At 41.7% G+C, this 287,160-nt stretch overlaps 12 protein-coding genes and 2 non-coding genes across 26 annotated transcripts in view; 5 read left to right on the top strand and 9 right to left on the bottom strand.

The window, feature by feature from the left end:
• Positions 1-1,386: 1,386 nt before the first annotated feature.
• On the bottom strand, positions 1,387-90,735 carry LOC146616540 (nck-associated protein 5-like). Its single transcript, XM_085374315.1, has 12 exons — positions 90,704-90,735; positions 83,306-83,396; positions 80,183-80,353; positions 73,228-73,296; positions 70,911-70,949; positions 69,206-69,325; positions 23,996-24,175; positions 21,036-23,881; positions 19,394-19,508; positions 17,484-17,559; positions 5,474-5,860; positions 1,387-1,511 (listed from the first exon to the last, which is right to left on the bottom strand). Exons 1-12 carry the CDS (start codon positions 90,733-90,735, stop codon positions 1,387-1,389), a joined length of 4,251 nt encoding a protein of 1,416 aa, XP_085230441.1.
• LOC146616541 (uncharacterized) lies at positions 55,696-60,470 on the top strand. The gene is made up of 5 exons (XM_085375154.1): positions 55,696-55,858; positions 56,560-57,227; positions 58,791-59,336; positions 59,982-60,179; positions 60,387-60,470. The coding sequence occupies exons 1-5, from the start codon at positions 55,696-55,698 to the stop codon at positions 60,468-60,470; spliced, it is 1,659 nt and encodes a 552-aa protein (XP_085231280.1).
• Positions 90,736-118,276: 27,541 nt separating the features above from the next.
• On the bottom strand, positions 118,277-124,025 carry ftcdnl1 (formiminotransferase cyclodeaminase N-terminal like 1). Of its 2 annotated transcripts, none has more exons than XM_085373787.1 (6): positions 123,952-124,025; positions 122,853-122,987; positions 122,482-122,577; positions 122,046-122,201; positions 120,054-120,242; positions 118,277-119,243 (listed from the first exon to the last, which is right to left on the bottom strand). In XM_085373787.1, the coding sequence occupies exons 2-6, from the start codon at positions 122,965-122,967 to the stop codon at positions 118,807-118,809; spliced, it is 993 nt and encodes a 330-aa protein (XP_085229913.1). In that variant the 5' UTR covers positions 122,968-122,987; positions 123,952-124,025; the 3' UTR covers positions 118,277-118,806. The 2 variants fall into 2 exon arrangements, with proteins under 2 accessions (XP_085229913.1, XP_085229912.1); XM_085373786.1 differs by lacking the exon at positions 123,952-124,025 and adding an exon at positions 123,638-123,761.
• On the top strand, positions 122,871-129,126 carry lg16h2orf69 (linkage group 16 C2orf69 homolog). 3 transcript variants are annotated; one of them, XM_085373784.1, is made up of 4 exons: positions 122,871-122,977; positions 124,781-125,055; positions 125,756-125,994; positions 126,337-129,126. In XM_085373784.1, the coding sequence occupies exons 2-4, from the start codon at positions 124,786-124,788 to the stop codon at positions 126,812-126,814; spliced, it is 987 nt and encodes a 328-aa protein (XP_085229910.1). In that variant the 5' UTR covers positions 122,871-122,977; positions 124,781-124,785; the 3' UTR covers positions 126,815-129,126. The 3 variants fall into 3 exon arrangements, with proteins under 3 accessions (XP_085229910.1, XP_085229908.1, XP_085229909.1); XM_085373782.1 differs by lacking the exon at positions 122,871-122,977 and adding an exon at positions 123,089-123,269; XM_085373783.1 differs by lacking the exon at positions 122,871-122,977 and adding an exon at positions 123,737-124,009.
• Positions 129,127-130,665: 1,539 nt separating this feature from the next.
• Positions 130,666-147,375, bottom strand: stk17b (serine/threonine kinase 17b (apoptosis-inducing)). The gene is made up of 7 exons (XM_085373785.1): positions 146,869-147,375; positions 139,950-140,162; positions 136,864-137,002; positions 135,616-135,742; positions 135,233-135,281; positions 133,980-134,159; positions 130,666-133,612 (listed from the first exon to the last, which is right to left on the bottom strand). Exons 1-7 carry the CDS (start codon positions 146,988-146,990, stop codon positions 133,393-133,395), a joined length of 1,050 nt encoding a protein of 349 aa, XP_085229911.1. The 5' UTR covers positions 146,991-147,375; the 3' UTR covers positions 130,666-133,392.
• A 7,176-nt stretch (positions 147,376-154,551) lies between these two features.
• On the bottom strand, positions 154,552-197,775 carry hecw2a (HECT, C2 and WW domain containing E3 ubiquitin protein ligase 2a). Its single transcript, XM_085373693.1, has 30 exons — positions 197,399-197,775; positions 186,771-187,392; positions 182,817-182,924; positions 182,494-182,588; positions 181,206-181,272; positions 180,621-180,790; positions 180,163-180,302; positions 179,916-180,016; positions 178,974-179,827; positions 177,166-177,460; positions 176,945-177,037; positions 176,480-176,630; positions 175,065-175,171; positions 174,610-174,734; positions 173,594-173,779; positions 173,373-173,507; positions 172,022-172,124; positions 171,838-171,934; positions 171,609-171,692; positions 171,087-171,169; positions 167,525-167,645; positions 165,739-165,852; positions 164,998-165,150; positions 162,461-162,559; positions 161,759-161,888; positions 161,529-161,675; positions 158,183-158,297; positions 156,496-156,581; positions 155,939-156,051; positions 154,552-154,761 (listed from the first exon to the last, which is right to left on the bottom strand). The coding sequence occupies exons 2-30, from the start codon at positions 187,147-187,149 to the stop codon at positions 154,650-154,652; spliced, it is 4,563 nt and encodes a 1,520-aa protein (XP_085229819.1). The 5' UTR covers positions 187,150-187,392; positions 197,399-197,775; the 3' UTR covers positions 154,552-154,649.
• A 7,943-nt stretch (positions 197,776-205,718) lies between these two features.
• Positions 205,719-219,610, bottom strand: pgap1 (post-GPI attachment to proteins inositol deacylase 1). 2 transcript variants are annotated; one of them, XM_085374224.1, is made up of 26 exons: positions 219,395-219,610; positions 215,723-215,876; positions 213,337-213,512; positions 213,007-213,178; positions 212,750-212,910; positions 212,517-212,569; positions 212,371-212,437; positions 212,126-212,231; positions 211,933-211,991; positions 211,216-211,299; positions 211,008-211,057; positions 210,804-210,855; positions 210,646-210,723; positions 209,877-209,952; positions 209,711-209,784; positions 209,577-209,628; positions 209,431-209,497; positions 208,973-209,078; positions 208,848-208,886; positions 208,548-208,732; positions 208,146-208,376; positions 207,929-208,064; positions 207,425-207,475; positions 206,971-207,182; positions 206,050-206,154; positions 205,719-205,968 (listed from the first exon to the last, which is right to left on the bottom strand). In XM_085374224.1, exons 1-26 carry the CDS (start codon positions 219,524-219,526, stop codon positions 205,830-205,832), a joined length of 2,817 nt encoding a protein of 938 aa, XP_085230350.1. In that variant the 5' UTR covers positions 219,527-219,610; the 3' UTR covers positions 205,719-205,829. The 2 variants fall into 2 exon arrangements, with proteins under 2 accessions (XP_085230350.1, XP_085230351.1); XM_085374225.1 differs by having other exon boundaries at positions 207,425-207,505; positions 208,146-208,370.
• A 1,018-nt stretch (positions 219,611-220,628) lies between these two features.
• On the bottom strand, positions 220,629-220,702 carry trnai-aau (transfer RNA isoleucine (anticodon AAU)). The gene has a single exon. It is a non-coding gene; the product is annotated as a tRNA-Ile (tRNA).
• A 108-nt stretch (positions 220,703-220,810) lies between these two features.
• Positions 220,811-220,884, top strand: trnai-aau (transfer RNA isoleucine (anticodon AAU)). Its single transcript has one exon. It is a non-coding gene; the product is annotated as a tRNA-Ile (tRNA).
• Positions 220,885-221,513: 629 nt separating this feature from the next.
• On the bottom strand, positions 221,514-228,379 carry maip1 (matrix AAA peptidase interacting protein 1). The gene is made up of 5 exons (XM_085374686.1): positions 228,011-228,379; positions 227,852-227,923; positions 225,211-225,337; positions 222,489-222,636; positions 221,514-222,405 (listed from the first exon to the last, which is right to left on the bottom strand). The coding sequence occupies exons 1-5, from the start codon at positions 228,377-228,379 to the stop codon at positions 222,327-222,329; spliced, it is 795 nt and encodes a 264-aa protein (XP_085230812.1). The 3' UTR covers positions 221,514-222,326.
• Positions 228,380-229,107: 728 nt separating this feature from the next.
• On the top strand, positions 229,108-232,507 carry tyw5 (tRNA-yW synthesizing protein 5). Its single transcript, XM_085374731.1, has 8 exons — positions 229,108-229,188; positions 230,481-230,635; positions 230,820-230,889; positions 230,964-231,008; positions 231,112-231,249; positions 231,346-231,433; positions 231,745-231,861; positions 231,936-232,507. The coding sequence occupies exons 1-8, from the start codon at positions 229,108-229,110 to the stop codon at positions 232,241-232,243; spliced, it is 1,002 nt and encodes a 333-aa protein (XP_085230857.1). The 3' UTR covers positions 232,244-232,507.
• A 1,062-nt stretch (positions 232,508-233,569) lies between these two features.
• LOC146616530 (leucine-rich repeat flightless-interacting protein 2-like) lies at positions 233,570-236,193 on the bottom strand. Its single transcript, XM_085374860.1, has 6 exons — positions 235,898-236,193; positions 235,719-235,768; positions 235,489-235,603; positions 235,314-235,393; positions 234,659-234,763; positions 233,570-234,558 (listed from the first exon to the last, which is right to left on the bottom strand). Exons 1-6 carry the CDS (start codon positions 236,166-236,168, stop codon positions 234,451-234,453), a joined length of 729 nt encoding a protein of 242 aa, XP_085230986.1. The 5' UTR covers positions 236,169-236,193; the 3' UTR covers positions 233,570-234,450.
• A 161-nt stretch (positions 236,194-236,354) lies between these two features.
• On the bottom strand, positions 236,355-282,367 carry LOC146616529 (uncharacterized). 9 transcript variants are annotated; one of them, XM_085374851.1, is made up of 25 exons: positions 282,311-282,367; positions 281,798-282,229; positions 262,650-262,736; positions 256,876-256,893; positions 256,661-256,732; positions 254,192-254,233; positions 253,722-253,772; positions 253,488-253,523; positions 252,589-252,648; positions 252,465-252,506; positions 252,306-252,359; positions 250,947-251,006; positions 249,516-249,599; positions 248,925-248,987; positions 248,230-248,307; positions 246,812-246,904; positions 246,274-246,300; positions 246,045-246,170; positions 245,496-245,567; positions 244,748-244,918; positions 242,424-242,516; positions 242,099-242,191; positions 241,834-241,926; positions 241,586-241,730; positions 236,355-239,997 (listed from the first exon to the last, which is right to left on the bottom strand). In XM_085374851.1, exons 2-25 carry the CDS (start codon positions 281,885-281,887, stop codon positions 236,810-236,812), a joined length of 4,938 nt encoding a protein of 1,645 aa, XP_085230977.1. In that variant the 5' UTR covers positions 281,888-282,229; positions 282,311-282,367; the 3' UTR covers positions 236,355-236,809. The 9 variants fall into 9 exon arrangements, with proteins under 9 accessions (XP_085230977.1, XP_085230979.1, XP_085230980.1 ...); XM_085374853.1 differs by having other exon boundaries at positions 282,333-282,355; XM_085374854.1 differs by lacking the exon at positions 245,496-245,567.
• Positions 282,368-285,371: 3,004 nt separating this feature from the next.
• LOC146616528 (ras-related protein Rab-17-like) overlaps positions 285,372-287,160 on the top strand; it is a 4,268-nt gene continuing 2,479 nt past the window's right edge. The window contains exon 1 of the mRNA XM_085374933.1: positions 285,372-285,552. Within this exon, the coding sequence (XP_085231059.1) occupies positions 285,372-285,552 (181 nt within the window). The remainder of the gene's footprint in view (positions 285,553-287,160) is intronic.

The raw sequence follows: 287,160 nt of genomic DNA, 5'->3' as shown, positions 1-287,160 counted from the left end.
TGGGTTTCTTTAGTTTTCAGGGATCGTAGTCCTCTCTCCCTTAGTGTTTATCTCAGCCTGTGGTTAGTCTCTGTTCCCATGTTTTCCCTGTGTCCCAAGTCTAGTGCTTTAGTATTCCCTCTGTTCCAGAGACTGTCTGTTTCCATGTCAAGTCTGCGTCTATGTGATGTCATGCTTCCTGTTTTATTTTGATAGTCCTTGCCTAATGTCACTTTTTGTCTCGCGATTTCTGGTCCTCTCGTCGTCTTGCCTGTGCATTTAAGCCCTGTGTTTTCCTTTGCCCTTTGTTGCATTGCATCCTCACTATGCTGTGTTTTTCCCTCTGTGTTCTTAGCCGTTTCCTAGTTTACAGTTGGAGTTTTTGGTCCCAGTTTCTAGTTTACAGAAAGTTTACAGTTTACAGTCAAAATAAAGCTGCCTCTTTGAGTTTACTTCCCATTACTTCCTGCATTTGGGTCCTACATCCTGCCCACCACGCAGCAAAGCTTGACACAGTCACATATTTTCATGCAAGTTGTCCAAATATGCCTGTTCAGTTAACTTAACTCATTCACTGCCATTGACGTCTATAGACGTCAATTACGTTTTTCAATGGGAGGGGCTAGAATACAACCTCGTCACAAAGCAAGAAATATTAGTGTCAAAGGCACTTTTCTGCTTGAAATGTATTTTTCACAAAAAGCTCGTTTTCTCCCTTTTTTTGGTCAAAACAGGCATTTTTGGTGGAACCCACCTCTCTTCTACAGCTGATTACTAAAGAATGGAAAATGGTAGAAACAAGCTTTTTTTTTGGATGAAAGAAGAGAGTCTGTTCTTCATTTTGGTAGGTTCAGCGTTTATATGATCATAACACACAGTTTTCTGTGGCTCTTCAAAAATGAGTAAAAATGCTCAAAAACCCTGGCAGTGGGGAGTTACCTGATTTGAAAATGGCTGGCAGTGAATGAGTTAAATGTTGTTTAATGGACCAGCATTAGAGATTTCTTTCATATTTCTTCATAAACTAAACTAGTAAAAGGTCCAGAGATTATTCCAAGTGTGTTGGGAAGCATTGTTTCCGTGAATCATACAACAAAGATTTCTCTCTTTTTCTAAAGAAAAACTCTTTTCGCAACATTTAGCTGAGTGAAGAAAATTCTCCAGGAGTTAGGTTTACCAGCCTCGACATTAGAAAGGTCATATTATAAATTATTTATATATTGCGGTTAAATATTTCAGTCGTTTGGATCACACTCTCCCAATTACACTTAGTCCAGAATCATATTTGTTCAAATACAAGTCTGCACTTTAAGGGCATATCACACCACATAGCTATAACTGGATTGTTATTGTGGATAACTAAAATAAAAGTTGCCAGTGTTCAAAATATATGGACCTCACTATACACTATCTCTTAAATAAATGTGGTGTCTTACAGTTGGCCAGCTGAAGTCTCGTCTGTTCTTTCTGTTGGCTCGGAGTGGCTCGTGTTTTCGATTTAATATAGGTCAACTTCTTTGGTTCCAATCCACCTGAAAGGATGAAATAAAACTAATTTTAGACATTGTTTTCTCAATGTTCTCACTCATGTCAAGAACAAGACTCAAATGTGGAGTTAGAAGAACTGCTTGACGCTGACAGGCTGACGTCTTCAAAGAGAGCACGATTATCATCCTGAATTCAAAGTGGCAGCAGATCTAAGAAACGCTAAAGGAGCTGCAGCTGACATCCAGAAAGACGGTAAATGTTTGGCTCAAACAGCCACCTCACATGTGAAAAATAATGCAAATGAAGACATGTTTTTCAGATAGGGAGTGACAGTTTAGGATGCTTAAATAAAACTGTTCTGACTGTGGGATGTCCTGTGTAGACAAACATTTAAATATGCATTTCACCTAAAAACAGTCAGAGACATTAACTGTTCACTTATTTGCTCCTCTGGACAATGTCTAACCAAGCTAAATGGTCCATATGTTAAGCGATCTGAGGCATTTTTTATCTATACAAACTAATTCAACTATGAGTCCTTTAAAAAAGTTATTGTTTCTCCCTCATCCTTCACCTGCTTTTAATTTTTCTCTCATAGTCAGCATATCTAAAATTTGTCTATCTTAAAAGATGGTCCTTCATTTTGATCCAATTCATAAGCTCTTTGTATTAAAATTAAACAGTTTTTCTTAAGAAATATGAGGAAAAGGAGGTTCTCAACTGTTTGCTTATCAAGAATGCAGGTTTAACATATCCTCAGTCTCAGGGCATCAAATACTGACTTGGTGTCTGAATAATAAAGAGACAAAGTCCAAAACCCATTGCTCCCTGATAAGGAGGTTTGTCCTGGTGACAAATCTGGGACTTACTTTAAGTCCTCCAACTTTTAAATATGGACCCTATGAAAGAGGACCTGTCACAGTCCTTGGATTTTTGTTATTTTGTGGTTTGGAATTCCAGGTAAATATTTTTATTCTTACTACAACTGTTTTAAAGGTTTGACTTCTGTGTTTGGCAGATTTCTGGTTTCCTGCATTGATTTCAACAATCTAGTAGATCACAAGCTTTATTTCCAGTGGTTGTTCTAATGATTAGTTTCAGTTTTGCATCCTATGTTTTGGTTCCTGGTCTTTTGTCTTTGTTTCTATTAAGATTCCCTCAGTGTTTTCCCTTCTGTTCATCCCTCTGTCACATCTTTCTGTCTTTGTCCTCCTGTGTTTCCCTGACTTTATCTTGATGTTTAGTGTAGGTCTTCTAGCCTCCATTATCAGTAAGTTTCCTTGGGTACTTGTTATTATTCATGTCCCTATCAATCTCCTTTGATTACTTCCTGTTTTTAATTAAAACGTTTGTTTCTTTTGTTTCCTGTGTTAATTTTGCATCAGCCTCTCTCCCTGATTGGTTTCTCCGCTACAACCAATTTCTCACCGTAAAGGGGTTACTGTTAGGAATAAATGTATTTAACTCAAATCATATTTGATTTATAAACTATAAAAAAAAGATTTTTGAGCATCTAAACGTAATCAGCAAGTAAAAACAAAAGTAAAAGGGGATTGGGGGGAAACAAGGAAAATAAAAAAGGAACAAATGAGTTGTGAACTATAGTGTGATGTGGTATTTATGGTATCCCTTTGGTGTCTGCTTATGTAGGTCTTTGGCTATGCAAAAATGCCAACAGCGTGTGGTGTTAGGTAAAGTGCTGACTGGTTGAAAAACTGGCTAAACCAGTAAGGGAATGGTAGAGTTCACCATGGAAAGAAAAGGGAAAAAAAGTGCTTTTAATTTCAGCTGAAAATCTTAATAACCCTGCCAAAGATAGCACTTCAAAATGATGAATGAGCTGTAATTAATATTAGCTTATATAAGTAACTTGTTAATTTATAAAGTCAGCCATCAAAAGTTCTCATTTAAGCTCTCGTTTGATTAAAAGTTACCGCCTCAAAATGTAAACCTGCTTCTTTCTGCCTCGGTGTGAAATCAAGTACTTGATTTCACACCATGAGTGTTTTTCCTTTTTCTACATGCCGTGTCATTAGCATACTGAGCAGGCCATGTGTGCAATATGCTCTCAGTACCATGATAAAGGCTCCGCTTGTTGTAACGACACCGTGATCGCTTCCAGCAATCTTTTATATAAAGGTAAATATTGAACTTTGAATCTTCAATTTCCCCGGTAACCTTGAATAACGCAGAGAACATGTGGATAAATGTGAGTGGATCTTCAGGAAATTTCCTTATGTGCTAAGTGCTCAATAGATACATGAATAATGAATTCCCTTCAGCAAGATTTTCTCTGGATATGTCTTTTGTAAAGGAAATGAGCAGTAAATGTCAAGAATAAAGCCTGTTCTTTAAGAGGCTTTAAAAAGCAAGATCATCTTTTTAAATCACAGTGCCTACTTAGACCAACATTAAAGCCACTGACAGGTGAAGTGAATAACACTGATATGAAGAAGTGTTCTACTGGAAAGTCTTAGGTCCTGGGATTCACCTGGATTATATTGTACCACCCATTAAAATGAATTTTTATTTCATTTTGGACAATTGAATAAGTACCTAATTTTTACCAAATTATTTTGTTGTTATTCTGCCTTAATTTCATAGCATTTGGTTTTATTTACTAATGTCTTAGAAATCTTTGATCTGGTGCAGGAACCTTAAAAAAACAAGGGGCACTCCCTGGTGACAGGAATTGATTTAAGGATGATGATTTGCCAAATGACAACAAAAATACTGCTGAGGAACAGGTTGAGGATACCCACAAATAGTCCAAGGTCCTCACCTGTCCTCTAAATTTCCTATATCCCAATCCGCTTGTGTGCTAACACGATGGAAATGCATCCCTTTTAGATCCATGTCCTCACAGATAAGAAGTCTCAACCACTAACCATAAGATATCAAGACAGTAGATTTGTGTCCAAAAAGTCTTGACCATCAGGACACAGAAAAACAAACAAACCACAACTGAGACATATCAGAAACTTTTAAATAAAAAAAAGAAAGCCATTGTATTTGTTGCCAAGACACAGGGTTAACCCTCTGAGGTCTGAGTCGTCATTGGTGAAGACTCAAACCCTAACCCTAAACGTATTCTATCATAATATGTCATTTTTATCATTTAAAAAAATGTCAGGAGTAAAAAAAAAAAAACTGTAACATCCATCAAACTTTTTTCATGTCTTTCAAAAAAATTCCTTTTTACTCTGTTATAAAACAGAGACTTATGATTACGCTGCATCCGCAGAGTGAAAGAGATCAACATGGTGATCAGACCAAAGAAAGTTGATGATGTTTGGTGATGTTAAAAAATCTGGTGACACGAAGTGGGCGGGACCTAAGGTAAAGTTTTCACACCTTCTAGTTGAGAAACTGAATGGCTACCAATGATATCTCAGGATACTGCTTACATATGACCTGGTAGTAAATACGATAGATTGTTACCTAGGCAACTGTGGCCTTGAATATCTGATCGTGACCAACTGACAGTTTCCAAGCGATGAGACATGAGTGAATCACTTCCAACATAGACACATCTAAAGGGGTTTGCGTCATAACTAATGATGACGTATACCTTAGAGGAGTTAACCTCTTTACATTCACTGTGTCACCAGTGACCTGTCTGGGGTGATGGTTGGGTTTTATTTTAGCCACATGCTAAACAGAGAAATTACTAGACAATATTTTACTCTCATAAATTTTGGAATTTGCAGTTTTCCAGATAAAAGATTTTCCATTTGGATTTGGGCACTTCCAAACAGGTGGAATTTCCACAGAAAAAGCCAAATGTTAGCCAAAACCCACTCTAAATGGATTGCTGGTGATCTGGTGGATGTTACATCAAGTATAAGATAAGTGTTTGTTACATAGATCAAACTCGGAACATTATACCAGCAACGCTACAAGTAAGAAAGATTAAGTAAGAGAGCATAAAAGTTTCCATCATTACTATAAGCTTTATTCCTGCAGTCCAAAGTTCAAAGCTGTACCTTTGGTCATTTTACCGTACCTTGTGGTGCTCTGGGTAGCCTGCTCTGGGCTTCACACACACTGGCAGAGGTCATAATGGGTTCAGACGGGGTTTGGATGGGCTGGAGGAAGGCCACAGTGGGGAAAGGCACTGACTGGATATGGGTCATGGAGGAATCGGACAGAGAGTTTGGCACCCCTGCATGGCTGCCGTCCTTATAGCTGGAGGGAATTCTCCACCGGGGTAACGGGGAAGGAGATGCGTCCTCGCTGGAGGAGCCAAGGACACTGGGAGGACTGAGGGATTGCTCTGGGGTTGATGAGGATTTGGGGAGGAGGTGCAGGATGGAGGAGAAGAAGGAACAGGATTCAGGAAGGGGGATGGTCCCGATTCCACTGTCCAACGTTCGCATCTTGCAGCCGGAGCCTGCGGCACAAGGAGAACAGCTGAAGTGGTTCAGGGTGGAGGGAATAAAAGGGAGAACATCAGGAATGAGACAGAGGGGTGACCATGGTTGAAGTGGCATTAAAGTAACCTTTAAAATAAATATGTACGGTACATGAATATAGATACTAACAGGCCTATTGTTAATCATTTATCTGGTACTCTAGCTGACTTTGTGTCTCCAGGAGCTGTTACAGTGAGGGCAGCTTTATCAATCAATAATAATGGATCTTCTCTGCAGTATCATAACTGATTCTCTCGTGCCTCCTTGTTATTCCTACCACATATCTTGACTGTTTGCCTGTTTTAAGCAGCTCGATCCTTGTGTTCTGGTCATTTGCAACACATGGTTAGTCTTTTCCTTCCTCTCTTTCACGGTCTAACTTTCAAAAGCCTTAAAAGCCAAGTCAAAAAGCAGTCCAATCTAATTATATAAGTGTGAGGCAGGGTAATGGTTTCTTTGCTCTCCAGCAGAAAATGACTCAGCCAAATCGGGTCCACTTGAACCACTGCTTTCATTTTACAGATATTGTTTGAATGCTCTGACTGTTAGCATGCACTGGTCACATGGTGAATGTGAAATGCACACAATGGCATGTGACATGAAATACAAATGCACGCTGCTGGGGATATTTAATTAACAAAATATTTGAAATCTTAAATAAAAATGGTTCTGTTGTATGCATTATTTAAACGGGTGTAAGGTTAATTCTTAAATGTATTAAGCACTTTTTGTTGAAAATATAAAGTAACTTGAAAAATGAGCCCTTTTCCACAAATATTCAAAGGATGTAATGCTTTGGTAAGCAGCATTAGCTAATATTAGCTTATAAATGTAGTACACTAATCAGTAAAATCATCAAAGCACCAACTTCCAGCACAGCAAAGACAAACTCAGAATATAAATTAAAAAATAAATACTGGTGTTGCTTCAAGTAGAAATTTGCTAGTAACAGTAGTAAGAAAGTAAGCTAAGTTTAGCTAGATAGCTACTAAATCAAGCTATCAAGGAATCTGTTTGGATTAGCTGATAAGCAAAGGGTGGGCAATTACTTTACCCAAGTGGCCACATGAGAAACTGGGACTGTTGTGAAGGGCCACACCAATAAGCTGAACTCAGTTAAACTCAGTAATAATGCTATCTCTTTATAAGCTTATTCACAACAGTGAACAACAGTACCAGTTTCTCATGTGGCCCCTTGAGACAAGGAAATACCCACGTTTGAGATAAGATAAAATTAGCTACCTGGCCAAATAAGGATTTGACCATCTGGGAAAAGTACAGTATCATGAACATGATATTAGATCATGGAGGATGTTTACCATTAAATGTAATGCTAAGTTGTCTTTCCTCTTAATGAGAAAGGCAGTTAATATTAGTTAACACTAGTATTTCTGCTAACACAGATGAATTGCTAGCTATGTCACACAGCAAACTGTTGTCTTAAAGTGGTCAGCTAAGTCATCCAATTACTTATGTTAGATGCTATGGCTAGATGGCTAACCACATCTTGCTTGCTAACGTTACTGCTCACAGAATCTGAGTGGAAACGTTAAGTGGATGACTTGGCAAATAACTTCATCAGCTAACCTAATCCATGATACTTACTTGCATGTAAGGTCAGTGTTGTTTTTAATCCATCAGTAAATTATGTAATAGAATGAAGTAAAGATTTATAACATTTATGTTATACAGTAATAGCCAGAATGATGGCAATTTTCCAGGAGGCTGTAACTTAGCTACACAACTTAACTCACAAGTAATTTTTTAAAACTAACTATACAGATATTCAGGTATTTACTGGTCTCTCAGTTGTTATACAAGGTTCATACAACATTCAGTGCATTAACAACAAAATGCCTAACTCATTTAAGACTAATATATGCAGAAATTGCACTGGACTTTTTAGCTTTTGCATCACTGTTCAGCCACATTTGCATCAGAGAACCATTTTTGTAAATCATAGGAAACCAAAAACAACATGAATCACTCCAGTCACCCATCTAGCATGCACATCATTGAAATAAGAAAATATTTCTTCAAGCTATTGTCATGCAGACTCATGTTTTAATATGTAGCCTGAAGCATGAAGCCTGTAGGCAATCACACTGTGGAGCTGAGGCAACAGCTGTGCCCCCTTTATTAATTAAGATGTGCACGCATGAGACTTTTGAGTGCTCCTCTGGGTTTCTTCAAGCCTGTTTTTCTTCATTTTTTTCTAATTCTGATTTTAAGCTGTTGTGCCCCGATTAATTGAGAACTTAAAATGATCACATTAAAAGTCATGCTATGTTTGAAAATAGACAAATGTGGAAAGGGGAATGGTAAAACCATTATCAATAATGCTGAAAAACATTAAGTTACATTTTAACTAGAAGCTCTGGAAACACCTCAGTACCGGTAGATTGCAATTCTTTAAAGTTACAGCCTCAGCTGGAAAACATTAACATCGATTACAGTCATCCACTGCAGCTTCCTCATATTAAATAATAGCTTTAAGTAGCTATGTTTAAATCAGCCAACTTGTACTCATGCAGCAACAAACAAGAACAAATAATTGAACTGTGGAGAAGTAGGACAGAAATGTTATTGATTAGTCTGGTCTTAGGTTGGAAGTCTTCTTTAGAAAGGCAGGATCACAGAGGCTGAGAATTGATTGCTTACAACAAGCCTCAGCTGTATTGAGAACAATCAATAGCTGCTTAATGTGACAAGATAACAGTGCAGTACTTAGTATTTAAAAATTATATAGCATACACATAAAAATAATATGACATGGTTTCTGTTTAAGCAGAAAAGTTTCACTTAAAGTGTCCCTACTGTGCTTTTTCCAGCTCTGTATTTTCATTTTTTGACTCTACTGCAGTAGCTTTGCATGATTTACAGTTCAAAATAATCCTTTACTCACTATAGAAGTTCCCGACTTCATACTTCAAAGCCAACCATTTTAGCTCCTCCCCTTTTAAGCAAACTGATTGGCTGTCACTTGACAAATTATTTTAGTAGTTGGTTTGGACTAATGTGGGTCCTGATTACAATATTAGGGATATCTTCTTATTCTCTGTGACATCATACAGAGCCAAGAACAGAAAAAAACCTGCCAGAATTGGAGCATTTAATGGAGTCTAAAATATTAGTTTCTGGCTCACAGGGATTATTTGCACAAAAACTGACCTCATTATTTGAAACACTGGCCATGTTTAATATGAATAGTTTATATATGACATAAAATATTGAAAAAGCACAATAGGTCATCTTTAAGGGTATGTGTTCGATAAGTTTAAGGCAGTGGTGTCAAACAACAATCAAATTGTCAAAATCTCTTCATAGGTTTTACAGCCTTTCCTACTGATGAAGACCACCCAACAGCCATTCATACTGCATTAAAATAATTAAGCAATAGATAAACAACTAAATGACAGAAAAGTCTTTATTTACTATTGTTTATAGAAACTGTTTGTTTTTGTTTTTTATGTTTTTTTTTACCATAGGATCAAAATAAAAACAAAAATGTTATTTTATTTGTTTTAGTTTTACTGTGAATTAACAAAAACTTCTGTTTTTAAATAGATTGCAGATTGCTTTCACTTCATTGTCTTTATCAGCAGCATTTCGTTATCACATTGAAAAACTGAGACTGTTCAATACTGTTGAAATTGCAGTTCTTTTTCTTATGTTTATTGAGATCGAATGCATAGTTAAATTTCTCCATACTGACAGAAGGGGCATTTTCTCTGGTTCTCTGGTTTGACTTAAGGTCAATGTGGGCTTTATGTGGCCCATGATGTAATATGAGTTTGACATCCCTGATTTAAGGTATTGATGTTCACATCTTAATAGGTCAAAAGGCTGGGCAGCAATTTACACCTCTCAGTAAAGGGCATCTTGTTAGTGAAAATCAACTTGAAAACAAAAATAAAATCTGACAAGCTTGACTTGAATGTAAAAGAGAAACTCATCACAGAAAAATAATTCAAACACAGACCAGAAAGGGGAAATCCAGTCGTCTTGCTCCTTTTAGAGTTGCTACAGCGGATCATCTGCCTCCATCTCATCCTGTCCCAGCATCTTCTTCTATCACACCAACAGTCTGCATGTCCTGCTTCACTACATCCATGAATCTTCTCTACAGGCTTCCCCTTTTCCTCCTGCCTGGCAGCTTCATATATAGCATCCTTTTTCCAGTACATCCGCTATTCCTTCTCTGCAAACCATCTCAGGCTTGCCTCTCTAACTTCGTGTCCAAACCATCTTAGCCTGAGTCGTCCCTCTGATGTACTCATGTGTAATCTTGTCCTTTGGATGGTGCTTAAAGACAAATGCAGCTGGTTAACCTCTTAAGCCCCAACGCCCCCTGATACGGGGGCAAAAGGCAGGAGATCAGTTAGGCTTGGGGTTTAAGAGGTTAAAGGAGTTTGTACCCTAACCTGCTGCACATTCTTTCCAGCTTGATCTCTCTGCCTAGCCAATCAACACCTTCCTTAGCATCCAGCCTTACATACAAAGCCTTTTCCTTTGCCATCACTCACTTCTGTATGCCCAGCCTCCCAATACTCTGAAATCACAAATATAAACCTTTTTTTTTTCTAAACTTTTCTCTAATTGTTGAGTGGGAATGGAAGTGGCCTCAAACATGAGCTCACTTCCACGTTCGTTATAACAACGTAGCCAAACATCCCATGACATCATTTGTATCCGACACAAATGTTGTGGATGCCAAGGTGATGTTATACCTGCCTCTCGGTGTGTGACTTTTCACGAGACTCTATACAGCTATTTTCCTCGTTGCCGAGTGTCAAAAAGGGCGGTTTTGATTTTCGTGAAGGAGAAAGTCTTATGACTCATCAGGTGACGCCACAGGTTAGCCAATTTGTGGCATGCAGTCTGTTGACATCACATTTTTGGATTTGCTTGGATCTTTGTGCCAGGTACTATGACCTAATCGAAAACCTAATGGACTTAATCAGAATCAGAATCAGAATACTTTATTGATCCCTGGGGGAAATTATTTTTTGTTACAGTGCTCCATTTTAAACCAACATTAAGACAAGACAGACAATACGCTAACTAAGAATAGTACAATATATACATATATATACATACATACATACATAAGTCACTTATAAATAAATATTTGGAAAAGAAACATGTGTAGCTGTAGCAGCAAACAGTGTGTTAAGTGGATGCGTTGTACAGGGAGATGGCCACAGGCAGGAATGATTTCCTGTGTCGTTCAGTGGTGCTTTTCGGTAATCTCAGTCTCTCACTGAACGTGCTCCTGTGACTGACCAGCATGTCATGGAGTGGGTGGGAGGTGTTATCCAACATTGTCTTTATCTTGGACAGCATCCGCCTCTCCGACACCACCTTGAGGGAGTCCAGCTCCATCCCCACAACATTGCTGGCCTTACAGATCAGTTTATTAAGTCTGTTGGCATCTGCGACCCTCAGCCTGCTCCCCCAGCATGCAACAGCATAGAGGATCGCACTGGCCACAACAGACTCATAGAAAATCCTCAGCATTTTCTGGCAGATGTTGAAGGACCTCAGTCGCCTCAAAAAATAGAGACGACTCTGGCCCTTCCTGTAAAGTGCTGTGGTGTTTTTAGCCCAGTCCAGTTTATTGTCAATGTGTACTCCAAGGTATTTATAGTCCTCCACAATGTCAACACTGACCCCCTGAATTGAAACAGGGGTCAAGTGTTTCCTGGTCTTCCTGAAGTCCACGATCAGTTCCTTGGTCTTTGCCACGTTGAGCTGCAGATGATTCTGCTCACACCACGTGACAAAGGAGTCGACCACAGCCCGGTACTCTGTCTCATCATCCCTGCTGATGCATCCAACCACCGCAGAGTCATCAGAAAACTTCTGAAGATGGCATGTCTCTGTGCAGTGGCTGAAGTCTGTGGTGTAGAGGGTGAAGAGGAAGGGGGAGAGGACAGTCCCCTGTGGTGCCCCTGTGTTGCTGATCACCTTGTCAGACACACACTGTGGGAGACGTACATATTGTGGTCTTCCTGTCAGGTAATCAACAATCCAGGACACCAGAGAAGCATCCACCTGCATCGCTGCTAACTTATCACCCAGGAGGGTCGGCCTGATGGTGTTGAAAGCACTGGAAAAGTCAAAAAACATGACCCTCACAGTGCTCGCCGGCTGGTCCAGATGGGTGTAGACACGATTGAGCAGGTAGATGATGGCGTCCTCTGTTCCGAGACGAGGCTGATAAGCGAACTGAAGGGGATCCAGATGTGGTCTTACTATGGGTCGCAGCTGGTCCAGGATGAGCCTTTCCAGGGTCTTCATGATGTGGGAGGTCAGTGCCACGGGCCTGTAATCCTGGGGGCCACTGGGACGAGGCGTCTTTGGTACAGGGACGAGGCATGATGTCTTCCACATCACCGGGACCCTCTGCAGACTCAGACTCAGCATAAACAGTTTATGAAAGACTCCACACAGCTGGGGGGCACAGGTCTTGAGGACAAGGGGACTCACTCCGTCTGGTCCAGCAGACTTGCCTGAGTGAAGTCTCCTCATTTGCATCTCAACCTGGTATTGAGTGAAGGTGATGGGTGGGGGAGGGGTGTCAGGAATCTCACAGGAGGCAACATGTGAAGAGAGAGGCTGGCACAGTGGTGTGGCTCTGGATTCCAGGCTGACTACAGGTGAGGTTGTGGGGGTGGGAGCAGACACTGTGGTGTCGAATCTATTGAAAAACAGATTCAACTCGTCGGCTCTATTCTCACCTCCCTCAGCTCCCCTGCTGTTGGTTGGCCTGAATCCAGTGATGGTCTTCATGCCCCTCCACACCTCTCTCATGCTGTTCTGCTGGAGTTTCCACTCCAGCTTCCTCCTGTAATTGTCCTTAGCCTCTCTGATCTTGTCCTTTAGTAACACCTGGATCTTCCTCACCTCCTCTTTGTTGCCCCCTCTGAAAGCCCTCTTCTTGTTGTTGAGGAGGGCTTTGATGTCCTTAGTCACCCACGGCTTGTTATGACTAAGGACATCAAAGCCCTCCTCAACAACAAGAAGAGGGCTTTCAGAGGGGGCAACAAAGAGGAGGTGAGGAAGATCCAGGTGTTACTAAAGGACAATGGAGTTGTGCCGAGCTGACCCAAGTCAGGACTAAAAGGGCTAATAGAGAGTCAAACAGGGCATGAAACAGGGTCTCTTGGCTGATAAACCTGCACCTTTTTACATGACCAGCCTTGCATCTTTGGTTTATAAAATGAGATTATTATTGGTGCTATTGTTATTAGGCAATAATGATTACCTGCAGAACGAGCAGCACACTCGTTATGATATAGTTTAGTAAGTTATATAGGGAGATATTATGTAAGGAGCAGATACGGCACTCCATGAATGCTGCAAATCTATGGCAAAGATGATGGATGCCCCGCTCCTGCCGCAGAGATCCTGACAACAACCAAACGAATCATATCATAGTGGATCGAACAATTCAAAGTTTCGCCGCATGCTGTCCAGATATTAGCTGTGCATATGACTATCCATATCGGGTCAGTGGCACGTTTCACTAGTTTGGTTATATGAGCACTTTGGTTGGTGATAAACACATGGACTATATAAAAGAAGGACGTAGCCACCGTGATGTTGCCCGTTATGAATACTTGAGCTTGGTGATTTGAAGGTGGATGTGACTATGAAGCTGCATGCTTCGCGAGCGCACCCTGACAAATAAATACCAGTCCATTTCCATCATGCAAACAACTTTAAAACTTTTAAGACATGTAATTTTACAGGCGTGTGACGCCCCAGCTGCAGCAACCTGTCCTGCATTATGCATTCCCTTGTTTGTCCCTTTGTTTTGCCTTGCAGGCTCCTGGTAATCAGTGCAGCTGGGAGCACCTGGCTGGTCTCTGTAGCACATTTATGAGCTGGCTGTCACAATATTTCCTCTCCATTCACCGTGCACCTTTTATTTGAGGTTTTATACAAAACTCCACCCTACAGTTAACATTCAAGCACTCCTGACGACTTACACACCTAATAAAATTGTAGTTTTTGCCTCTTTTTAGTTAACAAATTTGCATTAAACTGTGTCTCTGCCATTACTTTTCATGGCTCATGAGTTGGACCATGACAAGGGGGTAATAAAAACATGTTTTTATCTCAGCTGGATTTTAAAATAAGACTTCAGTTTGATGAGGAGTGGCTAAGATAAACTCTAGTGGCTTCAATGCACAGCCAGAAAGTTTCTCAGTAAAGTATGAGACTGAAAATGAGAATTTAATTGTGGTATTTTTGTTTTGTGCCTCTTCGCTTTAATGCATCAAGTTGAAAGCTGCTCTGTCGAGTCTGCATCAGGCCCAGCATTTTGGAGTCTGGGTGGTATAATTCAGCTCACAGCTGAAGGCAAACTTAATTCACTCAGTAGTAGTTTGGCTGATCGTGCTTAGCTGGTGCAGCGCTGAAATTTTAACGAGGTGATTAACCCCCGAGGGCAAGCGTTCGTCCGTATCAAACATGCTTGATATTTGCAGTGCCTCGCCGATGGTGTCACTCTGGCCAATGAAATTTCAGTACGGTCTGTCACCGGTCCTCCACTGGAGTGATGTGGAAAGTTTAATAAGCCGCTATTTCTAATTTAGTGAGTGACCACAAGGCAGAAAGAGCCAAATAAAGTTTTACTCCTCGTCTGTTATCTCTTTCCCACTCGCCTGCTTTTAAATAAATTGACACCTTTAGTTTCACCTCGTTAGTAAGCATCAGGCTTAAATGCTTTTTAAACTTGCTTTGTGAGAGATTTCATCTACACCGAATTATTACTGAGCAGCAATCCAAGCCTAGCACAGAACATGAGTGTTTTTGGTATGTTCTTGATTCTCTGGTATTAAATCACACAGGTAAAAAAACCCACTCCAGCCTAATGTGTCTGTGCATTTGTTTTCAAAAGGGTAATTAGAACAGATCCAGTGGGACAGTCAGTCCAGAACTTTAAGGACCAAACTGGTCAAAATGCAGAATTTTTAAATTTTTAACCAGCAGATAACAGGAAAAAGGGACGAGAGAGATTAGTTTGATTTGCCCATATGAACCCATGTTTGCAGCTGTGGCCTTGCTTCATAAAAAAATAACAGATTATAAAAATGTAATTGCAGTTCAAGAAGCAAACTAAACGTCTACGCCTACACCGAAACATCCAGATCTGTTGGGATCTTCTGTATGTGGAATTTGCATGTTTTTCTTGTGCCTAAATGAGTTTCCTTCAGATACTACCAGTTCCTCCCACTGTCCAAAGGCATGCATGTTAGGTGAACTGGAAAATGGATGTACTGCAGATCTTTCTTGTTTTCTCACATGCCAGTTACCAGAGTTTGCCTGAGTATGCTCCTAAAGGTATAGACTGACCAAGTCACCAGGATCCATCTGTACACTGTATACAGATGCATGAAATCCACTGCCGTCCCATCCAGCAGCTGCTGAGATATTCCAGTTTGAATCAAAGACTGAAACATCCACTACAGGGAGCGTTCTCCCACACGTGTGCCCAAATTTGAACATTATTAAACTAAGATTGAAATTTCAGTCCCATGCAGCCCTCTGCATGAGAAAATTACATCTGCACCCCATCTTATTATGGCAAGCATACCAACTTTCAGCTATCAGTTGGAGGGAGATTGTTGGACTAAATGGTGGGGCGAGCGTGTGTGTGTGTGTGTGTTGGAACATTAAACAGTGCAGAGGTGTATTTCAGAGGGGGAAAAAAGTCCCACGGGACAATAATAACCTTAATAATTAGTTTTCAGCTCAAACTTGCCGTCTATGCTGCTCACAAATGCACAATGTAAAAACAAAATCCTAAAAAAACAGTAATATTCCAGCAGCTGGGGCACCAAAATAATACCAGAAAATAACAGAAAATAACTTTCCCATGAAAATACGGTTATTTTCAGTAATGAAAATACACTTTGTTGCCCTAATTTTACATGGGATTTTGCCTTTTTCAAGTGCTTTTAAACATTAAATTAGGAACAATTTAATGTGATTAAACAATGAAATTACCTATAAACTGAATGAATGAATAATAATACTTAAATGTATAGAAACATACAGCTAACAGTTGGTTTAAATAATAATGGATTGCATTCATATGGCGCTTTATGAGAACCTCAAAGCGCTTTACAATTCCACTTTATAATTCCCCTCTGGCCATCACCACTAGGTGGTAGGTGAAGTGTCTTGCCCAAGGACACAACGACCGAGAGTGTCCGAGCCGGGGCTCAAAGCGGCAACCTTCTGATTACAAGGCGAACTGCCAACTCTTGAGCCACGATTGCCCTACTAAATATGCATATGTACAGACAGATACATTTAAAAAACAAAGAAATTATGTTTTATTACATTTACAGTGATTTTACGTTAATTTACATTTGAAATGTGAAATCACAGTCTCTTTATGTAAATTTAATGATATTCTAGAAGAACACTACAAAACTGTAAAATACACAGTAAAATACTTTTATATTACAATTTTTTTTTTACAGTGTGTGTTTTTACTTCATATGTAATCAAACTGTATTTAACTCACTCACTGACTCAAATGAACAGGCTTCTTACTCCCATGTTCTTTTACTTCCTAACAAATTCTATATGATCTTAATGGTGTGTATTATTATGCTAATGTTGCATTATTTTGGCAATATTTTATCCAGTCATCCCAATAAAGACCACTGAATTCAGTTCAATTTAAATACTTACAGAGTTACACTAAGCAGACATGCATGTGCACAATACCTGTAAAGCTGCAAGGTGTAAGTCTCATTAATAATCTCTAACAGGCAGGTGTTAAATTAAAGGATAGATATGGACATAGGTGGGGAAAATCTCCAATCTTTGTGGTGTTGAGATGTAAAAACAAAAACTAAATGTGAAGACTAAAATAAAAGGTTCAAGCTAATCTTTTTTTCATAAAGAGCTGGTTTTGAAGCTTCTCCTTTTATCTGGAGACTTTTTGGGCAGTGTGAGAATGAAAGCAAAAGTGTGTGTCAGCCATGCGTTATGGTCGTCATATGGCTTCACACCTCTGCAGGGCAGTGAGCTGTCTTTGGTTGCAGCAGCAGTTTGGTCCACAGAATCAAAACAGCTGAAGCAGATTCATCATGGATCCACCACTCACAGTAAAACTGGCCATGAGTAAGCTCGAGTGAATACGTTTATCCTGATTTGATGAGCCTGGGCATGCAGATTTTTAGTGCATGAGTCCGTGAAGATGAGTGGTCAAGCCTACCGTTAAAGAGCGAAGTCTGCATGGTGTAAAGCCACGGTGGAATGATTTGCTCCGATTTAAAAAAAAAAAAACATGAACAGAGATATGGTGGCGGCAAAAGCACAAACTGACAAAATTTAGCATTTTGCATGTTTGCTTGACTGCTCATGGCATATTTATCATGTTCATGACTTACACATGTGTGTCAAATTTGGTCTTCACTTCTGTCTGCAAACTGTAAAACGGTAAGCACAGATGAAACCTTAATGCTATCATTGTTTGAAAGACACATTAACATTGCTACATTGGTACCGAGTCAGAGGCTTCTAAAACTATTTAAGGAGACTGTGACAGAACAGAGGAGAGAAAAGTCTGACCTATTACTGCATCCTGGTTCGGGCTCTTCACCGTGGATCCATTTTCACCGTCAGATCTTCTGTTCATCATCTGCATCTTTGTATTTTTGAAGAAAAATAAAAACAAAGATATTAAAACTTTATACATTTGTACATTAAGCAATTTTTCATTGCATGTTTCTTTTAGAAAACACTGCATACGTTTCCACTGAAATCACTGAGCTCACACCATGTTAGACGAACCAACTCAATGAGTGAAACTAAAGACATGTAATCTTCTCCTTCTAATAGAACATGGTCTCTGACTCTGGATGGCATTACTTTGGTCTGCAGCAGCATGATGAGTAACCTTGGTGTCATTTTTGATCAGGATGCATCCTTCAGCTTGTGCATTTAACAAATAGGTTGCTTTCTTTTATCTGCATAGTGCTGTCAAAATCAGAAGCGTCCTGTCTCAGAGTGAAGCTGAAAAGCTAATCCATGCATCTGCTACTTATAGCCTGGACTCGTTATCTGAAAGCTCCCTAAAAACAGTCAGTTGATCCAAAATAAAAGTAAGAAACTTAATTCAAGCTCAGCATGTGGCTAAAACAAGCCCTTACACAGGGCACTTGTGACAAGAAAGTACAGTACACATGTTTTACCTGCCTCTTATTTCTTAAAAAATATTTTTCTTGTAATTTTTTTAATTGGTCTTCAGCAATCGTTCTTCAGGCTTTCCAAAGAAGAGCTTTAAATGTCGTTCAAGAAGCCTGGAGAACTATTCCTGAAGACTACTTAATGAAATGACAAAAAATCTGCCTGAGAGAGTTCAGACTGTGATGAAGAATAACGGTGGTCAGACCAAATATTGATTTATTTATTTTTTATTAGTATAAGTTTCAGTTTCTAAAGTGTTTCCCTGTCGGTTTCTCCTTCATGTTTCTTCTTTATGTGTTTAGGTTTCATTTTTTGATGGACCATCCTGCATTTGGGTCCTTCCCAGAAAGTTTGGAGGAATGGTTTGTGGATTTGAACTGAAGTCTAGCTCATTTATTAAAACAGCTGACAATCAAGTACTGAACAAAATCTGGCTTTTGGTCAGCGCATACTGATGTCGTATTTTAACTGACTGGGCACTCCTATAGCATTATTTTTTTATTCTGCAAGGCTGACCTATAGATTTCCTCAGATGCCTAGAGACTGCAGCCAAATGCGCTCTGCTGTCATTGTCACTGCAGTCGCACTAAAAAAGAAAGAAAATGGTTGGAAAACCTTACTGCACATGTTGTAAAGGGGTGTATTTTCAAAATCCTACTCAAACAGCTATTGTTAGTAAAATAAAAATTTAGAAGCAGTGTTTGGGTTAAGATCTTGTATTGTATTTAACCAAAGCTATTACAGTCTCCAAGTCCTCACAGAAAATGACTTGCTCCTTAATCAGACTAATGCTACCACTATACCTCCACCCTCCTCGTGCTGACTTTTTTTGGTTTTTACACTTTTTTATAAAGCAAAGAAGGATTCCAACAAAATGATGTTGAACAACATCTTCTCACCCCATGACATAAAACCTGAAGTTTTGTCTCTGGGTTCTCATCAACACTGGTTGCTCAAAGCAAATGTTCCTGTATAGAAAAACCCACAATCAGGAGGGAGCTGTGTGCCTTTGTGTCACATTGTGACCTGAAGGGATCCTGACCCAGCATCAGTATGTGAGTGTGCTTCCAGAGGCAGGAAGCGTTTTGGTGGCTGTGAATCTTTTCTGTTTTCTGTTTAGTGCCTCAGCGGCAACCGAAACAACAGCTGAATGTTGTATCAGTATTTCAGAATTCACCTCTCATCCATTTCTTCATTTTTTCCCGGACATTAAAGGTACAGTTCTTGCTGCTGTGATGCATCTCATGCTAATAAAATCACTGCCTGCTTGGATTAGTTAAGGATTAATTTACCTTCGGGTCCCCGATGATGTCAGCATGTCCTTGTATCTCACTCAGGGACATACCCGGGCAGGGCATTGAGATGCATGCCCGCACTGCATCGTGAGACTCTCTTCTCCCCACAGAGCTGAAAGAAAACAGTCTGTCAACACGCCACCACACACTGAAATCTTGTGATATTGACTCTCGATGCCCGGGGTGAGTCGGCTGATAAATGACCCCGCTATCTATTGAAACCTGGCTGTGAGCCTCTGTATGAACAGGTCTCAGGGCTAAGGAGGCTCATAAATGTGTCTGACCATTTGATAAAAAATGACCCGTGTCATCTGAATCAGGAAAGCTATGAATCAATTGTATATATGAAACTGTGAGAGGCAGTGAAGATCTCAAAAGTACAGTAATTAGTTTATTAAGCAGAGAAGAGTCAAAACGGGGTCTCTGCACCAATTTAAAGATCAAAATGAATGCTTTTGTGTATATGGTTGAATTTAAGTGAAAAAATGTGACAATGGTTTTTCGTATACTTCTTTTAATACTAATGTACTACTATACAAAATAAAGCAAAATACACCTATTTTGATTCACTTTGTATATTATTCAGCATCCTTATTGATGTAAACCTCAACAACAACAACAGACATATTTCTAACGTCCAGCTCAGGCAGTTTTAATGAAAATTGTGGCAGCTTGTTGTTTATGATTGGAAAGCAACTTCATTCGTTTTGATTTGGTGTCCTTAATTTGCAAAGCTTGAATTGATTAATATCTTTTCAGCAAGGTTGGTCATCAACTCCCTGCTGCACATGTGTGGCAGCTCATTGTTTTATTGAGTGTCAGATCTTTACTGTGGACAGCTGAAATGAAACATCTGTTATATACACACTGCAACTTAACAAAACACCAGCAAGGAAAACTACAGTGTTCTGTTTGCTGGTGTTTTTGCTTTTGTTAAGCTGGAGAGTGTTTGACCCCTCAGGGCCATCGTAGTGATAACAATTCATTCAGCATTCAGCTGGTGAGTCTGTACGGAGAGCTGCACACTCCTCCTTAATTTTGTGTGTGTGTGTGTGTTACTCCAGCACATGAGTTAAAATTGTATTTAGAATGTGCAGACATAGAGAGTCTGGTAATTTAGTAACATTAGAATTTCAGAATAATTGTACTCCAGTTATTAATAATAAAGTGTGAGGGCAACACAAATTAAGGGGGAAAAAACAATACTGAGAGATATTTTTAAGAAGACTTTTTGTAGATGGATGCTAAAACATGATCTTAGCCATATCTTATTAAACTACTATAGGAACAAAAATATTTCAGCCTGAAAGAGAAAGGCAGGGCTTTTTCTTCATTATGACAAGATAAGCCATTCCTGTTATATTTCTTTGAAGTCTGCCTAAAGGGCAAAGTCTCTGTGGACTAGTCTGTGCAATCACAAACACCAAAGCAGGTATATGGCTGTCGACATGAAGCCTCACATTCTCTATCACTGATCACTGCTTGTTAACAAAAAATGCTTATCAATTGAGGTGGGAAAATGCATGTTACCTACAGCAGATTTATTGGAAAGCTAAGATAATTTCCATTTTTATGATTTTGTGACATGTGGGAAACCTGAAAAACATGACCTTTATCACTGATTTACCAGCTTTCTTACCAGTCTTTTCCATCACTTTTTCTTCTGTCTCTCTTCTTGTCAGACTTTGTCTGCTTTCCGCCCAGAAGCGATGAGATCTTTTGCTCCCTCTTGTCGTCTTTTCCTTTTGGTGGATCAACCTTTTTGCTGGGAGCAGGAAGCTTACTCTTACGAAAGCCGAACCAACTTGCTAAGCTTGATCCAGATTTTTGCTTCACCTCACTGGTTCGCTCTTGTTCCTGAGACTTGTGCAAGTTCTCCTCTATGCCGAGCATCACTTTCTCTTCAATTGTAGTTATGGTGCTTTGTCTCTCAGGCTCTTCAGAAACTGGCTCCCCGAAGGCGCTCGAAAACTGTTGCTCTATCTGAAGTCGCCTAGCCTGCTCACGCTGGAGTTTGAGACTTTGGAGTCTTTCACTGGAGGACCCCAGATGTAAAGGAACTGCTAGTCCCTCTTCAATCAAAAAGTTGTTTAAGAGGGATCGATTCATTGGACAGTGGTAGCTACTGGAGCAGCTCATACTTCCTGGGAGGACATCACCAAGAGAGTTCAAGGAGCTCCCTGAGTGTGTTTTGATCTGTGTGCGGACCTTTCCAGATCTGTTGAAGCTTGGTCTGTCCATATAGCGTGCACCAAAGCTCTGACTACGAGCTTTGGCCCCATTCATGCCCAGCACTGGTTTAAGAGGAGGTCTAGTAGAAACAGATACAGACCGTTTGAACAGCCAGCCTTCCTCGTCAAATCCCCAGTCTAGCATTACACCACTGTCTGACACAACAGGTTGGACAGAAGGCTCAGAATCTAGCGAGTTGCAACGGGTCTCAATCTTTCTGCGGGTGTTATCATGAGTGCTGGATTCATGTATTGTCTGGGGGTCACACGTGAAAGTCTGAAAGGTCTGGATGCTTTTTCCAGAAGGGTTCGTATCGTCCTTGTTTTGCCTTCCGAAAATGAGGAAGGTATTTGCTTCTTGTCCAGCGATTGCCTCGTGAGATTTGGCATTTACAGGAAGAGTCCTTTTTACGGCTCTTGAAGAGGAAGTCTGTGGATGGTAGTATGCATTAGAATATGCTGGTGGTAAGACTTCCGAGAGTTTTGGCTCACTGACACTCTGTTGGGATCTTTGCAAGACGCTCTGATTTGGCAATACAGAGGGAACGCCATTTTCAATATAGCTGATGGTAGCTCTGTCTGTAGATAACCGGACAGATTCTGAAGCTGATTGTGATTCTTGAACTACAACAGGAGGTATCATAGATGAATGGGTGTGGTACATTTTACCTTCAGCACCCATTTGTGGGGCTGCATGTTGACCATCTAGTATTGCACTGGATTGTTGAGGTTGTACGACTGAAGAAACCTGATGCATATGCAACTTGGTTGGGCCAGTCATTGAACTTTGAGCCTGCCCTGGAGATGTTTGATCTTTGGGAAAGCTGTCACTACTAGGTCTGAGAAGAAGAGAAGTAGTTCGACCTGGGGGTCGCGGCGGGGATAGGGATCTGAGTTCTGAGTCACAGTCATGGTCCTGACGTCGTTGTTTTCGTGGAGAGCATGGTAAGTTGTCATAGATACCATCTTCTGAAGAGTCATTGCTTGACTGAAGTCTGGCTATTTGTGATTTTGTGGGACTCTTTAAGCCATCACTGACCCCTGTAGACTTAAATATCTTTGAATGTTTCACGGGAGAAACAAGAGGTGAGCACTTTTGCATCTTCTCAAGAGACTTGGAACTTGATGATGCTGAATTATCCTCATCTTTCTCAGTTTTAGATAATGTGCTCTTGGTTGAACCATGGGCTTTATTTAAATTTGTCCTTTTGCTAGGGGCACTGCTCCCTGTAGGGTTAGGGCTGGGCTGTCCTTTGGGCCTTTGACCCTTGATAAGCTTTTGATGTAGAGGAGAATGTGTGTGCTTTTGTTGCTCTGGTCCTCCATCTGCACTCTTGCTCCGCAAAATAAAAGCCTTTCTTGCTGAGTCACAGAGTTGAGGTTTTGGTTTCCTCTGAGGAGATTCTGAGGCGGAATAGTCCTGGTGGTCACCGCCGGCTTGACTTATTGGGTCTCTGCGATGAGGAACTTCCATTGAGGAGCTGCGCTGCCTGGCTTCATTCATGCAGCACAGAGCTCTTGGTACAGTATGTTGAACTGATGAGCCAACATCACCTGTTCCCACTTCCACTTGTTTGGAGGACGCTCTTCCCTGTTGTCCTTTGACATAATCAAGCCTGGATTTACGGTCAGTGGATCTTTCCTGGTTATTGTTTCTGTCACTCAACTTTACGCCTTTATGTTTTTCTAGTGAATCTATCTTCATTTCCTCCAGATGTGTAAGGCTATCAGTTGGGCTCACACCAGGTTTAACTGTGGGGCCCTCCAGAAATAAGAAGTTGTCTGTGACAGGTGAAGGAAACAGACCAGAGTTCCCTGAAAGTTTCACAGGATCTACTTCAAATTCCTGAGTGACCTCCAACTTGTCCAAGCTTAGAAGTTCTTTTGCTGGCAGGTCACTGGATTCGCTGTTTGGTACTTTAGGCAATTCGTCATCCGCATCATCAGAGTCTACAATGGAAATCCTTGTTTCTGCTTTGAAAGGTTTACTTGTAGGGGCTACTTGCTTGGCTGTAGTCCCTCGCTGGGCAAACTTGACACCAAGTGAGTATATACCCTCGTTTGAGGTCATACAGTCTTTGCAGTGTGGTACAGATGGAAGGGAGGAAGTCCCCTTGGAGTTGGACATTTGAAGACGTTTCAGGCCTTTCAAAATGTGACCTTCCTTCCATCCCAGGTCTGTGTGCTCCAGAGCAGCGGAGTGATTGCTGGATACTGAACCAGTACTCATCCTTTTGTCTCGGCTTGAGGCACACTATGTATTAAAAAAGATATTTGCAATTACTGAAATAGCATTCATAATTAGCTTTTGCAAATTACATTTTTTTCAAACAAAAAAGAAGATGGATGGAAGGTGAATGATACCAACCTGCTTTGAGTAGCCACGTCCCTCTGCCCAAGTGTGGGAGCCACTGGAATATTCACTGCAAGCGCTGGAGAGTGAAAGCTCACTGCCACTGCCGCTGCCACTGCTGCGTGGGCACGTTAGACTCAGCAGGCTGGGCCACCTTCCTGCAGGAATTCCTGCTTTTCCATTCCTTTGGACCTCCTGAAAAAGAAGATATCTTGCAGTTAATTTAAAGGTAGTATTTTTCTAGTGGGTGTGCTAGAATATTTTCTGATGTGTGCTGCTATTTTGTACTTTTCTTTACCTATCATTTCACCATTGTAAATAAGAATGTGCTCATAATGACTTAAAGTTCATTGAAATAAAGTTCACACTGGCACACTTCAACATTGTGTGGTGCAAACTGGTATTACACAAACGTGCAGCTTGGTCGTACTTTTTCAACACAAAGCATACTAGATGTATGGCTTTATATGTCCCTATGGCTTTATATGTCCCTATGGCATATAAAGCCATAGGGATGGTTTCTTCAAATTCCGCTGATAGGTTGATTTTAAAGGTTTAAAGCACAGCGATTTACAATAAGCACCTTAAAAACACAATAAAGAGACAACTGCTCCGGTGAAAAATTCATCGTACATGTGGGGTATGGCTGAGTGGTGAAAGCACAAATGGAGGGCCTTTACTGCACCTCATTTACAGGACAGATCAGTTTGGCCAAATCTGAAGAAAAAAGTCAAACTAAGAAAAGTACTCCAATTGTTAAAAGTATACACACTGTCTTTGTTGGGTGTCTGGTAGTACAGGCACTGTTGCTTCCTCACCACCATTACCTGATACAAAAGACTGTCAACAAAAGCTGCAACGCCCACCAGTATAGACAGTAGTTACTCCCAATTCAGTTTTTCAAAAGAGACTTATAATAAGTCAACAACGGAAAACATATACTGTCATAATAAAATAATTGCAAACATCATAAAATTAACCCACAAATATCACCCATATCCCCCCTTTTTTCATACCACAGCTGGCACATTGCCCGGGGAACCTGAAAAAAGTCTAAAAGGGACCTGGAATGGTTTGCCAGTTCCTGGGTTCAGCACTGGGGTGATCCCTCATGCACTATATGGACAAAACATTGAATCCTATATGAAGCATGAATCCTGTAGGGTTGTTGTTCCGGGGCTGACCTGTCAAACATCTTTGAGAAGAGCGAAAATTCCCACAGACACACTCCAAAAACTTGTAGACAGCTTTTCTAAAAGAGTGGAGCTGTTATATCTCCAAAGGGGTATATAACGTGTACGTGGCTTCCTTCTTTTGTCCATACTCTTTAACATTCAGCTGCTTCTCCAGTGAGCCTCCTGTCCTGTCTTGCTTTATTGTGAGGTTCTAGCACTCTGACTGGAACTGGTTCATTTGGGCTCAGAGAGCTCAGAGAGCCCAAATGACAGACAAAGACATCGATTGTAAAATGCATCCAAGATCAGAGAGTTGGAGTCCAATCGTGGTATGGAAGACTAGCTGGTGAGGCAGCTGGTCAGTTATTCATATATTCAATTCATTTGCAGCTAAAATTTTTGCAGTGGGGCTCCTGATGTTAACCTCCTAACAACTATCAGTTCACCTGTGATCCATCTACAGTTATAGGTTTGGGTTGAGATAACAGTCATGGAATTTTTCCTGTTTAAAAGCTTACCTTTTGGATGTTTTAAAGGAAAACTGTAACGGGAATGACAGATCCAACCACATACTGCACTTTAACACCCTTTATTAATTCCAGGTTGTCGTATTTACAACTCACGGCTGTAGCTTTTCACCTGCGATCCACTATACTACAACAACAACACTCCTTAGGTCCCGGCACGTTTAATAGGGGAGGCATGATGAGCTAATTGACAAACCATGCCTCGCCACACTGTAATGTGGAAATGAAAGTGTAAGCATTCATTTGAAAGGTAAGATCTTCTAAAAACTGTCAGTGTGATTAAACTTAAACTCAACCCCGAACCCAACCCTCAGCAGGTCGCCAACTGCTGGGTGTTATAAGCTCATCCTCTGATTCACACTGGTGAACACAGTACGTGTTCATCCACCTAATTCGTGACATTATGTGTTTCTTGGACGGCCCTTCGCTCTCCATTTGTCTCCGTCACAGTCCTTAAAAGAATCAATATGCTGGATACACCGCTGTCTCTTTCCATCCAAAGGCTAATTGAAGAATGGGATGACATTTTCTACTCCTGCGGTCAGATGGCTCCTGTTTAAAAACGCTGAGTGTTTTCATCTTTCTCTAGTCTCACAGGTGCACCATGATCTCTGTGAGAGCTGCTGAATGAGGCATTTTAAAACAATGCCTCTATTCTGACACAAAGGGAGGCTATTAACTGTGCCAAGAGCCTCTTGGTGTCTCTGCTGTTCATTTATATTTCAGCTGCATAAAGACTAATGACTGTTAGATGAAGATGATGCCCCTGTGAGGGCTAAAAAGCTAGAAAATGAACCAAAATCAACATTCACATTATTCCACTGACTCATATCACTCTTGATATGAGTCCTTTGGTGATATTTCTGAAAGCAAGTTTTGTGCCTGTGCCAGATGTGCCTGCGTGATGAATGTTTGTCGCAAGGACAAAAATGCAATTTTGTAGAAAGAAAATTTCACAGAGCATTTTCCCTAAAAAGTCTCCAGCTAATGCAAAATGCTTGTATTAAAGGTTAAGAGAGATAGACATGGTTTGAAGGAAAGTTTTGAAAGCTTTAATAGAAACTGAATATTTTATCACGCAATTTATTTTGGAGTAAAATCCCCAGTTTCTTGTAATAACGGGCAACTTTTGAATGATTGGTTTACTGATACTGTCACGGTCCTGGGTCTTCTGACTCAGCGTTTTTAGTTCTTTGTGATGTTTGTATTATCGTACTTGTGTGAGTTATTCTATGGTTTCTAGTTTCGATCCCTTGCCCTTCATGTTTCTCTGTGTCCCCTCTGTGTCTGCATGTTTGAGTTCCCCTCTGTGTCTTTCAGTTCTTAGAGTCCTCTGCCTTATGGTTTATGTCTCTGTGTTTCTTAGTTGCTGTCTCCACTGTGTCAAGTTCGCGTCTCTGTGATCCTTCCTGTTTTACTTTGAAGGTCCGTGTCTTATGTGAATGTGTCCTGCTTTGCTTGTCTCGTCAGTCCTGATTTCTCCCAGGCAGTGTTGGGGAGTAACGGAATACATGTACCGCCGTTACGTATTTAAAATACAAAATATGAGTAACTGTATTCCGTTACAGTTACCGTTTAAAAATGTGGTATTCAGAATACAGTTACTTTGTTGAAATAAATGGATTACACTGCGGTACTTTCCTGTTTCATATAGTCGAGGGTCAGGACTGTTTGGGTTTTGTTTGACAGCTACGTTCTGTTGTTCCAGGCGGCAGCGTTACGGTTGCCATGGTTACATGGCGACGCTCTCTCTCTCTCTGCGACTGTGTGTTTCCTGGGTGAGAGAGCGCCTTTTCGTTGTTGTTGTTGTTATGCTAAGCTAACAGGCAGAATGCTACAAGCATAGCTCTAAAGAATGTGGCATCATGGGCAGTGTAGTCCGTGTTGCAGGGAGAATGGACTGCCATACACGTTATGTGTCTGTGAGCGCGAGGAGGGAGAAAAAGGGGAGTGGAAAGGTACGAGTTGTCATCGAGCAAAAACGGGAGCTGGAAGCATGTAAATATAATAATAACCACTTCAGCCAAGAAGAGTGCCCGACGAGCCCAGTTGTAAGTAAGCTATTAAGACTCGACTGTACACTGTGTTCGTGTTTTCCTCCGAAAACAATAAGTTCTGTTGGAGCAGTCTTTCAACGCCTCTCTCTGTCTCTCGCAAGAAAAGTTGACCCAGACAACAAAGTAAAGCTATTTTTCGGCTACGAGCCGACAGGGACCCCGCCGTATTAGTCAGAGGTCCCTTTACTACAGTTCGGAGTTGCGCGGACCTTCAGTAATAGTAATAAATCACACAGCAATAGTACATTCACGTTGTTGTAAAAAGCATGATAATATATTAAGTAATCCAAAGTATTCAGAATACGTTACTGTCATTGAGTAACGTAACGGAATACGTTACAGAATACATTTTGGGGCATGTATTCTGTAATGGAATACATTTTAAAAGTAACCTTCCCAACACTGCTCCCAGGTGTTCCCTCCTTCTGTGTCTCATTCCCCTCGTTACTCCCCAGTGTATTTAAACCCTGTGTTTCTCTGAGTCAGTGTCGTGTCGTCCCTCATGCTGTGTGGATCTCCCTGTGTCTCTCTGTGAGTTCTTAGTTTGTTGTTTCCCAGTTTAGTTTAGTTTGTCCTACCAGCAAATAAAGCTGTGGTTTTTGAGTTCATCCCCTGAGTCTGTGAGTCTTGCATTTTGGGTCCGACTCCTGCCTGCCGCACAGCGATTCATGACAGATTCAGAGTGTAGTGTTTTCCATATTTAAAGATACTGATGGATGTCCAGTCTGTCCTCTTTCCTGCGGAATCAGTTAATTACGTTTGTCAAACTGCTGCAGCTTTCTGCATCTGGTTTGTGTCTGCTGTGTTTTGCACTTTTTTGATGTTATTTTTACTTGCTGTTAGATTCGGGTATGACAAGGTTAGGTTCAAGAAAACAAATTTTGCAAGAACTGGCCGGATTAAAGCCTCACTGAGATGCGTCCGCCACTTTGCAGAATTAAGCGTATTTTTGGCCTGCCTGGAAAGCGTCCCCCTTCATAATATTAATAATAATGTATACGTTATTGATCCCGTGGGGAAATTCCTGTCTGCATTTACAACATTCACTCACCTACTGAGCTATCCCTGCCCTTCATAACAACTCTGAGGAAGCAGTACATCTACAGTACACACACACACACACACACAGCCCCGTTCAGCTATCTTAGTGAGGACCTTCATTGACATAATGGTTTCCCTAGCCCCTTACCCTAACCCTAACCATTAAAAATGAACGCCTAACCCTTACCCTAATACCTAACCATAACCTAATTGTAACCCTGACACTAAAACCACATTTTAAGCCTCAAAAAGGCCTTCAAACTTGTGAGGACCAATTGTGTGTCCTCACAAATGACAGTTGGTTCTCACAAGGATAGTAGAATGCAGATTTCGGTCCTCACAAAGATAACACACACACACACACACACACACACACACACACACACACACACACACACACACACACACACACACACACCTTTTCAGTGAACAATATGAACCAGATCTCCATTCAACCTCATGAGGTGGGCTTTGTAGGTCTTTAAAAAGGGGCTGTCTAACAAGACTTGTGTATCCCGTTTTTATGTCCTATCCGATTGTTCAGTCTGACGTCACTAGCCGTGTCTGGGTCTAAACTCTGCTGCAGGTCCATATATCAAACGATCACTGTGGCATTACTGAGAGTTGAAAAACTGTCTAAAGTCTTTCATCTTTAATAAAATGATCAGCGTTCTGCTCTACCAGGTGTAACAATTGAGTTTAACATCCAGGCATCCATGAAAACGGAATTTATGACATTTAACGGAGTTAGAAGTTAGCAGGGAGTTAGCTCACTAGCTTCTATCTAAATACAATATAGCATGTCCTGACTGCGGGGTTTTGGAAACAAATTAAAACGTACAGCTCTGCTATCACTTCCAGCATAAATGAAGACAGAAAACTAAACAGCAGTGACGTTTGTAGGGTTACTGAAGTTGGGCTAGCTGGTATATAATGATGTGCCACGTGACCGCTAGCGACACAGCTATGTTAGCATAATATAAACAAGCTAACTTTTTTTCCACTCGATAAAACTTAACGTGAGTGTTCTCAGTGGTCAGAAACAAATGTAATCGCATGGCAGGATGCTGTAAAAGGACCAAACTTCAGCCAGGAGAACAACTGAGATAATCCATCCACAATACGAGGTTAGTCATTCATATACTGCTGCATGGGCTGGGCTGTAGTTACATCCTAAGGTTTTAAAAACTGAGCTTAAATAAATGATTAGTGGTAATAAAAGCCAAGGGAGGTCACCAGTGATCACTGACTGTTTTAGGAGCTTTTTGAGACCAAATAGAAGAAAATACATAACATTAAACATGTTAACAACACAAAAGCCATATTAAACGCAGACTACTTTAGGCCCGGAAGTAGGATTCGTCGCGTCATCACTGAACAACCGGATAAGTGCTCTCTTTAGTTAAAACATCCTGTGTTTTCTTGTTTTTCTTCGCGTCTATTCTAGTTTCTTGACTGTCCGAGTTACCTTCCATGTGTCTGCCCTTTTTTCCTGTTTTGGACTTCACCTCTCGTCCGTGCTGTATGACCTTGCCCTGGATTAAAGGTCTGAACTTTGAACTTTTAGTCTTCCTAATGCATTCTGAATTTTGATCCTCTTCTTCTGAGTCATTACTACCGAAGACTGACATTATCTTCAGTCACATTCTTTCGATCACTACCCAGAGCATCAGGGCCCCCTGAGCTAAGGTGGTCAGGCTTCACCACAGGCACAGCCTCCTGTAGGCCCACCACCCATAGGAGGAACCATGGGTTTTCGATTTAGTGTGCATTGAATGGCAGTCAGGGGCGGAGGTCGTCTTGATGGCCCAATTCCCGGTTGCCAAGACTAGATGTCAAACATTATAGAATTATGCATTCTTTGCTTTGGCTCGCCACAAAGTTCATGAGTTATAAATGTATTATGACAGTTAAGCAGGTTAAAATATGGACTCTGGGTACCAGAGTTACCCAAAGGTTTTTTTGCCTTTCACTGTAAATAAACTACGTAGATAAGATGATATCATCTACTATGGAAGACCCCAGTTTGACTTAAATTTCATGGCTGGCGGGTTATCTTATTTGTGAAGGATCTTGTGTGGAAGTCTGTTACGGCACTCGAATCGCTGGCATACTGCAGATGCCGTTTTCAGTCAGAAGGCCCAAAGGTTCAAGTGCTGTGACCCTATTTAAAACGGCATCGATCGTTTGGAGAGCCGCCGAGGCCAGCTTCTTCTCGAAGTCATTAGTGTCATCTGTTAGCAATAATTAATGTGAATAGGAAATAATTGCATGGGGGAGCTGGGGACCAATGTGATTTGGTCTTTTCATTGATATTCACCTATTATTTGATTATCCGAGCTATAGCCTTTACTTTGAGAACAGTGTGGGAGAAAGCCACATTTGGCCGCGTGCGGATTAATCTGAAAACTAATTACAGTCAGTATGTCGAGGGGTATCTGAGATTTGACACAAGTGATGCAGTTTAACAAAACCCTCAATCAGAGCGGCGCTCGGCTTCAAGTCAAGGGCAAACTCGAGGGCTGTGGAAATGGGTTTTCCACTTCATGTTTTCAGATGGTTTTCCCACTCTGGAAAAAAAATCTGACAAAGAAGAAGGCAACTTCCTTTTGACCACGACAGAACCGACGCTGCAAACAAATACTTGCCATGTTAAAAAGTTCATAAAAGAGGACAGAACTTCAGAAGTTCTCTGGATATGTCTTTATAGAGTCTCAGAAAATCCATTATTTTAGTTTTGTTTTCTTGAAGCACATTTTCTTATAAATAATTTTTCTAAACGATTGATGGTGAAAAAACTGAGCTGTTAACATTTGGAGTTTTTGTCCTAATGACTGAAACAACTTATCCAATGTGTTTAATAAATACACTAGACCACCATCAGTGTATGGGTTATGCCACAGCTGCCCTCAATTAACAGTATTGTAATCACCAAAACCATTAATGTTTCTGTAACGGTTAATCCACCAGTATGTGAACGCTTTTTAATCCTAATGATATTTTTAATGCCAAAATATAATTATTGTTGTTATGCATGAATTTTCAAATTTAATGTTTTCCCCCCAAAAAAGCAGATTTATTTTTTTTTATTAAGAAATTACAGTAATTAGCTTGAATTCCTGAACAGAAAAATTTGCCTTAGTGATTGAAAGCTATGCTTTATTTAATTCTGACTGAGAAGTCCAGTGTGCCGCCTCAAATTTGGGTATAAAATTGTGATTTCGGTTTATTATTTGCTCCATAAATAATAATATAAGCTTTCGTTTTAAATAACTTTTTGATAGAAAAGTAAATTATTTGTATTTCCTTGTTTTTACGACAGGCGGTCTAATAAAGATGTTAAGCACTGTTGATGTAAAAATTAAAGAATTCTTGAAAGTCATAAAAAGTTGATATAAAATAAAGGAAATAAAGTCCTGAGGCTCTGTGAGGTACACTTTTGTAGACTGTAGGGACAGAAATAGACGTTGCCCTGATTCATAAAACTGCTCTGTTGGCAGTCTGCAAGTTACCTTCATCACAGCAGCACATCAAAAACACCAAATGCATCAAACGTGTTTAGAAAATTTTCTAAATAAAAAGATTTTCACCAAAGTTTTAAGAGGAAAGCTTAAGAGAGCATTTGTGTAAAAGCTAAAAGGAAAAGTGAGGCGATAACTAAATAAGCTACATGTATGTAAATGAAAGAGCTGAAATCACTTCGGTTTTGTGTAGCTGCTGAACCGCGCTCTTGTCTTGCTGCAGGAGATCAGACTTTCTACAGCGTTCATTTAGATGAAACATGATTCTTCTTTTCTTCTTAGGGAGCGCTCATGCAGGAAGTGACACGCTCTGCGCTCGCCGCAGGGTTCGGATCGCTGTTCCTGCAAGCAAGCGCTTGCATGTTTTCTCTACTTCTTTCTCAGCTTTAATAGATCTGTAGAGCCACTGGGAGGAATAAACAACAAATCCAAGTTGTTTCCACACACAGTGCTGGCCTACAAGAATCTGCCTGACTGTTACAGCACACCTGATGTCTCTCCTCAGATGAAAACATGGTTCCAAGGAGATGTTCTTCCATCCCATCACATCCATACTGTCAGTTTGACTGGTGATAGCTTCACAGGTGAGAGACTAAAGTGAAACTCTAGCACAAACTCAAACAGCTAAACATTAACCAACCAACCCTGAACCTTAATTTGAGAGGTGTGAAAACCAAATGAAAAGCTAAATCTCCACATTAAGCAACATTAAAAGAAATTAGTACATGAGCTCTTAATCCTTTATTCTTATAAATAAAAAAATATATATAATACATGGTCTAAATATCTGTGCATATAAGAAATACTTTTGTGTTTACACTCTTAACTTGTCACACTGGTGAGATCCAGGAGCTCAGTAGCAGGTAACTGAGCCCCGTTTGCTCTTTTGGTCCATTTTCTTCTGACGAGACATTCAAGAAGTGGTGAATATGTCAGAATCTTTGGTGAAACTGCAGGTGAAGAGTTTAAAAAGAATAAGGTTTGAAAAGTTCTGGTTAATGTTATCATTTCACCCTTCTGTTTACTCAGTCACCATCTACAAACTGTCACTGTAGGTCTCTGTTAACTCGTACACAAAACACTCCTTACAGGGTGAAGAAATGAGGAAGTTGGAATGTCGAGGTTTTGCCTCTCAGCATCAGTGATGTTAAGGGTTCAACATAGTCTCAGTGAAGGTTGATTGGTCAGCCGCTGGCAACTCGGTATCTGCATCAGTCAGTTATGAGTGAGGGGTTGCATCAGCCAGGTCACAGATGTCCCCTCTGATCACATTTCAAACCTTCAATAAGAGTTCTTTATCACTATGAAACACATTTGGCACAGCTATGCTGAATTTCACGCCCACTCAGGTTGATGATGGTGTTTCCACCTGACACTGCGAAGGATGTTTCTTTGCATCAAAACTTGTTGCTCTACATTCTTGTCCAAAAAAGGTCACTTCAGGCTTAAAAAAAAACCCAGGATGCTAATGCTGAGGCTTCAAACCAGTGAGTACATCATGCTAGCTGTAGCCATCTTTGAAGTACAGTTTATAGTTACAGTGTATATAAATCAACAATAACAAGAAGGAAGCGGTGCTCCTGCTCTGGAATGACAGTCAGTCATGACAACCCCACACTGGTTTCACATCCACAGGTAATACCTTCCAGTTACTTAGTCTTTGAAGCCAGGGCTTCAAAAAGCAGAGTGACATCACATTTATGTAACAGTGGTGATGTCCACCTTTTATTTACAGTCTGTGGATTTCTCATACAGGAACGACGTAGAGAATGTGATCAATTTTTAAAATAAAAGACCCCATGCATACGATAGCTGCTGCTTCGGAAACACTTCCTGTGTGATTTGAAGCTGCCAGACATGCAGTGGATGTATTTAAACCTAAACAGTTGTTCCAACAGCTCAGCTGAATCGGAGACAACCTGAAAGTGAAAGTGTTCGTCTGCAGGTAAACTCAGCTCAGATTTCTGGTAAACTTTGCTGCAGGGCAACAGCGGCCACTCTCTCTCTCTCTGCAGAAGAGATACCTGCAGCGCGCCCATTACACTCACTCCACACATTTAAGTGGACTCATCCTGCAGATTTAGATTAATATAAAATATGAATCTACTAATAAATTATGAAGTATTATTTTTATAAATTAAGGTACTTAGTCAAATCTATTTACTTTCCTCAGACCCTGTTCCCTCATATGGGGACACTACATTAAGTGCTTTATAAAATCATATATAAATAAAATAATAATAGTGGGTGTACATAGGAGTGATTTTTTTTCTTGTGGAGCAGTAAAACTCTGATCTACTGGCCTGGGGAGGAGGGCTGTGTGGGAAAATGTTGGACACTGAATAGCCTTCACTGCGTGGTGCAGTGAAAATAACCATCAGAATAACTATGAGTGGTAGCAATGTAATATAAGCCTGCATTATGAACGCTGGATTAATACTAAAGAGTGGTGGTGCTTCTCCCATTGAACAGGCTGTTGTTTTTTTTCTAACTTTAAAGTGCAGTCCTAAATACACTCTGCAGGACTGGAAACCATCTACATGGGGGGTATTTTAAAGTTATAATCACTGTGTAAAGACAGGGCTCACAGACTTGTGTGGGAGGCCTCTTGTGTGACTTGTGTGCATGAATAAATCATCGAATCGCTGCTTCCATCCAGCCTCTCAGTCAGAATAATACAGTGTGTTCAGTGTCAGCTGGTTGGTCTGCAGCTTATGGAGGATTCTCCACAGAGCATATTCTATTACACCAATGCTTTTATCCCAGGCACCTCACAGCACTGCCACTCCGTGCACTTTCATGTTAGGTTTACTAATGGAAATCCTTAAGATCTCGGTGCAGCAGATCATACATGAACACCAATGATCACATCAAACAAGAAAGGATCAGCCTGGGAGACGCAGCTTACAAACTCATCATGTAGCTAATTACTGCTCTGACTTTAAAGAGCTAGTCAGCTTTCTTTGTTAATGTAAATGAATGCCACTACTTTTTAAAAATTCTTCTTCTGTCTTTCAGTCTGAAACTTTTAGATCTGAAGGTCTAAATCTTTAAAAAGGTTCTTAAAAGGTTTCTTTTTTAAAACGAAAGCTCAGTTCTTGTTTAAAACAGCAGGATATTGAAGTTTTCAACTGTTTAAAGAACTAAATATTGGATTTGGTCTGGAGACTACTTTCAGCTGGGCGTTTAATACATAATTGGTGTAAAATTATTCAAAAAGAAACTACACGTGAGGCGAAAAACAATGAAGCCAATAGGGCTTTGGAGTTGACGTCACGCTGCAATGCATTGTGGGAGCGCAGCACCATTTTAGCAGGCCACGAATCAAAACAAACACTATGTGTTGGAAGGAAGATTGCTACGAATCAAACTTAAAAGCAGCTCAAAAGAAAAGGATGTTATAGAGACAGATTGCGTCCGGATGCAAAGAGACTTTACTTGCAAAAAATAGCGTGCATTGGAAATGTTGACCCGTATGAAATACGGCAGTGGAGTAGAAACCCTGAAGACCAACCGCTATTGATTTAGCCTGATATATTCTCGTACCTTGTCTGTGGAGTCAGCACATACACGGCGAAACAATTTCGCAATTATAAATGTTTGGAGGCACACATCCAATTCACCAAGGATGGATACAAGATTTAGCTATTTTTAAGCCTCCACATTGTGAATTTGCCGTCATTCAAACAAAGGTAAGTCAGCTTGAGTACCGTAGGTAAAATGCGTTTGATTTTCCCCCGAACATTCAGATTAGTGCTAGCATAAATTCAATCATGAGGGGGAAATTACAGTGAGAACATATGGAGGCTCTGTTAGATGGATAACATAGTGAGTTCAGTGCACTGATGTGACATTGTCCTGAAGGATTAAGTCATTCTCTATGGTTAAAGAAATTGCACTAATTAATTCATATTTATTATAAATAATCCTAATTATACACCTTGCTTCCTTGTTTATGTCCCGTGTAACTCAAAATACATTCTATTTTAGTTTTAAACATTGGTTAATGCCCTGCAGAATCTCCTTTTCATATTAAGTGATTCATAATTGTCACTTAAAGTCGAACTTTATGCTTTCTCCCTGTTGAAAGTGATTACATCCTTGCCTTACATACTTTAGGTTCATTTTTTGCGGGCGGGTTTCTGAAAAAGAAAAAGAGGCAGATTTAGAATATAACATGCAGCGTTCTATAGATGGATACATAAAAAGATTAAAAATTACATGTATGTGCTAAATTTCTATACACTTTATTTGTTACATTTATGATAAATGGATTTGAAAGTAGATAAAACACATTTGTGTCGGCCTTGGGTCATTAGAGTTTTTGTCTTTAAATTAACTTTGTCTGTGTGGTTTTCAGGTACTGCACTCTCAAAGACTGAATGAACCAGCATTGCAGCCATGGGTCATTGTGAGCATCACAGGGAAGGTTGAAGACGTCCACTGCACCTACTGTATATGGCCAGAAACTGCAGTTCTTCTAATGACCACTTGAGGGTCCAGTAGGGAATCAGTCCACATAGAGTCCCATGTTAAAATATTCAACTTTACAGCAGAAACAAGCATGTTTACAGCCTCGGGCATCTTTGCAGTAACAAAAATCTGACATAAAAGAATAATAAATGTTAGAGCTACAAGAAAACCTGATAAAAATAAGAAGATACTGACAAATCCGGTGATCTGGTGACTTCTTTAGTTTTGCCCTAAAAGCAAACACGTGTTCGTCTTTATTCTTTAAACATTGAGTGGTACTGTTAGCAGACCAATACCAGTATATATCTTAGGATCTATACTGGTTTGCACTGGGAGCAGCAGTTCCAGGAATTATTCTGGGGCCAGAATCAGGCAGGAGGAGAAGAGGGAAACCACAAAAGAAGTTCATGGATGTAGTGAAGGAGAACATGCAGAGGGTTGCTGTGACAGAGGAGGCGATAGGAGATAGAGGCCAATGATCCACTGTGGCGACCTCTAAATAAATGCACCATATAAGCCCACCCACTCACTCTGCATGGGGATAAAAGTTTGTATAATTTAGCTGTCTGCTTGACTTCCCCTCAGATTGTTTTTGTTGTTAGAGCCTTTTGGAGCGTTCGTCCATCTTGTATATACAGTCTATGTAAATGATTCTTTAACAACAGTTAAGAAGTGTGGTTGTTTCTGTTGTTCAAAAGTGAGAGTTGGCACTCATGTCTAAGTGTTATATCTCAGCCATAGGTTTAACTTGAAGAAGATACACCTGATTGTCACTTCTGGCTCAAAAAACCCAAAAGTAAAGTGACTGTGGCTACATCTATCTTTTATTTACAGTCTGTGGGTTTTCCAACAGCAGGAGAGTGTACTTGAATGCGAATGAACATCAGGTTATCCAGAGGAATTTGTGGATACACACAATACAGCAGGATCAATGTATTGGTGGTTTTCCATTGGACTGGATATGTGGATCCTAATTCTTCCATTTCCCCTTCCTTGTTTTACATTTGCTGTCTATTTAAAACCTAAAGTGTGAAAATCATGACATGCCCGAGGCACTGAAGTGGTAATTTGCAATTAAGCCATTTTCACTGCTGCTGAACCAGCCCGCTGATCAGCAGACCATTCAGACACAAGGACAATGTACTTAAGCTTCCATGGACTCTTAAGTTCACTTTCAATTTCACAGTCTCATCAGAATTTGTCCATGCATCTCTCAAAGCTGCCCAAAGCAAGGTTACACTCATTCAGCCGCTCCTCAGACCAGCTTTCTGCGCTCGGGTCTCTTAAAAACAGCTTCCATCCTCTCTGATCGAGCCTCATTCAAACCACTGTCTCATCCACCTCCTCATCTACAAGGCTTCCAATTGTTAATACTTCTCCCTCATTCATAGCTCGCTGTTTTTTCTTTGTTGTCTCACCTTCAGGTCTTCACTGCTGCTGAGTTTTGCCTGCTGGGCTCAAAAGATGCAGCTCATTTTAGTGTCAGCAGGAGTGAAACGACAGAAAAAAACCAAGGCAAACTGACTGTACTGTAGGTAGTGAAGTGTATGGAGGACCAAAGCTGTCGAAATAAAACTGTGAAATAAAACAATAATGAAATGGCCTGGTAAATAAATGGTAATGAACAAATATGATATCAAGTGCACCGCAGATATCAAAATAACCTTTATTTAAAATGTAAAAATTATATTTCTGCTTTAAATTGATTCTGTATTTGTTAACTTTTGTATTTGTTGCTGTAGTGAAGTCGGAGCTCAGCCTGAAGGTTGAATCTGGTGATTTACTGGTTCATCTGTGCTCCTACCGGTGAGTGTATAAATAACATGGACTCTGCATTTTCATGTCTCAATATAAGTTGATATTTCTTTCAAGCGAAGCGAAGTGCTAAGTTATCAGCTAATGCAGGCATACGTGATTAGAAAGCTGCACCCACAAAGTGTACAGGTCCATAGCACAGACTTGGATAACTGCTAATCTGTGCAAAGTAACAGATTAATAGCAGGTTAGATTGTTTGTCATAGAATTGCATTAGAAAGTGCTCTTAAAAGCTCCAGCATCACAAACACCTTGGAGAGGTCCAGATCAAAGATTCAGATTTAAACTTAGTAGACAGCTAGATGCTAAAACTGTTTGGTGTAGCAGACAGTAGACATGAGTATTTCTGCTGTAAACTTGAGTGTTTTAACACAGAGATGCCTAAGTGCCTTAAACTGGAATTCTTTTCAATGGCCACCACGGGGTGCCTCTTCTGGTTGCAAAAACACTTCAGGTTCTCTGTGCTGACCTGTGGAAACAGTTTCCTGATGGCTTCATGGGCTCAGTCACACAATTCAGGTCGTACTTCTCTCTTTTCTGATAATGTTCTGTCCTGCTTCCTGGTCTTCCACGAAAACAGAAGTCTCTTTTCTTATTTCTTCTTATTATTAATATTTATATACATTTATTAGTTTCAGTTTTCCATATAGGTGTGCTGCCGCACTTTAATATTTAATATCGTTAATATTTATGTTAAAAAAAAATGCTGATTAAAGAAAGTTAACACTGATTTACATGACTGCAAATTTCCAGTTCAGCTTTCTGAGCTTTGTTAGAAGCAGAAAATCTGTGCTTGTGAACCGTATGCAAAAGAGGTTACTGAGAAAAGCTGTTGTTTGTGTTGTAGATCGCACCTGTCTTGTAAATCTACATGCATTTTCCAGCACTTCAAAAATAAATTGGACTTTGTTATATGACTTCACAGAACTGCAAAATCAAATGCTGTTTGAAGCCCTTCAAAGGGTCAAATAAATTTGACTTTATTATGTATTTGCCTTTATCTGTCACTGCAGCTCTACCAGGAAGTTGATCTGAGGAAAGAAACACCTGCCACTGTTTAAACAACCTCGCATCACCGTCTCTCTCGAGTATCGCTCGGCGGCTGAAGTGTAATAACACGGAGACAGACGACCCTGTGACAGAGCAGTGAGACTTTTAACGGTGATGGCTCTCTGGCACAGAGTCAACTGTAGGCAAGGATGCTGTTGTAAACAGTCCAACTGTTTAATAAAAAACAGCCAGAGGTGTCATGGCCAGATCCTAGAAGAAAAGAAGGCACTGGCAGCGTGTACCCGCATGTCATAGTGGTCCTTAAGCATACTATAGGGCTACTATAGGGACTACTGCACATGTGTGAGATTAACCAGCTGAACATCAACTAAAATGGAAAATTATTTTAAAAATTACAGTGTGTAAAATTTAGATCTCAGTAAATTGCAGATTTTTTGACTGGATCTGGAGCTTCTCTCTGTCTGTGTAAAGTGAATTGGTGTAATCAACTGTTTAACTCAGCTGTCAATGCCGGGTGAGAAGTGTGCACCTTTATTTACTCTGGAAGAGGTTGTAAAGGAGTGAGACGTGGCCAAAGAGTCAGAGAAGAACGTTTCTGTTGGTAAGTGCTGCTATATTTGCAGCTGTTAGCTTCTGTTAGCTGCTCTTAGTGAAATTGTCTAAAGTGAATATAACTTTGCTGGGCTCTGACACTTAGTAATAACCTCTTATACAATGTGAGAATATAATGAAACTGTTTGATTTTTAGGACTCTTGAACCTAACATTAGCCGAAATAATGTACCAGCTGCAGCTGTTGTTTAAGGCTCTTTTCAGCTGTCTGGGGATGGGAGGGTCGTGGCCAGTTTCTAGCCACGCACGTAAAATGCGATTAGCTGTGATGGTGATTTCCTTCCCACCCAGTTTATGAGAATGCTGGTCAACATGACTACACACTAATCTGTGTATATTTATGAGTACTACATAAAATTAAATAACCTAAAAAAAATTACTGACTGCACTTTTTAAAGGGAAATTTTGACTACAGAACCCAGGTTGTGTGTTTATTTCACTGAGGTTGGGCACGCACAGGAGGAAGTTACCGATGCGAAACACTCAAACAACAGTAAACGAGCCTACAAATGGCCACATAGGACTCAAACTCCAGTTGCCTGGGTGAAAGTCCAGCAAACACTTTGTATCAAACACTGCAGAAACAAGTAATGAAATAAAAGCCTAAAGTAATCAACCACTAAGACTGGGTGATTAATCAAGTCTTAAAATCAGTCATGATTTTTGGTAATGAGCGATTATCAAAATAAGATAATTTTCACTATAAAGCTCGTGTTTTTTTCTTTTCATGCAGATAAAGTTACAAAGTTAAAGCACTCCCCTTCACCTGTACAGTGGTGTTTTGTCACCCACTCCTGTTTCAACTTTGTGACTGACGTGTTTGTTGGCTGTGGGACTTCACGTAGTTATGTCAAGACATACCACAGTGGATGCCGTGGGCTGGCAGGGATTCAATTTGGCCCAGTGAGACGACCTTTATGTTGGAAAACACTTGATAATCTGGATCTGCCGCTATAAGTATTGTGGTGGGGCGTGGTCTGCGGTGCCGCTGCAGGGGAGGCGGACGCACCTGAGTGTTGTAGTTGTTGGCAAGTGTAATAAAAGCGTGTTTCTGAATGAATAATAATAATTGGATTAAATGAGATGAGAGTTGTTGACTGAAATATAAATTCTGGTTGTTTTCGCCTCTCACTCTCCCTTGTGCTCTTTCTAAGACTCTAAATCTCTTGAGACCTCATCAGCAGCATAAAAAATCCCCAAAAGAGCCTGAATAACCTCATTGTTCCTTTTCAGACTTTTTTCCATCTTGCTTCTGGTAGCTTGCTGAGTTTATACAATTGTTCATCTCTTAGTTTAAGCAGCCACACCAATGAGCTTTTGAAGGATCTCTCAGGACTTCTTTATCCCTCAATAAGGATCCTGAAAGTCCCACCTGATAGTTCCTGCAGTAGAAATCATCTCTACAGGGGTGATCATCTTAAAAATAAATGTATGAACAAGGACAATATAAATCAGAGCAGGTACCTGTGAACATGGAAATGTTTTTCTTATTTATGCATCTCCTTCTTTGTTCTCCTTTGGCTCTAGTGGTCCTGCAGTAAAAGGCACAGCAGACTAACAGCTAGAGAAAAAAACGATTTGTTTTGTCTCTCGCTTGTTATCTCCTGAGCTGTGAGCGGCGTTGCTGTTACCTCACTCGGAGTCAGTCAACCTGACGGGGAACAGGTGTGCTGTCGTACTGATTACGGAACCTAACAAGCACAACTCACAGTCAAAAACAAATTTTCCATTTCAATAATTCATACATAATTACCCCTGTGTTACCCGACAAATTGATACACAGCCAGAGTGTCATGTCTCCAATATCAGAGCCCTCCACATTACCTTCTCCACATCGCTGATTGTCCCTCCGCTATGGGGACAATGAAATGACACATTTCATTTTTTTCAAGGGCTCTCTGCAGCTGGATCAGAGTGCAGGGGCTAATGGGTTTTGGCCTCTTTGCTCCCACTTTGTGGAAGTACGAAGGCCGTGATCTTTTGTTGCTGTAATCACACCGGTCCTCTGCTGCCCGAGCTCATCACCACACCAGGTGATGACAAAGAAAGACGGGACCCAAAATAATAATGAACATGAAATATTTGTGTCTGATGCCACCGACTGTGCACCACAGAGATGGTTAGGAACTATGAGGGTGTTTAAAATCATTCCCACTAGCTTATATATCAAATATAAATATGTCAGTAGACTAATTTTGGGTAAATGTCACCCTTATGGCACTGCAAGAACTAAATGAAAGTGTCACTTCTACAGAAAAGCGTCACTGCAGAGAAAAACTGAGTTGGAGAGCATTTTGGGTTTCAAAACTTTAACCCACATAATCAGTGCTGTAGAAGATCAAATCACAGATGGCAGCCACTGCAAAGCTGCACTTTCTGGACACGTTTTCATTCTTGTAGCAGAAGAAGGATGGACACAAACTAAACTGCCTGTGAACAGTTCGTGCATGATTTGAGTAGAGAGGTCTTATTTAGTATAGATTTTAGGTGTTTAGGTGTTTTAAGGTGTACAAGTGCAGACGTGCCACCTGTTCAGCTCCTCCTGGTAAAAAAATCTAATCGGTCAGTTTTTTTACTCTTTTTCATGCTGCTGTAACACAAGAATTTTCACCCATGGAGTCAATAAAGTATCTATCTTTCTAAATGAGACATCTCCAAACCATCTAAACCTTTATCCTCATTATTATTGAGTCATCCTACTTGAGGGCTCTTTCATTCCTGTAGCGACACCTTGGTTCATGTTACCGGCAATAAGTCAGTCAGTAAGTCTTTTGTCTCGTCTCTAGCTTTCTGCAGCTGGTGTAGTTTCTCTTGAATTCAGCCAGTGACAACCTCCAGCTCACACCGGATGAGCAGGATGAGCTTGGGCACCTCCACGTGGCGCAGAAAAGGGACAATCCCCGAAACTGGGCATAAGCTGAAGGAGTGGGACGTGAGTGGAGTCAAAGAATGTCAGATGGATTGATACCAGGCTATGGTGGTGAAGAGGGCGAGGATGGAGGTAAAGCTGTCAATTAACAGGTTAATCTTTGACCCCATCCTGACCTATGGCCCTGAGCTGTGGGAGACAGAAACAGGTGGATGTTGCCACAGAGTAGAGCTGCTACTCCATTAGTCAGTTGAGATAGAAAGAGCACTAGGACTCTGAGCACCTCCCAGGTGAGGTGTTTTGGGGTTTTCCACCAAGAGAGCCTGGGGCAGAGCAACAACACAAGGAAGAGGTTATGTCTCTGAGCTGGTTTGGTTTCTCGTCATAGAGCTGGAGAAGGTGAGTGGGGAAAAGCTTGGATGAGCAGTAGAAAATGGTTGGAAAGCATCTACTCTGTATCTGTCTTTATGATTTTAAGTAAGCATTTTCTTTACCACGACTGAGATGCAAACTCTCCACCTTCAGTGAATTCTTCAGTAAGTCAGAAGTACAAAAAAAAGTTTGTTGCTTAGCTGCACAGTGGGAGGTCTCATCAGTAACTTTTCTCCAGATGACGACAGACACAAAGTTTGAATCAATCATTTAAAATGCAAGTCTTGTTCTCAAAACTTTTGTTTGTGACTTTACTGGAGATAAATATAACAACTGCGGTTAATATTCAAGCTTCGGGTGGTGTGAGATAATTATCTTACACTACTAATGTAGCCTCCTGGATTACTGGGAATGCTGCATTAGTGAATCAAAGGCTTGGCATTTGGCACATAAAAGTTTTTTTTTGTCATGCTGCCAGCAATGTTGGGTTATTAATATTCTGAACTTTTTTCTGCCACAAAAAAAAAAAAAAAAAAAATCATCCAAAGCACAAAAGTTTGGGATTCAACATCCACACTGACAAACAGATGACAGTAAAGTTTATTTTCTGGACCGAGAATGATCTAATAAGTATTTAGCTGAGTGATTAATGTGAGGAAAGAGAGTTTAATCAGTGGAAATTCGGCTGAAAATGTTTGGCGGAGGATGGAGAGACAGACTGCAGGTCAAACAGTCGATCCTCTGATAAGAGAAGCTCGAGAAACAAACTCAACTCAATAAACTTCACACGCAAACACAAAACGAGCAGCCAAATTAACAAGAAGTCGGGTTTAATGAGAGGAAAAAGTCTGTAGGTACAGTACTTCTTTCCAGCACAAGCAGCTGAGCATCTCTGCAGAGATGCAGACGCTTCTTCTGCCAGTCTGACCTTTAACGAAAAGGTTAAAGATGAAGGACGGCGTGTCCAACTCTGCTGAGCTCGCAGCTTGCTTAACAGCCTGGAGTGGGAATTGTTGGACCTTCCTGTAAAATTTCCTTGAAGGAAATTGAAGAAATATGTTTTTGCTAATTACCAGTTCAGTCTGTGACAGCAGACTGGTCCCCTGACCCCAATGTTTGTCAGAGGGTGTTACGGCTGTGGCCATAAGAACACTGTGTGGGCTGTTTGTTCTGTGTCTCTTTACTGTGTTTAAGACTCTTTACAGGTCCCTCCCCTAATGAAGAGTAGTGAGCAGCTGATTGGACCATGGAACAGGTGACCACATTCAAAAAGCCGCTCTGACAGCTCCAGGGAGAGAGAGAGAGAGAGTGTGGAACGAGCAAGTAGCCTGACAGCCGTCGCAGTCCTGACCCTGGTTTTCCCAGCCTGTGTTTATCTTGTGTATTTGTGGGAGTGTGAATTGTAAAAGCCGCTCCTAGTGCATTAGCTGAGAGCTTAGGCACTCGTGGGCTGAAGCGGAAGGGGTGAGCTGCCTTTTCTTTTGGAATCGTTTTCTCCTGTTTTCTTGGTCAGGGAGCGAGGGATAGCTCTGTCATTTGTTTGTTCTTTTTTCTTTCTTAGGGTTTAGTTAGTCTTTTCTGGTGGGACTTAGTTGGTTTTGTTTATTATTTTGGCCTGGGCTCACCCTGGAGCTATGCTTCTTGTCCTTAAATAAAATCACTTTTTTTACTCACAACTGGTTTGGATGTTTGGCTTGGGAACCAGGGCGGGGATTTGTCTCTCTCTCCTCCAACCTTATGTGCGTCCCTACCCGCCTAGACTAGGGGCGTAACATAAATGGGGGCTCGTCCCTTTTCGTTCGTGTGATTGGTTCGTTTCCTTTTTGCGTTTGTGGTGGGGGGGAAACGTCGTGCGCGAGTTTTGCGGCTCTGGAGTGCGCGGATGCGGTTGGGTGTCTGCGGAGTTGTGTTTTCCTTTTTCGCTTTGCTCGTGATGTCGTTTGACATGGATGATTTTGCGCAATGTCCCTCCATTGAAAAGTTGGAGCGGTGCACAAAAGCAGATTTGTTGGTAGTGGCTAACTTATTCAGGGTGGATGTTCCGTTGAATGCTAAGAAGGCGGAAATTAAACACTGTTTGGTGGAGAGACTGGGGGCAGAAAACCTCGCCGAGTGGGTCTGGGAGTTTGGAGACGGCAGTGGGGGCGGAAGCTGCTGGGGCCGTCCCGAAGCCTTCCAAGGGGCGGATGCCGTCGGGGGCGGAAGCTCCTGTCGCCATTCAGTCTCCTGTATTTGACCCGGCTGGCCAGGTTGGGGCGGGTTTGGTGACGGAGGATCTCAGGCTTGCCCTTCGCTTGAAGGAGGTGGAGTTGGCGGCTAAGGCTAAGGAAGTCGAGCTCATGCATCTCCGCATTCGAGCTATGGAGCTTGATCGTTCTCGAGCGAGTGACGCTGCTCCCGTTCCTGTAAGTACACTCCCCGACACTCCCACCATAGACCAGTTTAACGCTAGCAAACAGATTGTTTTGGTACCTCCTTTTAGGGAAGGAGAGGTTGACTCATATTTCACTGCTTTTGAGCGCATCGCAACCACTTTAAAATGGCCAAAGGACGTCTGGAGTCTGTTGCTGCAATGCAAATTAATAGGAAGAGCGCAGGAGGTCTGTGCGAGTCTTTCTATTGTGGACAGCTTGGATTATGAGGTTGTCAAATCCACTATTTTGCGGGCTTATGAACTTGTCCCAGAGGCGTATCGACAGAAGTTTCGTGCCTGTCGCAAGTTTGATAGTCAAACGTTTGTGGAATTTGCACGTGAGAAAACTGTCTTATTTGACAAGTGGGTGGCTGCCAGTCACGCGGAGGACTTTACTCAGCTAAAGGAGTTGATCCTGCTGGAAGAGTTCAAGACATGTCTCCCTGAAAACATTGTCGTGTATCTTAATGAGCAGAAGGTGGGGTTACTGTCTAAAGCCGCGGTCCTTGCCGACGAGTTTGTGTTAACTCATCGTGCTGCACTTTCGACAGAGCGCCGTGAGTACACTTCCTCACCTCGTCCTGTCAGAAGTTATAGGGTTTCCCCTAAGCGCCAGACACGTTCTGCTGCTATTCCTATGTCAGATCGCAAATGTTTTTATTGTCATGAAATCGGGCACCTCGTTGCTGCTTGCCCATCACTACAGCGCAGGGAGCAGGCCAACACGGTGAGGAAGCCGAAAAGTGTGGGTTTCGTTCGTTCTATGTCAGCTTCCACTTCACCTAGCAATGGAGTGGGAAGTGAAGGCTTTGATGAGAGCTACCGCCCTTTTGTGTCGGAGGGGTTTGTTTCGTTGAATGAAAAAGAGGAGGATCGGGTGCCGATCATGATTCTGCGTGACACTGGGGCCGCGCAGACTCTTATTTTGAAGGGTATTCTACCTTTTTCTGATGACTCTTTTTGTGGTTCGGATGCTCTTGTCTGGGGTGTAAAAATGGATGTACTGCGTGTGCCACTGCACAATGTGTTTCTTCAATCGCCGCTCGTTTCGGGTTCGGTACCGGTTGGCGTGCGCGACCAGTTGCCAGTGCCCGGAGTTGCGATGATTCTGGGGAATGATTTGGCTAACGGAAAAGTGTTTTCTACCCCGAGAGTGGTTGAGATACCGGTGCCTGATATTTCATTACCTAACCCTGTCGCTGAGGAGCATTCCTCCTCTGTTTTTCCTGCTTGCGCGGTAACTCGTGCGCATAGGCGCAAGTACGGTGACGTGGATTTATCTGATTCTTTTCTCTGTGCTGGTGGTGGGCCGGAGTCTGAATCTGAAACCCGTGTTCCACTGACGGGCGACTCTGAGGCGATGCTGCCTATTAACCCATCAGTGACACCTCAACTGTCTTTGGAAATCAACAAAAAGGAGTTGGTTTCGGCACAGCAGAGTGACCCAACTCTTGTGAGTTGTTTTTCCGCTGCCAACTCTAGCGACCAGTACCCTCGTGTTTATAGTGTCGAGGATGACGTGTTGATGCGTACTTGGTATCCGCCTACAGCTGGTGATTTGGGTTGGAATGTGTTTAAACAGGTTCTGGTGCCTCAACAGTACCGACCCAAAGTTCTTGGTCTTGCCCATGACAGTTTTTCTGGACATTTAGGTATTAGGAAAACCTATCACTGCATTCTGCGTCATTTCTTTTGGCCAGGATTGAAGAATGACGTTGCTCAGTATTGTCGTTCTTGTCACACCTGTCAGATTAGTGGTAAGCCTAACCAAGTCATTCCACCCGCTCCATTACACCCTATTCCAGTTTTAGGGGAACCTTTTGAACACATCCTCATCGACTGCGTTGGTCCGCTCCCTAAAACAAAATCGGGTCACCAGTACCTCTTGACTCTGATGTGTGTTGCTACCCGTTTTCCCGAGGCAATTCCGTTGCGCACCCTTAAGGTTAAACCAGTTGTTAAGGCATTGGTGAACTTTTTCTCTATTTTTGGTTTACCAAAAGCTGTTCAAACTGACCAAGGCTCTAATTTCATGTCTAGGATTTTTGCTCAGGTTTTGCAGTCACTTGGCATTAAACATCGGAAATCTAGTGCCTATCATCCGGAGTCGCAAGGTGCGCTCGAGCGGTTTCATCAGACATTGAAATCGATGATGCGGAAATTTTGCCTTGAGTCTCAAAAGGAGTGGGATGAGGGGTTGCCGCTGCTTCTTTTAGCAGTGAGAGAAAGTGTGCAGGAGTCGTTAGGATTTAGCCCTGCTGAGCTGGTGTTCGGTCACACAGTGCGTGGCCCCTTGCGATTGCTTAAGGAGAACTTCCTGTCCGACACTGTTGCCCCTAAGGAAAATGTGTTAGACTATGTGAGCTCTTTCAGAGAGCGTTTGCATAAAGCGTGCGCAATTGCACGGGATGCTCTCAGTGCAACACAAGGTAGGATGAAGAGGAAGTTTGATGTGAAGGCTGTGCAGCGAAAATTTGAGGTTGGTGATAAAGTTTTAACACTTTTACCGGTCCCTGGATCTTCCCTCCAGGCCAAGTTCAGTGGTCCGTATACAGTGCAGGCGATATTGAGTGACACGGATTATGTCATCGACACCCCAGAGCGAAGGAAAAAGTGCCGTGTGTGTCATATTAATATGATGAAGCCCTACTTTGCTGGTGGTGTGTCAACAGTTGCGACTGTGGGGGTGCCGGTTTCCGAAACTCGGTATGACCCAGTAGGTGACGATTTGGTTTTCGGTTGTGCTGTGGGCTGCGCACGACTTAGGAATTCTGAAATCCTACGTGATTTAAGGTCACATTTAACTGGGGTAGACGATGATGTCCGAAATGACGTGTGTCGGTTGATTGAAAATCATCCTAATCTTTTCTCGGACACTCCATCCTGTACCACCGTGTTGGAGCATGATATCGATGTGGGGGACCATCCTCCAATCAAACAGCATGCCTACCGGGTGAATCCCACTAAGCGTGCTCTTTTCCAGACAGAAGTCTCTTATCTGTTGGAGAATTGTCTTGCTGTCCCTAGCTCTAGTGCGTGGAGTTCCCCATGTCTCCTAGTGCCTAAAGCAGATAAGACCCCACGGTTTTGTACAGATTTTCGGAAGGTGAACAGTGTGACCAAGCCTGACTCCTATCCTCTGCCCAGAATGGAGGATTGTGTTGATAGGGTCGGTTCTGCGACCTTCGTTACCAAGCTGGACTTGTTAAAGGGCTATTGGCAAGTTCCCCTAACATCACGTGCGGCCGAAATCTCTGCTTTTGTTACTCCTGACCATTTTCTCCAGTACACTGTCATGCCTTTCGGGTTGCGCAACGCTCCCGCCACATTTCAACGGCTCATGAATATCGTGCTGGGCGGCGTCTGCAAGTGTGAAGTGTATTTGGATGACATTGTCGTCTATTCAGACACCTGGTCAGAGCATATGGAGACACTCACTGATGTGTTCCATCGCTTGGAAAGGGCATCCCTCACCCTCAACCTCGCCAAGTGTGATTTTGGTAAAGCCATGGTAACGTACTTAGGAAAGCAGGTGGGTCAGGGGCAAGTGCGCCCTATCTCGGCCAAAATCCAGGCCATACTGGATTTTCCTGCCCCTCAGACTAGGCGTGAGCTTCGCCGTTTCCTCGGCATGGTGGGCTACTACCGGAGTTTCTGTCAAAACTTCGCGGACGTGGTCGCACCTCTCACTAGCCTCACTAGTGTGTTGAGACCTTTTGTGTGGACCTCTGCGTGTCAGAGTGCGTTCCGGGCTGTTAAGACTCTCCTGTGCAGTGCGCCAGTGCTGGCCGCCCCTGATTTTGCACGCCCTTTTAAGTTGGAAGTGGACGCCAGTGCAAACGGGGCAGGTGCCGTATTGCTGCAGGAAGACCATCATGGTGTGGATCACCCAATCGGCTATTTCTCAAAGAAATTCAATGTCCATCAGCGAGGGTACAGCACGATTGAGAAAGAGGCCCTCTCTCTGCTGTTTGCATTGCAGCATTTCGAGGTGTATGTCGGTGGCAGTCCCTCGCCTGTGATTGTTTATACCGACCACAATCCCTTGGTATTCCTAATGCGGATGCGGAACTCGAACCAAAGGCTGATGAGGTGGTCCCTCCTGGTGCAGGACTTCAATTTGGAAATCCGTCATAAAAAGGGCACAGAGAATGTGTTAGCGGATGCCCTATCCCGTGTTTTCCCTTAAACATGACTGTCCAAAACATCTACAAAGGAGATGTCTTTGATTTTGGGAAGGGGGGTGTTACGGCTGTGGCCATAAGAACACTGTGTGGGCTGTTTGTTCTGTGTCTCTTTACTGTGTTTAAGACTCTTTACAGGTCCCTCCCCTAATGAAGAGTAGTGAGCAGCTGATTGGACCATGGAACAGGTGACCACATTCAAAAAGCCGCTCTGACAGCTCCAGGGAGAGAGAGAGAGAGAGAGAGAGTGTGGAACGAGCGAGTAGCCTGACAGCCGTCGCAGTCCTGACCCTGGTTTTCCCAGCCTGTGTTTATCTTGTGTATTTGTGGGAGTGTGAATTGTAAAAGCCGCTCCTAGTGCATTAGCTGAGCGCTTAGGCACTCGTGGGCTGAAGCGGAAGGGGTGAGCTGCCTTTTCTTTTGGAATCGTTTTCTCCTGTTTTCTTGGTCAGGGAGCGAGGGATAGCTCTGTCATTTGTTTGTTCTTTTTTCTTTCTTAGGGTTTAGTTAGTCTTTTCTGGTGGGACTTAGTTGGTTTTGTTTATTATTTTGGCCTGGGCTCACCCTGGAGCTATGCTTCTTGTCCTTAAATAAAATCACTTTTTTTACTCACAACTGGTTTGGATGTTTGGCTTGGGAACCAGGGCGGGGATTTGTCTCTCTCTCCTCCAACCTTATGTGCGTCCCTACCCGCCTAGACTAGGGGCGTAACAGAGGGGAGGAATTATGCTGCGATCTCTGATAATCCAAAAAGACCTTTTGAAACTTCCTCCCTGCTTTCTGCGTAACGACTACAGCATGAGGCTCAGAAACTCACGTCATTAGGATTCAAGGAGTTTTGCTCTGGCTTAAATTCCTCCGCAAGTCTGTTCAAGACCAATCCAAAGCACTATTTCAGTACCCAGCAGGTAGAAAAGCATGCTCTCGCTGTCAGTCACGCCTCTGCCCCACACACTCAGATTTCACCCCTTTAACCTCAACATCGACCAGGTCACCAGCGACCTCTCTGAGGGTACAGTTAGGATTTGCTTTAGCCAAATAAAGTCTCACACAAAGTTTGTGAAGTTTGGATGTTCTAAGTATAGAAGGCTTTTATAACCCTGACCCTTACTGGGTCACTGAGTTTGGTTTGTAACTTGCTTTAATCGGTTGTGTTTGTTTTTTGCTCTAATTTTGTTCTTCTGTCTGGCTTGAGTAACCAAAAGACTTTCCTAGTATGTTTAATATAACATACTGTGAAATGTGCAAATTTCCTGTAAATGTTTGATCTAATTTCACATAATGATGCAGAATAATTTTGAGACTTGGAGGAGAAAATGAAAGAAGTTCGTCTCTCACGTCCGGGCACGATATGTATGATTTCCAGAGACCTGGCAGTTTAAGGCTTCTTGGGCTGGAATCTGCTCGTTTTTCCAGGTGTTAAAGTTTTAATACCCCTCAGCAGCTGCATGGTATAGTAGTTATATTAGTTACTGCAGATTGAGGGTCCAAATACCAGTCAGGGCATGCCTCTGGTCAGGGTCTCAGGACAGACCCCTAATGCTGCTCAGCCTGAGAGTATGACTGAGAGACACAACTAACAGAAAAGCACACAGCTGGGTTTGTTTCCCCCTCAGGCCGTTTGCTGTTCATCATCTCCACTCTCTCCCCCCACCTTCCTGTCTCCTGTCGCTATTAGATATAAAAAGAAAGACTTTATTTATCCCAAAAGTGGGAAAATTAACTGCTTTCCAGCAGCCAAAACATCAAAAACAAGTTAGCTTAATGAAATAAATACAAGATCACCACAGCAGGTAGCTCCACATGTATGATTTGGCAGATTTGTACAACAGACACCCTTTCTGACATAACACCGTAGGGGATTTGTGTCTCCTGCTGGTATTGAACCAGCAACGTTTACAGTATGGAGCCAGTAAATTAATAAGAAATACAATGAATACAGATGTTGTGCAAATGTTTAAGACAGTGTTGAGCTGCATGTGCAGTAAGAGGTCAGCATGGTCAGGATCCATTAATTATCCACATCCATTCACCACACCCACGCTCGTTAGGATGAGCCCCCCGTCAGCTGATGGAGGAATCCAAACAATTTGCAATGAAGCAATAATTCTGAATAAAATGCATCTGAATTATATAAAATCCAAGTTTTGTTCATTCAAAAAACGAATCATTAAAGAAAATGTGATTGGTATGTAATAAGATTACTTAAAATCAGAATTTTGGGTGCAAATATTTTTCTTGCTGGTAGAAATCAGATTTAAAGTCTGGAAAACGAAAAAATTCATGTCCATGTGCACATTTTTCCACAGGAATGAGTTTTGTGCGCACAGGAAAAGCGGTATCAGTTTAAATAATAATAAAGGGTTGTTTAAAAAGAATTTATAAAGTGCTTTGAAAAGCAGGTGAAAGTAGAAAGCTTACAGGCTAGATGAAAATGAAAAGGCTGAATAAAATAAAGTTAAAAAGAAAGAAAAACATGAAGATGCAAAATAGAAATGAAATAATTCAGATGAAGGAAAATGGCTAGATACAAAATCTATAAAAGACATGTGGTGGCATCACACAAAATCAAAGGGATCTTGCTCAAAAAATGAAGTATATTAAGTAGTCTTACTTTTATCTTTGAAGGAAGTGCGTGTTTTGTGGATTGACTGAAAGCGTCAATCCACAAAACACAACAAATATTTTATCAAATCTGCAAACAAATTACACATTTTTGAGAGTTTTCTGTTCAATGAATGCTAAATCAAAACTGAAAGAAGTGAAGGAATACCCCAAAAAGCTGAGAACGGCATCGCTGCAGCCTTCTAGAATTAATCAAAGTGTGTGGTGTAGTAGCCCGCTGCACAGTGATTTGCAGAGCAGGTATTCAGCAGTACAGCACACTTGTCATGTGTTTGTAGTTGGCTTCAATGAGCACGAGCGTTCCTGCTGGTACAGTGACAGCGAGAGATCCTCAGCGCACGCTAATAACGCGTTTCTATCAGCAGAGCTAAAACCTGTTTGAATTCAGGGCTCAAATAAAGGGTAACAAACCGTGCTCTGCCATCTCTGCATTCAGCAGTCAGTTCGAAATACAAACAGAAGCACCTGTCCATCAAAAAAAAAGTCAATTATTTATGGGAGAATCATCAGCTGACCTCAGAACAGCAGAGAAACTTCATGAATCTGTTATTTTTTGTTTCTTTCCACTGCAACACATCTCTGCTGTGCAGACCAGCTGAACTCGTCTAGCAGAACATGTGCTATCGTTGGCTGTTCAGTTTCTCAACACTCAAATTGCCATTAAATCAGAGTTTAGGAGATTTTAATTAGTTAGAGATTTTATTCATGCTGAGTGATTAAATCTAACTTGATATAACTGTTTGGAAAGTGTGACACAGCCGACCGTGACTTTGATCAGTTGCAGATGAGTCAGCCCATCAGAGAACAGCACTCAGACTCATTATTACTTGGCACTGAGAAGAGTAGATATGTGGCTCCTGTCAGCATGATTACTCACATCTAATAAAAAACACAGACACCTGTGGAGCCAACACAGCTGCATGAAAAGTAAAATTAAACTACACAGGGGACCATCGCTTCCATGACGTGCCCTCAGCGTCATGACTGACCCTAATGCTAGATTCGATAAGCCACAGACCCGAGCCCAGAATACTGCAACAGCTGCACACCTGCAAGCCACTCTGCAACCCTCCTCCACACCAGCTAATCCATTTCTTACCTTCGGGGAGATTTAACTCTGCTCTGCAGTTAATATGTATGGAAACGTGGTTTTTGCACAATTTAAGCTAACATAAGCTAGCATGAATCCCAAGAAGGAAACTTTTCCTGTAATTTTAATTTTTATTCTCATAAAATCCTGATTTAGAAAAATATTTTCTTTTGCAACATAAACTTTTAAACTTTTTATTCATATCAGCTTCAAACTTTATTACAGCAACTCTCTGAACTTCAAACTAGGAAAACAAATGATTGGATATTTGAAACTGAATTATTAACAGGTCTGTGCAGAGTGAACTTAAACACGGCATTAATGCCTTTATTTTATTTTTGTTTAATTTTATATCTGTAACACATAAATCTATAATTATGTACATTGCATTATGAGCTTTTTTGAACTTTTAAAGTCATGCTAAAAACATGTAGGCTATGATCTCCACTGCAGTTAGAAAGCAAAATATTTTTGACTCGGCTGTTCTGAATTGAGGTTGATGACTTCGATAATGAGAATTACTCTGGATCGCACAAATGTATCATTTTTTTAAACCTTTGATGCTTTTCAATCAAAATAAACATCACAAAAATGAAAAAGATAATATTTTGATTTTTTTCAGATGAAGAAACTTTATTATTGCTGTCATGTTAGCTGACCTGAGATGTAGAGAAGTGTTTAAAAAGGAATGTTCTGCACTCAGCTTCACATCTGTTCGGGTTTCTAATGAGCTGCTTTATTTCTAAATGCTGAAAATGATCTCATTTAAGCCTCACTTTCCTTTTAGCCCTCTGCAGTGTGTATGGGGAAGCCTGTCACTGTTTCTGGGAAAGAAAAAAACTGTTTGTGCAGTTTGTTAGTTAAAGCTTCACTCACTGATAGGTGTAATAAGAGCAATTAAGAATAAATTTAGTCAATAAATAACAAATGAAGACAGACAGTTACTAATGTTCCCATAACTACTTTAAATGCTTTTAATTTTCTTTTGACTTTTGCAGCTTGCCTCCAATTTCATCAGTGTTTGTCTCGGCATAGTCTTGCCTTTTGTCTTATTCTGTCTCAACCAAAGCTTCTTTCCAAAGATTTTTGCTGGTGCAATTGTCATCCAGGGAAGGACGGATGTTGTTTTGCTGTGCTGTATTTTTATGTGAAGTGTACTTATTTATATTTTTATATTGCATGTACTGGTTATATTTTGTGCAGTGTTTTATTTAGATTGCATGTTTTGGTTATACCGTCAAATTGTCCTGGAGAGACTCCGCCTTTCCCCATTTTTACTAATTGGACACACCTGAGAGGAAAGGCAGTGTAATTTACAGAGTGCTGAGTGACACATAAGAGGGTTGGAGCTTGGCGTTCGAGAGAGGACGGACAGCACCAGCGCACAGGGCACCAGTGCAGAGAGTGACAGTACCAGCGGGGAGAGCGGAGACAGCACCAGCGGAAGGCACGGGACGGCTGTGTGGCTTTGCAGTTTTAAAGAAGCGGCGGGCGGAGTTGAGAGCTCTGCCCACCCGGGCATATCAAGACGCGAATGCGGAAAGGAAGGAGAGGACTCCGCTGGGTTTCCCTTTTACTTCGCTGGATTTCTTAACTCCCTGGGACTTTTATGCTGTGGTGGATCCCACTGGACTTTTAATGTTGTGTTTTATTGATTTTTATTGTGTTATCCCTTGGCCAAGGTTGTTTTAAATTATCTTACACTTTTAACTATTTAAATATAATAAATTATATTTTAATTCTACAGTTTTTTAATCGTGTGCTTTCCCTTGGCGGCTCCACTGCTCTGTCCGTTTGGAGGAAGGTTTCCTTCCTTTAGAAAAACGACACTGTGGGAATAAAATCAGCCTTTCCGCTCCGTTACATAATTGGCGTTGTCGACATAGGATACGGAGCCAAGAGCAGTTGGGTTAGCCAGGGGAATAGCAAATATGATGATGCCTGTGTATCCCGGAGCCCCGTGGCTGCCGAAGTTTAAAGGGCCTGATCAGGATGTGCAATATCAGGAGTGGAAGGAGCAGATGCGGGGGCTGCTGGGATCTCAGGACTTGCCTGAAGTGAGGAAAGTTGCTATTGTGTTGGGAGCGCTAGCAGGTGAGGCTAAACGTCAGGTCAGTGTTCTTGAAACCAGTGAAAGAGACCAAGTACAAAAAATCTTTTCTTTTTTAGACTCTTTATATGGTGATCGTGTCCCCACCCCAGTTCTTAGGTCACAGTTTTTTAGTTGCACTCAGAACTCAAGTGAAACCGTATCTTCATTTATCTTGCGGTTAAGAGAATTATACTGTAGGTTGCGAAAGCATGATCCAGATAATGTCCCCTCTGATGCAGCCCTGCGAGATCAATTGTTGCTAGGATTGCGGGAGGGCCCTGTAAGTCAGGCACTGAAGGTCTATGTGCGGCGTAATCCAGACCAAGATTTTGCTGCCATACGCCAGGAGGCACTGCTCCTAGACTCAGAACATGTACAGCCCCAGTCTGAGGTAACCTGCCTGTCTGTAAATAAGTCTCATGCTCCTCTTAAAGTTGAACAGAAAGAAGATTGGAGGCAGGTGTTAAAACAGGAGATACTGGAGGATGTTAAGGCACAAATTAAAGGATTGGCACAAGAGCTAGTAAGGGAAATTAGAGGCTCCACTCAGCCAGCTGTAGCTACTCTTCCGCCTGCACCTCAATTTAGGAGAAGACCGCGACAATCAAATGCTAGCTGGGATGCACAAGGTCGGCCTATCTGTCGGAGGTGTAAACAAGCAGGACATATAGCTAGGTTTTGCCAGACCTCCATGTCTTCCCAGCCAAGTTTAAACTAGATGACCCTGCTGCTGAGGTCCGAGGGGCGGGGTTTTTTGGTTCACCTAAGGAATTAAGGGCCACAGAAACATTTATTGGGCAGTGTCCAACAGTGAAGATAGTGATCGAAGGGGTGGAGCTTCAAGGCTTGTTGGATACCGGGTCACAAGTGACTTTGATACAGGAGAGTCTGTTTAATGAGTATTTTTCCCAGGCTAGGCTTGAGAAAACTCCAACCGCCTTTAGGCTGAGAGCCGCCAATGGTCTGGAAATTCCCTATACCACCTATGCTGTCCTGGACATGGAAATAGAAGGTGTTAAGGTTCCTGGACGCGGGGTTGTGGTGGTAAAAGATGACCATTGCACTCACCCACTGATTATTGGTATGAATGTTGTGACTGCCTGTTGGAATGTATTTAAGTGGCCGGAAAAGACTACTCCTGCCCCACAGCAGTTAACGAATCAGCAGGCCTGGAGGACTGCCTTCGCAACATGCAGACGGATAGAAGCAAGTACAGTGGAGGACGGAATGGTGGGGTATGTACGGCTAGCTGGCCGACGCAAAATTAAAGTTCCCCCGAGGAGTGAAATAATGGTGTGGGGCCGGACTCAGACGGGTCCGCAAGGAACAGACTATTGTGCCTTGGTGGAGGCACTGCCTGAAACCCCTGATGTGGGGGTGGCGAGAACCCTTGTCATGGTAAGGGCCGGGAGAGTGCCAGTGAGGATTTGTAACCCACACCCCTATCCTCTTTTTATAGGTCGCTACCAGAAACTGGGAAAGCTATCCTGCGTGGATGAAGCTGACGTACATGGCTCACAGGACCTGAGCCTGTCCCTTGGGACGGACGGTGTGGTGGAGGTGGCCCTGGTCGATAGTGGCGCCCCCACGGAGGAGGAGAGATTACCTGGGGAGATGAATAAACTGATTGAAAGACCTGACCTGTCTGAACTGCAACAGGGCGAGCTACGTGCTTTATTGCTTAAATGGGAGAAGGTGTTCTCTAAAGATGACGAAGATTTCGGGAGGACTGACCTGGTGCATCATTGTATCCCCACAGGTGATGCAGCTCCCATTAGAGAGAGGTATCGTCCTTTGCCCCCCACAATGTATAAGGAAATGAGGAGTCTCTTGGTAGATATGATGGCAAAGGGAGTTATCCGGGAAAGCTGTAGCCCATGGGCTGCACCCATTGTTTTGGTGAGAAAAAAGGATGGCGCCTGGAGGTTCTGTGTGGACTACAGAAAATTGAATGCGGTGACGCATAAAGATGCTTTCCCCTTGCCACGAATAGAAGAGACATTGACAAGCCTTACTCGAGCGAAGTGGTTTTCCACCCTGGACTTAGCCAGTGGATACTGGCAGGTCCAAATGGACCCGACGGACAGAGAAAAGACTGCTTTTACGACCCCAGTTGGGTTGTTTGAGTTCGAGCGGATGCCGTTTGGTCTGTGCAATGCACCCGCTACATTTCAGCGCCTGATGCAGCACTGTTTGAGTGGACAGATTGCCGAGTCTTTATTGGTGTACTTAGACGACATTATCATTTATTCACCTGACTTTTCGTCTCATTTACAGCATCTAGATGAAGTGTTTCAGAGGCTGTGGCGTCATGGGTTGAAGTTACAGCCGAACAAGTGCGAGTTCCTGCAACAAGAGGTGAAATTTCTGGGGCATGTAGTGGATAAGTATGGTGTAAGACCAGACCCGGATAAGATTTCTGCGGTGATGGATTGGCCGGTCCCTGATACCATCAGACAGGTCAGATCCTTTTTGGGCCTGGCTGGTTACTACAGACGTTTTGTGTCCGGTTTTGCTCAAATCGCACGCCCTTTAAATGCATTATTGACAGGGGTCCCTGTGAACAAGAGAACAGACTGTCGTAAAGTACAGTGGTCCCCAGAATGTCAAACGGCATTTGAGGCCCTCAAAGCAGCTTTAACGCAGGCACCTGTTTTGGCATACGCAGATTACTCTCTTCCCTTTATTGTGTATACAGATGCCAGTGGCCGCGGGCTGGGAGCCGTTCTGGCGCAGGTTCAAGAGGGCCAAGAAAGGGTAATAGCGTACGCCAGCAGAAGTTTACACCACACGGAACGGAATGACGCAAACTATAGTTCTTTCAAGTTGGAGCTGTTAGCCCTTAAGTGGGCGGTTACCGAAAACTTTAAAGACTATCTGACTGGTGCACGATTCGTTGTGTATACTGATAATAACCCTGTGGCCCATTTACAGACTGCTCGCTTGGGCGCAGTAGAACAACGTTGGGTTGCCCAGCTGGCCTCTTTCGACTACGAGATCAAGTATCGTTCGGGTAAGAGCAATATTAATGCTGATGCCCTTTCTCGATTCCCCACTGTCCCAGCAGAGCACCTGGAGGGGGCTGGATCAGAGCGTGGAGTCACTTCAGCAGCCATTGAATTGACCTGTGAGGTAGAGGGGAGTGACTGGGCAGAAGCACAAGTTCACGATCCGGATATTCAAGTGGTAAAACAACTTCTGGAAGCTCAGGTCGCACCTACAAAGTCAGAACGTCAGGCATTGTCGCATGGTGTGCGGCGACTCCTACAGCAGCAAAAAAGACTTTTTATTAAAGACAGAGTATTGTGCCGTAAAGTGTCGGACGAATATACCCAGGAGACTCGTCATCAAGTTGTGTGTCCTAGTTCCAGGTGCCATGAGGTGTGGCGGAAGATCCATGAGGCTGCTGCCCATGCGGGGGTAGATCGAACCCTCTCTCGGATACGGCAGCGGTTCTACTGGGTTAATATGGAAGCGCAGGTACGTCAGTTTCATCTGGGTTGTGTCCCCTGTAGTCTACAAAAGGAGAGGGTAGAACCTAGGGCTCCACTGCACCCTATTTCAGTCTCATACCCTTTGGAGGTTGTAGGCATGGATTTTCTGTCCTTAGGCCGACCAACTGACACTTATCAAAACATACTTGTGGTGACTGATCTGTTTACGCGGTTCGCTTGGGCTATCCCTACAATAAACCAAACAGCAGAGACTACAGTAAAGGCTTTGTGGAAGTATGTGATACAGCCGTTTGGTTGCCCAGGCCGACTCCACTCCGACCGTGGGTCTAATTTCGAATCTGCATTAATGAAACAGCTTTGTGATACCTATGGTATAGCCAAAAGCCGTACGACACCTTACCACCCTGCAGGGAATGGTAGTATAGAACGTTTCAATCAGACCCTATTGAACATGCTCCGCTCCCTAGAATCAGTTAGGCAGAGCCAGTGGGTAGGAAATCTGCCAGAACTCGTTCATGCTTATAATAATACTATCCATAGTTCCACAGGTTATGCGCCTGCCTATTTGATGTTTGGTCGACACTTGCGACTTCCTGTGGACGTGGTGTTAGGCGTGGCCCCCCAGCAGGCGAGGCAGGATGTAAGTGAGTGGGTGTATTCTCATCAACAGAAACTCTCCCTAGCTTACCGTTTGGCTGGGCAGAGGATGTATAGTGCGGCCTCCCAACACAAAAGCCAGTATGAGAAAAGAGGCTGTACCCTCCCATTGTTGCCCGGAGAGAGAGTCTGGGTACGTGACCGAAACAGACAGGGCAAAGGGAAACTGTGCTCCTGGTGGTCTCCTGAGCCATATGTGGTGTTGGAACAGGTGGGAGATACGGGCTTAGTGTATAAGGTCAAACCAGAAAAGGGGGGTAATATACAAACTTTACATAGGAATGCCTTAAAAGTGTGCATTGCTCCTCAAACAGACTTTACCCCTCCTACGGAGGAGCCGACCACAGGCCCTTCGGATTTCCCAGCGCCAGTGTTTTATGGATTTTTACCCCTTACTGACTGTGTGTCACCTCACCAGAGTGATTCAGGTATGTCCCTTAGACGGTCCATTAGGGCCACGCGTGGGATTCCACCAGAGCGTTATAGGGAGATGGAGCATTAGCAGGGACTGCTAATATTTCAGTGTGGGGGGATGTCATCCAGGGAAGGACGGATGTTGTTTTGCTGTGCTGTATTTTTATGTGAAGTGTACTTATTTATATTTTTTGTCACGGTCCTGGGTCTCCTGACCCAGCGTTTTTAGTTCTTTGTGATTTTTCGTATTATTGTACTTGTGTGTGATTTATTCTATGGCTTCTAGTTTTGATCCCTTGCCCTTCATGTCTCCCTGTGTGCCCCTCTGTGTATCTGTGAGCCCTCGTCTCTCCTTATGTTTTATTCCATGCTTCCCCTGCCCATTATGTCTAAGTTCTCCCCGTGCTCTCTCTTCCCCCTGTGTGCCCTCTATGTATTTATGAGCCCTCGTCCCCTTTCGTGTTTATTCCGTGTCTCCCCTGCCTGTTACGTTGGTGTTCTACTCGTGCTCTCTCTCCTCCTGTACTTCCTGTTCCACCTCTCCCGTCAGTGTTCAGTTCACCCCCGCCCTGTCTCGTTATGATTATCAGTGTCACCTGTGTTCCCCGTGTGTTCCCACTTCCCTCGTTAACCCTCTGTGTATTTCTGTCTGCGTCTCCCTCTGTTCAGTGTGACGTCGTCCCTCATGTTGTGTGGATCTCCCTGTGTCTCTCTGCGTATGTTAGTTTACTTTTCCCAGTTTAGTTTTGTATTTCCTATGTTCTGCCATTCCAGCATTAAAGCTGTGATTTTGAGTTCATCCCCGTGTCTGTGAGTTTTGCGTTTGGGTCCTCCTCCTGCCTGCCACACAGCCGCGCCCTGACAGTACGACGTCACCAGATATGGACCCAGCAGACTTACCCGGGGAGAGCGATCTGATACGTGTCCAACGCCTAGTCGAGTGGATAACTCACACTTCCAATACAAGGGCCAAGATTGTGGGGATAAATGCTATCGAAGCAATCCTCAAAGGAAATTCTCATCTCCGCCAGGTCAGTGGATGTTTGGACCTATTGGCCAATTTGAATAACGCCCGGGAGGCGGCGCGAACTCGGGAAATATCAGACTTGGCCCAGCAGCAACAGACAACAGCCACCCTGGAGCAGCCGCGTCAGTTTCACCGGCCGGATGTGGTTTTTCCCGGCCCTTTGGAGCCATCTGCGGGGAAAAAGAAACGGCATTCACGCCGCCGACGCGCCACCCCACAGCCGGACATTCAGCCTTCTAATTCACCTTCTGTGCTGCCAGAAGCTCCGTTAGCTCCCTCGCCGCCACCCGCAGCTCAGTTAGCTCCCTCGCCGCCACCCGCAGCTCAGTTAGCTCCCTCGCCGCCACCCGCAGCTCAGTTAGCTCCCTCGCCGCCACCCGCAGCTCAGTCTCCTGTGTCCCCGCTAGCTCAGCCGTTAACTCCACCACAAGCTCCATTTTCACCTCTACCATCGCTTCAGTCATCAGTTCGGTCTGCCACTCAGTCGCCCTTAGCTCCATCACCCACACTACCACCTGTTTCTCTTCCACCACAACCGTCACTACACCCAGCCACTCAGGCTGCTACTCAGTCCGTCATTCAACCCATAGCCCCGCCGTTACCATACCCTGTAGCTGAGCCGCTAGCCGTCCGACCCACAGCCACTTCAGCCACCCCTTCACCCGTTACACCTCCACTACAACCATCACTGCAGTCTCCAGTGTCCCCAGTGCAGTCTCCAGTGTCCCCAGTGCAGTCTCCAGTGTCCCCAGTGCAGTCTCCGGTGTCCCCAGTGCAGTCTCCGGTGTCCCCAGTGCAGTCTCCAGTGTCCCCAGTGCAGCCTCCTTTAGCACAGTCACCCACTCAACCACCAGCACCACAACCGTCACTACCTCTAGTTCATTCCCCTGTGAAGTCATTAACTCCACCACCTACTCCACCCTCACCACCACCGTTACTACAGACATCAGTTCAGTCCCCTGTGCAGTCATTTACTTCTCCACCGTTAGCAGCTCAGGTCCCCGTGTGTCCAGCAGCTCAGGTCCCCGTGTGTCCAGCAGCTCAGGTCCCCGTGTGTCCAGCAGCTCAGCTCGCACCTGAACCTTTGGCCCAGTTCCCCGTAGCGGTGCGGTTTTCTAGCCAGCTTAACATTGAGCCCGGGGTCCCAATCCTCTCTGGCTCTACTTCAGCTCCTGCTGGAAGCTCGGATGAGCTCATCCAGGACTCCGCGGCTCCCACGCCGCCATCTACCTCGTCCGCTGGGGGTTCCAGTGAGCCCGGCCAGCACCTCCCTGTCTCCGCTGGAGGGTCCGAGAGGCCCGTTCAGCCTCCTGTCTCCGCTGGAGGGTCCGAGAGGCCCGTTCAGCCTCCTGTCTCCGCTGGAGGGTCCGAGAGGCCCGTTCAGCCTCCTGTCTCCGCTGGAGGGTCCGAGGGGCCCGTTCAGCCTCCTGTCTCCGCTGGAGGGTCCGAGGGGCCCGTTCAGCCTCCTGTCTCCGCTGGAGGGTCCGAGGGGCCCGTTCAGCCTCCTGTCTCCGCTGGAGGGTCCGAGGGGCCCGTTCAGCCTCCTGTCTCCGCTGGAGGGTCCGAGGGGCCCGTTCAGCCTCACGCCGCATCAGCTGGAGGGCCCGAGGAGCCTGTCCAGCCGCCATCTGCGACCGCCTCGTCATCACCTGGCCCGGCTACATCCGCCTGTGCTTCTGCTACGCCTGGCCCGGCCTCAGCCTCTGCAACCTCGCCTGGCCCGGCCTCAGCCTCTGCAACCTCGCCTGGCCCGGCCTCAGCCTCTGCAACCTCGCCTGGCCCGGCCTCAGCCTCTGCAACCTCGCCTGGCCCGGCCTCAGCCTCTGCAACCTCGCCTGGCCCGGCCTCAGCCTCTGCAACCTCGCCTGGCCCGGCCTCAGCCTCTGCAACCTCGCCTGGCCCGGCCTCCGAGTCTTCGTCTGCTGCAGCCTCTTCAGAGCCTTCGTCTGCTGCAGCCTCCTCTTCAGAGCCTTCGTCTGCCGCAGCCTCCTCTTCAGAGCCTTCGTCTGCCGCAGCCTCCTCTTCAGAGCCTTCGTCTGCCGCAGCCTCCTCTTCAGAGCCTTCGTCTGCCGCAGCCTCCTCTTCAGAGCCTTCGTCTGCCGCAGCCTCCTCTTCAGAGCCTTCGTCTGCCGCAGCCTCCTCTTCAGCTGCCTCGTCTGGTCCAGCATCCTCATCAGCTGCTTCGTCTGGTCCAGCATCCTCATCAGCTGCCTCGTCTGGTCCAGCATCCTCATCAGCTGCCTCGTCTGGTCCAGCATCCTCATCAGCTGCCTCGTCTGGTCCAGCATCCTCATCAGCTGCCTCGTCTGGTCCAGCATCCTCATCAGCTGCCTCGTCTGGTCCAGCATCCTCATCAGCTGCCTCGTCTGGTCCAGCATCCTCATCAGCTGCCTCGTCTGGTCCAGCATCCTCATCAGCTGCCTCGTCTGGTCCAGCATCCTCATCAGCTGCCTCGTCTGGCCCTGCGCCCACCGGGCCATGGCCGGCACGCCTGGGACTGGAGGGCCGCCGCTGCCTTCCGCGCGGTCGGCCTCCTGAACTGCTCCGTCGTCTCCTTCGCCGCCGCCGCTGCCTTCCGCGCGGTCGGCCTCCTGAACTGCTCCGTCGTCTCCTTCGCCGCCGCCGCTGCCTTCCGCGCGGTCGGCCTCCTGAACTGCTCCGTCGTCTCCTTCGCCGCCGCCGCTGCCTTCCGCGCGGTCGGCCTCCTGAACTGCTCCGTCGTCTCCTTCGCCGCCGCCGTTGCCTTGCGCACGGCCGGCCTCCTGAACTGTTTCCGCGTCGCCGCCGTTGCCTTGCGCACGGCCGGCCTCCTGAACTGTTTCCACGTCGCCGCCGTTGCCTTGCGCACGGCCGGCCCCCTGAACTGCTCTGTGTTTGGGTTGTTTTCTTGGGCTCCGGTGTTTGCTGTGCTCTTCTTTTGTTTTCTGTTCCGAGCCCTCCGTCCTGGGCCCCCGCCGCCCGCCCTGGGTTGTTTTCTGTTTGGTTTTGTTTTTCTGTGTTTGGGCTGTCTGGAGCCAGCCCTTGAGGGGGGGGTACTGTCACGGTCCTGGGTCTCCTGACCCAGCGTTTTTAGTTCTTTGTGATTTTTCGTATTATTGTACTTGTGTGTGATTTATTCTATGGCTTCTAGTTTTGATCCCTTGCCCTTCATGTCTCCCTGTGTGCCCCTCTGTGTATCTGTGAGCCCTCGTCTCTCCTTATGTTTTATTCCATGCTTCCCCTGCCCATTATGTCTAAGTTCTCCCCGTGCTCTCTCTTCCCCCTGTGTGCCCTCTATGTATTTATGAGCCCTCGTCCCCTTTCGTGTTTATTCCGTGTCTCCCCTGCCTGTTACGTTGGTGTTCTACTCGTGCTCTCTCTCCTCCTGTACTTCCTGTTCCACCTCTCCCGTCAGTGTTCAGTTCACCCCCGCCCTGTCTCGTTATGATTATCAGTGTCACCTGTGTTCCCCGTGTGTTCCCACTTCCCTCGTTAACCCTCTGTGTATTTCTGTCTGCGTCTCCCTCTGTTCAGTGTGACGTCGTCCCTCATGTTGTGTGGATCTCCCTGTGTCTCTCTGCGTATGTTAGTTTACTTTTCCCAGTTTAGTTTTGTATTTCCTATGTTCTGCCATTCCAGCATTAAAGCTGTGATTTTGAGTTCATCCCCGTGTCTGTGAGTTTTGCGTTTGGGTCCTCCTCCTGCCTGCCACACAGCCGCGCCCTGACATTTTTATATTGCATGTACTGGTTATATTTTGTGCAGTGTTTTATTTAGATTGCATGTTTTGGTTATACCGTCAAATTGTCCTGGAGAGACTCCGCCTTTCCCCATTTTTACTAATTGGACACACCTGAGAGGAAAGGCAGTGTAATTTACAGAGTGCTGAGTGACACATAAGAGGGTTGGAGCTTGGCGTTCGAGAGAGGACGGACAGCACCAGCGCACAGGGCACCAGTGCAGAGAGTGACAGTACCAGCGGGGAGAGCAGAGACAGCACCAGCGGAAGGCACGGGACGGCTGTGTGGCTTTGCAGTTTTAAAGAAGCGGCGGGCGGAGTTGAGAGCTCTGCCCACCCGGGCATATCAAGACGCGAATGCGGAAAGGAAGGAGAGGACTCCGCTGGGTTTCCCTTTTACTTCGCTGGATTTCTTAACTCCCTGGGACTTTTATGCTGTGGTGGATCCCACTGGACTTTTAATGTTGTGTTTTATTGATTTTTATTGTGTTATCCCTTGGCCAAGGTTGTTTTAAATTATCTTACACTTTTAACTATTTAAATATAATAAATTATATTTTAATTCTACAGTTTTTTAATCGTGTGCTTTCCCTTGGCGGCTCCACTGCTCTGTCCGTTTGGAGGAAGGTTTCCTTCCTTTAGAAAAACGACACTGTGGGAATAAAATCAGCCTTTCCGCTCCGTTACACAATAACTAGGCTTCCTACAAAGCTTTGTTTCATGTTTCAGACAGCATGAAACTAACAGCTGACAACATTCTGGGCCTGTATCTGTAAATGCTTTTGTTTGGAAGATATAACAGCAACAAATGAGACATTAAAAGGTCTTAAAAGTCTTAAAATAGTTTTTAAGATTATTTAATGTTTCTGATGCTGAGATAATACCAAAGATGAGTACCAAAAGCTGATAAATGACTTCATTCTAGTCTGTTTTAATTAAGATTGGATTTCTCAACCCTGACTTACGCCAAACCATATGATTTAAAACCTTCTGGACAAACAGTCTCTGTTAGCTGAATCACCTCAATTATTAATAAGAAACTGACAAAATAACAAGCCTGAGCTTGGCTGTTACTGGCATCTGTGATTGATAATGTGACTTCTAACCCGCTTTCATGTCCAGATTATTTGAAACTGTTATTAGCAAAATGTTCACATTAGTGTCGCCCACCCAACTGTCCCGATGCAGGTGGCACTTTTAATTGGCCGGGTGAGGCAGGGGTTGTTAGTCAAAAGGCTTCCTGTCAGGGTTAACTCTTTCATTTATTACCAAACTATTGAACTTTACTGTGCTGCTATAACTTCAGTTTTGTTTTTTTGATACAGAATTCAATTTTGGGATTGCTGTGATCCTCGTGTTCCCCGCCTTATCTAGGCTAATGTATTAGCTTAAGTTGCTGGTTAATGCCTCCAGGTGACAAAAAGTAATATTAGAATTCAGTTGGAGTAAAATTAGAGACTACCTAAAGAAAGTAAGACCAATAGTTGCCCTTTAACCCCTCTGTGTTCATGTGTTGCTGGCTTATTGTGTTAATTTTTAAAAGCTGTGCAGAAGATGAAAACCTGCTGATAAAAGCTAACTGCTAAAAGCTAACAAGCTAAAACAGTCATGCTATGATTCTCTTTGGGTCTATCACTGCAAGACCTTAAGATTTTAGTCATTTTCGACATGAAAGAAGTTTATGTGCATCTTTGAAGTTATACAGTACAGCTGGCGATGGAGGTCAACAAACTGAGCAATCAACTGTCATCACAGCTAACTGAAAAAATGGAAAAAAAAAAAAAAGCTAAGGTTTTAACCTCAGGAGTTTTCCAATTAGAAAAACATGCTCGCCTCTGTCTCCCATTTCTGCACCACTACTTTCCTGCCACAGCTGTGTGAGAGGTCTGCCTCACTATTAGGCTAAAGTCTGGCATAATTAGCATAAAAGAAGAGAAGGGTAAGGGCCGGTAATCCTTGTTTGAGGACGTACAGTGCACTCGAGCATGAAGCCATGACAAAAACGACACTAATTAGGACAGAAAGAAGGATATAAATCCAGCTGTAAACCCGCTGTACCTCTCTGTGAGTTCATTTGAACACATCCAGGGCGGGTTTCTCTGTCTTTGTGGTCCTCGCTGAAAGTTAGTAACCTTTAGAAGTGGAGCGCTGCTAGGGTTGCCAACCGTCCCTTAAAAAACGGAATCGTCCCATATTTAGAAACAAAAGTACACGTCCCGTATTGAGCTAATAAGGGACGCACTTTGTCCCGTAATACAGTGAGAATCAAAAGTAGTCTATAAATGTTTATGGAATTAACGCTTTGTTTGAAAACATAATTCCCAGCCCCTCTCCTGCTTTGTGACCAATGAGCTGACAGCACACTTATGACAATTCGAGTATGACAAGTCAGATTACCGCTCATCTCATTGGTTGAGGAAAGGTCGCTTACGGAGAAAATACCGGAAGACAACCGATGACCACAACAACAAGCATGGCCAACAGGGAAACAAACGCCGACACTGCGGTGCAAGTCTCGGACGGCACACTGTGCGTCCATAAAATGAAGGTTATAACAGAAAATCTGTCGCTCGCTCTCTCTGTCTTTCACTCACACAGACACACCACCACATCAACTTTGCTAAATTGCTAATGAAAAACATTGATCAGGCAGCTGTGATTGAGCAGCAGTGTAGATCCAACTATTTTCACGGTTGTTGTGGTCATGATAATTTTGTGATGCCACATGGAAAAGGCTCGGATGAGCTTTCCAAAGTTCTACAAGTTGTGCCTCCATCGCTTGTGTCCAGATCACACGCTGCACAGCTGTGCTGCAACGTCTTTTTCACCGACGTTTACGTGTTTGCGCGTGAGCAGCTGCGGTGACACCCTCATGAGCGATTGATGATCGGGAGCTGGTCGTGAGGTGTTAATCGCTTCTCGTTACCCCACGTATACTACACGACGCACGATGAAGGCCAAAATCGGGCTGATCACCAAATCGGTCGCACGACTCAAAAATCGGCTCAAAATGGGCCAAAAATCGCACAGTGTGAGCCCAGCATTAGAGCAGCAATGTTTGTTCGCTCAGAGAAAGAAAAAAAAGGCTGCAAAAGTACAGGGAGGAATGGGAAAAGGAAAACACCTGGCTGGAAAAGTGCACTATAAAGCGCACTGCACTGTGTGCTGGCGCACTTTTTCCATAGGCATGCTTCTATTGGTGGGCACATGAAGAACATGAGGGGCATGAAAGCTCGGGGAACCCTTTACCAATTTTTTGTCCGCCAGGCCATGGCAGAAGCAGATATGGTATGTAAACACTGGTTTGTTTTTTTTAAACCCTCTGGTTAAGGTTAATATGGGCATGTGCAGTGAATATCAGGGCTATGTGGCCAGAAGTGTAATAATATAATTTATTTTGTGTAATAAACAACAGCAAGGATAGATGATTACAACAAATAGATCACTAATACATAAAAGTAATACATAGATGAATAATGATGATGAGTTATGATGCGTAATCATGGGAACAAGTGGGTTTACAAACAGGAGCAGCTGATTAGCTTTAGAAAAGCTGAAATAATACCTCAACTGAAGCCAACTGTACTAAATGCACTAAATGTGCACTGTTACAAGAATATTTTTCGTTCTATTGCTTTCTATTAATTTATATAATTTTAAGTTAAGTAGGACAGAGTTCTTTTAAAGAAAGATTTACTTATATTCTCAAAAGTTAAGCATGACAGGCTTCTGTTTAAGAAAGAGACCTGTTTTACTGTGTTAATGTTGTCATTGTGAGCTAAAAATAAATGGCTAAATGATCATTTGTTTCCCATATGGTCATATCACAAAGAATATGCATCTGCTTAAATCAAGTTCAAGTCAAATGGTTAAAAAATAATTTCACACACAAAAAAAGAGCTACCACACTGGGAAGGGTGAAGACAACTGGGTTGCCCGGCCCTGGCCACGAGGTGTCCCTTATTTATTTTTCAGGGAGTTGGCAACCCTAAGCGCTGCTCATGTAAAATTCAAACAGCCTTGGAGCATGCTAGCTCTGTCAGTTTGTGTTTGTATCCGCGGCGCCGTGAGCTCCTACCTGGGAGACGGGAGTCGTGGACATTTTGACACGTTGTTGAAACAGCACGCTCAGTATGCGGTTTTGTTGCTCCAAGTCAAACACACGGGTCCGCAGCTTCACACACTCCTCTTTGAGGTCCTGGAAACAAATACAAAATGGACAGATGACGGCGACTGACGGTGGCACTTCAGAGACATACACGTAAATCAGATGCTAATTTAGCAGCCACAGGGAACGACGGTGTATTCAACTAAAGATGCACATGATGGTGCTCGAAAACATGAGCAACCTGGAAAGGAGGACCTACAGAGGTGTGACTTAAGAGGGGGGCTAAGGTGGCGAAACCCCCATGATACCGCATGAAGTATACTTATAAACTATAGTCAATTTCTCACAGCCGCTGTGACCATTCTTCACATAAACTTACAGCAAAACCCTTCATATGTTACTTAAATATCAGACTTTCTGTGTATAGCATTGTTGGTCATGACAGGGTACTTCTGCCAGGGTTGTTTACAGGATTTCGCCACAGAGTGGGTCCAGGAACGAGACCAGGCAAAGAGAAAATGAGAATATTTGATGATAAATGGTAAATGGCCTGTATTTGTATAGCGCTTTACTAGTCCCTAAGGACCCCAAAGCACTTTACATATCCAGTCATAATAAACAGAGCATACAGCGTGCAGCCTGCCTGAGAATACCCTGGGCGTGGCTGCGTCTCTTTCTGACTCCACTGCGGGTGCTCAATCGAATCGTGTCCACTCAAGACAGTATTTCAGTGCCGCAGAGACCCAGAAACAGAGCTCAGGTTGTCATTGCTTAAAATAGTGCTGGTTCTGTTTTTTAAGGAGCCTGTGTAGAGCTGCACAGAGCAGGAATGGAGTACATTTTCAAAAAAGACTGCTTCTGAAATGGTCCTGGTGTAATTTACCATATTTTTTGGACCACAAGGCTCACCGGTTTATAAGGTGCACTGTCAATGAACGGGTCTGTTTTCATACATAAGGCGCATTAAGCGAAACAAAACAGTCAGATAAGTCAAACTTTACTCAACTCATTCTTCTTGCTTCCTCCAATTCCGTATCATTCATTCTTTAATGTTGAATTCTCTCACAGATGCTCTATTCCCGTGTCGTTGCAGTATATTAATGACTAACCTCGTATTATTGATGGATTATCTCAGTTGTTCTCCTGACTGAACTTTTATCGAGTAGAAAAAAGTTAGCGTTCATCCTACAGCTTCACTGTGTTTATGTTATGCAAACATAAACACATAGCTGTGTCGCTAGCGATCACAGAGCACATAATTATATACCAGTTAGCCTAACTTCAGTAACACTACAAACGTCACTTCTGTTTAGTTTTCTCTCTTCATTTATGTTGGAAGTGATAGCAGAGCTGTACGTTTGAATTTTTCCAGAAATCTCTCAGTCAGAACATGGTATATCATGATTAGGTGGAAACTAGCGAGCTAACTTCCTGCTAACTTCTAACTCTAATAAATTTTGTTTTCATGGATGCCTGGATGTACAACTTAATTGTTACACCTGGTAAAGCAGTCACACTGATCATTTTATTAAAGATGAAAGAATTTAGATCGTTTTTAACTCTCAGTGATGCCGCAGTGTTTGTTTGACTTTGGGACCTGAAGCGGAGTTTGGTCTCGGATTACTCCGTGAGGCTCCTGACTACGGTAGCCGTAATGCTCCGACAATGTACAAACCTTTTGCGTGAGAAGAGCCTGGACCACCTGATTAGCCACCTGAAAGAGACGAGAAGGAACAATGTGTTTAAAAAAGTTTGGTCATTATTTTAAGAGTTGAACTTTGTGACTTTGAGATGCAAAGAGATTGTAAAACGACCGAGAATAAAGTTCAAAAATGAGGATTTAGAGGCGTGGACGGTGCCGTGAGGACAAACTGACATGGCGTTGCATCAGAGTCGGGCTCGTTGAAACCACACAGCTGTTGTCCGCGGTTACTGCATGTCTGACCACAGAAAATATACACATGGTTAATGTTGATGTCCTAACTTTTTCATTCTGTATTCTGTGTGAATTTCTGCAGGAAGAAGAAAAAGTTCAGCTCAGTTGTATGGATTGATTTTTAAAAAAAGAAGAAGAAGACTAATCTGAAACGCTTTCTTTCCTGCTTATTTTGATTTCTGAAGTGGAGGCATACAATATATCTTGGCACTGGAATAATAAGTATGTTTTGATTCTTTTGTATGTGGGCCACAAAATTATTTCCCTCCACCTCTTTCATCTTTCTATCAAAACGCCTTGCCTCAGCTCATTCAGATGATGACAGGAAACCATCTCAATGCCCCACCCCCCACCCCCCAAAAAAAAGAAAAAAAATCATCTGCATAATGAGACTGAAAAGCAGCAGAAGCGGTGGCGGTAGCAGAGAAATTAATCCCACAGCAGAAACTCTGAAATATCTGTCCTCAGCCAGATTCTCATGGGCAGCAATCTCCATGGTACCAAGCCCATTAGCGAAGGCTGCTAAAAAACTAAAGTGGCACTGTCGTGTTAGAGGTGAGAGTCTGTGCTCCTGAACGCCGAGACTCACTTCTTCATATCGCCAGGAGCTCTGCTGTCTGTCTACTTCAATTAAAGATCTGGGCATCCCTCTGTAGACTCCACCAGTGCTCATAATAAACAAAGTGTGTTTGTGCGTCTCCTGCTGTAGCTACAATCACAAGACTGTCGGAGTCCTGAGAAGTAGACAGCACTGTGTGGACATTTTAGTTTTTTGTTTGTTTGGGGGTTTTTTTTGGGGGGGGGGGGGGGTAATTCATCTTACACTCCAAGAAATAATCCTCTCTACATTCATTTACCTTTTGGATGGTTGGAATTGGAAAGGTTGTTGATGTGAAAACAACATGTAAATTACCACAGTGAGCTGCATCCAGAGTATATACAGGGCATCCACAGCATTAGGACAAACTCAGGCCTCGGTCACACACACCTGTTCAGAAAAATGGTATCCCCTGATTGGTTGGAGAGTGGTTGCTGGGCATTGCTAGGTGAAATTGGTTGCAAACAGGTACGTGGTGCTGCGAGAAAAACTTCCTTGGAATTTCTTTGATCACTAGCAGGTTGCTGGGTTTAGCTGCAACAGTTTGGCTGGAAGATGCTGACTTGTCTGCAAACACTGGATAGTCAGGCAGTGCTTGCAGATAAGCTGATTAACCTGCAGGTGACGCAGGGCAATCACAAGGAGGTTTTTCTTAACTTGCTTTCCACCAAGGGAGGCCCCTTTAAAGTTTACATATATCTAACTGAGTCCGAGATTGATGTCTTGGGTTTTTTGCAGTTTCTCTGAGCGTTACATTGTTCCGACCTTGGTGATAAATTAGTTGGGACGTTCAGTCCTAGGAAGACTGGCAGCTGTCCTGATGTTTTCCACTCATGAACAATCCTTCTCACTGGAGAATGATGGACTTCAAATTGTTTGGAAAGAACCTTATAACCCTTTGCAGAACTGATTGGGCATCACTGCTGATGTCTGTCGTCCTCAGCATTCTGCTACCATACACCTACTTCTGCATTTTGGCTTGATTACTGTTCAATAAATGACTCTGTGTCATATGTCTTGTGCTTTTGTTCATCTCAGGTTGTTTTTATTTCATTTTTAGACCTGATAAGAATTACAGATGAGTTTCATTATGTCTTTTATGACTTTGTCTGTCTATGGACAGTCCAGTACAGTCTATGGATGCAGCCTGCTTATCAAGCTAGCCAGCATTAGATCTCGTAACTAAACGTGTAACGGTGTAAACTTCTGTTTTTTATGTGCAGTCTTTTTAGGGTTTTATGAGGACTGACTCACTGTAGGTTGGTACTGTATACCAGCTAAATTTTTCAGACCCTAAAAATGCCATTTACTGGAGAATGACCATTTTTGGTGGTACAAATCAGTGCAAATATAAGCCTTAATTATAAGCCTTATAAGCCTTAATTATTAATGAAAAATAAAAGTGTGATTTCATTGTAAATACATGCTGTATATCTTCTGCAGTGTGGGAGCACTCACCTCATCCAAACAGCGTTCGTACTGCTTCCTCTGGTTATCGTTTTCCATCGACAGAGCCGAGTTTTCTGCCTGCAGACACAAAACGCACGCATGCAAACTGCATTAATAATTTCTGAACGCACTCATATAAATAAGAAAATAAACAAAAATATGTAGGATAGAAAATGTGATTAATTATAGAACTATGAGAAACGTTAAAGGTCTTGATGCTGTTTTCTCTGGATGGAGGTGAGTTGTCTATCTAGACAGTACTCTCCCTGAAGCACTTGGATTTGTTGGTTTCACTGGAGAGAGATGGTCGTAAATGAACGATGCCTTAAATTTCAGGCATCCCAACTTAATCCTGCAGACCCTCACTGTGTCTGCGAGGCTGACCTGAGGTACCTCAGCTATAATTCAATTACTGACAGAGGTTCAGGCCCGACACCATTCTGGGAACTCAGCGGGCGACTTTCTACACAAGTGATTATTCTTGTAAATCTGAAAGGCCAGGCCACCTGAGCTGGCTTGTTTTCACTTAGTGTTGTGGGCAACTCCTCGGAACAACAAGTTCACAGAAGATCACAGAAATGGCTGATCACAGGAATGAACAGAGTTCAAAGAAGAACTCGCCCCACACAGATCAACACCACATGTATCCCTGTGCAGCAGGCAGAGGTAAACAACACAGTATTTCAGCAGCTGAAATGATGCTGATTACTGGCTTCAGGCGTGAGGAAACGGTTTACTTGACTCTTAAAATGAGAACTTTGGAGATTTAAATGTGGGTTAGGTAGCTTTGTCATGTTTTAAACCCTCATTTTCTATTGAAGTCTAAACTGACTAACTTAATAAATAAGACATCCCCCGACTCTTTTGGAAGAGGACTGAGGTCACATTGACCTTTTGTCCTTCACATAGACTGTTAGAGGGATCTGTGACTTTCTGCTCCAAGTGCCTAAATTCCCTGTTTGGTTAAAGCATCTACAGGAAGCCACGCCGGCTAAAGTCAACTTAGAAATGAAGTCCACCCGTCAGACTCGCTGGTCACACCTGGTTTAAAGAACAAGATGGCGATGGACAAAACATCTTGAAGCTTCATAACCACTGAGTGGCATCTTTCATACTGTCTATGAATCCTAGCTAGCCAGCTCTAACTTAGCATCTGTCTGGCATTGGCTGCTGTGTCTTGTGCAGCTTGGCTGTGTCAGTGTGTGTCTTTGTCCTGTCTTCCTCCTCTCGCTCCTAACTGGTCACAGCAGTTGGCCACCCCTCCCTGAGCCTGGTTCATCCAGAGCTTTCTTCCTGTTAAAAGGGAGTTTTTCCTTCCCACTGTCCCCAAGTGCTTGCTCATAGAGGGTCATTTGATTGTTGGGGTTTGCTCTATCTTATTGAAGGTTTTTTTTTTTTATATATAATGCAAAGCACCTTGAGATAAGATAGATAAGATAAGATACCTTTATTAGTCCCACGAGTGGGAAAGTTCATGTCTGGGCAACTGGGCAACTGTTATTGTGATTTGGCACTATATAAATGAACTGAACTGGACTGAATTGTCATTATACTGATACTTGTGTAAAGTGTAGAAGTAAATTTAAATCTAATTTGATATACAAAGAGGTGTTTACAAAGGTTATAAAGCTAGCTATGTAGCTATTTGGTGGTTACGTGTTTTGATATTTACATGTTTACATGTTTGAATGTTTAGACATGCATGTTCAAACATGTAATAAGTATGTGTTATATCTACCTGGTTGTTTTCCCTGTTTTGATCTGAGTATAAGATTTCCTGGCTTCTGAGAGGCCAGTGAATTATTCATGGGGTGCGGCACACAGGAACTGTGGGTTGTTGTTGCTGTGTGCTGAGAGTAACGCGGCTGCTAAAAAGTTATCCGTCTCCATCTTGCTGTTCCTAATTATTCAGAGAGATTCCGAACCATCTAGTGAACCCTCACGTTACACTTGCATGAAGTATATCTGCTGGTATCGCAGTACATACAGTCCTATGCATGTCTTATAGTGTTTGCAAATACAAGCTGTGCGTTTGTGCGTGTGCAAGTTCTGGTACTGTACTTTGAGTCTTTCAGCCTGTTATGTTATGAGTTCACACTTGCTCTTGCAGTTGCATTACACCATCTTTACAAATGAGCCTGATGGATTAATGTGTCAATGTGTAGATTGCAAGTAAAAAAAAAAGTTTATAGGTGTCAATCAATCTGGCTTGAAATAAATTGTTTTTGCATCTGCGAAACATATTAAACCCCCACAAAGTGATCCTGCATGTACAGATAAATCACTTGCAAAGCTGTAAATGTTTGGCAGCGCGCTTACAGTCGGGCTCCCTCGTCCTTGTTTGTGCACCGTTAACTTGTTCGATCTGCAGAAACCATCACATCAATCAGTGTTTCAGACTTAACTGTCAACTTTCACTGAAAACTCAGACTTGGTGGAGGAGCTGAGCAGTTCAGCAGTTCCCCTCAGTTAGAAGAAAGTCCGTTCACTCTGTTTTTATTATTTATATTCTCACTTTTTGGAGGTTTTCAAAGCAAATATTTTACTTTCTGTGGCGGACTATGTGGAAGGTGCCCAAGTGTGCCATAATGACTGGAAAGTAGTTTGAACCTAAATTGAAAACTCTCTAATGTGCATCTCTCTCTCACTCTTCAGTTTGACATTAAAGTTTAATTACAATGTGGATAAAATAAAGGCAGCCACCATGAAGAAGCAACAGCGTGAAAGCCACAAAAACACACTCCGAATCATTCATTTAGGGTCATCAGAGTAGGCAGGAAAATTGATGCAATTTAAGGTGTTCTTTTATTTTAAAAAACCATCATTAATGACAAACTCGTTATACAGGCTTTGACCAGGTTATTACCAAGGAAAATTAACTTTCACTAAAATATCACTGCAAATCATGCATGGACTGATGCCGGAAATCACTAAACTCATGCTGGATGCAAAATTAGACACACATACTGTACAGTGCTATGAAAAAGTATCCACCAGCATCCTGACTTCTTATTCTTTTGCATATTTGTCACACTTACATGTTTCAGATCACCAAACAAATGTTTATGCCATGCAAAGATTACTTGACTTAATAAAGAAAGCAGTTTAATTTGTTAAAGGAAATAAATTATCCAAACTGTGTGAAAAAGTAATCGCCCCCCTTGTTGGCCTCTATTAGCTGGTTGGGGCACCCTTGGGAGCAAAAACTGTAATCAAGCATTTAATATAACTGGCAACAAGTCTTTCACATCACTGTGGAGGAATTTTTTGCCTGATCTTCTTTGCAGAATTGTTTTATTTCAGCCTCGACCTACATCTGAGGTTTTTCAAGCTCAATTCTTATTTACCTCCAGGGTTTGACTTGGCCACTCAAATTTTGGTTTCAGGCAGACTTCCTGTTTTGTTTCAGATGATTGTCCTGCCTCATAGGCTAAGAGCAGCTGAGCTTCAAGGCAGGAATTTATGGCTGGACGTTCTCCTTCAGAAGAATCATGAATTCAGTAAAAGGCAGAATTCATGGTTCCATCAATTACGGCAAGTCATCCTGAAGCAGCAAAGCAGCCGCAGACCATTACACTACCGCCACCATGTCTGACTGCTGGTATGAGGTTTGAGTCCCATTACAATCCAGATGTAATGGGACTCAAACCTTCCAAAAAGTTAAGCTTTTTCTTGTCAGTCCACAGAATATTTTCTGAAAGTCTTTGGGATCATCAGGATGGTTTTTCCCAAATGTGAGATGAGCCTTTGTGTTATTTATGGTCAGCAGTGATTTTTGTCTTGAACTCTCCCATGGATTCCATTTTTGCAGAGTCTCTTTCTTATTGTTGAATCATGAATTCTGACCTTAACTGAGACATGATAAACCTATGGTTCTTTAATGTTGTTCTGGGTTCTTTTGTGACCTTGACCTCCTGACTCGTTGATGTGCTCTTGGAATAATTTTAGTCAGCCAGTTACTCCTGTGGCCACTTCACCACCAGTCCAAGTTTTCTTCATTTGTAGATAATGGCTCCCACCGTAGTGCAACGGAATCCAACGACTAAGAAATGGTTTTATAACCCTTACCATACTGATAGATGTGTTGCTTTTTCAGATCTTTTTGCCTATTTCAATTTGTCAGACAGCTTCTGTTTAAGTCATTTCTTGATACAACAGGTTTAAAAAAAATTTAAAACTTTGAAAACTGTTAAATTTTAAAAAAGAAAGAAATGTATGATCAGTAACCCCATTAAAAAGAAGAATTTGTATCCCTGAAGCAGCAGCAGATTAAATTTCATGAGTATTTCATGGACTGCTGTGAGACTGTGTTGAACAGCCAACAGAACAACACAAGCAAAGCCGAGTGAATTCACTCTTTTTTTTTCTCTGTTTTTCTTCTGTGAGGCTTTTCAGTGGATATAAGCTCCATCAATAATGGCTGCCCGAGATCTCAGCAGATGGCGAGTCCTATGACCTATTCAGCAGGGAAGATGTAACGGGGGGTGGGGGGGTGCACTGTACATTCACTGGAACACTGACTCCAAATGTTAACTACCCTGGCAGCCTTTTAATTATCACCTCCTGGATATGAATAACTCCTTTGTCTTCTGCAGTTTCTGTGCCCTTAGGACCGCGCTTCAACATAATAGAGCCTCTTTTGTTGTCCTATTCAAAGATGGACAGAGGCCTTACAAAACACGATGTGTGTGCTTGTTTTTCTTCTGCTTTGCTCACTGTTTAAAAAAAATGAAAGCACCATACAGACTTGGATGCTCTGAGCAACATATAATGGCTGTTAATTATCATTTGCAAGCAATTCAATTTACCCCTTAACATCCACCAGGTTACTGGCAAACCATGTAGGGGTAGGGTTATGCCTGCACATTGTCCACATGCTAAAAAAGCATAGTTTCAGAAACTAGAAGATTTATGTGTTAATTTAAAGTCTCGTACATGCCATTGGACAACAAGATTTCCTTCTGAATATGCGAAATAACTGAAAATGCCATACAAAAATGTGACCCTAAATCTAAATCTGAACAGGTAACGTGTAACCTAGTTAATGTAGGGTTCCCATGGGTCATTAAAAAGTCTTAAATTTTGAAATGAAAGGAAATTTTTTAAATAGGTTTTAAATTGGTTAAAAATATTGCTACTGACTATAATTTCTATATATTAGTAAATCCGTATCAAATAAATTTATTTTAGGGTGTAATTACATGGTCTGTAACACTAGGGGGTGCTATACTACTAAAATAGTTCTACTATTACACAATAACCCAGTCGCACTAGAGTAAAAATAGGATGGCAACCACCCTACGACAAGGAAAACTAGATGGTTGATAGTTCAGCACGCTCAAACTCATCATTCTATTACAAGGTGATAGCAAGTTTGCTGGGCTCCCACACTGCAGCAGATTTGTCACTATCGGGAAGAATCTGTGGTTCTGGCTGTAAGTAGTGATTTTATATTTAATGGTAATTTCTTTGGATGTGATTGGACAACAGATTTGCAAAAGATGAAAACAGATAAGTGACAGATAACTGACCAATTTTTCACAGTTAATAATTTATTATCACAAACAAATTGCATGTAATTGCCAGCCTGACAGAACGAACGCATCTTATTGCCATTCGGACTCACCAAAGTCACTGTGAAGATGGCGGCTGACTGTGACTGGTTGCAATACTGGTCTTGTCTTCAAAGCAGCCATTTCAGAGGCAATGAGATCGCAGCTTTGGTAATTCTGGTTGTGCTTCAATTTCCAACCACTGTTTCATCTTGTTTTTATCTGTGAAAACCGCTATTGGTAAAACTCTGGATTTTGTAAAGATCAACAAAACTATTATTTATAACACAAGAAAACCAACGATGCCACTTTTGTCTTTAACTTTATTTATCAGCAGTGCTCATACAAGGACTTAAAAACCTTCAACAATCACAGAGAAACTGAACTGTTTCCATTATTGTCCACAGGCTCTGTGGTGTCCCACATAATGACCCACCCAAACGGTTTACAACACCTAGTTTTAATTGTTTTCAATTAACTATGCACCACCCATCAAATTTAACTTCTTCAGCTCCAGCTGAATATATATAGCACATATATAAATGTGACTTACCTACCAAAATAAAAAAATGTAGCGCCATTATCAAATGGCTTTCCTAAAACAGGAAAATAAGATGAACTAATGCTAATTTTAGGGCCAGCAGCTGCTGGGTATGACAGAAACCCTGCTGACAATTACTGAAAATCCTAAATTCAAGTGACTTTTTCACATTACTTGTGTTTTCTGCCCAGAAGTCAGAAATCCAAAGAAATTAACTTCAGTGTCATGTGAATCTCGTGGTTGCTTTGTTTTATGTTCTATATAATTTAAAGGAGAAATGGATCTGGGTTCTTATGGCGTAAGGTCTTAAGAAGCATTGCTTTCGTTTTCTTTTAATAATGGTGCAGGAACTCTGTGTTAAGAGGCTGACTTGAATAACATAGACATTTAAAAACTATGTGTTTAATGCTCCCTGCTTCTGGGAGATTTGAGTTTTTCTTCTGATTTCTTTAATAATGTAAAGCACCCTAGGCTTCGGCTAACACTTTTACATTTCATCACCACATAATGTTGTCTGACACCTTGTGAATGGCATCTTGAAGCTATAACAGCACAATCTGCTTACCTGCTGTTGACCTCACTGTTTTTGAGAGTGGGAAAAACTAACACATAGTTTATATTCTTAACCGGTCACGGTGAAAGCATTAGGGGTGGCCTACAACCACATAATTTTGCAACCATTAACACCTACTCAATAACCCTTCCTACATAAAGATACAGCAGTCAGAGTTATGTTCATCCAATGCCACCTGTTTATTTCTAACCATCAAATGTAATATGTTTAATTAAACATATTTCTCAGTCTGACATGGTGAAAGTGAAAAGTTGTGGACGAAGCCTAAGAACTGGACCGTGCAATCCACTTTATTACCTCGAGCGCTCTGAGCCGCTCCAACAGGGGATTGCTGTCCTTTGAATTGTCCTCTAAACCGCCGTCGCCACCACCGGCCTCGGGCGAGGTGGACATCTCTGTTGTTGGTGTGGCAGATGTGGGACCCTCCAGACTGTCCTGTTGCTTCCACATTTCCTCCAGGAGTTTGTCCTGGAAAGCAGAGAGCATATCAAACATGCATGCCTTGGAGTCACAAAGAGATGAAAACTAAATGCTCCATATTCCATAAAGCTCCAGTTATAAGAGCAATAAATCTTGATGAGCTGCACACTGAGAGCTGCAGCCACTGCATAAATAAAGCTGCTCTGCTTCACTTCAAAGATTTATTAAACTTCTATTATTTATGCTAAAATGTGCCAGCTAGTGCTCTAGGCTACTGGATTATGTAGACATTAAAAAGAAGAGGCTCCAAAATGGAGTCTTGGGGAACTCCATACCATTTATCTACACTTAAATTAGACCCACTGTGCTTTTTCCTTTTTGATTGTCTCATATTACCTGTAACTGGGATGGATTTTCATATTAAACATGGCTAAGGTTTAAAATAATAAGGTCAAAGAATGTAGACGTAATCCCTGTGAGACAAAAGCTCAGACGGCACACTGCTCTAAACATTCAGTTTCACACATTTTTTTTCCAATCTTGGCTCTCTATGATGTCATAGAGATGAGATATCTCTATTATGGTCATTTAAGGCACACAGCTTTGGCTATGGGCACAGAAACTCCACCCACATATTGTTTGCGAGTCGCAGCCAATAAGAATAAAGTTGGCATAAAGGGGGAGGGGCTATAATGGTTTGTCTGTACTCGTACACGTGTATTTTGGCACTTTTTCTGTGTGCTGTGGACTTTTGTCGACACATGAACGGCATTTTGGACACTGAAAACTGAGCTTTTCACAAACTCCTGCCACAGTGAAGATTTTCAAAGACTCAGTTTCTGCATTTAGACACGAACAAAGTCAGCATCAAAGGTGTGCACCTTTGGGATGCTAGTTTAGCTCAGTGGGTGAGCAGGTATGCCACATGACCACAGTTTGTGCCTTCCATCTCTCTCTCCACTTTCTTCACCACAAATGTGCCCCTAAAAAATAGTCTCCAAAAAAAAGGGCTTTTATCTCCTCTTTTCATGTCAGAATGTGTTATTGTATGTGGACTGGACTGGTCAACGTTTCTTCAAGGTTAGAGTTATATTACCTCCTGTTGCTTTGACATGCTCTTGACAACACTTAAGATGGTTTTTCTGTTTTACTATTTTATTATTATTATGGTATGAATCAGAATACTTTATCGATCCCAGAGAAAATTATGTAATGTAAGGATTATTCTGAACTGTGAATCATGCAAAACTACTCTAGGAAAGTCAGGAATAAGAACATGTTAGTAGTAAACAGTCCCTATTCTTTAGATGGTATTAGAACAGATTTAGCAGTGAAATAAGTAGCACTTAGCCTTTTTCCCAGTCATGGATCAAGCATAGTCTTAGACTAAATGAAAACTTTCAATTAAACTTCAACTGGGAAAAGTATTTAGTCTGAGATTAGTGATAATCCATGTCAGAGAAAATAATTCCCACACTTTCAGTGGATATAAGTTAAGACCTTAAAAAGAGCTGAGCTGCCTCTGTGATGTTCTCATCATTTTACTGATACTCAGTTACAGAGTAAATGGAGTTTACAACATAGAATATAAAAGTACTGTATGTAGATGTTTGGAGACAGTGGCAGGAAGCAGAGCTGAAGATGCTCAGACTTTCACTGGGATTGACCAGGATGGACAAGTTTGAAATAGATACATCAGAGAGACTCTTTGGTTTTGAGGATTTGGAAAGAAATTTAGAGAGTCAAAGCTGAGATGGTTTGTAGACGTGCAGAGGAGGGATAAAGGATATACTGAACAAAGGATGTTGAATATGGGTCTGACAGGGAGGAGGAAAAGAGGAAGACCTCAGAGGAGGTTCATGGATGTAGTGAAGGAGGGCATGCAGGGGATGCTGTGACACAAAAAGATCCTAGAAATACTGTGGTGACTACTAAAGTGAGCGCTGAGAGAAGAAGATAACATACAATACATGGAGTATATGTAGCAGTGTAGGACATCCTTTTCTTTTTCCCATCACTGTTTTGGTTGATACACACAGTTCAAGCAATCTAAGCTTCATGCATTTTGCACTCTAATGTGTTTTTTGGAGCATCACTCATAGATGATAAACTGCCTGCACATGAGGCTGGCCCTTAATACAATGATGCATCATCTTTCACTTTGCATTATTAGTATAAAACTGCAGAATACAAACATTAAAAAAAGCTTTGACTCAAACAGGAGAAGATGGATCGAAGTATGAAAAGGACAAGATGGATAACGCTGAGATTCCTAATTATGAGACTTGTTTGCATTTGCTATACGGTTCATTAGCTCCTGTGATTTGCACATTTAGCCACACCAACATTACTCATAAACAACATCAAAGCTGAAGATCTGGAGCATGTGTGACTCTGTGTTCCCACAACACAATAAAATTATTGCATTGTGGGGACTTGGATCTATCTGGAGACACAACGCAGACCCCCGCAAGCTAAACTATTGCATCATTATTGGTAGTACCATAAACACGATATTTTTTCATAAACATAAATATCTAAAAAGACTGTGTGGAAAAAGTATTTTAAATGTATTCATTGATCCCTAGTCATATGCAGTTGCATGGATGGATATTCCCATGCGTACAGCAGGTTTTAAAACTATGCATCATCCCAGCAAAGTGTCCATTATTATATATATTTTTTAATACTCCAGCAAGCACATGAAAATGAACCACATTAACCACCCACTTCTACACAAAGCATAAATGTATTATAAACTTGATTAAAAACAAAAAAGGAATTTTAAAGTGAGATCAATAGTGTATCTAAAAGTAAATCACCCCGTGTATTTCATCTATATAGTAAATGAAAAATATCATCTGTTAATTTATTTTCTTGTTAGAGTTCAAGACATTATTGCAAATAATGTTTGTAATTTGTCTGTTTCACATTATTTCAGATTTTTCTGAAACTTCCATACCCGAAAGAAAGAACTTGTGACTGAAAGTGTGTTGGTACCTTGTATGCTTTCATTAGGTCCAGTGGGTCCACCTTGGGCCCTTCCAGTGAGTCCTGGTTCTGTAGTAGCGTTCGCACCGTCTCCTCCATGCTGTGGTTAGGAAGAAAACAAACCTGTTAAAATATAATCTTCTTAATGAGAGATAAATTAATTGCAATTAAGTGTTGCAGGACATGTAAAAGGCTAATTATTATTGTGGATAATTAATATTTTAGAATACATTTTAACCATAGACATTTTATGGCACAGCTGCTGCTCCTCCACATCAATTTGAGCCAGCTGAAGTGGTTCAAGCGCTGCCCGGAACCCCCCAGCCCTCATCCTGGAGGAGACCCAGTGAAAACTAGAGAGATTATACCTCTATGGCTCTCAATTGACTTGGTTTCTTTCCAGAAGTGCTCAAGGAGGCTGCTGAACAGAGGGAGTAAGGTTATATCCCTGCTAGCAGCTCTGTGAAACTCATGACTTAAAATCTAATCTCAGTTTAATGGGAAATAGTTTTTATATCTTGTTCCCTATTACCATTTTCTATGTTATCCTGCTATCACTGGTTAGAATCAGGGAGCATTGGCCTCTGTGGGCAACTCAGTCTCTGCAGTGCTGTTAAAAAAAACCCTAACTTCTCTGAGATATACATGAGGTGCATTTTGGTGTCTGGGATACAGCTAGACTTTTCAGCCGCTGACACCAAATACCATTTGTTGTGGTGTTTTACATTTTTCACACATGATCGCCAAAAAAGGGCCTAAAGTTTCCCTTTCTCACATGTAGCACAGAGCAGGAAACGCTTCAGACTCTTCTCACAACTGGAAATACTGGACACGGGCACAGGCGGCAACATTATTGATGCCCACCTAAGCCTGCACCTTTCTCACAATGGGGACATGCGTAGAAAAATCCAAGACCCTGGTGAAAGGTTAGGTTTAAGCCTCAAAAATACTTGTTTAGGTTCAGGAAAACATGAAGGTTTAGTTTAAAATGCACAATTTTGCAACATTAACCTCTTCATGTTGAAAAATTGCACTACTCTGAATCAACTGCATTTACATGTGACAACAAGAATTCCTAACCAAGCATCCATTTCATCTAAGTCATTGAACCCGCTCCAGGCAGTGGATTAACCAATAAGACAACTGTTTAGTAACCAAAATTTTCTTAACACATCTCACAGAAACTTGAAGGAAAGTCAGAGACTGATCACTGGATTCATCATCTGGGTACCAGGAAAACTTTAAAAGAACCCAACTGGACCAAAGTGATGGGCCACCTCACTGACAGTAAATGGTAAATGGACTGGTTCTTATATAGTACTGTTAAATTTTACTGGAGTACTCTAAGCATTCACACCCATTCATACCAGCAGTGTTTTTCTGTCTTTTCTATGTGCTTTCTAGCTAATATTCACACAAGGCTTAGTGTCTTGCCCGAGTATACTTTGGCATTCAGACTGGAGCAGCTGTGGATCAAACAACCAATCTTAATCTCTGATTATTAGATGACCTGCTGTACCCCTTAACTCATAATGCCAATACAGCTTATAAAAACAATTTCATTAACACATTTCGGAGACAGACATACTGGAAAAATATAGTTGTTATTACTTTTTGTTCATTCATATATTAAAACTAACCTCAGACTAAGACTCCATCCTCTGTTTAAATTTTGATAATGGGGTTACACCTTAACATTTGGGTCACTGACCAAATTCTCCTTAATCTAAAAGTTAATGATAAGGCAGATAGCGAGTAGAGACATTAACATGTCTGCAATACAATGTAACTTTTCCAGGCTGCTGGACAAAGTAATGAAGTTCACTAATTGGAAGCAAAGGTGTAGAACAGGGAATATGAAGCTGTTACCAGTTGATCTTTAATAGAACATCTCCACACTTTATAATTTATATGTTGGCTGCATGAGAATTTGACATAAGTTGCATAAGCTGCCACTGAGAGGACAGGTTTCCACAACTAATAACAAGACATAATTTTTTAGGTCCTCTACAATATAACATGATGTTAACTTCAAAAAACACAAAAAAAAAGAGAGTATGTTATTAGGGCATTGCTACACAGTTGTAAACACAATTAGTCATTAGGTTTTTCCACTTAGCATTAGCTACTAACTTTCCATTGCAAAGCTAGTGTCCAATTATGGTTCCATCAATCTTGAAAAAACAAAACAAAACACAAGATTGTGCTACAATATAGATTTTCTGCATAATGGATTTTGTTTCCCCCTGTTAATTAAGGTAGATATCCAGCACTTGCATTAGCTACTCTCTCAAATGTCTGCTAATTCCTCTTAAAAAAAAACACCCTACTATATACAGTTGTTTCCTGATTAAAAAATAAATGTCAGATAGCATGTCTTTTGGATTAGTTAATTTTCTTTCCACTTGTTTTTTCTCTTGTTATTTGCTACAGTAACTTTATCTAGCAACACCTCAGTGGTACCCTCTTATACAAATACAGTCCTGTCCATCTAAAAATGAAAAACTAAAGCATACTCTAAAGAGTTGGTGTATTAGCAAGCAGCAATAGCTTTGGCTACTGACTTCCTGGTCCATCTTGTCCTATCAGTCATCAGTACTATCCACAGTCAAACAAAGTAAAAAAAAAAAGGGGGCACTTGAAGGAATCATTTGTCCTAATTAGCACATTTTGTTTTAAGTCTGTTTTTCTAGCCAAGATGAGCATCCGAGCTAATATGACACGTGAGCAAAGAGGCTAATGCTAGCGAACACTAATCAAATTCAAATTCAAATTCTAATTTTATTTGTCACGTACACAGTCATACACAGTACGATATGTAGTGAAATGCTTGGACAACTGCTCGTGACCTAAAGAAAACAAAAAAGGAAAAGGCTATGAATAAGATAGGAAATAAATATGAAAAATTAAAAAGGGTAAATTTAACTAGGAAGGAATAAAATATAAATTAAGGTTAAAAATGAAATAACTGTACAACACAAATTAGAATGAAGGGTAAATTTAACTGGGAGAATAAGATAAAATATATAAATTAAAGTTGAAAATAAAATAACTGTACAACAAAATACACAATATAGAACTATATAAGAATGTATGAAGAAATATAAATAAATATATACACAATAACAGCAGCATATACACAATAACAGCAGCGTGATTAATCCCTAGCTAAAGCCTTGCTCTACTCTCTACCTCCACTTTGTCTTCCTCTCAGTAACAGAAGGAGCTACCTAGCACCAGCCTAAGACAATAACACCCATCTGTTAGGATAGACCTTGATGACTAACCCAGTAGGAGCCTTGACTATCAAGCTCCACACGATTCTACATAGAGCTAATATGGCGCTGACCAAAAGGCTGAGGCTTCAGAAACAGGAATCTACATACCAATGGGTAAAATCTTTTACATTATGTTTTTTATTTTAGATGAAGTGACATATCTTATCTTCTATCTTATCTTATATCTGGTGGTGTAGCTGTTTTACAAAACTCACTAGTTTGGGGAAAACAAAGGTTCTTAAAGAGCTTTTTGGCTGGTAGCAGCTGACTCATGTGAATCATGAGAGTATCCACAGGCAGGACAAATTAACAATCAATTACTGATTTTCTTTAATGTTTGATTTTATTTCAAGCCATCCATAAAAGCGCTGCTGACATTTCTTCAAAGGGCTTCAGCTATATTTGTGTAGCTTTTGACTGTTATTTTTGTAATTATTTTCCCCTGGAGCTATGTATGCTTGATGGACGCTGACCATGCCTCCGTAATGTCGTACGCAGTGACATTTTGCCCTGTCACTTCCAGGCCAGCCTTTCCCTCTGTTAGATGTGTGCGGCACAGCCATTAGCGCTGGCTGCCGACTGTGAGCACTTCATTGGCATTGCTCTCTTCAGTCACTGCCACTGACCTGAAACAAGCTCAGCTAAAATGAAAACAGCGGGTGGGATGGTGGTGGGAGGGGATGATACTGAATTCGAGCAATCTTTGAGTTTAAAGCCCAGAAAAATGCATTTTAATCTGGATACATGCGGTCTGAGAGGCCAGATGTAAAATGCAGATTCCACTGTATGGTGCTCAACAGCTTCAGCAGACCATCAGTGCTGTAAAGTGTTGGGGGTTAAAATCCTGCCGGTACTACCCACACTGCACTTGTGGTGCTTTAAGTGAAGCACTTTGGATCTTACTGCATCCACCAAATGGAAAATTCAATGAAACATTAAATTCATGAACAACCACACGATGAATGCTCTCTGCAAAATCGACCGTGCTATGAAGCTAAACGCTGCAGTTTGAATGAGTTTGTATAATGACACATGATTATTCTTTTAAAACAAATGGAGTGCTTTTGCTAGGACATCTTATATATATATATGTACGGTAGTGACTTCCTGGTCATACACGAGTACATTCTGAGGAAGAAATTATTTTTTTACTTTGACATTTTGACAATTATAGATAGTCAGCTAATTCTTTTCACAAAGATATACTGATGTCCTTTGACTATGATTAAACTTAAAGTTCATATTTAACCCTTTACAGCCGATCGGAGCGGGCACGCTCTGTTTTGCGTAACTATTTTTAAATCCCGGTAGCTCTGCAACCAAGTAAGCTAGCGCAATAATTTTTTTTGCATATGAAACTGGAGGAGTTGTACTTACATCTTATGCCATCAGCTTGTCCTAGGTCACAGTTTCCTTCCACATATAGCTTTGCAAAAACTGCATAAAAATCACTTGCAGCAACAAAAACATGATATTCCAGAAACACGCTTCGCCGATCCATCAGCTGTTTGTAACACTTCCTACGTCCATCAGCGCGAACTATCACATGACCGCATGACCTGCCCGAAACCGGAAGTGACGTAATTTTGCGGAAATGTAGTTTTTTACGATCGGGGCCTTATGAGCTTGTGTTTTACTTGTTATGTGTTTTAAAAAGTTATGTTTGACTTTATGACTTTCTGTGTCGTTTCTGGGATGCTTAAGACTCATATTGCACTGCTGGAAATAGTTTATTTTGATGCATATGCTGTTATTTTGCAAATTTGCACTATAATATTTATTTTCGTTTTTCCTGCAGTATATAAAAATTGGTGTATTTCAAAAATAAAACTATGAAGACACTCAAAATAAATTTCCTGTGGTGGGAAACTAGTTTGTGTAACTTTTTTGTATTTACAGTTTTGAGGGATAAGCCTCTTAAATTTCTCTAACTAGAAATATATGTTAAAAAAACAAAAACGATTTTCAATTTTTTTGTAGTTTATTGCACTTTTTTGCAATTTATGTAATTACTATGCACCTAATGCAGACATATTATTAAAGTTTGGGCTATAATGGTTGTATTGATGTATAGCAACTTGAAATGCTCCCAAAAATGGCTCCACAGCATGTAAAAATATAATATAAGCTCTGGCGAACTTGGTTCTATGGTAGGTCTTAAAGGGTTAAGGAGAAATAAAGTTCAGATCATGTTTCCTAGGGGCTTGTCGATTGGGAAAGACTGGGACTGTTGTGGAGGGTCACACAAATAAGCTAAACTCAGCCTTCCACAACAGTCCCAGCCTGTCATGTGACCACTTAGGAAAATTAATAATCTTCCTGAAACTTGGCTTGTGGACTTGTGTATAAAAGATGGATGAAGATGTCATCCTTTGGTGGTTTTGGACTCGGTATGCTGTCCTGTCAACATGTTAGTTTTTATCTTTCTTAATGGAACTTTTTATAACTGTAATGAGACACTTTTGTGTTATATATTTACATTTTTTATGTGTATTTATTTGAGTTTATTTGAGCTTTTCTTTACTTTTAAGATATTTTCTTAGTGTTTGTGTTTACATCTTTAGTCGCTTTAACACAGGAATTTCCCAAATTTATCTTATCTTCCATTGATTTTCTATGACTTTTCCATTTCATGGAACTGGCGCCTTTCCCAGCTGTCATAGGGCAAGAGGTTGCCAGTCTGTCACTGGCTTGTCAAGGCTCCAGTATTTTCTGTTTTGGTTTATCTTATATAATTAAAAGTGACATAAAATTATACTGGTGACTTATCCAGTTATAACTTCACATCTTTAGGACTTATGGCTTAGTTACAGTACTGCCAGATGTTATGTAGACCGAAATTCATATGCTATGTTTGCTAAGGGTTATTTCACGTATTGGCTTGGCCAGGTATGGCTCAAATATTCCCACACACCTAATATCTAACTGGCAGACTCGTACTGAGTCAGTGCCAGAACATGTGGGTCACACTTGGGCCAGAAAGACATGGTTATAAAGGCATAATCCAATTGTCATAAGACTACATCTGCTCCTCACGAGGTCCACCTGATTCCCATCAAAATTCATGTTGTTTTTACTGCCTCCACTTTCTTCCCAATCGGTCCTCCCTCACGCCACGCTGCATTCCGACTGACCGCTGGTCATTTGAAATGAGGCTAGCTGCACGAGTCATCAGTCCATCGCTGAAGGGAAAGTGGGTCTAAGGATCTCTCTGTGGGCCGTGTTCAAAATATATAATGTGCAGCTGAGTGCTCTCAAAAAAACAAGCACTCGCCCTGTCTGGCTCTGTCATAACGAGCTCTCGTAAATGCCACGCCATCGCAGACTCATCGCTGAGACATCTGACTGTCCAGCAGACCTCATTTCAGAGCTGCTGCCCACCGAGCTCAGGAAACAGGATTGGATTCCTTAAACATATTACTCTGTTTTATTTTCCTGTTTTGTCTTTTCACTCCCAGTCCCTCCGTTTTAAACTGTAGTCAGGGTTGGATTGTTACACTGGATAGACCTTTTCTTTGACAGGAGTCAGTCCATACACCAGAAAGAAGCTCTGGTTTCATTCAGCAGCTGTCGAGGTAGCTGTTCTCACAATCAGCTCCTAAAGAATTTCATTACTCTCGATTTCAGACGTATAATACACCGACTCCTCCTGACGATTACCTCTACAAATCAATCCACAACAGTCACACATAGCATAACAATGAAATACGACCTCTGCATAATAAAAGCCTCAATATCTTCGCCTATTTATTACAGCTGCATTCTTTTGAAACGGCTGATACAAATGTGGTGCTCATTGTTTTGTTGTCTGTTGAAGAAGACTGCATAATAAAAGAGTTCAGCAGAAGACCTATAAGGCTTTTCAATTATCATTTGGATTTAAAGTAGCAAGCCCATATTTACTGGGGGTACAAAGGTCAGAAATTATTGTGACTTCAGATAAATTATCAGACTTAAGCTGCTGTCAAGAGACAGAAATTATTCTGAGAGTTTGAACTGTGCAGAGATTATAATTGTTACACTTCAAAAGATGCTGTGATGTCACCGATTGGTTGTAAAGTTGTCTTCTGGGGCTTCAATTTTAGACCAAGGGTGAATTAGGCAGTAGTGAGGCTCTACTCTTCAGCACGATGCATGATGCAGTGCTTGGATAGTGACCATTAGTCGTACAACACTTTTCAGAATGTATTATGGAATGCTCTTGGGATGGATGGATATTTGACTACTTATCTAGGAAGAATTGGAAGAATCCATTTAAACTGGTTAGTTTCCTAACACAGTCTATAGATTTCCAACAGGGTTGAGATCAAGGATTTGGGAAGGTTATTCCAGAAGCTAAACATTAGCCTGCTTTATCCATTCCAAAACCAGGTTGATGTGTGATATGTGTGTTTGGAATCATTGTCCATTGATTCCTGTTGAAATCATTGGAACACCCAGTTGTGTCCAAGATTCAACTCCAGCTACTGATTGGAGGTGAAGTTTGTGCAATGTGCCAGTACCACATGCAGGATATTGACCAATGCCATGAGGATGCCATGCTAAGTTATTAGCTAATGCTAAAAACAAGAACTTGCTTAGCAACTGTGTGTGACAGTAGTAGTAATTATAAGTAAGCCATATTATTTGTTATTTAATGCCCTTAAAAATCATCCAAACCAGCCAACATGAGAGTACGAAAAACAAAGCAGCTATAGGTGCCTACCTGTGGGTCAAAACAGCCGCGCCCTTAAATTTAAAACATGTTATCGAACACTTAGTCCTTGTACAGTTGTCATAAAAGCGTGAAACTGTCCATAGGCACCAAAATGTTTTCGTCTCAGGTTGTAAACATGTTTATTCTTTCTGTAAAGTTGGACATTTTAAAACGGGGTTCTATGGGGACTGACTCACTGGGCAGTAGAAGAACTGCAGTTTTTGGTACTTGTGCTTCATTTGGCTTCATTCTACAACACCAGAAGTTTATCACTTTATAACAAAGCGTTAAGAATAATTATGGGAGTAAAAACAATCTAAAAATGTTACTTTACACATCTGGATAGATGAAATTGTCTTTTATTATTTCACCATCCACTGACACACATGTGTAGTCATGCATGTGTTTACAGTACGTGTGTCACACTGCTCCAGCAGCCGTGCAGATACTGGTCTTCAGTGACTCTTCCTTCACCCCTCAGATGATGCTGCTGCCGCTTTGTGATGTTTTGCCACAGGCTGCACTTTCCAAAGCCTGACCCTCAGCTATCACGCACAACAATGTATGAATGAATGAATGAATGGCCTACATTCCCCCTTAAGTAATGACCCCTTTCCCTACTTTGGTGTAATACACTCAAGCTCACAGTCTTTATCTTCAGCTCACTGAGTTATCCTGTTAAGTGTGAGTGTGGCATCCTCTCACAGAGGCTCTGTTTGTCAGTCAGCAGCTGGATTACATCGACTACATGATGATGTGTGTGTTATTTAGCAGTTTTGATGCCATGTGAGTTGTTTTATAAAATAGGAGATATAAAAATACAGAAGAATTTAATCAAATATTAGATGGAGTGGAACTTGAAGCTAGCTTTTTTTTTCTTAACCTAATCAAGTTGTTTTGGTGCCTGAACCTTAAGGAATCCATCGGGATTGTTTCATATTATTGAAAATATTCTTTGTGAAGATGTGTGAACAATAAACTATTCTCAAAAGAAATCATCCCAGAAGATTCTGTGATTCAAACTGCTTTGAGTGAACTGCTTTGTATCTTTATGAAACATCATTTTAAAGGAGGAAAAATAAAAACTGTCCCAGCTGATGCTCAGCCAAATCATCCTGATTTGGAGTTAGCTTTTTCAGGTATTGATCGATGTACTAGCATGAAATTGAAGCTGTTTAGATATTTTGAAAATATCTCATAAAGATGTTTTTGTAAATAAAAGATGAGACTGAAAATATCCTGCAGAGCTTTAGCAGCTCAGCTTAAAGAGGCTGCAAAATTAGTGTAATGAAAAGAACACTGAGAGGCAGGATTTATTTCAAAACACTGCATTGGATGAGACGTGTAACAAGATAAAAAAAAAAGACTGAATAAAGCTGTTTTTAAAACCCTGACATTTAGTGAATGCTTCATTTGTTATTTTCTGATTTTAAGAATTATTTATTTCTTTTTATAATTTTTAACTGCCTGACACTTTGCTATCTATCAGGGACAGAGAGAGAGTGAAAAAATGGCTAATATCTTCTGTAATTTTCCTAAATATTGGGCAGCAGATCAAATATCTTCTGCTTGGCAGGGGAGGGAATTAACTTACGGTCACAAATATTGGAGGCCTAATCTCACACCTCGCTGAGCATATGCAGATCGAACTCGGATGACGGGGCACCGTCAGTAGCCTAACAGTTGGCTGGACATAATGCTTGGTTATTATTTCCCCTTTATCAGATGCCAGGAGGGGAGATCAATAAGTGAACATGAGTTTGAGTTTTTAGTGTGGGGCACTCCATTAAAACTGAGTAGATTCTTCTCATTTCAAAGACGACCTGCGGTGGGCTCTTACCTTAATGAAACCGCTGGACGACACCGCAGAAGCCCAGCGGTTCGTCACATCGGGCTGTGGCGAGCATTGATGGATATGCTTTAGATTGTTTGCATCCCAACTGGACAGTTTTTTATGGGCTGTGGCCAATGGATTTTAATAAACTGAGGTATGAGGTGCGATGTTAGAGGGGAAACTTTTTGAAAAGTTTAAAAAAAAAAAACTTCATGCAACCCTAAGTGACATACTGGCTTGTTATGTGGTGATGTAATGGCACTGAAGTAATTACACTGTAATGTAATATAATAAAGGTGTAGATGATTAATGGGTCTAATTGTCTACACCTAGCTCTGGATACTGACTGGTGGCATTTGAATGCAGCACTGTTGGTCACATGTGCAGTTCCTCTAAAAAAAAAAAATCTTGAAAAAACAAGCTAGCTTCTGTTAGCCAGATAAGCAGTAGGCAATATATGGATGTAATGATGTTGCTGTCAAGACCACCACATTTGGGCCTATTCAGGCCTACTTTTGGCTCTCCCAAAAGTCATGAGCCGTGCTCGATATGGGTCATGACAGCTGTTGGATGAGCCAGATGTGGTCAAAAGTCATGACGTGGTTTCAAATTGAAGCAGTAGTGGCTCAGATGTTACAACACTTCAGATACTTAGACAATACAATGTGGAACTGTGGCTGGATTAAGACAGCCATATTTATCCTGAGTCATATCCATCCATCCATCCATCCATCCATCCATCCATCCATCCATCACTTGTCTAAAGTCAGAAGGTGGTGGCAACAGGCTAAGCAGAGTATTCCAGACTTCTTTCTTCCATGCAAAAACTTTAGAGTTGCTCCAGGAGGATGAATACAAACAGACAAAATAAGTTTCTTCTGTAGGGTTGCTGGGCTCAGTCTTAGAGATAGGGTGAGCCTTGGAGATCCAGATGGCTCTCAGAGCAGAACTGGTGTTTCTTTGTGTCAGCTGAGGTGGTTTGGTCATCTGGTATGCGGCTGCCTCTGGGAGGAGACGCCAGAGTCAACAAATGGTCAGTGATTAGTTTTTTGGGGGCTAGATGTGGCCCAAAATGTCACATCATCCATCAACCAAACCCAAATGGAGCCCAAAGAAGACTGCAAAGTGGGACGTTTGGGGCAAACCATTATTGCAATCTCTGGTGAGACAGTCCCCACAAAGCCACGTCATAGTTTGTGTAGTCCATAAGCCCTCTTAGACTCTCACACAGTCTCCATACACTTTGTGCATCTCCCTCAAAAACATTCATAAACAGTCTTAGGAGAGGATGTAGTGTGAGTGCAGCGTGATGACTGTGCTACCTGGAGAAGTGTTGCTGCAGTGTCACCATCTGCCGCCCACCCAGCTGAGGCTTCGCCCTCTCCCTTCTCTCCACACCCAGATGTTGTTTGTTCTCCAGCTGGGGATTATTATCACGGATCAGTCTTGATGGTGTAGCTGCAGGGCAAAGGAGTAAACACAGTTAGCTTGTTGTTAATCTCACATACTATAATCCCACTGAACATCAACCCCCCCCCCCCCCCATTTCTCCTTTGTTCAGCTTACACACTGTAGTTTTAAATTATTCATCCCTGTTTGCCCCACAGCTGATAGGTTGTGAGCTGGACTTCCTACTCATGACATTTAAAACAGGGCCTCGGGGTAATCTGTCATGTCAAACCCATGTACTGTGCATGTTGAAAAAAGAAGAAGAAAAAGCATGTTGTCATGGTAGCAAAAGTTCAGGTGTTGTAAATATTATAATGACTATAATACCTCATGGCTGCTCCTTTGGGTGTTTACCTGTCTGGATGGTATTCAAATGAAAAAAAGCTGCTGGCCGGGAGAATTTAACACTTACAGTAAGCGTGGCCAATATTCGTGTCAGCAGCACTCATAGCTCTAATAAACCTGGCATAAATAAGTGGATTTCCAGTTTGTTTGTTTGTCTCGTTTTGCATCAACTTCATGGGAATTTTCCATCTAGAAAAGTTCATTTCTTCTTTAGTGTCAGTCAGTCTAAGCAGCCATATGAGGAAGCTAAGCATAATGATAACAGTTTCCAGGCTATTACAGAAATAATCAGTTTGGCTGAGTGGGTTTATTTTTATTTTTCTGCATGAGTGGAAGCCTCAAGCCACAGGTTTGGCTCACTGTGACTCACTTTACCAATCAGACTGCATCAGCAGTCCTCCACCATGCAGTGCTGCAGTGCAGAAGAGAATCCAGCAGAAGAATATAGACATGCATGAGGCATCATCGCCCTGAATATTTAGATTCACACGTTTGTTAGCATTCCAATAAAAACATGGAAGAAGAAGAGTAATGCAGGGTGTTATTAATATGTTTCTGCACATAAATGTTCATGCCTTTTTTTACCTGACCCGTGTCGTGTGCACTGATATGTGCCCATCTACATTAAATGGAGATTTTTTCACTTTTAAAGGGTGGTTTGTTAAGTTTGCTTGAATTCAATTCAGTTTTATTTATAAAGCAAAAATTCAGAAGAAAGGTCACATCAAGGTGCTTTACGTTGCAAAGTGAAGACACTAAAATATCAGAGAGGAAACATCACCAAGCAGCAGGTTTTCCTTCCTCATGAGCAGCATTTAGTGAGTGCGGGGAGGAAGAACTCCCCTTTAGCAGGAAGAGGGGAGAGGGGGGGTGAAGGGATCCTGTGCCAGGAAACCAGTGATCGAGCGAGAACAATGCCAGAAGCTCGTTGATGGCTACCAAAAGTATCTGGTCAAGGTGCAATGTGCTGAAGTTTAACCAAATATTAGTGGGCAATTATCATTTAGAGAAAATCCTACATATATTCAAAGTTGTGCACCCAATTCTCGTCTTTCAAAGTCATTAAAGATGTTTGCTGCACAATCATTCCAGCCTGGAAAAAGCCCCAAATTACTATTCATGCCCACGATGAGTGGATAAAGACTTCCGACCACAACTGTAACAAAGCAGATGTGTCGAATTGTTAAAATGGAAAAATCGAATGTGTGTTTTAGAAACACATCAAACACATCTATCAGCTAAAGTGAGTTTGTGCTTTTCTTTTTGTAAAGTCTCAAAATGTCCTGTGTGGAAAAGATTTATACAAGCGGACAAAAGCATAAGAGCACTGCCTCCATTAAAACTGCAGACTTTTAGAGAATCAGAATGTGAGTCAAAACAGGGCCACTACAAAAGGTCAAAAAACTAATGGCTCTCCTCTAATTATTCCTCCCATTAGTGTTGTTCTTTTAAAGAATGAATTGCAGTCACAGTTTGTTTTTCCTGTAGCCAGCAGGAGCTTGTAAAATCAGAGAATAAAGATGGAGGGTTTTCACTGTTTTCATACAAAGTCAGGGACAAACCCATTAAAGCATGCGAAGGAGGAACTGGTCTTAAGTGAACTAATATGACGGGACTGGTCTCTTAAAATGTTAATCAAGGTTTTTCAGGCCTTCGGGATATAAATCAGCATTTGAGGGAAACTGGCAAACATGGTGAAGTTTGACTCAAGGCTGCCATCTAGTGGTGATTGCTGAGTGGATGCGCAGCAGGATAACTGAGGTTTGAAATGTTTCAGGACATTTAGGCCAAAGACTTGAAAAAATGTTGTTGCTGAAAGAATCACATGGAGGACAACTTTCTCTTCTTTATTTTCTTAAAGAAGAATGGGAATATAAATTTCTTCTGACACAAAATCCAAAGGAAACAGTCCTAAAATCTCTTTTTGATTTACAGTTTAGCTGTTGTGATTTACTTTACATACAGTACTGCGCAAAAGTCTTGACCCATCCCTCATTTCTTTATCTTGTGCGCCCAAGTCCTCTTGAGCAACAGTTTTTCAGGTTTCAGAAGCTCTTTCAAAGATTGTTTGTTTGTTTGTTCGTTTCTTTTCTTTTTTAGTTTCAGTTTGATTGACAACAGCTTTACAGCACAACTTTAAAATTATTGAAGCACTGTGGGATCATCCTGACAGACAACAGAATAAAAAGCTGAAACATCCAAAGAAGACCTTTGAATTTCCTTCGAGAAGCCTGGAAAACTATTCCTGAGGACTGCTCAAACGTATTTCTTGTTTTTGCATATTTAAAAATATTTTTAAAAATGCAACAAAGCAGCAGAGAAAAAGTCTGACAATGAAGAATCACAGAAGTTGGTTGGGTCAGATCATGTTGATGAATGCTGTGATCTGTGCTGTGAAAAATACACCTTGAAGCTCTGCTTTATTTTATTTTATTTAAAAAAAAAAGCTGGACAGCACATGAGTGTTTATAATTTATACTCTTAATTAATTATGAAGGTTTTGAGGGTGCTGAGGCACCATCGTCAGGGCAGCTTTATTATTCTTTGAACTGTGAAGAGCAACAGCTTCACTCCTCATGTCACAGCAGTGGGAAACAGAACTGGTTCAGAGGTGCACCCTTTTTTCTTTTTACCCTGAGAAGGTCGGCTGGACAGAAACGTGTGATTTAATAAACTGAGGTTACACGAGAGTGTGGAGCTTAAAATTTATATTTTTAAAACAACAGTGGAAAACAAAAAGATGGATTTGAAGCCTGTAAAAATACTTATTTTTAAAGATCAGCAGAGAGAGAAATCTTCTGCTGTCTTAATGTTTCTGAAATGTTGCACTTTATTTTTATTTAACTATAGAATATAAATGATTTACAAGTTATTAGGTTCATTTTTTACTTGCACTTTATTCAGAAACACTTTCCCCCCTGTAGATTCTGTCTTGTGATACTGTAATAATTCTAAAACAGCTTCATTATGGTGCCATAAAATAGCTGTATAAATGGTAAATGGTAAATGGCCTGTATTTATATAGCGCTTTACTCAGTCCCTGAGGACCCCAAAGCGCTTTACATATCCAGTCATTCACCCATTCACACACACATTCACACACTGGTGATGGCAAGCTACATTGTAGCCACAGCCACCCTGGGGCGCACTGACAGAGGCGAGGCTGCCGAACACTGGCGCCCCCTTGTGGCTTTTCTAGGTAACGCACACTAATTTAACAAATGTAAGCTTCATGTGGTCCAGCTCGATGTTTTTGTTTCTTAACATTATAGAAGAATCTGATTTAAGTGATTTTTCACAAAATATTTAAATATATAACTCCAAATATCTGAAACATATTTCACATCTCCAAACCAGAGTGTTACAGAGTGACCAGTTCATCCATAGTTTGGTGTTGAAGTATTGCAGACATACATGTGAGCAACCATAGGCGAGGAATACAGGACAGGAATATTAATTTTATATGAGAAAAAACAGAAACATAAGCATGTTTTTCAATAGCTGTCCAGCAGATGGAGCTCTTCACTCATTTTCCTCAGTAATCTGGAGTCACATGACATCTCTAAAGGAATCATGTGACTTTTGTCCTGAGCTTAGAGTCATGCAACATACATGTTAAACAAACGTGGTGCAGAATGACATGTGATCCCGATTTATGATATTTTATCTTTATTTCTGTTTGTTTCTGAGCGTAAACACCAGAATAAAAGATGAGGAGTGAGCTGTGTATATGGAGGACCAAAACTGCCACAGTTTAAATGTGGGGGAGGGGGGGGGGGGAAAGGTCAAGAAAATAAGCCAAAACTATTTGCATGAATGAATTCATATTCAAGACAAATTTTAAAAGCAATTATCTACTTTTGTGCCTTTTATTTGATGTTGTATTAAACCCCCTTTTTATTTGAACCGTTATGATCATCCATCCATCCCTCTCCTCAGCCGCCTCCTTAACCTCATCCAGGGACACACTGACACATTCCCGTGCCAGCCAAGAGATGTAATCTCTCCAGCATGTCCTGGATCTACTCCAGGGGCCTCCTCCCAGTAGAATATGTCTAAAACACATCATCTAAGAGGCATCCATATCCGGCTCAGATGTCTGAACTACCACAAATGGTTCCTTTTGATTTGGAGGAGTAGCCGTTTCTACTTTGAGCGCCTCCCAAATGACCAAGTTGCTCACCATCACCTCTCTAAGGGAGAGCCCAGACACATTTCTGAAGAAGCTCATTTCCACCTCAAGTATCCACAGGAGCTCGCGGCCTGAGAGTAGAAATGTAGAACAACCAGTAAATCGAGAGTTTTACTTTCACCACTACAGACCAGCACAGCTTCCACATACCTGCTGATGCCACAGCAGTCGATGAGTCTCCTGCTTCACTCTCCTCATACTTAAACCAGGGGCGCCACCAAAGGGGGCCCGGGGGGGGGGGGGGGGGGGGGGGCACCCTGATGGAAAAAATTCTGGAGGCACCCCTGACTTAAACTCAGTTCGGAGCAGCAGCTACTCTTCACTGCTGTCCATTTTCCAGCTGTGACTTTAAGGTGTTAATTCTCATCCCAGCCTCTTCACTCTCAGCTACAAACCTCTCCACTGTGAGGTCACGATCATCAAGACTGGCTTTTATTTTTTCATTCATCTTCTTCTTCCAGCTGCTCCCTTAGAGTGTCCAACCCTCTCTATTCCGCCTTCATATCTACATCTACATCCATGAACCACCTCTGAGATTTTCCTGTTTTCCTCCTGCCCTGCATTATCCAATATATTCACTCTCCCTTCTCTGCACATGTCCAAATCATCTCAGCCTTGTCCCTCTAACTTTGCCTATGCTCGACCTGAGCTGTCTCTCTCATGTAGTCTGATGTGTGAAACTCTCAGCATCTTTAGCTCTGACACCTCACTCACCAGCCCCTCACTCAGGACCAGTATGTATTTTACCCACCAATGAGGAGGCTGTCACAAAAGTGCAAATCATTCTGAAATTGTTCCACAATTTGCAAACAGCTTTTTGCAGATTGGTGAACTTCTGCCCCAAAAAGTCCCTTCAGCTGTTTCTTTTTAGTACCACTTACTTTTCCAGCCTTCTGTTGCCCCTGTTCCAACGTTGATAAGATGTCTTATTGCCATCAAATTCAAAATGAACTCATATTATTCATACAACAGTAAAATGTCTTAGTTTAAACGCTTGATATGTTTTCTCTGTTCTATTATAAATAAAATACAGGTTTATGATTCTGTTCACAGTGTCCAAACTTTTAATAAAAATAAAACACGTATAAAATACTAAGTGTACCTAGTATTAACTTATACTACAAGAGGACGCTATGAGTTGACATCATTATAGACCGATTATATCCTGCAGGGCGTCTATTATTAGACTCCTTCTGTTAATACACAGAGTGACATGCAGTTCTTTGGCCGAGAGTGCATCATTGTACCAACGCAACAAATGGTAAATAGACTGGTTCTCATAGTGCTTTTCTGAGCTCTCAAAGCACTTTAAGAGTCACCAACAGAGGTCAGTTTTGTTTTCACTCGGTACAAACAGCGGGAAGTTTCAATTCATGGGTCTCAGCAGGGGTTTAATAGAGACTTCCCCTCACGACAGAGATATAAAGAGCTGAGGGTGGGCACAAGAGTATTCGGGTAGCAAGAATGCACAGTAATCTAAAAAAGCACTTCAAAATTACCCACCCAACTGTTAGACCTTTTATTACATCTGGATTTAGAAATCTGCTGCAAATTAAAAAAAACAATGCTGCGAGTTGAACACAATATAAAAGTGCATGTGTAACACAAAAAATACTATTTTTGTCTCAGTGACCAAAAAAAGAGAAGAACACAATTTATCCAGTTATACTGAAATCAGGATGCCTTCATGGGCTTAAAATGTCCAACTTCACAGCAGAAAAATCCAGCTGCTGTAAAACTGTTCTTTTTAAATAGCTCATCCATCTGGATATTGTTAAAGCTTAAATTTGGGGTGTGGTCAGTTTGTTTAGATTTAATCTCTGTTAAATCACTGAACTGGATTTATTCATCTTATTTGTGCTCTTAGTGCCTTCCAGAGCATTTTAATGGATTATCAAAGAAATAATGTAGTCTGCTGGGTGGTTAATTGTACTAAAAGGCCATGCAAGAACCCCATACTTCAGTTTTAGTGAGTAGAATCCTAGGTTTACCTTCAGATGTTGCTTAGCACTAATTAGCAGATGTGTATCTGTGGAGCACATCTGCTAACCAAGACAGCTGATAGTGTAGCCCTCTATCCTCTTATCCAAATATGTCCATTTCTGGTTCCATACTTTGTCTTTATGTTTGTGTTTTCCTCATAAAACTTGTAGCATGACATGACAATAAAGGTTCCTTATAAATGTGGCTGTAGCTTCCAGTAACATAAAGCCAATGCAGAGGTGTCTTAAACCTTAAATTCTAGCTGAAGGCCACCAGAGGGCGATAGTTGTGGTTGCAAAAATGTGGATTCCAGAATGAGTTGTAAATCCGAAATTTAATCTGAAATGCCCCAAAACTTGGGTTTAATACATGAAAAGTCAGAGCTGCTTCACCAAACCATCCATCCATTCACTTCCGCTTATCCTTTTCAGGGTCGCGGGGGGCACTGGAGCCTATCCCAGCTGTCATAGGGCGAGAGGCGGGGTTAACCCTGGACAGGTCGCCAGTCTGTCGCAGGGCCAACACACACAGGGACAGACAACCATTTGCACTCACATTCACACCTAGTGGCAATTTATCCAATTAACCTATCCCCACAAGCTGCATGTCTTTGGACGGTGGGAGGAAGCCGGAGTACCCGGAGGGAACCCACGCAAACACGGGGAGAACATGCAAACTCCACACAGAAAGACCCCGGCCTGATGGTGGAATTGAACTCAGGACCTTCTTGCTGTGCGGCAACAGTGCTAACCACCGTGCCACCATGCTTCACTGAACCAAAGTTAAAAATCCAAGATGGTGGCAGGAAACGTAAACACCAGTAAAACTGTAAAACTTTTCATCGGTTCTGCCGCTGTTGTGTATTTGTGACTCTCTGGCAGGGTGCAAAGTACAGACATTCGGGATTTAAGTAGAAGTACAGATACTAGTGTTAAAAAATACTCCAGTAAAAGCTGAAGTACTGATTCGACTTCTTTACTCAAGTAAAAATGAAAAAAGTAGTGGCCCTGAAATGTACTCAAAGTAAGAAAGTAAAAAGTAGCTCCCTGAGGCACAAGACTCAGTTTCAATTTGTTATATAGGACACAAGGAGTAAAAGAGAATTCATATATATATTCTGTTGCCTACAGGTTGCCTCCACAGCTAAACAGAAAAATTAGTACAATCAGAGGTTAAAAGTGAGACTTGGCAAGTGGGAGAACACTGAGACCTGTGTAGTGACTCAGCGTGGGCTAGGTTGTTGAGCAGGTCACCTACTAATCTGTATGCCAACTATCCTGGGGCAAGAAACCAACCCAAGGTTGCTCTTTGATGTATCCATGGGAGTATGAATGTGTGTGAATGTTAGATAGAAGCACTTACATAAGCACTATATAAGACCCAGTGCATTTACCAAAATAGTAATGGCTCAAATTAATTCCTAATATGAGCTTCAGTAGATTTTCATAGTGTACAGGCTGTGATCAGCTGACCTGAGTGGATTTACACAACTGAATTCAAATGATACAGTTCATATAAAGTGAAAACTGAAAGCATCATATCTTAAATACAAATTCATCTCTGCTACACTTAATGTAACCTAACTCTGACCATGAGCACCACAGCCACTGTGCACACAATGCTGTGCTGTGAATTCACCACATTAATGCAAGCTTACCTGTTTATCCTGGACAAAACTAGCCAGTATTTTTATCCAACATTTGAATATCACAAAGTTAGAATAGCTTAGTTTGTTTTGCAGGACGTTATATAAAATTAAAATATATGATTTATCAAAACACATTATATATAAGTCCAATATGTGATTAAAATTATGATATTACATATAATCTGCAGACTATCAAGTGTCACTGAACAGTCTGCATCTTTTAATCCGACCTCTCTTCTTCGTCTCCAGTTCTGTCTTTCTTGTCTTTCTCCATTTCTTAGCGAAGTTAACTCTTTTCTTTCTTTTCTCTCCCCGTAAAATACAGCAGCTGGACCTTTAGCTAGCAACACACTGTGTGACAAAGTGCACACAAACATGTTTGCATGTTTGTTGAGCTGATAGGAACATTATGCCGTGTAAAATGCTAATTCCTCTTCTGGAGCTCTACCTAGATGCTCACAACATACAGACACCTGCACGCCTTTCTGGCCCACTTTAACCCCCCAAAACGCTATAAATGAAAACTGCGGAACCTAAAGTAACAAGTCTGTTTTGAAAATGTAAAAAGCAGAAAGTACAGATATTTATGTTAAAATGTAAGAAGTAGAAATAAAATACCCGGGGTAGTCTTGCTAAGGTAGAATGGAGGATTATCTGTGACCCATCCCACCTCATCACATCTGTTTTTTAGGAAGATTGTGATGATGGAAAAAGGTCCTGTCTGTGGTTTTCCTTTTGTCCCTTAGCCATGCATTAAACATCCTCTGAAGACAGACTTTATTCAGTGGAGACGAGGGAAAGGTTTCTAAATAAAGACAGGTTAAATAAAAACAAACAGCACTGTGAGGGTAACGACTTTAAAGTAAATCAAGTTACCTGTAAAGCAAGCACAGCTGTAATCTGATTGTGCCACAGCAGCCAAAGTTAGATAGCACATGCGCATTAGAGTACTTCATCTCCTCATGCACCCAGAGCTGGTCACATTTCTCTGCCTTTGTGTCACAGAGACAAACAGTTTGACATTTATTGTCATCTGATGCAGAAGAAGAAACAAAGCTCGCGTGTGTTTACTTTGGCCGCTCTCGGAGAGGAAAGCTCTCCAGTGTAAATAGGGTAATTACATGTCTTCCTTTTGGGCGGGTGGGAGGGTAAATTGGTATAATCAAGGCAGCGGTTCAGCCTCTGGCATTGATGTAGGAATGAATTAGGACAGGCGCTCGCTCAAAGTGCCCCCTGGGTACTGAATGAAGGCATACTTCTCCCCTAAAATCACATCCTGCTGATAGAGCTGCGAGCCAGTCCGGTGACTGTACGAGCAAATGAAGTGACTGGAAGTGCAAGCTGGCAACTCAGACCTTTTACGCCTTTGTGCATTAAACAGCATTATTTTTATATACTGACAGAAAGCAAACTGGAAGATCTGTTTCATTCATCTGAGAAATCGAATGTGCGTGAAGCTAAAAAAAACATAAACAGGTGATGCTATATTACTTATTCGCTGAACCTTTCACGGCTCCGTCTCCTTCACGGCAGTATAGGACTGTAATTTATCTGGTAAACATGGAAATTTTATGCATCCCTCTCTGCTTTCATCCCATAAATAGTCCTTGGGTGAGATATTTTTAGCACTAAGCTATTTTTTTATGCGTCCTTGATGCTGAAGAAGTGCTGTAACCATTCTGTCGTCCCCCGGTCTCCAATTTGATTCTGCAGCAAACAGTCAGTCTTCAGTCTTTGATGCAGAGCTATTTATTACAGATTCTTCATCATTTTAACTGGTTTTTAAATTCGGGGAATGATTCAGCTCTTTCTCAGCTTCGCTCTGTCGAACAGTGTAATTACACTGAAGCTTAAACACGATACCAATGCAGATTTACTGGAATTTATCTTCCACCAAAGCTCATGGCTTATTTCTTCTTCTCTAGACAACAGTTTGGCTGCAGTTCCAGAAAATGTTGTACAAATAAAATAATTAAATTCCCAAAGTTATCTAAAGCTTCACTAATCTGGTCTGCACTCCAAAAAACACTTCACGCCACACTCCCATGATTTATACACTAATTTTTGGTTAACTAAAGGTCAGCGTCTCTACAAAAATCATATTCCACGTAGCTTCACTGCATGTTTTTCATTTACTCCCTGCTGTGACTCCAGGACCCACACTGCACTGATCAAAAGTGAGGCTTCAAGCCAACAAAAATGCCACAGTCATCAGTTGTTACAGCAAAAATCAGATAATGAGCCCACAGTATGTTTATGTTCAAACACCAGAGGTCTGCAGGGACACGGCTGGAGGTGGAGGCCAGGGAGAGGGGGATCTATACATCTCGCATCACAGCCTGTGTGTATGGTGATCAGCACAAACTTGTGTGGGACGTAAAGCTAAGAGGTTTTTATTTTATTCAATCTTCCCATCCATCGATTTTTTTAAGCCTTCATCCAATTCAGGGTCACAGGGCTGCAGGGTGACAGGCGGAGTACACCCTGGACAGTTCAATCAGTTCAGTTCACATTCAGCACGTAACCCGATATGCATGTTTCTGGATGTCAGAGTCCACACTGAAAGGCCTCAGCCGGCCGGATTCAAACCCAGGACGCTCTTGCTGTGAGGTGACAGTGCACACTGCTTTACCAATGTAAAGGAAGGAAGGAAATGCACTGAGCACAAAGAGAAGTTAACGTTTAGTCTTCATATTCTCCTTTAGTCCTAATCCCCAATGTTATCTGTTATTTCAGATGTTTTTTGGTCTAATAATCAATCGTTTAGTGAACATACATCGACTGGACGCCTTGCTTTGAGCTACAGTTTTATTGTGACATAGAAAATAGATGGAAAACTCTCTGAGAAAAACCTTTCAGTCATTAACATAAGTTTCAGTTTTATTTTGGCTGTGTTTCCTTCATCACTGGTTTTTCATCATATTACACCAAAATCTGCGTAGCTTCTGGTTTCGTGGTGACTCAGTTTTCCACCTCAGGCGAAGCGTAGGCAGCAAATGACAAACGCCTATCGTGGTTCTGGATTCTCCTGTTTTATTTTGCGTTATCGGTTTTACTTCCTCTGTTTGGTAATCGTCCATCCCGGCCTGATCAGGCTCACCTGTGCTGTCCTCCACACCTGCTTCCTCTCCCTCAATCACTCGTTCATTTAAATCCTCTCAGCTTCTTTGTCCTGTGGATCATTCTGCACTTATCTTGGTGTGAACGACCTCTGCCTGCTCTCCTTTTGATCGCTCGTCTTGCTGTCTGCCTCACCGTGTATTCCCACCACCTATTTTTTGATTTTTGGACTTTCATTCTCACTGCCAGCATCCTCCTGCTGTGGAAACCGTTGCAGTAGGTTAAAACCCACCCGCTCATTCAGTGTCTGGGTATTCTTTTGTTTCTTTAGTTTACACGCCTCTGTCAGTCCGCCCCAGGGCAGCTGTGGCTACACTGTAGCTTGCCATCACCAGTGTGTGAATGTGTGTGTGTGAATGGGTGGATGATTGTGTATAGTGTAAAGCACTTTGGGGTCCTTAGGACCAAGTAAAGCGCTATACAAATACAGACCATTTTATTTTTTACATGACCAGGCCAGGAAGCGATTCAGCACAATGCAATGAAGAATCAACTGTTTCCCATAAACAACAATCAGTCATCCACACTGTGCTCACACAGTTAGTGCTACTGTACAGATCAGAGATGTGCTTTTTTTCCATTGACGTAAAATACCAAAAACCTAACACTGCTGGGCAAAATAAATCAAACAATACATCAGTGAATGAAGGTAAAATACTGGGAAAGCTAATCATGGCAGGAGGTGACTCACAGCACACTTAAAGGACACCTCAATGGTGCTTTCAGATACCATCAATTAAAACAAAGACACGTGATACGTGCAAATTCCCATCACCTTGGGTTTGTAGACTTTGTGGTTTAAATAACCAAACGTTAACCGGAGTTGTTGAATTGCCTTGGGAATCCTATCGACGAGGGGCCCTGCAGGCTTTCAGCATCACTGCAGCTGTGCTATCCTCTCTGAGTGGGAACGCTGAAGAAAAATGCATGGATGTGACTCAGGTGTGCTCAGCTCCACTTTAAAATACTCATTCCACCCTTTCCCAGCTCATCATTCCTCCGGCCTGCTCAGAGAGTGTGAAATGGTTTTTGGTGGCGGGGAGATGACTGACTGTAGACTGAGAGCTAGCTGTAGCTACGGTCTCCCTGCCGTCATCTGAAATGGATGAAACTGGGGAGTGTTTTACCAGCAGGTGTTTTAACTCAAGAGCTGTTTGTCAAAGAAAGTGAAAACCGTATGTGCTGCTCGGTGGGGAAGCTAACACTGTACATGGAATTAGCATATTTTAAGGAAATGTGTAGAGAAATGTTTGAGCTGATTAAGTCTAAGAGTTGAAGCCAAAGAAACTGAAATTCTTTCAATTGCTGGCAGGATACCCAACTTCTTTTTCTCAAAATCAATCAAAATTTTCTTTTAATGACTGCCGGAAAAAAGCTGATATTTTGTAAATAATGCTTTTGCAGGAATTGACTACTTTGACTGTCAGGTGGATGGCTACACATGCAACTGTAGCTTCTAGCTATCAGGCTTCACCTCAGATAACTGGAGTCCCTGAACTGGACCTCAGGACTGAGTTTGTATCGGGGGTCTCATCCCAGAACCAGTCTGGGGTTTACTTGTATCCACCCAGTTGCCTGCATGTGTGGTTAAATGTACTAAGAACAAGTCGATGCTTCAGTTTTGGTGATTAAAATTCTGGCATCTTCTTCCCTGGCACTAATGATCAGGTATCAGCTGATTACAGCACGCCGCCATCTCATCTAAATATTCTCCCCAAAACACTGGAGTGACGTCAAGTCGTCTACGCTAACCCTTCATGTGTTTGTCTGCCCCGCCCTCATTAGGTTCACCTGTAGCCAATCAGGCCTGAGCTAAATATCTTCAAGTTCTCCATGCTGCAGTTAAAGATCTTTATTTTTGCTTTAAATTTGGATGTTTTTAACCAGCAGCACAACTTTGGTTTGGGATCTGGCCAGTAGCAGCTGTGAGTTTCTATCTTGAATTTAGGCAAAAATAATCTTTGATCTCACCGACTCATTTTATTCTTGATATCTTAAAAAGTAGAGGCTACTCTCGATCTGAAGCCTTATAATACAGAGCACCGATAGAACCAATAAAACCTTCCTTTTCTTTAACCTTTAGGCTACCACTGACCCCTTTTATGTGGCTGTACGGGGCACTCATACACTCCCCCAATCAGATGTTTTAGAGTATCTGCTTCTATGTGGCAGCCGTGGAAGAGATGCAGCAGCAGACAATGGTTGAATCTTTGCCCTGGAGCTACTCTACATACACTGTTTAAAGGTTTTCTTGTACATTGAAATGAGGTCAGCCATGCCGCTGCCGTGACTCAAATAATGCAGCTTGCTGGACTCTATTTTTTTAAAATATGTATCTTAAATAAATCCATTAAATATACACGTAACAAGCTTTGATATGTCTTTAAATGAGTGTGAGCTGAGGAGATAAGTGAATGTAAATGTGGTGAGATTACAAGTGTCTTACTTATCAGTGGAGTAATTGCATCAGTGTGACAGTTCGGTCTGTGTGGTAATTTTTTATCGCTGTGAGGGACAAGACCTAATTGTTTACTTTTCCCAATTTATTGTAACTCGCAGCTGTCACATTAGCTCTCTTTTTGAAGTCCTTCCTGCTTAACTCTTCCTGCAGGAAGAAGCCACAGCAGTGAGCTTAAATGGCCACTGAAAACGCTGCTGTTACAGTCCAGACGACCACGAAACTCTTATATCGCTCAATGTGTGCAGACCAGTTTTGGATGTAACTACAGGAAGTAAATGTGGACTCGCACACCTGACAATGTGGCCCAGATTTGGATTGGATTGACTGGTGTCGACCATCTTTACATCAGATTATTGGTGAATGAACGGCACACAGACTGTTTCACTTTTCAGACCTGAAAGCTACAGCCATGTTTTTGTCCTGCTTTTTATCCTGGGGGTGTGTACGCCATAGTGGCTAATGTTGTTTGTATCTATACTTGAGTCTGCACTGCTGTGCCATCACAAGGGAACTGAGCTGTTGATGTTGGACTTGGAGCTGATCCAAGTGAGTCTAAATGTGTACAGACAGAGCCGAGAAAAGGAAAAATACACATCCTCTACAGTGGAAGAATACTTTATATACTGAGTGAGTATTTTGAGCGAGATGATACAGTTACAGCTGGTGACATTATGTTTAACAGGGGCATTATCCTTGTTGATGACTGGCTGACCAAAGCATCCAGGCCACGGGACGGCTTTGCAAACACAAAAGACAAGTTGTAGACAAGTTATTAATTTTTTCAGTTTTTCTGCTGCTCCCGATGATGCCTGGGGTGTAAAAACTGCCCAACCAATCAGGTGGTCAGGAGTAAAAGGACATTTTGTGTTTCTTGTTCAGACATGAACATGAGCGGGGGACTTTTTGTAAGCCTAATTATTAAAAAATTGACGTCTCATGACATCTCAGTAGCGGTGTACTTGGTTCAACCCCCGGCTGGGGGGAATTTTGTTGCACGTCATGGCCTTTCTCACCCACGTATCCACTTCCTGTCCGCCTCTGCACCAAGAGCCCAAATAAAGAGAAAAATCTTTGTCTGATGATAGCTCCTTTAAAGAAGTTGTATGATTTATGAATTCTAAACTTATAAGTTGACTCACTGACACGTCTGTGTCTGTGACTGCAAAATGCTGATTAAGGTTATGAGTAATACATACCCGGGGAGCTTCTTATCAAGAGCCTGACAACCCACTGTGATGAATACATGTTAATGTTATAAATAAATACATGATGAATAAAGACAGAGCGCAAAATAAAACAAACTTCTTTGCTTCTCTAGATTCGTGCCAGTACTGTAGACAGAAAACATCACATTAACTGAAATCAGCCTCCTACGCTCACCATCATCTGACCTCTGATCAAGTGACACCCACTGCTAATTTCTTTTAGAATTTCTGATGAGCTGATATGTGACTTGATGTGTGTCTTTTTCACTAAACATGAATGAACTGATTTGAGCTCCGCTGAGGAGGAGGAGAGGCTCCCTGGGATCAGTGCGATCTCATCTGAGTAAAATCATAAAATCAAAATCTTTTCCAGGAAGAAAAACAAATAGGATTTCTTCTTCATTCAAGCAGAATGAAGCCAAGTGCTTTTAAAAAAGGACTCGAGTAAATTATTAATCCGGGTCTCCTCCGCCTGTGCCATCCTAGCCTACTTTTCTTGGCACTTTGGGGGAAGCACACTGACTTGTTGCTCTCCATGACACTTCCCAGGCCATACATTATACATGCAGCTATTCTGCACAGATCATGCATACTCGTCATCACAGCCATGAAACTGGAGCTGCTGTACTGTGAAAGTCTTGAGCCACCCATTATTTCTTTATATTTTGCTACCAAGAAGCCAGACTCTGCACCGTTTTTGTTTTTAATTGGTTTAGAGCAGCAGATCTCCAGACTTTCTGAAGGTCTTCCAAATCTTTTCTTTAGACATTGGCTTGAAGCCTCATCAGAAATGGTCTCAGTGGCTGCCAAGAAGCCATTCTTAAGGGGGAGGCTCTGTTGGACATCTTGTCAATATCAGTGAAAACAAATGCAAGAAGGCACCATCAGATTTTGATCCACCATACATTTCCATCTGGAAAGCATTTGATTGGCATCAGCTTCATTTTTCAGAATGACAATGATTCCAAACTGACTGCCAGTGCAGTAAAATCATACTGGGATAAAGAATCATACAGTGGAATGCTATCAGTCATGGATTGGCCTCCCCATTCAAAGAAGAGCTTTGAATGTCCTTCAAGAAGCCTGGAGAACTATTCCTGAAGATTATTTAATGAAATTATAAGAAGGCTGCCTCAGAGAGTTCAGGGTGTGCTGAAGAATAAAGGTGATCATACTAAATATTGACATTCAAAGTCATTAGAATTGGCAAGAACGCTGTTTTCACCTTAAATCCTGTATTTTCATGTGTGTTGGCACGTATCTGAATAAATCACTGCAGCTATATCAACAACATATCAAGAAATGAGGGGTGGCTCAAGACTTTTGCACAGCACTGCAGGTGATGTTTTGTGATGTATTCAGGGTTAAAAACAGCTTAAACACTTAAAATTTCTAACACTGTTTTTAATGCCACATCACAGCTGACACAACCAGAGAAAATTACATCATTTCCTTCAGGTTGTTGGGTGTTTTTGGTGCGTTTAGATGCGACAAGTAAAGAAAGCTCTGCTAGGTTTTTCTTCATCCTCCACATCTCATATCACAGAGAACGAGGCCATTTATGTTTAATTTCAAGTCCTATGTTGTAATGGAGCTGATGGAGGGAGGCGCAGTTCATCAAACTGTCATTTTCGCTCACAATTCTGGCTTCTAGTCCATCAACAAACACCGTTTTGTCTGGTTTCACACATTCTCCTTCACTTTTGTCCCTCCATAAAAGTCCAGATTCACTCCCCAGCAGGCCGTGGCAGGCTGACATCACTTCTTATTAAGATATTTCATTGATTTTATAATTAAAGTTAATGGAAATTCACTTAATTAAAGAGACATACCTGTTTTTTAATTAATCCAAAGTCTGTTAAGTAACCATGTTAAATAATCTCCGGGAACACCATAATCTGGTGTTAAGTTCTTACAGTCTCTTATAGTCAGCACAAGAAACAAGTAAGAAATAAGGTCAGCTTAAAGCGCCGCACTGAAAGGACGCATTACACTTACAGTGATGATGTGTGTCACTGTCATGTGCATCAATCATACATTCCCTGAGATGGCACTCAGTCATAAACACAGCTGCACATTAATACAAATGTAATATAGATGGAGCTTTTGTACTGCAAGCATCATTCACCCATTCATACACACACATTCTATGCCTAAACTCATTTAACCTAACCTCACACACTCCAACCAATGCACTGGAGGCAACTCAGGGTTCAGTATCTTACCCAGCGATACTTGGTCATGCAGAAAGGCCAGACGTCACTGGACTTAAACTCCATCTCTCTGCTTGCTAGCAGAAAGTGCTGCTGCTTTCAGTAACCTGCATTTTGGATATTTTGATTGGCGCGTGACCAGAGCCTGACAACCAATCCTATTGGACTAGAGCGAGCCAGTCAGTCTTACAATGAGAGCTTTGTTAGGACCAGCGGTGGAACAATCAAGTATTGATGCATTTATTGTAAAGCTTTAGTTCATTTTTATTTAGCAGGCTTAAAAATATATGATGCTGTATTATTTTTAGATAAAGTTACCCAGCAGTATACACAGTAAGTAAAATCATCTCCAGATGCAACATTAAAGCGATATTCACATGAATGAAAATCTGATTATGTTGTGTATTTGCCTCTGCGTAAAAGAGTTTTTAACCTCCACAAAAAGGAAAAACACCCAGACTGTGGTTTTAAAAATATTAACTGGATTTTTAAAAGTGGGTTTAATTTACAGAAGAATGAAACACAAATTTGTTTATTCAGTGGTGGGAAATAATTATACATTCTTCTTCTGTCAAGCAAGGTAACAGACTTACTGCTTCAACAACATATGGACCAATCTTTCTTATATATATCGCCTCTGTCAGTGCGCCCCAGGGTGGCTGTGGCTACAATGTAGCTTGCCATCACCAGTGTGTGAATGTGTGTGTGAATGGGTGGATGACAGGTTGTGTAAAGCGCTTTGGGGTCCTTAGGGACTAGAAAAGCGCTATACAAATACAGGCCATTTACCATTTACCATATTCATGTATGTAGGGTACTTTTACTTTTGGTACTTTAAGTATAATTTGGTATTAACGTATCTGTACTTAAACAGGGACTTCTAGGTAAAGGGTCAACATGCTTCCTTTCACAAAAGTACCTTACAAAAAGTACCTATCAGAGGTACTTTTGAAAGGTACTTTTTCTCATTACCTGAAAACTTTCACCAGCAGGGGGCAGCAGTTAACATCTAGTGCAAAGATATTTCTGATCTGCTGCTGCTTTTTTAAACGTTTAATATTTCCTTTTAACTCCGCCCAAATTTCCTCAAGAGTAAATTGTGAAACAAAAATAATGATTTGTCTGGTTGACTCACTACACCATCTAGTGGTGCTAATTTGCATGGCATAAAAGTACAGCCTGACCCTAGTTCACCTTCAGTAGGTATCTCTTCAACACAGTACAAAGATGTTTTGGATATAAAGTCTTAGCAACCTTTTTTTCATATTCTTGAGCTTTAAATACTTATGCAGCTTCTTTTTGAGTAATACACCCATATGGAGGCTCAGGGGGCCTGGAAATCATATTAAATGTTCTCCACTCTTCTACAGTGTATTTATTTCTGATCAAATATCCTGATTCAATGTTCTCATTATTTAAAACATGCGTATTTTAGAGATTTTAAAATTGCACTATACAATTAACATCTTTTTAATTTTAGGACTTTAGAGCCTGGTGTGAGACATCCTGAAACCTATAAGGCCTCATTTTCAGATTAATGAATTCAAAACCTTGTTAATTTTTAAGAATCTGCAGGAAGCCTGGTATTTAAACACACACTCACACACAGACACACACAGAAAACCAATGAGCATGACATTTCAGCGCGCAGGTCAGTGCTGTGCGTCCTCACCCTTCCAGCTGCTGTGCGTATCCACGGAGACAGATGTCAGCAGAGGCAGCAGGCTGAGCGGCGACCACCGAGGTCCAGAGCATCCCTCGTCCGCCTCACATCGGCAGACCACCCGAGGAGGAGCAGTGCCGCGACTCCACGATCTGGGTCAGAGTCATCCTGAAGAAGAACGCAGACATCACAGGCCCGCATGGATCCTAACATCCAGCCGCAGTCGCAGCATCCTCCTCCTCCTCCGTCTGCAGCTGCTTCGGATGCAATGAATTCCACCGAGACTCAGACGGGAGCAAATCCATGAGGTTCTCTCATCCACGCTCGACAACGGCTCTCTGCTGCTGTATGAGAATCTAACTGCATCAAGCATCAGTGAAAGACTGCCTCCTCCTCTTCCTCCTCCTCCTCCTCTCCCTGCCTCTGCCTAATTCCCTGCTTTATCGCTCTATTTCTGTCTTTCTCTAATGCTCACCCATATTTCCACTTCACTGCGCCCTCTTCCTCTCTCTCTCTCCCGCTCTTCCTCTCTAATTCTCAGCTGTGTCTCAGCACTCCGCTCAGCCTGTGCCCAGAGGATGTTGAACATGTGTTCAGGATGGGGGTTGGGGGACTAATGACTTCATAGGTGGCACTCTTACTTCTCCCACTGATAGGTTAGGGAGGACGGCACCCTGCGCTAACTGTTTAAAGATAAAAATCAGAGCCTGGCCTCTTTTTTTTCCCGTCTTTGTAAACGTTCCTATATTTGAAGCAAACACTTGCTTAGATGAGATTAACCATGAGGCTGAAGGAAATCTGTGGAAGGACAGCTCTGCAGGAATGAAATGAGAGGAGGGATGAGTGAGCCACAGTACTCCACGTTATAGAAGAGGAGCAGAGGGGAAAGGGAAGATGTGGGAGGCAGAATAAAAATGGACAAACAGTGGAAAGAGGGAGGGGGGAGGAGAAAAGAGAGCTTTGGAATATTTATAGAAGACTGAAGCGGAGAAATAAGCTCTATTTCTGTGCTGTGACACCCGGTTGCATCTCGGATGATACACTGTCAGGCTAAGTCAAATCAAAGGCATCCTATGGTGCCTCTGCAGCAGCAAGCAAAGAGAAATTTGCCTTTATTTCGAGCAGATTACACATTTCGTTCAGGCTTCGGTGGCAAAGCATCTCTGATTCCGGGATCTGCAGACGGAAGAGTGCTTAATCAAGGAAATGATGGCCTTGTGACAATCATGAGAGCCGCTTGACTGAGTCACAAAACTGGTGTGGTCTGCTGGGGGGCAGCATCTCTGCTGGGGACAGGAAGAGACTGAACAGGGTGATCCGAAGGGCCAGCTCTGTTCTAGGATGCCCTCTGGACCCAGTGGAGGTGGTGAGTGACAGGAGAATGGCGGCTAAGCTGTCATCCCTGTTGGACAACGTCTCCCACCCCATGCAGCAGACTGTGACAGCACTGAGCAGCTCCTTCAGTGGGAGACTGCGGCACCCACGGTGTGGGACGGAGAGATTTCGCAGGTCTTTCCTCCCCACTGCTGTCAGACTCCACAACAAAGACTTTAACTGAACAAACACACACATCCACACATGTGCAATAACACTAAGTGCAATAATCCTTTCTGGCATCGTTGTATTTTTACTCAGTTGTATATAGCATTCGTATTCTATTTTTATCTTATTGTATATTTTTATTCTATTTTATTCTACTGTATATAGTATATTATTTTATTCTATTCTGTACAGCTGTGTACTGTATTTATTCTTATTGTATTCTAATTTTTGCGTCATAACTTTTGCACTGTCCACTTCCTGCTGTGACAAAACAAATTTCCCACGTGTGGGACTAATAAAGGTTATCTTATCTTATCTTATCTTATCTTAAAACGAGGTTAATGTGGGAGGGAGAAGAAGGGGGTGCACAAATATGAAATCCAAATAAAAAATCCTTTCCCTGTTAACCGAGGAGGAATGAGTCAAAATAGATTCAATGTTCCAGACACGTCACTCTGACTGCAAATTTAAAAACGTACGTTCATACGTCTGTGTGTGTGCGTGTGTGTGGAGAACAGGATACCTCTGGGCTTATGCTGTGACCTAGATAAGGCCTTGATGCTCCCAAGTCTGTCAGGCAGAGTGTATCCGAGTGTGTGTGTGTGTGTGTGTGTGTGTGTGTGTGTGGCATCCCATAGAGTAAATGCATGTGTGTCTAAATGCAGAAGAGAGAGAGAGATGAAACGAAGCTGCACGGCTGCGATGCCTGTGTGACTAAGAGCCTCAGCTGGATGACATACAAATGGGTGACCGTTCACACAGCAAGAAAGCTAATCCAAACACACAGGGATACAAAAACTGCAAGTCTTCAGCCTCTCGCTGCAACCTTACGTCACATTGAATGCAGAAAACCTGTAAAATTACACAACATAACGAAAGCATAGTAAACTCAAGCCCTGATGCCAAAGCTCGTCCCTCTCCATGCAAGACTCAGTGAATCACCCCTCCACCGTTTGGGTGTAAAGCTTAACAGCTTAACGCCCACTATGGATGTAGATTAGATTGTTACGGGCTCTTAGATTTCCCTTCCATATGGCATAAAATTAAACACTTCTGAGGCTTTTTACCTCCATATAGCCCAGATTAATATAACATAATGAACCAAACCCATACCCCCTTCACTCTATTACTCTGCAGCTATTCAGTGCATTATCAGAATCAGAATCAGAATCAGAATACTTTATTGATCCCTGGGGGAAATTATTTTTTGTTACAGTGCTCCATTTTAAACCAACATTAAGACAAGACAGACAATACACTAACTAAGAATAGTACAATATATACATATATATACATACATACATACATACATACATAAGTCACTCATAAATAAATAGTTGGAAAAGAAACATGTGTAGTTGTAGCAGTAACCAGTGTGTTAAGTGGATGCGTTGTACAGGGAGATGGCCACAGGCAGGAATGATTTCCTGTGTCGTTCAGTGGTGCTTTTCGGTAATCTCAGTCTCTCACTGAACGAGCTCCTGTGGCTGACCAACATGTCATGGAGTGGGTGGGAGGTGTTATCCAACATTGTCTTTATCTTGGACAGCATCCGCCTCTCCGACACCACCTTGAGGGAGTCCAGCTCCATCCCCACAACATTGCTGGCCTTACGGATTAGTTTATTAAGTCTGTTGGCATCTGCGACCCTCAGCCTGCTCCCCCAGCATGCAACAGCATAGAGGATCGCACTGGCCACAACAGACTCATAGAAAATCCTCAGCATTTTCTGGCAGATGTTGAAGGACCTCAGTCGCCTCAAAAAATAGAGACGACTCTGGCCCTTCCTGTAAAGTGCTGTGGTGTTTTTAGCCCAGTCCAGTTTATTGTCAATGTGTACTCCAAGGTATTTATAGTCCTCCACAATGTCAACACTGACCCCCTGAATTGAAACAGGGGTCAAGTGTTTCCTGGTCTTCCTGAAGTCCACGATCAGTTCCTTGGTCTTTGCCACGTTGAGCTGCAGATGATTCTGCTCACACCACGTGACAAAGGAGTCGACCACAGCCCGGTACTCTGTCTCATCATCCCTGCTGATGCATCCAACCACCGCAGAGTCATCAGAAAACTTCTGAAGATGGCATGTCTCTGTGCAGTGGCTGAAGTCTGTGGTGTAGAGGGTGAAGAGGAAGGGGGAGAGGACAGTCCCCTGTGGTGCCCCTGTGTTGCTGATCACCTTGTCAGACACACACTGTGGGAGACGTACATATTGTGGTCTTCCTGTCAGGTAATCAACAATCCAGGACACCAGAGAAGCATCCACCTGCATCGCTGCTAACTTATCACCCAGGAGGGTCGGCCTGATGGTGTTGAAAGCACTGGAAAAGTCAAAAAACATGACCCTCACAGTGCTCGCTTATGTAAAAATGACAGGAATCATTTCGCCCCAGTTAATTCTTGACCTGTCCTCTGGCCAGATTTGTCATTAAAGGGTTAATCCCGTGCAGCAGGAGCTCTGAAAATTTAACGAAAGGACAGAAAACTCGGTAGGCTTTAAACGGGCGCGGGACAAAAATAGCAGTTTCTCACACAGATGGCGACTCTCCCACAGAGTCACGCATGGCAAAAAAAATGATGGGAAAAAACTCATCAGCAGAGACTCATCAGTAAACACAAGCGTCCTATTTGCTCCAAACAGGATATGACACATATGCATGTGGAGAGCGCTGTCTCCAATTTCACTCTGGAGAGCGACACGCTCAAAATGTCACCGTTTTCACTCTTTGGCAAGTTCAGAGACTTTGAAGTAAATACTCCCAAAGCAGGAAGGCATTCAGAGGTCAGGTGTGTTATTCTACACAGACTCTTGAAAAAAAAAAAAAAACCACCAAAAGTATAAAAGTGGCAGTAACTCATAAACGGTTCAACACTCCTGTCAAACTCATTGAATTAAAGTTGACATTCTGCACTTCAATCACATGCTGTTTGGTTGATTTAAAATCTACTTATGGAGTTACATAACTGTATATCTTCTTCTTTTGGTGACTCCCTTTTAGGGGTCACTGCAGTATTCCTATCATACTCCTCTGATCCACCAACCATCCGCATGCCCTCCTTCACTACATCCATGAATCTTCTCTGAGGTTTGCGTCTTCTTCTCCTGCCTGGCAGCTCCATCCTCAGCATCCTTTGTCCAAACCTTCTCAGCCTTGTCTCTATAACTTTGTCTGTCGTCTACCAACGTCACAGTTCACAGACGCTAATGCCTGACCTTACCCGTCGACCTGTCCATCACCTCTGCAAACAAGGAACTCAGAGCACCCTCACCTTTGACCCCATCCGTCATTCCAACTCCACTGCACTCTATGTGAACTTGTGAAAAAAATACCAAAAGAAAAGCATCAACTGTTAAACTTTTTATTAAATGTGATGTTTTTAGTCTAAAGGTAATCACACAAACTGATCAGTCATCACTCAATGTTTCAGTTTCCCTCGGTGAGTTTATCTGTTTTTTCAGTTCTTCTGACTGACTTTTTTGCTCATTTATTTAACAGGCACCACAGCGAGGAGTCACAAAATAGTGACTCTGTAGGTCAAACTGGGAGGAGATGATGCAACAGAATGCCTCATGTTTTATTAATAAAGTTTAGTGTATTGATGACATATCACAGGGAGAGGAATATGATATATTGCTATATCAGGGGTTCGTCCTGCTCTGGGGAAACACAGAGGTTCATAAATCTAAATCTGAGAACCCTGAAAGTGAAGACCTCCTGACTCAAACATTACTTCAAATAGAAAAACTATTGATGCTATAAACTGTATTTGTGCAGCGGTAGAACATAAAGCAGCACCGGTGGTACCTGAGGGCTCAATAACAGTCAGTTTCCATGGTAACGGAGGCGGAATCTATCACAGATTATCGACTTTAGTTTTTGTTTTCACATGCGGATCCTGCGCTGCTCTTTCCAGAACTCGGCAATCCCCTGAGACAGAGCATACTCTGCTAGGCCCCTGCAATCACGGGGGGTGAACCCCACCAAGGCCGTGCCCTTCATGCTGACCCCCTGTCTCCCTGCCAGCTCGGCGACCCTCGCCGTGATGAGGGAAGCCGGAGCGTGACAGTACGACTCGCCGCCGATGCTGAAAGACGGCCAGGGTTCACCTGCGGTGAGGTGATCTGGCGGGGTCCCCTTCACGCTTTCCACATTACAAGCGATTTCCACAGCGCCCCCGTGTGGTAGGGCCAGCACCTGCACTCCAGGCAGGCCTCCCGGCGTCGACTCCCTGATGGCTTTGGCGATGCTGCGCCCCAAAGAGACGTCCTGGGTGTCAATTGTGACATTGCAGTTCATGACGTAGGGACCTGCCCCGACACCTGCAGGAGATCAGACAAATCGGAACTAAAGGAGCTTCTTTAAATCAATAACAACATTTTTTGCAGATTTTTACTAGTGAGACAAAAGTTGCATAGCAATCCTCTTCCTTCTGAAGTCTTATTCACATTCAGAAACAGATTGTTCTACTAGTGCTCTGCAGTCCTCAGCCCTAAAAAATGGTCAGAGTGGCAGAAGCTGTACTGAAAGCTGAAGAGGAATGGACACAGCACAGTCCCCCGTGTCAGACAGAGCACTGCCCAGTCTTACAGACTACATGTCTATCAGGTGGTGTGAGGTGAGCCAGGACTAGTCTCTCCAGCTCTGCATCAGATGTGAAGTGAGGGCAACTGGTTGACAGTCATTTTTCTTGGATAGTGACGACTTCTTTGGTACATGTAGTTCACCAGATGTTCTCCGGAACACTATGAATCCTCGATCTCCTGTCTTGTTTGCCTCCAGTAAATTATTTTTTTTCTTTACAAATCCAGCAGTGCTTATAATAGAGACTAAATGTTGCAAAGGCAACAACAGGATACCTTGGCTGTGTGAATCTGATGCTTAACACCTTTTAGTTAGATTCAGAATGTGCTAACAGGCTCAGTGGCCTGACTTTCTTTTTATCTGGTAACACGTCAATGTTATTTTTTTTAGCTGTGAGAACTTTTCAGATTTTTCCTTTCAAAGGTCAGAATAGAGAAGGGAGACAGCCTGTGGTCAGACTAACAAACAAACAAAGATAAGGTCACCTGTGTTGTGTAATCACACCAAAGAGACACTCTAACCTTCATTACCTGCTACCTCTGGCTCACCTGTGAGGCCGAATCGTTTCTGTGGCTGCGGCCCCACGTCGGCCCTGATCGCCCGCAGGTCTGGCATCTTCTTGAACCAGCCCATCTCCTTCCTCCTGTGCGCCAGCCCTCGCTGTAAGGGGAAGTCTGCCCAGCCAAACAGGAAGGCACTGGTGCCCCGGACCCTCTCTGTAAGTCCCTGAGCCACAGCTGAGCCCAAGCAAGAGCACAGACACATTTCAGCTGACTGGCATACGGAGTGCACGTCATCACGTGCACACAAATTCAGAAACGCAAAGGTGCAAAGACCGTGACGGACCAAAACACACCCGCGGGAATGTAATTCAGACGGATGGAAAATACGGACACATGGGCTGCTTATTACATGCATGCATGAATACAGTGCTTGTTAGTGGGTTGGCCAATTACCATTTTTCAATCACACCACACAGATTAGCATACAGAGTGCAGTCTGCAGGCATGAGGGCAAAGTGTTGAGTTATTGCTCATTATCAGATAGACACATGGCTGCGAAGTCAGCTGGTAAACTGTGAAAGTAATCAACAGCCCAAGAAAATAGAAAAGACGTCACATTATCAGCTACATGCAGGTGAGACATGCTTGTAGAGACACAGTGGATGAGCTCATGACCGAAAATGTACTGAGGAATAATAAAAACTACATACACCCTGCTGAATATGTCTGTGAACACACATTGAGAATTTATTTTAAGTCACATGTGATATTTGTCTAAAGAACTAAAAATAAATTACGAGCACTGACAGCCAGTGAGGATTTAAAATATAGCTGTGATTCCCAACCAGGGGTACATGTTAGATAGGATTTTAGGGTTATGTGGGAAGTTGTGTTCAACTAATCTAAAAAAAAAATGCAATAACAAGTAGATCTTAAAATATTTTACTGGAAAAGTTAGCAGCGGTAGCAACAGGGTAACTCAAATATATAAATGATTTAAATAGGTAGATAAATAAATAGTTAAATAATGACTGGAAAGAAAGGGAGAAGGCTTGAATTTATAAAATAACAACTAAACCTTTGAGAAGTTTTCATATAATAAACAAATTCAAATTTTAAACAAATATAATGCATAACTGTTGAAATAACTCACCTGGCTAACAGTATGGAAACCTTTTTTTAGCTAAACCACTAGCTAAAAAAGCAAGGCTAGCAGTTAAAATCATTAGCCAAAAATGTGCTGTTAGTAAATAATTAGAATTGCTTTTTAAAATTATAACGAAGGGGGGAAATATCCAACTATTAACTTTTGAAATAGCTAAATAATAATTAGGTTAAAGGGCTAGCAGTTGAAAATGTCATCTTAAAATGTATACTAACAAATAAAATTGTTAGCTTAACATGACAGACAAATATTTTAAATGGGTAAAAATTATAAATGAAAAGTTTTAAATACTTAGCTAAAGGATATCTAGCTAAAAGTTGAAATTATTAGCTAAAACATAATTAAATGATGTTAGCTAAACAGATAAATATTTGAAACTACAAGCTTACTAGCAATTAAAAACATACGATAAAAGTATCGATTAATTGAAATAGCAAAACAAAAACTATGAATGAAAGTAGGGTTAGCAGTTGAATATTAAAGGGTTAATAAACACAGGAATTATTAGCTAAAAGTATGAGTAGTAGTGGAAATACTGCATTTCGTTGCCCTGTACCTGTGCATGTGCAATGACAATAAAGTTGAATTCTATTCTATTCTATTCTAAATTTTTAGGCAAGGCAAGGCAAGGCAAATTTATTTGTATAGCACAATTCAACAACAAGGTGATTCAAAGTACTTTACAGAGACATTAGAAACAAAAACAAATAAAAAGCATGATTTAAAATTTTAGGTGAATTAATGGAGAAACTCAGAAGGTTAGTCAAACAATAATTAGTTTGAATGAACACTTCATTTGATGACGGGGTATTTAAGGAGGGTACAGTGTTTCAGGGGTACATTAACTCTCAGGAACACTGTGAAACACATACCGAGCGCCTCTTTAGTACAGTCCTCTGCCCTCACCTCCTCCCCCAGTGGGTAGATGGGTATGAGGTCAACAGCGCCCATGCATGGATGGACTCCTGTATGAGTTTGCATGTCAATCAACCCACACGCCTTCTCGCATGCACACAGGATCGCCTCCCCTGGAAAACATTAAAAAACAACACCAAATAAAAGCTGCAAACTTTGACTGCTTTCACTGTTAAGGCTGTCGTGTTTCGAACAAGGATTCGTAGAAATGATTTTTTTCTCTGTGATCCTTGTTAGAAAAAGGTTCTTACTGGGTTTTTTTTATGTGTCTTTAAATCCCTCACAAAGCTTATTAAAGGATTGGAAGCTGGAGCTGAACCCATTCATCCATCTCTCAGGAGCAAGAGAGTGAATATGGAACATGTTAGAAGCACAAATACAAAGAGGACTTACTGATCGAGTCGATGCTGGACACAATAGTGATGACAGAGCGGTTGTAGTCATAATCATTAAAGATGTTTAACACCGTGGTCCCCTCACGCCTCACACCTGAAGCACAATAAAGACAATACATGTGAATAAATGTCTAATAACAGGTTATATTTTACAGGTAAAGGGCAAATTTAGTGCTTAGAGTAGGGTGGTTATCTGATTATCATCTGGCGCCATCATGGATGACATAACTGCGTACAGGCAGTGATTTTACAGCTAAGAGTTGGGTATATGTAGTGGCTTGCCCTTCAAACTGAGGCTGTAAATAGTTTACCAGCAGTTAGCTCGTGTTGAAATTCAAACTTTTTTTTCCGCTGGTACCTTGAACTCACCTTCAGTATTGTACAACGCTGCTTTGGCCACCGTCTCCACCAGATCCTTCCTGCGAGCTTCAGAAACATTGAGGAGACACGCCACCAGTCTCCTGCCCAAAGAGCTCGAGGCCATGTTTTATCAGGTATGCAGAACTGGGAAAGTAGAAATGCAGCCACTCATTAGATGAAAATTTGAATGTGTAACCAATAAAACGCAATCATGGGAAAAAGAAAGTCCATATTCTTTCAATTCCAAGGGTTCATATATGACAACATTTTAAAAATCCTTAACATTATTTACCCGTTTCAGATGACCAACTCTATCTGTCAGACAGATGGCCTCACATTTCACTCTACAATACTTTGGTATGCCGAAGAGTTCATGGTCAACTCAGGCCAACCCTCCACCACTGTGCTTGACAACTGGTACAATTGGTACGAGCTAAAAATGGCTGCATTAGTTACATTTTAAAATTTGTAATTATCCCAGCATGTATCAAAGTACCAGCCAGGTGACATTTTCCCCATGTTTTTGCTGTTGCACCCACTTCTTTGAGCTCATTCCTTTGAGAAGTTCAGGAAATACTGTTTTTATTTCAACTGTTTGATGATAAATGGTACAGTTCATAGAGCTGCATCTTCATCCCATCAAAAAATGAAGCAGTGAAATAATACTTTTGATTTTTAATGCAATTCTAAGTGTAACATGGATACTCAAGCAGCAACAGAATACGTACATGGGCTATGAAAAGTTCTCCAATAAATATAAGCTGCTGCACAGTGTGTTTAAAAGCTGAAGTTACCTTCCAGCAGATGAATGGAACTCTTCTTATGTGCAGAATGACCTTGATTAGTTTATATGGTTAATTATCAGTCATATAATTATTCAGTGCAGTTTATAGGAATTATTAAGCCGAGTGGCGGTGCAATGGTTTACCCATTGTGTCTGCACAGCTGTTTGCACAGCTGTAGAACATGTACAAAGTCCAGCCTGGTGTAAACTAATTTGCTGTGTTATGCAGGCGGAACCAAACATGTCAGTGGCACACTTGAAGTATGTGCAGCGTTTATAAGGAAAAAGGGGCAATATAAACTATTTCTGCGGGAAAACACTCACTTTGCACTCGCTTCAGCGCAGCCGCTGCGAACCCACCCACATCAAGATCCACGGAAAGGTAAACACGTTAATTTTATGTGTTCAGCTAAACTTTGGAAGTCTCAGCACAAGATGGTTCCACCCCGATCCCAACCATAGACATTTTGAGATGTGTTTATGTATGTGCGGTCCTCGTATGTATTTTTTTTAAAAATAAAAAAGGTCTGGGGTGTAAATATTTTTTCCTGGACATGCTGTTACCTACTTATTATTTTTGGAAAATAATACAAATTCCATAAAATTATGAAAACATTCGAAAAAAAATTAATTAGTGGTTTAATCAGTGTCAATTTTATTTATGTTTTATATCCATAAATATCCTCGGCTCACATCGATGACAGTTCACGTTTCTCACCACAAACGTGGTGTTTTATACGATTGCTTTGTTCTTGGCGTCGTTAGACCGCGCGGACGAAAACGGAAATACAAAGGAGGGACTCATCCGATTCCTACCGACGAGAAAACTCAACACATGCGCAGTAGCGCGTACGTTTCCTGTCACTGCAGTCGTTTGTTATTTCGGTGGGTTTGTTTTTGTTAAACAGCGCCTCTTTGTGGACAAAAGGAGACTCTAAAACTGTGACAGTGAAGTAAATCTTGGACGTTTATTCCGCAGGTGTCGTAATGTGAGGCGGACAGCGGTTGTAGACGCCGTGTAGTTGTAATTGTTTGCGTATAATAAGGCTGTGTGGCCCGGTTTGGCGCTACCCGCATAATGTGATGCTAACTGACAGCAGCATGGAGCGAGTGCGCAGATGAGGAAAAACGCCAGCTCATTTTCTTATTTTAGAGTCCATGCTAGCCGAACGAGCAGCAGTACTGGACCTGACTTTAATAACTGCGGCCAAAGCGATGACGACGTCACCCTCCGAGCTCCGGGGGCTCCACGCCTCGGCAAGCCGGGATGCACTGTCGGGAACCCCGCTGCAGAAGCTGCAGAGGCTGCCCGCGGTGCCCGGGAACCTCCCCAACCGAGTGAACGACCTGCTGCTCCTGCGGCCTGACCCGGAGGAGCAGGAAAAGAGCAACAACCGGCACGTGGTGTTTTTTCACGGGGATATTCAGGTGAGAGTGATGGAGAAGGTCTCAGGTGGACATGGCTGCCATGGCGAAATTAATCACTGAATACGATTACTGAGGCAGCTCTGTGCCACCTCCTGTGTGTTTAATGTTGGAATCAGTCAATGATTTCTTTCAACAAACCAAATAAAAATGCGGGGAGGCCAGTCCATGGCTGATAGTGCTCCATTGTGTGTGATTCTGTCCAGGTATGATTTTACTGCCTCTGCAGTGCGCTTTGGATCATTGTCATGCTGAAAAATGAAGATGTTGCCAATCAGACCTTTTCCCCATGGTATTTCATGGAGCATCAAAATCTGACAGTTCACTTTTGCCGAGATTTCCAACACCACTGGCTGAAATTAAACCATGACAGAGCCTCCACTTTCTTTTACAGATAGATGCTCACTGTGCTAACTCTCTCCTGATCTCCTCCGTACACACTGATGATGATTTGAACCAAATATTAGGACTTATCACTCCATCAGCCCTGTTGCCACTCATTTTCAGTCCAGTTCTTGTGTGGTTTCGCATACTTTAGCCTTTTCTTACAGTGAGACATTTCGGATGTGGCTTCAGGCTTTATTCCCCTGAAAATGGTCAGGAAAAAGTACAGGACTCAGCTGTGCTGCTCTTGTTCTGAGATCATGTAGGACCTCTATGTTGCAAAAAGCAGTTGTAAAACTTCTCATTTCTCTCTGTGCAGAACTTCCAGGAGGAGATGGCGCTGCAGCCTGAGGGTGCCCAGTGGCTCTCCTGGAGCCTGGAGAGGGTCGCCTTCACTCTGGGCTGCCGTTTCCCTGATAGACACGTGTGGGTGGTGAGAGCCTCGCGCATGTACCTGCACAAGTTCAGCTGCTACCAGAACTTTGTGGAGAGCAACATGTTCGGGGCTCCGGAGCACTCTCCATACTCTGCTGACTCTGGAGCGTTTCACCACCTCAGGTTTGTTACTGGAGCTCATTTTGTCTTGTTGAGATATTATTTAACTTGATTACTTTGGCTAAATTTTATCCGGCCTGTATATCAGTTAAGAATAAATTAAGAAAGGTGTAGAGGCTTAAAAAGCCACCTGCAAGCTAAATCATCTAGCTCACAGATGATGACACAGAAAAGGGCAATTTAATGGTGAACGCGTTTCCCGTGTCTTTTCCCAGTTTTCCAAATTTTATGTTTTTGGAAAACATGACCAGGTCTAAAGGTGTGAAGGACAGGAAAATGTTGCTGTAATTCTTTGAGATGATTTTGGATCTTTTCTCTGAGTCTGAGCAGCGTTTCTGACCACAGGGCCCTGCTGAGCCACGGCATGGAGCGAGCCAGCCTGCCAGACCCGCTCCAACCACAGGGCGGCGCTGACAGCATCCCCTCAGGCTTCTCCTTGACCCTGGTGGGCTTCAGCAAAGGCTGCGTGGTCCTGAACCAGATGGTGTACGAGCTGCCCGGGGCCCGTGCTGATCCGCAGATGTCACCCTTCGTCAAGCACATCTCTGACATGTTCTGGCTGGATGGTGGCCACCCGGGGGGCAGTGAGACCTGGGTGACAGACAAGCAGGTCCTGAAGGAGCTGGCCGGCAGCGGCGTGTCGATCCATGCCCACGTGACCCCTTACGAGGTGTGCGACCCGATGCGGGCCTGGGTGGGCCGCGAGCACGGACACTTCATCAAAACTCTGGAGGAGTTCGGGGCGTGTCCAAGCAAGAAGCTGCACTTCAAGGACGAGCCGCCCTCCATCGAGAACCACTTCAGGGTCATCCAGGAGTTTTGAGCGCTTTATGTGATCTTTGTGTCTTATTGCTGGTCTTACCTCAAACCTTCAGATTTAAGGGCTCAGATGAGTCGGATGCTGGTTTGTTAAACGCGCTAACCCTGAGGTGGGACGAGCTTTCCTCTGTTCTCCACTGTCTTCCTCTGAAAGTCCTTCAGGCTAAATGAAAGCTTTTCCATTTGCTCAGACTTTATGTTGCTGCCGAGCTGCTGGTTAATATCCGGTTAGTTTCTCTAACTCAACTTGTTTGCGTGTTTAGCTGCAGCAGAAAAGCTTCTTACATTCTTTCTATACCTGCACTAGCATTGAGCTCATTTTAGACACATGAATGTTTGAGAATCCGGTCTCCGGGTGGACGTCATCAGCAGGAATATCTGCTGATTGTGTTTTAACTGTAATGAAATAACAAGCAGACACTTAAAGTGTTTGAGTTCATTCCTTCAGTTTGATGCTGATGGTGGATTTCCATCAATGACGAGTCAGAAAAAGGACAAAAAAGCAGTTTAGATTTATATTTTTAAGATAAGACACTGCAGGCTAACAGAACTGTTCACTTTTTGAAGCCATTGAAGTTCCAAAACCAGACTTTAAAAAAAAAAAAAAATCTTAATTAAGATTAATTATCTCACAACGAGTTATGTGTGTAAATTGCAGACTGCTTAAAAAAAAAAAGTGCCTGCAGCGTCTCCTCTTAAATCGCTGCAGTACGTTTTATTCTGACACACAGTCACTTCAAGGTGTGTTCACTACGTATTCTGGAGCCGTCACATTTCACATGGTCTTCATCAGCACAGGATGTTCTGCTGATGAAGACCATGGGGATCATAGGTCAGCTCTGTCATCACGTTTGGAAATCAACTTTTAAACGGTACAACTATAACAACAACCAAAAACTTTCATATTTTACTATAAATGATTTTAAAATATCAGATTTTATGTTTTCCTGGAGAAAAAAAAAAGTCCATCTGCACAGATTTGTTTTTTGTTTTCAGTAAAATGCAATAATAAGAAGGAACACTCAGGTGCTTTAGTATTTGGGCAGCGGGGCAGTTTTAGTTTTTTGCTTTGATTAAATCTGAATCGCACCATGTGATTAATCTGTAGATGACAGTTGGGTGCTTCTCTTCTGGCCTGAATTGCTTTGGGGTGAGCTGTACAGATGTCTGTCTTCTTTTAAATATTATGGAACTCTATAAATCACCTATCATATTTTTGGATCTTTGAGTAGGTGGGTCGTGACTCCTCCTTTCAGAGAGGGTGTGTGGGAGTTCTCCACACCAGTCTACATGTGTTTTGTGGACTTTGGGATGGTTTGGCTGGGGTGACCTGTAGGGGGTGTTCCTGGACTCCGGGATATCAGGCACGCTGTTAAAAGCACTTTGGAGCCTGCAGCTGCAACGAGAGCTTGGTTCACTTCTCCATCAATAAGCCAGACTCCCTCAGGGTTGACCTTTGACGCTGATTCTGTTTACAGCTTTCATGAATAGAATATCAGAACAGAGGCTGTGGGGTTTGGTGCTGTGGATTCTGTACTGATCTGTTTTTTGTGAAGAGCGAGCTGATGATCTACACCTACATCCACAAGCTGTGGATGCTGACTGAAAGGTGTCCAGGACACCAGAGGTGGAAATGAGCTTCCTCTGAAGGCTTTGGGCTTTTGGGGGTGTCTGAGTAGAGCAGCTGCTTTGCCACATTTAAAGGCATTGGTTGAGGTGTAGTGGATGTCCTGGATAACTTTGAGGCCCACGACTGCTTGGATAGATCATGTCTGCTGGCTTGGGTGGTACAGCGAGGATGTGTGGCCTTGGCGTCTTCGTTTAGGTCACTGCTCCTGTGACTTAGACCCAAAGAACTGGTAGAAACTGGATGAGTCTAATTAGTGGAAACAGATGTTGCTGTTGGTTGTTTCAAACACTAGAAGGCGAGTGCCATCTAGTTCTAGGTGAAGGTGGACATCTTTACAGCTAATATCTCCAAAACCATCTATGGACCCCCCTGTCCAGATACTTTTGGATCTGAATGTATCTCATGGTGGCAGATGTGATATGTTTTTAAGACACTGGGTGGGGAGAAGGACAAAAAAAATCTGTAAACTTGCTTGCTGTGTCCAATTAATGAAGTGGATTATTCCTGTAGGACTTCTGGTAGCTGGCAGGGCAGCATGCACTGTACATCCATCTGTATGATCTCTGTATGAGCTTAAATAGCATCTTTGCACTTTGCTGATGGCTGCGAGTCGTTCTGCTGAATGTAACTTCAGATGCATTCCATTGTTTACTACTCGCTGTATGTTGTGCTGTGTTTTTTTTTTTTTTTTTTAAAACAAAAAAACTGAGTGGATTTGACCTTTTAAAGGAGCTCAGCTCTGATTGGTTTTGTTCTTAGACTCTGTACTGCTGTATGAGTCAGTTAAAATAATCCTTATTTATGTCACATGCTCTCAAAATGTCATTTAGTGGCTGTAACAGTCAAAGAAACTTACTGTCTGGACTATCTCATTAGACGTCCACTGAGTGGGAGTTCTTGAAGCAAATCAATGAAGTATTTAAATATTAAAATGCAAAGCTGAAACAATTCTTCTAACATGGAACAAAGGTCATCAGTTTTTATATAGTTGTTACATGTACCCAACAAATATCCCTGGGAGGGTTGATTGAGGAAGAGTATGTAGGATCAGCCTCTGCTAGTGCCAACTCAGATATGCCGATTGTCCCGCTGTGGTGACCTTTGAACTGAAAGAAGCTCTTAAGGTACTTTGAGCTGATCCATTATATTTAACAAGGCTTGGGACTGGTGCTAAGAGCACAGCAGCTCACATTTGGTCCTCCAGTGTTTAGCTCCATGGTGCAGTGGTCATGATATCAGCTTCCATATGAGCCTTTATTAGTCTTTGTAGCCCGATTCCTACCATTCACACTGATGGTGGGTAAATGGTAAATGGCCTGTATTTGTATAGCGCTTTTCTAGTCCCTAAGGACCCCAAAGCGCTTTCCACAACCTGTCATCCACCCATTCACACACACATGGGTGACATAAAAACCCTATAAAGATAATGATGTATATTAAAAGGTTAATATGAAGTGTTTGAAACATTTTTAATCAGCATCCACTGTTGTTGGGGTGCGTGCGTGCGTGTTTGACAAAAATATGTAAAAACATAACATATCAGGACCCCTTTAGAGCAGTGTTTCCCAACCGGTGTGCTGTGGACGATTATCTGGTTCTACCCGATTAGTAAGTCAGCGGTCCTCAACCTTTTTTGCGCCACGGACCGGTTTATGCCCACAATATTTTCACGGACCGGCCTCTAAGGCGTCGTGGATAAATACAACAAAAAACTAGTACCTGCTCTGATTAAATGGGTTGACAATTCCTAGTAAAACAGAAGGAGAAATTAGTCACGCTGTAAGACTGTGCAGTGCAAAATAGCAATAGATAAATATTTGAAAAGGAAAAAGTCAATCTGAGATGAGTCCTGGAGAAAGTTCTGACCCAGATGAAGGCCCTAGCATGACTAGTGGTCAGAAGAAAGCAAAAAAGGTATACTGGGGACAAACTGAGCCAATTCCGCTATACCTGGTGGGCGGGGAAAAATTATCAATATGCTTTTTGTGACATTTGTTTGTTGGTGTGCGGTGTGATTTTTCTAATGTGAAATATCTACTGTGGCTCCAAAAGGTTGGGAAACACTGCTGAGAGTTACTGAGCTACTGGTTTCCAGTCTGTGCCTGCTCACTGGTACACACTGACACAGTATGACCCAGTATGAACTCTCAGCTCTGCAGGGCCAACAGGGGGCAGCGTGGAGCTGGAAAAACATCAAAGCACAGACACCATTTATTTTCTACAGTCTTTAATGAGCTTTTCCAGTTTGCTTTGTGATGCCTAACATTAGCCTGAAGCTAATCAGAATACAAATTATTTTTTTTAGTTATTTCAGATGCAATCAGAACGCTCATACTTTAAAAAACCCAAAACATAAAAAGCAGAATAAAGGTAGATCTGATTTATTTGTGCTTGTGGCAGGTTTCATTCTGACATACAGTAATCCTTCAGTCTCAAGACAACAAAGAGGAACGCTGAGTGACATCAGCGGCACTGACACAAAGAGCGCTCGCACACTCCGAGGCCGCCGAGTGACGCGAGAACAACAGCAGCTGTACAAAAACAACACGACGGTTACAGCAAGAGTCTGACGGAGACAATGGTCCAATGGAGCGTCGGCACCAAAGTGACGTCAGACCCACCTGCTCTGCAGATTTAACCAACTCCAAACCTTTTATTCTCAGAGCAGATGGATTCAAGCTTATTTCCGTTTACAGCAGTCTGCTCTTTTACAGTGTGGCGTTCCAGTTATAAAGGACGACAGCACGGCCCAGCCTCCTCACACACACACAGATACACAAAGGCCTTTGTGCTGACAGCAACAACAAACGCACGCAGTGTGGTCCCGTTCGGGTTTGGCACCTAAAAATAAAACCAGAGGAATGTTTTCTCTGGAGGTTGAGAGCTGCCACTGTCTGAGGTCAGGATTTGTTGCTGGTGGCACCTTGGCTCCTCTGTGAAATAGTCATCCCTACTTTCTCATCACCTCTACACAACTTAAAGCAACCATCAGGAAATACTTCTTCCCACACTCACTCTTCCTGTTTAATCACCTCTTTCCTCTCTAAAAACCATCTGACACCTCTCTGTTTCCCCACTTTGACTTCACTTTCCTGAACCACCTCATTGACTAATCCTTCCTTTCATCATCACCTGAATCTCTGCTTATAAGACACGTGAGTGCATTATTTACATAAAAAATAGAAGTCCAGCACATAAATATTACAATAATAATAATAATAATAATAATCAGCTTGTGAGAATAACATTAAGAATAGAAAACAAAGAGTGAGCAGCAGCCCTGAGATGAAATCTTGAGGCACCCGGACCTGCGGAGGACTGCAGGAGGTCTAAGTGAAGGCTCTGCACACACTAAGTGCTAAAGTTTCTCCTCTAAGAGGAACTCGCAGCTCAGGGAGGAAATCATTTGAGTAAGTGCGGGCACGGCCCACTCGGCTGATTCACCCCTTTATACTTACTTTTACTGCAGCACACTTCCAGCCAGAAATTTCATAATAACCTAAATGCAGATTAACACTGAAAGGTGCATATTTAGATTTTTTTTTTTAAAGAGCTTTCTATAAGACCCTGAGCTACGTTTAAACCCTCAGTATGAAGCATATGTTGAGAAAATCCAAGTCTGACATCAGGTTTAAAGGCAATCATGCAGCAAACTCTTTCACGAGTGGATACAGGTACCAAAACTATTTTTAGATAATGTTACTCTGACCTGTCCCTTTTTAATATCCTAGAGTCAAAATTTTCCCTCTAATCATGTAGAAGTTGACTTCAGAAGCTTCTTTGTGGCATATCTAAACTTATTTTCAAAATAATTTGCAAACAGGGCTGTGGGAGTGTAGAAATAGTGGGTTTTATTAACCGATACTCAATTTTGGCTCAGAAGACTGACTATAAGATATCCATGCTGATAAAGGCTTCATTGCATATTTTCTGTTTTTTTATGGTTAAATTGCCTCATGTTATGGTTAAAAACAAAAATGAGACACAGGAACTCTGGAGGGATGCTTTAGTTTACTATTTAACTTCCTCGCGGTAAGAATGCTGAAAACCTGGAAGTCTTTGAAACTGAACCTTGATGGTTAAAAATCTGTTTAATAATATTAATAGGCTGGAAAATGGAAAAAATTAAGTTGGTAAGTGAATTCCAGAGGGGGGAAAAAACTCCACTAATGTTGTTGCTTGTATCCATTTCTGAAGGATTTATCTGCAGCACTATTAAGGAATGTTTGTCCTAAATGTGGTCCACATCTGGCACCGATTCCACCTTACACAAGGCAGATGTCAAAGGAGCATCACCCTAACTCCACCATGTCTCCCAGGCCACATCTGGCCCACAAAGCAGCTGCTATAACTAGCCAAAAGCAGGCCTGATCAGGCCCGAATGTGGCCGCTATCTGACTTTGATGCGACAGAGAAGTTACCCTGACGCGGGCAGCAGCGGATTTTATCTACAGATAGAAACCTGAAACACTATAACGCTGCTGCCTCTTTTAAACATGCAAAGAACAACATGATCTCACTTCCTCATAGCAGAGGCGCTAATCTCTATATCACACATTTCAGCTGAAGCACAAGTGCAACCGAAAGCAGCTCCAGGTGAGTCAACTTCCCACAGTTAAGGCAAAGAATTCAGAAGCACCAGAAATGTTGCATAGATTCCCCTGGAAGTCCTCCGGAGCAGCCTTCATCAGCACAGAGTGGGTTTAAGACAGGAAATTAAATACTTGAGGTTAAACACACCGCATTAACTGAGACGTACTGTACAGTATGAACAGCGACACATCAGAGTTTAGCCGGTTATCTTTGGTTGGTTTGAGTAGATCAGTATAAACAGAACGGTGAATGGTGGCCGGCACGCTGCTGGTTTCCAGGAGACTTAAAACAATTTAAAAGCTCAGAGGAAGAAGTGATCACCGCTGCATCTTCATCTCCCTCTTATCATTTTTGTAGCTTCAAAAGTCAGCATCCTCCTCGAAGCGAAACCTTTTTGCGTGTGAGTGGGATGACTCCAGGAAGTTTTCCTTGTCTTCAAAGTCTTCGTGAGGGGCCGCCCACTTTGTGCCACAGCTCCTGGTACGGAAGGCGGTGGCGGCGGGTTCCGGGCTCATGCAGATTTGCGGCTGCTGCCACAGCCAGGGGTGACTCATACAGTCGACGGCGCTGGGCCGGTCCCTACGGTCAAAACAGAGACAGTCCAACGATTAGACACATTCATGCAAAGAGATCGAGGTGCTGGTGTTTCACTGAACAATCTGATCTTTCCTTCAACCAGATTTCTTCCTTTATAGATTAACACCAGCAGGTTCTTCTTGACATACTAGTTCTGATGAGATCATACTTAGCCCAGCATGCTGCCTGATGAGTGTGAATCCATCACACACCAGTGGAAAAACTTTAAAACAACACATGACGTGACTTGGAAAAACATCCATCACGGTTCTGTTCACAGCTATGTTTTCATTTTCATCTCTCTGTTACATGGAAGTTATGTTAAAACACCCACACTCTTACACTCGCACACAGATTGTCATTTACTCACTCAGGTGCTTTGACCAGCAGCTTGCGGATGAAGTCCACAGCGAGCTCAGACACCCTGGAGAAGGCCTCCCTGCTGTAGTCCACATTGACCTGGGAAACATTCAGATACGTCTCCTGCTTGTCGTCCCCAGCAAACGGAGACTCGCCCGTCACCAGCATGTACGCGATGACGCCCACGCTCCTGAGAAACACACACAGGACATATCAGACATGGAGAGTCTGAAGGCTAAATGACACAAGCAAAATATCTGAAATAATCTTAGAAAAACAAATAAGAAGAACGATGTGTTCTCATCGCATTTGCCACAAAAGAAGTGGGAAGCATTACATTAATACCCACACTGCCGAAGATCGCCTTCACTTTCATTTCCAGTTTGTGATGTTTTTCTAATGAAGCTGCATATGTTTTAGATTTATGTTCACAGTGACCAATTCTTTTAAATCAACCCAAGTAAATACTTTACGTTTTAAATTCACTTACAGCTCCACAAATGTGAGGAAATGTGAGGCTGGAATGAGCTTTAAAATTTGTGGCTTGCTTTACATTTTCCAGACTTAACCGTATTTTTATACTTTTTTTTTTCAACCTCACCTATGGCCATTCATACTACACCAAAGTCAAAGTAATAGAGCAGTAATAGATAGACAATAAAATGTCAAAAAGTGTTTTGGTTTTTCACCATCTACTTTGGAAATGTATTATTTTCACAGTGGGTTTACCATAGAAAAAGAAACTCCAAAAAGAAGACATTCTGTCAGTTGACAAAAATGTTGTTTTATAAATGGTAGGACAGTCTGCAAAAGTGCTAACAGAACTTTATCTGTAAATTTAAACATTTATTTCTTACAATTTAAGCTTAAAGCAGCATTCCTTTCCCATGTGGAAAAACTGAGATATATTCCTTAAATTGAACTTCTTTCCTTATTTTAAAATATGTCAGGGATTACACATGTGGTTAAACTTTACTAAATTGTACTCTGACAAAAAGCAGAGTTTCACTGGTCTGGCACACTTGAGATCAAAGTGGGTTGCATGTGGCCCACGATGTAAAATGACTTCCTGTGCTGTGGTCACTGGTCACCACATCGCTGAGAGTCACTTCCAGCATGTACGCAGCTTAAGCTCAGCTTTTATTCTCCTGGTGGTGGAGTTCATGTTACTTTCTCTTCATGCTGGAAGTGGCAAAGTACAAGTGGTGATACCGCTCCTTCCAAAGGGTTAAACCATAGCCCATTTAGTACAGATATACTCACCAAAGGTCACTCGCCGTTGTGATTGGCTCGTAGTTGAGGATCTCTGGAGCTAAATACAAAAAAGAAAAAGAAAAAAAGAAGAAAAAAAAGTAAAAGCTGTCAGTCAACAGTGAGAAGAGAAAAGATCTCTGTGTAATTTCCCAGATTAATTACTGACTCATGGTTCTTTCTGCATTTATTTATAGGTGTGTCACTCATCCACTCTCACAGGAGCTAGCACAGTAAAATGCACATGTTGGGTAAGAATTGATCAAATGCATGATCTCTTCTTAGTCAACATTGACAATTTACATATAGTTTATTATTGTGAATCTGACTGATGTTTGTCTATAAATATGTGTGAAATGTCCGCTGCCGCCTTTGTTTCATGAGCGTCAGCTTACCCACGTATTCAGGTGTGCCAAGAATCTCTCGGAGCTCTCCGACCGCACCCAGTCTGCGTGCCAGGCCAAAGTCCACGATCTTTATGTCTCCTGGAGGCGACAGGCTGGTCAGGAGGATGTTCTGTGGCTGAGAGAGGCAGAGAGGGAACAAAGTGAAAGCAGGAAGTGCTCGAGGGATAAAACTCATTTCTGATTGCAAAATTCACCTCATGATGAATGTCTCTGCACAGGAAACAGTTATTTAATTAAATAAACGACTCTTATGATATTGCGCCATTCTCTTTAAAACAGTCTGAGAACATTTAGTGCTGTATGTGACTGTCCTGTAATCACAGGGTATTCACAGGTATAAATAAGACTTATTGATTTAACTTGAAATGAAATTTAAGACCAAATCTGCACACATGAAAGCTGAAAATATGCTCATTTAAAGTAAATGCACTGAGGTCAGCCAGTATAAGTTCTCCTTTTTCTGTTGTGTCAGTTCAGTTTGGCTGTTTGAGAAGTTAATTTGCTGTATTACTGTTTTTTATTACTTTGATCAGGTCTGGGATTAGCCGATGTCTTTTAAAAGGCTCAAATTGCTTGTAAAAAAGAAAAAAGTGAAATGAAACTCACTTTCTACAACATTATCTGTCTTATTCAGGCCACACCAGCTTGGTCCCTCACACTCACCCAAACTGATTTTAGGACAATACAATACTTCTTTTTAAAGGACCTGTGGGTCAAATGACAAGTATTCCTGACAGTGATGACAGTTTTATGTTGACATGTAAAATTCCCACCCTCATGAGTAAAATAACACATTTAACAAAGGCATTTGCTAAGATTTGGTATTTAGTCAAGATCTTGAATTTTTGAGACAAAAACCCCACACATTTAATCCATTGTTGTGGCCCAGGAGAGTCAGAGGTGTGTGACGATCCTGGTATCAACATGTAGATTTAATTTTGTAGTCCTATACAAAAAAAAAAAAATCAGCTGATTCTTAGGGGCTCAGGTGGTGGACACTCGATTTGACCCTGATGTAGCGGCAACAAAACTCTTCACACCCTGCTGTCACTGCAGCAGAAGTCAGTTCCATGCTCTCTACAATCCTGATTCTAGGCTTAACTGTGGCATTAAAAAAGGAATTTAGGATTTTGAGCGCTTAGAGAAGGGAAACACCCGAGTACTTAAGGTTAAGTCTGTGGTGAGTTGAGTAAACGGTTAAAAATAGATTCACTTTGGTTGGATGTGTCTGAATACCTTGAGGTCTAAGTGGACCAAGTTGCTCTGATGGAGGTAGTGGACTCCCTCCAGCGTCTGCCTGATCAGGCGCGTGATCTGGGCCTCGGGCAGCAGCTCGTCGGATACGCAGTGGTCAAATATCTCTCCACCGGCCGCACTGCATGAACAGGAGACAAGAAGGAATGTCTGGTGAAATATGAAACACAGACCAGTTTGATACAGACTGTGTGTGTGTGTTAGAGTTTCCACAGGAGAAAACAAAAATGCATTTATGGATTAAAGGGTGGTGCAGTGGTTTTAGTCTCCAGCCCACAGCCAGAGGGACGCAGGTTTGATCCTGCATGTTGTGGTAAGGTTTTATTGAGAAAGAGAACCTCCTTCCTGCTTAGTCATTGCAAAAAAACCAAAAAAAACCAAAAACACTGCAGGCACACAAATGAAGACTGAAGCGCTAAAATGTACAAGTAGAAAGTTTTACTACACCTCAGATAATTCAAGCTTCTAACTGCCATTTCTGAATTTGAATTTATATCCTTGTTGCTGTAATCGCAAGCAAAATGTCGGTACGAGTTAAGAACAAGCCTAAAGCTGAAGAGAAAACTCTGGTTTGTTTTTCGCAAGTTTCACTCGGTTGACAGTAGTTAGCACTCTGTCAGTAGTAGCTGCAAGCTGCATAGACTCCACACATACAAAAGTACGTGACGAGCTTGACTATTGTATGGGCATGCCATGCATCCAGAGGGGGACACACTGAGCATCTGTAAACACTGTAAGTTTTGTATGTAGAGCTTTATGTTCAGCCATGTGTTTACTGCGAGCTTTTAGCTTTTACTACAAATCATATGATTCTTTTTGACTTACCCTGTAGTTTAATCTGCCCGGCAGTATATAAAGTAATGAAAGATTTAAAACTTAAACCTCAATAAAACTTAATTTGCTGAAAAATTGGACCACATTTAAAAGAAAAAAAAGAAGTAAATCAAAATAAGTCCCATGTATTTTTATTTACTTAGTTTTGTAAGTACGTCAAATCTAGGCCTCATTTCTACTTTCTTGTTATTATTATATTTCATTTAATTAAAGTGTTGCACCTAATTTTAGTTTCTAGCTCAGTTAGCTGTAAATAACCATTGCATGTGCAATGGCAGCTGGCTGATGCAGCGTCTTCACACTCAGGTATGAAATAAAGATATATTGATAAAGAATAAGGGAACTGCACGAGACTGAATGAAATAATTCAGGTGAGGAATGCATCTATGATCCAGAACAAGGAATTCTAATGGAAAAGTAAACAGATGAGAGATAAATCAGTAAAAATAGCCGGACGGAGAAAGACTTTCAATAAGAATTCAAAACATGCTAACAAAAGTAGAGGTGGAGAAACTGAGAAAGCAGAAACTAGACAGCAGGATGCGGGTAAAGACATTTCTAAACAGGTGGTGCACTACATAGCAAGTTTTTGCCACGCATGATCGATTACTGCTCCTGTTCTAGAAACCTTGAGTTTGTTTATACTGAGATGCAGGAAATGCTGGGATTTATTTTCCATAAAAACGAGCCAACTTGAATTTCACCTGCTTGCCGGCAGATTTCCTCTCTGACTCCTTCCTCCTGCTTCACCTGAAGCAGCTGATTGATGCTGGGTTTCATTCATACAGTCGATATTAAAGCTCATATTAGAGCACATTAATCTGCATCTTTCTAAGACAGCTGTGACTACACACGCCATTTAACAAAATCAGCCCACAATGACTCTGTGCGGTGTTCTGTAACAGAAACCTACAATTTCCTTGTTATTTGTGGCTGTTACAGAATAGGTTCAATGTAAATCCTGCATGACAAAATAAGAAAGAACTGTGGTACGTCTTTGGCAAAGATAAAAACAATCCTCACAATCTGTTTTAGACATTATGACTCATAGATCCAAAACGTTATCACTCCAGTTTGTAGCGGAGCTTTGTAATGCTGGAAAATGCAGATTGTCAACAAATTGCTCCTGGAAGAAGTTGGTCAGTAGTCTTTAAAACATATTATCTAATGTATTAACTGTATCACAGAAAGTCTTTACTTTGAAGGCACAGTGTCTCTGTTTCCAGTTTGCATCACACTTTTCACGACTGCTTAGCAGGGAGTTTCCTATGGAAACAAATACCAACCACAGCAATCGGCAAGCGACTAAAGCAATTTCAGGGATGTATTTGGTGCAGCACTCAGCAGCTTCCAGACTGCTTGCTGAACAGCTGGGGGAATACAGATTTTTCCCTAGTAACCAGTGGTTGCTACTCAGTCTCTGGGTCGATTGGCACTGAGGCCTAAGAAAGAAACTTGTCCATACTTCTATTATCACTGCATCAAAATGGAGGCTTTGCTATTTATTTAGCCATTGCCATGGCAAATCTGAGTATCAAAGATCCAGGCGGCGATGGATCTATCTGATTTTCAAGCACAATCTCAGGTTGAATACAGACTCAACCTCAGGAGTTTCTACTTTCTGAGTTTAAAGTTGGCTTCGAATACTGCTGAAGCTGCTTTCTGGAACAAGGACCAGGCCATTATTTTCCAGACTGTCTTAGATCAACAAAGTGAGCTGTTTACCATGTTTGCACTTTGGAGGGGATTAAGGTGTCTCCAATGACAATTACAGGTGTGGTTAGAAAAAACAGAGCAGTTCATTTCAACAAGTCCTCATGTATTCTCATATCTAATCTTCCAGTTTCAGTTTTGATTGTACAAAGTGACAAGACAAATGGCGGCACAGACAAAGGACGTGACATTCATTTGAAAAGGGCTTTTAAATAGGAAAGGTTAAGAGGTCAAGACTAAGAGGACGGTGGTTCAGGTCACCTTCAGCTCAAGCTTCCAGCATGTTGCTGTAGCTTTCAACCTATTCCCGATAAACCTGTTATGAAGGATGAGCTGTTTGCTAATTTAGCAGCTCCTTAGGACTTGACAAACAGGACTTCGCCCTCATACAAGCGTTTACAGGATCTCACTGCTGGCTTGGCGTATTTGAGGAAAATAGAAGCACTCAAGTAAAATGTATGAATTAAATAGGATGCAGCATATATAAAAATAAAACAGGCAGAAAGTTTGTGTGAACTCACTATTCCAGCACTAAGACAATGTCGTGATCCGTCTCATAAGCGGCATGCAGGTTGACCACTCGGGGGTTGTTACGTGCCATCTCCAGGACAGCCATCTCATGGATGACCTCTGCCCGGCAGTCACGACCTCGTCTCCTCTTTTTTAGGAATTTGGCAGCGAACGCTTTTCCTGTGGTTTTCTCCACACACCGCTTCACCACAGCAAACTTGCCCCTGAGAGGAAAAAAAAGCAGGACAAGAATACACAAACTGAAGCTGAGTTTTAATTTATTTTTTTACAGTTATATTGATTAAACAGGAAATGCCTGAGTAAAGCTTTTATAAAGTTTAAGTAAAAACCTCCATAGTCAAAAATCAAAACCAATTGAAAAAACTGCAGTTCCTCTAATACCCACTGGAGGCTTCCATGTTAAAATGTCCAACTTTACAGCAGAAATAAACATGTTTACAGCCTGCTACACAGACAAGTGGCCTCTGTAGTTATTTCTACTCTTTTATGATAACCCTACAGGGTTTGAATTTTGTGGGGTGTGAGGTTGACAGATGGATTAGTGCTGCCCTCGCAGTCATGTAGGCTCTGTATAGGACATTTACCATCCTATGTTTCAACACTCACCATTGGTAATGAACTCTGGGAATGAACAAGGTCATGGATAAAACAGACCCAAAAACATTTTGTCTGTTTCTGGGTTCAGCTGTAGCGATAAGGTGAGATTTTTCTTTCTAATTCTTGCTGTAGTAAAGATGTCAGTAAATGTTTTTTTTTTTCCTGGCTAACATATCCAGGACATGAATTACCATGCATTTAGGTCAAGGCCATTATGTTCTGAAATTCTGCTCATGCGAGGTGTAAGTATAACTAAATCCAGCTTTTTAAACCTTATTATGGGGTAATATCAATTTGATTAAACACATTTTGTTAGGTTCCATTTATTAATATTGGAGTTCATTCGCTGGAGTTGTTTCTAGAAGAACTTGGTTAGGATTTTTTTAGTCTTCTCCTTAGCACAAATGCCAGAAACCAATGGGTCAAGTCATGGTTATTACACCATCTTATACATATACATATAAGTGTATATAAACAGGCTTTTTTCCAGGCTACAAATTGGCCTTTGGCATCAACTTAAGAGAAATCTTTACTTTTCTTTCCTTTTATTTTTGTCCATTGCGTAAAAAAATGTTTCAGATATTTTTACAAATTGTCTATCAAAGTGCTGGTGATTTTCCTTTGATGTAAAACGAAAGCTTCTTTGGTTGTTTCCATCATTTTTTTTTCTGTGCAGGAAAAACCCTGATAGATGTTGTGGTTTGAGCCATTATCCACTGTAAGATTAATTTAGATGGCTAAATATCTCCAACATGATTCACCGCAAACTTTCCCCAATATAAGTCAAATATAACTAATGATTAATATGTTTCATTTTATGCAGAAAATGCTGATTAGTATGTGGTCCAGCCTTTACAACATAATATCTGTAAGTGACTTTGTGATAAAGGTGTTATACAAATACAGAAATGGCATTAGATAACAGGTTCTGTGTGCGGGAGTGTTATCTAATGCTAGTACATTTCCAACAGCCTACTGCCATGCTTTGTCACCGTGGTAACCATTTGTTTAGGTCATTAAACTTCATTTTAGAGCTATTTTAATATTTAATACGTATTTTAAACTTTGTTTAAAGTTCACCTTGTTACCAGCTGTGCAGATAACAGCCCTAATTTCAGCTCTCTAGGAAAACCTAACTTTTCTAGGTTACAGACCCAGAAGGAGTTCTTTGAATTGTGCTAAAACATCCTGCACATCATGTGATAGCATATAAGCCTCCACCATGTTAAACCTTCATGTCTTCTTGTACATATTCTTTTCCTGCTTAAAGGAAATTTGCTTTGCTTTGTTAGCGAGGGAGTTCAATTATTTAAGTAGAATAGATATTTATGTATATTAAATGGTCAGAAGTAGTTTGGTTTAGTTTAATAAGCAGGAAAATGAAAAGATTTCTGGTGAAAAGCCGACTCTGAGGCAGGAAAAGTCTCTACAACTCAACTACCTGTTTCTTTTGTTTGGCTGCACCTTGTAAACAACAGTGTTGCTCCTGAAACGGTCATACTAGGGATATTCCCTCTCAATGACATCATACAGAGCCAAGGGCAGAAAGACCGGCCTGAAACAGAGTTCAGAGCAGTCCGAAGCCTGAGCTTTCAGCTGACAAGATTACGGACCTCAATATTTGAAACTTTAACCATGTTTAATGCGAACATCCACCAATGGAAGAGGAGATGTAACAGAATAAGCTCCCTCTGAAGACACTTGCCAAAAAGGTGTTTTGTTGGGGGGTTGTTGTTTTTTTTAAGATCAAGATCTTATCTCACGTTACAGTCATTTCAAATACACAGACAAATGATGATTGATGTGTTTTTAATTAATTCCATGAACAGCAACAACCAACAGAAGCATTTAAGCTTCATTCTGACAAATAAATAAATAAGTAAGGACACACAGTGAAAGGTCCTTGTTTAGGGATTTAGTTATAGCTGGGAAATTACCTTAAATTCAAAAGTAGAGCTACTACAGTTTAAGATTAACACCTTTGTGCCAGCCATGTTCTCATCACTGAGTTTTAACACATTTCACATCAGAACTTCCTGTTTTAACAAATTGCAAACAAAGTGGCGAGCAGAAGTAACCCAAGCCGGTTCTGCTTTCTTAAGTCTGCTTTCCACATGTACTTGTTTCCTTCCTCCTGCAGACTAACACTAGCTACACTTTAATGCTCTGCGTGACGCATAATGACTTCAAACACACCTCGGGCTTGTCAGGATATGATCATCAGCTGCCTGCGGTTGCCATGGCTCGTACACAAACACATGATAAAGGTCTCCTTTTATACCAAGGCTTCATATTTTCCCACTGTACAATAAAGTCACCTCCCCGGTCAGAGGCTGGAGTGTTAAGACTTAGAGTCCAGAGTCCAATCACCATTAACTTAGTGCATTACACTGCATGACTCGATCTGAGCTATTCAGCCAGCACATGCAAAAAGTTAGGGTCAGTGTATCAGCATGAATACACAGATAAGTGACATCAGCTGTCCTTCAAATGTGTGTTGTTGCAGCTCCTTCTTGAGCTATCTTATTTTATTTTACTGAGCTGTTTTTACTTCATATAATCTAGTTTGTTACGGGCTATGTTTAATATTTTGCTAACCTGGTAATTTTCCAAATTTGGGGATTTTTAAAAAATTTTTCTATCTGAACAGTCATGCAAGACCTCCTCTTTCATGTGACAAGGTAGCACATTTGCTCAACTCTTCCTGTTTATTAACACTCAATGCTAAAAAAAAAAAACATTTTCTGTAGAGTATGTGCAGAAAAGAAGTAAATATAATTTTTTTTCTCAGTTTTCATGCTGTATAGTCTTAACCTCTGTAATTTAACCTCTTGCCTCTCTCTACCTGCTTATTAAATGACAACCCTGTTTTATGTTTTAACTATCCAATTATCATTCTTGGTCTCTACTCCTTCATATTAGCACTAATACACTAATAATTAGTCTCCTGGACAAACGAATCACTCTTGGGCCAACAAAGATTTCAGTGTGCATGTTAATATTAGGATTAGGATTTTTTCATAGTGAGTAAACCACACAGTGGCATATTAATGACTAACCTCACGTTGAGAACCAATCATTTCTGATGTTTTCTTGGCTCAGAATTGGTCAGTTTTTGGGGTCTTCTTCCTGCCATGTATGGCATTTGTCTCCACCCATCTGGGTCCCTCAACATGACAACAATTAAATCCTCATCCCAAACCTTTCCTCTGCTAATGTTTATATTCTGTCTCAGTTTATGCCCCAAGTTAAAGCAGAACAGGACATTTTAGGTTTATTTTTTAAGGTAACTACAAAGTAAATGTGGTCAGGGGCAATATATACAGTATTTTACTGGAATGCAACTTCACATAAACATAAATAGAAGTTTTTTAAGGTCTTATGTAACAGTCTTTGTGGATTTGTGCATTTCCTTGTTGTGTTGTAGTAAATGTTAAAAACTGTTAAAAACTGTTAACTGTTATTGTAGGTGTGGTTTCAACAGGAATGCTTTTTGAGTCACAACTCATCTGAAACATGCTGAATTTTTCAAAGTGTGGAAAATTGTCATAGTAAGTGGGACAAGTTTACCCTTATAAAGCCATCAATATTTAACGGTTAAACTACACCCCACCATCACTGGCACAACAGTTATATCAGAAGGAAACTGCAGACATGATGTAAGAGTTCTTTTGCACAAACTGTAATTAAAGGCGGAACTTTCTGGAAATCTGCACCTGCCAGTTAAGAGCAGATTAGAGCTATTAAACCTTTCTGCACAGAGGTTAAAATCCAGCCACTGGTTGTGAATATGAATTCCTGCAATAAATCATAAGAATCTTAATAAGGTATGATTACTTGTAAAAGTTGAGAAATACTTCATGCGGTGAAAGTCCTGGGAATTCTTGTTAAGATTGGCTTAGATTATTTTAGCTGTTGCATAGGCCAGTGGTGACAGAGGCCATTACCAGCCTACCAAAGGGCCCTTGTCTAACACCGTTTGATGGCTAAAAGCTTAGATTTTCCTGTTCACTGTCATTTCTTTTGTGGAGATACAGGTTCACTCCGCACTGTGAAAATGTCTTAAAAGTTAAATTACTCAGAAAAACTCAAGTGTGACAGATTTAACCCGTTCCATGGTGGTGTGTAAATTTTAAAATACATCTAATGACAGTTGAGTCAGTAAATACAGAATACTGAGATCTATTTGATCATCTCTTAGGCTGTTTAACCGTTTTCCAAATTAAATACTACTTCCTGTAGTCTGGTACAGGAAGGGCATGGGGAAAAGGTTGCAGCCTCTTTTGAACCTTTGTCCTAAACCAGCTGAACGTTTTCAGACTGTTTTTCATTGCAGTTAAAAAGAAAGGGAAATATTTACTGGCGTGTTTTTAGAGATCAAACAGGACTTTTTAGTCCCATGGACTAAAATGAGTGTGATATTTTTACTACTTTAGTTTTTACTCACTGTAACACAACTTCAGGGTTTTTCCTGCTCAAAACACAGCCTTTGGGGGTTGACTACACTGTGTGTTACCTTTTAAAAATAAGTTTATGACTTTACTGTTATTTTTGCCTCTTTGCTGAGCACCAAGTATTTTATATTCACAAAAAACTGAATGACAAGCTTGACACTAAATTTTTCCAAAACTCTGGTATTGTAAGGAGTAATTGTAAGGAGTCCTGAAACAGTCTTAGAAGAGCAGAGGATGCACCAAGTTTCAGATTTTTAATATATAGGTGTATCGTCTTGGTTAATTTCATTCAAAAACATAATGTTTTGACATGAAAATTTTATGTTTATGAACAGCATTTTGTTGCTGTATAAGATTAACCATAATTCATGTAGCAATCACAAATTTCAATAAATAACTTTTTTTTTTTGCTTAAAGTGGGCAAAATATTTGCTGTACGTAGATTGTAAACGAAAACCCCTTTGAAAGCCTGCAACACATTTTACTCACATGCACCTCGAGAGACTAAACAGACTAAAAACCTCTTTTCTCAAGAATACATTAATGATTCGGTACAAAGCTCATGTGTACTTAGGTGAAACTGCACAATTAGCCCAGTATTTGGTCATGCACACTTTCGACTAGGTAGAGTGTTGTTTGTGCTCTATAACAGCAATAACTTTGTGTCTTTTAAAGAACATCAGACTTTAAATACCTTCAGATACAAAGTTTTATATTAGTTTTATATTATATTATATAATATAATATATATTAGCTTTATATCAGCCAGGGATATATATCAGCCTAATAGTTTCAAACATCCCTCAAAATCTATATTCTATCTATCTATGCAGGAGTCACTATTTTACAGCCTATCCGTTAGTAGAAAAGTAATCTCATAGCATACTGGATGCACAGATTGAGAGCGCATTTACCTGAGAAAGCATTGTTACAAGCATGCTCTTTATTTTAATCAATATAAATAGATACATAAGCAATACAATGCTCCAAACCTAATATTCCCAGTCAGCCCTTGCATTAAAGGTTATTCCCAGTAAGGACCTTTTTTCTTTTTCTTTCTGGGAAAAGGGTGCTTGATGTGTAGTGATCGTTAGTGAAGAGGTACTGTTTAATCCTAAATTAAGCTTGGTGAATATTTAGTAGGAGGGTTATGTGATCTTTAAAAATGTCAGGTGTCTACTTCTCCTTTTTTGGAAACCAGACTGTGTAAAGTTCACTTATGAAAGACACAAACAAGAAGCAAGTTACATGCATACATGTGCCTTCTTGCTCTGCTTTATCTTCAAAGCAATGACAGTCAAATAAAGAAATGCTTGGAAAAACACTGACGTGCACCTACTAGGAAATGTAAGCACACGCCATGTTTTTAACACTTGATTTCTTAGTTCTTCTTATTTCTACACCACTGAAAAGAACACTAATAACAGATGTAGCCGGTAGGCTATATATATTGTCCCCGTCTCCAACTGATTCAGCTCCACTGTCACAATAGGCATGGGAAATCTTTCACAGCTCCTACAGTGCGACGCATCTGTCCACCAGAGAAACATCCGTCCTATCATCTGACATTTACTTTGGTGATTTTGAGATATTTGACTTTCCCTATATCAGTAGCCGTGTATTTACATGTCTACAGTAAAGCTGATACCTTCTATGGCACTGGACGGTGCGTTCCTGTACCTGTACTTCACAAATGTAGTACTAAATAAATACAACAAAAGACTTATAAGTAGTAACCCTTTCTTAGTAAGTGATAGTAATACAGAAACTGAGTTTCATCTGTAAATATCTGACTGTATAGTGTCAGGTACAGCTCCCAGGTGTCATATACAGCAGGTGCACTCTCTGGCGGACTCACCTGCCCAGCTCCCCGGTGATCTCGTACACAGTCTCCAGCGGCTCCGTGCTGATCGGAGTCTGAATCTCGCCGAGCAGTCCGGCGGAGAGTCCGCTACGACTGTCCAGCCGCCTCCGAGACATCTTCCTCTCCTCCTCGGTGCTGCTTCCCGGCTGAAAACGGTGCCAAACGCCGAGCAGAAGTGAGAGAAACGGTGAAAATGAGCTAAACTAACGTTACCACTGCTCGTTTCGCCGTAGTTACATGTTAATGTTAGCTCAGCCGGTCACCGCGCGCCGCTCCAGCTCCCCGGCTAGCTCAACTGTCGCTAAGTTAGCTCGACGGCACTTAAAAAGTGACTTAAACCGATTTTCCTCAGCTCAAGAAAAGCGAAGCTTGGGTCTATAAAGTCCGCACTCATGGGCTGTTAACACAAAACCTATCCGAGCTGCCGCTGCGGTCGGCTGTTAGTCCGCTCATTGAGTTTGTCCGCACAGTTTGCGATCATTTTCACATCCCTGTTTGACAACGTCGTCGACGCGTCAGTGCGCATGCGCACTGCTTTTGCGTTCAGTTGAAAGGTTTGAATTTGGACACGGCCGAGATATGGCAGCCTATTCATGTCACTAAAGGAGCGGGTTCGAAGTTCAGAAAACATAAATGAATAAAATAAATAAATAATGAATCTTAATACTCAAAAGTTGGACTGTCAAAGTCCAACTTATGAGAGTTAATTTAATTTACAATATTTGTGAAATAACAAGCTTAATGTTTGTTTGTTTTTTATTATAAATATAAGACATATGGTATATATGTGTGATATGATTTTTCAGTTTTACAATAATTTTATTATAATAGCACTTCATCACCTTGACATACTATCTAATAATGGTGACTTATTGTAATTATAGATGGAAAATGCCAATCATGAAATAGAAAATGCATATCTAGGTCTTGCACATATGAACTCAGTTTTCAAGATTTTAAATCTCTTAGCTCGTGTGTCTTTAAAAACACTAAAAAACTTATTTCAAAAATACATTTGTAAGATGAAAAGTTTAAATTATATCAATGGAAATTTAGATTTGATATCTCACAAATTTGACAAAATATTCTACAAAATTATCAGAACTTATAAGTTTTTAAAATTTATTTATTTTTGCCATTTCATCTAGTGTTTCTGTTTCTCGCACAAGGTTGCTTCCACATAAAACCATCCACTGTGTATGTACAATGTGTACCTTTATTAACAATGATCTAAGCTTAACACAGCCCTCAGCATCTAAACCAAATTTTCATTACTGCATGCATTCCAATCTGATATCTTTAAATATCTGCATCATTAATATATTAATGTAGCTTCACTTATCCTTTTTCCTTTTGTTACTTGGACAGAAACCTCAGGTTTAGTAGAGGAGTGTTTAATCAGGGTGAGGCCTCCTTCATGATATACTTTGGTACCATTAACACAGTTTGTTGTTGACATACAGTGGCTTGCAAACGTATTTGGCCCCCTTGAACTTTCCCACACTTTATCACATTACAGCGACAAACATGGATCAATTTTATTGGAATTCCATGTGAAAGACCAATACAAAGTGGTGTACACGTGAGAAGTGGAACAAAAATCATATATGATTCCAAACATTTTTTACAAATAAATAACTGAAAAGTGGGGTGTGCGTAATTATTCAGCCCCCTTTGGTCTGAGTGCAGTCAGTTGCTCATAGACATTGCCTGATGAGTGCTAATGACTAAATAGAGTGCAGCTGTGTGTAATCTAATGTCAGTACAAATACAGCTGCTCTGTGATGGCCTCAGAGGTTGTCTATGAGAATATTGGGAGCAACAACACCATGAAGTCCAAAGAACACACCAGACAGGTCAGGGATAAAGTTATTGAGAAATTTAAAGCAGGCTTAGGCTACAAAAAGATTTCCCAAGCCTCGAACATCCCATAGAGCACTGTTCAAGCGATCATTCAAAAATGGAAGGAGTATGGCACAACTGTAAACCTACCAAGACAAGGCCGTCCACCTAAACTCACAGGCCGAACAAGGAGAGCGCTGATCAGAAATGCAGCCAAGAAGCCCATGGTGACTCTGGACGAGCTGCAGAGATCCACAGCTCAGGTGGGGGAATCTGTCCATAGGACAACTATTAGTCGTGCACTGCACAAAGTTGGCCTTTATGGAAGAGTGGCAAGAAGAAAGTCATTGTTAACAGAAAACCATAAGAAGTCCCGTTTGCAGTTTGCCACAAGCCATGTGGGGGACACAGCAAACATGTGGAAGAAGGTGCTCTGGTCAGATGAGACCAAAATTGAACTTTTTGGCTAAAATGCAAAACGCTATGTGTGGCGGAAAACTAACACTGCACATCACTCTGAACACACCATCCCCACTGTCAAATATGGTGGTGGCAGCATCATGCTCTGGGGGTGCTTCTCTTCAGCAGGGACAGGGAAGCTGGTCAGAGTTGATGGGAAGATGGATGGAGCCAAATACAGGGCAATCTTGGAAGAAATGTGTAATAATGTGTATGTGTTAGTCCACATAGGGAAATAGTTCCTCTGCATTTAACCCATTCGCCCAGTGAAGCAGTGGGCAGCCACCAATGCAGCGCCCGGGGAGCAGGGACGGTACCTTGCTCAGGGGTACCTCAGGGTAGCTGTTCAGTGGAGTTGAACCCCCCGACCTTCCGATCATGGGGCCACCACTCTACCTACTGAGCTATCCCTGCCTACTAAACCTCTTGGAGTCTGCAAAAGACTTGAGACTGGGGCGGAGGTTCACCTTCCAGCAGGACAACGACCCTGAACATAAAGCCAGGGTAACAATGGAATGGTTTATCACAAAACATAGACAAGGTCTAAATCCAATCGAGAATCTGTGGCAAGATCTGAAAACTGCTGTTCACAAACGCTGTCCATCTAATTTGACTGAGCTGGAGCTGTTTTGCAAAGAACAATAGGCAAGGATTTCAGTGTCTAGATGTGCAAAGCTGGTAGAGACAGCTGTAATTGCTGCAAAAGGTGGTTCTAAAAGTATTGACTCAGGGGGCTGAATAATTACGCACACCCCACTTTTCAGTTATTTATTTGTAAAAAAAAAATGTTTGGAATCATGTATGATTTTTGTTCCACTTCTCACGTGTACACCACTTTGTGTTGGTCTTTCACACAGAATTCCAATAAAATTGATTCATGTTTGTGGCTGTAATGTGACAAAATGTGGAAAAGTTCAAGGGGGCCAAATACTTTTGCAAGCCACTGTATATGACTGTGTTAGTTCCCACCCAGACAACACAGTCATCAAGTTTGCAGATGATACCACTGTGGTGGGGCTCATCTCAGGGGGAGATGAGACTGCATACAGAGCTGAAGTTCAGAGGCTGTCAGATTGGTGTGCAGATAACAACCTGGACCTCAATACCACCAAAACAAAAGAACTGGTAGTTGACTTCAGAAGGAGGAAGTCCGAGCTGCAGCCTGTCAGCATCAACGGGGAGTGCGTGGAAAGGGTCTCCAGTTTCAAGTTTCTGGGTGTGCACATAGACACAGACCTCCAATGGAGCTCTAACACCTCTGCGGTCTTAAAGAAGGCCCAACAGCGTCTCCACTTTCTGAGAATCCTCAGAAAAATGGACCTGAAGAAGGAGCTGCTGACCGTCTTCTACCGCTGCTCCATTGAAAGTGTGCTGACATATTGCATCGGTGTGTGGTTCTCCAACTGCACCACAGCACACAGAAAGGCACTCCAGAGGGTCATCAACATGGCCCAAAAAATCATTGGACATCCTCTTCCCTCCCTGAAGGACCTGTACAGCACTCGCTGTCTCAAGAGGGCACGCAGCATCCTACGGGACTGCACACACCCAGGACACCGGGTGTTTAAGCTGCTGCCGTCTGGCAGGAGGTTCAGGCTGCTGAGGTCCCGAACAAATAGACTCAAGGACAGCTTTTACAACAGGGCAATAGCCCTGATCAATGTAAATAGCTGACCTGACTGGATACCTCCCTGGACTTTTTAGGGGGAGGTAACAATGTTTAAAACGATAACAATAATATTTATATTTATAACAAGGTGCAATAATAATTAATGTGCAATAATAACAGTGTGCAATACAAATACACTTATTCTTCTTTTTTATACTAAGTTAATATACTGTGTTGTGTTGTTTGTTACGTTGTGATGTGTCATATCGTGTCGTGTTGTGTTATATGTAGTGCCGACGTAGGACAGTTTTTTCCAATTTCATTGTACTACTGTACTATGTATGACTGTGCAATGACAATAAAGAGTTATCTTATCTTATCTTATATTAGATAACTTTAGTAAAAGATAAGTAAGATCGTGAATCATTCATAAAAATTTTCCATTTGTTCTTTTATTACAATCATTGGAGTGAAATGGACACACACACACATACAGGAGCTTTGCATAGAGTGGAATTCTGAAAACTGGAGCCGGGTCCTGTCAGATGTACACAGAAAGACGAGCGGTGCAGCAGTCTTCATCTGCACCTGAAAAGCCTCAAATTGATGGTGAACCGAAACTGACCCAACCGGGTGAATATCCTAACGTGAAGCGTCGCTGCCCATGCCACAAATCTGCTCCTCAAGCAAACATGAGGTGATGCTCTGTGAGCCAGAAACAGCGGTGGGGAGGAGGGGGGAATGTGTGGTTGTTCGACTGAAATAGAGAGCAGGCCTAATGGTTGACTTTGCAAGCCCCAAACCTTTGGTACATCCGGTGCAAAATATATATATTTAAACACACAACAGGACAGACATACATATACATTTATATACAAAGAGACAAACAGGACTCCACACATGGTACACATACATGTGCTCTCACAAAATCAAAAGCAGCCCTATTGATCCATTACCTGTTCAGCAATGAACCATGACCATCAGCCTGTGACTGAGACAGGCAGACACGCACATGTGAAGTTTTCGAAGCATGCTGCCAAAATACTCGCTGTTCCACTGTCACGGAGAGAGCTAACAAACACCATCATCCTCCGCCTTGTTCCCACGAGCTAAAGGTACGACAGTGCCAGGTGAGCACAAGGGCGCACGCCTCAGGTGGAGCGCCACAACCGGAGCGCCACAACTGGAGTGGCACAATTTAACCAGCTCCCTCACCCCTTTGTCTGAATGTATAGCAATATCCTCATGCAAAAAAAGCTAGTAAGGACAGTGTGTTGCACTATTTCAGCATGCAATATCGAGCTATAACACAACGCCACCTAGGAGTTTCTACCAGGTCCAGCTCACGGAGCTGACCAGGAAGATCCTGCATGCATTATTAGGGCGGGGGTGGGCGAGAGGTGTGGGTAGGGAGGCGGGGCTCAGATACAAAAGTCTGCCCACACATGTCGCATCGCAGGTGGGGATCTCTACCACTATTCCAGCCCCTGTGGTCTAACTCCAACAGGACTCTGTACAGTAGGTGTAATCTTGCATGCACCCTGTAGAAAATGAGTTTGTGTGTGTGAGTGCACTCAATGTTCGATCACATGCTTCAGAGACAAAACTACTGTCTGGCATGGACTGTATGCAACAAGTTCTAAAGTACAAGGCCATCATCATCATCATAATCTACCCTGGTCAGGAAGCCACTCAGAGAGGACCAGACCACTGGTTGTTTGAGTTGAGTGGGACTTTGCTGCCCTCTGGTGTTGATATCTGATATTTTGTTTTAAAAACTGCAGCTCCTACAGTGAGACGCTTGGATCTGGTCACATGTTTGCAAAGAAATAAAACTTCATTCCCAAGAGGCACTAAAATAATCCCACCAATGCCTCATGGTACATCTAATAGCCATTCACTAGAGCGATGCATCAAAGCGGCCACTGCGTTGCTCAGGGGAGTTGGACCTCAGATGCTGCACATCTATGAAAGCAAAGGTTTATATGCAACTTAAAAGCACCATAATGCAATTAATTTAAACAATTTTCAAGCAGTTTAGTTTTCTAAAAATACCAGAAATTTATTTTTGATACTTAAAATGTGGATTTTTATTCCTAAATCCTTCTTTTACTTTAGCAGTAACAGTAGTAATTGCTATACATGATGTTTAAAATCGTGGATCTGCTTTTTGTGATGATTAGTTAAGTGTAAAATGTAAAAAGTGATGGGTATATGCCATTATTTTGACCTTCCACTGTCCTGTCAAAGTCTGAGTTGAACTGAGAGCTGCAAAGAAAACATTTTGTCTTCTCCTCACAACTGCACTCCATCAGTGACTTCTATTTTATCATTTTGGGGATCTTATTGGTCCAACCATGAAAAGTGTTACATGAGTGAAATATATATATATTTTTTAACGGCATAAAATTTGATATGATTGTAATTTTCTCCTCCTAATTACTGCATTGTGATGTTTTGCAGTGACTAATGTTAGTGCATGGCTAACAGACTGAGATGTCCTTCTGCATAAAAAATGATTTAAAAAGATAAATATTTAAGTTAAAACACTTTAAAATATGCATCCTTGGTAAATGAAAGAATATAGATGCGATAAACACAAATAAAGCCATTAAAAACCATAAAAATGAGCCCAATGATCAGTTTAATCAAGGAATTGGGTTATTTTTGAGGGTTGTTATCAGTAAAATGTTTTCCTCCCAGGAAATGTTACGACCTGTGACCTAGTTTGGCATTTCTTTCATTTGAGCCCTGATCCCCCGAGCAAGCTGGCAGCACCATAGATGCATCTCATGAGCCATCATTGCATTTATAAATCATCAGTGCTTAAACAAACCGAGTCACGCTTATGTTGAAACCTTTCAACTTCTGTTTCCTGCTCGAGGTTCATACATTCAGTCACTGGTTTGGTACATTCATCACTTTCACTGGCTGGGGAGGACTTTGTGTGTTATGTCAGAAAGTGCCTCTATTGCTCATGAGAAATGTGTTGTAAGACAGGAACCTTGCGCTTCTGTTGAAACCGTTCATGTGTCACATGTTTTTTTTTAATGTTTTTGGGCTGTGGTGTCGCAGTAACTGAAGGTAACAGTCCTGACCTCAAACCTGCCGTCATTACCACAATGTGTCACTGACGCTGCGCACAAGCACCGCCGATGACCTGCGACTCCATGTCCAGCTCATTTGGGGTTCTAAACTGTGAGAACAGGTGTGTTTTCAGTGTGTATTTGTGCACACCAGTGTGTCCCCTCTCTTCGAACAAGCAGCCAGCGTTCGGTTTAAAGACTAAAATGTCACTTCTTCCCGCGCCGATGAAGACTCTCGGGGAAAACACTGGTTTGCACTCATAATACAAAGACAATGCTTAAGTGTGTATTTGTGCAAAGGTGATTGGTGTGTCTTATAGTTCATATCACTGCAGCCCCGGAGCGGGACGGGCACAGTTTTGAGGTCCAGAGAAGGGAAAAGGAACTCAGTGGGTTTTTGGAGCAGCTGTCTCTGAGGAGGTGGAGGAGGAGGTGCTAGAAATCCAGTAACCAAGGCCATTAACTAAAGAGATAAAGCACACATGTGGCTCAGTGAACAAAGGTTACCATGAAAACAAGAAATTGTACTGTACAGCTTTTCAACCCGTCCTCCGATTCTCCGTCTTTTGTCCTGAAGCTGTCGGAGGTGGAGAATCAGAGCAAAGCCGGCGTGCCGAGTGATGTAAAGCCAGTCGGAAAAAACAGCAGCGTCATCCAGGGAGGGGAAGGGAGGGGGGTTTAGTTGCCTTTTGAGGATATTAGTTTTATTTTTAATGCCTCTAAGTGAGGAACACAGATTTCCAGATGGTTCTCTCTCCTGGGTGTCGGCCAATTTGAGGTTACTCCAAGCCGAACGTGCTCGTTTCCTCGACAGCGGTTACCAGCTTCTCGTAGAGCATGGAGAAGGACGGGTAGGGCGGGAGGTCCAGACGATTAAAGCAAGTGTGAGCCCTGTGGAAACACAGCGAGACCTTATGAAACAGATGATGAGATGAGTCATCTGTTAGATTTTTCTTCTGCTTTTGTTCCTGTCAAATAATACACCCAAAAAGAAAACTGCTGCACTTATACCCTACAGAGCTGCAGGTATGCTGCGTCTTTATTAGTCACTTGTATTTATAGAGAACATTTAGAAATAGCAATAGAGTTGACCTTAAGTGCTTTGCATTCAAAAAACATACAAAAAACCCCAACATTTAAATAATGAATTAAAACGCTGTGAATGAACGTCAAAATCAGAATATGATCTTTGATCAGAAACAGTATTGCTTTTTTTTTTTTTTTTTTTTTAAACTTCACTTAAAAAAATATATTTTTAACAATATTAATATTTTATTTGTCTTAGAAACAAACCAAAAAAAATGTATGTAAATTGTTATTATATAAAATGTGACATAAATTGATGGTTCTGTTTTTTTATGTTTGCATCTATGTTTTTTAACATTTGTAATGAGCCCCTAAACATTTATTTTTTGTTACATTTTCCATTTTTTTAGTCTAATGATGTCAGTATGTATGCAAAAGCCAGGGGAAAATAATAGAAAAAAACAAATAAAAATTAATTAATTAATATGATAAAAATAAAATAAAATAAATAAAAAGGCATTAAAAAGGTAGATAAATGTCATACGTATTATATCAAATTTGTATGATAATTAATTTGATATCCTATTATATCAAATTAAGAAAGAAGCGAATGAATACAGAAATATAAATTTGTCTTAAATTTTATGTCATTATTTTATGTATTTTCAGTGATTTAATGGCAGTTAAATTTTCTTTTAAGTTAAGTTTAAATTAAGTTTTCTTTTGAGTTATTTGTTTACTAGATATTTGTTTGAAATTGTCGGTTTTGGTCCCCCATAGAGAAACACATAAATAAATCCACTAAAATTCTTAAGTGTGTTTATGCCCTAAAATTGTGTCGTATCTCTCCCATCATATTTTACAAAAAAAGTAACAGAGGTGACGTATATGAAGCCTTAACAACCTAAACAGCCCGTTAAAGCCCTTATTCATACCTGTTTGATCAGCGTTCATATTTATGGACATTTTATTTTGAAAAGATTCACTCTACAATGTCTCTGCTATTATTCATTTTTGTATAGTCCCTAAAAGGTGAGGTTACCTGGGTAAGGAGGTGATTTTCCCCCACTTCTCCACGCAGAATCGGCGAGGTCCGTTACTTCCTCGTAGTGAGGCAAAGCCCTCATAGGGAATGCTGGAGGTGCCCGTCACAAACTGAGGAGAGAAGAGAGTCAAGAAAAGGATGAAATGTAGTCAGTGTTTAGGCCATAAAAAGTTTGGGTTATTTCACTTACTCTCAGGTTCTTTGTTTCAGTGTTAAATAAATCAGAAAACTGAATACACCTTGTTTAAATAAATGGGACATTCCTGCAGAATTAGAAACATATTAAAAAATGTAATTGCAGGCGGTGTCCACACGGGGGCATCCTGTGTGCATGCGCTCCCCCTCGTGCCCTACCTCAAATCAAATCAAAATCAAATCAAATCACTTTTATTGTCACATCACATGTGCAGGTACATTGGTACAGCACATGTGAGTGAAATTCTTGTGTGCGAGCTTCACAAGCAACAGAGTTGTGCAAAATACAATAATGTAAACAAGCAAAATACAAGAATGGCTACATCTGAAACTAATAAATATATGTACAATATATATACCTGCAGCAGCCTCAGCCTCTGCTCGTTGTTGAATCTTTCCACAGCCGCCCAGAACCAGCGAATCACTATGTGGTTGTCATGGTAACCTGTGGGGAGATAAGACAGCGATGGTGCATGAGTCAGACGAATAACAAATAATAAGGGCGTCCGTCCCCCTGTTCCTGAGGTTTGTGAGCTGGCTCTGCTTCTTAATGTTTGATGGACACAGCGGTTTGGTGCGTCTCAGTCGATTCGTCCATTAAAAGCGCCCTGACACTGAGTCATGGCCGATTGTCAGCTCGAGTTTTGTTCTGTCTCTCAGCTGCTGGCGCCTTTTCAACTTTGCTGGCCAGAACCCTAAAGAGCCTTTAAATGTGATGGCTTTGGACACCGGCACCTGCAGCCTGACTGTACACCGCATACGCTGTAATAACTCCAAAGGTTTGAAGCTTATTGCAGAGTAACATTAAGTGAAGTCCAGTACAGCTGTTACCCTGCAAATTTAATCACTTGTTCACAGGAGAATTATTATATATTGTGAAAAACAACTTGATTAATTTCAGGTAAGGCTTCAGTCTTTTCAGATTAATTAAAGGGGCTTTGTTCAGTTCATTTCAAACTTCAAATTTTTATTCTAGGGTAGCTTTGTATGGTTTTCTGTTCGAATTAATCCTTCCTTATCTTAAGTTGGGCACTGGTGCAGTCATATAAAGACCAAAACAAACTTCTTCCTCTTCAAAGTCAGTTGACGCTGAGGCCAGTCAGAGGCTTCAGCTATCGACCCCTCCCTGAGCCTGGTTCTTTGGAGGTTTCTTCCTATTAAAATTGAGGTTTTCCTTCCTACTGTCACTGGGGTCTGATCGTTCGGGTTTTCTCTAATATTTTCTAATATTGTAGGGTTGTTACCTTTCAACATAAAACCCTTTTAAGGTGGCTGTCTTGTATTTGTAAGGCGACAAGAGAGCAGCAGTGTACTGGTTGCTCACAGCGGAGCTAAATTAGCAACAAAGCATGAACAGTTTGGAGATATTATAAACTTGTTGATCACCAGCTTTTCTTTATGTGTTTGCAAAAGTTTTTCAGTACACTCACTATAACATAAAGGTCTGTCATGTGTCTGTGCCACTTAACTCATTTTATTCCATTTTCAAGCATAATTTCACTAATAAATATAATTTCTATGCATTTGCAAATGTTTATATATGTTTTTCAGTTTTTAAGCCGACACGGATGCCTACATACACATACAAGAATAATTCTCATGAATACAGCTAGTCTTGGATCAGTATTTGATATCTGTAGACACCCAAAGCCAGGGTGTCAGTATCAGAAACAAAATAGGTAGGACTGCTTGTGTCCCTCAAACAGTAGAAAGAAAAACTGAATTACAACCACCTTCATTTTAGGGGCTAGAGACATTTAAACAGATGCACCTATTTGAACTTTCTTCGGGGTGAAGATGGATTTTTTTTATGGTTTTTATTAGTAGTGTGTAGTCTTATTTCCTTGCATCTCCCCGAGTGTTAAAATCGCTGGACCAGTTGAGATGAATGAATGAGGAAATACTTCTCAGAGCAGAGGTTTAGTGGCTGTGGCACACTTGTGAATGAACATGTTGCAGGACCGGAGGCGGGGCATGCATTAGGCTAAGCTGTCAGTACGTTCCTCCACCTCCTTGCACCCAACCTCCACCCCCCCCCTTCCATACCTCCTCTGTACTCTGTGTTGTTCCTCCAGTCTGCCAGGTCAATCTCTGCGGTGCCTGCAATAACCAGCTCCAGCTCCCTGGCATCAAACACCGACACCAGCCGCACATCCACCACCTAACAAACCAAACCACACACACAAACATTGGTGAAAACACGGTACAGCCTATTTATTTATCTATCACAATTTATTTATCACAGTCCTCCCACCTACATCAGACTGCTGGCGGAAGATCCTTTTTGTGCAGTGACACATCACTGTGGGAAAAGTTTCCATCAGTTTGTTTACAGTAAATTCTGGATTTAGAAAAGCAGGGCGCACAAAGGCCTGGATGTCTGTCGACTTGCCAGGGGAGGGATTAAAGCAGCGGGTTTGTGCTTATACTGTTTATTTAAAAAAGGGGGGAAAAAAACTGACATAAAAAGACATTACAACCCACTCCTCATCACTCTGTCTTCTCTTTGTATGACAGCAGGCTATCAGATCTATTTTCCTGGAGTGTTAAAGGGACAGCTACATATTCTTCCTTTGGCCTGCAGCGCTGTTTATCCATCTAAATTGTTCTGCCGTTGACTGCCAAGTTTTGGAGACATCTGCCTTCTCTTGAATGTAATAAATGGTAGAAGTTACATTATGTTACCAAAAAAATCCATTTTAATAACTCAGCAGCTATGTTTCTGTCCAGAAATAATGACCTGGTTACTCAAAAAATAAAAAATAAAAGTCTACAAACTGTTGAGAGCAGCTTTGTGCAGGAACTATTTTCTTTCTTCTATCTACATCCGCCAAGCAAAAGAAGAGTGCAGCTATCTGATAATACAGCTCAGCCGAGGAGCAACTCCATTAATGTTTCATGTTCTGTCACGTTGTCAGTAGTCACACGGGGTGACCAGGTGGGCAGCATTTTTATCTCTCGTCTCCCTGTCCCACATTTTGATTGGCTCTGGTTCTGACCCTCTTCTTAAAGTCTCATTCATTAAAAGCTTTTAATGAAAGGCTGTCACGTTTGATCTCCGCAGGTTAACAAATCGCCTTCTGTCACTAGTGATCAGTGATCACAAAGACACAAAGCTATGCAGATTTTTGTAGAAAATGATCACAAATAAAAGGAAAAGTGGTCATAACATAGACCCCTTTCTTATTTTTATCTCCAGAAGCATGGAGCTGATGGATCCTCACTGAAACCCAAACAACTCTAGGCAAAAAAGCAGCAACAACAGTTTTAAAGGTATTTGAGGCATAAAGGAGAATACAAACATAGACTAAATTTCAGCACCTTTTCACACATTCAGAAGACATGCCCTTCATATGTTGAATGCCTCTCAGGATCAGTACACTTACTGTTTGTCCCACATTAAGTTTTTTGTTACCCAAGTAGCGCATCCACTTGTTATGGGTGGATTTTCTAAAGTAAATGTACAGCTGATGATTTCTGGAAAGAGACTTAATATTTATTGAAGCGGCCAGTGAGTGTTTACATAAAGTGCCTAATGTAATCTAACATAATCTAAGTACTCATTGTGCAGAATCATATTACTGGGGCATAACCAATGCAGAATTATATATGAGTTATATATGAGTAGGCTTATATTAAAAATCTACAAAATAAGAAGCAGTGGAGCCTTAAAAATACTTGGTCTGGAGTAAAAAGTACAAATACTGCATCCAAAATATAGTTGAGTAGAAGTAGAAAGTAGCAGAGTATAGAAATACTTGTGAGAAAAATATGTAAGTTACATTACACCAGTGCTGCTATCCATGCTCTCATATAATAATAAGATTAACAACACTCTGACAACCCCTCTAGATAAAACAGGCGAGATGGATAACTAAAACCTTAACACACCAGCACTTTAACTAGAAAGCATTCTCGGCTTTGTCAATATTTCAAAAGATTTTGAGTACAGGTTTAGCTGCCATTACTACACCACAACAGGTACCTCCAGGTAATCTTTTTCATTGAATTACTTTAATGCCCATAATGACAAGAGAGCTAACATCACAGACATGTAGTAAAGAGTTAGCACATCACAGTGTAGATCGCTTAAATGCTAACTTGTCATTTGCTCCTTTGGCATTATCGTGAGCATATCTAGCCCTTCAACTTGAAGCTGCATCATCGTGCACTACTGCAAATGCCAGATGTCCATTTGGGTTAGCACTGGTTCAAAAAGAAAGAGGATTTTCAGCCAGCTACTGCAATGACGCAGCCATACTGTGTCACCGGTATTGATCGATGGGGTTGATAATACCTATTATGTGCTATAAAGGAGAAAATTGTACTTATTGTTATTTTAACTGGGGCTCATGGCATCAATAAAGCACAAGCATTTTTCAAGTCAGTACTTAAAATTATGTTCAGGTACCAATAAAAACATTAAATCAGTCCCCTTGCTCATACGGGCCATCTAAAGTCTCGGTCGTGAGCACTTTAAGATAAAAAGAAGCCATTTCACATTTAAAATGGACCTTTTATGCTTTCCCTTATGTTATTCATATACATACATATACATGTTCTTAATCCCTGTGAACCAGAAGCTGAAAGTTAAAACAGAACTAAACACTCTTTTTTATTATTTTTGGATCTCTATGTTGTCACAAAAAGGGGATATCCTTATATGGGTAGTTTAGAGTGCAAAAGCTCCTCCCAGCTAATTCAAACATTCTGCATGCGAGGAGCAGCCAATCAGAAGAATGGGGAAGAGCTAAAACTGCTTCTTTTAGCCAGAAGATGAACTGATTGACCAAGCAAAGATGGAACTAAGCATGATAGATCCCCTTTTAATCACACAATTGTAGACTAAAAACAACAATATCTATACAGAAAATGGCCAAAAAAGCTGTAGATAAATTAATAATTAGTTTCTCTAATCAAATACAGATATAGATATGGCTGACCATCATAAACTAATAAGCTACCTTGAATGGTGTTTTGGTACTAGGGATGCAAGACTTGCTTTGTCCTCCCCCTACATCCTCAGACTCTCTGGCATCCCCCAGGGCTCAATCCTGGGTCCCATTTTTGTTCTTTATCTGTATGCTTCCACTCAGATAATCCATAAATATAATTTGAATTTCAACTGTTAAGCAGCTGACGAATCTTTAAATCTGATCCAGAAATTTTCAGGCCTATACCCTTGGAAATTTGTCCTCCCACATGAGGAATTCTCTGTACTTTTGTTGTGAAAGATGCCACACAAATAAAGTTGTATTTATTTATTTAGTTATGCATTTATTTGAGGCCTTTAGTTGGATTTTGGGGATGCCCCTAAAACCCCTTTGAGGATTTTAGCATTGTTTATCTTGTCTTTTTGACACCTCTAACATTTGTAACACCGGCACTGTACCTCGTAGAAGCCTCGGACCAGGCTCTCTGTCTGCTGGGCCACGCCTCTCTCGATGCGCCATTTGACCATTCGCTCAATATACTCCTTCTTGTTCTTTTCTGACACAGGGATGCCAGCCCCACCCGGCTTAAGCTCTCGCTCTGTGATCTGCAGAATTACAGAGGAATAACACATAAAATTTGCGGTCTGCTTTTCTTGTTCCAGGGCGCCACCACAGACTGAAGACGCACCTGTCCAAAGACCTCCTCATTCACAGTGAAGGTGAGGTCCAGCATGTCTTCGATGTCATTGTCCTTCATCCACTGCAGACTCTGATGGAACTCCTCATCCAGGAACTCCAGATCACTCAGGTCACAAGGGCTGCATGAATAAGGGTCACAGCGGGGTCAACAGGTGGGGATGACCTGCTCGTTAATCATCGTCAGCTGATTTTAACAAGTGAGGCTGAAGGTTAATCATACAAAGTATGGAGATGAAGCATAGGTATGTGTCAAATCTTTTGCTGATCTTTTGAATGCTTTTGCATAATTTTCATTCCTTGGTCATTCCACATGTTATTACTGTCAGGAAAATATGCACGTTCACTTGCTTTGTTGATTATACTAAGATCATTCAGCACTATATTGGACTGAACATATGACATTTCATTTGATAAATGCTTATCTCTGCACTAATGGTGATAAAGCTAAGAACAGATCGCTGCTGCCCGAGAGGTTAAGAACACATTTAATACAGCATCTGTCCTCATTGCAGACATTTGGCAGCGTTTCAGGTTGTTTGGACAAAGCTTAATAAGGGTGCTGCTCCTACTGACAGGAGAAGCAGACAGCTGCTGACTGACTGAAACATTCAAGGTCTTATTTGGTCAGGGAGGAAGTGCTGCTACCCTGAATGCTGACTTGCAATGAATGGAAGCAGGCTGAGGCACTTACATGCGAAGAAGCCCCTTATAGAAAGGACGGGTAAAAAAGGCATCCAGCAGGTACTGATGAACAAGGGCCAGCCCCAGGATGCGCCCGCTGAAGCGAAACCTGCATAAAACATGGAAAATATGTGTGAATACAGACAGCAGCAACATCAGGACCGCAGTGATCTCGCTTTCTTTCACACTGTCTAAACAACACAGGAACCAGATTCTACATCTTTTCCTGCGGATGCAAAAACATTGTGCCATAGTCTGCTGCACCTTCCACACATTATGTTCATGTTATGATATCTAAAACTCTCTTGATTGAGGACCCAACAAATAGAGACAACAAATAAGAATCTTAAAGATGGTTTGTGAGAACAAGATTGAAGTTGGCAGAACAAATCCCAACCACGAGGGAAGATAACAAACAATTTGGTATCTGCATCATATTTTAAAGATGCTTCTCGATTCTATCTGGTTGTGAAACTTCTATAACATCAGAAAATTGTCTTTGTTCTTTCAAACATAGGTTTAGCTTGATAATTGCCTCTAATCATGTACGATATAACAAACAACTTTCCCCAAAGAACAAAAACTGCAGTTCCTTTAACGGCCACTTGAGCCTGGCTCCAGCAGTGAGTCAGTCCCCATAGACTCCCATGTTAAAATGTCCAACTTTACAGCAAAAATAAACATGTTTACAGCCTGATACAAAAACAGTTTTGTTCTCTATAACCAATCCCCAACTTCATCACAGCTGCATGAGAGTTGATTTTTCCTCCTAACTCACTATCTGGATACTAGTAAAGCTTAAATCTAGGGATGTAACTGCTTTAAATATGGTGTCAATAACATGGCAATTCAAGAAGGTTCGGTGAGTGAAATTCTAGTAAAGATCCTTCTTCAAAAAAAGAAAAAAAACAAGAAACTCAGTGAGTCCATCCTACCTGACCACCAGGTGTACTTAAATAGAATTTCCGTGTATCTGTACTTTACTAGAGTATTTATTTTACTCCCCATATCTTTACATAAATATCTATAGTATCTACTGTCTTAGGTTTAATACATTTGAGGGAAGTATTTATCTCCCAGCCCTGCACGCCTTCAAACATCAAACACATTTGAAGCTAAATGGAGGAAACAATGACACATAAAAGAGAATCCTATCGGTGTATCTGTGCTTATCGGTTACAAAGAGATGAAAGAGCAAAAACCACATAACTTGTCCACCATTCATGGTGCTATACTCTGGGGTTAAAGTGGGCCAGAATGATCTGGATTGGTGGTCACAGCACTACAAATGATCTTAGGGTACCCCCACCTGCCATATCCCACTTCAACCCCTAACTGTGCTCATTTTCCTGTTTAGGTATTGAGGCAGAGCCACATTCTACAACGTATGTGACAGCAAATAGATCAAATTCTCTCGCTTTCTCTCTGCTCACATTCTGCATAGCAGTGTTCAAAATGAGTACATTCACTAGAATCAGATAGATAGATCTGATTCTAGTGAATGTACTCATTTTGAAATACACAAATATTGTGTATTTAGAAATACACAATATAATATCTCTGACACAGAGGAAGTACCGGCAGCACTGGTAGGTGCAGTTCTTTTATGTAATGGACCAGTGTTTTATTCTTCTGTTTCTTAGCACTAACTACCAAGTATCTGTGTCTGATACACTGAAAAAGATTACAGAGGCAGCTTGCTAAAAAAGCTAGTGAACATTACCTGATACTAAATATGGTCACTTCTGGCTCCAAAAAAAGTAACACGGCAGCAGCCAGCACACTGTTGTTGAAACCGGTGAGCGATATCATGGTGGCTGCATCCAGCTTTCACATAAACAGTATACCTTTATATATATATATTTAAGCCACATAAACCCTCCCTACACTCTTATACCTCATGGGGCGATCGTGGCTCAAGAGTTGGCAGTTTGTCTTGTAACCGGAAGGTTGCCGGTTCTCGGTCGTTGTGTCCTTGGGCAAGACACTTCACCTACTGGTGATGGCTAGACGGGTCGATGGCGCGATATGGCAGCCTTGCTTCTGTCAGTCTGCCCCAGGGCAGCTGTGGCTACAACTGTAGCCTGCCTCTATCAGTGAGTGAATGAATAGTGGAATTGTAAAGCACTTTGGGTGCCTTGAAAAGTGCTATATAAATGCAATCCATTATTATTATAAAACCTATTATAACCACTTAAAATCTAAAATAATAAAAAAAAATACCTACCGGTATAAGAAACAGAAACCTGTGATATAATGAAATTCCGGCAATATAAATTTACAGATAAATCTGCAATGTAGCAAGGAATACTATAGTCTGTGGTTCATGTTACTCAGACCTCCATCCATCCACAGCCACTGAGCAAAAAAACTGAGTTGTGACAGATTGCTGATCCAAATTTCCACACAGCTCTCCACAAATTGCTTCCATTTTGGGATCAGCATTCAGGACAGATAAAATTAACACCTTAGATTTAGCACAGGAGCACACACAGCAACAAACAAACAAACAGGCAGGCAGAGATCACAGGCTGACAGAAACCTCACCATTCATGGTGGTTGTCCACGAAGGCAGACATGGGGCTGATCTGGACGGTGTACGTGTCATTAGCTGAATATTCAAACAGCCCATAGTATGGGTTGAACAGCTCTCTAGAGACCAAGAAGAAAAACTCTCTGGAGGGTCCACTGTAGTCCAGCCTGCAACACACACACACAAAATGAGAGTACACATGCATATGAACCTTGATGACTTTGGCTGATGATTGGATCAGAGGAGGAACGCATTTAGTGTTTATGGGATTTTGCAGCCTCACAATCACGATACTTCTGCACTGGAAACAAGAGACGGGTACAGGCGTATAAAATGATTTGTTGTTAAATTTGGTGACATTTAATTTCCTGCTATTGACCTTTTTTTAAAGGGACACAATGTCTCCTTTGTTTTGTTTTATTTAAACTGACTATAAAAGCTTTATTAAGTTATTCTTCCGGTCCTAGATTCTCTCTCTCATGTACACAGTCAGCGCAGGTGAAACAATAACTGAAACATGAGGTCGATTTTCGGTTTTTGGCTGGTACGATGAAGGGCCTGTTCAGTTCATTTTTGCAATCCTGTATGCTGATGTTATAAACAATCATTCCTGCACTGTGGCGATGTGCGTTAAACATTATGCTTTGAAACTTGAGATGAGAACAGAAAACTCTACCCTGCATGAGGTGAGCAAACATCTCGTGTCATTAAGAACAGTAACGCCAATGAAATGGAGGTAAATGTGTTTCTCTGACCCGTCCTCGCCTACAAAGCTGACGTAAAGCTTGCTCCTCTGCAGGTCTTTACGGGAGTAGCACATGATCTGGTTAAAGGCGTCCTCCAGAAGGTGATCTCTGCGTATGATGAGCCTGGGGGTGCACACACACACACACACACACACACACACACACACACACACACACACACACACACACACACACACACACACACACACACGCACGCACGGTTATAGAAACAGAGCGCCAACTATAAACCACTACCGATGAAAACATACAATCATCTTTTGATTAAAATAGTCCGGACTGAAATACACTGCTGAAAATAAAACATTAAAGGAACACCTTTCAATCAGAGTATAGCATCAAGTCAGCTAAACTTCTGGGATACTGATATGGTCAGAGGGGGTGTTAATGAAATTAACAACAGGTGAACTAGAGGAGCATCAGTGAGACAACCCCCACAACACAAACGGTTTTACAGGTGGGGGCCACTGACATTTTTTCCTTCCTCATTCTTTTTGATTGTTTTTCCTCTAGTTTTGCATTTGGCTAGGTTCAATGTCACTACTGGTAGTGTGAGGTGATACCTGGACCCTAGTTGCACAGGTAGTCCAGCTCCTCCAGGATGGCACATCAATATTTTAGAGATATTTTATAAATCCAGAGGCGACAGAGACTTCGGAGTTTTGCCTCCTGAAATGTGGAACGAGTCAGGCAGTCTTCATTTGTTGCTGACTTTAAAACTCGTTTAAAAAGAGACATTTTCTCTTTGGCTTTTAATCCAGTGTTGTTATCTGTCTTAAACTCTTACCCTTCGTATGTGCCTGTACTATTTCAAATGTTCCCTAGGTTCTATGAATTAACTTATAGCTGATTAATTGCTTTATTCTTGTTCTCTCATTTCTTGTACAGCACTTCTGTCAGCTGTTATGTTAAAGTGATGATCAATACGTCATTACAGGCTCAAGAGCAGGAGGAGATCCCGGGAGATGGGCAGGTACTCTTGGAGAGCTGGACAGGCCCGTAGGAGGCTCAACACATCAGCAGGACCAGTATTTGCTCCTTTGTGCAGGAAGGAACAGGACGAGCACTGCCAGACACATGCTAGACGCACTGTATCCTGGGTTCTTCCTGGTGCATGACAAATGCCCTGACTGCAAGAGTATGCAGGCAGTTCCTGCGAGATGAAGGAATTGTTCTTCATCTCGCAGGAACTCCTCTTGAGCATTTTGTGTGAGTCCATCCAATGCCATGAGGCTTTGCCTCAGACTGACCAGGTGCTCAGTGATGTCCAGATCTGTTAGGAGATCCCCCAGGACACCAGTCGTCCTCTCATTAGGATTATGGGGGCATTAGAAACTACGAAGTACTATTTTTAGTTGGTGCAATTCAATTTCATCAGAATGGAATAGTATCACTTTTTCACTTTGATTTTTGGGGTTTCTTTATATTCAGCCCTCTATAAGTCAATCATTTTAATTTCCATCAAACGATGTGACATTCACGTATTACCCAGTCCATATCATTATTGATATCCAGCATGATTTTTTTCCTATTGAGGTCTGAGGTATGTTCATACTGTTCCTTTAATTTTTTTTTGAGCAGTGTATATGTAAAGCCTAAATTTAGGGTTATACCTAACGCTAAACCCGTGATGGTGTGCCTCCTGAAATTTAATTCGCCCTCCTACCGGTTTATGATTTTGAACAGAACATGCAGTTTTTATTCATAAATAACATTTTTTATTTTCATTTAGAAATCAGCATTCATTAATTCATCTTTTTGGAGCTTTTAGACCTACTTGACTTTCCCCGGTCCCTGTCCATAACCCTTTGTCTCCAGCTTTCGATAGAAGTTCCTCAGTTTGGCCTCAAAATCTCGTTTATAGGGAGCCGGGGCGCGGGCATTAGCTCTCTGGGTACCTGAGATGTAAATGACAGTAAAAAGCACAATGAATGCAAAGCAAGAGACAGAGCAAGAACAAAAAGAGGAGCACAGACATGTAAAGACAGATAAATGGATACAGGGAGACAGAAATAAAATTAAATCTGAATGTTCCCGAGCAGAAATTGAGTAAAGCTTGAGTGATTGTGTAGACAATCAGAAATAGCGCATGCAGGTTAATCCTGGATTGTTTTGGGGGGATTTTTTTTGTATCAGACTGTTAAAGCTTTTATTAATTTTAGAGCAAATACACATCTCAGTGATCAGAGCTCAGCTCAGCATAAAGAGGTGAAAAGAAAAACACTAATAACAGCGCTGCAAAGAAAATGTTTGTTTTGAACCAAGTCTGACAAGGACGCATTCCAAAAAGCTTCTTTGAATAAAGTGTGCTGGATTTTTATCGAAACATTTCTCTTAAATGCATTGTTTCGAGAGGTGGTAAGTGCTTTGCAGCTTTTTGTGTTTTCTATCAGGGTGTGTGGCTCCCTTTATCTGTTCCTGTCTCCTTTCAGTGTCATCCTGCAGAGAATTATGACAAAATGCTGGAGCATAAGTCTGAAACTCTCAGCATCGACAGCATAGGGGGAGGATGTTTTAGCAACACCGGTGGGATGGCAGGAGAAGAAAAAGAGATGAACAGCCTGGTGGAGCTTTGGGATAAAATATATTCCAAATATGGAAGGTGGGTCAGCGCAGATAAAACCACACATAAAAACTAAAGCCTGAAAGTACCTTGGTGCTTTTATATCCGAACGTGGATCGAAACTGGAAGTCAAGGCCAAGAAAACCAAAACTACAGACACAGTTTCCAGATTGAAACCAGGATGAAGACTCATTCTCATCTTAATATTGAGGTTGGACAGCTGACTTTGTGTGGTGGGATTAATCTTAAAGGATGCTACTTTAATCCCAAATCATCAACACACAGTGTCCAGGCAGGAGAGTGAGCTCTGTGTTCAGCATCTGCAGCTCTTAACACAGATTTGTCTTGAAATCATCTCTCGCTTTCTTTCTCTGTCTCTTTTACTTTGAATAAGCAAGAACCTCAGAGGCAAATAAAGCCAATCAGAAGTCTCAAAAGTGCAGTTCCTCTAGTGGCCACTTGAGGCTGACTCTAAAGGTGAGTCAGTCCACAGACTCCCATTTAAAAAAAGTCAAGTTTAAAGCACAAATAAACATGTTTACAGCCTTCCCAAAAATCCGAGGCATTCTTTACAAATATTATGGGATCACAAGATCAGCAGGTTTTCTAGGTAATGGTGAAAGAAGACATGAGACTAAAATCTCCCGGACTGGACGTTAGACCAACAGATATCCAGACTCAGAAGTGTTGTTACACTTTAGCAACGTCACAGTTACATCATTGTTACTGCGCTGTTACAATGTAACAAGACAGAAGTTACAGAACAGTTACACTGCAGATACACCATAGCTGCGGGTAATTACACCATAGATACAACATAATTTTACTGCAATGACTACAACTGCACAGGAGCTACACCATAACATGTCAAAGTTACACTTGTGATGACACAGTAAATACACCATAAATATGCTGTAGTTACTCATCATTACTCATATAATTTAGGTATATTGTAGGGGTGCAACGATATTCGTATCGATATTGAACCGTTCGATACAGTGCTTTCGGTTCGGTACGCATATGTATCGAACAATACAACATTTGTAATTTCTTTTATCAACTTTCCTTCTGACGATGCTGTCTGTGTTGAGCGCTCAGTGAATCTGCGTTCGACTCCTCCGCCTAGGCTGCACTGTCGAGCGCAGATCCACTGAGCGCTCAACACAGACAGCATAGTCAGGAGGAAGAGCGCAGGGCAAGCTAGCGAGACAGAAGTTAAGCTCTCCTTGCAAGATGGACCTCCCCCACCCTCATTCAGATCTGGCGTTTGGAATTATTTTGGTTTTCATGTGACGTATGACCCTGAAGGTAAGCGAGTCATGGACTAAAGTAAAACAGTATGTTGGATGTGCCATGCAATGCTTAATTACATTGGTGTGAACTAGTGTGTTAGCGCAGTTAGCTCGTTAACGTGTTGGCCGTCTAGCCCCATGCACGGGGCGATCGGCGGTAGCTCGTTAACGGAGATTTGCCGTGTTGTGGCTTTAAGGTCATTTCAACGAGATTAACCTGAAAGCACTAGTGGGAACACAACGAATATGACTGCACATTTACGCCGACATCATCCTAGTGCAAAGACAAAAACAACAAGCATGCTACTAACTTTAGCCGAGTCATTTAGACAGCTGTTAGCACGTGATTCTCCTTATGCTGCTGAGAATATAGCCCAGAAGAAGCGGATAGTATAGCTTTTATTTTGGAAAGAGACATTTCTCTGTAATAAACTCTCTTTTCCAAAGATGAGTGATTCCTCAATCAGATACAGGGCTTGCAAAATCGCTAGCCCGACGTCCCGGAGCTAGCGATCTTTCCAGTCGGGCTACAAAAATCTCTCTGCCCTGCCCGTTGGGCTATTGTAGGAAAAATATATGTCAGTGCTTTTGCATTCTTTCAGAAATGTAGCTGGGTAATTATGTCATTGGCATCGGTGAGCCACTGTCAATATGTGACATATTGAAGTCGCGTTTGAATTTGCGCTTGTTTTTTTGCTTTCACTTTGCAATCATGCGAACTGTGTATAGAGAGCGACAGCACTGATCTGTGAGTGATGATAATTTGTGCACCAATTCCTCTGACATCGTCTTATTAATCGTTAGCTTACTATGCAAACATGACAAGTGAAATCTCCCGCAGCAAGCTTAAACATGTGAGAGGTTGATCGCGCAGAGAATCGCTCAGCTTATGTGAGTCCGTGTGTAAAAGTAGCAGTATATATATTTTAGTTCTGCTGAGCCAAATAAGACAGGTCGGGGTGAAGAAGTGACAGCCAAAGAAAAGCTTACCACAAAACGGAGAAGTTATGACAAATCAGACTATAAGGCAAAAAGAAAGTGCAGCTTTATGGTTTCATGGACAAAAGAATTTCTGTGGCTGCAATATGACGAGCTAAATAACCAGGGGTGCACATAAGTGGTCCGCAGGTGCGCATTCGCTGTCAAAATAAAAAACGCGCACAAGGGTTAGGGTTAAATTTAAAAACTGTACTTTTGAGTTAAAATATATATTTATAATTTTAATAAATGACAAATTAAAAAGGCATGAACATTTTTTTGTATCGAAAAAATATCGAACCGTGACACCAAAGTATCGAACCGAACCGAACCGTGAATTTTGTGTATCGTTGCACCCCTAGTATATTGATTATAAACCGTTAAAAAAGTTTATTATGTAAGACAGCATATACACGAACATTTTCATTTTACAGTTTTTATTATATAAAAGTGAGAATTTAATAAATGCTGGGCTGATGCAGACAAGGAGTGAGACAGAGACTCACCGGGGGAGCTCTGTGGAGAGGAGAGGCAGTAACCTGGGTGGAGTAATGGCGGTACATATGACATCACCTCCTCCTCAAATAAGCTGAAGATGAGAGAGAGAGAGAGAGAGAGAGAGAAAGAGATACACACACACACACACACACACACACAGAGAACACTGTCAGACAGCACAAAGGAAACGATACGCCTTCAGGCAGCGTTAGTCCTCACACACACACACACACACACACACACACACACACACACACACACACACACACACACGGTAGCAGGAATGCAATATTGCGGGTTGCTTATATATAAAATCAGGCAGGCTGCAAAGCCAGCCGCTTCACATGAGTCAGCACATAATTATGACTGTAAATACTACTTGTAGGTCAAATAATCATGTGTGATGTCCACAAATATTTTACTTCAGAGGCAAAAAGGTGACACAAGGTACCAATTTATGACATTTCATAAGTGGTGATCATTTTGACCAGCAGGCTCTGTCCCCACACAGACACACCTGCAGGACTTACCTCAGCAGTATGACGAGGTCAGCGTCACTGGAGAGGCGAGCCAAGCCGTTGACTCCCTCGCTGCGAATAAACTGCACTTTCTCCCTGCAAACACACACACACTTTAGGGGGCTAACCAGATGCAGTCCATCAAGATTAAAGGTTAAACGTGTTCAGTTTGACTGATGGCGATAATGGAGGCGCGGGAGGCCGGACTGAGACAGAGATGGAGACTGAGAGAGAGGCATACTTGAGCGAGTGGTTCCTGGCGAGCTCAGGCTGCCTTTCCTGCAGGATCTCAAATATATTGGGTTGCCGTAGAAACGCCACTATCTTGTCATTGTAGGCTGGAAGAAAAAGAGGAGAGAATCAGCATGTGTGATTTCACTTTATTCTTGCATCCACACGTGGAAGTGTAAGTCTGTCCGACTCACCCACAGGCACCACGTCGTGGTACTGACTCCGACTGGAGCCGCTGAAGGTGCTGGAGGGGCGGGGCAGGACGGGCGGGTTGGTTTGGCGAGAGTCATCCACCACCTGTGACAACAGTAAACACTACAGTTCAGGTCGCATCCTAGTTCTGGGACCGACCCACCAGTTGGGAACAACAGCAACTCAGCCACAAAGGGGTAGACCACATAAACCCACACAGCGGTTGCTGAGGGGCATAAAGCACTGAGGTTACCAACTTTCTGCCAAGTCAAACGCTACAGACCTCCAAGCTTCATATGGCCTTCAGATTAGCTCGTCTGCCTTGACATGTGCATAGAGGGCTTCATGGAAAAGGTTTTCATGGCTAAGGAGCTGCAGCCAAGCCTTACATTACCAAACACAAGTGTCAGATGCAATGCTGTAAAGCACGGTACCACTGGACTCTAGAGCATTGGAGACACGTTCTCTGTAGTGATGAACGCTTCTCTGTCTGGCAGTCTGATGGATGAGTCTTGGTTTGGTGGTTGCCAGGAGACGGTACTTGTCTGACTGCATTGTGTCAAGTGTAAAGTTTAGTAGAGGGGGGGAATATGGTGTGGGGACTGTGAGCCAGGACTTCTCATCCAACATCAGTGTCTGACCTCACAAATGTGCCTCTGGGAGAATGTCCAAAAATTCCCATAAGCCTTCCCTGAAGAGTTGAAGCTGTTACAGCCCGGCCGATATCACATTAGACGCACACATTTTCATGTGCATGTGTCAGAAGCAAACAGATGTATGCAAAATAGTCTAGACCTGGTGCAATGATGCTGGAGAGTTTGGAGCGTCTTAATACTGCAGATATAAACTGTGAGTTCACCCCATAAAAACAGCTAAACGTTATGACTGCACGTGTCACAGAGCATCATTTTAGATCCTCAGCATCCTTTACATGTTGAATTCCAGATGCTTCCATTTCAGATTTCTCCCCACAGGTAGCACTAATAGAGCGACACTCTCATTTATCATATCCACTTTTTATTTTAAACAAAGTCTAACCCAGGAAGTCATCTCATTTCTCTTTAATATTTTCTTCAGTTCAATTAGTCTACTGTCATTACAAGGAAAGTCACGAGCAGGCTCTCCTTTGTTTAACTACCTTACCTTGATATATTACTGTCACACAGTCCTGGCTCATGCCCTCGTCACCTCTCGTTTGAATTATTGTAATTATTGTAATTTTCTTTGGACCACCAAAACAGAAAACCCTGCAATCGTCTCCAAATGGGACAGAACTCCTCCAGGATGGCACATCAATATTTTAGAGATATTTTATAAATCCAGAGTGCTCTGCAGCAATGGCGAGTCTCTCACCTCCCCGGCACTGTGGCTGCGCTGGCGGCTCAGATGCTGGCGGTGGGCCAGCAGCCCGGTGGAGCGAGAACTCTGGAGGGGCAGCCGCGGGTCGATGAAGGTCGTGGAGCGACAGTTATGATCCACGAAGAAAGGCTGAGGGTTGAGGCGCACATAAACTAATCAGAAAATGTCACACGCAGCGCAGTGAAGGAGAAAACGGGCGTCATTGCGTGGCATACCTTCCCAGTGTGGTCGTGCTTCATCTCCCAGCCCCGGGGAAGCTCCAGCTGCTTATTGGAGAACATGTTGAGGAAGGTGACGAGGTCGCGGTTGTGCTGGTAGCGCTCGAAGAAGTGAGTGTCTCGACGCACCTTGCTGATCATGTGCTTCAGGCAGGTGTTGCTCGTAAACATGCGATAGGCACTCTGAGGGGAGGTCATCAGGAAGCGACAGGAGAACCAATGAGAGAAACAAGAGTGGGGTTATTTCAGTGGTATGATGCTATTTTCCTTTTTTATCTGAGACATACTGTTATTCAGGGTTTTTCCTACATGATTAGTGCAGTATCAGTACATCAGGTTTGAAAATAACAGTGTACATGGAGTTGAATGTGGAGTTTTCTAACAGCTCAAGCAGTTAAAAAGCAGAAGTTATAAAGATCTTTATGTTGTATAAGAGGAAGAAGAAACAGATTAAACTAACGTCAACACATCACATGGAGCTAAAGGGGGCAGACTATAAGAGTCTCAATATCCCTAATATTAGTGACTACCCTGACAGAGGTCCCTTATGACCCCAGCCAAATATGTCAATGTGCTGATGTGATATTTGGAGTTCTTTATAGATCCTGGCCCATTTCTTAAAATACTACACTTATAATTTCTTCTTTCTAATCACTTTATTGTGATGTTGTGCAGGGAAGTATGACTAACTGAATGAGAACAGAGTGTGCGTAATTCCCAACATCTCCACTCCAGATGTTTGCTCAGATTTAGTTTGAAGCATGGAAGAAAGAAAAGATGAAAAACAGCCTGACTCTGATGACCTCATTGTAACGTGTTGTTGATCACTTGTCACTGATGCTGGCATACATATACAGAAGAAAAGAAAACGATCTGTAACAAGTAACAGGTGACGATGTAATCTGTCAACTACTAGTTTCTGAAACTAGGATAGCTAAGCAGAAACATGAGCCTAAATGGTTTTTGGTGACCTTGCGTATGTTAGATCTGCTCTACAGGTGTGTTGGACTGACAGGGTTTGAATGCAGCACGGTGAAGAAGTCGGGGCTGCACAGGAACTTGGCGCTGGGCGACTGGAGCAGCAGGGAGAGACGCGAGCGGCCGCTGGAGTGCGCGACGCCGCTTTCTCGTCTGTATTCTGAAACAGAAACGACATCCAGTCAAAGCCCGAGACACCAACCAAACCGACCACAGCAGCTTATGTCAGGAAAACACGCTCTAATAGCACGTGCTGAGTTTAAAGACAGTTAGTAATCACACGTCTACAACTCTGCATGAGTGATATGACAAAGAAAGCTGCTCTTCTCACATCTCTTCATAACAAATAACAGTATCATGGCTACCAGTAGCAGTTCTGAGGATGAATCATCTTCCAGAGGTGACTCATTTAATTGCACAAATGTTTCCTCGTAAAATCTCTCGTCAATGAAACCTTTAATTACTGCATTTGTCTGTGAGATGAACTAACCAGAAATGGAGTGTGGCATCAGTTCGCTTTCAGGTTCAGGAACCAGGTCGACGGAGCTTTCCTCTGACCGATCGCTGTTGGTGATGGTCCTCCTGATGCTCTGATATCTGTCATCAAACAGTGACTTTAGCTTTTCAGTTGCTCCCCAAAGGAAGCAAAGACAATGAAGCATGCATAAGCTTTCTTCTTCTGAAAGTGTGAGAACTTCTGTTTATTCACAGGTACATTAGCTTAAAAACAGGCAGATTATAAAAAACAAAAACAAAGAGATATCTGCAGGTCTCACCAACATACACAGATTGGTCTCACTGTTTTATTTAGAACCCACTTTCTATTTAAAGATAGGAACCCTTGGCTTAATCAAGGATTTGCACCACTTCACACCACTGGACACTTCCAGATGCTTCAGGTTACCTGTTATCTGTTACCTCAAAGCTAAAAAGACCAAAACAGTGGACCGTCTGGAAAATATTTCTTTCATTAGGAAAATATGTTTCTGAAAACATCTGGATCTCTTTTACTTTAGATCAACAACAAGTGATTAAAAACGTCTGTGGGAGTTTCTAGAGACAGAAATCTGAAGCTTGGTCACCCATTAAACATCTACAAAGGTGTTCAAGGAGCTTTCAGGCCTTGGTTCAGTAGTTAACAGTGTCACATGTCAATCAGTGGCATCCTGTACTCTTACTGATAATTACTTGTATCACTCACCGCAATTTAAGAAGAGGTTAACTCAGGACCCACCCACTTTTGCATCTGTATGCCATTGACTTTTTGTGTTATTGTCATGGTCTCCGTGCCTGCCCGGTCGGCCCCACAAGGCTACAATTGCTGTTGCTGTTTTCTCCCTCTCTGCCTGGGCGGAGCTCACTGTGGGCTCCCGCCCTTGGCCCACACACACACCTGACAACACTCACCCATCATCACCGGGAGCACTATTTGAGGCTGGAACACAGATCCTCTCGTCGCTGGATGATTGTACCCCTAACGTTAGTGTTCTCACAGCTCTTGTGCTTCATATCCGTGACTTGTGATTAGTTGGTGACCTGCCTTCTCGTCTGCTTCAGATCTCCCCCCCCCCGGACCTGCGACCTCCCTGCTGCGGGAAAGTGTGTGAGTGTGAGCGAAGGAGACGTGAGCGAGTTACCCTGCGATTCTCCCCGGAGTTTTGGATCCCTTCACTGTATATATATTGCACTGCACTGTAAATAAACCACACCTTGGAGATACCTTACCGCTCTGCGTTGAATCCCTGTACCAGATCGTGACAGTTATCTGCATTAGACGTTAATTTCTTGAGTTAAACTACAGTTACTTGGGGGGTAAACTGATTTCTTTAACGTTATCTAGATCCCGGTCCTCCTTAAGCTCCCAGTCCTCGGAGAAAGTTCATGATTTCTCCCCTCAAAGCCCACCTGCGGTTCAGCTGCTCCATCTGCTGAATGGAGTTGGAGCGGGTCAGGCCCTGTGGGGCAGGAGGTCCGGTGGGCCGCTGCCACGTGGTGGTCCTGTTGACGTGGTCCACAAAGAAAATCCTCCCATGGCTGTCGATCCGGGCCTCCCAGTCTGAGAGGCAGTTAAAAATGGAGATAAAGCAGGTGTTTAATGGCTTGAACTGAATGTAACTGTTGAAAGTAACACACTTCAGGAATTTAATTTTTAATCTGAAATGAGGAAAATGGATAAATGTGTGTTTACGTCGGGAATCACTGCATCCATGATGTCATTCTGTGGCTGATTTGGGGTTTCAAAGTGTTTGTCAGGCTGACTCAGTGCGACGCATGTGAACAACAGATGTGGACACGGGACGGTCGCGTGAATAGAAACACACACTGCCGCACACTGAACAGTACAGGGCATGCAGACACACACACACTCACTGGGAGGCAGAGGCTCGTCCACACGTTGGTATCGGTGGATGTCGTGACGCACAGAAGGAAGTGAACGCACAGGATGTCCATTAACGTGAGCACCTGAGCACAGGAAACACACAGCACACAGAGGGAACTTTGTTTTAACTCGGGATGAAAATGTCATGGGTTGTAATGTCCAACAAAAACTGTGGTGACCGACTTTTGGAGATTTGTGTAAACGGTACTACCTTCCTCTCCTTCTGTTTCTGTGGTAACTTGTTCTGAATCTGCAGACCCCGCCTCCTCAGATGGCTTTGCCTCGCCTTCCTGTTGTTCAGCCACGCCCCCTGCAGCCTGCAGACTCAGCCTCCTCACGCTGATCTCCTCCACCTCCTGTTGCTCGCTAGTTGGTGGCGGCGGCAGTGCTTCAGCTTCAGCAGCGGCACCTTGCCCTTCACCATCTACAGCCTGATTGGTCGGCGGTGCAGCAGAGTCTATGTCTCCCCCTGGATCTATGGCGGTCTCTGCTCCCTCCTCTGCTTCCTAGAAAATATAAGCGTTTAAAGAGATGGCAAAATAATCACAAAATCATTCAGTCACATATATACAGATATGAAAGGAGTCCATATCTCACGGCATGAGGCAGAGCTGGCTCCGTAACCAGGGCAACAAAAGTTTGACTCCATGCAAATATGTGTCAGTGCGTAGGCGTCGCATCTCAAAAAGAAACAATTATGGAAGATTTGTGATAAAAATTCAGTGGAAAATGGAAACAGATCACTGGTTCCCACTCACAGTCTGTTCCCAGAACATCTCTATAGGGACAATACAAGACAGACAAAAGACCTCCATGAGCCTGTGTACAGCATTAGCCCACCACACGACAGTGAAAGCAGGGTGGCAGTGGTGCATTAGATCTCTGTGTCCTTTAATAAAAGAACTAGAACCACAAGATCCTGCTGTTCTGTTTGAGCACTGCGGGAAAACTAATGGCACTTGGGCTGCACATTAAAAATGAAACAAATGGAGAAACTCTTCTTCAGAGGATTTAACCACAGTGGCATATTGTCATATCTGACATATATGTTCATATTCTGATGTGCTTTGGCTAAGCCTCAATGATCGAGGTGTGGCTCTGACGAGAAGCCAAGAACACTGCACGTCAGAGATGGGGCCAGCACATGCTGCTTATCTTCGTTTTTTTATTCTAAATGAGACTGAATTTACAAAATAACTGGGACCGTGAACTCTTTAAGAAAGTGTTTGCTGTGGTTATAGTGCAAGCCAGCCAAAGGATCATCTTCCCATACGCTTCTTTTTAAAAGAAGAGGTGTCGCCCCCTGCTGGGGGACAAAGGCACTTCCTTGCTTAATTTTTCAGACACTCGGTGAACTTTACTTAGTAATTAATTAAATGTACAGCAGACTTTCCACACTTACCAGCTGTCCACTCTAAAAGTGTGGGAGTGTTAAAAACTGCAGTTCCTTGAATGGCCACTGGAGGCTGGCTCCAAATGTGACTCAGTCCTTATAGACTGCTGTGTTAAAATGTCAGATTTTACAGCAGAAATAAACACATTTAACTAGAATCTAAATTTAGAGTTTAATTACAAGAGGACTGTGCTTTTAGTTTTCTTAGCTGCACTAGCAGATATGTCCATCAGTGTGCCATATCCATCCAGTATTTGGACGCAGGACGCAAACCAAGCTTACTGGGGTTTCATCTGGATATGGACAGTCCTGGCTGCTAAAAACTTGGCAATGACCACAAATTATAACAGGACGTGGCAAAAAAGTCTACACTTCCAATTGCAATTGAGATCATAAAGTCATCAGCAGTGTGAAAAGCTGAGTAAGTTTCTCATATACTTTTAGCTAGCAAGTTAACTTCTTTTGCTCCCCGATGGCAGATTTAGGCAGTGACACTGTGTTTGTGTGTGAAGTGCATCTAAATTCAACAAATACTTCTGGTGTTTGGAATGAATAACTTTTTGTGTTTTAATGTTTTTGCAGGAATGGTTCAAACAAAGCAGTAAATTTTGCTCCCGTGAACGCACCACAGCGGTGGTCAGTGTGACTGGACAGCTGTCTGAAGATGAGAAGACCGTCTGGGGGGCTGTTGCCATTGAGCAGCTATCGATCTCTGATAAGGGCTCCTCGCCAGCCATCCTTCCTTGCTCAGGAGCGTCTCCACCTTCTGACAAAGCATCATGGGACGCAGCCTCTGTGAATGGAACCTCTTCCACTTCAAGAAAAACATCCTGCTCCAAAACATCCTCTAAGTCCGTGCCAGCAACGGCCTCTGCGGCAGCCTGGGCCTCGGGGGCCGTGTCTTCTGCCTTAGCACCTCCACCCACTGGCCCCGCCTCCAACACAGACCCCACCGGTCGCTCAGGCTCCTGCTGCCCCTCAGTGTCGTCTTCATCAGTACCACGGGCATCAGGAGGCTCTCCGTTCATTAGCAGCGGCGACAGGGGTACCGGAGTGATGTCATTGGCTCCGGATCTTTCTTCATCCTCGTCTGAATCGATATGCAGCATGGCGCTCAGCCTTGTGTGTGTCGGGAAACTAGAGCGCAGTTTAGGTGAGGCGGCACCCAGAGGTCGTTCACCAGGTCCTTTAGGGGCCTCAATAGCATCCAGACTCTCACTGAATGACCCTTGGAGCATTTCATGACCTGCAATGCTTTCAGTATCCCCAAATCTGCCCTCTGCTCCGATGAAAGGCAGCTCCTTTTCCAGACAGGCTGCGGTAGCGCCTTCCCCCGTGCCCTGGGAGCCCTGGGAGCCCGTAGGAGAGGGGCCTGCTGAGACCAAGCCTGGAAGGTGATGAGGCAGGTCTTCATCATCAGAAGGAGTCCCTGGAGCTCCATTCAAGGATGAAACACCGATGATGGAGTCAGGAGAGGCACCTACAGCCGGGAGAACATGTTAGTGAAAACAAATTCCAAGAAAGTGTGAAGTCATGAATATTTAACCACAGCTGAGAGGCAAACTTACCATCCGGTCCTGTCGAGGTGAGCTCAACTTTGAACTGCAGCTGTCCACTAACGTGCTCAGTGGGCAAGCGTCGACACAGAGAGAAACTGACCGGCTGGACTCTGCACAGTTAAAGAAGCAAAAAAAGAGAGACCTGTGTGTCTTTTACACTGCACACACAGATAAAGTACACATGAAGGTCTGTTTATGTGTGCGTGACTCTATGAGTGAGCTCCTACTCGCCTGTGTCTGCACATTTTCCACCTACCCGGGTATTTTTTCAATGAGCCGCTGCACAGGGATCGTAAGCTGGCCAAGGAAGCGCTTGATGATCGGCCGGCTCTTGGCAAACTTGTCCTTCACTTCAATGTAGAGGATGTCCGTCATCAGGGCCACGAATGTGTATTTCTGCAGAGAGGCAAAAGCATCGATGTGCAAAAAAAGAAAGAGGGAAACACATCATGAGTTTGATGCTAGAAGTATTTCAAAAAGACAGTCTTACTGGAGATTATGGGGTGCAAGCAGAAAACTCAAGGCACTTTATCTTTAGGTTAGCCAAAAGCCAAAAACAGACCAATATCAGTCTGTATTAAATACCAATCCTGGATGCCAGTCTATCAAAACCTGTGGCATGATATAGTCCCCTGTTTTAATATAAATGCATTTAATTAACAGTAGTGCAAAGTAGCATTCAAAAAGAGCTTGAAAAAGTTTAAACGACGTCACCTCTCCATGCCAGACGGGGTTGGTGGTGTTAGCGATGATAGCTGATCGGCGTTCCTGCCCGTGATGGCTGAAGACGGGGAACACGCTCCTCTTCCCTGGGTGGATTGACATCTTCAGGTACGGATCAGGATTAAAAAACATCCCCTTCTTCAGGCCAGTAGCACGCAGGTCTGCAACAAAACAGATGACGAGAGAGACGAATATCAAAGCAAAGGATTGTTCTCGCTCCTTTGCTTGTGCGCGGCTTGACCTGCAGATGCATCATGGCTAACAAAGGCGAGTGGTTTGGGTAAGTGAGGTGGACATCCCATTCTTTTAAACTAATTAAACTGAACCTGATATCATCATTGGGAAACTGATAAAAACTTCAGAGTCTCTCTGGTGGGGAAAAAAACCCTTCAATACCAAGGCCTCTGTGTTTACTCGAGTTTACTCTAGTGTTTCCCAAAGGGACTGTAAGACACAGATGAAGATAAGATGGATCACTCCGTTAAAATCCAAGCATCTGTTCTGGGATTTATGGTGTGGCTCTTCCAGATTTGGAAATATTTGCAAAGAGGCATTTAGCAAAACTGCTAAACTCACCCGTCAAAGTGAAGCTGATCAGTTTACGAGGATGTTCGACTCCGACCTGCTCAGCCAGCCCCTCCACCTGAGATAGAAGAGACAACATCACACTTTAGATGCTATAAAACACATGGAGCACATATTTTCCAAGGACCACAAACACACACACACGTCCTACTGAATTCACAGGAATTTAAATCATAACTGTGGACACGACTTTGAAGGTTGAGGGAATAAATTAGAACTGAACGCAGACAGCAGTGCATCAGCGAGGAGCCAAATCTCAGCATTTATGTGGGATTGATTACGGTCACAGACGACTCAATATTGAGTCATCAATCAACTGAAAAGTATGAAACATGCCATATAAACCACCGTGAGGCTCCATTATTGAGAATGATAAATAACAGGATTTCTTAAGGCAGACAGTGAGCCAATGAAGGCAGTTCATTGTTTGATAGCTCAACGTGCAGAAACGTGAAATAAATGGCTTCAAAATCAGTCCTGCATACTGAAATATCCAAAAACCACCCACATCTGCTATTTTCAGAAACTGGAGAAGGTCCACGACTCCTGAGTTAAAGCTGATCTTCCTTTCAAAGGAGCACTTCCAGGCTTGCTGCTTGCTTTAGGTCATATCCTGGAAGTCCATTCTGACCGCTTCCATCTGAGCATCTGGGATTCTCTCCTGGTGTGTCACAACCATGAGTCTTCAACTCAGGTTTTATTTTAAAAACAGGAAGTGACAAAGAACCACGCCTGGTAAAGAAGGGTAGGTTTCCATTACTGCTGTCAAAAAACTCTCACAGACGATTTCCTACTGACTCAACTTTCATGTCTCCGACTCAGCGATCAAATGGTAGTTTGAGCTCCACAATGTCCAAGCGGAAACATGGTACATCCGGTCAGGAAGGCCGTGGGAACACCATTCAGAGCTGTTAGAGAGGAGTCCTGCTGCAAAATCCTCCTGTAAAGATCTCAACTTTGCGCAGCAGCTTTGTCAGAAATTCAAGAGTTCACGTTTAATACAGAGGACGAAATTCAGCACACATACGTACAAATACCAAGAACGGGAATCCCAGGAAAGCATCCACAAATAACAGAAACAGCTGGATGCAGTCCAGAGGTGTTAAAGGATATGAACTTGAAGGGGACATTAATGATATTTAAGTCTGGTTTGTTTTGTTGTTTTATGGTTGGAGCTATTACAATCACAATAATCATAACCAGCTATCCCCACCATATTCCAGACTTCACATGTATAAATCTCAGAGTGATTGATCAGTGCGATCCCTCCCTCACACACCAGGACTGCTGGGTTCTTCACAGTGATGCACGGGGTCGTGGCTCTCAGGGCTCCGCTCACTCCGTGGTAGTACTTGAAACAGATCTTTGTCTCAGCTGCAGAGGAAGCAAAAAAGAGTTACAGCCCTTTAAAAACATCACATGGAAAAATCTTTAAAGCTCAGCTGCACCTGGAGGTTCATTCTAAATGTTCTCCTTTGATTTGGAGGTAATTTTTACACTCAGTGAGGTCTAAATCATCACTGGCGGCCATTTAGATCATTTTAAATATTTTATAGCAAGAACTGCAAGAAGTGCAGAGATACTTTTCAATAACCAACTTACGCTCCATAAAGTAGGGCCCGGGCTCGAGCCTCCACACGATCTGACCCTTCTGGGTGCCATTCACCCCTCTGTTCTTGCAGTCCCACACGTTGGATGGACTGGTTTCATCTGCAGGAGGGTAAATGTGTTAGTTCACTCTTGCTTTAGACACATCCGGCTCTTGCAGCATTTATTTTTAGACCAAAGAATGTGAGTTAAATCAAACAGCATGCTCTGCATTGTGCCGCTGCAGTGCAAAACTGTTCTGCCTTTCAGCGTGTTTAGTCTGCGGACTCTGTCTTCCAAAACACAAGTTTGCCTTTAATCAGTGAAATCCATTCCCAAAATAGCCTCCCTGTAACCTCCAAACAGAAGGACAAACTCCAAACTTCCTCTGAGTTAAAAACGGGGAGGGGGAATTCCGCTGTACGTAGCACTTTTGCGCACAGATTAATGAAGCACCAAACTCAGCTGACTGGTGGAAGTGTGTGTGTGAGCATGCCAGTGTGTCTGAAGGGGAGGCGAGGAGGGGAGGGCAGGTAGCTTATCATTGAATGTCTGCTTAGTCAAGGAAAGTGGTGTCTCCTCTGGGGTATAAGACCCCGGAGAAGGTAATGAAGTCCTGGCGGCCTTATGATCGATATGAAGTGACCTGACGCCCCACCGCCCCCAGACAGTTTTACCAACAAGGAAGGAAATGTCTGGAAAATGTAATCAGCTTATCCAGATGGGTTAAGTCTTAGAGGTCAACAGAAATTAAACTGATCGCCTGGTAAACAAGTTAAAACCATCACGAAGTCGAGTCCTTTATAGGAGTAATTTCACGCCGTCCAGAATTTACTGCCGTCTGTTGTGCGGCAGGTTTGTCTGACCTTTCCAAAACCAAAGGCGCCCATTGTTTTCTGAAGCTCATTATCCATCACTAACACAGTCCATCATGCTGATGAACAGCTCTCAGAGTTGGAGTTCTCCCTCAACGTCACTTTGTAATTATCTGGGGTAAAGAGACAACGTTCATTATTTGCTTCAGTGAACAATGAAAAGGCAAATTTATGACCGTGGCAGAGATCCCCGTGTTTAATGTGGTCAGAATATTTTTCAAAAACTATGTTAGAAACAAAAATTTAACTTGAGTTGGAAACTGGGTTCACCATGACGCAGAAGAGACTCATGCATACATCTGACCCTGATTAATGTCCTCGCAGCCCCTCATTAGGAAATTTAACGCCTAAACCACGGGGTGCCAATTTGGAGTATTATATCTGTGCACCCAGATGAAGGTAACACTCTGGCTTATTATGAGCTGCCGTGCAGCAGGTTAACATTATCATTAGGCAGTAATTTCACACTAACTTTGCTCCAAAAGGGCATTTGACTGCTGTATCCTGAGCAAAATTTGGCTTATGAGGTAAAATATTCTGTATATTTGCACAGATTCTAGCCTGCTATGTCTTAAAAGACGTGCAAGAGTGGGATACTTTTTAATGGTTACCTGTGTGTGCACCTGATGTGTGTGCTGGATCACGGTGCAATTTTGGATGTTTATACTTACAGCTTATTATTAGGCCCACACACACACACATCAGCAACCAGCAACTTCAAGCTTCGCTTCTGTGCACTTTTTAATATTTGTGCTAAATACCTCAGCACCATTAGAAATACTCCATTTCCCATAAGCCCCATACCAGCCATGTGTGCACAGCCAATAAAATAGCTTGAAAGAGGGGGTTAAGAAGCTGAGATCACAGCAGTGTGTAAACACGCATGGTGGACAGTACACCACACTTAGATTTTTCAGACATAAAAAAATAAGAATAAGAATCTGCTTTCAATCACAGAGCAGCAGATCTCTTTTGGATCTTTACTACGTGATCAAAACAGAGTGGACTGATCACCGGTGTGCTGGTTTCACACTCTGATTCCTGTATTAGCTTTCACCATCGTGGACAGATCTGCGTGAGCCCGATAGCCCTCTTCAGCACTCAGGTCGACGGATTTCCTCCCTGTCAGATTCCTGTCTCTAAGCAGGATTAGCGGACATTATTGGAGACCACCCGGCTCGTGCGTGCTTTGTGATGGTGTGTGTGTTATCGTACACCGAGGCAGAGCCGTGACACGTTGACTCAGCCTCCAGGCCCGGTGTAAAGTCTCAACAGCTAATGTTTCAGTATTGACTCGCTGCTGGAAGCTCCTGCACGAGACTCTGCACCAAGCTATCGACAGATTTCGATAACAAAACATCAGGATCAGCCGAAAAGCTTCGAGGACACGCAGGGTCAAGTCAGCTCTGAATGACGGCGAGCTGCCAAAGAGTTCAGCAAAACAGATTCAGTGGTAAAAATACACGTAAAAGTTAAAGTGACTGGGAAAAACAATCATTTAGCTGGCGCGTTCTGATAACATACGTGGGAAGTGGGAAGAAATTTATGGAGGCCAATAAAGAAAACACATTTTCTTAACCATAAGTCAAAATTTTAGTTTATTATCTCAAAATTTAGAGCTAGTTATCGACCTATCGAAACGTCCAGAGCAATCAAACTGTAGATTTGAGTGTTATAATCTAATTTAGTTTCCTTTCAGTGGTATATTAGTTTTTTATACTTTTGCCAAATTCTTAAATATAAAGACAACAATTTGAACAGCTAAACTAACTCTGGATTAGACTCTGAGTTTCTACGCCCTGTATTTGCTAAATCCAGCATACCCTGAAAGCTGAGGACTCTTTCTGCAGAAAAACATCTGAGGCGAGTGGGGTCTGTAACAGCCAACCAATATGTGACACCCACGTTGATAGCCTTTACCTTTATGGACTGTCAGAGTTACAGAGTCACTAGCAATGGATTTGACATATATTGACATATAATGCCACCACCTCTTCTATCCACCCTTCCAGGTCTATATTGGGTATTAGCAGTACTTTTAACAATGGAAAGCAGAAAGCCAGGCGTGTTTTACTTTTAAAATCAAAGGGAGTAGATTGTATGATGAGCCATCGGGGCTGGCATCACCTAAAAACAGCTACAAAGATGAGCTCAGAAGAGCACAGTGGATAAACAGGTCTGCTACCCCTTGCGTTAACACCAGTGTTGAGCTTATTAATATGCAAAACTTAAGTTCAGTTTAGGCTGCAATGACAGTGCCCTGAGATGAAGTCGAACACTATCGAACCGCCAGCCTTCCAATCAGTGGACCTGCTCTACTGTCTGAGCACATACACCTCGCCTCTGCAAAGATATCAGCATTATAACAGCATCAACACTGATCTGAGAGATAAGCTGTCCCAGACGTGTGTCATTTTCAGGTCACCCCATATAAGACTGATTAAATCTGAGAAAAGCTCCCATCTGACCCCCTCAGAATCAGCTGATTGCTTTTCTACAGTAACTTTAGGATATTTAATGAAACCAAGCAAACTTCTGTGCTCAAGCTAAGTGTAATATTTTAGAGTTACAGAAATGTAATATTTTTTTTTCTCTCCAGGATATGTCGTAAGTATAAGGAGATAAGTCCACATGACATTTATGATCCGTTTTACACACACAACAGAATTCACAATCTGAAGCCAAATCCGTTTTTTCCGCACATTTTTTATTTATAAGCATTTCTGAGCATCAGCATTTTGTGATCTAACATAGTTTGAATAAAATGCCCCAGTTTAATGTCTCTGATGAGCAGAAAAAATCACTGGTAGCCTGGATGATTGATCGGTTTTCTCATAATTTAGTGGAGAAAACTTTAAAAAGTGCATTTTGTGTAAATTTTCAAGGCTTGTATCACTGTGTTGGATAGGCGGCTTTATTAAACAGCTTTTTTACCTATGTTTAGATACCAGGATCATCGCCTTGCTGCATTTCCTTCTGAATCCAATAATTTTCTAATGTAGCCATATTGTAATGTTCCTTAATGTGCTGGGAGGCACTGACTTGAGATTTGACACAAATTAAAGTTCCTTTACTTGCCATTGCATCATCTTACCGATGTGGTACAGCCCGATCCAGTCTGTAGCATCCACTTCCTCCTTTATGTCCCAGGATATGACGAGGTTCTGGCCACGGTTCAGCGTGTACTCCAGAGTGGACGCTGTCAACGAGGACCGGCTCTGGGATGTCACCAGGTCAGTGTCGCTGTTTGCCCGCGGAAGCCCGATGGGGCTGCTCACCACGGACACGGTATCTACAGCCGCCCCGCCCCTCTCCGCCAGAGTCCGCAGGTTCTCTGGGCTGAGGGTGTGCCGGAGATGCGGGCTGCGCCTTCGTGGGGCCGACAGGTGTTCGCGGCCCCCAACGGACAGGTTGGGTGGATTGTGGGAACGGGTCCTGGGTGGCAGGACCGCTGTGGCGAGGGAAGGACGCATGTTGGCAACAAGTGAAAGCAGTTAATGAGTAGAGCCGAGAAGTAGAGGCAGAGATGAGCTTCTTATTGAGCCGGACGGTCACCAAAGCGATGACACATGTTTCTGATTTATCTGCCTCTTGTCTAGAAGTGATGTGTGGGTTCCTGATCCACAAAGCTGTGCATTTTCATCCGTTTTCGTCCCTTAATGAAGCTAAACAGTCGACTCTTTACTTAGTTCATGTTATCCAGTGGCATTAAGAACCTGAGGATGGAGAAAGAAAAGAAAGACAGACAAAACTCAGTGAGCTACAAAATTGCTCCGGCACAACAAAAGCAGTGATTGCACGGCGCGAACTGCAATCAACAAATGGCTGAACAAACATCCGTCACCGGAGCGGCTGTTTGCTGTCAAAGAAGCCGTCACAGACACAAGTAACCCGGCACCTTCCTCTTCCAACATCACCATTCCAACACTCATTTTAAGTTTTCTTTCATTAATTTAATGCACTATTTACTTCTTTGAATGATGAACGATGCGTACCGTGTGTTCGCTCTCTCTGCTAGAAACACTCAGCCCACATGAGGAGAAGAGCAGGCTGAAATGATCTCATTTGGAATGCATTATCTCTACGAGACCGCTGGAAAAGGAAATCTTTAAAACAGCACACACACACACACACGTGTCTACAACAAGGTTTCAGTCAGTGTAGGCTGCCTCAGTAAAAGAAAGGAGAGAGGCGACAAGCAGCTGTATCTGCCTCCCAGGAAGCTCTTCAATCAGCAGATGCCAGTTTGGGAAGTGTCTTGGGAGCGCTGTCAGAGTCTCAACCACAGCCATTTTGTTTTTAAAGAAAGGATGCCATGTGACTTCAGAGTCTAGCCAGGGGGAGGCTGGTATCAGTTAGACTGAGGAGCATTAGCGGTAAATGTGTGTGTGTTTCTTTTCTTAAGGGCAGAAAAGGTTTGGTAATATTTAGCTAACGCATGCCTGGTGCAGTCACTGGAAAATAATGTGGGCTGCAGTCTCAGCTAAGCTTGATATCTGTGGTATTTGAAGTATGCCTCAAGAACCGAGCCGCTGGTAACATTTTAAAACTGTCAGCTCGTCTGCAGACCTCAAAGTAGGTTGTCAGACTAATGGTATTAAAAAAAAAACAAGAATCACTAGATGGTCTGAGCTTCATTTTATCTTATGATAAGTCACTGCAGCCTGCTAGGGTTACAGGTAGGACGTCTCTTATTTGTGACACTCAAACAAAAACTATGTCTATGAGATTTAATTTGAAAGGTAACACCTTTTGGCTTAAAATCAAAACCTAACTCCAGCTGCAGAAAGGATGCGGGTGACCTGGTGGAGGTCAAAGAAATGAAACCGAGTCTCCAGAAGTAACTTAATCTGCCAACCAGGTCTACAACTCACTGCTTGCTCTTTAATCTGGACCAAAAAATAAAAATGACTGTAAAGAACTATGGAGAAAAATAAATAAATAAACGACTTAGTAAATAATTATGCCATTAAATGCACCCCAAAATTTAAATAAATGTAGGCTATTACATTAAAAAAATAGATAGATAGATACATTGACATTTCAGTTCTTTACCTTTGCAGTCTTAACTTCCACCCAAATGTACATGCATATTATTGGATAATCACCACGCTTTTATTCTGAAAGTTTGGTTAATGACTAATAATAACTAGCTAATAAATAGCTTGCAACGGTCCTATCTAACATTTTCCCTACTGGTTAGTTCGCTGACCAGGCTGCCCCTATGGTGGCCCATGCAGCTGCTTGCCCGGCTCCATCGTCTTAAAGGATCACTCTAACCTGAACCTCACCTAAGTTACCTGCTGGAGTTCAGCACAATGAAGCTGGGAACTCATCTGAGTTACGTATTTGTCACAAAGTTCATGGCATAAATTAAAGTACAAACAGCACTATCTAATTCTATGTTGGTCTTATTTCACGGTGCACATAGATGCATTCACACATATGTATGAGTAACACCCCTCACCTGAAAGACAAATCATATCTGTAGTAAAAACTAGAGGTGGGCGGATCGATCCAAATATCTGCTCTCCCCTATATAAAGCTCCTGATATAGGCTAAAAGTTTTGGTATCAGCGTATGTTTTCTGGTTTTTCATTTGGCACTGTGAAATCAGCTTTGCTCCATGTCACTATGTCAGCGATTTAAAATGACTTTTAATAAAACAGTTTATCTTTAAGCACTGGGACAATCATTTTGTTTTAGTGTATCGAGAATCACGTAATTCTACTTGTATTTTGGTATTGTGATATTCCTACATATTATGTAATTGTTTGTTAAACTGTTTAGTTAACTATGAAGTCAACAGTAATAGTAAAGTTATTTGATTTTTGTATTTATGGATTTTTTTTTTTAAAGTTTATTTGTAATCTTGGCAGTTTTGGTCCTCCATATAGGAGCACAGAAAAAGGGTGTTTGAGTTTTTTTACCATCCCAATTATGTTGAAATATTCCTTAAACATTGATTTTAGTGTGTTTTTTCCAGCCATACACTCTCTCCTTTACTTTGTCTACTTCCATCTTTCTTTGCTGACTAAAAGAATCAAATTGAAAGTGACACTGAGTCTTCACAGTGGGTATAAACCTCACACAGCTGCTATTATAAATGCTTCCTCTTATCAGTAATACCATCTTCCTTTCTGTCTTTCACTACATTCTCATTAGTGTTTCATTTCCACTCAAAGACCATGAGGTAAGCTGAAACTCTTGACCATGCAAAGCAGGAAATCAATCTGAAGGTGATTCATGCGTGTCTCTGAAATATCCCGGGCCTGATGCTGAAATAAGATTTGTTGCATTTGTCATGAGGAAAGCCTGGACGTCCCTGACTCAACGAGATTACCAAGCCCAGATCTCGTACAGGGATTTATGGCAGAATAAAACCTTCATCACAGATGCAGGAATACGTAAATCCAGATCACGTGCTCACATGGCCAAAGTCATATAGCACAAGCAGGGGAGAGAGGTAACATTCATAAGCAAGCAGAGGCATCTTCAGTTAAAAAATAAATAGATATGAAGCTGCTTGGTGGTTATGTAAGCGCTCCTGTGGTCCAATCGGCCCCCTCCTGCAGTTCTTGCCAGGCATTGTCTAACCCCGATGTGTAGCGGGAGACGCCGTGGCTGCTCGCTAAAATAGAGAGGATGAGGAGTGCGTGCAGCAGCTCCAAACAGCACAGAACAAACCATGACCTCAGGAGACAGCATTAAGTAATCTGGCCCCATTCCAGTGCTTTTTTTCTTTGAAAAGACTCCTGCTTCCCATTATAATCCCGAAGCCCGGCCCTGCACAGTTTGACCTGGATTAGCGATTGATTCTCAGGAAGGTGAATATAGATAAAGCCTTGCATGAGAACCCCAAAATCAAACAGCTTTTCTCAGGGATGATAAATGTCTCAAATGCCGTCATTTGAGCGCTGCTCTGTTATTAGGCACTGAATACTTTGTACAGTGCACCGCTGTGCGCTGAATACTAACAGCAGACACATCTGCAGCAGAGGAGGTGATGGAGTGTGCCAGACTCTGCTGGATAGTTGTTTTCTCGCATCCTGTCAAAAAGAGTTTCTTCAGAGAACGCTCCCAAAACCAGATGGCAGGTTTAGGTATTCAGGTATCGCTGTCGTGCCGTTCTTCGTGGCAGGTCGTTTTCAGTGTTGTTTGTGAAGCTGGAAAACTCCAGCGTCCCAAGTGACAGGCATGACTGACAGGCACCATGGAAGCATTATGGCTGTACATCTCCCTTTGCACAGCTCACAGTTCTCTCAACACAAGGCACATGCACCGCTCTACTGCACGCACACCATGAGTTTTCCCCTGGTTAAACAATTAATGAATTTGATCGAGTTTAGTTTAGTTAGATTCTGGATTTACTTTTCTTCTTCTCCAAAGCCTCATGTATCTTATTGTCACAACCACAGTTCAAAAACATACCAGTGAGCCATTTCATTACACTTTCTTTGCCTTTCTTTCATTTAATACTAAAAAGCATGCTTCTGCTGTCAAGACATATCTCCTCACTAACAGTTAAAAGCCTATAAAACTGATCAAAATGGCAGTTTCCAACATGAATCGAGACTCTGACACCTTAAAAACAAAAACCACAAATGTCAGTGTTAGTTTTTTTTTTTTTAAATAAAAGCTTTTTTTAATGTCAGGCTGAACATTTTAGTCACTGCCATCTTGCTTTTTAAAAAAAAAAAGTGATATGCACCTGCCAATCATAAGTTAGGTCCCACCTTAAAGTATACCCTCAAATATTGTCTGTTTTACTTTAAATGGGATCGTATTTTACTGAAAAAACATCATGTTGTTTTAAATAAGACTTAAAACTAGTGACTGAGACCATAAACTCATTAGCAAGACATTTATAGAGCTCATTAAAGAAAGTGAGAAGGAGGCTCATTTTGTCATAGACTCCCATATAATCTGCCTGCTTTCTGGAACCAGAGGAGTCGCCCCCTGCTGGCCATTAGAAATAATGCAGTATAGGGGACTAGAAAAAAAAAGTGGGCACATCTTTTTTCTTCTCCTTTTCCAGAATTCTGAGAAAAAAGTCAGAATTCTGACTTTAATCTCAGAATTCTGAGAAAAAAGTCAAAATTCTGAGATTAAAGTCAGAATTCTAAGATTCTGCACATACCTGCTATAAAACATGCTCTCATATAATTAAACTACATTCTAACAGGCATTCAGAAGCAAACCTCCAGAATAGATTAGCCAGTCATAAAAAATATGGGGTTCTACTCGTCAAGTCCGTGACCTATTAAATTGTACAAAACCTTCTTACATAGTTAAAGTTGTAAAAGAGTCTATTGTAACCCCATTTTTGATCTTTTTCTGAGTTTAAAAAGGAGCTTTGGTTCAAACAGCAAGTAACAGAACAACTTCAAAAAGTGACACTACAGTAAGGGGTAAAGCTGGGGTTGAGCTCTATCTCTACCAAGATTTGCTGTTGCTTTAAACTCTGTTGTTTCACATTATCTCACGTAAGTTACACTGTCCTGCTGCAAATACCCTGCAACAAATGTGTATTAATCCTTCGCTGCAAATACTCCCAAGCAAACGCACCTCTACTCAGTGGGATTAACATTTTCTGAAATCGACAGTGACCATCTGTTACTGAGCAAATTACTAAACCTTTACTTGGCAGTAAGAAAGACACAGATGGATTTAAGGCCAATTCGTGGTCCCACCACATCTGCATTAACCTCTGGGCCTGAAGAATAAAGCTGCCGTTGAAGTGCAGTTCCTCTCATGGCCACTCGAGGCTGCTTAAACATGTTTAAATCCTTGTACAAAAACCAAAAAGTTTTGTTCTCTATAGGAAATGTACCCGTGGATAGATGCTCTGCAGGATCAAAAATTAAGTCCTCCAGAGATCTGCACATTCAACTGTACTTGACTTACTTCTTCATGTTGTGCAGCTAAACCAACTATTTTCTTTCCCCCTCTAAAATGAATACAGTGATTTAAAAACACTTTTTTGGATAAACTGTGGACAACCACCCACTGATTCATGAAGTCCTGCTGTGAAGCCTCGAGCTGAGCATTTTTATAGTATTTGTGAACGCTAATGGAGATCATAAATTACAAAATGAACATCACGCTGCTTTCAATAAGACTTGGAACTGAAAACTGAGACCATAAAACCATCAGAACATCATAAATTTTTGTTTTCGCAAACACAGGAGTCGCCCCCTGCTGACTTCACTTTTCAGACCTGGAAGTGTGTGCATCTTTTATATACAGTCTATGCACAGCTGTTGCTTCATTTTATAAAAAAAATTTACAACTGACAATCAGAAATGAAAACCTTTGCTGCTGCTTTTCTGGTGTTTTCATATGTGCAGGTATCTGAGTGTCTGTGTACTTGACACACAAGTGCAAGCAAGGCTTTTCTTTGGCTTGGACCTGAGGACACACACACGGAGCTCAAATAGGCGCCCGTAAGGAGCTCTGACCCAACATCATCTGTCGACCAATCATTTTCTCGTAGACAGATGCACCCGTTACACCTGCAGCTCCTCGTGCACATCACTTCGGGTTTTGTGATGGTCAAGTTTCACCAGTTTCATGATCTTCGGTGGTGAAAACAATTAACAGTGGAAAATATTCAGGTCATCAAACATTAAAACGAATCAATAATGAAAATAATCGCTGAATTCACCGCCTGCGTTTCACCATCTGGATACGTGCCGTGAGCTGTAGGTGCCATGATGTCAGTAAAGGGATTTCTCCACCTCTCACTCACTGTCCCTCTGTTTCTCTGCCTGTGTGTGTGTGTGTGTGTGTGTGTGTGTGTGTGTGTGTGTGTGTGTGTGTGTGCCAGCTCCCCAAGGTGCCCGTTCTGTCAGGCTGTAAAGTGCTGCAGTCACCTCCACAGGGGCACAGAGGGGTCCCTCTGCTGACACACACATACTTTGGCACACAAAGTTAGGAACAAATCACACAACCAGCACAAAAAAAATAACTTTTACACACTAAAAGCACTTATTTCTATCCACAAGAAAGATGCAGCACCATAAAATATCCTCTCCCTGAGCTCCATGATGACCCTAAAGGTGGATGAAGACATGCTTTTGTTTAAAGGTTTAAAACTGGAAGATGCACCTTTGTGAGTCAGTCTGAGCGAACACGTATTTCAGTGCCGGTGTGTTCCCACTTCCCAGAAAAAGTGCAGCGCTGTCCCACTCGGGGTATTTTTTCCCTCTAAACACATCGCCCTGGGAGTAAATGTCCAGGATGAGTCACTCCTCGGGGGGGTATCCCTCCATGTGACAGGCCTCGGGGAGTCAAAAATAGCATTTACGCTGGAAGGCTGATTGATATCTCCGAGTTTAAAATGCTTACTATAAATGGGAATGTGGGTTGTTTGTGGATGTGTAAAAACTGTAAACAGACGCTGCGCTCGAGGCATTTGTATTCTGCTCTCTTTATTTACTTTAACTCCTCATCTTCATTCACCGGTGACTGTGCAGACCATCATTACAAATTTATGCTGTGCAGCCAAATGCTTAAAATTCAAGCACAAAACCTAAAGTTTCTTAGCGCATCAGGCTGAGACCCACAGAGGAATCTCATATTAACAGAGCAGCTACAGAAATGTGAATATCTGCGAAACCAACAATTATAATAACCAAAGGAGACAGCTGGCTATTCGCGGGTTAAGTTAATCATGGATTAATGATGACCTGCACATAAAGCAGTCAGCCGTTTCGTGGCATCACTGCAGGGTGACACAGCCCTCTATCCCTCGCCCATTTTAACATCTGACGTATCGTCTCCTTCTATTTCTAACCATCTAAAAAAAGACTCAATAAGGGTGCTCCACTTCACTTTGTTACAAACCACAAAACTGCACACCCTGCCTTAACGCTTAACTAATAGTTAAAGTTGTATAAAAGGTTAAATACCATTTGAATTGTTGCTATGATACTATTTGAAGATATCATATCCAACTCGTTTTCATTCATACAGCACCAGAACCCCAGCGATTGGACGTTTCCCTGTGAGCAAGACTTAGGAGACTGTGGGGTGGAAGAACTCCCTCTTTAACATCAGGAGACCTCCAGTCTTATACTTATCTTTAATTTGTAGATATCTGTGACTGCACATAACCCTGTCCAGTTTATAGATGCAGACTGATAACCAAGCTTGGTAGCATTAGCTGATAACTTAGCACTCCAACCCCTCGTCCAGAAATGGTCAACTCTGGCTCCAAAAAAGACAACATGGTGGCAGACTAAATGATTCAAGATATGGAGTCTAAAACCAAAAGGTGATGTCACAGTAGCCATTTTTAACATACGGTCTAAGATAGAGAGGTATAGAAGAAAAATGGCATGACCTCATTAAAGCATGACTTCACTAAAGCGCATTTAAGATTTCAAAATAAACAGGAAGTGAGGTAGACAACAAAAAAAAAAGCCATATCACCTGTTTGTTATTCATGGTCTCTCTATGCTTGCCTTTTTTCTTTTCATCTTCCTCTCACATCCCCAGCATGTCACAGTACATGGCTGTCCTTTCATGATCCCAGCTCTGTTGTCAGTCTCTTCCTGTTAAAAGGAAGTTCTTCTTCCCTACAGTCACTAAGTGCTGCTAACAGGAAATGATCTGATTGTTGGGGTTTTCTCTCCAAACTGCAGCACATCTGCTTTATTTTTTTCACCAATCATAATGTACTGTGTATCCAGTTCATATTAAAGTGGGAAAATCACACTTATCCCATATTAATATGCTTTCGAAGAACAATTACAACACACATGCATTTACTACAGTACTTTATTTAAGAGGCATGTGTAGAACTGAAACAGCCAAAAAGATAGTTTATGCTGTTTTTCCACATCACTTTTACAAATTACTTTGTATACTGAGTCCTCAGTCAGTAGACCTACGTGCAGCTAACATTAAAGACTCTGTAGGGTCTCAGTCAGGACAGATATCAGGACCAAACCTCCCCCCATAACCTCGTCAAATTCTGTCAAGTGAGGAAATTTTCTTTTCTTTGCAAGAGCAAAACAGAAATTCTGCATGTTCCAGTTCATCTCGGGTAACGCATCTGTTTCAAGTATCAGATTTTTGAGAAAGCTGAGCGTGCTTGCAGCTTTGCAGATTTCATCCAAACCCCTACCTTGAAAGCAGATCAAAGCATAAACAATTTATAATAAAGTTGCTCCCAAAGGGGAATTTAGCAGACACTGCAGGCTCCACAACAGCAAAACTCAATTAGGACCACAAATATGTTGAAATTAAAGGGGGAACTATGGGGGGATTGGGGCCTGAATGGGACAGTATAACTCTGCTGTGGGGTTGTTTACCTACCTGATGGCTGAAAGTCAGAAAGGCTTTTTGCTAAGCTGTGATGTGAAGCTACATAATCAAAACTGCCTCTCATCATCACACTGGAAGCTGACCCAGAAAATAACTAGTTTCTATCATAAAATTGTCACCGCTCGCTTATCCCACAAACCAGTGATGGAAACATGAATGTTTGTGTTTATCACGTCGTTAAATGTGACTCATGTGATTCATCATTCATGTATTGTCCCACACTCTTCAACCACAATTTATTTCGTGGACTAGAAACACATTTCTAACCCTGACCCTTTCTGGAGCATTGGTGTTCAACACTGATCCACTAAACCCACTGCTGGCGCATCTACACTGTCAGACTGGACCACTCTGAAGGTGTGTGTAGCTAATGTGGTAGCCCCCATTGTGGGCCACAAAATGGCACACCATGGCAGTGTACCAGTGTGACCAAATGACAAGAAAGTAAATGTGGGACAACAAGTATAAGAGTATAATTTACTAAACGAATTTTGTATCTTTGATGATGCAAATTAAAGGTTTGGCATTCCCTGAAATACTGAATTTTGAATATCTGAGCCACTCAAAGAGTGCAGCAGTGCCTCAGTGTGTGGGACAGGGGGAGGAGGCATAAAAATCATGTACAGTCTTACATAAAGAGGTAAGCCTTGTGGCCCTACAGCATCCTGAGCTACATCCAGTGGTGACGGAGTTGTTGTGAGTGTGAGAAACAACAACTTTATCCTCTACGGATTAAACAGACAAATTCAAATGTGCATGTAAAATTACATCAGGTAAATTAAACGTAGACTGAGTATTCAAGCCCACATGTTGCCACATGTCCCCAATACCTTCTGCCTTAAATAAACAGGTGAGGACTTCATTAGTGCAGAGACACACGAGGTGATGTTTTTGCACTTTCATGGATTGTGATTCAGATCGATCCCGTCGGGCTGAGCTGAACCGCCGTGGACGTAAACAGGGAGCAGCACCCCCGAGCCGCGGGGACGTGGAGGTAACCCCCGCTCATGGCGAACCGCGTCAGCAGAATCACGTTACATAACGGCTCGCATCCAACTTTAATCGTTTCAGTCCGCGCGCGCGCCGCTGGCGAGGCCGCGCGCGGCAGCAGGCCGCGCCGCACTGGCGGAATGTGCAGGTGTCGCCGCGCGCTATTGGATTACTGTGGGAATTCCCTACGTCATTTTTCCCTTTCTGCGCGTCTGTGCAGAGACACGCGCGTGACACAGAAATCGATCGAACAGCAGCGCGGAGTCGGTGCTGCGGCGCTTCAGCGGCGCGTTCAGCTACTCTAAGCAGCACCTTCATCATCGTCATCAACAGGCTCTCGTTGCCTGCTGGAAGCCACGAGCGCTTGCACGCGCCCCCGCGCCTCGCGGAGCTGCTTACCTTTGGCGCAGAGGTGCGGGCTGCTCGGTGGGTTCCGTGCGCGAATATCACGGCTCAGGTCCGTGCGGTCCAAATGAGGCGAGACGGGCGGGGTGCCGCGCTACAGCCCCCCTCCCTGTGGGATCCGGGGCAGCTTCGGTTTCGGAGTCACGTACCGAGGCGGGTTCCCGGTGCAAAGCTGCGGCGCTGCAGAGGCTCCTCTTCGGCAGCAGCTTCCAGAGGTGTGCGCACGAACTCCGCCAGCTCCACCCTGCGCTCCGTCCGCACAGGTTTACGGATTACAGCTCCGGCATCACAGCCTCAGTGCCCCCCTCTCTGCATCGCAGTGCGCTGCAGTCTGAGCCGACGTCCTCCCAGCAGTCCCAGCAGATGCTCAAAACCTGACTGGGCTGAGCAGCTGCTGTCAGTCCAGGAAGGGACGAGAAAAGCGTAGCCTGCCGGAGGATGGCGTAACGGCAGGGTGTTTGCAGAGGAGCGACTTCTCCTCTTCAGGGCGCGGAGGGATTTCTTCAGAGGATCATCGAGCCTGAGATGTAGTTTTTTGACTGACGATAACGTACAGTATATACGCTGCATATTAATGTGGGAAAATGCCAGAGTGGGCGTGAATCTGGACACGTCCCACCGAGAGAGAGAGTGAGACTGCGCTTAGTGTTGTCTACCTGTCTACAGTTGCACCACAGTTGCACCACAGACACACACAGTACTAAAGCACTATATTTAAAAACGTTTAAGCTCTATAGAGGACCAAGTCTGACAAAATCAAAGAATAATAAAATTTAAAAATATATCACAAGATGACAAATTCATGTTTCACGGGCCTCTAAAAACGTATATAACAATTTTACTCCCCCCGCAAAAAAACCCAAACATCTGTAGCAGTTATAAATAATAAATATTGTTAATATAGTTGTTTTTCTTTCCAAGAAAGTAATATTTGGTGGGTTCATTTATGCGAATTTAATGTAATAAACTACTAAATAAAATTAAATAAATGCATCAAAAAATGATTAGGCTTAAAATTTGTTATGAATTATGAAAATATTCAAAAATTAGAAACTTCTTAAAATTTTTATGTATTTATTTATTTTGCTTTCAGCCTCTGAAGCTCTCCGTATGTATCACCAAAACTCTGTAGCCATTAAGGTATAACCGATTTCATTTTAGAGACTTTTTTTTTTGTTAAGTAAAATTGAGTGGAGTTTGTAGAAACACTGACTTGGTTCCTTTAATAATGTGATTCAGATTGTAGATAAACAGGTGATGGCAGGCACACAGTCCTCTGGTGACTGTATAGAAGGCGTGCAGCAAGAGTGCCAAACTGAAACAGAAGAAGGTAATGCAGAAACGGTGAACCGGTCTCTTAAAAACTGCATGGGCTTTGATGACCAGCAGGGGGAGACTGCTCTGGCTGAAAAAAATAATCCTGCTGTGTAGGGAAGATGGCCCTCAGCTGGCCTGATCCATGACATTATGATTCAAGTCTGCAGTTTGAGGTCTAATTTAATACAGAATGATGTATGTTTTGCAAATTATGCTCCCATTAGAGTTAAAAAGGAGGATAAAACAGGGCATACTTTAGGGCTGTATGCTGGTTTGAAAAGCTAAGATGACTGTGGAGAAAACGCTGCATTTCAGGCTTTAACAGGACTTCACTGACTAGTTAGTGCCCTCATGCCCATCTCTTACATACTAATCTTTGGTGTTGCATGAAAGTGTAGTGTAAAGAGTATTTTCCGGTGAGACGCTGATATGTGGTCAACAGTTATAGGTATAGCCTGAAATACTACTACTAATCATCATTCACTACTTTTAAAATAGTTTTAGTCACATTAAAATCACAATAAAAGCTTATTTCAGCTGCGCCCTGATTTACAAAAACTGTCAAATTATAAACACAGAAAGTTCAATAGATGGATGTTCAAAAGAAAACACATGTATGACTGAAGCAGTATGTAAGGATGGATTGAAATAATATCAAAATTATTGAAAGGAAAATACAATGGAGAAGTCAATAGATAAAATAAAATAAAGTAAACTGCAAAAAATAAAATAAAAATAAATGTCTAAAATGTGTTGTTTATTAGTTTATACTTCATTTTGATAGTTTTGGCCCTCCATATAAATATCTTTTGAATACCAAATTTTAAATTTTATGAGCAGGGAAGCATCGATCTTAATCACACTGATGTCTCAGCAAGTCTCTGGATACCTCAAGGTAAGTTCAGCTGTTACTGCCCCGAGGATGCTTTTGTAACAATAACTAATCACATCACTACAGAATAAAAACAAAAACAGTCATTTTCGCGGTTTTATTCCAACAACAACAGTGCCAAAAAAAAATTGCACAGTTTGCTCATTTACAGTCACATCAGATAAAAATGTGAGAGATATAAAAAACATCAAAGCGACTGATTTTGACACACCGACACAGAAACCTGAGGATTAAATACTCGTCCACGCCAGAGCCTCTTCAGAAAACGTGAATAAACAAAACAAGGCGTTTCCAACTGCCTGATGTATGAGCATGTGTTAGAGGACTAACTAGTTCTGCACAACGAGGACCAGCTAGCAGGAGGTTACAGGTATTAAAGTCACTGTAGGCAGAAGCAAGACAAGTGGAACCACTGAACTGTAAAGCACTTATAGACTGCAGTAAGAACATTTCATATCACCAGGTAAACACTGTTAAACATCACAAGTTTGTACAGAAGATGATTATGAATAAAAACAATCAGCTGTCTCTGATATTGTTTCTCTGGCTGTCACTTAACAGCAAAAAAAGAGATCAAGGATGTGTGTCGTTTAAAGGTTTTTGTGTTTGTTCTGGGAAATACGACTAAAACCTTCACCACCAGGGGGCAGCAGTTTACCAGCCTTTTCCTTGGCTGCCACTGTAAATAGGAATGTGCTTTTTATTGATTAAATGCAAGGTTACACTAACTCGCTGCTCCCTCTTTTGGTACGTACATGAAAGTACAGCCAGGCCACAGTTCAGCTTCACTTCATATTTCTTCAGCACAATACAGATAAAATCAAAGTTTCTGCAAATGCTGATAACTTTTAACACTTGAATTTACAGTAAGTACCAGTAAAATGGCTGATTTTAAGACTTTAAATTACTGCGACATCTTGAAGCCTCTAGTCTGTTTTTAGGGGTAAAAGCAGCTCGGGTTTTGGCAGCTGCACAAAGGATGTTTCCAGAGATCAATCAGAGTGAGTGTCACCTTGGGAGCCAGAGAAGCAAGCTCATTAAAAAAAGAAAGAAAGATGCAGTGGGATGCAGTAATCTGGTGAAAACTTCTCTTACTGTGGTTCAGTTCAGCAAGAAGACAAACTGATGTCTGAAACTGAAATTATAACAAATCTTTCTGGACAATGAAAACGACACCTTGCAAAAGACTTGACCTCTATTTAACTTTTACTAATGTTTCAAACCTCAATGAGCATCTTTAGAGACCTAATGAAAGGATGGGGTGATGCCATTTTCAAAAGTTCATGAACTCGTTCCCAACCATCAGCAGGCACAAGCTCCTGTAAGCAGCTACCAGCACTCCGAACATTAAAATAAATGATGCTCAGAAAGCAGGAGAAGCTGGAAGATTACCGAGTGTAATGAAATTAGGAAAACGCAGATAAGAGGAAGAGGAGAGGTCAAGCTGCTGACTGGAACCCTGGAAGAAAGTAATCCTGTTAAATATGACAGAAATGTGTCAGTAGCTGGATGAGAAAACAAACAAACAAAAGCTTATATTTTTAGCTGTTCACACAAATTTGCATGCCTAAAAAAATAAAAAAAAAAAATAATAATCACTTTGAACAGGTTGACATTTAGGATGTTATAAACTCTATTCTGCTTTCCTGTATTTCATACCAAGCATGATGAAACTTTCAAATAAAGAGATAATCCCCGTTCTCTGAAAATACCATCTTAAGACTGCTCAGAACACTCAGTTTCAGACAGTTTTGTTTTTTAAGTTTGCAACTGTATGACATCATAAAGAGGGTACATCCAAATTTGGGGACATAGAAGAACCACCTACCTGCTTTTTCAAATCTGTTGCTAATGAGGGCCTTAAAGGGAGAGGAGTTAAAACTGGCCCAGTGTAAGATAAAGAAGAACTACTTTGAACTGTAAATCATGCAAAGCTGCTACAGAGGAGTCCAAGAATAAAAAATATGAAGTTGGAAATAAGAAAAGGTCCACTTTAACTGCCGATTTTGGCTATAATAGGAGACATTGTGGCAGCAATTCCTGCGCCTATTTTATGCAATTTATACAAATTGAGGTTTTTTTTCTGGAGGCTTCCACAGAGAGATTTGGAGGAATAACGTGCCCTTCTATGCAAAGGTCCTTTTACCTGAACTGAAGCCATGCTGCACATTCATATATATGACAGATGCTCTACAAAGAGAATGCATCAGTTTGGCACACTGGTTTCAAGTGACAGCATTTCAAAATAGAACAAAATAAAATGAGAATTTGATTTCCTGCTTTATTTCAATCCAAATGTTTTAACTTTATGTTGAATGTATTCCAAGAGCTTCATCACATTTTTAAAAAACACAAAACCCACCAAATTTGAAATAGCAAAATGTCCCCAGAACAGCAGTTGTCTGTGTGTGGATTACTCGGTGCGAGAGTGCATGTGGAAGGACGTGATCACAGTGAACACCGATACAAGTCACAAGTCTATTTATAGAAAACATAACTCTCATCGCTACTAATTTGTTCTACAAAGTTGTGTTTGCCACCGATTCACAGCGAGGCAGACGATGTGCATCTCAAAGCACTAAAACTATACCAAAAACTCACAAGTGCAGAGAAAAGCTGAACACTTACACCACTGTATAAACTCAAACACACAGAGACATTCAGTGCAGGTACATTCACATTGGGAACAGCGGTTTCTGCAGAGCGTGTTGACTTCTGACTGTGAGCTTGATTGGTCCCTAAATCTTTAGTATTTAGTTACTACAGAGTCCCACATTTTAAATAAAATGTAAAGAAAACAGAGGAGCTTTGCGAGTGGACACAAAGGAGTGATATATGCTTTACATTCAATGTAGGGCTTCAGCCAGCACAAAGCTGCTGAGATCTGAACACAAACTGCTGCTTACACAAGAAAGCAAAAAGGCACAGCAGCAGCAGCAGGATGTAAGACAGAAATAAAATAAGACACTGTTAGTACGGAGGACTGAAGCTGTCAAAATTGATGTACAACAAGGCAATGAATAAAGATCAAATTATAAAGATTAAAAAAGTAAAAAGTTGTACAACTCAATTAATGAAAAAAAGAGCGACATATTTGTCACCATATTGTTTCCCATAATATCAATTATATAGTATTTATTTATTTCCATTAAATTTTTTCCTTCCATTTATCTCCACAAACGTGTTTCTTCATTTCATCTTTATTTAGCTAAAACTGATTTTTTTTCTTCATAAAAATGATGGCACTGTCATGCAGATAATTTTCCTTTCTACCTCCAAACGCATAACTTAACTACAAACTAATAACAATGGAAGATTAAATCACAAGTTAAAAATAAAATGAAAAAAAAAAATCAATGTTATAAAATGTGCCATAAATTAAGTAATACTTACGTTAATTTTTACTTATTAATTTTAGCGCATTTTATATCTTATTTGTTTATGAAGTTATTATTTCAGCATTTTTGGTCCTTCATAATTTTCCAGAGAGAAAGGTATGACATGAAATACAAACTCTCAGAGCTAGCTCCTTATATGCTTGAAGTTGATTTATTTTAGTTACTGAATAAAACATATTCAAGTTAGAGTGACATAGTGACTACAGGCTTAAAGTAGACTCTCTCTGCTTTAATTCGAGGGGCTGAATAAAAGTAATCTCCAAGCTATTGAGGAATTACAGCCAATTTTAGACACATTACCCCATTTCGAACTTGAATATGTTTTGGCCAGCAGCCAAAATAATGTTTGACAACATGTTTCCCTTTTTTTTGTTAAGTAATCTTGGAGCACAACACCCATATATTTATCACACAAAAAACATTAACTGATTAAACTGATTTAAGGTCAAACGAGTGTGAGTGAAACTGGCTTAAAAATGTAAATTTGGCAACAAAAATTGAACAAAAAGGCAACAAAAAGTCAGGCCTACATGTTATAACAGCACTCAAACACACACACAAAACTGTTTTCAGCAATGATAACAGTTTGAAGTAATTGTGGCAACAGATTTTTTCTCTATGACTCTTTCCATTCAAAAGCTTCAACATATCAGATGCTCTCTCTTCTCATTAAAACAAATCTTATTTCTGTCATATTTCTTGTAAAAGGTCTCACTTCATTCATATTTTCAACCCGTATCCATTGTATTCTACTTCACACTCTGTGCAGCTGCTGAAGGAAGCAACTAGAGCATTAAATTTGTAATAATCCGCAACTGAAAATAGTCCCAAATCAATGCACCATCATTAATGTTGGTTCACACCAACATTAATGATAAACTTTTGTGAGCAGTTTTAGAATATTTAAATCCTCAGCAGGAAGCTGAAGGGTTTGTAATGAAACAAAGAAAAATATGGAAGTCAGGAGGTGCCAAGATAAATAACATGGGGTTGGTTTGATTTTTTTCGCTGACAGTGCAAAAAAACAAAACAACTATCCTCTCCTTGTTAAATTGTTAAAATCCAAATCTACAAGTTCTTTTATGTTATGTTTTTTCAACGTTTCAAATATGAAATGAAAACAAAAAACTTCAACCAACACTCAAACATAAGATAAATACTAAACTCAACACAACACCAGCAAAAAGCAAATTCTACTTCCAATCCCAGGATTCAAGGTCCGGATATCACAGAGAACGTACACAGAAACAACACACTGCCTTCACCTCAAAACACCAACAACCACACCTGATATAGAATGAACATGTGATTGTATGCCCATAATGAAATATTTATGATTTGTTCCACCTTAAAACGCTAATTTATTTCTGCTTAGCATTCATCTCTCAAATTCCTTGGCATTTTGGTCTAACTTACTTTTAACCCATCAACAGGATTACAGCGAGTTTGGCACATAGAGATTTCTGAACACGTTTTACAGCAATGCCTTTAAAGTGCTCACTTCCTTCTCAAAATGACATGTAATATTTTTTTTTTTTTTAAAAAGCAAAAACAAAAAAACCCTAAAAAGTCTGACACGTGCACGGATAAATTTGTTCTACAGAGCACTGAAACTGCCAAAATTAAAGCAAAATATAATAATGAATGCCCAGGTGATATGTAGAATAGTTGACTTCTGACCTCGAGTTTGAGCTCACTGAGATTTCGAACTTCGAACTTGATTTCGTATTCACAAACTTGGGTGTCCACATTGCCCGCTTGCCCCATGGTGTGACAGCAACACCCCATCAGGCATAAAAGGGTAACAGGGAATTGGAAAAAAATAAGATATGGGAAATTAAAATAAAAATTTCTATTTACTTTGTTATAAATTAATAAATATTTGTTTTAGGCATCTGATATAATTTTAATTCAGTTACAGATTTACTATTTATTATTTTAGCAGTTTTGATCCGCCATATGTTTGAAAATCTGGTGAAAATTCTTTTAGTTTGTTTAGTTTCTTACACTATCTCATGAGCTCCCCCTGCTGTACCCTTCCCTGAATTGCAGCTAAACCTTTTAAAATCAAAAATCAAATAAACAGGAAGTAGAATGTTTCTTATTGATCAGGTGTAGTAGAGATCATGGAGATTCAGACTTTCTCTGGATAACAAGACGCCCCCAAACCTGCACGTGTACACAAGCCTTCCTCAGTGCAACCCTTCATTTTGCAGCCACCGTCAATATTGTGCATCAAATAGGTGAGAACATAAACACGCCTGCTTTGGATTTCTCTAACGGAATAAATGTAATACTCTGCCTCTGGTTTAGAGGAGGTACTACGACAGTGAGCAGGTAACAGTTAGAGCTGTAAGTCGTTGCTAAGCAGTAGGCAGTGTAAGAGTTTACAGCACAGTGACCACAGTGAACAACGCCACTGTTGACACCAGAAACAACATCATGTTATAACAGTAACACCCTTTCCACAGTCTCTCATATCATAAGCTTCACTGGTTGTGGAGCTGGCGCTCCCTGAAGGCAGAGCTATAGATATACAGAGTAAGGCAAACATGGTTTCAGGACAATCCAACAGAGCCATATTTGCACCAAATGCTCTGAGGCCATTACACCCTCTCTTTTTAAAACACCCTGTGTAATCACCACGGAGCCTTTAGTGCTAACAGTGAGCAGGAAGTTAACCAGGCTATGTATGTCTATGGCTCCGCTCCATAGCAGCCCGGTACAGAAAGTCCTCAACCAGCCTCAGAGAGTCAGGCTGCGACTTAAGAAGAGGCATGTTATGGTGGAGATGGAGACTGAAACCAGCCCGGTGCTGTCAGAGGAGACAGCACAAGGCCAGCGGGATGAGTGACGCCAACAGGAAGTAGGTGATTCTGTAGAGGTGAAGAGGAGAGAAAGTCACCATGATGATGGCCAAGGGGAGAGGGAGGCAGGAGGTCAGAGGCAGCAGTTTACTGAAAAACATGAAGAACAAGTTAACTGTTAGCATGAAGGATCTCACTGGGAATGTGTGTGCTGGGCAGGTGTGCTCCTACCTGTTGCTGAGCTTTAAAGTGTTACAGTTAATAAGCAGCATGTAGACAAAAATTAGAGGCACGATGTATGGCCAGCAAGGGTCGGGATTCAGCTGGGTGGAATACCTGCACAGGTTCAACAAACAGAGAGCGTTAATATGGAACTACTTATCCTAATGATCACACTCTGTACCTTTGTGTTTATTTAAGCATACAGTTCCCATATTCTTATAAGTCCAGAGGAGTTAACGGTAACATCACTCGAGGTCAAACCTAAAAACCCAAATAACAAGTCCAGCCATTTAGGCATTTTATGCAAATAACCAAGTAGGTGCACTCTGTAACATTTTTAAATATAATAAATAGTCATTAATGTGAATTTACAGGGAAAATCCAAAGGATATGACGGTTTCTGCCCTGAACTCTGCCTCCATGACATCCACACATTTACCCATCAAATGCTTCCCTGTGTGCAAGGAAAGTAGTTTAGGGTACAGTAATGGAGCTGCAAGCATTATTTATTTATGTATTTATTTATGTATTTTTATATATATATATATATATATATATATATATATATATACACACTTCAGACTTAATTTACTCAAGTAATGTAATAATAAAAAAATGATTTATGCAGTCCTATTTATCTCTCGGCCTCTTCCGCACACACTGAGTCATAACAGCTTGCTCCCTCGGCTGTCTGCTTGAAGCCAGAGCAGCAGCTGTGTGATCAGAATCAGAATCAGAATCAGAATCATGGGTGAACTTCAGGTAGACTTCCTTTGTAAATCAGACACTCTACTGGAGACTGCTGTAGTCACTGTGCTACTGCACATGTGCGTTAAAACAAACATACTGCACAGTTAGCATCTATTTATCAACTGTGAGGTTCAGAGAAATTAACGCTGATGTGCAGAGCAGCATCTTTCTCTCACATACCTCAGGTTACGGATCCAGTGGATGAGCGAGGGACCGCTGAGCATGACGGGCAGAGTGAAAAGCGCCGACAGGCAGAGGTGGAGCTGCAGGTCATCCCTCACCTCCTGCAGGGCGCACTCCGACAGCAAGGGGGTGCCGTTGCTTTCTTTAGACCTGCTCAAGCATTCGGGATCGATTGTGCCATTCTCAGCTTCTTTGTGCTTCCGGGGAGCCTGGAAAGACACCAGAGGAGATGAATCAGACAAAGCTTGGTTTATAACAGTTTGGCAATCTGTATTTAAATAAGCAGATGTGGGAATGCCATAAACTGCAGTTCCCCTATTGTCCACTTGAGGCCGTTGCCAGCCAGTCACTCACTCAATCACTGCAGCAAAATTAAGTACGGTTACAGCCTGATATGAAAGAAAAATGAAAATCTTACAACATAAATGTTAGTTAAACCTGAACATCTTACCAGATTCAACATGTGTCTCAAATATCTTTCTGTCATCTGCAGCCTCAGAACCTGAGAGCAACAAACAAACACAAACAGCAGCTCAGCTGAAACTTCAAAACAGAGTTTGTTTCCACAGAGGAAGTCCATGCTACACCAAAGGCTCCTGCACCACTTAAAAAAATAAATAAATTAATACAATTCATGGTTTTTAAATATCTATTTAAGAACATAAAATATACACTAGAAAATCTGTTTGCTTTGGTGTTTGGTCAAGACAAAGACAAACTGAATACTCCTGAGAAAGTCTCATGAAAAACCCAAAAGCTTTAAAACCTGATTCACAAAATTTACCTGCCCAGCACTGTTTTTATCTTCATAATCAAATTTAAAGTAAATTTATGGTAAATATTAGATATTTTAAGGCTTTTTTTCCTTCATTATAATCTGAATTACAGGAAGTGTTACCTGCTAAGCAGCTCTGGACAGCAGAATTATAAATAATTTAATTAAATCAATATTCACCCTATAAAGGTGGAACAGGAAGGAGGCAAATATCGACAACGCCCCACAGGAAGTCCCGCCCATAACAGTCAGACACAGCGTGATGAGGAGCTGGGTTCGCAGCCGCAGGGTGCCACAGTCTCTGGAGACAGACGGCCTGCAGATGAAAAGAATTAAAACTCAAGCGAACAAACAGACAATCAGCCACAGTTTCAAATGTTTGAATGAACCTCGGTACCTGTGCAATGGAGCCAAGACCAACGAGATCAGCCGGATAACAAGTCTGAGTAGAGCGCTGCCCCAGTACGCCACAGCTGCCCCAAAAATATACAGCAGAGGGGAGAGGAGGTGAACCCATTCTTCACCTGGTGTCTCCTCTTCATGAAATGCCACATCAAGGAAGGTTGGAGGGAGTGTGTCCATAGAGGGGAGGAAAAGCATGGACCAGACCTCCTGAAAGCAGCTACAGCTGTGGGGGGGACAGAAGGGAAAACCATCCTGAGGCGTTTGACTGTTATATGAAAATTTATCTTAAATTAAAGCAGGAGGCCGAGGCGGTTTTAACCACAGTCAGTTTTTTCTGAGGCCAGAAAAAAAATAACCTTCCCACTCAGCTTCATATTAGAACCACTAAGCTTACCTGAGTGCGATGTGCAGAATATACACAGGCAGGTTGACTTTGTGGGGCTGCAGGCCTTTGCCCACCATCTGACTCATGTCTGCAGCTCGCCTTGACTTCAGGATGGAGGACACCTGCCCCCCACAGGCCAGAAGGAGGGTTACAGCTGTGTACACTGGTACCATGTGACCACAGAACCTCAGTATCTGTCAGATAAGATGCCACAGCGTGAATCAAGTTGGTAATTAAAGATGAAAGATTTATTCGAATGCCACGATGCCCCTAATTTCACCGGAATAAATAAAACAAGGCAATTCCTACCTGTCCGAGCACCCTGGGTAACGAAGTTCTTATGGAGACCTAAGTCACAGGGTAAATATTTAACAGTTTGTCACAACAAATGTGAAGAAGACTCGACCTTCTTTCTGGTAGCTGGAAGGTAGTACCTTATACTGGCAGTTGGGGGCAGTGTGGAGCTGCAGGAGTGCACCTGAGGTGTTGTCTGGACGACTTGTGTGGAGCATCCCTGAGATCTCCGTCACTGATGGCACGCTGGCAGACAGATCACATCAATCATGACAGGTTAAAAGAAAAGCTACTCATCATAGGTCAAAAACAGTTCTTGTTTTACTGGTACTAGTCTAAGTCAAACCCCTCAATTCATCCTCTGTCTCTAACAAGCAGATGTAAAACCTCTTTAAGTAAACTTTCTTTTGATTGGCTGTCCCTCCCAAACAGAAGGTTGGAACTGCAGGTGGGTCAGGCTTCTGCGCTCTGGCATGACCGCAGTGGGAAATTCGATCTTACTGACATCAGACGGGCCAAAATGTGGAGGGAAAATAAAAGCATTTGGCTCACCATGGTTACTTAAACATAGTCTCTAAGAATAACTTCAGAAACTCACCTGACCGTGGTTAAAGAGTCCTCTCGAAACCATGGCACCTTTATCCTGTACACGCTCGGCAATCTGTCTGCAGACACACAATCAGTCACCACTATTACATTACAGCATGAGCACATGAGCCTCTTGATCCAACAACACACACTCACCTTTCTGTACTTTGCACTGGCTTGCAACATTAATTCTGAAAGCCTGATAGACCTGGAGACACAGAGGAGTTTTAAATTTAGCTGAAACAGGGAAGCTGATCCTGACTAGAACCTGAGAACACAGTGAAAGCTACCTGGTGAAAGTGTTGCAGCTCGATGGTGTGAAGAAGTCCAGAGGAGTTAACCGTAACATCACTCGAGGTCAAACCTAAAAACCCAAATAACAATTGCTGAAAAAAAAAACCCAACCTTTTTTTTTTTTAAAAAAAGTTTGTGAATCGGTTTTACTAGATTACTCACTGAAGGACAGGACATGCGGCACTGCGACAGACAGAGTCTGAGATTCTTCTCTTTGCCACTCACACTCCACCGTGAACTGCAGAGCAGACAGACACACAAACCTTGACAAGCTCTTTAAAAAAAGGGGGGTTTGTTTGTTTGGCTTCTTCCTCTTCTGGCCTCTGTTTTTGGGTAGTCTGAGGCTGATCACAGATCAGGTCAGAATCAGCATGTAACATACAACTGGATCACCTCCATCACTGCTTTTGGTTTAGTTGAGAGAGGCTTGCCCAAGTAGAGCAAGCAGGACGCAGCACACATCAAATCCATTTGCTCACGGTAAATTTACAGCACAATAACATCTGCGGGCTAAATTGGACATCACACAGACTTTACACTATGGAACTAGGAGGTTAAAGCTAGTCTTAGCAGAATTTGTGAACCATTGTAGTTTCACCTCTGTTAGGTTTAAAACGGTAAAAGGAGTGAAAACAGCTTCAGCTTTTTATATATCAAAAAAAACCTTTAAATCCTTTGATGCCACTGTGGACTTGTGCACATTGACCACAAACACTCATGACTAAACTCAGCTATTCTTCGGAAAGCTGTGTACAAAATCTACAGCCAGAAAGATGATATGGAGCTTAAAGTTTAAATAAAACAAGCCAACACTGGTCTCCTCATTTCAAATATAGGCTATGGAAGTAGAAGTATAACAATGGCAAACAGACCAGAACATTTTTACTGCAGGTTAATCTGAAATACTGAGTCATTGTTTAGTTTGAAGTACCTGCTTGCCATTGAGGTTTGAGGCCGAGACAAACAGATGAGTAAAAGACGACAAGTCACTGAGCCTCAGAGTCAGGACCTGAGGAGGACGACAGACTGTTAGGACAGCTGATGGGATAAAGACTGAACTGAATGGAGTCTCTTTTAGACCATAGTTACCTTGTAGGGAGGCAAAAGCTCAGTTCCCTTAGACAGATCCGCTGCAAACACACTGGAGGAAAAGAGACATAAAAGAAACAGAAATAAATAATTGTGTAACACATCCACAAACTCCATCACATTTTTCACATTGGAGAAAAATATTAAAGATGCTTATTGAGAATAAAGGTGGTGTGAAAAGCTTGACATTAATGATATACTTACCATGATGAGCCATTCTTTTGCAAACAGCCATACACCCAGCTGGTCATCTCCTGTTGGACAATAAATCAGAATCTCTTTTCACTTGGTTTCAAATTTAAAAAGATGTTCTTGGTTCTCCTGCACTAAATATGAAGCATTTAGCCTTAACTCTTACACATGTTAATATTATCAAGCTCTTACAGCTCAAAAACAAAAGGTAGTAACTCACCAGGTTGTTGCTCCGGCAGTAGAAATGGCTGTAGGCTTTCCTGCGACTCGACAGGGCAAACAGGAAGAACTTGGGTTGACCTTCCTGTACAAACAGAGAGCAAAACACTTATGATTACTGTAATCGCTTTGTTTGTTTTGTCAGATTAATTAGTCAAATAATCCTGTTTTGTAGCCTTGACCAGATGTGAAGTGCGACATGTGGGTTTAACTGAGACATCGTTTATGGGACGCTACACGCTCATACTCGTACTCTTCAAGCACAGTGTAGTCACACCGTAAAGCACAGCCTGATTTATTATCTTATTTTCATTTATTTTTAATGAGACAATAACTGACACAATAAACATTGTGTTATATTCGATAAGACTCTAAAGTAGCGCTTGTAATCACGAACAATGAATCAGGAACATGTTTACTGAGGTCACAAGTAATTTTATAATTTCTATACAATCAGAATTCTTTTTGAAACAGGAGGCCCCGCCCCCTCATGGCCTTTAAGCACTACTGCACTGGTTTCATTTTTCAGACCTGTAAGCTACGTCCATCTTTTTCATACAGTCTATGGATTAGACATCACTCCAGATGGTTTCATTTTTACCGAGTAGATACATTTTATACATTAAAAATAACTTTCTTTTACAACTTGTATCAGCTACTGGCAGATAATCCATTCAATTATTAATCATCATTACAGATGGGTGAGGCTCTGTTGTACCTTTGGTGTGCTGTAAGCCAGACGAAGTGTGTTAACTTCACTCCATGCATCAGGAAGATCTGGAAAAGAAAACAGACAAACAACAGGACACCGATCTTAGTGATTCATCATTAATGCACAGTGAGGTACAGCGAAACTTTGGATGCAAGTGTATTACACTGTCGCCATGAACCATAAAAGAAGAGATGGAGACCTGAAATGGAGACTGGTGTCTCTTGAGTTTCTCCAGGCAACCTCACGGGATGTTTAATGAAATGATGGTTCAGCACAGCTAACTTCTTCTCAGAGTTTTCTGTGAACTGTTAAGAATAAACTGATTAAGTTAGGTTGTCAGATTTATTCATTTGCTTTAAATATTCCCATCTCCCAACTCTCTCTGATGGAGGTTTGTCTTTCATGTCTCCTCAGCAGGAAAACACATGTTGTTGTTGTTCACACCTGTCTGGTTTCAGGATCGATGAGATCAAAGAACGCCCTGACAGTGGCAAGAACAAGCTCCTTGCACCTGAAACACAAAGACACACAAACATAAATAATTTTAGTAATATTTAAATATGGCTCCAAAAAAGGAAAAAGTCCTTTACCAGACAATGGACAGATGATCAGTAGACACCCACGTCCTGGGAACTGCAGTCACCTTGGTAAAAACAAGACGAAAAACTTAAGATACAAAAGTACATTTTAAAAAACAGCACTTGGAGTCAAAAACAACACAAAATGAGAACTTTTCCTTCAAATAGTCCCAAAGTGAGAACGATACCAAAAGGAACCAGAGAAAAAGGGCTGAATTGAAACTTTATTCAGGAGCAAATCGTACCACCAGTGACAGCTTGTTCGGGTCTCCTGGAGGACACGGCAGGGAAGTGAGGCCGGAGCGGACCTGGTAGTCACGATAACCACCCCCGACGGACAAAACTGTGACATTCCTGAGCTTGTTTGCCTGGTTAACCCACTTCTGTCTGACTGCAGAGTAGAAATCTGCACACAGCAACCAAGCAGAGAAAAAAAAAACCTGTAGAAATCTGTTTATGCTACATGAACGAGTCGAACTGAGCAGGTTTGACCAACTCTTACCCAGCAGGTACGGGTCCAGGGCCAGCACTGGAGCCAGGTGAGGGGAGGCCTGGGTGATGATGATGCTGACCAGGTTAGTGTTGAAACGAGGCAAAGTGAACAGTGCCCGGGCCACCACTCCTCCCATGGAGTGACCGACGAGCACAACGCTCTGAGGTGGGGTCTTCAGGTGCTGGAGAGATAAAAACCCGTGAAATTTTCAAGTCTTCTGGCGTGTGTAGAGTTCAACTTAGTTTCCCTTCACTTTAAATTTGATATTAGGTGAAGACCGGTTATAATCTCTCTCTCTCCGTCACTTGGAGTAACCCAGTCTGATATTCAAGGCCTAACCTTGTACAGCCTCAGGATGGCTTTGATGCTCTCGTGCAGGAAATGCGTCTGCCTGAGCAAACTGCCGCCGTAAAGCGCCACCAGCTCCTCGTTGAAGTCCACAGTGAACACGTTGAAGTGGAGACCTCCCTCCATGGTTTCAGCCTTCCTCAATGCGACTGAGCCCAGAGATCGAGCTTCAACAACAGAAGAACACAGATGGTGTTAAATCAGTGAGGATTAAACTGAATGATGTGGTGCAGCTGTGGGGTCAGTACTACTTAGCTATCGAGCATCATCTGATCAGATAAATCTCTGCAAGAGTTATTTATAATTTTCTTTTTTCAGACTTTGGATTATTGATAAAAGTGATCATGGAAGCCAGAAAATGGAAGCAGGAGAAGAAATGTTGAGGAATACTGCATGCAGGGCAGCAAAAAACCACCAGAGTAACAGCAAAATCTGTTTGTATTCACAGGAATAAAAGCGGGGGCGTTCCACTCCTACACACAGCTGGTGGAAAGAATGGATAGCCACCATCATCTCAGAAAGGAGTTGCATCAACAAGAGTTATTAGTTGGAGAGAATATTGAAGTCACCAGAAGATTCCAGGTTAGAATTCCCCCAGAATTAAAAATCTAATATACAATAAATTATATTATAAAATGCAGTGCACATTTATTCTTAAACTATTAAAAAGTATATTCACCTATTAACTGCATTTTATTTAGCATTAGCATTGCAGGTTTGAGCAAATTCTACTCAGCAGGAATAAACAGCACATGTGCTGAGGACTGTTTCCACTCACAGGTTTATTTCTATTATTTTGGACTGATTAAACTACAGTGAGTGAGTTCATGATACTAAGAGAAGTACAGCAGTGAGGCTCGGTGACGAGTTTAAAATGCCGTAATAACGACACAGCAAAAAACAAGCGCAAACTGTGAAAACATGTGCTTGAACCAGTTTTTCATGATGAATAGATTAGAAAAACACACTGAGGTATCCTGATCGATGTGATAATGCAAAAAGCTTTGAGCATCTACTTAAAGTTAAAAAACTGAATGCTTGTGTTCCAAATTATGAGTTTTTATTCGAAACCAGGAATGTATATGGTATACCCCAACACTTCAAACCAGCTTCAAGACCCATAAACCTAATTAAGGAAGTAAATAAGTTAATACTAACATGACTTAGCAACTTGGGGGTTGAAGCATCACAAGTTATTGTTGACCAACTTAATTTAGTGCTTACTCTAAACGATGATACATAATCGCCCCAGGATTTCCAACACTTTGCCTTTTCCTGTCTTCAATTAAATGTCAGTTTCTACATAACATAAATTTTGTGGACTATATGAATCCAGTCCTCGAGTGAAGTCAAATCCTTCACCAACTGTTTTTTTTTAGAGCTTTCTTACAAGAAAATGTTCAGAACTTTGTTTTCAAATCCATCCATCACTGAATTCTTTTTTTCTTCATAAATATATTTGCTCATTTTATACGACTACAAAAATAAGATAAAAACCTCCTAGTTAAACAAAACAAACAAAAAAAACAAAACAAGCCACAACATCCAGTTCAATTTAGTTTTATTTATATAGCATCAAATCACAAAAGCAGTTGCCTCAAGATGGTTTATATTGGAAGATAAAGACGCCACTAAAATGAATGAGTGAAACACCCAACATCAAAGAAACCCCTTTGAGCAAGCAAATGGCGACAGTGGGAAAGAAAACCTGCCTTTTAACAGGAAGAAAAACTCCAGCAGGCTCAAGCAGGTGCCGCTGTCTGACAATCCATATTCACAACAGTATGGAAACAGATATACAGCTGTGGTCTGAAATAGTTTTTATGCTATTTCACCTTTATAAAACCTCCCACCATTTTTCTATTCAGGTTAAATTTATGCTTTTAAAAGGTTTCAAGCGATGCTCCTCTTAGTGAGTTGGGGGCTGTGAGGTACTCTTGATGACAACTGGCTGAGCAGAGAGAGACTGTCACACATCATACCAACTTTTGGTTTTGCAGTTTTTTTCATGTGTCAGAGTACAAATACATGGGAGGAAGTAGTTTTAGACCACACGATTCCCTGGTCTCTTAACAAGGAATGTCATTTGTTGAAGAAGAAAACAGCCCTTAGTTTCACAGCGCAAACACAACACTAACTTTGGACATTTTAACCCCTCATGTGCAAAAAGCAAGCATCACAAAGACAAAAATTTCTGTTTGTGAAGGAAACTTCAGTTTGTTTTTTCAGCCAGAAATGACTCAACAAAAAGCTTGATGTCCTCCATTTCTCCTTTGTCTTTGCTGTAGCACAAAACTTAACTTCTCAGTTTTTTCCCCCACTCGTTCATGATAGTTTAAATGTAAGCACTGGACCATTATCAACTTTGCACTCTTACCTTGTTTATAACTTCCGGCATTTCCAGGCAGGAAAAGCACAGGGGCGCCGGTGAGTTTGAGTGCTCGGGTCTCCTGGGCGTAGACACCCTCTCCGTACAGGTAGAGCCCGTAGGCCGGGTACAGTCTGGCCACACGGCGAGGCAGCGCCACACGCTGAAACCACACGGAGAGCGGTTAGGAGGCAAAAACTCACACAGCTCATTAGCCTGCTGTCACAGTTACATCACAAAGAGCTTGCTATAAAGCAACTACAGCTGAGCCTACATGTAATCTACAGCTGATTTACTCCAAGCACCTACGCAAACACTGAGCATGAGTACAGCTGATCCTTAATGTTTAAAAGTGACAAATATACTATAACACTAGCTTTTTGTATTGACCATTAAGGGAATAATTCTGTTGGGGAGGTGGGGTGTTTGAAATGAACGGAAGTATGGACAGTAAGGAGCTGAAATTTTATGTAAGTCCTATTAAAATTTCATTTTTTCCCGTAGAAATTTTTAACAGGACATTCTGGGATTGTCAGGTACAAGTCATTTGGGGAGCTGCAGTATGACAAAGCGCTAACTCTCATTTTAGTTTGACACTCTGATGAAATGCCCAACATTCATAAGAAATAAATACGTTTACTTGGTTTTTATGGAGGGCCCAAAGTGTCAAAATTAAAAGTCCTCAAATGACTAAGAAAAACAAAAAAACTGAACTTACTGATTGCTTCTTTATTCATTTACCTATGAATTTACGCCATTGTCTATTTAAAATTTGACATGTTTTTAAAGTGTAGCATGATTTAAAAACAATTTATGGTCATCGATCGTTTTCTTAAACCTGTTTATTTCCATATTTCCTTTTCAAATGAAATGTACTTATTGTACCAAAATGGTGACCCCCTAACCTAAAAACTAACCTGTTTATTGGGACAATAGAGGCACTTTAATTTTATAAGACAAAGACTTCTGATCCAACCTGTGAAAACATTATAATAACCTAATTTTTAGGGACAAAGAAATATTAGATTGAATGCTCGTCTAAAAAAAAATAAAAATTGAGGTTTATGGATGTGACATTAAACCAAAGGTGATGAGACTGTGCACCTGAGTGCAGTTTATTTTATGGTCATGTGTGACATCAATTTGAGGGCTTTGTGTCTAAATGAGACACTTCTAAATGTCTTAGTTATCAAAGGGGGGATTTTATTGAAAGTAAATGGATACATTTTGTATTAACTGACTTATAAACGGTGTTAACACTTGGTAACAATGTCTCATTAACATTGTAATTCTGGAAGTGAAGTGAATTTTGGCTGTTTTGTTATCTTTTTACATTTCTTCATGAATTTCTGTTTCACGAAACGAACGAGGGCGGTGTCCTTCAAAGTGTCATCTCTTCACCTGCCGTTTGATCGACACTCGGCTCACGACAGAAATGGCCTTCTCGAGTCAGGGGATTAGAGAGCTGAAAATAAAGCTGTCAGTCAGGACCATTTACTTTGATGTTTAAAATAAAGTAACCGTGCATGTGATGTCTCATGGTGGGATATTGTAGCAGTTATTTTCAGACATACACACACCTGCTGACCTTTCAAAATAAGAGCAAAGAGACTATCTAAAATAAAACACCTTACAGACAGTTTTAAAATAAGATCATTTTTCAAAAGAAGTTAATAATATATCTGGGAAGCATATGTGAGATGTCAAAACCACGTGGCAAAAGCACTGAGCCAACACAAAAATACTACAAGGTGCAGTTCCTCTAATGTCCACTAGATGCTCTAACTGTGTCCCCATTGACTCTAGTGTTAAATTGTCCACCTTTAAAGCAGAAATAAAGATGTTTACAGCTTGTCAATAGATAATTTCTTCCTTTAACAACTGTACTGGGTGAAATTTTTTAACTCAACTGTTCTTATTTTTTGAAGCCTTAACATTAAGGGCATGGCCAGTTTGACTGATCGGTGTGCCAATATAGACAGCTGTAGCTGACAGCTGGCTGGTGGGCCTCACTTCTGCTAATTTTAGTGACTTAACTGCACCTCTACACCACGTTTTGCTGCTGGGGCAAGTGGTGTAGCTTTGGTGTCTATTTTATTAGTCCTAGTTAGCAGGTATCTGGGTCTGTGCATTACACCTGTGTAGTCTATGACTTGCTAGTTCATATGCTGGCTTGAACGGGACTTTTGTTTCTGTCTTTCAAGTATTTGAAATGTTAATCCTTTAACACTAAAATTAAACCGAAAGGTAAATAACGGTAAATAAGGTTTTGTTTATTTATTAATTTAAAATTAAATAAATAAAGAAGCCAGTTAACATAGAAATATCTTTTTAGTTTATATCACATCTTAAAATGGATGCATTTGTTTTATTCTTTTTAACATCATGTCAATTTATTTTCTGAAGACTTTGTTTTAAATTTTGGCCGTCTTCGACCTCCATACATTTCCGCCCTGTATATCTCGGAACTCTGTTCCCGATACTCTGTCCATTGTGCACATTAAGATAAGATAAGATAAGATAGAACTTTATTAATCCCTCGGGTGGGTTCCTCTGGGAAATTCGACTTCCAAAAAGCACAGCAACGACCGAAGTTACAGTTACAGAATTTTTATATATATATATATATATATATATATATATATATATACACACACACACACACACACACACATATAAATACAGAGACAAATATAAATAAAAATATACAAAGGGGATAAATAGAATAAATAGGAATAAAAAATAAAAATACAAGTGAATTGCACATTTCAAGTATTGAGTCTATTGCACTGTTGACTATTTACAAAAAGTATTGCACAAGGTATTGTACAGTGAGGTGAAGAGGCACTACAGCTTAGTTGTTCCCCCCTCCTTTGTCCTCCTGTTTCCCCTCCCTCTCCCCTCCAGAGAGGAGTTAAACAGTTTGATGGCGTGTGGGACAAAGGAGTTTTTAAGTCTGTTAGTTCTTGTCTTGGGGAGAAGCAACCTGTCACTGAACAGACTCTTCTGATTGTTTATGGCCGTGTGCAGAGGATGCCCAGCATTGTTCATAATGTCCATCATTAAGCATATCTACATAAAGTGGGACTCTGAATCCTTGTTCTCGCTAACAGAACACACACTCCTGAACTGTGTGGACTCAGGCTGATGCCCACATGGCGCATGGCCTCCAGCTGTGCCCCACTTCTGGACAGATGAACCCATTAGTGCGCATATAGAGGAGAGGAAGGCGACCACTTCAACTACTTTCACGAGGCTTGGACCTGTGTGCATTTAACCCACGTCCGATATCGTGCAAAGCTGATCTGCAGGTGACCTGCTGAGAGGGGTCAAGCATCAGCAGTTAATTCAAGCTGCATTGATAATAATCCGACTAACCTAAACCTCAGCAAACAAACACTCACACACCTGTCAGGGAGGACAAAGAGCGACCACACACACTGATAGGGTAGCCACGCACCTGACATTACTTTCTCCCTCAGTTAACGCTAGCAGCCTTCAGAAACTAGCTTAGAACACACCTGGCAGTCATAAACCAACATTCATTCGCGCTAATAAAAATAAGAAGCCACTTAGCGACACACAACCAGCCTCTGCCTTAAACAGCACACCGAATATACCTAACTGATGGCTGATATGCGGGTCTTTGGAATGCTCTGAGTTAATTAGCTGAGTACTCACCCGATACTCCGGGTATTCAAACATATAGGTCATACTGCATCTGTTCTCCTCGAAGCCTGTCAGCAACTCTCGCAGGCCGACCGCCAGCAGCCCCGCGGCCAAACCGTAAAAAGCCACCGCGGCGAGCTTCATGCTTCCACCGTGAGTGTGGCTTTTAAATTTCACTGATGTCTGAGCTACACGATTCCATTTTCCTTCTGTTCGTTCCCCGCCAGGCTGTCAGACACCGGCTGAAGCTCACAACAGGAACCACACGCCGCACACCCAAAGAGTGGCAGCTCGGCCGGCCAATGGGTGTAAAGCTCTAAATGAAATGGACCAATGAGAGAGCAAATAGGAAGTCACACGTTTCACGCGAGAAATAGCTACGCTTAGCTTAGCAGCTGTTGTTAAGTTTTTTCTTATTATTTTCAAATTTTATCATCTTGTGTGTTATTAACAGTATTACCTTTATTTATATGTATATATTTTTTCAAGCAATTAAACATTAGTCAATCTGTGACAATTTCAAAGCTAAAATAATTAATTAAAGTGCAAATTATACAGCATTCATGGCAGCTGCCAACTGGAAAAAATTAAAAGACAAATACCAATACCATGCCCTTCTCCCCCTTGAAAATCTGATTGTATAATCCCAAGACAAAAAAAACCCAAAATTTTTTCTTTAATTAAAAAGTTTTGAGACTCGTGAGATTCATTTTGAGACAATAAATCTGTCTCAAAATGAATCTCAAATTCATATCTTCTTAAAGTGATTAATCCAAAGTGAAATTCAAAAGTAATTTCTTTTTAAAGAAAAAATACAAGCATATGTGTGTCTGTGATATTTTTCTCAAGGTGGTGGCGCAGAGGTAAGCACTGTTGCCTCACAGCAATAATGTCCTGACTGGGCTGTTTCTGTGTGATTGTGTAATTCAGGCCTCTTCCCATGTCCATATGCATGCACACATGCATGGCTTTAACTGCGCATCTAATTAAGAAGTCTTAATATAAGAGTATAATAGAAGAATAAGTATAAGATATGTATGTGCATTAGTTAGTTTTTGCCGAGACTATTCTTATAAAGCAGCCTTTAGTTGTTCGAATTTAAGTCTTTGTTGTGATGATTCTAATATTTGACACCACTATTGGGTCCAAATTTGGTGTAGATCAGTGTATCTTGCGACAGAATGGCAATATTGTCTGTTTCTTCTCTTTTTTATCCACATACCAAAACTGCCCAATAAATTTAAACTGGCCCGTACGGGGATCGAACCCGCGACCTTGGCGTTATTAGCACCACGCTCTAACCAACTGAGCTAACCGGCCCTGTATATTAATGAGTGACTCCGTTGACACGGACAAGAGGAAAAAGTTGGAGTCCTGCTGACAACGTAAGAATCTCGGCGTGCGGGGACCGGGCACATATTAACACCTGGCCGGTTAGCTCAGTTGGTTAGAGCGTGGTGCTAATAACGCCAAGGTCGCGGGTTCGATCCCCGTACGGGCCAGTAGGTTTTTATTGGTGTATATAATCAAGTTTAAAACCATCGCGTGAGTGTATCAGGCAGCCAAAGATATAAAGTATTCAATGTGTGCTACAAAGTGTTTCTCAGAGCTCCTCTGTCTGAAAGCAAACAACAAGAGAATTTAAACACAAGCTCTGATAGATGCCGACAATAATCTAAGTATAGACAATGTTTATAAATTCACTGTGGCTCATACAGGGTTTTTAGTTTGTTTTCTGTAAAGTGAGCGCAATACAAATCATTCTTGCCTGCTTGCTTTAGTGACAGTGTCCTTGGCCTGTGTGGACTGTATCAGCTAGGCTATACTTTTGAAGCAGAAAAATTTAAAATATGTTAATAATTAAATTAAAATCTATATACATAATAACGAATATATGAAAACAATCTAAAAAAATAAAATGTTTTACTAATTCTGCGATTGAAATCACAAATTTTAAGAAAAACTTTAGATTTTTCTTATTTAAAAGGTTTCAGTTTTGTAATTTTGGAAATGTAGTCTTTCCTTAAAAAAAACCAAAAAAAACCCACCCCTCTCCAATAGTTTTGTTTATTTTTTAAAAACCTAGAACATCCACAAACATGCTGTCATCATATATACCAACAAACGCGTCATAAACTGCACAGGAGCAGCATACACTTCATTCCTCAAATCTTTAATAAAACCGAGTCTGCTGCAGCTTTGTGAAGCTGCCTTAACCATCAGAGACACATGTACAGCAGGTTCATACTCCAAAAACTCCTGAAGGCAAAGGGTCAGGAAATAAATCAGAGACAAAAAACAAAAACGAAAAAAAAATGCCACATACATCCTGATCGCAGCTCCACAGTTACAGAAGCAGATGTCGGTCGGTCTTCTCTGAAAAACAGTGAGTGTTTTCTCTCAAGGAATGATTTCACATGAAGTGTTTAATCTCATAATGCGTACAGCTTTTAAAGATGAGAATACACAGCAGCAGATCAACGACTGAAAAAAGATTAAAAAAATCTCAGTGGTTTCAGTCACTTCGTCAGACTTAGGTCAGATTGAGCTGGGAGACATTTATCGCATCAGCACCATCACCATCACAATGTATTCATTTCAAATCAGCTGGTCGCTGTTAATCTGTCTGAAGACCCCACCCATCTGGGATCACATGACTGTTAACTGGAAGATAACACTTTCTTCCTGAAAGTGTTCGACTTTTGAGAGCAGGGGTTACAAGCCAAATCAGGCTTGAAACTCTAATTTCTACGTCATGAAAGAGCGAGGAAACAAACCAGGAGTCCAAGGTGGTATTTAGTAGAGCGGCTGTGATTGGCTCCTGTGTCTTTGCTTAAGTAAATTGTGGAAAAATCCAACTTAGTCCTTTTCATTGAGGAGCTGTGTCTCACTCCCCCCTGTGTGGATAATCTTGAGCTGTGACTATTTTTCTTTCAACACCACCTCAGTCCAAAAGCTTGGAGTGCTCTATCCTGGTGATGGTCCAGTCTGGAGGAACTCCTTTAGTAAACTCCCTCTGGAATCTGTCAGAGAGGTAAAAGGAAAGATCAGAATGACTCCAAGTAACTGAAAAATGTACAGAAATATAAAAAAAAAAGATACTCACTCATAAATTGCAGTAAGCAGTCTCTTAGTTTCTGGTTCTCCTTCTCCAATGGCCATCTGGAAGATACGAGTTCCCTCCATGGAGTCTTCGGGAAGGCGTGCGCTCGTTAGATACCAGAAACGCATCAGGATGCTGACAAACTTCCTACCTGGAAACGTAAACAGTTCATTTCCACCTTTATTTATACAGGTAAATCTCATTGCACATATACACTATGTTGCCAAATATATTCACTGTCTGCCTTCACACACATATGAACTTGCGTTACATCCCATTCTTAATCAATAGGGTTTAATATGTTGGCCCACGGCTTGGACATTCTCCAAGAAGCACATATGTGAGTTCAGATACTGCTGTTGGACAGGAAGGCCTGGCTCACAGTCTCAAAGTCAGGACTCTGTGCAGGCCAGTCAAGTTCTTCCACACCAAACTCGCTCATCCATGTCTTTATGGACCTCGCTGTTTGCACTTGTGCGCAGTCATGTTGGAACAGGAGGAGCCATGCCTATGCCTTCCCACAAAGTTGGGAGCATAAAATTGACAAAAACATCTTGGTATGCTGCAGCAATAAGAGTTCATTTCACTTGAACTAAAAGGCTGAGGTCATCTCCTAAAAAACAGCCCCACATCATAATCCCCCCTCCACAAAACTTTACACTTGGTACAATGCAGTCAGACAAGTACTGTCACCTGGCCCAAACTCCTCCATCAATCCGATGGATGAGTCTGAGTTTAGCGGTAGGTGTCGAAGAAGAAGTGTCATCCATCACTCCAGAGAACAAGTCTCCCCTGCTCTAATACAGCAAATACAGCTGCTCGACCATGAAACCCATTTCAGATCATTGATCGTGAGCTCCCCCCTCTCGAATCCATTCTAGGTGCTTGATTTTATACACCCGTGGACATGGAAGTGACTGATTTGGATGGGTGAGTGAGTGCTCACTATAACGTACGTACTGGTGATATAGTGTATAACAAGTATACACATCTATTTCTGTATTTAAAGCTTCCTACTGCTGCACTCAGCAGTCCACCACAACCACAACAAGAGTGTTTGCTGGGGACTATTTTCAGCTGTGGACTAATACAGTATCTGAGGCTTTGTTGTACCAGTGAAAACAAACATGGCTCTCTGGGGACACCTCAGGCCCTCCAAGGTTTGGAGGCCTATCTCCACCTACCACCACTTCCCCTGCCGGTGGCGGACTCCCTCAGGTGTTGGTGCGTTGGTGGTTCTTTTTGTCTGGGGGTGGGCGTCCAGGTACACACCGGCTCACTCCTTGGCGGCCGCTTATCGGGGCCTGGAGCCTGGGGCTCGCTCGGGCCCCTTCGGGGGTGGGGTGCCCCCGGCCTCTCGGCCTGGGGCCCGGTCACTCAGGCACAGCTGGCGGCCGGCGGAGCTCACGGGCGCGTCACTGCAACTCCCCCTGGCTTCTGCTCCGCGGCTGCTGAGTGAACCCTCATCTGGGACTCTCCTCAGCTCTTACTGGAACAGTGGCGCGGCTGCCCCTCTGTTGGTCTTCCATGGTTTCTTGTGTTCTGGGGGCCTCTGGATGTCTGGAGTTTTGATCTCCTCCATACCTGCTTCATGCCCTGGAGGACGGGGCTGTGGCCCCCCCACACTCCCTAGCAGATCGTTACATGGAGAAACCTTTGGAATACAAGCGCGCTGATCCACACAGGTATGCACACGGGTGTTCACTGCTCGTAGACCCAAATTACACCTTTCTTGGCTGCTACTTCGAAGCACATCTGTCCTGCGTGCTGCACAACAACATTGAATATTTAGTATTTACTGCTGTTTACACTTAGCTAGATTAATGCGATGGTGTTGTGTTTAGTATGTTGCTTTGTTTTTGGGTTTTTTTTGTCTTTTTTTGCTTGTTTTCTATTCTTCTCTCAACAGGTGATCCAGGAGATTTTTATTTTTTTTCTCCCCCCCTTTCTCACTGTCCCTCTCCCCTTCTGTTTTTCCTTTCCTTCCTCTTTCTTTCTCCCTTTCCTATCTCTCACTCATGTCTGTCCCGTCTGTAACATCTGAAAATAAAATATAATAAATAATAAAAACAAAGATCGACCAAATGGACCAATACGGCAATGCCACGATGATCCATTTGGCAAAGTAAATCCATTGGGTATCCTTGTTGGTCTTCAGACAACAACTCTGATGGCTAAAGAACCAAATGGGACAGGCGGAAAAAAAAAAAAGAAAAAAAAAGAAAAAAAAAAAAGAAAACAAACATGGTGCATGTTCATCTTAAGGAAGGAACACGTCACCCCAGTTTTAAACCTTCTTTATGATCGCAGCATTCGCAGCTGCACACGCCAACTGTGACATCATCACAGCCTCGTAAACATTTATACTAACGTCTGCAGACTTGCTGCAAGTCAGAAAAGACATCCACATGTCTTGAATAGAAGACGCCAAAATAGGAAGCAAAGTGACCGTGAAGCCCCCGCCCCACACCCGAGCTTCTCATCTTTTCCAGCGTCTGTCTCTCTGTGATCTGGGACTGGATCAAACCACTGTGAAGCACGAGGGGGAGTCAACTTATCAAAACCTTAAAAGGCCTCTCAGTGCTTCTTTCTTTGGGGTGTGTTGTGGGTGGTTGGATGTCTGTAGCACAGTCTGAGTCCTCAGACTTCAGAGGAAACTCACAAGCAGGTTTAAGGCCTTTCAGACAGTCTTACCCTGCCAGTAATCCTGACACTTCATGCTTACCGTTGTCATCGTAGAAGATTCCCACATCCCCGGGGGTTGTGTACATGATCTCATCGGGCTCTGCAGACAGTGCTTTCTTATAGTCGGAAGGCAGCAGGTTGCACTTTTCCTCCAGCTTCCCAATCAGCTGTATGGTTGAGAAATTTAGAACAAGCAAAATAAAAAGCCTTTAAAATCCTGAGTTTATCTTTTAAAACAAGGCCAGATGTTTTGATTATTGCATATTTAGTAGCAAAGCCCTGAACCTGAGGAGTTAGTCTTACTCTGGAGTCTCTTAAGGTGATTTAAATCTATCTAAATCACCTTACAGTATTTTAGAAGCACTTAGAAGGACACAGATGTCCTTCATACGTCTCTATTCTGTCAAACCTTCTGCTACTCTGCTCTCTACCTGAAGCACAAAACACAAACTGGCAGACAGTCTAAAAGATGGACAGGTGTAATAAAATGAAGCCAATGCTAAGCCTTAAACCTGCATTCCTTTTGATGGCCAGTAGGGGGCGATTGCTCTGCTTGTCTGACTGTAAATAAGTCTGCACAGCGATTAGTTACCTCGCTCTGTGACAGCAGTAATTTCCAGATGAGTTCACGGTCTCAGTTATGAATAAAGCGTGAAGGTCGTCATGTTCGAGGAGGGTATGCTCCTATGGTCATGTGACCGACTGTTTACCACCCAGAGAAGGTGTACTATCCTTGTTTTCTCAGTCAGAGAAAACAAAAATCCCTCAGCACGATACTCTTTAACAGAACTTCACCAACCAGTGAAACAACAACTAAGCAGATTTGTCCAGAGAGGAAACAGGAGTGAACTTTTCCATAGTGTCTCTGTTTGTTTAATAGGACTTGATAGGGTGATGTTGCTGACAACTCGGGTATGTTTCCAATAGTACCTCACGTCATCTTTTGTGTTTACCCCGGCCTCTTATCACAAGATACCCTGCAGTGTAATCAGACCTGGGTGATTGCAGGGTGACTGGCAGCCCTTCACACTTCAGTGACAGCCACGATCTCTTGGCGATTGTGGTAATTTCCTGAATTGCCGTCCTCTGGGCCTGCCGCAGCCCAACCTTTGTGAGATCATTTTACCTTCCAGCCCTGCTTCATCCAATGTTTATCAGTTAGAACAAAATAAAAATAAGTCATATGGCAAATTTTTTATCCCACAGAGCTAAACAACGACACTTCCACATTCCCACACATTAATAGTCCCCTAACAGGGTTTATTAATGTGGACATCTCCAGCTTCAGAGCTGGTTCAGACCGGCTGTGGCAGTCTGATGTGGTAAGTTCACTGTGCAGTAAACAGAAACGGTGTTGCCACAGCAAATAGATGGATCTGCATCCACCTCACCCCATATCCTGCATCCTCCTCTGTCACACCAACCCTCATCTTGTCCTCCTTCACTACATCCATGACAATTCTTTATTCAACATCCTTTGCCCAGTATATCCACTGTCCCTCCTCTGCACTAGGGCTGCCACAAACGATTATTTTGATAGTCGACTAGTCACCGATTATTTTTGCGATTAGTCGACTAATCAGATCATCATCCATTGAACGTAAAAGTACAGCTTATTGCACCAGCAGCATCTGCTCTTATATAACTATCATTAGCTTACAGCTTTAAGTGTTTAAGGTCTGTGCTAACTAAAAATAAAGACAAGATGATAGTTAATTGAATTCTAATTAAATGTGCAGATTGTTTCGGTGGAGTTTAATAAACTCAGCCGATTTACTCAGGAACAAATAAAATACTGAAAAAAGCCAAACAATAACATTTTTAAGTTATCTAAGTGACTTGTATATGTTTAACCTGAGTAGGGCGGTGGGTTTGAAAACGATCTGCCGGGAGTCCGGTGCTCTCATGGCCCCCGGCTAGCTATCGAGCTAGTGGGTAACAGACGCCTCCGAAAACGTCGGAGCGCTTTTGAAAATATGTGGTGTCTTGATAAACTGAGCAGATATTTGAGGTTTACACAGCTACATTCTCGCCTGAAAATATGTTAAACGTTTATTTTGTGACCCAGAAAGAATAATAAGAGTAATATTAAAACTAACTAGCTGCCGCCATTGTTGACAACTGCGCTGGGCCGCGCTATGAATTCTGGGACACAGTTTCTTCTTCTTCGGGGTTTAACGGCAGCTGGCATCCTTGTACATGCAGTGCTGCCATCTTCTGTTTCAGTCCGTTATTACACTCTTAAATCCTGCTACTTATTCCTGCTTTTGGGATCTTACAAAGCTTCAAATGACGCGTCGACTATTAAATCAGTCGTCGACGATTTTGATAGTCGACGTAATCGTGACTAGTCGACTAATCGTGGCAGCCCTACTCTGCACACGTCCAAATCATCTCAGCCCAGCCTGAGCTGACCCTCTGATGTACTCATTTCTAATCCTGGTTACTCCTAATGACGATCTTCAGTTCTTCCTCCTGTTTTAGTGCATTAAACGACTCTGCATAATTTACTGCAGGTACTTTAAACAAATTATAACGTTAAAGCTCTTGCACGTTTATGCTACTTTAGCAACATTTTCTTTAAGCTCTGTAACAGCCCACCGATGCTCTCATTTCCTGTGGTCCTCTCCTCTGTTACCAAGTGAATTTGTGCCTGATGCGGGTGTATTTAGCGCACTCACATCTTTAGCTACGAGGCCCTCTAAGGCTTCAAACTGGCACTGTGACAGCAGCCTGGAAACATGAGAGAAGGCCTGCAGAAAACAGCACACCATCATTAATAACACATTAACACACAGCACGGAGGAAATCTGGGCTCTGCAGCTCAGCCTTCCACTCACCTGCTTCGCCCCCTCCGTGAACTCCTCTATACTGAACTCTTTGTCGAAGTACGTCCTGATAAGGAAGTAGTAAATCCGGGTGCGGAACCAGATGAAGGGGTTCGGGATGCCGACCACCACCACCTTCTGGTGCTTCTGCTCTCCCTGGTCCGAGCTATAGCGACGGACCGCTGCCGCGACAGCGGCGGGAGAACAGGGAGGTAGTCGCCTGTTACCGAGCCGGTTCAGGACGAGTCGCTCTTTTAAAAACAGGCGATTGAAGCTAAATGTTGACTGCAACCTGAAACAACCTCTTAACATGGGCAGCGCCATCTTTTTCCGTAGGTTTGCTGAAGCCAGAGAGCGTCTGATAAAGTGAAGAACTGCCATTCTTTGAACTTCGGGACTTCATAGGGGGCGCTCGCTAGATAGGCATCTAACGTTTGTAGCCAACATTGTCAGTTTAACGGGGTAAACGTTTTCCTTTGGCTTACCGACCTTTCCAATATTTAGTTATCGCTTGGAAACTGGAACTACTGAGGAATAACCGACCAATCAGCACGCATTAGCAAAATGCTAGCGTTTTGTGAGCAAATCGGCTTCCCGTAAGAAAAGCTAACGGACATAAGCGTCATTTTTATCTAGGTGAGACACACTATTGATGCTCTATTTGTGAAAATAAACAAACAAACAAACATGGGCTTTTTTGTTTTATGATCATTTATATTAAGGACCAGCCTGAGTGCGTCCTCTGCTGCTCCTCCTGCTGACCCACAGCTAGTTTATGTACAATGGAATTAACAGGAAGTGGACGGTCTTTCCCCATATCTGCTCTGGGCGAAGCTTTCTTGTCCATCCTCTTTTATCTTCCGGTTAGAAACACGTCACACATTAAAAACCTGCAAACAGATATTCATAAAACACACAGTGACGCAGTTTTTTTTAATATCATTAAAATAAGCCTAGCAGTTACGAATAATTTAAAGTTTATTCCGCTTTTCTTTTAAAGCCAACTTTTACAGTTATTTTTCGTTTCTATGGGGAACTTTGATAACGTAACACCCAGTGTGAGTGTTTACAATCACTGACTGAAGACTTTCTACGTCAAATCATGTTAAATGGAGCTCCAGGAGAAAATACCTGTGCCGGTCTTCGCAGCAGTAGACAGGGAGGTGTTTCTGAGGAACATTTATCCACAGGTGAGACGGATGTGCTTCACTGCACGAGGGCAGGGCCGCAGGAAAAAGAGACAGCAGCAGTTCACATGAGCACCATCACACTCGCTCGTACATATTTAATTCCCCACTACAGCTTGCTCTATAAAAAGAATCCAGCCACTTCTTATTGCCACAGAAAATACACTATAAAAGTAAAAAATACCCAAGTTTTAACATCAAAATTTTCTTAAATACTGAAAGTGCTCCTTATGGAGAATCACATGAATTATGTATTGGATCATTATTATCGATTCATTTACGTGTAGTTTGCTTTAATGCCGCAGCTAGAGATAATTTGAATGATTTATATCCTAATCTAGGTAAACGGACGTTTATTCTGAAGGGATGTGAGGGCTGAGAAAGTATATTTCACTTCCTCTCCCTCCTAAAATCAAAGAGCTGATCTTCAGCATTCAAGCTAACAAATTGTTTAGGCTGAGGTTTAATTTGGTTGTGAAAAAGTGTGAAGCTTTTCCAGACACAATGCAAGACAACTGAAAAACTTTCACAGTAAAAACAATCAACTTGGACTTTGTTACTAATACTTCACTGCTATCAGGGAAGTTTTTATGCACGCAGTGTTGTGCAGTGTCTCAGCCATCCCTGATTTCTTTGTATTTTGCCCAGAACATGGCAAATAGGGGCAGCAATTTATTCAAATACACACATGTGTATGTGTATTCAAATGTGTATAAAACACATTTTATAAGGCAAAAACGGAGTTTGTATAATTCTAACAAACTTTAAATTCAACATTTTTCTGACCACCTTTATTCCGAAATACAGCCTGAACTCTCTTTGGCAGCTTTCTTTAAGTAGTCTTCAGAAATAGTTCTCCAGGTTTCTTGAAGGACATCCAAAGCTCTTCTTTGGATGAAGTTTCAGTCTAGTCCAAAAGCACCACTGAACGACACATGAAATCATTCCTGCCTGTGACCATCTCCCTGTACAACTCATCCACCTAACACACTGTATACTGCAACTGCCGCTGAAACTGCTTCTTCTTTTGTCCTCCACTTGTCCATTTTTTTTTTCATTTTTTTAAGGACACACTGCACACCATGCTGACATATGCCGGTTTTTATCAATTAGCTCTTTAAAGGATCATCATGTTGGTACAGAGAAAAAGTTTTTATTGCTATTGGACTGTGTTATCTTCAATTGTCCAGTGGGGGTCAAGTAAATTGCTTAACTTTTGGATCGTAGGCACGTTAATTTGAAATCAGTAATAAAGACTGGAGTGAAGTGTTTCCTCGGGTTTGTTATCCCTGCAGCGTCAACCGGCTGTTCTCAGAGGCGTGTCTCTGGGTCCCTGTCTGGAGAAGTGGACAGTTGACTATCTTGGAGAAAAAGGAGGAGACAAGGAGGTAAAGATTCATGTGTCCACGGTGCCCCAGATGGATTTCCTTCACAAGAACTTTGCCTACAAGTAAGCTGACGTGCACACACACAAGTTTGTATTGCTTTTTAAGAATAGAGCATTTTATTAAACCAGCTCTGAGTGTCACACAGCTCTTTAAAGCTACAAAGAGCCAATACGTCCTCACAGTGATAGATGTAAACACACAGACAGCAATAAATCTCCACACTTGTCATGTGCTCCACGTTGACAGGACTCTGCCATTTAATGAATTTGTGAGAAGAGCATCAGAGAAGAAACACTCTGACTTCTTCCTGTGTGAGGTGAGGATCAGAGAGCACGTAATAAAATACACAAATGTATTCTTTTAATGAGAAACTGCTGGGTTTGGTTTCAGGATGAGAGCTACTACCTTCGTTCGCTTGGGGAGGACGTCCGAAAGGTACAAAGAAGACTTTCAATCTCACAAAGAATGGAGCCTGATGACTTTTTTGGGGTGTACATTGCAAGTCGTAACTACAGGAGCTTTCTCTTCTCTCCTGCAGGAACCGGCTGAGCTCAGCAAACAGTTCCCGGGCTTGGCGGAGGACTTTCACACACCTGACTTCTTTGAACCTGAGCAGTTCTTCTCCAGAGTGTTCCGCATCACCTCCTGTGGTCTGCAGCTGTGGACGCACTACGATGTGAGTTTCAGAGGTAGCTGTTGCAGGACTGTCGGTGTATTTTTCTAAACATGCACGGTCCCTTCTTCTTGGTTTTTTGCACTTTGGTTTCTTTAGGTGATGGACAACCTGCTGGCTCAGGTGACCGGAACAAAGAGAGTGGTCCTCTACAGCCCCCAGGATGCTTTGCACCTCTACCTGTCAGGTTAGTGGCTGTAAAAAAACAGGACTTCCTGTTAGGTTTAATGCTGAAAAAGTATCACATGTACTGTGTCCACTCTTAGTAAAGGGACAGTTGGCACCAAAATCACATGAAGAGGTTTTGCAGATGATTCTGCCATGAGTTGCCTGTTTTGGGAGATATCTGCAGGATCTTCTCGAACACATTAGAAGAACAAGTACCTACTGGTTTAGCATTCAGGTTGCTAAATGTTGGTTTTTGAAGACGCAGGTTAAAGTTATCCACCAACAGGCATGAGCTTGGTTAGCAGCGTGTTTCTCATTGTTTCCCATTAGGCGATAAGTCAGAGGTTTTGGACATTGACGCCCCCGATCTGAAGCGGTTTCCTAAGTTTGTGAGAGCAAAGAGATACGAGTGCGTGCTGGAGCCCGGAGATCTGCTTTTCATCCCCGGTAGGTGGAGTGCTTCATTCCTCCTACAGCCAAACATGAAACACGACTGAACCCAGCGTCCCTGTTTTCCACAGCTCTGTGGTTTCACAACACGCTCGCTCTGCAGTTTGGAGTGGGCGTTAATATCTTCTGGCGCCATCTACCTGCAGACAGCTACGACAAGAAGGATCCGTACGGTAACAAAGACCCCGTGGCTGCAACGCGAGCGCTTCAGGCCCTGGAGAGGGCGCTTCACACTCTGGATGAACTGCCAGCAGAGTATCGGGACTTCTACGGGCGGCGCATGATTCAGCGCATTCAGAAGAGGACGTACTGCGACGGGAAAATAGACGCGGAGCAGAACTCTACATTACCCAGCAGTCCATTTACTAAACCTGGATGAGTTCTGAGACATGTGAAGTATCCAGTAAAGCAGCACTGCTTTGCTCAGCGGGGAGGTCGACTGTTGATAGTTTGACTGTGTGTTGTGTACAAAAAATTGAAAGTGGAGCTGAAAAATGAGACAGTCCACAGAGGAAACATGGATGCAGCTCACCTGTTTATTCCTTTAATAAAGCTTAAAGACTGAATGGAAAGGGGTGTGGCCACTTCTGAATGGCAATTGACAGCTTGACCATGTTTGTGGTGATACATGAAGAGAGATAAAATACTGTGCAAAAGTCTTGAGCAGACTCTTATATTTTGCTTCTAAGCAGTCAGACTTTCTTGTAAATTTTTAAAGTGGGTGTGAACAATGGTCCTCCAGCTCTCTAAAGGTCTGTCTAAGAGTTTTGCTTGGCTGCTTTTTCACTCATTTTCAGTCCAGTCCTACTGCCTGACCATTTCCATTATTACCCTTTGGCTGTAAAAGGCTGATGAGGTATTGTTGTCAACCTGCCGGGCAGACGAGCAGACACCCAAGTTTGCGAATGCGATAATGTGAGAACCAAATGACGTACGAACTTCAAAGTGACACCATAGGTGCAGCTACTAAAAATCTCAGACAAGTTCGAATCTAAGTGACCTTAACCTCAAGGTTTTTCTGAAAATCATAACTTTAGAAAAAGGTGATGTATTAATCTCCTATGAGGCTGAGGGGTAGAACTAGTGTTGGCCAGTATTTTTTGACTTATTTGTTATTTAGGACAATTAATGCTAGGCACCTAGCTAAAGAAATTAACTGGTAATGTGCCAACGGCAAGTTGTATTTTATCTTTAGGTATTGTTTTACTCGCAGCCTGTCAGAAAAGATGCCAAAGACAACAGGTTAACAGAAAAATTTGAAGAAACTTGACAAAAGAAGTGGCAGGCCTAAAGACCTATATGTAGCAGATGAACAGTATCTGAAAAGCATGTTTTTAAGAAACAGAAACAATTCCAGCAAACACCTGACACAGGACGTGAGAAATGCATCAGCTGAAAGTCTAGAGTTTCCACTGAAGCCTGGTCAGAAATGCTCTCAGTGGACAGGTCGATGTAAGAAGCCATTCTGAAGGAATATAAAACACTCTGTTATGGTGTGAAGCTGAATTTCAGTCAGTGGTGTTGGAGATGTCAAAACTGATGGACTTAACAAGGAAAAGTACAGTCAGATTTTGATGCGACGTTCAGTACCATCTGGCAAGCCTGTGATCGACAACAGCTTCATTTTTCAGCATGACGATGATCGCAAACATGCTACCAGTGCATTAAAAGCACATCTAAATAGAAAAACAGCAAATGGTTCAGTTTAAATTTTTTATTGCACGAAGGTTACAGTCCTTTGCTTCCTTACAAACAGTTTAAAGCTCTGTAAACAGTGAAGCAGCATCTCCCCAGTGTGCTCTGTATCTCCTGCTAACACCGCTTTGTGAGTCCCTGTCGTCACATTTCGTCAGTAAGTCTCAGCCTTTACGTGAGTGCACAAGAGCCAACCAGTGACCGACTACGTGAAGCAGGAAAAAGCTCCGAGATACGACTGTTTCCCAGAAGGAGACGGATACACGCTGTGGGCAAAAACTTTCAGTAAACTGCTGGCTACGTGAAAAACTCCAAAAATGTTCTGAATGATCAGATCATGTTTGAGGTGCTACAAAAACCATCTTGCATAGTTGACAAACACCCAGACTTTAACCCAATTTTAAAACTAGTTTGGCTTTGGATGCAAAAAGAAAAAGAAAAAAAACAACACGAAGCTGAAGGTAACAGTCTGAGCCGTCGCTAACGGCGCCGTGCACCGTCCTGAATGTCTCTTCCCTCAGTTTGACTTAGGAGAAGAAACGTCTCGGTGAAGAGCAGCAGAGAGTTGGGGGAGGAAGCGCAACATTTTGTGGGCCCGGTTCTGGTTCAACCACAGTCACAATGAAAGTACACGAACGGGCGCACCCCTCAGTTCCTTCATGTACTTTCTGGGTGTGTGCATGATGCTACGAAAAACACTCATCGGAAAGAAAACAAAGAAATGGCACATGGCTTGTTGGTGTTCTCTATTCTGTGGATAACTGTGATTTTTTTGTGTTTTATTAAAGTTGCTATTAGGCAGCTGAAAGAGAAACCCAGAAAACTGGATGATTCCCTTTTTAAGCCAGTTTTTGGTTAAAATCACGATGAAGCTGCTGCTTGCAGTTGGTGCTATGGAGTCTGCGCCATGCCGCGGCTGGACTTCATCTTCTCCAGTCTTTTAGAAAGGTGGCTGTTGTTGGACTCGAGCTCCTCAATCTTGTCCAGTGCCGATCGCAGCTGTTGGATTGAACAGGAGGAAAGAGAACAGATTATCTTTGAATTAGAGCCTCTTAGATTATCCAGCTTGTAATTCTGGGGTGAGAAAACGATACTCTACCTCTCTCTGGAGTTTCCGTTTCTCGGCCTTCAGGTCGTCCTCAATTTTTTCAGCGTTCTCGGCAGCAGACTTGTAGCGCGTCACCTGACCCTCGAGTCTGGTCACCTGCACAACAAAGAAAATCCATGATTTAAAGCTCAGCATTTAAGTCTTTAAAGGTGCTAAAAGCAAGCATTTTATTTTGAAAACTTAAAAACTTTGACACTCCATATTTGAAAAGCCAATTAAAATATGTTTGAAAGATTAAGTCTGAAATGTTTTCAACTTTTACTTTCAAGATCCAGCTAGTGCTAAGCAGAAGCCCCAGCTCATTTCATCTTGTGTTTGTCAGACTGGTTAGTTCATTGTTTTACTGGTTCAGCTCCCTCTCCAGTGAGTTTTAAACTGCAGATGGTGAGCTTCAGCTCCCCATCAGGAACCCCACATACAGGTGGAGAATTTGTTAATCCAATGCTACATGTAGATGGAGAGCAGAATAAGGAGTTGGGGTCTGACCAGAGAACCAAAGAATCACAAAGAGCCATCTGACACTGGGGGCCTTTAAACACAGACCTTCCCTGCATGCAGGGAGAGAGAAATGAGCTAGCTGATTAGCAGTGGCTGAAATTTCAAAATAAAACACACACAGTATATTTAATAATTTTTATCTGCTTACATTTTGTTCTAATGCCGTCGCTTCCTGCTCTGCCTTCACGAGTTTGAACTTCAACTCGCTGATCTGCCTGTTGGAGTCCCCTAGAAGGAATTTAAAAAGAGATTAATTTTTTTTTTTTTTAATCACAGACACGAACTTAAAAACTAGCAGGCTGTTTCTGATTTATTTGACTTACTCTGTAATTCCATTATGTTTGGATCGTTTCCATTTTCAATAATTTCAGCGTCTGGGCTGGTGTCTGTGCCGTTCTTCTGAGTTTTCTGTTCCAACTGGGCTTTTAGTTTCTTTACCTGTACAAAACAAACGATGAATTTAAAACAAGACACCGGAGGCGCTGGTGCAACTGGAGAAGTAAGATTCATACAGATGTGCCAGACAGACTTATAGAAATATAAACCTGTTCACCTGCTCTATCATTTTCTCACGCTCATCCACCAGTTTCCTCAGGCGAATCTCTGAAATTAAAGCACATGTTTTAGGTAAAAAAAAAAAAAAAAAAAAAAAAAGAATCGCAGCATATTTGCAACTGTTTAATAATTACAACGACTTTGTTCCATCTTAAAAAGGAAAATAAGATCACATACCAGGGGTGGGAGGACCCGGAGAGATGATAGGGAGGGGGCTGAGGTTGATGCATGCAACAGAGCAGGCATCCAATGAGGGCGTGATGGAGTGGTGTGTGAGGGATGGGAGGGGGGTGTTAGCATGCACAAACTGTGGAGAGGAGGGGTCAGTGCAACAGCACACAGCTTCCTGGACTATAGTCACACTGCATGACAACACACAATGAGCTAGAAAAATGATATTTAGGTGTAAATGTGAAGAATGAACATATCTAATTAAAAATAATCTCATTAAAAAACATTTATTTAGAGCAACATTTCAAACAGGTAACAGCAGGGTGTTTATTAGCATTTCAAAGTTGTTTTCCATTTAGTGCAAAAAAAAAAAAAAAAAAAAAAAGAAACGGACACTAACATACATGTTCTGTGCAGAGTTTGTGAAAGCAAAAATGGCTTTAAACTCATTTAAACACTGACATGGACAGAACATATTCGAGCTTGTTAGCTTAAGTCTTAATAACAATTACCCATTAATATTTATTTTTGTTGTGGACTCATGACATAAGTAGATGACGGAAATTGCACCGAGATGCAATGATGCTGTAGCAGAACCGTTGGAGAGCAATATAATCAGAGATGTGTGACATGGTACAAGCAGCAAAATAAATGTGCATCAATATCTGAAGAAATGTTACCTGTTATATCAAGTGCATCATGGCCCATGTGTATAAACCTACAGTTACCTTACAGTTTAGAATTTCATCTTTCCACAAATTGTTTTGTTTGCACAAATGAGCTCAATGAAAAGAGATTAAGAAAATATACAAACTTACATCAATATTTATTTGGAAAGAATCAAAGTGCTTTGAGGTTTAAACCGCTTTCTAAACATCAGTAAAATAATAGTAAAGGCATATTAAGCACATCTGTAGACTACGACATCTTACATTCCTCTTTGCCCTTTCCTTTGCCTTTCTTTCCACCCTTCTTTGACTCCTTCCCTGACTGTGCTGCCCCTTTATTGCTGCCCACTTGGTCTGCACTATTTGGTAAATTCGCATCTTCACCCTGCAATGCATTCTTGACCACATCTATCCCTGCCTCTACTGATGAAGACACAGTCTGGTTAATGTTCTCTGCAACAGCTCCCAGCGCTCCAGCGCTCGAGACTTCCTCTGAAGCTTTGCCTGGCTGGTCTTCTTCACTGGCTTCTTCTTTATGTGTGTTTTTCTCTTCTTCACACACATTTTCCACCTTTTCTGAGGTAGCTTCCTCATGAGCCACAGAGTTCTGGTCTTCTTGAGGCACCATATCTGGGTCTTTATCTGCCTGGTTGCCTCCATCATTGCCTTCAGCTGGCTTGTTTTCATTTGACTCGGCATTACTTTGGCACAGCCCATCGTTGGTTTCATCTGCTGTTAATTCAACTCCCTCATCAACTTCTTCCTGCTCTGGATTTTGGGAACGAGTCGATTCTTCAGCTGCTTCGATATCCATGTCATCAAAATCAAAAGACTGCCCTTCATCTTCCTCATCCTCTTCCCCTTCACTCTCCAACTGATTATTATTTTCAGATTGGTCTTTGTTGGATTCATGCGGTTGCTCAGTTGACAAGGATGACGCTTCCTCATGTTGATCGTTTTTATGTTGGGGATCTTCCACGACAGCCGATTCCAGATCAGCTGAAGAACCAGTCTCAGTAGCTTCTTTTGGAGCCTGTGGTGTATCTAACACGACAGCAGCACTGACCTTTAGTTCTTCGTCCTGCACTGCAGTCTCAGTGCTTAAGGCTTCAGGGCTTTCTGTTGATGATGCACCATCACAACTGTTGCTTTTTTCATCTGGATTAACTAAATCTTTGGGTTCTTCCAGATTTTTGTTTTCTGAATTATCACCATCCTGACGTGGAGATGTGACAATGGCAGGAGGACATTCTTGTTCAGTCTCTGCTCTTGGCTCCCCATCAGTGGACTCCTCAGGAACCTCGCTGGTAACGTCAGTGGGAGGGTCATCTGTACCCGAGTTTATAACTTCGGATGGCTCCATGTCAGATGAACCAATAGGGGAGTCATCAGCAGACGGTGGCAGGATGAATGTGTCGTCTTTACTCTCAGAAGCAGACTCTGAGTCATTGGCAGCAACGTCACAATTGGTTGCAACGTGTGATTCTCCTTCAGTGTTGCTGCTCGTTTCATGGCTGTTTTCAGTGTTGTTAGACGTGCTGTCAGATTTCCTGTCATCAGCAGCCTCTACTTTCTCTTCTGTTTGATCAGTATGGATGGCATCACCATCAGTTGAGATACCGACCCTTTCAGGATCATCTACACTGGACGTACACTCTTTGTCAAGGCCATCAGTGCCTTCTGCACTGTTGGAGTTGAGTTCGGCTGTACAGATGTTGGCCTCTGTGTCAGGATTTGCTGCCGTTTCCATTTCCGGTACTTTCTCTGTTTCAAAAGTTTGCTTGTGGTCTTGTTCATCTTTTTCAGAATCTGTTCTGGATTCTTCAAGAGTTTCAACACTTTTCAGTGCCTCTACTGATTCTACAGTCTCTGTTTCCAAAGTTTCTTCATCATTCTGTTCTTCTGTAACGTGATTTGCTATTGTTTCACTGGGAGTTTCACTGTCTTCAATACAGGTCACAGATTCCACTTCTTCTAATGTCTCTACTTCCAAAATTGGTTTCTCCTCTTGATCACCCTCTTTGGAATCTGTTTCTATTGATTCCTTGATGGCTTCCAAATGAGAAGAACTTTCAGTGGGTTCTTCTGTCTCTACTGCCCTGTCAGTCTCTATTTCCAAAGTTTGTTCCTCATTCTGTTCCTCTGTAACATCATCCACTATTACTTTGCTGAGCGTTTCTGTTTGACAAGGGTTTTCAGAAGGTGATACTTCTTCCATTTCTTCTATCTTGTTGGTTTCTAAAGTTTGTTTGGTGTCTTCATCATCAATTTTGGAGTCTGTTTCAGTTTCCACGAGAATTTCTGCATGAGACAAACTTTGAGTAGGTTCCTCTGCCTCTACTGTATCTGTGGCCTTTGTTTCTAAAGTTTGTCCCTGGTTCTGTTCATCCTTAACATGATCCACTGTTACTTCTTTTTGGGCTTCACAAATGGCCTGAGCAGGTACTACCATTTCTGCTTCTTCTACTGTGTTTGTTTCCAAAGTTTCTTCTTCATGACACTCATTTGAAACAGTTTGTTCTTTACATTTACTGGATTCGATCGGCTCCACTGCATTGACTTCCTCAGTTTCTTGCTTGTCCTGCTCTTCCTTGACTGGATCCATCTTTGATTCCTTAAAGGTTTGAGTGACAGAGCCATCAACAGTAAGTTCTGCAGCAGATCCATCATTACTTCCTGCTGGTTCTTTGTCTTTTTTCTTTTCATTCGCCGTTTCATTTTTCTGTTTGGTCTTGTCGTCTTGAGCCCCTCCTTTCTTTTTGCCTCTCTTCTTCTTTTTCTTCTTTTTCCCTGAAGCAGGAGTACCCTGAGGCTGAGATTTACTGGGCGTTTCCTCTGCCTCATTGTTCTCTGCCTCTTCTGCATTTTCAGGCTCAGGTTGAGCTTCAATGTTGGAAGCAGTTGGAACGGATTCATCGGTTAAATCTTCTTTTGGAGCAACATCTGCAACTTTTTGTTGAGGACATAATTCAGTACTTGTTAAACTACTTTTCTCAACAGCTTCCTGTTTGCTGTCTTGCACCTCACTGGTGTCAACACTAACACTTTTGGCATCTGTCTCGACTACATTTAGACTACTCGTCTCTTTTAAATTACCCTCCTCAGACATTTCTGTTTCTGGAACATCAGGACTTGTTACAATCTCTTTCAGCTCAAAGCTACTGGGTTCTGTACCAGGAGAGTCACTGATTTCTGCATTTAAGTCCTCACTGAGACCATTTTCTGCAATGTTGTTTTTCTCTGCAGGTAAGCATGTCTCTTGTTCTTCTTGAGGCTGTTCTTCACTGGATGTTTTCAGTGTGGAAACATCAGCAGCATTACAGAGAAGATCAGAGCTCATATGATTCTCTTTGGCTTTCTCGTGCATTTCTTGTTGCTGCTCTGGACCCACTTCTTCCTCTTCTCTGCTACTTCTCAACTCAGTCTCCTCTGTGTTGCCTGGGAGATCATGAAGAGCATACAGTGATGGAAGGCCAAAAAAGTGTAGGCTTAAGACAAGACTTTCAACACTTCATCAGGAAGCGCATCAGCAGAAGTCCAGGTAAGGCAGAACACCTGGCTGATTCAAAGGCCAGAAAGAGAAGCAGAGCGCCAAGATGACCAGGAAGCACAAGAAGAAAAAAAAAGAAGCAGAAGAAGAAAGGCAGGAGGAAAATCAAAATAAGGCTGCTGATCCCGAGTATGTAAGAGAAAAGAAGAAGGGAATACTCCAACTGAATTTTCGCTACACACACCAGATGTTGACTTTTAAGAAGAAGTCCATTCAACCCTCTCACTGTAGGATGCATCAGGATTTACACACCAACACCAGCCGCATTAGCAAAGTTAGTCGTGATTCAACACTTATGTGTTTCTGGTGAAAGTGACTGAGGTGCAAGAGTTACATGAAAGCCAAGCATTAGTAATGGAAGATGATATAGAAAAAGCAACTCTGTTAGTGGATGATATTTTAAAGGAAAAGCTTAGAGAGGTGATTCTCGTTATGTTTCTAGTTGCTTCTCAGTAATATGTCAGCCTGTCTCCCACTACAGTCTGACTTCGCTTTAGCCGATAATGTGCAAAACTTTGCAGAAGAAGAGAAACGTGTTTACAGACTGGTACTAATTTATCCCTTTATAACAACTGAATGAAGGCTGAATTTCTTAAATTAACTAACGTGAACTCGGATTAAGGCTTAAAGTTTGCATTATTAGGGGCGTGGCCACTCTCATCGACAGAGTGACACATACACGTGCGGCTGTAGCTGCTAGGGCTTACCTCAGCTAATTCAGGTCACTAAAAATAAAACTCATATGGCTTGCTGAGTCTTAAAATCCATCTAAGAAGTAAGCTCGTGCTCTAGTTTTTATAACTGAAATTCTAGTACTTCATCTAATATTCAACTTAGCACTAAACAGCAAGCCTCTGTGTGATGTTTTGTGCTAAGTTTCTAGTGTTAGCTGATGACTTAGCACTCCAGTATCCTGAAGAAGTATGCCTCTTTTTAGTGAAAGATTAAAAAAAAGGCCAAACTTAAACTTAAAATAAAATTTCTCATATTTGCTCCAGTCAAACCAGTGCACATCTTTTATAGCGTCCACAGACGGAGCATGCACTCTGCCACAACTGTGTGGTACATGAATGTGTTTTAAATAGTTCATGGACAACGATGGAAATTTATGTTATAGAGAAAAAAATATATATTTATGGTTAATGGTTTTAGCCTTTTTAAGGACTAACGCTTCTGGACAGTGAGTAACTGATGAAGGCTCGATTAGTGAATTAGTTTTTCCTTTTTACCAGAAAAATACAGAGGATCACCAAGCTTATCCTTAACAGATCAGTGCAAATCAGAGTCTAAGTGATATATAACGCATGAAGCTGGGAATTGAAGAGTTCACTCCAAAATCTGACAGATCTGACTCCAATAGTAGAAAAACATGTTCTATTTCATCGTTACTGTTTTGGAATGAGACTCTTGCATCAGTTGTACGCAGAGCCATGCAGTAAGAAGGAAGGAAGTTTTTAATTCCACAGTGGGTTTTACCGAGCATGCTGTTCCCCTCTGCTGGGGTCGTCTGAGACTCCTGAGCTGGTTGGGAAGCAGGGTCTACACTGGAGGACTCATCAGCTTCTGCCACGTCAACATCCCCATTGATGCTCAGATCAGGTCCCAACACTATTCCATGTTTCTGCACAGGTAGAATAAATTGTTAGCATCGGAAAGCACCAGAACAGCAATTCCCAAACAACTAAAGCTTACAGTGTTTTTTTTTTTCTCCACACACTGAGTACCTTCAGAATATCTTTCAGCTTCACAGCTTCTTCTCTGAGCTCATCGCGCTCAATTCGGATTGCATCTGTGTATTCTTTCTGTCGCTCTAAGGCCTGAGCAGAGCCACCCACCCAAAAGTGTTGCAGAGTGCAAAACAAAGTTAAAAGTGTGCAAGAAGTGAAAACAAGTAAAAACAGGCATTCAGGGTGATGCAAAGAAAATACTGATTTCATGTCAGTAAGCTGAATATGATTAAATGAAAAACTGCTGGCTCATAGGCCATACCCCAATTTTTTTATCCTTCCACTCCACAGTCTCCTGCAGATCAGTTATTTCTCTAACAAAACCCTCCTGTTTCAAACGCAGCTGACGGATCTCCTAAACAGCAGGGAAAGGAAAGCAAAGGTGTAAAAGAATGAAAGTAAAGCAGAGCAGGTATCAACTGTGCGGGAAAAGAAGGAAAAGCTGTGAAAAGCACCCCAACATGCAGCCTCTCTGTGTGACAGAGAGTATAGGTACAGGAGAGACTTTTTTTTTTTTTTTTTTTTTAAATATGGAAATCTGCAAAACGCTTCACACTCATAGTGAGTGGGTGATGGGGGGTACTCACGTTTAGGAGCTCTTCACTTTGCTTTAGCGTCTCTTTCATTTCATTGAACTGGAACTGAAGCACGCTGTGGGCATACTTCTCTCGCTCGTATTCCTGTAGGGAGCAAGATTTAGTTTAACAGCCAAATAACTGACAGAGGGCACAAAAACATTACAGCACAGCTGCTTTTGGGAATTTCAACACCTTTATTGGATACCAATACTGATTTAATGAGCTGACAATACACATGTCTCATATGTCCTAATGCAACCTTATCAGCTCTGCTTTGGTGTAATAAAAAGCAATGAAGCTCAGTTATGATTTCCTTGTCTGACTGTACAGCATCACTTCTGTTTCAAACCTCTTTAAAACACTCGGTGCATAAGGGTTATATGAAGCTTGTTAGATGCTGGGTTGTCCAGGAGAAACCTTTGTACTGCTTCTTATTAGAAGTTAGGATGTCAGAGCCTTGTTTGATACTTTAGATAAAAGATGTCCCCCTGTGCAATGTTCCCTCTAAGCTGCGCGCGTGCGCAATTGCGCACTGCTGGCACGGTCTCTGCGCAGAAAAAAATCTGCGTTGTGCACAAAAAAAAAAAAAAAAAAAATCTAACCTGAATTGAAATTAAAGTAAATTGTTAACAATTCTGTTTGGCAGTGTTAGTAAGCGACTGGCTGCTTCAGTATGGGATTAGAACGATGCCACCTTATCCCATAGCCTAGCCAATCACATGATTCACATTCGTATATACGCAGTTAATCAACGTTGTTGACAGGCTATGACAGCATCCTTATGTGCCGACACCGGTGTTTTAGCTAGCAAAGCGGCTGATGAGGAGTGAAGCCACGTTAATGACAACGTGTACAACCTTTGGAGATGTGAGGAGGACAGACGGAACAATTGACGGAAAAAGTGCGGACTTTATACCAGTTTTTAAATTGTGTTGATAGGCCACGTAAAACCAAAGTTATGATAAAAAATATGCAATGTTTGGTTTTCTTCCTGAATACTATTGTTGTTTATATTTACTGCGGGAAGAAACAGTAAAAACGGCATTTTATAAGGAAAACGCTCAAAATCACTCTCCGCTTGTGAGCAAAAACAAAACCAAAAAACCCCACTCTTTCCTATTGGTCGAAAAATGTACCATGTCGACCAATCAAAACATGGCGTTTAGTTGTTTAGGGCGACTGCTGAATGTTACAGGTGTTACAGGAGTGATACATCTCCTGTTGTCAGGCCTGCAGGTATCAGGCTTTTGTTCTCCTTTATCTCATAGCGGACAGAAATTATTTTTTGGAGTGGCACAAATAATTTGTGTGGCATCAAATTTGATGCAGAACAGCTGATTGTTCTGTAAATATTTTGAAATGTTTGTTTAAAAAAAAACGCCCTGGCAGCATTTTTAGGTACACAGCTGCAAAAAACTTTATTGTTTGCAAAACTCAGTTACTTTTTTGAAGAAGTAACTATATAATTAATTGCCCAACATTGGTCATTATATACTGTATTTTGCAGACAGAGAGTTACAGACTCTCTCCCAGACCACAGACTCATACTCATTATACAAGTCAGAGCTTTATTAAAAAAAAAAAAAAAGTTGTGTTTTCAAAATTGGAGTTCAAGTTATTTTTACTTCCAATAGTGTTAACAAACTACACAGGTCATGAACAAGATTTGTTTTTTCATTTTCATTGTAAGTGGGCTAAAGCAGTTAATTAAAAGTAGTCTAACATAAAAATAACTGCTGTAATTTGATTATTTTAATAAGCCATGTAACTGGGATGGATTCGATGCTGGCGTGACCACAGTGCACACGTCTGCTGTTGCTCACAGTGGTCCAAGGGACTGCTCAGGGAGTTTGTGCGTTCGCTCAGACACATGAAAAATTAGAGGGAACATTGCCCCTGTGCCTGTACTTGGGATTTGCACTGATTCACTTTCCAGACGTGGAAGCTATGTAGATATTTTTTGGATATGCAGTCTACTTTTTTTGCAGTGATTCTCTGCGTGTCTATTTTCAGACATGTCTGCTTTGGGGAAACTAAAACATTCAAACTGCGGCAGGCTTTGGTTCTAGATTTTCAGCTGTTCCATGACATCCTTAATTTTGTGATGTTGTAGTTCTCTGCAGACTAAAGAGCTCTTCAGTAAAGATGGCTATGAAGTTGTGGGGCCAGCTGATACTCTAAACAGAATTTATTGGCTTTGACAGGAGATGTCACATGAGCCAAGACACGCTAATGTACAGAATAAATAATTTTTTATGATCCAACATAAAAAAATGACATATTGTGCTTCTTCACTTTATATTAATGGCAGTTTTAAAGACAGTCTGTCGTACCTTGACTTTCTCCTCGTGCTCTCGGCGTGACTCAGTTAGCAGCTCCTCCAGCTCCATGAGTGAGTCTTTGAGCGTGTCCACCTGGTACATCAGGTTGTTTTTCTCATTGTCCAGCTGAGCGTTCGACACCATGGCCTTACGATACTTCTCCTCCACTTCTGCTAGTGCATCCTGATGCATTGACAAAGGATAGAGGATTATCACAGTTGCTAGCTCATCACCCTCCAACCGGTAACAGCAGGTGGCTGGCACACCCTGAACCTGGTTCTTCTTCACCACCGTCGCCATGTGCTGTTCAGCTAGCACCATTATATATACAGTATTTTTATTTTACTATGTAACACTCCATGAGATTGCGGTTGATGAATCAGCACTGTGTTAATAAAACTGCACTAAGGAATTTAGATTAAAGTCTGAATTATGTACTTTCTGTAAGTGAAAATGAAATTAAGCACACATGCATGCACACACATCAAAAGAAAGAAAGACCACATGCAGATGTCACAGTTAGCATGCAACGTATTTGAGTCACATCAAAGGACTGCTAATTAGTGTCCTTTCACTCCTACTTATTGAGGAAGAATTGAACACTCTCTCCACAAGTTATTAATCTGTATTAGCAGAAGCCTCAGAGGAAAGGATTTCAACCCAGTGTGCCATAAAAGCAAAAAGAAAACCACAATAACCAGTTCAAGTCAGGGGAGGCAAACCAGTTAGTTAACAATATGAAAGGCTCTCAGGTTTATACCTTGACTTCTTTTAGGTTCTGAGTGTACTTGGCTTCCACTTCCTGAATCTGATCCTTCAGTTCGTGAATCTCCTGGTAAAGAGTGCAGCAGCAGCAGCAGCAGAGGTGAGCAGAGAAGCACAGCGTGACAGTAGCAGTGAAGGTGAAGCAGAGAGTTTGGTGAACAGTTAACACCGTGAGAGGACAGCTTCGCAAAGACAACGAGAACGGTAAAAACATGACACAAACTGACAAAACAGCTAGCCCGGCTGTTATGACTGAGTAACTGAGTTATGTTTTTCAGAGGCTGTTTAAAGAAACAGTTTAAATAAAAACTTTGTCTTAAAAATTTGGCTTATTGCAAAAAAAGCTTTTTTTATGTAGTTTTTAAAAATTCCATCGCCTTTTGCGCTAGGAAAACACGATTCATTCTGACATGAGTCTTTCTGCTTTTAATCAAACTATCTTTTAACAATAGCGATCAATAAAAAAAACAACTGGGACATGTCCAGCTACTGTTTTGAAGCATCCCTGCTATTAACACAATCCTCTCTGTCTACAGGACTGTACCTTGATTTCTCGTATGGAGCTCTCGGCGTCTACAGTTAAAGCCGTTTCTCCGCTTCCTCTCCGGGAGGACGACCCTCCTAATGAGGTGAGCGTGGCTGCTGTTAAGGCTGAAGGTGCTCGAGATCCCTGACACAACGAAAAAGAAATTTGTTACATAAAATACATCCAAACATATTGTAACAATAGCATTCAGTCTTCTCCATAACTGTCAAAAAAGTGCATTTCTCACCTTCTCAAGATAATCTCTGTCCTCCACCTGTTGAGAAAGATAAACACAGTCAGAGGAATCAGAGGCACATGAGAGACCACAGGGCCAAGAGGATGAACTGAGGGAGGAAGGAAGTCCCACAATCGTCACTGCAGCTACCGTAGCACTGATTTATCTTCACATCTGCTGATAAAAAGCAACACACCATACAAAAACCTCCAAGGACCGGAATCTGCCATCTATTCACAAGCACAAATTCATCTCTGTAGCAGCGTGCAAATGATTAATCAGAGTGATGTCAAAGCTCTCTCAAAAATATCAAACTAACAGCAGATCTGTGTTAAAAAAACAACAGCACACACAGAAACTGCAGTTTCAACACAGATTAACTTCGCACACAAACCCAGTTAACAGCAATCGCTGTCTTTGCAGTAATAATAAACAAAGTTAGTTTAAAAAGGAAAAGGAAAAACCCCCCAAAAAACAGGCGGCATATAAGAAATCAGGCAGGAACTCAGCTCACATCACAGCCTCGGCCTGCGGGTGCAAAGCTACTCACGTCAGGAAAGTCGGGAATAGTGACATCGTCCAGGTCCCTGGGAAGACCACTGCTACTGCTTCTCAAAAAACTGGCAACAGAGCTGCAATTGCCCTGCGACAGCCACCAGGGGGCACAACACAACAACAAAGAAGCCAAACACTCATTGAATGTTAAGACTTCAGAAAACTTTAAAAGTACTAATTGAAAAAGTACAGCAGGGGCTAAAATTACCACTAATAATCACCATCAGTGCTGTAAAGGTTATTCATCAGTGTATTTAACTTTCATTTCCTATTTTCTAAAACCTGGATGTGTGAAAAAAGGGCCGATAACAAAAAACACAGACATCACTGTGCTGTCCAAAAATGCAAAAAACCAAACTTGTTATTACACAAGTTTGCACGTTCTGCAGCACATTGCTACATAAAGATGTGTGTGATAAGTTAGATGGCACTAATTTAAAAGAGGAACATTTGTGGGACTGTTTCTGTCACTAAAATGCTTCACTTAAAGTACTCTGTGCAGCTGCAAGCTGGTGACAGATGGTCCCAGTCAGGAACTGCTCTGCAGCTGATCCAAAGCTCACTCGACCACTCCGATGATCACACACTCTGGACCAAGCCCACACTTCAGGCATGAAAGGGATTATCCTTTGTGACCTTCAGGGAGTTAATCTCCACATTACTGATAAACTTGATGGTATGTATTTAGCAGTTACGCTCCACAAGTTCACCAGGAGTGAGTTTTTGTTTATACTCTAAATACGGAGCATTGGTATGTTTTCATGCTGGAGATATCTGCAGACAGTGTTAACTGTGATGCATTCAGATCAAATACTCAACATAGTTTAAGTGCTAGGAGAGTTAGAAATATCTGAAAAATCATCTGACACTGTGCCATGAGATTTTGCCACAGACTCCGGATCTTCTTTATGCCATCGACACCCAAAAATGGTCTGTGGGTCACATCTGTGCTGCAGAGCTGGTAGAAACTTCAGCAAACACCGGCCAAAAATAAAATATCAACATGCCCAAGATAAATGACATGAAATGTTTTAAATAAACAATATTTTTTTTAAATCTGATTTTAGCTCCCTGTGAGAGTCATTACTGCAAACCGCTCTTATTTATGGTTGAGCTATTTTCCACTTTCCCTGCTCACTTTGACTGCAAGTACACCACCTCGCACACGGAGTGGAGCTGATGGAAATGGGAGGAGTAAGGATTGTAAGGGGTGAATATTTCTATGTCTGTCTGAACACACTTTGAGTGAACAAATCCTCCAAACAGTGAATCGTGAGCTAAATGTTTCAGTCTAAATGCACGATGGGTCAATGAAAGCATCTTGTCATTTAATGTTATGTCCACATGGCATGCAGCCTAAATCCTTTCAAACTCCAGGATGAGGAGAAGCGTGTCTGAGGAGGAGAGGCTCACCACTGGGCTGGTACGGGCTGACCCGGCCCTGCTGGAGGTTCTGGAGCCGGAGCTGCGATAACTAGTGTACTCTACAGGCTGCAGAGAGAAAACGTCGTCATGTTTCTGTCACCAACTACCATGCACACACTCACATGGTGCCTTTAGTACATAACATGCATCTACCCTTCTTTGTTACTTCAGCTTTACCATGCTTTACCATATTCAACATCTCTTATGCAGCAGAAAAAACGTACATCCTAAATGATGACTAAACTAAATTATGTTTTAGGTAAAAGTCTCTAAAACTAAATCAAAATGTGTTGTTAATGCTGCTTCACTGCACTTGTTTGTACCTCCTACTCTTGTCTGTGTCCAATTTGTTGTTAAGATCTGAGTTGTGCTAATTCATGCATGCCCTTCTCTATAAAAAACTATAAATGCATGTTGTGTGTGTGACTTCCTATTAATTACTACTGCCCATAAACAAGAAGATGATACCCATGCCATATACACGAATCCTTTTAAAAAGCAGATCATTTGCCCAATTGCAGATGATTTACATCCACTGGCTCACCCGGATTCACTCTCCTTTCAGGTAACCATTAGAAACATCCATCCAGACCATATTGGCACATGCAAGTTAATTTAAACACACATCAAACTGAACACACCACCACACACCAAATAACGCCACAATTCCAGCAACATCTTACATGAGAGCCGGCGCTGATGACTCGCCGCGACCCACTGCACAGACTGTCTTCATATAAGGAGCTCTGGACATCACCCACACACACACACACACACGGTCAGCTCAGTGTCACACCTCAGCAGTGTGAGCAGACTGTAAGGTTTCTATATTTCTATATTTTGCTCAGTGGATTAAAAAAAAAAAAAAAAGTGACCGCTGCCTTCAGTGCCTGATTCAAACTGTGCTCTGTGAGGAAGCCTTTAACTGAAATATTTTGCTGTTGAGATCAACAAACTCAGATGCAGTTGCACATGCTGGTGTGGAGAAGTGCAGGTCGAAGGTGAGTGGGAGGTGTAGCGGTGAAAAAGGTGAGCTGGAAATGAACCAACCCTACGATAAAGCTCCTGGCTGTACTGACTGAGTGACCTGTAGAACTGCAAGAAGGGATGAAGAAGGAAGGAACAATGATGCTTGCATGAGAAATAAATGAATAAACATTTAACTTTAAGCTCTGCTGTCCTGCTCCCGCGATCATGAAGCAGCAGAAAACTGTTTTTTTGGGGGGTAAGTGCGTGTGTCTTTCTGATGGTCTGGCTTTTGTCTGCATACAGACCTGGTAACCATTGAAAGCTGAGCCTGGGTTTCTGGAAGAGGACAGACCATTGAGGCTGTACAAGTCAGAAGAAGCGTAAGAGGCCTGAAATGAGGAGAGCGAGAGTGATGAGCAGAGATAAGAGGGAGACGAGAGAAAAACTGATAGGAGGTTCAGAAGGTCACACAGCTGTTTGTTGAAGCAGCATTTAAAAGAGTGCAGCAGTACACACACACACACACACAAAATTAAGGGTATTCCTTCCTGACTTCACTTTGGTACCATTGTAAACTACGGTACTGTGCAAAAGTCTTGAGCCTTCTTCATATTTTTGAAGAACCAGGCATTCTTATATTTTTAAAGTTCTTCAGGTTTTCTGATAATCTTCTCTTTTCAGAAGTTATTGGCTGCTTTTTTCCCTTTCATTTTCAGTCCAGTCCTTGTGCCTGTTCGTTAAGCCATTAATGACTGACCTATTATTATTCAAGCATTAAAAAGACACCTAACTCAACAGATGAACCAGTTGTGTCTACATATAACAGACAACTTAGCAAAGAGCCCGTTTTAAATTGTATATTTAGGCACTCCTAGCAGCCTGTCACAAAAAACACATTATGTTCAGTGAAGCCTCATCAGAAAATGTCTCAGTGGCTCTCAAGAAGCCTTTCTTAATGAAGAGAAACAGTGAGAAAAGGCTGATGATCTGTAATCAAATGATGAATCCAAATTTAACATGAAACAGATTTCGATTTCAGTACAACAATGATCGCAAACACACTGCCAATGCAGTAAAAGCATAGCTGAATAGAAAAACACATAGTGGAGCACTATCAGTGATGGATTGGTCTCCTGAGAGCCCAGACCTCAACATTATTGAAGCAGTAGGGGATCACCTTGACAGAGACCAGAACACAAAGGCTAAAACATCCAAAGAAGAGCTTTGAATGCCCTTCAAGAAGCCTGGAGAACTATTCCTGCAGACTATTCAAAGAAATTAGAGGAAACCTGGACGGGAAGAGTTCAGGCTGTGTTGAAGAATAAAAGTGGTTACAACAAATACTAACTTTCAAGCTTGTTGAAAGTAAAACAAGCCGTTGTTACTTTATAAATTTTAGATTATAGATTCCTGCAACTATTTTCCAAGAAACATGAAACACAAACAAGAAGGATGACTCAAGAGTTTTGCACAGTATAACCACTCTTTGCAGGAAAAATGTCACAGTCGTGTTTGAAGCTTCTTTTAAATTCAAAGGCAGACAGCTGCCCAGGCTTCAACACCACATCAGCAAGTTCAGTAACATCTAACCATGCACCAGCGAGTAATAGAACTTGTTAGACCACACACACTACACAAATATTTCAGTTAAAATAAACAGACTAAACCGTCAGCGGCTACTTTGGTTATTAGTCATAACTTCGGACAGCGAGTGGACGGCGTGCAGAGCCACGCACCAGCTGCAGGTCTGATCGGGAGACACGAGACAGCCGGCTGTCATCGCTCAGTCTGGAGCTCTGAGAAGCGGGAGACACAGGTGATACCATCAAACACTGTCCAGCAAAATCTGAACTCACATCATCACCAACGCATGCAGTGTTCAAAGTAAAGCAAATAACTGTCATGTTTAAAGGAAAGCTAACATGTCCCATACAAATGTGGCCAAACAGACACAAAAATGAGACAGTACAGTATAATAGTGTTTATATTTCAGCTTTTTAATTAAAGTCATAAGAGCTCCTAATTTGTGTTTTGTTATTTTTCAGGGGGATGAATAACAAAAAAAAAATGAGGAAGGAAATCTTATTGTTACTGGTCTAATCATTCAATCGTGAACAAAAAATAACTTCCATTATTTGAATGCTCTTCCAGTTAATTCACTATCCGAACGATCTTCACGGCTTACACACGCTCAAGATCAGCAGCTCCACACGGGACATCCAAATAACAATTTCAGTGTTGGTTTCACAAATGTTACACCCTGTTTGTCATGTTTTAGTTCAGGTTTTTATCTTAGGCTTGTTACTGCCTACCTTTCTGTAATAGTTGACCACTAACAGTAATCTTCAAAGGAGTTTTCAAAGACAAATAAAGTTATTAGAAGCAATATTAGAAGTAACTCTATTTACAAGGTGTTACTAAAAAAATTCACCTTCTCCATTGAGTACAGCTGCTTTGTTTCTGTAAGCCCTTTTCTAACCACCTGTATGAAGCTTTCATTTTTTGAGGATGTCCAAAAAGCAACCCCATTTAAGTTGATTTTCACCAAGCTGGGAAGAGCCAAATCTGAAGTGAAGGGTGGATTGTGAGTGAAAGCTGTGCTGGTCTGAACAAAACACTGGTATGCTTGCAGTTGTGCTCCTGTTGCAATGCCTCTGGGTCATGATCAGTCCTCCCACAGCAGTGACATGAGGGTCAGGTCAGTTTGACACTCAAACACATGTAAATGAGGTTAAATTTGGACAATTTCTAATCTACAACCTGCCACAGCGCTGGAAATTGTCCCGAAGCGCACATGTAGATCAGACAAATTTAAATGTTTTTCTCTTTCTGACTGCAGTTTGCAAAGACTTTTTGCAGTTTGCAAAGACCATTAAAATGACTAAAATACTTTCCTGCCTTGTGGCAACATGTGACATCCTGCTTTACAACCTATTGTTATCAGCTCAATCTGCCTCTGCATTTTTTGTCAACAAACAAGTTTTAACACGCGGCAGGTGTAGCTGGCTCATCAAGCCATAAGCAAAAGCAGATCTCTCATATTGTTCCAGCGTAAGGCTGTTTGGCGGCATGGATCAGAGATGGACAGCACGCACCGTGAGGTCTAGCCTGGAGCGAGACACTCTGCTTTCATCACTGAGTCTTGAGCTCTGACAGAAAGAGGAAAGTTGTGAGCAGATGCTGCATAAACCTTTCCTCCCCCCCCCCACACATCAGCTTGAATGCTTTAATCAGTTTGACACACAGCTACTGACCCTGTCAGATATGACGCTGTATTCGTCATCACAGCCGTTTCTCTGCGAATCAAGAACCAGAATGAAACACACAGATACCAACTCTGTTTGTGCCATGTGTGCAGCAGTTTGAGCTTTTACATACATCTCTGTCTTTGTGCTTATGTTTCTTCTTTTTCTTTGACTTCTTATGTGAGGAGGAGCCCTTGAGAGTGAAGAGAAGCAGAGCAGAGAAGTATAACACAGAGCCGTTTGGACGACAGGTTTGAGAGTGCAGAAGCAAACCGAGCTGCCTACCGAATGTTCATGCACAAATGACTCTCCACACTGAACACACAGCAATTAGTGGCACAATAAAAAACTGATTCAGCCAATAAAATGACTGAGCCAAATATCCGGGATCTTGCATGTCCGGCAGAATGATTAGTAAGAAGAATTTTTCCACAATTACGAAGCACAGGAACAAGCTGCACTACAGCCTAAAATAGTGCAGAGTTTGTTTTGGTTGGAGAAGGATGGCTCCTCAACAGATTCCAAGGTAATCAAAGTTCCTCTACAACAGCACAAACAAGAACTCAATGAGCAACTCTGGAAATTGCTTTGGGAGGTTAGTGATTGATAATGCTAAAAAGCCTTCCAGGGAATTGCCGTGGAGTTTAAATATTTTGGCAGTTTTACAAGGCTTAGAGGCTTAACAAGCTTCAGCTCCAGCTGCTTGGCGTAGAGGAGGCCTACAACGCCCTCGATGTTACATCTTTTTAAAAGGGTTTATGCATCATTTGCGACATCGTGCACAGATTTACTCAAACATCTGATCATAAAGTAAAGAAATAGGCAGATGGATAATGAGAACAGACAATAAGACCTAATCTGTGTGTTATAACTTAAATGTCTGGCACACAAACATGCTTTGTATTACTATTATTTGAGTTACTGCAGGAACTTGCAAACCAACTGTTAGTCAAAGCAAACAATTCACAACATATCTCTGGGAAAAGCAGTTCAAATTCATCCATCTCGTGTTCAGACACTGTCAGCTCTTACCCCTCCACCATAAGCTCCAACTGCATCAAGATCCGACTGTGCAAAAATACACAACATCATCATGTCACACTAACACCAGCTTGCCAAGTTATCCAGCACTGACACTCTGTCTCCAGAGGAGAGGGTCGGTTTTTGTGAATGAAAATGCAAAGAGAATAACTGATAGGAGAAGAATAAAGGAGGCTTTGTTTTTTTTTGTTTTTTAAAATTACATGAGCTGTTTGTGATACTGACCCTGGCGCTGCCTCGGCTTCCCACTGACATCCGCTCATCGTCGTCTGAGAGCTGCGTGAGAGGGCGAGAGAGTGAAATGGATGGTTAGGGTTCGGAGAATGCAATGGCTTACATCTGCAAACACTCCAAACATGAGATTCTGACAGGAGGCCTCGAGCTGCAAACACACATGGTTCCAAGTCAGCTTTCGGTGTGACCCTAAAGACAGAAACAAACCTCATCTAAACTTCACCACTGCTTCCTTCAGCGCTCTACTCAGATGAATAAAAACAGAGAGCTGCCTAAAGTATGAGCCTGATTCAAGTGTCATGAAAACATGCTGCTGGATCGACCAACACAAAGCCGCATATAACTTCTAATTTAGTTAGTCTGTGCTGTGTTTGTCCGGCACTGACATTTTCATGGTAAAAGACAACAGATTACGGAGTTAAAGCATGAAGAGGTGGAAACAGAGAGAGAGGACTACAAACCATGTGAATCCGTGAAGGACGTGAGTACCTCTCACTGTCTTCCTGAATAAGGGAGGGGAGGGGTGATGATGGAGGAGAGAAGGGATGGAGGGGGTAGAAAGGTAGGAGAGAGATGTCAAACATCAACAGGACAGACGACCAAAGAGGAAAGTGTCATTTGAGCGTTTAAATGTGTTTTGAAGAGTCCAGGACAGATAAACATTTAAACACCACAAAGAGATCAAAGTCATTTATTGTGTTGCTTTACATTGTTATGTTTTATTTTATTTTTTATCTCACTAAATTTTTTATCTGTGAAAAGTGCTATATAAATACATTTTGCGTACTTGCTGAAGAACTGATAGTTAATTTAAAGCAAAGGGAATCTGTCATGCAATTTGTATTTGCCAGGTGATAAATTAGATTTAACTGCACTGCTGTTTTCACCTTTTAACTGCGTTAAGATGTGGATTAGAACATATCTATTAGTCCATTGCTGATTATTTGAGCAGATTTCTTTATGTTTTTATTGGCTCAATTTGGAGTCTACAAAGAAAAAATGTGCATTGGAATGGTCAGCTTAAGTGGTTCTTCCTCAGGGCTGAACAGCACCACAAAATAGTGCCTCCCTTTTGTTTTTTCTCTGGAATTTAGACATTATGCCAAATAAATAAAAAAGTAATTTAAAAAAAACCCTCTTTATTCTAGTAAACAAATCACAATATTTGGGTTCAGATGTGATTAAACACTATCCAAACTCCATCATCTTTATTACCCGAATCTATTGGTACAATGCAAACGATGCATATTTTATACCAAGACAACAGCCATGTTTACATGGACACAAGTAACCAGTTAAAAAACCTGACTGGAATAGAAATGCTTCACCTAAACACACCAACTGGAAGATTTTGACCCAATCACACACCTTCGTAGCTTAACCTACCTAGATACAGGTAGGTTACACCAATCCTTAATCAGAGAGGTGTGCATGTAAACACTTTTTCCAGTCAGGAATGTTCTCGATAAGTCGACTAGTCCAGTAATTGTTGCTAATTGCTAATTGTTTACATTTCTACAGCCATTTGCTACTATATAGAGCTGCAGCCTCGACATAGTTGTAGAAAAATGTAAGTCTGTTAATATAGGACCTGATCTTTGTGTTAATATTATTATTATTCTTTTCAATCACAATGTTTTCTTTAGTAGTTTTTTCAAACATTAATTTGTCATATTTTAGTAATATATGAACAACTTTTTAGTAAAACATTTTGACATCATATTTAATATCATAAAATATTTATTTTAAGTGTTTTTTTTTTTGTTTTTTTTTTTACTTCTTCATTGTGTGGAGCATAACATGCAATGTTCATAATGCACATAATGCAAGGTGCCACCCGATTAAGCAGAGTTTAAAGTAAGATTCAGTATTGAACAGATTAATTAACAGTTTCAATGGCCGTTGTTTAGACAGTTTTTGACATTGACCATTAAACAATCCTCAAATTTAATTTGATATCTCGAGTCTTTTAGTTTTAGACTAATTTCTTTTTCTTGTTTAGTCGACTAAGAAATTCTTTGCCAGAAACTCCCCTACTTCCGATGTTCAAAGTGAAATTATCCTTACTGCGCATGTCTGTTACCATTTAGTGAACATAATGTAGGTGCATTCAAAAAGTGACAAATGTGAGAGAAGGGAGAAACTGAAACCCATACGATGCAGCAAGGTGACGATAAAAAAGGAGACATCCAGAGAGCGGTGTTTGTTTACAGCAATCACAACTACTATTTCTACTATTCCCAGAAAGTTGGACAATTCCAAAATGATTTATTCTGTTTAAATGCTTGACACATGATGCAAACGCACATTAGGATCAGATCAGCTCAGTTAGGGTCAATGTAAACAGTGAAGCTCTAATTTGACACATGTAAACATGGCCACTGACACAGTGACACAACCTGGGTAAAAGGAAGCTCACAGAGGCTCATCCATGCACACTTTAAATCCACAGCTGTCAAACAGTAATCCAGCTGACACTCATGCAATTTTCGCCACATGCCAACACTGTTCAAACTGAAACATTATGATACTGCTGGCAATAAACCGTTGCATAAATTCTCATCACAACCTAAAATTACACATCACAATTAGTCAACAGTTACTCCTACACACACAGTGTGATTGCTGTGCCAAACCCTTTAAATAATCTGCACAGTCATACTGAGTAAGTGAATTCAACGCAGTAAATCCCATGCAGTCTCGCATCAGCGGGGCAGATGGTCATGCTGATTCAAAGCCAGATGGTCACCCTGCTTTTTTAATAAGTGGATTATCATTAATGTTCAAGCTTTGATTCCTTATAATCTTTTTTTTTTTTTTTTTAAAGGCTCAACAGGAATGACTGAGAATTCAAACACAGACTGGGCACATGGAAAAGTCAAAATACATGCAGATCTGTTAGTGTTGTTATCACAGCACAGTAACTCTACCATCCATTGTTCAATATCTCCCCATTTGTTGTCCACGCGGTCATCTAATTTGGTGTTCAAGCCATAGTATTTCTAGGGAGAGGCAAGAAACGAGGGCAAGATAAAACAGGTAACTTGTTCCATCTTTTTCTAGGGTGCGATCTGAAGCACACATCGAGGATGATCAAATTAAATCCAAAAATGTGCGAAGTAGAAATGAGGAAGAGTAAACCTACCTTCTGCACCTGAAAGATCTAAGCAGCAACACCGAACAGCGACAGAGGAGAAAGAGCGAAAAAAACAAACAGGAAAGATTTAATTAAATCAACATAAAAAAGATAAGTGATGGAAAAAAACTGAAACACTGGAAAGCGAAAAGCAAAACAGCATGCAGGAAAAAGAGCACGAGGCTCAGGTATGTGAAGAACCCCGCTGCACAGCAGGAACTGACCCAAGAACACAAGTTCACCCGAGATTTAACTACCTGTGAGACGCACTTTCACAGCATTTTCCCATGCTCCTGTAACGTTGGTATCAGTGACGGAAAGCTGTGCCAGTGCCACAATGTCACTTTCACATAGTCTGTGTAACCACGACTACATAGCAGAGAAAACCACGTGACCTCGAGAGATCCTGGTACAGAGGGCTTCCAGAGCCACAACCACAAGGTGGTTCTCCAAATAAAAAAAACAAACAAAAAAAACCCCATAAAAAATAAGCTCCTGGGTAACTCTACAAAACATCTCAAGCTGTCCTGTTAGGTTAAGTAGATTTGACACCTAGGACAATAAACGTTATGCTTGTGTAGACATAATGCATATGCAGTAAAATTAAAGATGCAGCCCTGAGCTGCATCTTGACTCATCTCAGAATAAAGAGAAGAAACAAAAGGGAAACAGTGAACCAGGTGAAAGGTCACCATTTCAGTTACACTCTGCTTGTTTAATATGCACAGATAAAACAAGGAGTATGTGTGTTTTATGTTGTCACCAAAATGCTGCAGCTGAAGCTCACTGCTTTTCCAAGCTACTTGATGTTTTTCCCCTCAGGAAGCTGAAGGTTGCCTTAGATGATGATGAAGATGATGCTTGTCTATTGAAAAAAAGTCTGCTGATGTAAAAAAACAAACAAAACAAAAACAAAACAATCCCCCTGAAATTACCTTCCAGATTTTAAAAGATATTTGGTTGTTAATTCTTTCTTAGTGCAAAATTGTTTGTTTGCACATTTGCTTGGACATCATCAGCAGAGCTCTTGAGACCACACAGTACAGTGTGGAGACCCAGTCATTGTAATTTTGGGTGACGAAAAATGAAAATATATCAGCAGCTTGTACAAAATGTCCAAAAACAAACAAACAAACAAACAAAAACCCCTAAAACCCTCTGGGGTCCAGGAACCTGTGCTCCTAACCCTTTGCTATAAGTGTTACCTTTTTTATTATTGTTATTATTTTATCAAAAGCAGACTAAAGAGATCAAATCAAACCAGCCAGGCTGAGACCCTCTTAGTGTTTCCTGTGGTCGATGTGCTGCGTCACTTGGGGGTGTTGCCATCTGAAATTTGGAATGTTTGAGGAAATTACAGAAAATTAAGGTTGTTTGACTATTCCGATAAATACAATTAACCTTGGCTTTATTTATTTTGGTAGTGGTTGTTATTCGAGATGTTCTGTGCTGGCAAACTTTTAAAGTAAAATAAAGATCTCTGCAGCCTCCAATTTCCTTCATTCTTTGAGTGTTTTGCTGATGTTAACGTGACGGGACAAAACGGAAAGACTGCAATCAGATTTCCTAAAATCTCCCACATACGTTCCTTCACCAGTGAGACCAACACATTGCCTGTTAAATTTAAAACAACCCTACACACTGCCTTTTTGAGTTTGTTTCAAAAACTCTGCTGACAGCAGGACACACTAAAAACACACCCCACCCTCAATGACGTACTTTCTACCCCAGTGCTTTAATCCAGATTTACTACCACTGTCTCCCTTGTATACTTGCCCAATAAATGGATTGGCCACTTTTGCAGTTCTGGTCATCACAAAGTGATTTGCAGATGACCGCTCTGCCCGCTGCATCGCTGTAGTAGCAGCAGCACTTTTAGGTGATCAATGGAGAACGGCCTCTTGCCCTCACCTAATCTATAATTAACCTGAAATGGAAAGCCACGTCCCCACAACGATAACCTCACAGATATGCTGTCGACTCAGGAAAGTCATACTAAACTTCAAGAAGGTGAAAGTGAGTTATAAAGGTCAGATTTATTTATAAATATCGCTATAATTCATATCGTTGCAGAGTCACAGCTCTAATGTTCTGCACACATCTTCCAGAAACTTCCTCTGTTAGAACCTCAGATGCTTCTGACCTTGTGAACTTTGATCTTGCTTCAAGATCAAAGCAATCACAATACTACAATCTAGTTAAAGAGAATTTGATTTTGAGTTGAACTCCAAAGAGCGTAATATTGCACAAAAATGACCAGTGTCCAGTCTAATCAGATTAGGAAGTGATTGGAGGGATCTCGTTTGCTTACTTATCTCTTATTACGTGTCTGGACAGCCTATTAGCAAGAGAGCCAGGCACCGTCATAATCCCATTCATCAACCGAGTTACACAATCAGCCTACATGCCAGCACCGGTCCCCTTTGACTCACCGAGCGCACCTTCTTAATTGGAGGGGTTTTTGGGCGCCTGGTGAGGGCAGCCCTCAGCCCCCCTCTGGTAAGCCGCCGCCCGGCCGTCCTGCTGCCCTCAGGAAACCAGGAAAGGTCGCATCCCTCAGCGGTCAACAGGTAACACCATGACCAGTCATGAAGGCAGGCTGATGGTATGACAGAACGCTGAGATTTGAGCTCAGAGCACTCGGAGCAACCAAGGTTTGAATTTCCCCTCGCGTTTAATGCTGCAAAGCTTCTGCTAATAATCCACTCCTAATTTCTGTCTTCAGCGTATGAGGAAACATCCATAAATCCAGAAGGTGGCCGAGAGCACAGCAACCCATCGCTGGCGTCCACGATACGGCAACAACAACAATAACAACAACGACTGCTCCACTGCAGGCTGGACCACAGAGCACAACCTGCTAAGCTACTTTAGAACTCGGCTAAAAGGTTTAAAGGACACACAAACACACACACTCAGCTTGCCAGTGACCACTAATCTGGCATATGTGACCGATGTGTGTGTGTGTGTGTGTGTGTGTGTGTGCGTGTGTGTGCGTACATGCAGAAGATTATTGTTCAGGCTTGACACCTGTGTTTTGATTGGTGAAATAACAATAAATTAATATTATAATTACTAATAATCTTAAAAATATCTTTTAAAAATAGGCATTCCATATTGACGAGCCATAAAAGGTTCAGCTTGATGTAAAATACTAATTTCTGTGAATAACATACATCGGACTGTCTCAGTATAATGCAGTGACCTGGTATTAATATGGATGCTGTCCCACCTAACCATTACTGAGGCCACCAGTCTGTGCCATTGAGTGTCTCCTACAGTGTAATAACACCCTCAGCCACACTGAAAACACAGCCCAGGAATGGTTCCGTGACCAAAAAGCCCACGGTGCTGATCGGTATCCAAGTGTCTGTGACATGGATGAAACTGAAGGATCTGCTGCTAACGTTGTGGTTATGAGGTTCTGTGTTTATACCCTAAGGGGTCAAAGGTGTTTGGGTTGCACAAGGGGGGGCTTCACAGTAACCCAGGCCATAAGGCATGTATGGGTGCCTGCGCAACCAGTGAGCTAAACTGGCACTCATTTTGCTCTGTGTCTGTTTGCCTAAAAGGTTTATGGAATTTTTCTTTTAATGTGGTGGTTGCTGAAGCTGCGAAAGCACATGCATGTTGTCTACTAAAATCACAGTGAACTCTGGTCACACAAAGTTTAATGTTGACAGTCACTTGAAATTATGAAGGCACTTATTGTTTCGGAGCAAACACAGCACTCAGTGACTGCAGGAGTTGATGGCAGCAGCCTCCATCTGCAGTACGATGCACCCACAAAAACTGCTCGAGGGATGTAGCAAAGTAGCTAAGAAGCTTTCAACCTCCCCACATCTCAATCTGATGCAGCATCTGTGGCTCCAGCCTGAAACCCACAGAATCCAAAGGGGTGTCTGCTAACGTCACAGTGCGAGAAAGCCAGAACACCCCCAGAGATTCCATGTCCGTGTGCGCAAGCAGCACAGGAAATAAAGTTTATCGACTGAATTTCCAGAAATATGCTTCAACAGTACAGAAACTGTGACTGACGTCTGCCACAGCAGACAATTATTTCACTGTCATTTATTCTTCTGCTTTTTTAAAACAAACAAATAAAAAAAATCCCTTCACACAGAAACTGAGCAACTTTTGAGTTGAGTTTCCACAGGTGCTAGGCAGTCTGTAGTCTGTTTATGTGTTCAGGATTACTACTGACTAATAATAGTGAGCTCGGAAAAGCGAGACTCCCCGTGGTTCAGATCACAGGTGCTCAACCAAAGAAAGAAAAACTCATGTAACAGCACTGAGCTCACATCCAAACACCTTTCAGCGCTGCACCTGATTCAACACAACTCAGAACACAGCACGGACGCCAGCACCGACACTGGAGCTGCCGAGGGTCCAGTACAGAGATTTATGGGGTTCTTTGCTCTTTTTGCGAGACATGTACAAGTTTTCCACAACACATTGGTAAAAATGGACATGTTAAATAAAAAAAACAAAGATTTAATTCACTGCTTACTTCCCAGGAAGGTAGTGCATCACATTACGGGGCTACTAATATCTGGAATAAGTTATGTCAGTGTTACACTATGTACTGTATTTAGCTAACCAAAGAGACAAAGCCACAAAAATAGAAATGCAATAATAACCAACTCTGCAGGTTAGACTTTCTGACCTTTCAAAGGTGTACAGTTTATAACAGATAATGCAAATTACTGTTGTGATTGTTTTGGAAGAAGCCCTTTACATGTGACGGTTAATTAACAGGAAATGTGCTCCGTGGTGTCTGAAGAAAAAGCTCTAATTTTATGTTACTCAAAAACTTTCCATGTGTCAATATCTGTATCAGCGTGGGATGAGATTAACTTTAAAAGGTTTTGTTGAAAGAGTAATTAGTGAGAACTTTGGAGGACTTCCTCGTTTGCTATGGTTATTTAACCTCAGTATCAGCTGTTGGATATTTAGCCAACCTAGAAACCTTGTAACTAAGGAATTAGTTTGTTACGAGATGTTTGTGTATAGGTGGGGGCACTGTTTTAGTACATAAATAATAGATGTAATTTCCCTTTCCGAAAGCCTTAAAGCTGGATTCTTTAACATGTCCAGCAGGGGTTGACTCCTTAGAGCCCACCCTTATCTGGTTTCAAAAGGCCAAGATTGCTAACATGCTCAGCTAGAGGCTACAGAATGGGAGCCCAAAGATTAATGAGTGACTTCCTGCTTGTTACGTCCATCTTAATTATATGGTTCTATGGTTCGAATCAACTCATAAATTCAGTGTGTTGAACAACATCATCTATAGATGTTGGAGGTTTTTTTAATGAAGGAATTTTAAAAAAGTCAATCAAAAGTCAGTGTCTAAACTACATTTTTACATCAATCCAAATCAAATCCACAGGAATGTTCTTTCTATGAACGGCAAGGATTGCTTGGATCTCGACAGCAGTGCTCCTAAGTGCTGCAGTCACAGTTCCTCTGACCTTTGACCCACAGGATCAAAGAGTCAGCTTAAGAGCAGAAAGCAGAGCTGACCGGAAATGCTTTCGGTCCAAACAAAACCAAGTGTCTAGTAACAACAAGTCTGCTTAAATCCTTTTGTTTTTCAGAACAGTGTTAGCCATTTGGCAGACAGCAGAAATACTTGTTTAACTCCATCAGTGCTCCGCTGTTTAGATTCAGCATGAAATATTAAACTCTTACAGATGTAAAATCTTGCATATCTGTCCTAACATGAAGTTTTGTATTATGCCATATCGTGTGTCACATGTCATGGGGTATTTTGACTTGTATACCTCTTTCTGTTGTCGCTCCAGCTCCTTCATGCGGATCTCTCTGGCCTCTGCCCTGGCTGCCCTCTTTGCTGCCAGCCTGGCCTCGGCCTTGGGATGGAAAGGGGGGGGGGGGGAATAAAAACACAGAGAGAGAAAATTAAAAAAGGAGAAGTTAGATAGCAGCAGACTTAGTCCAACTCACACACATCTATACATCTATAAATTGTCAACACAAATGTGAACAGAGCTCCAGTTCCTTGACAGAGTTAGTTTGGGAACTTTGTGACACATTGTTGGGAAACAGAAATAAAAACAGTCACACAGTTGAAGATTAATATCACAGGGGGACACTACCAGCCCCTAAAAACCAGTCAATAAAGCAGTGAACAAACACAGGACATCAAGAATCATTTAAACTCTGAACAGATCTCATGGACTTTATTTAGAAGCAGACAATCTAGTGAGACTCCTAGGCCCCCGTACATTTGAAAGACTTGCCTCTGCTCCACTCAGCACTCAGGCGAGAGCAGGGTCTTTCCCTTAAAAGGATCTCTCTCTCAGAGTGTGTGCTGCAAGTGTGTGTGTTACAGTGTGCGTAAGCATTTCCTTCCTCTAACTTGTGGTAGACACTACACGGCTGCAGCCTCTAGGCGGGGTAACTGTAACAGCTCATACCGCTGCACTAATGCATTTCCCCAATGTCAGTCACCATGACTGAGTAACAGGAAAACACTAAATACAGAGTTGGTTTCAGAAGAAAGCACGATCACACACATGCACGCTATCAACAAAGTTCAGCTCAGGACTCACATACACGTGTCTGCATTCATTAAAAAGCTTCACCAGGGGATACAAACAAGCTTGGCCAAATCTGTGTTGTCATCAACAACACTGACGTTCTGCACCGCAGATAACAGAAGCACATTCATCTCAGTCTTAAAATGGGAGCAAACTGTCAAGCTAGATTCCTGCGCTACCGTTAGCAAACTTCAGCCTCTGTATGAGATGAAATGAGGATCTTATCAAAGGCACAGATCATTGTTTTGGCCCCCAGCATCCTTTACATGTTGTTCTCCAGATGCTTCCATCAGGGCAAAGGTTTGAGCTCCCTGAAGGCACCAATAATAGACACAGAGTAATTTCTTCCATATGCTGCTTCTTTAAACCAATCGTGGCCCTTTCCCTCTGACAGCAGGAGCTTGTACTGTATTTCTGTAATCTGTTGGACTAGAGTATATAAAGCAAACGGCCCCTCAGGGATATTAAAGCTTTACGCAACATCTCTGCAGGTCTCTACTCATGTTCACGCTCAAACTGCATCACTTAGTCCATTGTTTTCACTTTTTAGTTTTAACAATTTCCTCTCCTTTGCACAAAGAAGAGAAGATGCTCTCTGAATATGTACATTAAAAGAAAGAACAGCATTTGGTCTGTATGTCAGCATGTTCGCTGCGTATCAGCAGTGCTTGCTGAGCAAACTTTATTCAGTCACTTTTATTCAGCTTGTGTTCATGCCGTCAGCAACACTTGCACGCTCGCTTTGTTACTATCCTGCTTTATTATCCAGGTTTTTATATTCCTGTATCATTCTGAAATTGTCCAGGTTAAAGTTCATGTGTCTTTGATGCCTTGCCATGACAGAGTCTCATTTGGGAAGTGATGAGTGGGCAAAACTTCCACTTATGTCACTTGACTATTTTATGATTCAGCGTTTAATTCTGTTTGTTGCATTATTTAAACAACTTTAAAGTGCACACTTGAGGGGGAAAAGAAAAATTCAGTGTGAGTGCTTTCTGCAGGAAACCTTGTACAACATTTAGACATTTATTAATCTCAAAACTAATAAAACACTAAACTGACTGCAGCATTTGCGAGGTGTGGTGATGTGGTGAAGCTCACCAAAAACAGACACACAGCAGTTCCTCCCAGGCTTCCTCCACAGTAAAGCTGTAGTTATATTACAGAAACTGAAACTGGCATCTGTTTGTTATACATGCTGGGTCATGGATGCCGCTGGTTCACCAATAAGCCGTTTTTGACAGCTGTCATTATACGAGCAAACATCTGGATTTAAAGCTGACTTGATCAGCAAAGCTGCAGGTGAAAATATGAACTACAACTAACTGAAGTGCTGTGAGCATTCATGACTTACTTAAAGCCTGCTTTTTTAGCGTGTAGATCCCCGTGATGCTATGGCCGCTTGATAGAAGTTATGAGCTAGGAAGTGTACAGAATGACTCACACAGCGACCATCTGCTTGAATCTGCTCTTAAGATGTCTTGGAGGTATGGAACCGGGCAACAGAGGATTGAAATATCTGAACAGCAGGCTGGTCGCTGCCTCAGTAGAGATGCGTTTTGCCCTGCAGTGAACTGTGTCTATTTGCCGAGCACCTCCTGCACATGAATGCGAGCCATGTCACCATAATGCATTCCAGGAACTTCCAACTCAAAAGAATTGTCCCGAGTAGGTCTTGCCAAATAACTAAACATTGTTAAATAATGATAAAAAAGCCCAAAACAAAACGCCTTAATTATAAAGAATTTTTTGAAAGGCTCCTAAAAATGATGATGCAGGAGTCTATATTGACTCTGTGCTGCACTCACTGCCTGCATAAGTGCCATTTCCTCCAAGTCAATGCTCACTGTCCTTGGGACTCTTTGCATTTCTACCAAAAGCTTTAAGACACAAATCCATCTACACTATGTATGCACACATAAACTCCCTCTTAGACATTTTCTCTTCCATGAAATTAGAGGTGGCAGAAGAGTAACATGGCATTAGTCTGTTTGACCTCGAGCAGCATAAATACAGCACTTAAAAACTTCCATTAGCATTGGTACACAGTTGCTCCATCAAACAGCAGGCTCTAGGGTGAAGTGCTTTTTATCCACTCTGTCAGTGAGGTTGTTCAATAGTTCAACCACCAACTTAATTCAGATCAAAGACAAGAGCAAAACAGACCTGCAACAGGCAGATTAGGGAGCATGAATCGCTGGAAATATTTTTATGGGTGGGCACATAGTGCTGTACACAATGCAACACAATTCAGTTCAATAAGTGTCAGAAAAATGTGAACAATTGCATACTGCATTAGACTTTCCCGTCAAGTCACAAAGGTTGCCTTGCAGTCAGCATCTATTGTGTAGACCAATTTGTTTTACTGGTGCCTTTAATTACAGGCCAGCTGGGAAAACTACATATAACAGGTCACATGTTTGTTTGCTGTATCACACTCATATTTGCACTGGCTAAATATTAAAAGATGGTGTGATGAAGGGATGAAATCAGTATCGGCACTGGTTGAAGTGTCTCTTTCATTTAATTTCAGTCTGCAAATTTCGTTTTTCTGACTCTACTCAAGTAGTTTTGCATGATTCACAGTTCTATTTGAAATGAGTCATTTTAGCTCCTCCCTCACGTTAAATACATTTTCTTCTGATTGGTTACATATCTTAAAATGTTGCACAGCAGGTGGGTGGGGCTTCTGTGCTCACAGTCAGACCTTTGTGCTCATATTTAGGGGTATCCCCTCCATGACATCATACAGAGACAAGAGAAGGAAAAATTGTTTAAAACTGAGTCTGAGGGCTAAGCTTTAGGCTCATGGTCATTACTGGCATTCATCTTCATTACTGGAAACTCTGGTCATGCTTAATATGAACATCCACTATCCACTTTCATTCAATTCCAACTTGTAGTCTATTTCTTTGATTAATTTATATTAAAGGTTATCAATCCTATGTCTAAAACGGTTTATACTCCCGGGATTTGTGATATGTTTTAGGACAAATGAGTGTATTATGCTTGAGGTGTTCGCCTAGCTTGGGAAGCTCGGGAATTATTAATTTCATATGGAAAAACAAAAAATTCACTCATTTCAGGATGAGGTAAGAGACCTTCTTTCATCTTCTTGTTCAGTTTTAAAACTTTGAAAGTCAAATTTCAGACACAAACTGCTTAAAGGAACCCGCCTTTCAAACACCCGCCCTTCAAAAACCTTCACAACACTAAGAGGTGTGAATTATTTCATCATGACCACATTACTGCCTTCCTTTTACTGTATGGCCATAGAGTGCAGTACTTAAGCACACAACAGCTTAACTCAAGACACACAAAAAAAGCAAAAGCTGAAGTTAAAATAAACAGTTAAACGGGGTACCAGCTTTCAGTTAAAGTAATCCAACATGATGCGAGCAGCTGTAACAGACTGGGTCATCTTTCCATGCGAGTGTATGCTGCATCAGCCTCCAGTCAAAAAGATGCACATAACTAGGCCAAAAGACACACTCATACCTCCTTTCTCTTTCCTCCTCTAAGGCTATTTATACCGACCTACATGGACTCTGGTTCTATCAAACTGTTCTAATTCAGCATGATGTCAATGGGCTGTCTGCCCTCCTGAGAGACAGTGAGCTAGTTCAGTGCAAAACTGGGATGCTCTATAGTGATTTGGAGATGCGACAGAAGAAAAAAATACACAAGTTTAAGTGGGAATACTTCACAGTGGAAAAATCATAAATTACTATTTTGGTCAATTATGGCAATCTCAGACATTTAATGTAGCTATTCATCACCTTAACAAGCATTATGGATTTAACTTTGTTTTGTTTGTTTTGTTATAAACCCTCAAACTTTAAATACATTTCAAATGGAAAATAAATAGAATAATTTGGGTTGAAAAAGAGATGACAGTTCACACACAGTATTTTCATCATCTTTCCTTAATTGATGAGCGCAATTTATTGTGTAAGACCAAATGAGAGATTTGGAGAGAAAATTAATGCAAAATAATAATAATTTTATTCCCATAATCATAGTTTCACAATCATTAGAAGCCACAATTGTAGCTGCAAAAACCCCCAAACCAAAACAATGATTCACCCCCTAGTTTAATGAAGGTTCATTAAGACATACTGCGTAAAGGAAGATTATATAGCCTCCTTCTAGCTCTAAGTTGCAGAGTTTGTTTTTTTTATTCCATTTTAATCATAATAATATGTTACTTAAGTACCTAGAGAGGTCAAATTTATAGTTCTGGCTTCTGTCAACTTGATCCCTTGAGTCTCCTGACAGCCTCTCGGGGCACCAAGTCCTCAAGAGCCGAATGCCAACCTAGTCTGATTGTCTCCAGCAAGCTGGATTCCCACGCCCTGCATGCCCGTCTTCAGCAGCCAAAGTTGGGTGGTTATTCTAATGACCACGAGTGCTGACAGGCTCCACAAAGAGAGCACAGAAATAACTCTGATTTCTGTTTGACTGTGTTTAAAATGAGAAGGGATCATTAGGTGGATTCACACACAGTTCGCTCATTGTACGGTGAGGGTGATGACTAAGTGTACCAAAAAAAGTTTATTTCCTCTTTGCAGAACCTTATAAGCCTCAGATGTTGCCTAAAAGGGAGTGGCTGGAAAAAAGTTCAGCTTACTATGAAGCCATAGACATGAGTCAACTCAACGGACGTCACAAATGGACAAATCGAGCCGTTGTTTCCAAACCTGATGAGCTCAGCAGACGATTCCACATGTGCTCACAGAGGAAAAGTACAGACCATGAAGAACTACAGCACCAAAACAAAAAATACTTAACTTGCCATCAAGTTTTAATTCTTTCTAATGGTCAGAAAGGGATGACTGCTATTAAAACTCCTTATAGAAGTCTGTGGGAAAATGGGCCTATAGCATCAGTAAACAACGTCTTGATCTTGATGATTCTGCTTATATATTGTATTATGTTCTCTATTAGGTACAGAATAGAGGTTAACAGAAGGTTTACTTTACAGTGGGCTGGCCTTATGAGAAAGAAGTAACTACCTTATAGGTGTGTAGTGACCATGTGTAGAGTTCATTGGTTTGTCACTCAGTTTCACCCCTTATTTATGATATCTGGTTTCAAAAAGCTAAGATGGCCAATCAACACGAGTCAACAAACCAATGGGACATTGCTATTTTTAAATATACATCCAATGACAGAAAAAGATGAATGTAGAGCTTTAAGCAAAAATTCCTTCACATGACCCGTAGACAGCGACTGATTTAAGAAACAACAACAAAAACAAATCAGACTGCAGAAAATGTCTATGTTGTTCATTAATGTTGGTACTTAAATAACATTAAATAACATTTATTATTTAATGCAACTCAATTATAGTTTTGTGAATTTGGTCCCATTTACTGTAAAAAATACAACAACAAAAAATCGTGTACTCTTTCAGGTAGGCCTAACCTGTAATTGACAGGTCACTACCATATGAGCCCACCGGGTTCATATTTCTAAGTCAAATCCACACACTCCCACTGGCCCCATTGGATTTAAAAAAAAAAAACAAACCTACATGTCAAAGGCTAAAGGTTACATCCATCCTCTACATACAGTCTGTATTCAAGACTGTGTTGAAAGCTCTTAGTTTGTCATATAATTTGCCTTTTAAGGTCATTATGAAATGACAACAGTCTGACCAATAAATGACAAACCCAAACAACTGAGGTCATAATAACTGGTTCCACTTGATTAAATTATATTATCAAACAAACCACATAAATGTAAATTTGAAAGGAAAATGCCGAGTGTCCAACCATCGCACTTCTTGATTAAAACTCACTCCACCCATACATGTTAACCCTCTCAGGCCCAAATTAAGTTTTGTGTTGCTAATGCACAACCAAGTCCTGTAATGGTACTTCTGAGTAAAAAAAACTCATAAAACATGTATGTGGGGTAATCAGGTTGTTAGGTCTTAACTGTTGCAAATCTGCAACATCTGCCTGGAGAGGGTTAATGAACTGTGGTTAAGTACAGAACATCCAGGGGAAAAAGGAAAACTCCTGCCTGCTTCTGCTCACACAGCCTTGCAACTAAACCCCAGGCTGCACCACAAACATATGGAGCAGCTGTACAGCTCTCAGCATTGCAAACAAAGTGGTCAGCCACTGGGCAAGCTACTTCAGGCCAGGAATAAAAATAAATAGTATATGCTTCAGACATGTCTAAAAATAAAACGAGGGAGGCAGCTGGGTCTGAACACCGAGGACATGAGATAAAACCGGCAGAGCTACATTTCAGCACTTTGTGCATACTTTAAATGATATACAAACACTCTGTTTGCAAACTAGTCACTGACATATTGTAAATGATGCCTGTTTAAGTTATTTTAATACGTTTCCAACTGGGTATAATCTATCTTCTTGTTTTTTTTTTTCTCTGTGGGAGTATCAGGACACTTCTTACTGCCTGACCACCGCGCTTCAGGCAGCAACAGTTTATGTTGAAACTCCCAGTGCCACTAAAGCATGATGGGAAAACAACACCTCACAGGAAGTTGCAAAATGTAGCTCTGTGAGTGAATAACAGGAGACTTGTTGCAGAGAGTAATTTCTGTGACATGTTTATTTACAAATGCTGATATACTTCTTAATTAAATCACACTTTCAAACAAAGCTGTTTACTGCTTGCCTGTGGGCAGTGAAACCAACAAACGGAGGATGATCGGGTTTGCTTAAGAGACCACAAAAACAGTTGTTGCATCAGGGAGCTCAACACCAACAGGGCACATAAAGTTTATTTTCCGATACTTGCTCCTGTTCCCTATTCATCACACTGCAAACCAGTCAAAACAAACAACCACATGTTCCTCTGTCACTCAAAGGAACATGTGGTTGATCATCTCAGTTTAGGATTCTTTTCCATTCATGTGATTTAATGAACTCAGGACAACAGAGTCACTACTGCCCATCATCAAAAGCTGTTACAAGTGATGCTTTGGACAAATTAAAAAAGACACAGTGACACAGTGTACTATAATTTAACCAAATATGGTACTGTAGAGGCGTGGTGGCTACATGCATGCAGTTATTGACAAATATGAATCTGATGTAACTGCGATGCTGAAAGGTCAGCAGGCTAAAGGGCCAAGAGAAGTGAAAAAAAATGTTACTGGTCATCAACAGATTTCAAGCACTCAGCCACAACAGTAAAACCACCCGTGTAATACTGCAATTCAGCTCTGACACCTCAGAGTACTGACATATGACCACTGGGGCTATCCTGAAGTGTTTGGCACTAGTATGTTGGAAGTGGATCCTTTGGGTCCTGTGGCAGCTAAAACATGACCTGCTGGGTTTTTCATAGATCTGTAGAAATCTGCATTGTCTTACCACACACCTCAGGCAGGCAATACCTTTACAGGAAACACAGCTTTGATCTAATGCTGAGTTTAAAGGAAGGAATAAATGTAATGAAGGAAGTGTGGTTGTTTTTCTTAAGAGGCTAAGAGTGTTTTTGTTGTGGGTATTTGTGTATCATAAAATATGAGCTGCATTTTACATGATGTTTGTTGCATGTCTGTTACCATACAGACATTTTGATCTCAAAGGGACTTCTCGGAAAAAATACAAGGTAACAAATAAAAAACAAAAAAATAATTCCAATGCAAAAGTGCCAAAAGCTGTAGTTTCTCTAATGGTCACTTGTGGTTCTGACCTCTGTGAATAGTTTCCTTATTTATAACAACTCCACCAGAGGTGGAAGCTGAGCAGGTTCGATATTATTAAAACTGTAAATTTGGCGACATGGATGCTTTGATTAGCAGGTGTGTCATCAGGTGGCTGTAGCTGCTAGGCCTCATCTCTGCTAATTTGAAAGATTGAATATATTTCTCAGCCATGTTTTTGGTGTTTAACAAAACAACCTGACCAAAAATGTGGCACTCATACAGTTTATGGATACAGCTTGTTAGCCAAGCATGCTAGCATTAGCGGTTAACTTAGATCTCCAAACTCAGGTCCAAATGTGGTCTTAATACATCTGGCTCCCATAAATCCACATGGTGGTGGCAAAAACACTAAAGTTGAGGTTTAAATTTCCCTACGTCCATCTTTTATATACAATATCTGGATGGAGCCTATGTGGTTTATGCACTTCCATTCACATTACCACATCTTGATCACATGCTTGACTGGATTAGGACTCGGAAGGTTGAAAACCAGCTGAACACCTTGGGTGCTTTATCATGTTTCTCCAGCGACAGTTAGCTCGCTGATAATGGTGATGTCCGTCTGAGTCATTAGCAAATAATCAGTAACTTAATGCTGCTGCATTATGCTGGCATAGCTGTACTGAGGGTTTTGGTCACAGAGCTGCTTTTCAGGATCTTCAGGAATTTGCAGATGTATCTTGCAGCGTTTTACATTGGGCCTACTCTTTTGGTCTAAGTGCAATCCCCCATCCCCCACCCACCCAAAAATCTACCTGATCTAATAACTTGCTATATCTGCACTCAATTACCACCCAAACCTCTCTCCAATTCCCACCTCGCTCCCTGAACTTCGGAGGAAACTCAGCCTTGTGGAATAAACAGGAAGGAGTTTGTGATAACAATCTACATTGGGCCGTGCACATGGTGATGTCATCAAGAGGAAACTAATACACACAGGCAAGCCACTTCCTTTTATGGAGACATGAGTCAGGCAGGGCAAACTGAACTGAAGCCAGCACTTTGTATATTCACATATCAGGAACTCCATCCACGTAATTGTTTATAGAAAAAAAATGTTTGAGTACTTCATGGTATAATGGGTGTTCACTGCTGGAAACACCTTAACTGAAGGGGTTTTAAAAGTGAAAAAACCTCAAGCGCCCAACTGAAATTGGGTGTTTATTCTGAACAGAGGCAGAATTACAAAACCGCACTATTTATTCAGCGTGCCTTTTGACTGGTGGCCTTCACTGTATGAATGTGTGCCCCCAGCATTAAAGATTAACTCGGCTGTTTCTGCCTGAGGGACTGTGTGGCTTTCTGGCCTGGTCCCTAGATGACTGTGTGGTGGGCTTCATCTTCTTCATCATCATCATCATCAGGGCTCAGACTAATCCACTCTAAATACTCAATTCCTTAAACGCTTCACTGAGCTTCTGAGATCCACGCAGGGCCAACCTGGCAAGTTAATCCCCAGTTTAGATTGTCTCTTTAAACTCCTGCAGACAAGAGTCTCAACATAAAGCCGGACAAGCTGCTGTGGAGTAAGTGATGCAGAATCATGGATCTGGTACTGGTAACTGAAGTTAAACATCAGAGATATTCAGGGTTTTTGGGTTTTTTTGAGATTATTGGAGCCATTCTTCATAGTTTATACCAAATCATCAACCATTATGGCACAAAAACAGTTTTTCTTGGTATGCAAAGAATGTCACCTTTCTGCTTTTATCAACATTGAACAAGTTGTGCCATATCGGTTAAAGGCCAGGCTGGCTGATATTATCACTATTCCATAACACATTCTGGCGCATACATCATCTAGCACTCCTATTAAAAAGAAAACATTTGAAAATATCTTTCATGTCAATTCCCTTTAAGTACAAACCTGACTTATGATACAAAATGCAGGACGCCCACCCCTGATTTGTTGGTCTTTAAATTTTTGGTCCATCTCTTTCCAAACAGCGCAAGTGGACTCCTGAGATTTGAGCTTAATTCACAACAGGATATCATGAACATGTTCCAAGCGAGTACGCAATCATGGTCCTTTCAGACTTGGCTGGGACGGTTTCACATGCTTGTTCTCTGAAGTGATTTACAGTAACTTTGTCAGCTTTTCACAGAGGCAGGACTGTTCTCTAATTTAACCCTGAGAGATTCTAAGATAATACAGTGATAATCAATTACGCCATCACCTGGTATTCCTGCAGTGGTTTTACATATTGTCTACTGTTTAGCCTAATACGAGGCTCGAACCGCACAATATTTTTGTCAGTTACTCAGTACAGTGTGGCTAAGAGAAAAGACTACAATCAGTTATGCTTATAATGTTTCATGAGGTATCTGATGACATCGAGAAGGAGGCTTTAGCAAGAAATTTCTAGGAAAATAATCTAAATAGACATCTAATCTAATAGTATGATACTTCAAATCACAGTACCACCTTCTGTACCAGTAACATCTTTCCACTTTTACTCTCTTTTTTCCTGCTGTACCCAGACACAGCCTCAGGAAACTTGTATACATAAGGGCATGATGCACACCTCCTTAAAGTAGTCTACTTCTATATTGGGAGGACTGCTGCTCCAGACCAGCAGCATTCCAACGCAGTCAACTTAAAGGAAACAGTGATCTAACCACAAAGTTCCCAAGTCAGTAACAACGTACTCCTGTTTCCTGTTTCCGTACACACACACACACACACACACACACACACACACACACACACACACACACACCTTTTTTCCTTGTGTCTGTGAGAAGCAGAGAGAAACAGATCTGAAGAAGCAACATGTCAAAGCAGTTTTTGTCCTGGAAGCTTAAACAATATTAGATGTGATGTAATTAACATCATCATGTAGAACAAACTGCAGTGACATAATATCTTGGACATCCTGAGTAAGAAATAAATTTCATGGTAATAAATCCAACAGATGTTACTTTGGTGTGGACTAAAGTGCTAAACTGACCAACACACAGAGTAATGACTGGAAAAACTACAAATCAACCAGCAACTCTGCACTAGTTTTTATGGCTGTACTTACTACAGGCGACAAGTTTTCACTTGCACTCAAAGCAATGACAATTCAGTTTGCTCCTTCAGCTTTTCTTCTACCGCCAAGCTAAAACATTTTTAGCCGCATTAATGGAAACAATCCAAGAACAGCAAGATCATTTCTGTGCTTATGGGCGTGTGTGTGTTCCCTACCAACAGGGACCATTATATCCTTTATTTAGTCTCTATGAGAACAAAAATCTCCTTTTCAATTTAATTCAATTCTACCTAAATAAACACAAATCCATCTGCTGTACAAAAACAAGTCAATGTTTTAATGGGAGGGCCATCTGATTATATTGACAAAATATTCTTAAATGTATTCAGATTTTTTTTCCATCTGTTCAACACACCAATGTGATTTACTATCAGACAGTCTCCTCGCTCTTATTTTGAAATTATCAATCATTGCAAAACAGCTATCTTTATCCTTTTCTGTCTCCTGTTTCTTTAGGAGATGGCTGCTCAGGTAATTGTAACGGTAGTCCTCAATGTCATTCAAGATGCTTCAGACAAACTCCAATTCGAATGCCTTGGTCTAAAGGTTAGTGAAGTTTCCCCTTCTTCTGCTCTGGAGTGACTCTCTGAACTGGATGGTTGCTTTAACCAGAATCTGAAGCAGGTGGAGAGCTGGCACCGCTTCACTGAGCTCATCAAGGCTGCAGAGCAGAAGTTGGACTACCAGAGTCATCCACAGAGTGAGGAACTTAATTACATTATATATAGTCAACAAGTGACATTATGTATTAACTACTTCAACAAAACAAGGCAGTTGCTGCAAAACAGCTTTCAACAACTTTTAGTACAAAGTCCAAAGCAATCACAAGGATCAAAAGTAGCATTTCTCAATTTTTAAACTCAGTTGCACCAACTGTAACGACCTCTTATGGTTTCAGGTCCTTCTGTAGATTATTCTTCGAAATGGGACCAGCGTATAGCAGCTGGCATTAAATTAAGAGTTGGAAGGTTAGTAAGGACACCTTCAATCTTCACCTTCAAATTTCATCCAACTCTGATGCTAAAAAAAAGCTGTAAAAGCAGCTGAAATGTTTTTTTCTGCCTTTTTATCGTCAACAATTTTGGTCCTGAACTAAAAATGCTTATATTCAGTTCACAGTTTGCACAGAACCATGTTTACATTCTCTGTGTTTGTAGAATCATTCAATGAGCCGTCTTAATTTCTCACCCAGATCTTGCACTGAGATGTACTCAGACTTCCAGCTGTTAAAACTGAGCTCAGTGGGCCAGGTCTGACAGCTGGCTGTTCTGAAACAAGCAAAGTATCTGAAATAGAGTTGACCTCATTACATTATCAGATTATAATGCGAATAATGATTCTGAAGGTCAGCTCTATGGACCTCAATTGTTCATGTGTGTGTTAATCCACGTCGTCCAGATCAGATTGAGGAATGAAAACTAATAACCTCAAAATAGTGAGTGAGTGTGTGTGTGAGAGAGAGAGCAGTAAATAACCTTGGCTGTACTCTGCTACTTGTCATGAAGATATCAGCCTCTGTTTTGACTCTCCAGCACCTGACTGGAATTTAGGAATACAAGCTGCTTAAACTTACAGTCAATATTTATCAAAGGTGCTCTCTACTAAAATTTAACAGAATTCACAGGCCAACTAAGTTCACACAAACAGACTCAGGTACGTATTTAGGCTCAGGCACACAGAGCTGGGTGTAATCTTTGGTGTAGTTCATACTGCAGAAAAGTCTTTACCACAGTCTGTTTCTGGCCAAATTCCAGTGCTCCTATCATAACTGTGAAAATCGATAGTAGACCAACCTGAGGGGAATAGCTGGTACACTGGGGGTAAAGGTACATAACACACGTCACTACAACTTCAACAAAGTCAACCCAGACTGTCCAATTATGGCAAAAAACCATAATAACAAGTATTATGATCAATAATTATAATAACCATTATTTAAAACAATTATTCATTAACTCCGTGATCTGAACTTTAAAGTTAATTAGTATAAACTGCCGATTAAAGATCATTTAAAACCTTCTGAAATTAACTATAGCTGTTAGCACAAAGTGAAGGCAAAAGTGCTACAACTTTATTTCCACATCTTTTTCCTGCCTTGAAAAGACGTAAACTGAAGCTAAACATGGGCCAGTCTGTACTTTCATATAACACCTTTGTTAACCAAAATAATGGTACAAAGAGTAAGTGTAACCTGTATGTAACAGTGATGAAGAGAACACTATTATTCACAGCAGGAGCCTGGCAAAAAGTAAAACCTCCTTGTTTTAGTCTATATACTGTTTTTAGCTGGATAGTGTAGTGGTAAGACCACACACCTTTGGAGCCGAAGTCGCAAGTTTGATTCCCTTCCAGTATCCAGTAAGGGTCCTGGCTAGGCCCCCCATGCCAAACACCAAGCCCTGGAATGGCGCAGCTACTTCTGCAGCCTGTCACAGCTCAGACACGACGCATTTCACTGCATGTTGTACTCTGTATGATTGTATATGTGACCAATGAGGCTTGTTTCTTTTTGAATTACAGTCAAAGACAGCTTGTTAACAATTTTATGCAGTCAAATTTGTGCTGATGACCTCTGGTTCAAAAACCTAGAAGAAGAACAAAATGTAAGCAGATGATGGACTGACAGTTGTAGATAAACAAGCTGAAATCACTTCCACTAACATGCAGTATTACAGGATTTGAATAATCCTTTTTACTAAATTGTCCTCCGAGCTTTATAATCAACTCATCAGTCTCTAACGACCAAATTAAAAAGCTGCTGCAGGTTAAACCAGCTTATAACAAAAGACCACAAGCCTACACCTAAGCGTGAGGAGAAAACACCCAGTGTTTTCTTTCCCACTGGAGCCACCCATGTGACATTAATTTAATCAGTTTACTCGTGACTCTCATTTTGAAGCTCTTCCTCAGATTCTCAGCTGGGGAAGCATCTCATTGTCAGTGTCTTTGACATTGATCACCTGCCTCTGTAAAGACGTTGTTTGGAGATCCACTACAAGCTTGAGCACTCTGAGAAACTACAGAGCATATTTAACAGTATGTATATATAACAGATATAACAGTAACTGTGGACATATTTTTGGCCAATCAAAAGTTCTCTAAAGTCTGAACACTTTTGAAAAGCTCAGTTTTCATTGATCCAAAACGCCCTTTAAGTGTATATTTATTAAAATACTTGTGTACATAGCATTAGTTGAGAAGCAGCTGATTACATCGGTCAGGTACATATTTGTCAAGAAATACTAATAAACTAAAAGCAGAGGAGAAATTTATAACTGAGAATTTTTCCCATCCCCACTGATACAAATAAAATCTAAAGCTTCGGGAAACACGACACATCAACAGCTTGCTAATATCTGCTGAGGTCGATGGGAATGTTACTTTAAAACCAAAGTATTGCCCAAATTAAAATCTTGGCCTGATGACACCATCCTAACCAAACTTCACTCCCACAGCAGAGACAAATTTCAGCTTCATCGTGGAAAAGTTCAACTCAGTGGGATTGCTCTTCGGCCTCTGTGGGTAATAACTGCTGAGCAAATAAGCATTTCAAACCAGTGTAACATGAGTAAGCTAAATCAGAGTTGACAGAGGTTGCTGTTAGAGCAGCCAGATGACAGACTTCAGTTTATCTGCTTGACTGACTGATACCCTCGACTCTTTATCACAGCAGAAAACTTTGATTGGTCACACTACAGCAAGTGCAAGTGGAGTGTTACGATTAACATGAGCAATCACCCCGTTTAATTCAAGCATCCTCCTGTGACTGTGAGCCAGCACCTGTAACTAAAGCATCTACATGGAAATCATTTTCAGGGTTTCTTTAGTTCATAGATTATTTTACTGTAATCAAAAGAATATAATCACAATATTTAAGATTCAATATCACTTTCATTAAGGCAATTAATTTAATCTATCTTATTACGATTTAAAGAGAGATCGCCCAGTTCAGCGTGCCATCCTCTATCCTTGCGCTACAGTACAAATTAATGTTTACAGCATGATTCAAACTGTTTGACAGACACAGGAATCAGATTCCCTTAAAGCACAGTATAACTAATGCCCTGATATCCATTCCTCACATTCCTTCCTGCTGTCTACTCTCCTCCCATTTCTTCCATAAGTAGTCAAGTTTGCAGTACTGACAGTTTCCTCTCACTCTCTAATACTGTAAATGTACAGGATAATATTTCTGATAAGCCGCAGCTAGCTGGCTGCACTATCTTGTGCAGAGTCTTTCTTCCTTTCAGGCTTGTGTGACGGCCAGCTGGCGAGCAACAACCACCCTCACCCCCCCACTCCCCACCCCCACCCACAGACTCGCTCTAAAACTGGGGTGCAGCAACAGCTGATCTTCCAGGAGCATCTATTTTTAAAGCTTCTTTGCAGAGTGGGCCAACTCATCAGCACTGACATACCATTCTGTCAGAGGACAGCCAGTGAGGGACTCGACCCAGCTGCTGCTTAAAGACACAGAAAACAACCCGCCGCCGTTCCTCCCAACCCCGACAAACACATGCGATTCATCCATCACGGACAATCTCCTCCTCGGAGATACTGTATCTGCTGCTGATGCTTCATGAGCTCCGTCAAGCTCCTCTAACCTCAACCGGGTAACACTGCTGCAGCAAGAAGAAACCACTACCAGCTACAGGAATGTGCAACCTCAGCCTCCCCACAGCAGCGTAAACAGTCAAATAAGCAGTAAAGAGAAGACAACATTCAAACACTCCAACTGCCCAACCATGGCCATTCACGGTTTTGAAGAAGAATAGACGAGAGAGTGTGACTGTTAGAAATGATATGCAAATTCACTGAAACATCCGGGTTGTGTTAGCAAAAACCCAACTTCCTCCTAACTGAAGACAAGTGGCTCTGAATCATGCTCAGACAACAGAGAGTTGAGGTTTTCTATGCTCACCGGGAGCCGCACAGAATATGAAAAGTTATTTTCAGCAGGGAAAGTAATAAACCGAATGTCTGATCCTCAGTTTTTTCATAAATAAAGAGAATTACATCCTCAAAGGGGCCACAGTGTTGCTTAGTAACAATAAATGTCTGGTTTTACCGTTTCTTGTAGTTCATCTTGAAGCTAAATTTTTATATCGATACTTAGCTTAAGGTTTACACCTCAGAGGAGCAAAGTGTTCGCTTCAAACAGGTTGGCTTAAGTCCTGAAGACCCACTGGGCATTACTTCTCCTATAAAACATTAGATTTATCCTTCACTCGCAGTCTCATAATAACAAAAAGGATTAGGAACTTTGAAGCAGCGTAAACCTGTCATAACATGACTTCGGCACCTGCTAAGAAACAACAACGTGCGACTGCCAACTACAGTTCTGTAGTACTGAAAGAGACCTCAACAATTCCTGCAGGTCAGCACATGAAATAATTTCTCATGTAAGTAGAGCAAGCCATTATAATCAGCTGTGGATTACAATTATGGTTATGTTGATAGAATTTATAATAATTTGAGCCTGACTGACATACCGGGAGGCTAGACAATATTGACAGATGTATTGTACAGTGTGGTGGAAGCATTTTACCATAAAGATTTGGTAGAGCTGTCCTCCTTAACCAGAACTGCAGTCTTTTTTTGTCCATCTGAAATTATTTTATACTATATATGTACTATCAGAAAGATGACGTAATGCTTTTGTGTTCATTAGGGCTGCCACAAACGATTATTTTGATAGTCGACTAGTCACCGATTATTTTTGCGATTAGTCGACTAATCAGATCATGCATCCATTGGACGTAAAACGGACAGCTTATTGCACCAGCATGCATCTGCTCTTATATAACTATCATTAGCTTACAGTTTAACCTGAGTAGCGAAAGCCGGCGGTGGGTTTGAAAACGATTTGCCGGGAGTCCGGTGTTCTCACACGCTCTAGTGAGCCTTGAACCCCGGCTAGCTATCGAGCTAGTGGGTAACAGACATCCCGAAAACATCGCAGCGCTTTTGAAAATATGTGGCGTCTTGATAAACTGAGCAGACATTTGAAATGTACACAGCTACATTCTCGCCTGAAAATATTTTAAACGTTTATTTTGTGACCCAGAAAGAATAATAAGTGTAATATTAAAACTAACCAGCTGCCGCCATTGGCAGCTGGGCCACACTATGAATTCTGGGATAGGTTGGGCCACGAAGTATACACCCGACCCATCCTTCAAATCTGGGGAAATGAAGCGCACATTTGTCGGAGTCTTCGAATTTGGACAGTTTTCCTCGTGTCGCTGTAACGTAATCGGCCTACAAATGCGGCCACAGGAGGATGCAGTTCCTGAATTTGGACACAGCTATGATACCGGACACAGCTTCTTCTTCTTCGGGGTTTAACGGCAGCTGGCATCCTTGTACATGCAGTGCTGCCATCTTTTGCTTCAGTCCGTTATTACACTCTTAAATCCTACTACTTATTCCTGCGTCTTTTGGGATCTTACAAAGCTTCAAACGACACGTCGACTATTAAATCAGTCGTCAACGATTTTGATAGTCGACGTAATCGTGACTAGCCGACTAATCGTGGCAGCCCTAGTGGTCATGTTTATAAAAAACTGATCATTAGCCAAGTATGGCAGGAACATAAATTCTGTAAAAACGTTGCACTAACACCAGTTGGAATAATGTTGGAATAATGAATCAGATGCTATTCTGACTCACTGCACCACCATGTGGTTATTACGCAACCTCCTAGCCCTTTTCAACTTCAGCTGATATCTCTGCAACACAATATATCATAGCTGTCGCCATTCTGTTTCACTTTAGAATATATTAAACTATTTATGCAGATGTTTTTTTTCACAAAAATACCTGAACTTACTGTGTCTGAATTACAATGTGGGAAAATATTGCTCAGGGGGCCAGAACCAGCTGTCAGTCATCTCAGCCTGACCCCTTATGTCCTGAAAGGGAAGCTAAACCCCCAGCCTCCAGCCAAAAAATAAATAAATAAGGAAAGAGGCATTGTCTTATTGATTCATAATAAACTGGTATTTCTATCTTTACTCAATTTCAGCATATGTCACTCCACATGTGTGTAAAAAAAAATTTGTGATGTGATGAAATTAGTCCTGAGTTTTGCTAAACTCCACTATGTGCATCATGTTAAAAATCAAGCTGTTCACAAAACGTGTTCCTTTCCTTACAGGGGCCCAGACTGCCCTTAGCTGTGGCAGTTTGACCAGCCCTGTTCTAAATAGTTCTTTTGTGACTTTGGAAAAACGTTATTCAATAAAAACCACGTTTAAACTCCTGTACAGTCACCTAATACCCTCTGCACAGAAATGTGAAAATTGCAGCCAGCAAATATCTACACTGCTGATGAAATACCGATTTCATGAGGGGCCCCGTGTCCCACTGGAAACGCCCCTGCTGCAGCGGTATCAGGTGAAAGGGATGTTCAAAAAAACTGGGGACAATGTCTGCGTATTTTTAACAATGACCAATATTACACATGTGGAAACACTAAGTCAGACATTAAACACACAAATGTTTTTTTCATAAGGAACAAAAACGCGAACGCGCCTTTAAGTGTGATTAAGTGTGATTAAATAGGTTTGGGGGCTCTTTAAAAGTTACATTATTGCTTCCAACCCCCCTCAGTAAAGATTTATTGTCTCCCCTTCACTCACCTCTCTGGCTATGAGGTTCAGGGCATCGTCCTCTGCCGTCGTTTTGTCCTTTTTAGTGGACCTTTTCCGTCCTGTCCCCTGGGTCCCCATGTCGTCCCCCTAAACGCTTAAATCCACTTGGTGCCGATTAATTCAGACTTCGGTAATCCACACAGACCCGCGGCTCGTGCGTTTCATGTGTTTCTACAGATTTCAAGTTAAAGACGCGGAGTCAGTGACACAAACCCGGGCTGCCTGCTCCGGTTCTCAGCGTGCCTCATTGTCATACATCCGTCTTCACACTTCTTCCTGTGTTTCTGCAGCGACTCACGAGCTCGCGACGAGTCTGCTTCACAAAGCTGCGCGCTGTCTCCACGTGCAGCGGCGCATTCAGGTCACAAATGATCACCTGAGCGTCGCTCCTGTGCTGTTAGGGTGTTTCTGACCCTGTCACTGTAAACATAAAAGAAGTAGAAGATTATTTTTGTAGAAAAAACACAGTGTGAAAATATGATTGCAGTCTCGTTCTCGTACAGCAGCGTTGTGTCTCCACCACCTGTCGGATTCACTGCAGCAAAGTCTCCCTGAAAAACTTCAAAGGTTGTGCTCCGGCAAGCTGCTTTCACATGTTGTCGGAAACATGGCCACTGCGCAGTTCACATAGACAGTATATAAGGAGCGACGATGGAAGCCACCATGACACTGAGTTTGGACACTTTTGAAGATGCAGAGAACTTCTAATATAATGGATATAATAGATTAAAAAAGAATGGGGTCCATGCAAATGAAGTCCAGATAGACAGATATTGTGTTGCAGCAGCAGGATAAAGAATAAAAATAGTATACGCTACAATAAATATATATAGTTTAAATAAAAGTGGCACAAGAGCGTTGTAAGGTCACATATAATAATGATAAGAAAAAAGAAATACAAAAAGTTAGTTAAAGAATACCAAAAGTGAGTAAAATAGTGGAAAACTATCTAAGACAAAAGCTACAAGAAGCTATAATATATGTATGCATTACATATGTTAACTGTGATTAACCACATTTTTTTGGAAAGCCGAGTTCAGTTTCACAAAACACACTCAGGCCTGATTAATGGCAGACCTGCTGAATCAAGAACTCACTTTAATCCTGTCTGTTTCTCAGGTTCTTCTCTAGACTGTGGCATGATGTGTTGCTTTTTGAGATCTTTTAGCCTGTTTCACTTTGTCAAATTCAGTCTGGAAAGGATTACAAAGCTGTTTTTGAGCTTTGGGAATCCACTGAACCAAAGTGAGAGCCATTATACACAAATGCAGAAAACTTGGAACGGTGATGAACTTTCTCAGGAGTGGTCGGTCAGGATATTCTCACTGACTAACAATTCAGTCATGAATCATTAGCCAATGAGCATGTAGCTTCACAGTCATAGCGACTCATGGATGTAGCTACCATAATGTCATGCATTGGTTTCTGCAGTTCAGTCACCATGTTGTTGTTGTTTTTTAAAAAATGGATGTGATGAGGCAGGGTGGGTCTGACTGTGAAACCACTTGCTCACTGGCAAGAGCGTACCACAGATAGTCCTCCATTCTGAAACACACACGTGTCAAAATAGACTTCTTTCTTTTTCAACATGATCTGAAATGAGTGGCTGAGATCAAAAGCAGTAAAGTGTTTAGAGAGGTCAAACTTCTGTAGGACAATACTTTTTACCTTTCTAAGATCTGGTTACAGTTTGGATACTAGCACCAATGAAGCAGTGCATGATGTTATAGCTCTTTAAGGACTAGCAGAATGGTGTTGAGAATTTTCCACACAGCGTATGAATGCAGCACCAATCTATGGACTGGACTCCATCCAACTTCTGCCAGAAACCACAGCTCCTGCATGCACTATCTCACTCTCTCACAGCCCCTCTGCTATTTTTAATAATGACCAGCCAGCTCTAAAAAGCCTCTTGCTTCTTAAAGAGACAGACAAGGCCTGCCACCACCCCTAAAATACAATGTGCTCCCAGCTGAGTGTGTGAGTGTATAGTGATCTCATGAAACGCTGTTTTTATCCCCTGGTGTCACTGTACTATTATTTGCAACTGTTGTAATGTGGACACACTTTCTCCTGAAATATGCAGTCGCCCTCTGAGACTATTCATACAGTCGAGGAATGTGTGATTCAGGTGTGTTCACACACTTTGTTTAAGACAGTTCTTTCTGTACACACTGTTTCTTGTAGATATGATTTACTGGTATCTCTTAAGATGCAGAAATCCATCCAGAAGTGTCACCATGTCCAAAAATCTTAAATGTTTTCATGTTGAAAAGGAATAGATTTAAAAGTTTCCTTTCTACACATGTCAGGTTTCCTTAGGTTGCATCCGTCCATTAGATTGACTCATCAGAAGCTTTTAAAAAATAAATCAGCCAGCAGCCATTGTTCGTGTGATATAAATGTGGCTTGGCTTCAAACTAACAGAACTTTGCTGACTAAGTAACACTGTGACCAAAAACAAGATATGAGGATGAAGGGAAGTATCAGGGGTCAAGCTGTTATTCTGAACAAAGAGGGACTTTCTCTGAGTCAAATCAGAGTTGGACTCTGGATTTGTAGGAGTCCAGTGCACAGAGCTCCAAAACACTTTCTGGAAACTGAATCAGTTGTATTCAAAGTCGAGTCAGACAGACCAGAAGTGACCATCAGAAAATATCAGTACACAGCACTGAGAGAACATCAAATTCATCACACATCCAGAATTTACCAAGTAAATAATCCATGACCAAAATCAGCACAGATAAAAGGCTGTCAGCTTCCTCCAGGGTCTCCTGACCTTTAACCCCTCTAAACTTTGATGGAAAGCATTGAAAACATTCCTGAGACAATAAGAAACTTTTGGGGGAAATGGCAAGGACAGATAATTGAGCATAGTTGTGATATTTCTTTAAAAAGTCTAAATAAAGAAGAAGAATATCAAACTGTCCACTACACATCGTCTTATCGCAGTGAAGAGGCTTTACTATTAGAGCAAAGTTGTAATATATACAATGCTGCCCTCAGCTGTTCAAAATGAGAATTACAAGGAGATAAAACCCGGAAAACAGGCCAGCAGCAAAATGTGCTGACACAATGATCTGAAGGGTTTGTGCACAAAGAGGATCCACTGAGTTTCTGTAATTTTACGAGCATTTTGAAGCAAAACAAAACTTTGCAGACATATCAGACATTCCTATAAGTTTATATTTGCATGCAGTACAAGTCCCTCCCAACAAGAAATGTGGCCATTGATTTTTTCAAGCCAGTCTGTCCATGTGGGTTCAAATCAATGAGACAGCATGTGATAGCAGGGAGGTTTTAAGACGAGTCAGGAGTAGGTGTGCTTAAGGAAGTGAGATTATTGTTGCTGGCTTCACATTTCTGGACTTAAGTTTTACTTTTCTTTTTAAGCTGAAGCTGGAACAGTCACACACTTTCACAACAAGCAAGACGACTCAGCTTGTCTGGACTCTTTGAAATTACTGTTGTGTTTTTAAAGAAAAGGAGAGTTGGATCAGGACTTGAGGACCCTTTTTGGACTTTTTTTTACCTCCTGTTTTGGAGTTAACTAAGCTTTTCCATGGGGGAAACGCTCCCAAGAGTCCACGGAGGGGCCCAGCAATACAGTGACACTTTGCGCAGACCAGTGCATACTCTCAGGGTTAAGATGGTCCTGCTGGGGAGCTCTGGTGTTGGAAAGTCGAGTCTGGCTTTGCGATTTAACAAGGATGAGTTCAGGAGTACATCGCCCACTGTAGGCTGTGAGTTCATGACACTCTGAGGTGTGGATGGCAGTGGTTAAATGTAACATTGTGAATCAACTATCAGCTTTTTTTTTTTTTTTTTTTTTTACTGAGGTTGTGGATGAGAAAACTGATGCAATTCTCATGTTGGCTTAAGAATTAGCTTTGATAAGAAACAGAACTAAATAGCCAGTGTGTTCTATTTTCCTCTAACAAACCAAGACCCACCTACAAGCATCTTTAAATGTCACTAAGTAATATATTTGTGTCTAGCTTTTAATTTGATTCCAAACAAAAAGCATCTGTGTAAAAGCAGCAGGTTTTACAGGAAAATTCAGCAGACCTGGAGTAACACACGTGGAATGTAAACCTGTAGGTTATGCCGGTGCTCTAAGCTTGGTCTTGCCTAAATAACATAAAGACACAGCTACATGTGTTTATTGTGCTGCTGGGTGACCAATTAGAGAAAAACCTCAACCTTTGACCCCTTTCAGTGAGGGGGTGTTGTGCCTTTGTACTGCAAATCAATACAAAGGATTCTTTACAGTCCTGTGTAAACTGAGCACACCCTTGCTGCTTCCACTGGAATTAAAATGGACAGTTGGACCCAGGTGTCGCTAGTAGGTGTGAGCACTTCTATAAAAGAAGAGGTTTTGGCAGTTTGCTGTTCTGGAGTATTCAAGTGTGTGTTAACGCACTGCTACAGTCTTTACGGGGCTGGACGTCCCATCAAATTCACCCTGAGGTCAGACTTTGCAATGCTTAGGAAAGCTGTAAAAACACCAAAAGTTCCACATTTGACATTATAGACCCCAGTTAGCATGTTAAAGGTTAAAGTTCATGACAGCATGATTAGAAAAAGTCTGAACATGTGTGGATTGTTTGAAAAGGCTGCAGAGAGAAAACTTCTTCTCTCTTAAAAGAACATGTCAGCACAGCTGCATCAGAACAAACCACAGGACTTGTGGAACAATGTCCCCTGACACCAATGTGGACAAGTTTGATGATAATGCCTAACAGCATGTTAGGAGAAAGCCAAACACAGCATATCAGCACAAAATACCTCATATCGGCTGTCAGCACAGTGGTGGGGGGCTGATGATTTGGGCACCTCGCAGTGATTGAGTTTATCATGAAGTGTTTTGTGTAACAAAGTATTCTAGAGTCACAGGTGAGGCCATCTGTGTGACAGTTAATGATCCAGCCAAAGTCCAGACCTTAATCCAACTGCGTTAGTTTATCACAGGACTGCAATTAGTCCTATTAAAACTCTTTTCATGTGGCTATAGTTTTTTAATTTCGATTTTCAGGTCAGTTTAGTTTCCAGACTGGGTTTACTGATTTCAGTTTAGTTTTAATGATTTTTTCTGTTAGTTTTTGGTTTTAATTCATTGCCATATTTGTCAGGGGCAAGATTGAATCATTTTAGAATAGACGTTACCGTAAAAACCCTTTGTGAAGGCAGTTGGCTCAGAGTCATTAAAAATACCACTTTCAACAAATCTTGTTTCATGCCAGACAAAGACACTTGAGACATAAACTAAAGCCATACATTTTTATTTTACTTACTTTAACTTGACTTTTTACTTTTTTTAAGTAAGTAAGTAAGTAAAAAGCCTTGATACA

This window comes from Diplotaxodon limnothrissa, linkage group LG16 (genome assembly GCF_057381915.1).
Source record: "Diplotaxodon limnothrissa isolate DT_005_m linkage group LG16, D_limnothrissa_male_GT1.1, whole genome shotgun sequence".
NCBI lineage: Eukaryota > Metazoa > Chordata > Actinopteri > Cichliformes > Cichlidae > Diplotaxodon > Diplotaxodon limnothrissa.
Note: the sequence above shows the minus strand (reverse complement) of the source record. Positions and strands in the feature narration are given on the sequence as shown.

Bases quoted from the DNA above. Each gene is read 5' to 3' on its own strand.
- LOC146616541 (XM_085375154.1), top strand. From the start codon at position 55,696: ATGATGATGCCTGTGTATCCCGGAGCCCCGTGGCTGCCGAAGTTTAAA. The intron at 55,859-56,559 runs GTGAGGCTAAAC...ATGTCTTCCCAG, and splicing joins TGTGTTGGGAGCGCTAGCAG to CCAAGTTTAAACTAGATGAC. The intron at 59,337-59,981 runs GTACGTCAGTTT...TCTCATCAACAG, and splicing joins GGGTTAATATGGAAGCGCAG to AAACTCTCCCTAGCTTACCG.
- LOC146616540 (XM_085374315.1), bottom strand. From the start codon at position 90,735: ATGGTCACTATCCAAGCACTGCATCATGCATC. The intron at 80,354-83,305 runs GTACCAACACAC...TCTGCTTTCCAG, and splicing joins ACCTAATGAAAGCATACAAG to GACAAACTCCTGGAGGAAAT. The intron at 70,950-73,227 runs GTGAGTGCTCCC...CGTCTCTTTCAG, and splicing joins ACGAACGCTGTTTGGATGAG to GTGGCTAATCAGGTGGTCCA.
- ftcdnl1 (XM_085373787.1), bottom strand. From the start codon at position 122,967: ATGGCCTCGAGCTCTTTGGGCAGGAGACTGGTGGCGTGTCTCCTCAAT. The intron at 122,202-122,481 runs GTAAGTCCTCTT...AATGTTTTCCAG, and splicing joins GTCCAGCATCGACTCGATCA to GGGAGGCGATCCTGTGTGCA. The intron at 119,244-120,053 runs GTGAGCCAGAGG...GATCTCCTGCAG, and splicing joins GAAACGATTCGGCCTCACAG to GTGTCGGGGCAGGTCCCTAC.
- lg16h2orf69 (XM_085373782.1), top strand. From the start codon at position 123,170: ATGGCCTCACATTTCACTCTACAATACTTTGGTATGCCGAAGAGTTCA. The intron at 125,056-125,755 runs GTGAGAGTGATG...CTCTCTGTGCAG, and splicing joins TTTTTCACGGGGATATTCAG to AACTTCCAGGAGGAGATGGC. The intron at 125,995-126,336 runs GTTTGTTACTGG...TTCTGACCACAG, and splicing joins GGAGCGTTTCACCACCTCAG to GGCCCTGCTGAGCCACGGCA.
- stk17b (XM_085373785.1), bottom strand. From the start codon at position 146,990: ATGTCTCGGAGGCGGCTGGACAGTCGTAGCGGACTCTCCGCCGGACTG. The intron at 140,163-146,868 runs GTGAGTCCGCCA...TTTTCCTCTCAG, and splicing joins ATCACCGGGGAGCTGGGCAG to GGGCAAGTTTGCTGTGGTGA. The intron at 137,003-139,949 runs GTGAGTTCACAC...CTGTTCATGCAG, and splicing joins ATTGTCTTAGTGCTGGAATA to TGCGGCCGGTGGAGAGATAT.
- hecw2a (XM_085373693.1), bottom strand. From the start codon at position 187,149: ATGCGTCCTTCCCTCGCCACAGCGGTCCTGCCACCCAGGACCCGTTCC. The intron at 180,017-180,162 runs GTAGGTGGAAAA...TTAACTGTGCAG, and splicing joins CTCATTGAAAAAATACCCGG to AGTCCAGCCGGTCAGTTTCT. The intron at 174,735-175,064 runs GTTAGTTCATCT...TTTCTGTTTCAG, and splicing joins GATGCCACACTCCATTTCTG to AATACAGACGAGAAAGCGGC.
- pgap1 (XM_085374225.1), bottom strand. From the start codon at position 219,526: ATGAAGCTCGCCGCGGTGGCTTTTTACGGTTTGGCCGCGGGGCTGCTG. The intron at 211,300-211,932 runs GTACAACAGAGC...CTGTTTGTACAG, and splicing joins TGGCTTACAGCACACCAAAG to GAAGGTCAACCCAAGTTCTT. The intron at 208,065-208,145 runs GTACCGAGGTTC...TTTCATCTGCAG, and splicing joins GTCTTGGCTCCATTGCACAG to GCCGTCTGTCTCCAGAGACT.
- maip1 (XM_085374686.1), bottom strand. From the start codon at position 228,379: ATGGCAGTTCTTCACTTTATCAGACGCTCTCTGGCTTCAGCAAACCTA. The intron at 227,924-228,010 runs GTGAGTGGAAGG...TGTTTTCTGCAG, and splicing joins TCACGGAGGGGGCGAAGCAG to GCCTTCTCTCATGTTTCCAG. The intron at 222,637-225,210 runs GTAAGCATGAAG...TTACGTTTCCAG, and splicing joins AATCTTCTACGATGACAACG to GTAGGAAGTTTGTCAGCATC.
- tyw5 (XM_085374731.1), top strand. From the start codon at position 229,108: ATGGAGCTCCAGGAGAAAATACCTGTGCCGGTCTTCGCAGCAGTAGAC. The intron at 231,009-231,111 runs GTACAAAGAAGA...TCTCTCCTGCAG, and splicing joins TTGGGGAGGACGTCCGAAAG to GAACCGGCTGAGCTCAGCAA. The intron at 231,250-231,345 runs GTGAGTTTCAGA...TGGTTTCTTTAG, and splicing joins AGCTGTGGACGCACTACGAT to GTGATGGACAACCTGCTGGC.
- LOC146616530 (XM_085374860.1), bottom strand. From the start codon at position 236,168: ATGAGATTATTTTTAATTAGATATGTTCATTCTTCACATTTACACCTA. The intron at 234,764-235,313 runs GTAAGCAGATAA...TTTGTTGTGCAG, and splicing joins CGACGGCATTAGAACAAAAT to GTGACCAGACTCGAGGGTCA. The intron at 234,559-234,658 runs GTAGAGTATCGT...TCAATCCAACAG, and splicing joins AACGGAAACTCCAGAGAGAG to CTGCGATCGGCACTGGACAA.
- LOC146616529 (XM_085374851.1), bottom strand. From the start codon at position 281,887: ATGGGGACCCAGGGGACAGGACGGAAAAGGTCCACTAAAAAGGACAAA. The intron at 251,007-252,305 runs GTGCGTGCTGTC...CCCGCTTCTCAG, and splicing joins GCTCCAGGCTAGACCTCACG to AGCTCCAGACTGAGCGATGA. The intron at 246,171-246,273 runs GTGAGAAATGCA...TCGTTGTGTCAG, and splicing joins ACAGAGATTATCTTGAGAAG to GGATCTCGAGCACCTTCAGC.